Source organism: Staurois parvus, unplaced genomic scaffold (genome assembly GCF_062004578.1).
Source record: "Staurois parvus isolate SC_StPar_1 unplaced genomic scaffold, SC_StPar_1.0 ptg001171l, whole genome shotgun sequence".
Classification (NCBI taxonomy): domain Eukaryota; kingdom Metazoa; phylum Chordata; class Amphibia; order Anura; family Ranidae; genus Staurois; species Staurois parvus.
In genome coordinates, this window is record NW_028318967.1 from 530,680 (window position 1) to 749,275 (window position 218,596).

A 218,596-nucleotide genomic window follows, 5' to 3' on the forward strand; every position below is an offset into this window, starting at 1 on the left:
ATCATTAGTGTCAGTGGGAGGAATAGTGTCCCATCATTGGTGTCATTGGGAAAAATAGTACTCCATCATTGGTGTCAGTGGGAGGAATAGTGGCCCATCATTGGTATCAGTGGGAGGAATAGTGCCCCATCATTGGTATCAGTGGCAGGAATTGCGCCCCATCATTGGTGTCAGTGGGAGGAAAGCGCCCCATCATTGGTATCAGTGGGGAGAATAGTGTCCCATCGTTGGTGTCAGTGGGAGGAATAGTGCCCCATCGTTGGTGTCAGTGGGAGGAATAGTGCCCCATCATTGGTGTCACTGGGAGGAATAGTGCCCCATCGTTGGTGTCAGTGGAAGGAATAGTGCCCCATAGTTGGTGTCAGTGGGAGGAATAGTGCCCCATCATTGGTGTCAGTGGGAGGAATAGTGCCCCATCATTGGTGTCAGTGGGAGGAATAGTGCCCCATCATTGGTATCAGTGGGGAGAATAGTGCCCCATCATTGGTATCAGTGGGGAGGAGGAATAGTGCCCCATCATTGGTATCAGCGGGAGGAATAGTGCCCAATCATTGGTATCAGTGGGGGGAGGAATAGTGCCCCATCATTGGTATCAGTGGGGAGAACAGTGCCTCATCGTTGGTGTCAGTGGGAAGGAGGAACAGTGCCTCATCGTTGGTGTCAGTGGGGGAGGAACAGTGCCTCATCGTTGGTGTCAGTGGGGGAGGAACAGTGCCTCATCGTTGGTGTCAGTGTGGAGGAGGAATAGTGCCTCATCGTTAGTGTCAGTGGGGGAGAGGAGCGGCTGCTCCTTCTTCCAGTGTGGCCCCTCGATTTTCGCAGGGCCACTCGGCTCCGCCTCCTTGCCGGTGATTGGTCGCTTGTGTGCCTTTCCAGTGCTGGCGCCCAATCACCGGTGAGGAGGCGGAGCCGAGCGGCCGCATGACCATTGAGCGGCCGAACTGAAAGAAGGAGCAGCCGCGCTTCCTGGACCGGATCGTCGTGGGACCGGAGCCAGGTAAGGTACAGCAGCCCCTCTGCCCACCCCTGTACTTAGTGTCCGTTGGAGGAGGAGGGGGGGCGGCGCCGCGCTGCCCCTCGAAAAAGTGCCGCCCTGACACCGGCTCGCACCGGCGTATAAGACGACCCCCGACTTTTCAGAAGATTTTCAGGGGTTGAAAAGTCGTCTTATACGCCGGAAAATACGGTAGTTTTCAATGAACTACCACACTGCTGTGAAGCATCGTGATAGTTCATTGAAGCTTCCTGTCAGAATATCTGCTTGACCGTACATTCCGTACAGCAAGCAGATATACTGACAGATTTACAGGAGACCTGCATGGCATCCCTGATCTGATTGCTGGTGCATTTATTATTTTTGTCCAAGGTGAACTTCACTTCAAATAAACATCTGATGACCCGTCTGCGTTACGGGAGAATAGGCCAGATGTATATGCGCGGACTGTGCTCCGTATCTGTATATGACCTGATATGCCTTTCTAACTTCAATAAATACTTTTTTGGAAAATAAAAAAAAAAAAGGTGAACTTATCCTTTAAGGCTGCAAAAATGTAAAATAAATGATAGCTTGCAAAAGAGAATATAGTAAACACCCTAAAATTCCAATATATTGTATTAATTGTAAAAAGGTCATGTATGAGCATGTAGGCTCGTTACAAGATCACTTAGAGTTGGTGACTGGGGACAAAGAGCAGGCAAATGTACTAAATGCCTTCTTCAATTCTGTCCATACAAAAGAAAATGGGGGCGCTCAAGGGCATAATGGGGATAGTATGAACATAGCCCCAAAAGAAGACTGCAGACATACTACAAGAGATGATCAGAGACTGCAGACATATCACAGGAGATGGTCAGAGAATGCGGACATACTACAAGAGATGGTCAGAGACTGTGGACCTACTACAGGAAATGATCAGAAACTGCAGACATACTACAAGAGATGATCAGAGTCTACAGACATACTACAGGAGATGGTCAGAGATTGCAGATCTACTACAGGAGATGATCAGAGACTGCAGTTCTACTACAGGAGATGATCAGAGACTGCAGCTCTACTACAGGAGATGATCAGAGACTGCAGACCTACTACAGGATATGATCAGAGACTGCAAACCTGGTCAGAAACTACAGACATACTACAGGAGATGGTCAGAGATTGCAGACATAGTACAGGAGATGGTCAGAGACTGCAGACATACTACAAGAGATGGTCATAGACTACAGATATACTACAGGAGATGGTCAGAGATTGCAGACATAGTACAGGAGATGGTCAGAGACTGCAGAAATACTACAAGAGATGGTCAGAGACTGCAGACATATTACAGGAGATGATCAAAGTTTGCAGACATATTACAGAAGATGGTCAGAGACTGTGGACTTGGTGCAGGAGATGGTCAGAGACTGCAGAAATACTACAAGAGATGGTCAGAGACTGCAGACATATTACAGGAGATGGTCAGAGACTGCAGACCTATTACAGGAGATGGTCAGAGATTGCAGACCTAATACAGGAGATGATCAAAGATTGCAGACATATTACAACAGATGGTCAGAGACTGCGGACATAGTACAGGAGATGGTCAGAGACTGCAGACAGACTACATAAGATGGTCAGAGACTACAGAAAAACTACAAGAGATGGTCAGAGACTGCAGAAATACCACAGGAGATGGTCAGAGACTGCAGACATATTACAGGAGATGATCAAAGTTTGCAGACATATTACAGAAGATGGTCAGAGACTGAAGATATAGGAGATGGTCAGAGACTGCAGACCTAATACAGGAGATGGTAAGAGACTGTGGACATAGTACAGGAGATGAGCAGAGACTGCAGACATAGTACAGGGGATGGTCAGAGATCGCAGACATACCACAGGAGATAGTCAGAGACTTCAGGCATATTAAAGCAGATTGTCAGAGACTACATGCTTATTACAGATGATAAGAGACCGCAGACCTAGTACAAGAGATGGTCAGAGACTAAAGACATATTACAGTAGATGGCAGGGACTGTTGACATTCTACAGGAGATGCTCAAAGACTGTGGATATGATACAGGAGATGGTCAGAGACTGCGGACATAGTACAGGAGATGGTCAAAGACTGCAGACACACTACAAGAGATGGTCAGAGACTGCAGAAATACCACAGGAAATGGTCAGAGACTTCAGTCATTTTACAGCAGATTTTCAGACTCCAGAAATATTACAGTAGATGGTCAAAGACTGAAGATATATTTTAGGAGATGGTCAGAGACTGCAGACCTAATACAGGAGATGATCAGAGATATTCTGCAATGGCACTCCCAGTAACACCCAGAATAGTACAGTGTTACTATTGTAACATGGAACTACTCTGATGAAAGTTTTTGTTTGAAATAATAAAAAATAATGTAAAAAAACCTAAATAAACTAAAATATTGAGAAAAAATAGTTTTTTTAAAAAACTATAACGACTTGCAAACCACTCATCCACAATGTGCGGCAACCGGTGTCTCTAGTCTAAAGTAAGTAAAAGCACTACATTTTACATACATATATTAGATTAGCACATTTATCCTTTTGATCGCCCCTATTAACCCTTTAATCACCCCGTCACACAGCTAGTGCCAGTAGTGCAGTGTATAACTGCCACTAGTGACATCAGATAACTTCAGGGTCAGTTAGTGCCCCTCCCAGCATGCAAACTATCGCACTAACACTATAGGTCTCTGATCACCCCCATTACTAGTATACTAGTGCCTCCTTGGTATAGTGTCCCCAAAAACGTGTTAGCAGGATCAGCCCTGTTTGTTGCCAGCACTAGCGTTTAGCCCCTCTACTGTTTTTCACAGATTTGTATCGATTGTGGGCCAAAGCAATTTATATGCACAACAATACATCGCTGCCCACCCAAATTCAGCTCTTGTCTGACAATTCACATGGAAACCTATCATGGTTTCCGAATTTGAAACATTTTTGGGCCTAGCCCTCAACATGGGTATTACAAAAAAAGAATGAATTGCGGTCATTTTGGTCCACAGACCCAAGTCATCATATGCCCAACAAGGACCAGCAATGTACTTGTGTGTCGCTTACCTTTTAGTGGTTATAACAGCTGCAGGCATCATCCTGGTATCATTTTTTTCAGCTGGCAGTTGGCATGTATGTAAAAGCAATCCTTGTGGCTAATTAACTGCTAGATCGCTTTTGTAAGCAGCGGGAAAGGACATTCCCCCCTGCCCCCCAGCCGCCTTCCACAGCTTTCTCTGGCTCTCCTGTCTCTCCGGGGAATCTGAGAATGCAACTGGAAAACCTGAGAATGCTGACCATAGAGCTGATCAAAGACCGGAATGGCTCCAAGCATCTCTATGGTCTAAGAAACTGGAAGCATTTCATAACTTCAGTTTCGCCTGATGTAAACAATGCCATTTAAAAATTGGGAAAGTATCTGATCACACAGATGTTGGTGTAATCAGATGCTTTAAGGGCAGAAGAGAAAGCTAGAGTCTAATAGACTTCAGATTTCTTAGGAAAGAATACCTATCACTGCCTATTGCTATCCCAGGGGATATCTACATTCCCTGTGATAACAATAAAAATGATTAAAAAAAACAGTGTAAACAAAAAAGCCAAATAAATGATTTAAAAAAATCACTGCTAAAGGGGCATGGTGAGTATTTTTTGCAGATCTCATTTGTTACCACAAGTTTTTGGAAAATGAAAAACTGAAGAAAGAAAACGAAAATGTACTTTCTCTTTTCCTTTTATTTATTTTTCAAAACCCTGTGCCAAAATGACATCTGCAAAATACTCTCCTGGCATTTTAGGGTCTCCAAAACTGATAGGTAGTAAGAAAGTGACCAAGAGATATGCCGTTTGAAAGCCTGAAGGTGGTCACTGGATTTTGGGGGCCTGTATGTAGCTAGGCTGCCAAAAATATTCACACATTCCCATGGCATATGTGAGCAATATATCATGTAAATTACAACATTGTGTAGAAAAAAGAATTGTCTTTTTCAAAAGTTTGTGGCAATTAAATCTTCCATGGACTCAGCATACCTCTCAGGAAATTCCTTGGGTTTTCTACTTTCCAAAAAGGGGTCATATGGGGTTTTTTTGCACTGCCCTGGCATTTTAGCACCTCAAGAAATGTGATAGGTAGTCAGAAAGTAAAAGCTGCATAAGGCTCCATGCACTCTAGTGGTTTTTTAAGCTCAAAAAATGCTAAACAAAGCTGGCTAAAAACGCAGGTAATACCGTTTTTTTAATAGCGTTTAGGAGCGTTACCATTTTTACAGTACATGTAGACAAAAAAAAAAAAAAGCTAGAAAAAAGCTGTTAGTAGCGTTTTGTGAGTGTTTGGAAGCGTTAGTTTTTTTTCTGCTGGGAAAACGCTCCAAAAACTCTACAAAAACATTTTTTTTTCTGCTCCTAGAAGCTGAAACTCCAAAAAATGCTAATATCCCAAAGTAGTGTGCATGGACACATAGGATAACACTAGTTTCTAGGAGCAGAAAAAAAATGTTTCTAGGAGCTAGTGTGCAAGGAGCCTAAATGTCAATATATAATCCATAGTTTGTAGATGCTATAACTTTCACACAAACCAATTAATATACACGTATTAGTATTTGTTTCTACCAAAGACATGTAGCAGAATACATTTTGGCCTAAATTTATGGCTAAATTTGAGTTTACTGGATATTTGCTATAACGGAAAGTTGAAAACTTTTTTTTTTTCAAAATGTGCGGTCTTTTTTCGTTTATATTACAAAAAAATAACTCATTGGTGATAAACTACCACCAAAAGAAAGCTTTACTTGTGTGAAAAAAAGGACATAAATTTTGTTTGGGTACAGCATGTCATGACCATGCAATTACCAGTTGAAATAGTGAAGTGCCGAATAGCAAAAAATGGCCTGGTCAGGAAGGGGAAAAGTGGTGTAGTATCACTGGACTTGCGCAAGGACAATGTGGTGCCTATTTGTTTTTTTTTCAAAAGAGCTCAAAGTTTATGTCAAGTACCTAAAGACCAATTAATTTAACCTCTACAGTTGAGAAGATACTTGGGGGTTTGATAAAAGGCCACATAAAAGAGTTTTTGCTAGAAAACAATATTTTAAACAATCAACAGCATGGATTCACAAAACACTGAAGTTGTCAAACAAATGTTCTCTTGGAAACCTAAACAAAAGAGTGGCTGTGGATATAGTGTGCATACAGCTAATGGGTACATTAAAAGAATATGGAAACCCAACATTTCATATTCCTGATATGTGCCTGTTGCATCATGGACTTGTATGAAAAAGTATCCTGTTCTCCTTGTGATGCTTCCTTTGTGTGAAATCCCTGGTGTTTCGGCGAACCCTCTGCTCTGAACCCGGAAAATGGCCATCAATGTACAGCTGTGCTGAAAAATTTGCACACCCTGGCAAAATTCATGACATTTTGGCGTTGATATTGAAAATATGACGGATCATGCCAAAAACTGCCTTGTATTTAAGGCATAGTGATCATATGAAGCCATTTATCATCAAATAGTTGTTTGGCTCCTTTTTAAATCATATTGATAACAGAAATCACCCAAATGGCCACGATCAAAAGTTTACATACCCTGGAATGTTTGGCCACACAAGCTGACACATGCAGGCTAAAATGGAGATTAAAAGTTAATTTCCCAAATCTGTGGCTTTTTACACTGCAATTAGTGTCAGTGTATAAATAGTCAGTGAGTTTGTTAGCTCTTACATGGATGCACTGGACAGGCTAGATACTGAGTAATGGGGGAGCAAAAAAGAACTGTCAAAAGACCTGTGTAACAAGGTAATGGAACTTTATAAAGATGGAAAAGGATATAAGAATATTTCCAAAGCGTTGAATATGCCAATCAGTACTGTTCAACCACTTATTAAGAAGTGGAAAGCTAGGTGAAACCAATCCAAGATTTAAACCAACATCCAGGCACTACTTACTTGGTAACAGAGATGTGTAGTAGCAATTAAATAAATCAATGGCCACTCAACCACGCTGCTCAAATAAAACCACCAGGAGTTGTGGAGAAATCATAGAAAAACACACAAACAGGAGTGCTGTTGGTAAATGGCCACAAGATGGTGCTAAATCAACTGGTATATATGTTGTATAGTCTCATAAGAGGCCTGTATCTAAGTAATCAGTTGTTGGGCTGAACATTTTCTTGCAATTGATTACTTGGATACAGGAATCTTGTTTTGAGACTACAAAAAATATAAACAAGTTAATTTACTACAGCTCAATAACTATGCTTTAGCATCGTCTTGTGGCCACTTACCAACAGCGTTTTTGTTTGTGTGTTTTTCTAAGACCAACAAAAATTTCAGCCACAACTGCCAGAACAATTGTTTGGGATACAAAGAAAAACCCACAGGTAACCTCAGGAGAAATACAGGCCGCTCTGAAAAGTAACAGTGTGGTTGTTTCAAGGAGCACAACACAACGATACTTGAGCAAAAAATAGCTGCATGGTCGAGTTGCCACAAAAAAACCCAGTGAGGCATGTTGTCAGGTATATTGGGTTATGTTTACCAAAGAAATAAAGCAGTATAAAGTTTGGCCATAAACTTATTTGCAAAGTTTTATAACAGAAACTAACAAAAATTTGTCTTTTTCAAAATTGTTGGTCTTTTTTCATTTATTTAGCCAAAAATACCCCCCTCCCACCCAGGGGTTTAAATACCACCAAAAAAGCTATATGTGTCTCAAAAAATGATAAAAATTGTATTTGGGTACAGTGTTGCATGACTGAGTAACTTCAAAAGTGTGATAGTGCTGAAAATGTAAAAATGGTGCTGGCGGGAAGGGGGTGAAAGCGTCCAGGATTGAGGTGGTCATAATCCAGCATCTAATCTGTCTCTGTTAGTCTGTCTTTGTTGTGTCATCAATGAGGGCAATAGCCTATGAATGCACAATTAACTCATGCAGTACAGGCAAAGCCCCATTGCATGGGAAAACTTTTTTCTCTTATGTTCATTGACGGACACAGCTGCTTCTTCCTTATCCATGACCAAACAGGGTTTTATAGCCTAACCTACATGAGTAGGACACTAGGCAGTAAAAAAACTCGGCACCTCCCATGGGCAGTCCTCTCTGGGCATAAAACCCCCTCTCTGGTATAGGCCTCCAGTCATTTCTGCCTAGTGTTTTGAGAGTATGAACGTGTCTTTTTTTGCTGGGACTTGTGGTCCCATGGCTTTTTTCTCTTTTCCTGGAATTTTTCTTTTTCCTGTAGAGATCTCCTATCAACAGTCAGGCTGGGTGACGGGCTGGATAATCTAGATCAAGTGGTCACTCCAGTCTGACCAGCACACAGACCGCTAGCTCTACACTCAGCTGTGACTATGCCCCATCCTGGACCGGGGACACCAGCGAGTTAAATGTCTCGTGGGGACACATATGACTGGGTGCCTATAGTCTGGCAGCCTCCCACTTTGGTGGAGCGAAGGATCTGTCATGGGAGCCTTACCCGCATGCTCCAGTGGATCGGTAAACTGGTGCCCCCCTCATTCCCTGGATGCTGTGTGGGTGCTGGTGCTCCCTGGGGTAGTTGGTTCTCCTACCGCCCTACAGGCCTAGGCTTATAGTACCTTAACCCCTTCCCCACTCCCGCTGCTGACTGTGCTAAAATGTGGGGTTTCCCTGAGGCCACAGTGCCCCATGTATAGCTGGGTAGTCTCTGTGACGATTGCGGCGTCAGACCCCAGCCCTTCTCACCAAACTCGTGACTGAAGGACTAGCCAATCTAAAACTGTGCTGTCACGTGCGTAACAATGCCACGCCTAGCTGCACCCTGCACACAGATTTTCCAGCTAATGGATCACAACCTGTGTATGTGCAGCCTGAGAGCGATTGTTACTGGGTCAGGTTAATTACGCAATTAACCCTTCACACTACCACCACCTCCTTTTTGTACAGAAAAAGAGCAAACTCGGCAATATCAGCAATACACTATGATGTTTGCATAAGCGTCGGTATACCACTGTCACCGCAGGCAGAGATATACCGAAGTTTAAAACACACACACAGTAGCGCTCTTCAGAGGCAGGGGTTCTTAGTTTGCATTAAATAGCTTTAGAAACAGTTCAACACTTTCAGAAAGTAAGATTTATTACTAAAAGGTCAAAAGGATGCAATAAAAATATTTACAGAAAAAGATGTAGCCCATATATATATATATATATATATATATATATATATATATATAAATATACAGAGGGCATTAGCACAGAAAAGAGATAACAGTAAGAAGTTTAAAGGGATAAAGTACTTGCCATCAGCCTTGGTTTAAGCAGATCAGGTTTCAGGGCCAAAAGGATGCCTTATCTCCCAAAGTTAGTTCCGTTGTTAAAAGGGAGAATCTTCAACTTTTTTCAACTCAGCTTAGCTTTTTCTAGGAACTCAGCAGGGTGTCTCCTTAAAGCAGAGAATCAATCGGCTCATTTGGGGAGGGGTGTTGGGGCGGAGACCCAAGCTAGAACCAAAAACCCTCCCAGTTGATGTCATGGTTCATAACTTATTCTTGGTGCATATAACATTCTATCCACGAGTAGATTAATATGCAGAATCTTCTTCTGAATGTCTACATATAAAATATGACATACCTGTTGTGACGGGTAAGGAGATATTATTCTCTGCTTTCCTGTATATGTCAGATAGGGGGTGTAATATATCAGACAACTTGTGTTAAAGTGACCGTTTTGAATATCTGCCTGGTTTTTAGGTAAGTCTCTCATATTCCAAGATATGTAATCATAGGGGAAAGTGGGTCTTGAATGTGATGTCTGCTTTATGGCTTATCTGGAATGTCTTTGAACTCAGTGAAGGACTTGGTTTATGGCTTTACGATATCTTTCGAAGCAAGAGTCTCGCAGACATATGGGCACCAGGTAATTGGGGTTTATAGCCATGACGCCTTCCCAATGAGTTTGCTGCCTGTGATCTCTGTCATCATCCAGACCACATGTCACTCAACAGAGAGGGAGGGGGGGATATCGGAGGAATCTGATTCGGGAGATAGAGATACAAGATGGAGGGGTTTGGAGCAAAATGCATGACCGCGTCCATCTCTGTGTGCACGATTGCTACAGTCCCTCCTTTGTTTCCGGGCTGGCAGGTTGTCCCTTGGTTTTGGCAATGACAGGTCGGCAGTGCCCTGCCCAGCTCTGGACTGCAGCCACCTACAATCTTAATGCCATGTGCCCCCCGGGATACAGTGGTGGGCCTGAGGTGATGGGGACATGTTATGCAGCATCGAGTCTGTGGTCCTGAAATGTAATTTATTGGCCCACATGCGCCTGCTGGGGGGGGGGTATAATTCCCCACCCCTTGCCCAGCCTGGGTGATGAAATTAGCTCCCCCTCTCGGGTGTATGTCCCAGGCTTCCAGAGCGGCCCACCACTTTTGATGCCTAGCTGGGCAGGATCACCGCCCACCATTTTAACTGTGGGCATCAGCCCCCATTTCTAGGTCATTTCCATCTGTGCTTTATTTTGCAGGCGGATGTGTGGTCAGTTTTCGCCGTTTAGTGGGTGGAGGCGGGGTCCCGTTGAGTGGCCTCCATTTTTACTGTGGGCAGATTCCCTCCCCTCCTATATCTCTGCAGGGCAGAGAAGCTGTGGTCATTGAGGCGGTCCCATTGCCTGTGCCCCTCCATGCTCTGGGTGGTTCTGCAGCCTAGCGGCCTCATGTACACCCCCGTGTTCATTCCTGACAGGGGCAAGGATCTGCCTCATTTGTCCTGTGAGTGGACCTGCATTGATGATCCAGGGGCACATCTTGTGCAGATCCTGGTGCAAATTTTGGGCTCCTAGTACTCGGGTACCGACCTATTGGTTTTCGTGTGCAGCTTGATTTGCACAGCACTCTGTAGGTCTATTTGTGGGCCCTTGGACTCCCAAGGGGAGACTCTCTCTGCCACTATCCTCCAGCAGCAGTGGACACTGGTAGCCTACTCACATGGGGTGGTTCTAGATGGCTTGTGGATGGTAGTCCTATGTGGGGCAGCGGCAGCAGTTGCTGACCCCTTTAGTACCCTGCATGCTTGCTAGGTTCTCTGCGAGAACCAGATTGTCCATTGGAGGCCCTTCTACTGATGTGGACCGGTTTCCTGAGTAGTGTCTTTCATCCCCAAGTTGGAAACAAAAACTATGCTACTGGTGAGGGTCCTTCACTTTGATTAAGCTGCAAGGTCCCATGTGAAACTTTCTTTAAGGGGTATCTCTTACCCTCTTTTTTGATGTGTACTGGTGAGGGTCCCTCCCCTTCTCCCCTGGGATTCTGTGGACAGTACAGCAAATTGGTCGCTCACTACGACTGCGACTCAAGTTACCCCTGGACCGAGTTTCTCAAAAGTGTTCTGAGTGGCCCACTAACTTCTGACTGGACCGGGGGCCCCTGGTGTATGTTGAACTGTTGAACCTGTTGACCCAAGGCCCACTGTCTGTATGGGACACACCTTTGGAAACAGTCCTGTGTCTGTCCACTCTTTCCCTTTCCCCCTTTCCATTGCCTGGAAATCTGGCAGGTCCTGGAGCATCTCCCTGTCTGGATGCCTATGCCTTTGGTGCTGACACTGTTGAATACCTTGCGGGTGCCATGAATGGTCCACCCAATAGCCTGGAAGGGAGCAGATTTTACCCCCGTGGCTCCTGGGCAAAGGGATCCAAACCCTTCTAGGAATGAATCTGTCCAATGGAAAGGAATGGGCCTGGGAACCAGCACAGACTATCCCCTACCCTATAAATGGGTGGGGGCAAACCTTCATGCAAAGGAGGACTTATTTAAAGGCTTAGAGGATTTCAGGGGCCTGTGACGCTTGGCGCCTCCTGCTACCGAATTTAATTTTTTTCTACAGAACGATTCTTTCCCTCCAATCTGCAGTTCCAGTTGATCCGTCTGCTAGCCCTGTATGGGACTGTGCAGGATCTGCCCCTTTGGTTATCCAAGGGGCAGAGTTGAAGCTGTTCAGGGGATTTTATTTGAATCTCTTAACAGTTCCCCAGATAGTCAGGGATTCATCCGATCCTGGATCTGAATGCCTTTGTGTGGCTCACATTCAAAATGGAATACATTCGCTCGATGGTGGCCTCCATTCTCCAGGGAAACTTTCTGATGCCATCAAGGACGCTTTCTTGTGCATTTCCATCTATGAAGGACACCAGTGCTTCCTACACTTTCCGATTGGGGATGCACATTACCAATTTGTAGCACTGCCCTTCGGTCTGGCCTCCGCTCCCCGGGTGTTTGCCATGGTCTTAGCTCCGGTCCTGCCCTGGCTGAGACATTGAGGGATTGCTGTGATCGGCTATCTGGACATCTTGCTCCGGTGCGCGATACCAGCTCATCCCTGGATGGTGTGGAGATTCAATATTTTCTAATCAGATCAGAATTTACTGTAAAGTATAGCTGGTTGTTGAGCAGCTGCCACATCCTTAACAACCATGACTTTCAGTAAGATTCCCCGCTAACACAGTACTGTACATACATACATAGCAGAAAGAAATTAAACTTAGGTTGATTTACTAAAACTGGAGAGTGCAAAATCAGGTGCAGCTCTGCATGGTAACCAATCAGCATTTAACTTCAGCTTGTTCAGTTAAGCTTTGACAGAACAAACTGGAAGCTGATTGGTTTCTATGCAGAGCTGCAACAGATTTTGAACTCTCCAGTTTTAGTAAATAAACCCCTTAGTGCTTTGGAGAGAGTCAAGTAAACGCTATAGAAATACTGTATGTGCTTTGTTCAGATTTCCTGCCTGAGGTTTACAACCACTTTAAACCTGAAATGTAGGTATAGATATTTTTGCATAATAATATTGGTCCAGCTTGGAGAAATGTATCAGCAAGGTTGCTATTCAGAGAACACATTACATCTTCTCAATGACTGCAAAATGTTCTCTGATTGGATGAAGTGAGGAGTTGGGCTGGTGATGTCACAATCTTCATCTCATTTAGTTAGAGAATGCTTTGCATTCATTGAGAATCCACCCATACCAAGCAAGCAACCTCCTGTGTTCAGTAAGTAGCAGGGTAGGCATTTGCAAGGGGACCCAAAAGCTAGAGGAGATCACTGTATAGCAATGCATTGGCAGGATTGAATACAATAACAAATTGAAGCCAAACTCCTGTTAATACTTTATAATCAGTTACAGCAAACAGTTTTGTTCAGGGCTTTTTTTCAGCGAGAATGCAGGGGAAAGCAGTTCCAGCACCTCCAGCCCAGAATGTAATGGCAAGGGGTGCTGTAACATCTATTGTTGCTGACTGCTGGGGGATCTATTGTCACTGAAGGGAATCTATGTGGTGGTTTATTGTTGCTGGAGAGGTTTATTGTTGCTGGTGGGAGATCTATTATTAATGGGGATCAATTGCTGTAAGGGATATACTGCTGAGGGAAGGGTCTATTGTCTATTGTTGCTGGCTGCTGGAGAGTCTATTGATACTGGCGGTTGGAAGATCTGCTGTAGCTGCTGGGGTCTGTTGTTGCTGGGGTGGTATTTGGCTCTGGGAGTCCATTGTTTCTTGTTATCATTAACACAGTCCATACAATTTATTCAGCACCACAAAATGATACTTCTCTCTGAAAGGAGCAGTACTGGGAGGTGAGTAGGGGGGCGGAGGCATAAAATGACTCAGAATGGGGGGGGGGGGGGTTCTTGCACCTATTGTTTGAGAGAAAAAGCCCTGGTTTTGTTCCTTTTGCAACAAAGGTTTTACATGAATATATAAAAGCTGATCATTTTAATCACTCCTGTCAGTGATAAATGGATGGTCTCATCCATGTTAACTGATACATTCTGCTGGAGAACCTGAACTTCTGAAAAACAGCAGAGTTGGTGGCTGAATCACTAGATGAAAATAGAAGAAAGAAAGCCTAAAAAGGAAACTTTGCAGCCATCACGTCTAAGAATTGGTAAGCTGCAATAAATGTTTGTTTTTGGGTTTATGCCTAAAATAATCATCAGCCATAAATTTTAGATATTTGTTTTAGATCTTCAAGTTCCACTTGATAATATTGGAGCCAAACTATCATGCCACTATATCCAAAGCCTTTGATATTGTGGAATGGGCAGTACTAGAGACAGAAATATTAGCTGGAACAAGATTCTGTTTGACAACTGTACTGCAGGTATCAGGGCTAGTGAAGAGATGGCAGCAGAATTTCACCTGTTCAGAGTGATGAGGCTGGATTCTTTTCTCTCCTTTTTGTTTGCACTTATTTTAGATACAGAGTGGCGCATTAAAGGATACAGTTGTGACCAAAATTATTCAACCCCCACTGAAATTGAGTGTTTTGGCCAGTTTGACATTGCTTTTGATCATTCAGTCATCTTGCTTACATTTACATTAAAGAGGCACTTGTAGGTCAGACAAATATAACATAACAGTTATAATGAAATAACCACAAATGTCTTTTCTGTGCTCACAGCATTATCAGTTTTATTCAACCCCCAAGTGACATTCAATCTTAGTACTTAGTACAGCATCCTTTTACAGTTATAACAGCTTTTAAACGTGAAGCATAGCTTGACACAAGTGTCTTGCAGCGATCTACGGGTATCTTCGCCCATTCTTCATGGGCAAAGGCCTCCAGTTCAGTCACATTCTTAGGCTTGCGCACTGCAACTGCTTTCTTTAAGTCCCACCAGAGGTTCTCAATCGGATTTAAGTCTGGTGACTGCGATGGCCACTCCAAAATGTTCCAGCCTTTCCTCTGCAACCATGCTCTAGTGGACTTGGAGGTATGCTTGGGATCATTGTCCTGTTGAAAGGTCCAACGTCTCCCAAGCCTCAGGTGTGTGACGGACTGCATCACGTTTCCATCCAATATCTCCTGGTACTGAAGAGAATTCATGGTACCTTGCACACGCTGAAGCTTCCCTGTACCTGCAGAAGCAAAACAGCCCCAAAGCATGATTGACCCTCCACCATGCTTCACAGTAGGCAAGGTGTTCTTTTCATCATAGGCCTTGTTCTTCCTCCTCCAAACATAGCGTTGATCCATGGGCCCAAACAGTTCTAATTTTGTTTCATCAGTCCACAGAACACTATCCCACAACTTTTGTGGTTTGTCCACATGGCTTTTGGCATACTGCAGTCGACTCTTCTTATTCTTTGGAGACAGCAAGGGGGTACGCCTGGGAGTTCTGGCACGGAGGCCTTCATTACGCAGTGTGCGTCTTATTGTCTGGGCTGAAACTTCTGTACCCACATCTGACAAATCTTTTCTCAGTTCCTCAGCAGTCACACGGGGACTTCTCTCCACTCTACGCTTCAGGTAGCGCACAGCAGTCGAAGTCAGCATCTTCTTTCTGCCACGACCAGGTAGCGTTTCAACAGTGCCCTTTGCCTTGAATTTGCGAATGATGCTTCCTAAGGTGTCTCTTGGTATGTTTAACATCTTTGCAATCTTCTTATAGCCATTGCCCTTCCTGTGAAGAGAAATCACCTCTTCTCTTGTCTTCCTGGACCATTCTCTTGCCTTCACCATGTTTGTAACCACACCAGTAAATGTCTAGAAGGAGCTGAGTATCACAGTCATTTTAAAGCTGCCTAATTGGTGCTTATTATGCTTGATTGCTGCTCGGTGACATCCACAGGTGTTTTCAATACCTGATGGAAAGCACCTGTATGAACCTCTGTTCTTCAGAGTGGTAGTCTTTAAGGGGTTGAATAATTGTGGCAATGAAGAAACCACATAAGAACCATTTACTACTGTATTACATAAACAATTGATGTCATTTTAGTTGCATTTGGGTAGTTACAACGTCCTTGTAGGATTTGATTCTGAATACAATTCCAAATGGACACTATAGTCCCTAAACCCCTTTACAGCATTGGGGGTTGAATAATTTTGGTCACAACTGTAAGTTCACCTTTCATAACATGTTACATGTTACATCCACATTCAGGGTGTAACCTGTAGCATGCTACAAATGGATCAGCCCCCTGCACCCCCCCCCCGATCCCTGTTGGCTGTCACAATTTTAAAAAAAATATTCTGTGAATGAGAACACTACAAGTTCTGACAGCCTTTGCGCCTGTTGGCTTGTAGTTCTCAATGAAATATCGTGGCGCTGTGGAGCTCCATGGTAGTTCATTAAGTCTTCCTGTCAGTAAAGTATCTGCCTGCCCGTATGAGGCGTACAGGCACACAGATACAGTGACAGGTCAGGGGGACACCTGCATGGCACCAGCGATCTGCTGATCACTGGTGCACTGCTTTAGAGGCTCCAGAAACAAAAAATAATAAATGCACATTTTTTTAACTTGCAAAAAAATGTGCATTTATTATTTTTTGTTAAAAGATGAACGTATCCTTTAAATTATCCAACAAATATTGCTCAATATGCTGTAGGAGCTAGAGTTGGAGGTGTTTTAAAAATTCCTACCTCTGCGTGCAAAATACGCTAAGTATGAAACATACTTACTTTTTTTTCCCAATATCTACTACTTACAGATCACACTAATGAACATTGCACTTTAGGTATACTAATTTTAGCAGGGGTTTAGTAGCACCTAAAATTATTTCAAGTATTCTTCCAGTGTGGAAAGGTTGAGAAAGTCTATTCTAAGCATTATACTGTACATGTTACCAAAAAGACGGTTGAACCTGTCTGATGTCACTAGATGTCACTCTTTACCTGGACATAAGTTGGTTATCTTTTATATACATAGAGCAAGAAAGGTCCTAAAGCAGAACTATAGGCCAAACTTTGTTTTTTATTTTTAATAGAAGAAGGGAGGGTTATAACCCGCCAGATTGTTTTGATATCTGTGTCCCATTGGGGAGATTTCCCTTCACTTCCTGTGCCATAGACAAAACAGGAAGTGAGAGAGAATCCCTTGGGGACCCCCAGGTCACCAAAAGTAGTGTCTCCATTGGAAGATTCCCCCTCTATTAAATTTCTGGGGACAACCCAAAATTTGTGATTTTCTTTTCATTTCACTTTCCATGATAATGATAAACAGGACAAACAGAGAGGATGAGTCTCCCTAACTGGGACAAAGACAGCAAAACAACACCTAACAGGTGTTCCGATCAATCTCCACTCTGTCCAAAAGTAGAAAAAAAGGTTTGCCTGTAGTTATGCTTTAAACAGTTGGGACTTTTAAAGTAACTTTATATCTATTGTAAATTTGCTTTAAATAAAAATGTTACTGAGCAGTTAAAATTCAATGCATATGAGGTGGTCTCAAAAAGCTTCAAGACTAGTTTTCTAACATCGCACAAGGCTGCATGCACAGTCACAGGGAGCACCGACCTTCATAAATCAGTGTGCGAAAAGACATCGTCCTGTGCACATCAGGAGCCGTGCAACTGGTGCTGGATCTTTATGTTCGGGAAGAGGGCATTTTCAAGGGTTGAGGTTGTTGAGGGTCTTCCTGATCTTGTTGTCTTCTAGAGATGTTCTTGCACTCCTGAAGCACACTTGCCACTCAAAACACCTCAAATGACTCATTGCTGCGTCACCATAAACTTGCCAAAACATGTTAAACGTCTCTGTGGCAGATTTGTCTAGTTTCACACAGAATTTTACATTTGCTCTTTGTTCTAACTTGTTGTCCTTGGATGAAATAGCCATCACATTAGACTTGGTAATGCACATGGTCAGAACAGAACCAGTTGCACAGCTCTTCATGTATAGTTGAAATAAATATAGTTATTTAAATTGTGAAAGCAGGGCAATTTCCTGTTAGCTACTGTCTCTAAAGATAAAAGAGTAAATTCTGGGGGACCCTGCAGCTTTAACAAAGAGGAGGGGAAGAGCAACTGCAGAGGAATAGGAACTCAATCAAAGCAGGAGGAGAGGGGAGGGACAGGGAGGAGATCAGGTTCTCACACACTGACTATGGAAGTGACAAGAAGAGAGGGAGGGGGAGAGATGCTAAGGAGAGCGCAGAATGACAAAGGCATGTAAACTGACCACACTATCGTACATCAGCAGCCATGGTAAATGTGGTCAGTGTAAAAGGGAACACACTAACAGGATTCTACAACATAGAAAGGGACAATCGGCATGGTAAAAGAACTGTGCTATATCTCATGCCTTATAAGGACAACAGCATTTTTTTTTTATTTAGGGTTACAATCACTTTAAGTGATGAACCTCTTCTCACTACTGACAGAAACTTAACTTCTTCCTGTGGAGATTGTCTCTCCCTTTTACGATGATTGTGTCAAGTTTCCTGGCTGCACAATAGCCACTGCGGTTCCTACTGCAGCTTCCAGATCAGTTGGCTCCCTGGCTGACCTTTGGGGAATTGAAGAAGTGGGATGGTCCGTAATGTTGGTGAGGGCACTGGACCCTGCTTGGTGGCTCACCCTAGCACATAGTGTATTGTCAAAGCATGCATTCCAAAGAAGAAAAAGTGATCAGAAACTGCATTCATATATCTTTAAAACAAAAACAATTAATGCATACAGTTGTGTTCAAAATAATAGCAGTCAGACATCACTAACCTGATCAATTCCTGTTTTTGGTAGGAATGATATTTCTACATGGCAAATAATTTACTAGCAGGTGTAGTAGAGTAATAGAAATCCAACAGACCCAACAGTCATGACATGCATGCTGCTGATTCTGTGTAATTGAATCACTAATTGAAAGGGGCATGTTCAAAGTAATAGCAGTGTGGAGTTCTATTAGTGAGGCCATTCATTCTTTGAAAAACAGGTGGCAATTATTGCCCTTATTTAAGGAACGAAGGCAGCAAATGTTGTACATGCTGGTTACAGTGCATTTCTCTCTGAAATTCTGAGGAAAATGGGTTGTTCCAGACATTGTTCAGAAGAACAGCGTACCTTGATTAAAAAGTTGATTGGAGAGGGGAAAACATATAAAGAAGTGCAGAAAATGATAGGCTGCTCAGCTAAAATGATCGCAAATGCTTTAAAATGGCAACCAAAACCTGAAAGACGTGGAAGAAAGCGAAAAACTACCATTCGAATGGATAGAATAGCCGAAATTGCAAGGACTCAGCCAACAATCAGCTCCAGGAAGATCAAAGAAGGTCTAAAGTTACCTGTGAGTACTGTTACAATTAGAAGACGCCTATGTGAAGCCAAGCTATTTGCAAGAAGCCCCCGCAAAGTCCCACTGTTGAAAAAAAGACGTGCTGAAGAGGTTACAATTTGCCAAAGAGCACATTGACTGGCCTAAAGAGAAATGGCGCAACATTTTGTGGACTGATGAAAGTAAGATTGTTCTTTTTGGGTCTAGTGGCCAGAGACAGTTTGTCAGACGACCCCCAAACACTGAATTCAAGCCACAGTACACTGTGAAGACAGTGAAGCATGGTTACGCAAGCATCATGATATGGGGATGTTTCTCATACTACGGTGTTGGGCCTATTTATTGCATACCAGGGATCATGGATCAGTTTGAATACATCAGAATACTTGAAGAGGTCATGCTGCCTTATGCTGAAGAGATGGGTGTTCCGACAAGACAACAACCCCAAACACACCAGTAAACGTGCAACATCTTGGTTTCAGACCAACAAGATTGACGTTATGGAGTGGCCAGCCCAATCCCCGGATCTTAATCTAATAGAAAACTTGTGGGGTGACATCAACAATGCAGTTTCTGAGGCAAAACCAAGAAATAGAGAACTGTGGAATGTAGTCCAATCATCCTGGGCTGGAATACCTGTTCACAGGTGCCAGAAGTTGGTTGACTCCATGCAACACAGATGTACAGCAGTTCTCAGAAACAGTGCTTATACAACTAAATATTAATTACCGTATTTTTCACCGTATAAGACGCACCTGACCATAAGACGCACCTAGGTTTTAGAGGCAGAAAACAGGAAAAAAAAATTCTGAACTAATGGACTGCAGACACAGTACAGGAGATGACCAGAGACTGCGGACAGCACAGGGATGACCAGAGACTGCGGACAGCACAGGGATGACCAGAGACTGCGGACAGCACAGGGATGACCAGAGACTGCGGACAGCACAGGGATGACCAGAGACTGCGGACAGCACAGGAGATGACCAGAGACTGCGGACAGCACAGGGATGACCAGAGACTGCGGACAGCACAGGGATGACCAGAGACTGCGGACAGCACAGGGATGACCAGAGACTGCGGACAGTACAGATGACTGCTGACCTTTGGGGAAGTGGGGAGCGGGTACCTGAATTTGACAGGTACCCGCTCTTACTTCCGCAGAGTTTTTGTTTGATCTTACCTGTTCCTCGATCCAGCCGTGGGCTGTCTTCCCGGCTTATGTAATGGCGCTCGGCATGACAGCCGGGTGCCCAGTGCGCATGAGCGAGAAGCACTTGCGCTTTGTGATTGGTCCGGCGGCTTCTGGGATCTGTTATGTGTCCCAGGTACCGCCTTACCATTCACAAAGCGCACCGCTTCTCGCGCATGCGCACTGGGCACCCGGCTGTCATGCCCAGTGCCCACACTACAGAAGCCGGGAAGACAGCACGCTGCTGGATAGAGGAACAGGTAAGGTCCCGCTGCAGAGCTGAGTGTCCGGCCCGGTATTCTGACACGGCCGCGGTGGAAATACCGGACCGGCTGCTCCATATTCGCCTTATAAGACGCACTGACATTTCCCCCCCAGTTTTGGGGAAGAAAAAGTGCGTCTTATACGGCGAAAAATACGGTAAGTGATTCAAAGGAAAGCAAAATCTTCAAACATTTTTCAGTTTATATAGTGAATGTTTGAGTTTGTAAAAAAGAATACAAACACTGCTATTTTTTTGAATAGTCTAATATTCACTTTTCTGCAATTTTTTAGAGGAACAACACAAATTTGATATATTTTTCTTCATGTTTTGATTTGGAATAGAATATGTAATGTTCCCAATGCATTTGTGTGTATGGAATAAAAGCTATTAGAAGGATTTTGAGCTTTATTCACTTTTTTCAACACACTGCTATTATTTTGAACACAACTGTATATTGTATGTTAACTGGAGATCAAAAAATTATATAAATAATACACCCAATAAAGTGAAAAAGTGCTGAATGCTGAAATAAATAATGATTACTAATTAAAGTTCATAAAACAATCCAAAAAGTGCTACGTGCAATATTAAATAATTATTAAATAAATAAAGTTCATAAAGTAATCCAAAGATCCTATTAAAAGAGGAACCATAGGGATAAGCAATCCCAAAAAATCCCTGCTGGTTAACTGTGTTAGCAATCTAAAATGTGCAAAATCTTCCGTGCAATCCATCACCACAATGCAGTCACCAGAAGCCAAAGTAGTCAAACACTGCAGCCAAAACTGGACATTCCCTGGTGCCTCCTTCACCATAAGTCAGATTGCTGGCCAAAAAATGATGCCCTGCTGGGGAAATAAGCATACTAGTTTAGGCGTTGCCTAGTCTGTGCAGAAATTGTGTTACCTTCCCATCATGTGAAACTATATGAAACAACAATTCAAGTTCAATGCATTACTCATAAATACTACATATGAATATTAAAAATAATCAATGTTAAAAGTTTTTTAAAATCAGTTCATATGCTTGTGCTTCTTCAATCACACTGTGACAAACACCCATGTTTAATCAAGTGCTTTGTGCTTGTCCTTTGATCAAGGTGCAGATTTCGTGTGTGCCCCCCTACAGTGCTCCCCCTCACTCACCAGAAGATGTAGATACTTAAACTGAAATAATAATTATATGCACTACGTCACAATCCAGATCAGCCTGGAGCTTGTAGTCCTCCTGGACAATTATGTTCAATTTCCCTCACCAATATATCATGCCACTGATAGTTTATCTCATGATGCATGCAGGCAAGAGATAGCAAAAAAGATGCATATAGTGTAATTCCATTTATTAAAAATTTCTTTAAAACAAACCACATACACTCACATTTGCATATGATATACAAACAAAAATACTGGACCGGAAGTGAACCATCCATGTGTCTCACGAGCCGGAAATTACGTCACCGCAGCTGTCACTGACACGTGTCGCCCCTCCAGGGTGCTCTCAAAGGACACCGTTGACTTTAACTCCTGTTTTATGGAGTATTTACTGAGCATTTTTGCTTTATGAAAATAATAGTGAAGTAACATTTTCAGGATTGCATGCGGTATTTGGGAAATCACCTAAATACCACATGTGATCTGCTTTGTGAATGGAGCAAATGTCAAACAATCCTACAGCCAGGAGCAGTGCATGTTTCTTGATGAAAAGAGGGTTTTTATTGCTAATTGTACCTAGTAATGCCACATTGTGAAAGTAGAGGCACATTTTGAAGATATTTCAGTAGAGATGAATATTGCATGTTGTCTGCAATATGATGCTTGGCAAAATCACATCAGTGTCATCACAACCAGAGAGACATAAACTGAAATTGTAACCTTGTTCTACTGTATTAAGTAGTCAATATATAAATATATATAGTATTTAGTATTACACTGCTCAAAATTTGAAGGAACACTTTTTAATCAGGGTATAGCATGAAATCAAACTCCTGGGATATTGATCAGGTCAGTTAAGCAGCAGAGGGGGTTGTTGATCAGTTTCAGCTGCGTTGGTGTTAATGAAATTAACAACAGGTGCACTAGATGGGCAACAATGAGATGACCCCCAAAACAGGAATGGTTTTACGGGTGGAGGGCAATGACATTTTTTTCCCTACTCATCTTTTCTGATTGTTTTTCCCTAGTGTCACTACTGGTAGCATAAGGCGATACCTGGACCCTACGGAGGTTGCACAGGCAGTCCAGCTCCTACAGGATGGTACATCTATACGTGCCTTTGCCAGAGAGCTTGGAGGAGATTCCAGGAGACAGACAGTTACTCTAGGAGAGCTGGACTGGGCCGTAGAAGGTCCTTCACCCATCAGCAGGACTGGTATATGCTCCTTTGTGCAAGGTGGAACAGGATGAGCACTGCCAGAGCCCTACAAAATGACCTCCAGCCTGCCACTGGTGTGAATGTCTCAATCAGAAACAGACTTCATGAAGGTAGCCCGAGGGCCCAGCGTCCTCTGGAAGGCCCTGTGCTCACTGCCCAGCACCATAGAGCTCGATTGGCATTTGCCATTGAACACCAGAATTGGCAGGTCCGCCACTGGCACCTTGTGCTTTTCACAGATGAGAGCAAGTTCACCCTGAGCATATGTGACAGATGTGAAAGGGTCTGGAGAAGCTGTGGAGAACATTATGCTGTCTAACATCGTTCAGCATAACCATTTTGGTGGTGGGTCAATGACGGTCTGGGGTGGCATATCCATGGAGGGACGCACAGACCTCTACAAGCTAGACAATGGCACCCTGACTGCCATTAGGTATCAGAATAAAATCCTTGGACCCATTGTCAGACCCTACACTGGTGCAGTGGGTCCTGGGTTCCTCTTGGTGCAGAACAATGCCCAGGCTCATGTGGTGAGAGTATGCAAGCAGTTCCTGGAGGATGAAGGAATTGATACCTTTGAATGGCCCCCATGCTAAATCCAATAGGAAACCTCTGGGGTATCATGGTTTGGTCCATCCAACGCTGCCAGGTTGCCCCTCAGACTGTCCAGGAGCTCAATGATGCCCAGGTCCAGATCTGGGAGGAAATACCCCAGGACACCATCTGTCGTCTCATTAGGAGCATTCCCCAACATTGTCAGGCATACATACAAGCATGTGGGGGCCATACAAACTACTGAGTACCATTTTGAGTCGCTGCAGTGAAATTTCAGCAAAATGGACTAGCCTGCTGCATCATTTTTTCACTTTGATTTTCAGGGTGTCTTTGAATTTAGTCCTCTGTAGGTTGATGATTTTCATTTTCATCAAACAATGGGGCATCCTTTTGTTCCTAACACATTACCCAGTCCATATCAGTATAGATATTCAGCATGATATTTTTCCCCATTGAGATCTGATGTGTTATCAAAGTGTTCCTTTGAGCAGTTTTTTTGTGCAGTGTATATAGTATTTGTATTTACTACATATCAGTCACAGTTTAGGAAATTAGTGTACAACTGTTGATTCTTAAACTTGGTTGGTTGGTTATTAAAATACAGTAGTTCCTCTTTTTATATATGGCTGTTGGAGCAGCATAGGCATACGTTTCAGTTAGATTTGTGTTCCTGTTTAAGGGCCCAGAAACACACCCTAAAAGATTTGAAAATTATATATACCCTGCTGTGCCATATATCTACACTGCATGAGAAGGACAACAACACCCTTTTTTTTTTTTTTTTGTTCAAACAATTTTATTAACAATAAAGCAGAGTGGAACAAACAAGGAGACATTGTTAAAGTACAATGGACATGGAAGTGGCAATAGGATATATATAAAAAAAAAAAAATGAATGAGATTTACAATACAAATGTCTATATGCTACTAGCATAAACAGGTAGATAAAGGTTGACAATAACAGACAATATTGTTCCAGCCAATCAAGGTAATGTCTCCCGAGTGCATTAAAGAAATAGGGGGAAATTTGAAGGGGGGGTCAAACCGGGGTGGAAGGGGGGAGAGGGAAAGTGGAACAACAACCATGACTCCATGAACGTTCAACAAGTTTACAACCGCCCTTGCGTGCTACGTACAAAGGGCTATTGAGTATATCCAAAGCGCATAGTATACAAATCAGGGGAGAAGGAGTGATTCGTCAAAGTTAGGGGGGAGGAAGCGCTCTACCCAGGGGCTCCATATGCGCAAGAATTTAGGAATCGTGTCAAGAATTGTGGCTTCCACCTTTGCATGTATCATGTCTTGTGTTATTCTAGTTTTGACGGCCGCGATACTCAGGGTGGGGGATTTCCAGGATTTTGCTATAACCTGCTTAGCCGCCGTTGTAACTTGCATGATGAGCCTAAATTGCGAATTGGAGATGCCAGGGGGGCATTGATTAAGTAGGGCTATTGATGGGTCGGGTTGTAAGGTGGTAGTGCTAAGTGTAGATATCATGGTGAAGATTTCACCCCAAAAGGTTCAGGCTATTGGACAGTCCCACCACATATGGTAATGCGTTCCTGGGTGCGTACAGCCTCTAAAACAGTTGGGTGAGTAATTAGGGGTAAATTTTGCTATTCTCGCCGGGACTAAGTACCATCGGGGTAAGACTTTATAATTCGTTTCCAATGCTACAATGTTCTGTGAGGATGATTTTGTGTTGGCCCAAATGCGGTCCCATTCAGACGGGTCAAATATCTTTCCCATATCCGCTTCCCACTTGTGGGTATACAAAGGGGGGGGCGTGGTAATCGAAGTAGTGAAGAGTGAATATAAGCAGGAGATAAGCCCACGTCTATGAGGGTCTTTGTAGCATGCTCGTTCAAAGAAAGACATGGTGTCTGGCCGATTGGTTATTGTGGTATAGGGAGCGTAAAAGTGTTGTAGCTGCAAGTATCGGAATATCTCGGAGGCTGGGAGGCTATGCGTTTCCCGCAGCGAGGCAAAGGATTTAAACTTATTCCTCTGTAGGAAATGATGTGTACGGAGTAAATTTGCAGAGGACCAGGCTTTAAATAAAAGGGGTGTCTGCCAAGCTGGGGGGAAAGCTGGGTTTCGCAGGAACGAGAGCATAGGATTAGGTGGTGATTGGAGAAGATAACGGGTTTTCAGTTTGTCCCATTAGGATAGAAAGTGAGAAGTGATGGGGTTGGTTATAGAGCGGCGGTCCATCGGCCTCAACCAGAGTAAGTTTGCGGTAGATAAGGGGTCACATTCTATCGATTCAAGCGCAACCCATTGAGGGATTTCAGAAGTTGCATGGTATTTAGGCAACTGGGCTAAATGCGCTGCCTGATAATATTTGCTAATATCGGGTAGGCCCAGACCTTCACTGAGCTTAGGGCGATAGAGGGTGGAGCGAGGTATACGAGGACGAGTATTGCCCCATATATAGGAAAAGATGTGACGCTGCAGTGTGCGGAGGTAATGAGGAGGTACTGGGACAGGGAGGACTCTAAACAGATATAGAATTTTTGTGAGGATTGACATCTTGATAACTGCTATTCTGCCGAGCCATGCGAGGGGAAGGGAAGACCATTTGGTCAGAAGGGTTGAGAGGTGGTTAAGCATCGGAAGATAGTTAGCTGCGTAAAGGTCTGATAATCTAGGAGTCAGTTTGATACCCAGGAAAGGGATATGACGCTGTGACCATGGGAATGGTAAAATCTGCTGCAAGTGCGACAACTCTAAAGGGGAGAGAGAAATGTTGAGTACTGTCGATTTATTAGGGTTTACTATTAGGCCCGAAAGCGCGCCAAATGTCTCAAGGAGCCGAAGTAAGGAAGGGGAGGAAGTTAATGGGGATGTAAGAAAGAGCAAGACGTCATCTGCAAAGAGACATAATTTATGATGCGTGCCCCCTATTTCGAGTCCCTTAACATTCGGGTTAGCTCTGATTAAGAGGGCCAGGGGCTCTATAGCCAGGGCAAAGAGCAGGGGGGACATAGGACAACCCTGTCTCGTGCCTCTGGAAATCGGGAACTGAGCTGATCTGTGCCCCAGATACCTGATTCTGGCCGAAAGTTCTCGATACAGCGAAAAGATCCAGGTTAAGAAGTGTGGGCCAAAACCCCAACGATGCAAAATGTAGTTGAGGTATGGCCATGAGACTGTATCAAATGCTTTCCGAATGTCTAGGGAGAGGAAACAGGTAGGGATATTACGAGACCTGGCTAAGTTTGCTAGAAGAGATGCACGCCTGATGTTATCTCCTGCTTGTCTAGTTGGGATAAAGCCCACTTGGTCGTTATGAATTAGAGAGCCAATACACAAGTTAAGACGCGAAGATAGGATTTTTGCTAACAATTTGATGTCAATATTAAGAAGAGATATTGGCCTGTAATTGGACCACTGCGTGTCATCAGAGTTCGGCTTTGGGATCATTGAAATGTTCGCTTGCACTGTTTCGTGGTTAAAGGTGTGGCCAGATAGTAAATCGTTAAAAGCATTAGTAAGGATGGGAGTGAGGAGGTGAGCAAATTTCCTATAATAAGTGGCTGAGAAGCCATCCGGTCCTGGGCGTTTCCGTAATTTTAGATTTTTAATAGCGTCTAAGGTTTCAGTAGGGGAAATAGGTCGCTCAAGTGCCGCTAACTGGCACTCTGAGAGTTTCGGGAAGGAAATGGAAGTTAGAAGGGTGTCAGCTTGTGCGGAGTCAAAAGGTGTGGAAGAAGAGTAAAGCTGTGACAAATGTTTATGGAAAGTCTGTAGAATGTGTTCTGGGTTACTAGTGAGGTTGCCAGAGGAGGAGCGAATCCGGATAGGTTTAGTGAGCTGGTCGAGCCTACGAAGTGAGAGGGCCAGGAGTGTATTGGGTTTATTTGCCCTAGTATAATATTTATGTCTAGATCTAGAGAGTTCCGCTTGATCTGTGAGAAAAAGATCTAGAGCCAATCTAGATCGCTCCAAGGCTTCACGATTGGCGGGCGTAGCAGCCGCCTGAAAAGTTTGATGGGAACGATTGTAGGTTTGCTCCAGTAAGAGACGTTGTTGCCTTTTAGTTTTATTTAAAAAGGATGCTTTGCTAATGCAGAACCCTCTCAATACCGGTTTATGCGCTTCCCATAACAGGAGAGGGGATATATCAGGAGACTGGTTAAGAGTGAAATAGTCTTTTAGGGCTGCTTCAATTTCTAAACAGTGAGCTGGGTTTGCAAGCAGGTTATCATTAATGATCCAAGAGGATTCGGTGGGAGATGGGGCTAACGAGGCCATAGCCGTGAATACGGCGCAATGGTCAGTCCAAGGGATTGGAATTATTTCAGAGGCCAGAAGCCGAGGGGAAGAGGCGATAGTAATGAAAATATGGTCTATCCTGGAGAATGACTGGTGAGGATGAGAATAAAAGGTGTATTGGCGTTTAGTCGGGTTGAGTTCCCGCCATGTGTCTATCAAAGAATAACGATGTAGTATAGCTTGGAAGGTCTGTTTAGAGGCAGGGATGGGGGATGGTTGAGGAGATTTGTCAAGAAAGGGATATATTACACTGTTAAGAGTCTCCGCTAACAATTAGAGTTCCGCGCTTATGGTGATCTATAACCGAGAGTAAGTGGGAGAGGAATGGTAAGGGGTCTTGGTTTGGGGCGTAATATGCTACAATGGTAACATCTATGTCCAGGAGTTGCCCTACTAATAGGAGGTAACGACCCTCCGGGTCTTTGATTTCGGTGAAAGGTGTTGTGCGGTGGAAGGCTATCAGTACCCCCCCTGCGCTTGGTGGTGGCAGAAGCTGTATAGACCTGAGTATATCGAGGACCAAAAAACTTAGGAGTGGAGTTGGGAGTGAAATGCATTTCCTGTAGACAGACCACGTGAGCTTTAAGTGTAGCAAAGGTTCGGAAAGCCTTATTCCGTTTCTGTGGAATATTGAGACCCTGTACATTCAGGGTGAGGATATTTAACAAGCCCATGGATAAAGTGCAAAGCGGTTTGTATAGCGTGGCTATATAGGTGGGTTCCCTAAGGACACCCTGAATCAGGGTTGGCCAGGGAACAACAATAGCCCAAGTGTTATTAAATAACCAATAACACAGGGGCTAGGGTGGAGTGTGCAGGTACGCGGACCGTGAGGGTGACAGCAGCGTATTTAATAAATGGTGGCTAGGTCCCGGTAGAAAAAAGGCTGGTGCATAAAAAGAACATTCGGGAAAATCAGGGATCCTAGACTCAGGCGGCACTAGTAGTGCTAGTTGGACAACGTCGGTGTAAGGGTGTGGTATCTCATGCCGCCAGAACCCAGGATCCCAAATATAAACTACAGTGGAGCTCAAGAGGGGGGGTGTAGAACAATCCCCAGATATTGGGGCAACCAAAATTTAACAGGTAGAGGAAGAGTGGATAACTACGGTGGTAACCGCCATGGTGATAACCAAACGAGTACACCTTACGATGTATGTGGCGAAAAAAGGAAAAATAAAAATAAACATGGAATATTGTTCAGTCCATGGTATCTTGCGAAGGTAGGCCCGTAGACGAAAAACGTCCCCGCTTGTGGAAATTGAGTTGACCTTCAGCTGCACGTGTGGGGAGGGACTTCCGCGGCGAGCAAGATGTGGACCTCCGCTTGGCGCTTTCTTAAGGCGTCGCTGGGGAATGTAGTTGCAGGATCTGTAGGTGTCTAAAAGGTCCTCTGGGGTCTTGCAGGTGTAATCTCGGGACTGGTATCGGAATCGCACTGCGAAGGGGAAGCTCCACCTATATTGTATAGCGTGGTGTTGGAGTACTTGTAGGTGGGGTTTCATTGCCCTGCGCTTGGAGATGGTTGCGGGGCATAGATCTTGGAACAATTGGTAGGTATGACCTTGGAACTGTAGAGATTCTGCGTTACGGGCAGCCTGCAGGAGTTGCTCCCTGGTACGGAAAAAGTGGAGCTTGGCTATAATATCGCGTGGTGGACCATCCGCGCGTCGTGGTGCTAACGCCCTGTGAACTCTATCCAATTCTAATCTGTCGATTGGGATAGCTGGAGCAAGCTCTTGGAACAGAGCTGTTATCGTTGATTAGACATCAACAATCGTTTCCGGAAGGCCACGGATACGCAGGTTTGAGCGCCGTGCTCGGTTTTCAAAGTCCTCCAGTCGTGTTAATAGTGTTGCGTTTTCGGCACGCAGAAGATCAAGGTCATCCGTAAGCGTCTGAAGCGAAGCATCAAGACCATCTACCCTCTGTTCTAGGTCCGCAGTGCGCTGTCCTAGCTCACAAATTTCCCTAGAAAGTGTGGCAGTGATGCGGTCCGAGGTTTGCTTCAAAGCTTTGTGTAGCATTTTTTCAAATCGTGATAAAAGGTCAGTGGGTGTAAGGTCAGACGTCAGGGCTTGTGCAGGGACATCTGTCTCATTGTCGGACTCACCCTCAGACGTGCAGGGATGGCTGGGCTGCGGATCCTGCACGGCTGCATATGCCCCTGCTGCTTTCTTGCTTCGACGTGTTGGAGCGGCGGCCATCTTTGTGGAGACCTTTGCCAAGGCCTCTTTAATAGTTTTGGTCGATGGGGGGACCTGATGTCGGGGTGCTCCTTTGACCATTTTGCCGTTTGCTAAGGGGGGGGCTGTTATACTGTGCTCTCTCTTTCTTCACCGCAACCGCGGTATGCTGTGTGCAGCGGTGGGTGGGCCAATGGACGGCTCACAGTGGGGACCCAGTCCCCTGTCGGATTTCTCCGACCTGTTGCTGAGGATCCGCCTCAGACCCGGGCGGATCAGACCCTGGGGTGGTTGCCATGGGGATCGGATCCCCCTTGAGTGAATTGCGGGCCGGGACCCGCTGCTGTAAGGTGCCGTCACCCGACGGGGAGACGGAGCCTCATGGGGACATGTCCGTCCCGCCGGCCGCGCATGCGCACTTCGGACAACAACACTTTTAAAGGCCTGCAATTTTTAATGATCTCTGCCTCTGTGTTACATCCTGTACATACTGTATATTATAAACCTCAAATTATATGTACCATATAATGTAGTGTGTCCCTGTGTCTCTTCACTTTGGAGATATCACTGCTGTCATGGCTGCAGAGGTTTCATTGAAACAGACACTCCCCCTTGTTGGCAGTTTGTCATAATCATAAGCATCCGAAAGTTGTCAAAACTACAATATGCTGTTTGGGGCTCATCAAACAGAACAAGAGTCACAAGCCCAGCCAACTGCTACTTTGGGTAGGTGGATCTCCTATCAAGATTTGTGGTCCATTATTGCCAGTTAACATGCATGTTACTGCAATGCACCTTACTAACGTTAGCTCATTGTGGTGCCATTTATTTTCAATGGCACCCCAAAGCATCTAAACCCCATGTGTTGCAGAACACCACAATGAATGTGCTGTGCTGTGTTGTAGACAATAGTGCATGTCATTTGAATGGTCTATCCTAAATCACCTGCAGCTAATTGGAGTTAGCAGGCCCTTTTTTCGTAGACATTGGTGGCAGCATCGGAAATGGCAACGACCGATTTTTCGTTTATCGGCTGACAATTCGGCCGATAAATGGCCCGTCTATGGCCTGCATTAGGCTGGATTCACACCTGTGCTTGATACATCAATTAAAATCAATGCAAACACATATCAATACATTGTGACTCTACAAAATTTCTCTCGTTTTCTGTCTCAATGCACGTACATTATATTATGTAAGGTCAGACAAGTCAAGTAGCCAATTTGTATGGTGTAGTTTAGATTTTTCTGTTTCAGTTGTTTTTATTTTAATTTTCTTTCCAGGTGAAAAAAAAAACAAAGGAAAAACAAAAGATTACAACTGAGTAAATATGTAGACAGTATTGCTCACACAGTGTTAATTGCATACATATAAACCATAAAGTCATGGTTGGGCCACTTATGAAGCCCATTCTGATCCCGGAGAGGAACATAGTACATAGGAAATAAATGTGTCAATGAACATGAGTCCAAGGTCATAATAACAAACAGTCCATACCCTGTATGTGAAGTGAAAAAATGCTGCACTACATGAAACAGTGGTACAAACCATTATATAACCAAAAAAAAACAAAGTGAAGAAATAAATATATATTAGAAGAAAAAATAGTAGAAAAAAAATGACTATATATATATATATATATATACATATATGAAAAACAAAAAACACACAAAAAATAAAAAATAAAGAATATTTTAAGTGTGAATCAAATTAAAAGTACTTCAAAAAATCAAGATCAATCAATAGTGTTCATTCAGTGACCCCTCCTTTGGATAACGAAAAATATGTGCATCTGTCATCAATTCCCGAGAAAAGATATCCTCCACCATATATCTGCACACCTCACATTATACAATGTTACGGTCTAACTGCACTTTTGGTCCCATATGGACTCAGAAGATCAGCTTGCTGAATGAAGACTCCAAAGTAAGCTCCCTCCTGATAAGCATCTTTGTATCAGCCGTATTCCTCATTAAAAAGAACTCGACATAGTGCTTTATCTTTTTAAACTTTTATTCATCAATTAAAACATATGAAATACACTCACGTTCCGCAGGTGTATTTTGCACCAGGTATGATGAAGATCCAGTGATGTACTGATTAAACACAAGATGGCAGTATCATCTCAGCAGCAGAGTCCTGTAGGAGCTCAAAACAGACACCATCCGTAATGTAATGCAAGGCAAAGCACGGGCCCACTTAATGAATGCTATTGCCTGCTGTAATATCGTTTCAAGAGCCGTTTGTAGAGTACTACAAGCCGCTATCCCGCACACTCCTTCCCGATGCGTTTCGTCACTAGTCACGTGACTTTATCAAGGGGATACAATTGGATCGTCCGACAATCAATCAATTTATATAGTAAACCGGTGCCATTTTGTTGTGGACCAGCCTGGCACATGGTGGAAAAGCCGATCGGCGCCATTTTAATGAAGACCAAACAAGGAAAAAAAGAACAAATGCCGTTCATTAATAAATAACATGGGATCTGTATTACATGAGCTGTGGAGATGTCACCCATTCACCATCCTCAGCCATCAGTTTCACACATCACTAGTGATTACTTTTAGCTGTTTATGATAGAGTCCTGTGTGAGCTCTCCCTGATTTATTTGATGGTTTCCTTTTATGTTGCCTTTGCAGGATTTAGGCTGGTCAGGCTGGCAGCTTCATAGACTTATTAACCATTTACTGCCCTCCTAACTCTGCTAGAGCAATGGACTGTTCATAAGATAGAAATTGGAACTGATGCAGCTTTCTGTAATATTGTTTTATTTTGTAAGGCTCTGTTCACATATAGAGCAATGACCGGCATTTCCCCACACTGGGAGAACACTAATCACCACTAGGACACACTTATAGCATGCTTACAGTCTCTGACCTTCTCTTGTATTATTTCTGCGATCTCCGACCATCTCCTGTATCATGTCTGCAGTCTCTAAACATCTCCTGTATCATGTCTGCAGTCTCTGACCATCTCCTGTAGTATGTCTGCAGTCTCTGTCCATCTCCTGTAGTAGGTCTGTAGTCTCCGATTGTCTCCTGTAGCAGGTCTGCAGTCTCTAACTATCTCATGTCTGCAGTTTCTGACCATCTACTGTAGTATGTGTTTAGTCTCTGACCGTCTCCTGTAGTAGGTCTGCAAAAAGATGCTGAGCGGTTGCAACACGGCATGCACCCCCTCTACCCCAGACGTTTCGAATCGGATTCCCTTACACAGCCATGATCTTCATGGTGTGTAGTTAGCTGCTATGTTGCAGTTCTGACCTGTGAAATTCCCAGGTCGGGATGGTAGTGCAGCTGCAGTAGCCAGCTATACACCCTGCAGAATGTAACTGTGTAAGGGAATACAATTTCAGCTATATGCTGTGGGGGGAGGAGGAGCTCTGCTGCCTGTACCCAGGCACTTCCCTGTCAGCAGTGACTTCTGTCTTTGGCTCTCATGACCCCTGTACACTGCCCCAGTGACCCCTATACACTCTTCGGCTAACCTCCTATCCTTTGCCATTTTTACTGCACGCCCATATCAGACTGGCTAGATCCAGCCCTATTGTAAGACAAGAGTTGTGGATAACTAGCTAACATTATACCACCAGATTAAGCAGAATAGTTCTACAGGGGTTCTCATATGCAGACCTCCACTATAATGTATTATGGATACAGAGCTGTTTGTGTATTTTGCTTTTTTAATTACATGGGCATTGTTATTTGTCCTATAGATTTAAGAACAACTTTTCTTTGTTGGTTCCAGAACAGTAACGATTTTCTTTGAGTCTTCAGACTGAAAGGTTTATGAACCCCTAGAAATGATATATACAGTTGCAAGAAAAAGTATGTGAACCCCTTGGGATTACATGGAGTTTTGCATGAATTGGGCATAAAATGTGCTCTGAACGTCATCAAAGTCACAACAATAGAAGAACACAGTCTGCTGAACATAATACTACACAAACATTAGATATTGCCATGGTTTAATTGTACATAACATGTAAACATTCACAGTGCAGGGAGGACAAAGTATGTGAACCTTTGGACTTAATAACTGGTTGACCCTCCTTGGCAGCAATAACCTCAACCAAACGTCTCCTGTAGTTGCAGATCAGACCTGCACAACAATCTGGAGTAATTTTGGACCACTCCTCTTCACAAAACTGTTTCAGTGTAGCAATATTCTTGGGATGTCTGGTGTGAATCGCTCTCTTAAGGTCATGCCACAGCATTTCAATCGGGTTGAGGTCAGGACTCTGACTGGGCCACTCCAGAAGGTGTATTCTGTGCTGTTGCAGCCATTGTTTTGTTGAATTACTTGTATGCTTTGGGTCATTGTCCTGTTGCATCACCCATCCTCTGTGGATCTTCAGTTGGCGGACAGATGGTCGTACGTTTTCCTGCAAAATGTCTTGATAAACTCTGGAATTCATTTTCCCATCAATGACAACAATCCGTCCAGGCCCTGAGGCAGCAAAGCAGCCCCAAACCATGATGCTCCCTCCGCCATGTTTTACAGTGGGGATGAGGTTTTGATGTTGGTGTGCTGTGCCTTTTTTTCTCCACACATAGTGTTGTGTGTTCTTCCCAAACAACTCAATCTTGGTTTCATCTGTCCACAGTATATTTTGCCAGTAGTGCTGTGGAACATCCAGGTGCTCTTTTGCAAACTTCAAACGTGCTGCAATATTCTTTTTTGGACAGCAATGGCTTCCTCTGTGGTGTCCTCCCATGTACTCCATTCCTGTTTAATGTTTTCCTTATTGTAGATGTGTCAACAAAAATGTTAGCATGTGCCAGAGATTTCTGTAGGTCTTTAGCTGACACTCTGGGATTCTTCTTTACCTTATGCAGCATTCTGCGCTGTGCTCTTGCAGTCATTTTTACAGGACGACCACGCCTAGGGAGAGTAGCAACAGTGCTAAACTTTCTCCATTTGTAGACAGTCTGTCTTACCGTGGACACATGAACATCAAGGCTTTTGGAGATACTTTTGTAACCCTTTCCAGCTTCATGCAAATCAACAATTCTTGATCGTAGGTCTTCTGAGAGCTCTTTTCTGCGAGACATGGTTCACATCAGACAGTGCTTCTGGAAACCAGTAAACCCAAAACAGGTGTGTGTTTTTTAAGGGCAGGACAGCTGTCAGCAACACATCCAATATCATCACACTGATTGGAGTCAAGGTTGGCTCACTCCTGGCTCCAATTAGCTCTGGGAGAAGTCATTAAGCTAGGGCCTCACATACTTTTTCCTCCCTGCACTGTGAATGTTTACATGTTATGTGCAATTAAACCATGGCAACATCTAAAGTTTGTGTAGTATTATGTTCAGCAGACTGTGTTCTTCTATTGTTGTGACTTAGATGACGTTCAGAGCACATTTTATGCCCAATTCATGCAAAACTCCACATAATCCCAATGGGTTCACATACTTTTTCTTGCAACTTTATACTTGTGAGCTACTATGGCAAATGGTGACTGTGATAATCAATTAATTAAATAAATAAATAAATACATATGTGGTTCACTGGCACTCACACCAACTCATTAAATAGTGTTTTGTGACTCAAAATAATTAAAACCATAGTGCCGCGCTTACATATATAACTAAATATCAAAAACCTTATATACCTTGTGATGCGATTTCCAAATTAGTGAATAATATATATATCAGAAGATACACTGGGCGGGGCCTGAACATGGCGGCAGGGGAGAGCTCAATGTAGGAGCTCATGGACGGAACTCCACTGTCTGACCTCCCCAAGCCTCCAAGCCTAGCCCCTGAGACATGTTAGAGCCCAGCGGTCTGGGACTTACCCGGACTGGTGGCTGCCGGTGGAGGAGAGTTTGACGCGGGCGAGGGGAGAGAGAGGAGCGGCTGGAGACTGGCAGAGAGAGAGTCCCTGGACGCTGGGAGACGAAGGGGGCCGGTGCGATCACGTGACCGGCCGCAAAGCATCACTGGGAGATCGGGAAGCCGGCTGGCCGGCGTTTTGCAGTGAGAGAGCAACGCCGACCTGTTTGCCGGTGGCCGACACATTCTCCCCCTATCCCCCTAGTACCCCTTGAGCCTAAAATAAATTGCAAGGAGAACTGCTGAGACCTGGACAAGCAGTCTGAAGAGACCCTGGGGAGTTCCCCCCCATGAATGGACCCTCAGAGGAACTGAGCGAGAAGGCACTCACTGGAAGAGGACATAGGAGGAGGGTGAGTGATTATGAATGAACTGTGACTGGCTTTTGAGGAACTATTGTGCTGACCTCCAAGAAACAGAGTGTAAGTGAAAGGGGGGACCCCTGGAGAATGTTCAAAAGGTGGAAGAGGCTCCCAGAGAGAAGAAGAGAGGCTTAAGGGGAAGGAGGGGGAGAGGAGGGAAGGAAGAAGAGGAAAAAAAAAGGAGAAAAAGGAAAACCAGCAGGGAGACAGGGCAGAAACTTGAAAGTTTAAAGAACTATTTCCCCTCCCCACCCACGAATTTATAAAAGGACTATAAGAAGGATAAGTGCCATAGAGAAAAATGAAAAATAAAAACGTAAAAGGAAGCGGGCTTAAAGGGTCCCAGACTGGTACAATTAAAAAATATACATCCCAAGGAAGCGTAACCCCAGAAAGACCCCAGAGCAGGACTGAAAGAGGAGAAGTAGATCTTAGTATGGAAAGAAGTCCTAGAGTATCATTAGGCCTTGATACTAGTAATCAGCAAATACCAGGCAATATAGAGATGGAAAAAGATCTACAAATACCTAATAAAAAAGAAATGGCAGAAATGTTTAAAGAACTGGAGAAAACAATAAAACAAGAAATGGTAAATATTCGCAGTGATCTGGGACACCTGTTGGAGAGAGTTGAGGAAACGGAGGAAAAAGTTAAAGCTCAGACCCAGGCTATATCTGAACTTGAAAAAAAACTAACTAATATAGGGAAAGCCCAAGAAAAACTGCTATATAAGGTTGAGATACAAGAAAATAAAGACAGGAAGAGGAACATCTTGATACGTGGGGTCCCAGAAAACTCAAAGGGAGAAAATCTGCAAGCGGTGGTTTGTAAAATATTTAATACTATAACAGACAGCTCTGAAATGGAAGGGTCTAAAATAGAAGGAACCTTTAGAAAAGGAAAATCTCTGAGAAACCTGGGGGAAGAAAGGCCGAGAGATATAATAGCTAAATTCTATGAACTTCGGGATAAAGAAAAAATCTTGAAGAAGTCCAAGGGAAAATCAGTAATTAAGTATGAAGGAGGAGATATACAGATATATGCGGATCTGGCTCCAGAGACTTTGTGGAGAAGGAGAATTTTGAGACCCCTATTGGAAAGGTTGAAAGAACAAAATGTGCAATATAGATGGGGGACTCCCGAATGCCTAATAGGATGGAAAAATGGGACTACAGCATACCTCAGGTTCCCAGAAGATTTGAAAAATTTCTGTGACAGTTTAAAAATCCAAAGAATGGAAATTTCTGGCTGGGAAGAAGAACAATGGGAAAATAGAATGAAGAGAAAAGAGGACTGGCAATGTGTGGGGGGGAGGAGATGGAGGGGAGGGGAGAGGGGGAGAGGGATAGAGGAAGAGAAATAGGTCTCCTTTGTCTTTTTCTATCCCCAACCTATCGCCCTCGTTTTTCTTTTCTGTGCCTATGATAAATCTGGGAGGGGCTTGGGGGATAATGGGGAGGTTAGACAAGGGGAAAGTCATCCATGGACGGAGTCTTAGCCCAAGGATCAAATCAAAAGTGGACTTTATAATCCATAAATGATTTGTAGGCAAATTTTAGGCCTAAAAAGAGGGGGGAGGGAGGGGGGTGGGTTGGGAGAATAGGAGGGAGGGAGGAGGGGATGGGAGTTGGGTGGGAGGGAGGGAGGGGAGGGGGGAGGGAGGGAGGGGACGAGAGTTGGGCAGGAGGGTGGGAGGGGAGGAGATATTGGGTTAATACTCTGCAGGACAGAAGGGATAAAGAGGAAGAGGCAATCCGGAAGAGAGATGGAGTTAATTGGGAATGATGGAAGAAATACAGTTTATAACCTATAATGTGAATGGGTTGAGCTGTCCAGGGAAGAGATTTAGGTTGTTTAATGAGTTACATCATAGGGCTACGTCAGTGGTATTTTTACAGGAGACGCATTTTGAGATAGAGGTAAACGTGAAATTGAAATCCAAACACTATCCAACATGGTATTATGCAGATTCTCCAATTAAAAGAGCAAAAGGGGTTGCAATAGGTTTTGCAAAGAATATGAGATTTGAGCTGGAGGATAGAAGAACCGACCCTGAGGGGAGGTTTTTATTCTTAAAAGGTAGACTCCAGGGTATTGAGTGTACTTTAGCCAATATATACTGCCCTAATAAAAACCCGGAGATGTATATGAAGGGTCTGCTGAAAAAATTAATGGAATTTAAAACAGGGCGCCTGATAGTAGCTGGAGACCTAAATTTCTGTATGGACCCACAAAAGGATAATACCTCTTCTGTGCAAATAGAGGGGAGTAGGTCTCTGAGAGCTCTGAAAAAAGTGATGCATGAATATCAACTAGTGGACACTTGGAGAATAAAGCATATGAAAGACAGAGACTATACCTTCTTCTCTAATGCACATGAGATATACTCGAGATTAGATTACATCTTAATAGACCATAAACTTATAGATCATCTGGTTAAAATTGACATAGAGACAAGGACGTTCTCGGACCATGCCCCGGTTGTAATGAAAATGGGATGGGGAAGAAGGTGGACGGGAGGATTAGGGTGGAGGTTAAATGAGGGTCTTCTTCTGGATGAGGATGTAGTTCAGAAAATCGAGAAAGAGATTAAGATATACTTTAAGGAGAACGAAACAGAGGAAGTATCGATAGCTACAGTCTGGGAAAGCCATAAGGTATTCATAAGAGGAATCTTGATTGCGGCAGGAGCAAGGAAGAAAAAGGAAAGAAGAGAGAGGGTTAGTGGGCTCTTAAAAGAAATATTGGACTTGGAGCAGATCCATAAGAAGAAAATAACAAAAGATACGAGACAGAGGTTATCGGATAAAAAAGATGAGCTAGAGAGGTTGATGGAAGAGGAGAAGAGAAGAGTATACAACAGGGTTTTGAACGAAAGATATAGATGGGGAGACAGACCAGGAAGATATTTAATGAGAGCTTTGAATAAAAAGAAAAATAGGAACTATATAGAAAAGATATAAAAAGTTCAAAGGGGGAGTTGGTCCACTCAAATAAAGAGATTATTAAAGAGTTTACGGAGTATTACAAAAAGTTATATAATATTAGCCCCCAAGGCCCCCTAAAAGAAGCCCAAGAGGGAATTAATGAAAAAAAGATGACATACTTAAAAAATGCGGGATTACCAAAACTAAGTGAAGCAAAGTTGAACTCCCTAGATGCAGAAATCTCCCAGGAAGAAATTAAAATAGCATTAAGAAGCACAGGGGGGGGGGGGAAAAGCCCAGGCCCGGATGGATATACAGTTAAATACTATAAGAAATTTAGTGAAGTACTGCTACCCAAGTTGGAGAAATATATGAATGCTTTGGGAGGTGGGATGGAAGTGAGGAGAGAATCTCTACAGGCCCATGTAGTACTTATTCACAAAGAGGGAAAAGATCCATCTCAGTGCTCCAGCTATAGACCTATCTCATTATTGAACGTAGACACTAAACTGTATGCAAAGGTGTTAGCAAACAGGTTGAGGGATCTGATGCCTGAATGGATCCATGAAGACCAGGTGGGCTTCGTACAGGGGAGAGAAGGTAGAGATAACGGCTTGAGAACCCTGATGCTTATTCAGAAAAGTAGAAAAGGGAAAGCCCCGGTGGTGCTCTTGTCAATTGATGCAGAAAAGGCATTTGATAGAGTGGACTGGGGCTTTATGATGGACAACTTAAAAGTGCTGGGGATAGGTGATAGAATGCGAGAGTGGATAAGTAAATTATATAGGGAGCCAACTGCAATTATCACGGTAAATGGGGAGAGATCAGAACCCATCGGAATGTCTAATGGTACAAGACAAGGCTGCCCACTGTCCCCTCTGCTATATGTATTGTCACTCGAACCTCTGTTGTCAATAATAAGAAATAGTGGATCGGTAAAGGGAATTCAGATAGAATCCATAGAACATAAAGTAGCGGCCTTTGCGGACGACTTATTGTTCTATGTGGGGAATCCCCGAATAACTCTCCCAAATATAATGAAGATTCTGAAGGAGTATGGTGAACTATCAAATTTAAAAATTAATCCAACGAAAACAGAGATCCTGAATATTAATATACCAAAGAATGAAAAAGAAAAACTACAAAAAGAATTCCCCTTTATATGGAGAGAAAAAGAGATAAAATACCTAGGAATAAAACTCACGGCCTCATCTAAGCATTTGTATAGATTAAACTATATCTCTTTGATAAATGAGATCAGGGAAGATTTAAAAAGACTAGAAGGAGGAAATCCATCCTGGATAGGACGTATAAACCTAGTCAAAATGGTAATTATGCCTAAAATACTGTATAGATTTCAAATGGTACCAATTAAAATTCCAGAAGCCTTCTTTAAGATAATGAAAAAAATGTTAACAAGATATATTTGGAAGAATAAAAAACCTAGAATAGCATATGAAACATTGAGTAGGACTAAAGAGAAGGGGGGATTGGGCCTACCAGATGTCAAGAGATACTATAAAGCAGTGGTTTTAGCAAGAATATATGACTGGACATTTAACTATAAGGGGAAAAGTTGGATAACAATTGAAAATGATCTTAGTGGCAATAGATTGAGTCAGATGATATGGGTTCCACCACAGTTTAGGGGAATTAAAGAAAGCACAAGTATTTACACTTTAAATGTCTTTAGGGTATTGGACAATTTACACAAAAACATGAAATGGGAATTTAATTCTATATTAATGCCTCTCACAAATACTGAGTACTTTCCCCCGGGAAAGAATGAGATATCAGGGAGATGGTTTAGAAAGGAGGATACCCAATTGAGAGATGTTTTGGTGGAGGGAGAATTGAGATCACTTAAAGAGTTAATAGAGAAGAAGGGAGATATTTTTATTAGAATAGATGAGTGGAAATATCATCAATTGAAATGTTTTATTGGAAATCTACCGAAACCCCTGAGAATAAAACAGGAGTGGAACGTTTGAAAGGTTGTTAGAGACGCGAGGGGATGGGAAGCACGGTATCTCAAAGGTGTATAGAATACTCACAGAATTAGACACAAACACAAAGTTAATTTTTATGACAAAATGGGAAAGGGATATGGGAGTTGGGTTTGATGAAGATAGACAGAGAAAGATGTTTAGATTGATACACGGTAATGTTAGTATGAGAGAGGTTGAGGTTAATTATAAGTGTGTGGCACGATGGCACATTACACCGAGTGTAGAGCACAAGATGAATGGGGAAAACTCAAATATGTGTTGGAGAGGATGTGGAGAGACAGGCACGGTGTTTCACATATGGTGGGAATGTCCGAAAATCCAGGCTTTTTGGAAGATAATAGTTAAATTAATTGAAGAAATAACTGAAATTGACATAGGCTTAGACCCAACGACGTGTCTCCTACACAATGTGGAGACATCTGTAAATAAATATAAAGATTCAGGTATTTGGTACTTCTTGAATGCGGCGAAAGGGTTGATACCCAAGTTCTGGCGGAAGACTGAGGTACCGAGGGAGGTAGACTGGATTGATAGAGTAAATCAGATAGGTAGAATGGAGAGATCATACCATATGCAAGAAGATAGGATGGGAGTTTATTCCAGGAGATGGGAAAAGTGGGAAAGAGCAGGATTGAAAGAGAAATATAGGAAGATATGAACTAGGATGTTAGTGGAAAAAAAAAAAAAATTAATAAGCCTCAAGAGATTAGAAAGGGTTAGAGTCTGCAGAGGGGGAGGAGGGGTGGGAGGGGGGGGGGGTAGTGGGACGGGATGGAAAAGAGTTTTTAGTAAGGGAAAGGTAGAAATGTAATATAATTGTCTACTTGTATGAGATTTTTTTCCCTTTTGGGGTTTTTGTATTAATACGAAAAATTTAATAAATATTTAAATTTAAAAAAAAATATATATATATATCAGAAGTATTATATATTACCATATATTACACCCTATGTTAATCAAATAAATACTGTGCTGATTATCCCCTGTGAGATAAAATAAACATCAGTGAACCAAAGTCAATATATAAATAAATGAATGAAGATAAAGTCCTCTTCCAATTCAATTCCAAAAAGAAATTCCAATCCAAAATCTAAGTGCAGTGTAATCTTATTATGCTCTCACCTTATGTTTTGCCTAAGAATATAGGCAAAACTCACTTTTTGTCCTCATAGGACTGATGAAACCATACTCCTCCTGTGTAAAAATCCTCCAAATGTAGTATGGATAGTTGTAGTAAGATATTATTCCACCTGGGGTCTCTCCAATCAATTGGTCTTCTGTGTAAAGGAATGGACGGATGAATGGATATTTCCCTTTTTCCACTCCAGGGGTCTCCTCCCTTCCTTAGTAACCTCTCTCCAATGTGTCACAGATGGGTATCATAAGAGAAAAACAGAAACCATGGTGCCTTATCCTTTTAAAATTGGTAATTTATTACTGATCAATACACCACTCACATTTGTGCAATTTGCATTGAGCTAAAAAAGTGAGAGCATAGCCTGCTGGTCTGCTATACTCGCCGTACTTGTCCGAGACAACGTTGTGACGTCAGAGCTCCTCCCCTACGCGTTGCATCACCGGGCCACGTGACTTCATCAGGGGTATATGATTGTATCATAGTCCATTTTCTCTATCTGTTTGAATCATGGTACACTCCATACTTCATATATATTTGAATTAAGTTGCTTTTATTCACATCTTTTATTGATTTTCACCATTTATTTTAAGTATATCATAATATACACAGCGTTACACCACTTTCCTTATCAGCTTGACCAGCTATGTTACTCTCCCTCTTACCTCTCTAGGGGGCACACTACTGCATTCAGGTTGGGAGTAAGAGGAAGGAGTAGTCCACCATCTTCCAGGTAAGGGAAAGCTAAGGGCTCCCTTAGAGAGGTGGATTGGGTCCTGAATGAGGCCTCATTCACACCATGGTGCAAAGACACCAGTTTTTCTGCAAAGGCGCAAAGAAAACAACTGTTCTTTATGTGCCCTGTTTACACCACAACACTGGTATCACGTGCAGATGTTATTTTGGAGCAGGAGTCTGCAACCTGTCTAAAAGTCACTCAATCGTGCATGAAAACTAATGTGAACTCTTGTCTTTGCAAGTGAAATATGCAAGTTTTTTCGATCAGTTTTTCTGCATATATGGTTTGAACAAGGCCTTGTTGGATGACATCTTCTCCCCTTGCCCACAGACATCACTTCCAGCCACTTCACTCCCTCACCACCCACAATGACAGAAATCCCTCTTTAACTCCTCTACTGACCTCACCCATACCTTCTCTGCCTCGCCTGATAGATATTCGCCCCCATCCCCTCATTCACCACTAAAATCCTTTTCAAGACACCACAGCTCTTACCATCTTTCCCTCTGGCAGACTTCCTCGCAAGTCTCACCTCATAATGCCTCTCTAACTGCTTATTGGACTGCCATCTGGACAAGTCAGAGGCCCTCTGTATATATGGTGCCCTCTATATTTGATAAGTTGCCCACTACTGGCCTAAACCTAAGCAAGAACTAATACAACGTATATTACATGCATTGGACTGTTTTGATACATCTTTTTTATGTATGTAGTGTTTTTCCAGCTTTTCTTTACTGTGCGGAAGGATTATTCATGTAAAGTCTGGAGTTCTCCATTAACACCTTGGGATCAGTGTTTACAAGTTTCCCGTTACCACTGATCCCAAGTGTTATGTTGTTGTTTTTGCTTATGTTTGATTTTCTTTAGCCCCTGGACTACAGCTTTCTTATATATGTCTACCTAAAAAAAATTGCCATTAGTCTGACTTTAACTGAACACTTTCTAAGTTAAAACTAAACTTAGATAAAAAAATTTGCCTGCAATCACATCACTTGTATTGAAGGATGTTGCATGTCACGCAGGCTGCTGCTTCATGTAAAACTCCTCTCTGCAAAGTGCCCAGTCTTCTGTCGTGCCACAACTCCTTAAACAGCTTGGTCCCCATTGACACACCTGGTTGTAGACTGTAGGCAGCTCACACCTGCAAACTTAAGCTTTAGTTTGCTACCACTCTATAATAGTGTACAGAAATAGGCCACAAACAATCGATGATAGATTAAGTAAGTATATAGTAGCAAAGTAGAATAAACACCATAAACATTCTGTACCAATATACAGGTTTATGAATACATTAGATTAACCGATGGGAAAATTAGCTTCACCTACAGGTATTGACCTACACCGCAATATAGCTAATCCCTATTAGACTAGAATTCATGACATGAAAAATAGCATCAACTGTGGAAGCAAGAATGGCACAAAGAAAAACCTTGCTGTAACTCTTGGCAATAGCTATTTAGAAAATGTGAACCTTTGTGTCTGGACAAATGGTACCTCTGGAGATGACTACAAGTACCTGGTACCTAATAATATTAGTCATTTTCATTGGGGCCCTTCTATAAGGTGGTGCATGTTGTCAAGAGCCATGAACCAGGCGGAAACAGAGCATGCAGTTAAAAATCACACCTTTAATGAAATAGCAAATGTAACAGATCAGGAATGCAGTCAAAACACAAGCCAGGCTTTGGATGCCAGAGCAGGTTATCAGACGAGAGAAAGTCAGAAAACCAGAAGTCAATGTAGTCAGGAGCCAAAAATGAGGAACAGGAATCAGAAGAGAAGTCAACAAGACCAAGTTGTACACAGGAACACAGTCAGGAACACACTGGAGACCATAGACCATGCAAGGGCAAGGAGGTAATGAGCTAAGCTGCTAAAATAGTAGAAAGGGTTGGCTGTAGGCTGGACTAATGAGTCAGGTAAAGGTATCCAGGTAAGTCACTGTGGAGACAATGAGTGGCTCAATGAGTGGCTGGTAATTAGCCAACAGCTGAGCAGCTTCTGAGCACTGAAAGAAAAGAGCTGCTCATTAAGTAGCAGGAGCCCAGCTCTGACAGCTGTCTCTTTAAGGCTGCATACAAAGAAAAGCTGTTAAATAAGAATCAGTCTCTATTGCATTAACTGTGAGCAGTAAGGGTTTAAGCTCTGTAGCTCTGCTCACCACTCCTGGCATGTAACAAGTCTGATCCCTTATGCTTGGAGGTCCGTTGTCCCAGAAGGCTCAGTTCTCATGGTCAAGGTCTCACAATCAGGTCCTGGTCTCCACAACCTCTTTCCCATAAGAGGCATAGCAGCAGGTCCGCACAGTCTTGTTTCCCTGCACTGTCTGCCCTGTCCTCTGGGAAACGTTCTGGTCTCTCCTCTTATTTGCAAGGAACACTGTGTGTTGTAGTTCTGCAGCTATTCACTTGCTTATACTGTGCCTCTTTAAGGACTGCACATCATATGATACTTAGTGGCCGTGTTTCATCCATATCCTTACAGACTCTTCACTGCTGCTACAAGGAGGGAGGGGAGGAGAAGCAGGAACAAGTGGGGAATTTTTATAGAGCCCCTCCACTCACAGCCAACAGAAAAGTGAAAGCAGAGAGACACATGTAGCTGGCAGCACACCCAGCTAGACACACTGGCAGAGGAGGGGAACGGGCACATACACAGCCCACTGAACCAGTAGCTGGCGGAGCACCTGTCTATACTATCACAAAAAAAAGAAATAACTATCTATCTATCTATCTATCTATCTATCTATCTATCTATCATGTTAGGGGTTTTGTAGCTCAGTGGTAGTGCCAAGAAAGTGGGCTTCACTGACCACTTTTATTTACAAGAAAGTAAAGTTTATACAGGTATGTCTTCCCACGCATGGGGGTTCTCACCATCAATACAAACAAAACACAACATTAAGACTCCTGGCTCTCTCTTGCAGCTTTACTGCTTTGATTAGTACCTCTTGGTCCTCCTGACCTTAGTACCTTTTTGGTCCCGCAGACCATCAAACGTGTCCCAGTGTTCATGCACAGATGCTGCACCACAGCTCTGTGTCTTCCTTGCAGCTCCCTAGCTGCTCTGTCCCTCATAGACTGTCTGGCTCAGGCCTTGGTCTGTCCCAACCTGGACAGTCTGGTGCATAGCAGCACCTCTAGCAGCTCCCTTCACACACTAACCCCCTCGGGAGGGTGGGGTTTTGAGCTCCAACACCCCAGTCACATCAATGCACATTTTAAAATCGTGCGATTTACAGTGAAGTCACACGATTTCAAAGTCGGGTGACTTGCCAATTTGAGGTGCGATTGGTAAGACATCTGACACAGATGTCTATGCAAATCGCACAAAAAGTAGTGCATGCACTACTTTAGAAATCGGTGCGGCTTCAACCAATTTGGAACTGCACCAATATGACCGCTCTAATAGCAAACAATAGAGTGCAACTTGGCATATGATTTGCAAATCGCATGCCAAGTCGCAGCTGATGTGACCAGGGTGGTACTCTGGCTCTCCTATGAAGCCAGCACACCTCTGTGCCATTAGTGTTCTTGCTTCTTACAAAAGCTGTCATAAACCACTTGCCCTCCAGAGGATTTACCCCCCCTTCCTGACCAGGCCATATTTTGCGATACCGCGCTGCGTTACTTTAACTGACAATTGCACGTTCATGCAACACTGCACCCAAATTAAATTTATGTCCTTTTTTTCCCCACAAATGGAGATTTCTTTCAGTGGCATTTGATTGCCTCTGCGTTTTGTTTTGTTTTTCGCTATAAGAAAAAAGGCCAACAATTTTGAGAAAAAAAATATTTTTGACTTTGTTATTAAACATGTCCAGAAAAAAAATATAAAAAAAAAAAAATTTCATCATAAATATAGGCCAAAATGTATTCTGCTACAGGTCTTTGCTAAAAAAAAAAATCCCAATACATGTAAATTAATTGGTTTATGTGAAAGTTAGTGTCTACAAATGGCAGTATATATACTGGAATTTTTGTCTATTATACTAGTAATGGCGGCGATCAACGACTTATAGCGGGGCTGCGGTGGGCATTCTGACACTGGGGGGGGGAACTGACTTGGTGTCACTGAGATCCCCAGTGATACCAATAGTGATCAGTGCTAATAAAAAGCACTGACACTGGGCAGGAAGGGGTTAACATCTGGGGTGATCAAAGGGTTAACTGTGTGCTGTTTTACTGTGTGCTTTACTGTCTAAGCACATTGCTTTGTATTTCTCAGCTCCTGCACACTGCTTTGTATTGCTCTGCATAGCAGACAGGGAAGAGATCTGTATTGTTTACATACAGACCCTCCCCTGTCAGTGATACTCAGAGATCGCCGGGTGCTGGCGAGGAATCACCGGCTGGGACCCGATGACCAACAGCTGAGGCCGCCAATGGCCCCCTACCCAGAAATACTACGAATGCTACGTATATATACACATGTGATTTTGTGCTGCCCCGCAGCGGTATTTCTGCTATAGGGTGGCGGGCAAGCAGTTAAACAGTGGCATAGGGTGTCCCTGTCACTATATGTTCAGTATATACAAATGTTTTTCCTTGCATTCCTGTTTTAAACTGAGTAGGTTACTTCACAAGGTAAGGTTTCACATATATTTTAAGTTCCCATTCACACTGGGGCGTTTTTCAGCTACTCATTCTTTCCAATTTTCCCTGTGCATATTTGTACACTCAGTTACCCTACGCTTTATGCTCCAAGCTCAAAAAAGTTCATGAGGTTTTGTTTTTTTTAGCCAATCCAGGCCTTTTTGCCCCCATAGACTGCAATGAGTGCGACTGTAAACATGGGACACTTGTGTTTGCGCACATTGTGCACATTTGTGCACCTGACAAACTTCTGTCCTCCTCTAGCACTGTTCTTCTATTACCTAGCTTAGCAAACAAATTCCTACACAAAGCTTGTAAAACACCTCAAAAATGCTTTACAATCACTAGCAGTTAATTCTGTCCCGGTGTGAATGCAATATATCCTGTAAATTTGGTAGTCTAGTAATATACTGTATATACAGTACAGTGTAAAAGTCTTAGGCAGGTGTGAATAAAAATGCAATACATTAGGAATGCTTTCAGAAATAGAAGTGTTAATAGTTTATTTTTTTCAGTTAACAAATGGAAAGTAAATGAACAGAAGAGAAATCCAAATCAAATCAATATTTGGTGTGAAAACCCTTTGCCTTCAAAACATCAATTCTTCTAGGTACACTTGCACACGGTTTGTAAAGGAACTCGGCAGGTAGGTTGTTCCAAACATCTTGGAGAACTAACCTCAAATCCTTCTGCCTCCTCATGTAATCCCAGACAGACTTGACGATGTTGAGATCAGGGCTCCGTGTGGATCAAACCATCACTTCCAGGACTCCTTGTTCTTCCGAATGCCAAAGATAGTTCTGAATGACATTGGCTGTATGTTTGGGGTCATTGTCCTGCTGCAGAAAAGAACTGGGGCCAATAACTCTCCTTTCTGATGGTATGGCATGATGGGTAAGTATCTGCTTATATTTCTGATCATTGAGGACACCATTGATCCTGACCAAATCTTCACCTCTATTTGTAGAAATGCAACCCCAAACTTGCAAGGAACCTCCACTATGTTTCATTGTTGCCAGCAGACACTCATTGTACTGCTCTCCAGCTTCTTAGCCCTTCAACAACCAAACTGCCTCCTATTACAGCCAAATATTTCAAATTTTAACTAATCAGTTTGGAGCACCTGCTGCCATTTCACCTGCACCCTCTTTCCTGTATTTTTGTGCATAGTTGATTTGCTTAGCCTTGTTTCCATGGCGAAGGTAGGGCTTTTGGGCCACAATTCTTCCATGAAGACCACTTCTGTGGTAGTTTATTGATTCTTTCTGTCAATAAGTATCTGCTTGCCCTTATGAGGTACAATGATGATGCTGATTTGAAGCCAAAAGGTAGTCACAGCAAATATTGATTTAACTTAGAAAATTTAAATACATGTGTTTTTGAAAGCATTCTTACTTTACAGCATGTCACCTCCATGGCCACCTGTGTATAAATTCAAGTACCTAGGCATGCAGACTGCTTCTACAAACATTTGTGACAGAATGGGGTGCTCTCAGGAGCTCAGTGAATTCAAGCGTGGTACCGTGATAGGTTGCCACCTGTGCAATAAGTCCATCCATTAAATTTCCTTGCTACTAAAGATTCCACAGTCAACTGCTGGCGGTACTATACCAAAGTGGAAGCAACTGGGAACAACAGCAACTCAGCCATGAAGTGGTAGGCCTCGTAAAATGACAGAGCGGGGTCAGCACATGCTGAAGCGCACAGTGTGCAGAAGTCGCTAACAGCGTGCAGAGTCAATAGCTAATGCTCCAAACTTCGTGTGGCTTTCAGACTAGCACAACAGTGCGTAGAGAACTTCAAGGAATGGGTTTCCATGGCCGAGCAGCTACATCCAAGCCTTACATCACCAAGTGCAGTGCAAAGCGTCGGATGCAGGGGTGTAAAATTACGCCACCACTGGACTCTAGAGAAGTGGAGATGTGTTCTCTGGAGTGACGAATCACACTTCTCTGGCAATCCCATGGACATGTCTGGGTTTGGCGGTTGCCAGGAGAACAATACTTGCCTAACTGCATTGTGCCAAGTGTAAAGTTTGGTGGAGGGGGATTATGGTGTGGGGTTGTTTCAGGGGCTGGGCTTGGCCTCTTAATTCCAGTGAAGGGAACTTTTAAGGCTTCAGCATACCAAGGCATTTTGGACAATTTCATGCTCCCAACTTTGGGGATGGACTCTTCCTGCTCCAACATGACTGCACATCAGTGCACAAAGCAAGGTCCATAAAGACATGCATGAACGAGTTTGGAGTGGAGGAACTTGACTGGCCTGCACAGAGTCCTGATCTCAACCTAATAGAACATCTTTGGGATGAATTAGAACGGAGACTGCAAGCCAGGCTGACATCAGTGCCTGATCTCACAAATGTGCTTCTGGAAGAATGGTCAAACATTCCCATAGACACACTCCTAAACCTTGTGCACAGCCTTCAGGGAAGAGTTAAAGTTGTTATAGCTGAAAAGGGTGGGCCAACTCAATATTGAACCCTACGGACTAAGACTGGGATGCCATTAAAGTTCAGGTGCGTGTAAAGGCAGGCGTCCCAATACTTTTGGCAATATAGTGTATATATTGTTATTCTGATTTTTTTTTTTTTTTTGGAAAATTCATTCTCTGAAAAGAAATAGTAAATATTACATGAAGAACATTTTATTTTTATTCCTTGCTGAATAAATAAACAAACGCCTATGTATGAAAATGAATAGTCACCTAAAGTTAATGTGTGACATAATTTAATGCAGTGAAATAATTTCATCCACAGGAATGTGTGCACTGCATTGTTCCTGTGACAGTTGCTTAAGCAGCATTGCACTTTGAAGAGAAAACAGAGAAGTGATCATTTTAGACAGTGCAAGAAGGAAGTGCTCAGTAGGAGTGTCACAAGGAGGGATTAGATCTACAATCAGTTGAACTGTGACTAGCAAACCCGGTCATCAAAATATTCTTTGGTCACTTGAAATTCCTTTGTGTATGGTGTTTAGCCTGTCCAGGCATAGGTGGTTCTGGACTGCTCTGGTCTGCTCAGGATGGCTCCCTGGCAGAGAACGTGCACAGAGCGGTATGGAGTAGGTAAGTTTGTTCTGGCTTTCTAAAAACTTCATGTCTTTTCTCAGCAATGCTCTTAACAGGAAGGATGTAGCAGGTACATAAAGATGATGATAGAAGTAATGGCAACTCTGTTACTAATGTTACCACATTAAATGCAAGTATGCATGTTGTTTTGTGTGCACATTAACTGTTAATAATTATCCAGATAACTCACAGCAATTCTCTTTACCGATATTCACAATAATTATATTTAAACATTTTTTCAAAAATGAAACATTGAAAGAGAGCTGACATAGAAAGGGAGGGAAAAATAGCTTTCATTTGTAAAAGCAAAATGAGGATGTGTGTAAGATAGTAGTTGCTTCTTCTTTTTTATTATATGTTTGTCCTTTTAATTCTGCAAACCTAGGTAAGTTAAGAAAACTACAGGATTCAAGTGCTGTCACACCGCTGATATTTTAACATCCGAGTATCAATAATAATCATGTTTATTGAACAGTATTCAGTTTATGTGCAAGTATGCTTTTAAATGTATTTATCTTCTTGTGACTGATTTATCATAGATATGGTAAAAAATAAGTCAAGATGCTGAGCACTGCCCTATCACTGATCACCAGGTTCTATTATTTATTGGCTAATGTTTGACAGAATAAGGCTTCATCTAAATCTGAAATCTTTCTGTTCTCAAAATGCTGGGCCACAGGAATAAGTATGAATTTTACCGTACTATATTAATAAACATGAGATCAGGGACGGACTGACCATTTGGAAACTCGGGCACTGCCCGAGGGCCCGGGGTCAGTAGGGGGCCCCATGAGATGCCCCTGGTACCTTTTTCATAGGCTTTTTTGAGTTTGAGCAAGGACACAGGGGCCCCATGATCCCCTATTGCCCGGGGGCCCCATGAGTTGTCAGTCCGCCCCTGCATGAGATCTACTGTCCTCCTTGAACTGATTCAGTGGGGCTAATTTACTAAAGCAAATGAACAAGCTCAGAGACACATCCTTATGGTTCACTTCCATTGTAGCTCCTCATGCATGCACAGATATACTGTACATAATCCCTGCCGTGCAACATTTTTCAATGCATATGATAATGTCCACTGTGGTTCCTCTCATTGACTCCTACACCACCACAGGACATAAAAGTCACCAAAGTGAGCAGCGTGGGAGTAAGTATATGACATACCCATATGCAGTGGATGGGGGTAAGCCACCCATATGCAGTGGATGGGGGTAAGCCACACCGCAGCATTTTCGTACACAGGCTGCAAGAAAGAAAGTATATAGCTTCTTCTTTTACAGACTGCCTAATGTTTAGTTTGGTCAGTATAGTGACAGGATCATGTTAATGACAAATGCCATGTGTAGATGATGTGATTCTATTCCTATATGGTATGCTGATCTAAAACATGCTAAAAGCAGTTAAATAAACCCAAAAACAGAGAAAAACCCATTATTTGTTTAATTACAATGTGGAGTCACTGGCAACGCTGGTGTGTTTTCTGATCCTGGAGAGTACATTCTATAGCAAACACTCTTGTTAGTAAATTTAGCCTATATACTATTTGTAACCTGAGCAGATGTGTCATGAACCTAACTGTGGAGCCCAAGATTACAAGGGAGCCTCTTCCACAATTTCTGTCCAAGCACCCCTGTTAGCAAAGGCAGGAACTGCTAGGGCAGTGGAAGGGTGCAAGTTCCAGGAAGCTGGAGTGAGCTTGGAAGTGCAGGGATCCACCAAGTGCAAATATGGAGTCAGGTCACATGCTGGGTGGCAGCAGCAGTCAGGCAGGTACAGGATCACAATTAGTTACATATGAGGGACAGGCAAGGGTCGGCAACATGCTGGCAGCAAGGTACAAAGTCAGGAGCCAAAGTTCTGATCAAAAGGCCAGGGTTGATAACACAGATGAGCAGCAGGCAGAACAGGCAAGGGAAATCCAATGAGAAGCATCAGATATAGCTGATTCAGTAGCAAGATCAGCAGGTTTTCAGGAATACAGGGCATAGGGATCAGAGCTGAAGACATTTCATAAATAATGCTGAGTAGACCGGGTACCTTGATTCATTCTCATCCTTGCACGTCCTGTTAAACTGCTATGCTTGTGAGTATGTGCATGTCCCTGCACATGAGCATGAAAATGAGCACGGCTAGCACAAGGTTTCTGACTACATTGTGAAGAGCAATACTGTGCAATTTCCTTTTTCATGCAGTTATGATGCACTGACATACATGCATATTGTAGTAAACCAGTCCCAGTGAGTCTGTTATTAAATTGTCTGCTCAAAGGAACAGAAATTACAATCCACTGACTGTACTGTGGAATAACAAACATTGAATTACACTAGAAGAAAGATGAACATTTCACTATTCAACACTGCAGAGCTTTATAGCATTTAAAAAGTTGTTAAGGACTTCAGATGGGCAACATCTGAAGTCCTTAACAAGTCCAACTTAACAAGGGCAACAAACCCTAAAGAAATGTGATCTAGATGCCCTATTGGACCTAATGGGATTACATGTGTCATTTTCCAATGAGTGCAAGATGAGAACTCATTGGTGCATTGGCTAAGGACAACAGCTCCATATTTCTTCAACTTGCCTTACTCCACTTTTCTTACTTCAGCCTTGTGTAGTGTGTGCTCAGTCAGTTTGAATATTAAATATAGCTTAAGTTCCGTTAGCAGATGATATCATCATCATGGTTATCATAGACTGATAGGAACAGCGGTTAAACAGTTTTTCTTTTTTTTCTAGGTAGAGGTTATGATGAACAGTGCTATTCTGCTACTTTTATAATAAAATACCTAATAAACTGAAAGTTCATGAACATTGTTCTTTTGTCACTGTATGAGCAAGTATGTACCTACCTATCTATGACACCTGCAATGGGTGTTCATACCTCCCAACTTTAGAATTTGAGAATGAAGAACACTCCAGGGAGTTAGTAACCATGTAACACGCCACAGCCAAAAGTGGGTATGGCCAAACTGTTAACATTGGGAGGGGCTTAAGAGGTATGGCTTCCTTATACCTATAAAAAAGCGAAAATCCCCACTCCCTCCTCTCCAAAACCAAAAGCCAGCACTAATCTGCATGCTCACCCCTCCCAGAACAAATATTGGCTTCCTCCAGCACAAATCTTTCCCCCAAATCCCCATTATCAGCACAAACATTTTCCTCCTTCTCCAGCACAAATCCTTCTCTACTACTCTTAAACCCTCCCTCCCAGCACAACCTTCCCCTTCTTCCCCATCCCAGCATAAATTCCCATCCCTCTCAATACCCCTTCTCAACATAAATCTTCTTTCTTTCCCAGCACAAATAATTTTACCTTTCTCAAATCCTTCTCCCCAGCACAAATCCTCCTTTCCCCCAATCTCCCTCCCAGACTAAATCCTCTTCCTTCTCAATCACCCTCTCCTAGCACAAATTCTTTTCAATCCTGCGATCCTCTCTCCCAGCATAACCCCCATTCCAGTATTAATCCCCTCCCAATTCCCCTCTGCAAATCCCCCATCAAAAATCCTCCTTCCACCCAATGCCCCCAGCACCACATATTCACCCCAAACTCCTCCTCCAAGCAAAAATATTCCCCCCTTATAAACACAAATCTTCCCCTAATCTCCCATCTAGCACAAATCCTTAACCTCGCATCATAAATCCTTTCCCTACTTTTAGCACAAATCCCCCCAATCCATCCTCCCAGCACAAATTTTCTTTCACTCCTCAAATCCCACCTTCCAACACAACCATTCATCCCATCACAAACCCTTATCCTCCCCCTTCAAATCCCTTCTAGTACAATTCCTCCTATTACCCAATCTCCCATCCCAGAACAAATGCTCGCAAATCTTTCCTCCCAGCACAAATCCTCTTCCACCCCAAATCCCGCATCCTGGCACAAATCCCCCCACTGTTCTCTCCAGTGCAAATCCACCTTCTATTCAATTACACTTCCGAGCACAACTCCTCCCATATTCCCCCTCCCAGCACAAATCCTCTGCCCACATCTAGTGCAAATCCTCTCCCCCAAATCCCCCCTCCGAGCACAACCCCCCACGACCCTGGAACAATTCCTCCCCCAAACCTTCTTCAGTACAAGCCCTCTTCTACTGCCCAAATCTCCCCTCCCAGCACAACCCTCCCCATCCTGGCACAAATCCTCCCTTCCCCCAATTCACTCCAGCACAAATCCTCTCCCCATTTCTAGAACAAATCATCCCACCCAAATCCCCTCTCAGAGCACAAACTCACCCCTCGGCTCAGTCTGTATTACCGCTGATGGGTAGAGAGAAGCATTTATGACAAAAGAGATCTCTGTGGTCTCTTGTGTCCTAAAACCCTGCCTTTCAGTGTTTTTTTTAATGTTTAATTCCAACTTAAAAAAGTATATGTAAAGGTAGAGCTCCTTTTTGGTGAAAAAGTTAAAGTGATAATAGACCTTTACATAATCCCACTGAAGTGCCTAGCCTCAGGTGATATACAGTGATGAAGCAAATCCTCCTACATAAGCTTTACCTATTTATCTGTAGCTATCTTCGCCAAAGTCATCCAAAGTACACAGATTAAAGTGTATTTCTCAGCCCAAAGGAGGCAGTGGGTAGAAAATTAACACACACAGTACAGATCTGAGTGTAATCTGAGACCTGAGTATAAGGAATGGGCACACCCTCCTCTACATAATCTCATAGAAACACATGCACAACTGAGGCTGGTGATCATCTGTTGTGTACTGGAGGGGTTGGGACATCTCCCAGGATTGCCTTGTGTCAGGGAAAACTGTCAGAAGAGACTCTTGCAGATAACAGAGGGAGGGGAGATGAGACAGGATAAACATTAAATGCTTTAGATTAAAGGCAATTACACACTATAAAAGGATTTGCTTTGTACATTTTTCATTATAGAGGTTTACAACCATTTTAGGGTACATAATGAAATTAGAACTGCAATCTAAATCATCTTAAAAAGGAACATTGGGAATACCTTTTTTTAGGTATATTTTGGTGGTCACATTACTGAAATCCAGGTCCTCAATTTAGCAGTGATTGGGATATTTGGCAGTACTTAAAGCAAAACTCATGCTGCTTCAATGCTCTGCTATTGGATGACAGTGAGGCAGGAGCAGTCAATCCTTGAGAAAGAACCTCCCGCAGTCTGTGGTCTGTTATTCATACACAAAGAAGGCAGACTGGCAGACTCAACAAGTATTTTACACTTTTAGTAAATTTGTAAGTTATTTTTGCACATTAGTCAGATTTAAAGACCACATTGCTAAAATGATTACAGTGGGGATCAAAAGTTTGGGCACCCCAGCTAAAAATTTGTATTAATGTGCATAAAGAAGCCAAGGAAAGATGGAAAAATCTCCAAAAGGCATCAAATTACAGATTAGACATTCTTATAATATGTCAACAAAAGTTAGATTTTATTTCCATCATTTACACTTTCAAAATAACAGAAAACAAAAAAATGGCGTCTGCAAAAGTTTGGGCACCCTGCAGAGTTAATATCTTGTACTGCCCCCTTTGGCAAGTATCACAGCTTGTAAACGCTTTTTGTAGCCAGCCAAGAGTCTTTCAATTCTTGTTTGAGGTATCTTTGCCCATTCTTCCTTACAAAAGTCTTCCAGTTCTTTGAGATTTCTGGGCTGTCTGTCACGCACTGCTCTTTTAAGGTCTATCCATAGATTTTCAATTATGTTGAGGTCAGGAGATTGTGAAGGCCATGGCAAAACATTCAGTTTACGCTTCTTGATGTAATCCCCCATGGATTTCGAGGTGAGTTTAGGATCATTATCCATTTGTAGAAGCCATCCTCTCTTTAACTTCAGCTTTTTCACAGATGGCATCAAGTTACCATCCAAAATTTGCTGAAATTTTATTGAATCCATTTTTCCTTCTACTCGTGAGATGTTCCCTGTGCCACTGGCTGCAACACAACCCCAAAGCATGATTGATCCAACCCCATGCTTAACAGTTTGACAGAGGTTCTTTTCATTAAATTCTGTGCCCCTTCTTCTCCAAACGTACCTTTGCTCATTCCGGCCAAAAGTTCAATTTTAACCTCATCGGTCCACAGAACTTGTTTCCAAAATGCATCAGGCTTGTCTATATGTTCATTTGCAAAGTTCAAACGATGATTTTTGTGGTGAGGACGTAGAAGAGGTTTTCTTCTGATGACTCTTCCATGAAGACCATATTTGTACAAGTATCTCTTTATAGTGGAATAGTGTACCACAACTCCAGTGTCTGCCAGATCTTTCTGGAGGGATCGCGCAGTCAAACTTGGGTTTTGAATTGTTTTTCTCACAATCCTGCGAGCTGTTCTGTCTGATATTTTTCTTGGTCTTCCAGATCTTGCTTTAACTTCCACTGTTCCTGATGACTGCCGTTTCTTAATTACATTCCGAACAGAGGATATTGACATCTGAAAACGCTTTGCTATCTTCTTATAGCCTTCTCCAGCTTTGTGAGCGTCAACTATTTTCAGTTTCAGTTTTCTAGACAACTGCTTAGAAGAACCCATGGTGCTGATTGTTGGGGCAAGGTCAGATGAGTCTGGGCATTTAAAACCTTTGGGATTGACATCACCTGGTCTTCCCAGATGATGATTGAGAACAATCCATGACACTGGCACGTCTCAGGTTGGCAAAGGAGGCAGTGCATGCTATAATTTCTGCAGGGTGCCCAAACTTTTGCAGACGCCATTTTTTTGTTTTCTGTTATTTTGAAAGTGTAAATGATGGAAATAAAATCTAACTTTTGTTGACATATTATAAGAATGTCTAATCTGTAATTTGATGCCTTTTGGAGATTTTTCCATCTTTCTTTGGCTTCTTTATGCACATTAATACAAATTTTTAGCTGGGGTGCCCAAACTTTCGATCCCCACTGTATATATGTTAACATGTACTGTACAATTATTTTAGAATAATTGCATATTTGTTGTTTCTTCTTTTTAATTTTTTGTTACTGATAGTTTAGTTAGGGTTACCTTCTTACACAGAGATCTATACAGTGGTGTTGCTATTGGGGTGCAGGTGGTGTGGCCCACACCCAGGTGACACCCACCAGAGGGATGATGGTGTGAATGTGTCTGACCAAACAATCAGAAACAGACTTCATGAGGGAGGCCTGAGGGCCTGACATCCTCTAGTGGGCCTTGTGGTGCTCACTGCCTGGCACCATAGGGCTCGATTGGCATTTGCCATTGAACACCAGAAATGGCAGGTTCACCACTGGTGCCCTGTGATTTTCACAGATGAGAGCAAGTTCACCCTAAGCACATGTGACAGACATGAAAGTCTGGAGAAGCCGTGGAGAATGTTTTGCTGCCTGTAACATCATTCAGCATGACCGTTTTGGTGGTGGGTCAGTGATGGTCTGGTCAGGCATATCCTTGGAGGGACGCACAGACCTGACTGCCATTAGGTATTGGGATGAAATCGTTGGACCCATTGTCAGACTCTACACTGTTGCAGTGGGTCTTGGGTTCCTCCTGGTGCATGACAATGCCTGGCCTCATGTGGCGAGAGTATGCAGGCAGTTCCTGGAGGATGAAGGAATTGATACCATTGAATTGCCCCCAAGCTCGCCTGACCTAAATTCAATAGAACACCTCTGGGATATCATGTTTCGGTCCATCCGATGCTGCCAGGTTGCACCTCAGACTGTCCAGGAGCTCAGTGATGCCATTTGTCCAGATCTGGGAGGAAATACCCCAGGACACCATCCGTCATCTCATTAGAAGCATGCCCCGACATTGTCAGGCATGCATATAAGCACGTGGGGGCCATACAAACTACCATTTTGAGTTGCTGCAATGAAATTTCAGCAAAATGGACTAGCCTGCTACATCATTTTTTCCCTTTGATTTTCGGGCTGTCTTTGAATTCAGTCCTCTGTAGCTTGATAATCTTCATTTCCATCGCACGATGGGACATCCTTACATTCCTAACACATTACCCAGTCCATATCAGTATAGATATCCAGCATGACGTTTTTCCCCATTGAGATCTGATGTGTTTTCAAAGTGTTCCTTTAATTTTTTTGAGCAGTGTAGATACCCAACATGTCAAGCCAAATAATTGTGTGCTCCTAAATATTGACAACTAACTTTGGTACCCTATATGTTCTATAGGTGATGTTTTAAAAGCCCCTACAGGTCATTACTTTAGTGTTAATATTAGCCCTAGAATTATTGTTTTCACTCCAGCATGCACAGCGATATGTAACATGTGTCATGAATAGGCAGCTGGGATATATGCTTCCTTTGGTAAGCTGTCTTTCAGGCACAGATACCAAATCCAGTGATATTCACTGGATCTTCCACAATAGCGTTGGCTTGCTGTTGTGCAGCGTTTGCTTGCTGCTGTGCAGTATTAGATATATCGCATTGCATTCTTTGCCCATTTATTTTGCCCATTTGTTTTGTACAGACACAAATCGCACCATAAAATATTGGTTTCAGGTATCTGGGGCATTTTCAGGAGTATGAGTACTTGTGAAAATACTCGGTATCGCATCGGTATTGGTGAATTCCTAATATATATACATATTACATATTGCCAAAAGTATTGGGACGCCTGCCTTAACACGCACATAAACTTTAATGGCATCCCAGTCTTAGTCCGTAGGGTTCAATATTGAGTTGGCCCACCCTTTGCAACTAGAACAGCTTCAACTCTTCTGGGAAGGCTGTCCACAAGGTTTAGGAGTGTGTATGGCAATGTTTGACCATTTTTCCATAAATGCATTTGTGAGGTCAAGCACTGATGTCGAAGAAGAAGGTCTGGCTCGCAGTCTCTGCTCTAATTCATCCCAAAGGTGTTCTATCGGGTTGAGGTCAGGACCCTGTGCAGGCCAGTCAAGTTCCTCCACCCTAAACTCTCTCATCCATGTCTTTATGGACCTTGCTTTGCGCACTGGTGTGCAGCCATGCCCAAGCTGTTCCCACAAAGTCGGGAGCATGAAATTGGCCAAAATGTCTTGGTATGCTGACACTTTTAGAGGTCTATTCATTGGAACTAAGAGGCCAAGCCCAACTCCTGAAAAACAACCCCACACCATAATCCCCCTCCACCAAACTTTACCCTTGGCACATTGCAGTCAGGCAAGTACCATTCTCCTGGCAACCGTCAAACCCAGACACATCCATCGGATTGCCAGACAGAGAAGCGTGATTTGTCGCTCCAGAGAACACATCTCTACTGTTCTAGAGTCCAGTGGCAGTGTGCTTTACACCACTACATCGAACGCTTGGCATTGCACTTGGTGATGTAAGACTTGGATGCAGCTGCTCGGCCATGGAAACCCATTCCATGAAGCTCTATGCACTGTTGTGCTAAGCTGAAGGCCACACGAAGTTTGGAGGTCTTTAGCTGTTGATTCTGCAGACAGTTGGCGATTTCTGTTCACTGTGCCCTTTAACATGCACCAACCTCACTCTGTCATTTTATGTGACCTACCACTTGGTGGCTGAGTTGCTGTTGTTCCCAGTTGCTTCCACTTTGTTATAAGACCACTAACCATTGACCGTGGAATATTTAGCAGCAAGGAAATTTCACGGATGGACTTATTGCACAGGTGGCAACCTATCACGGTACCACGCTTGAATTCACTGAGCTCCAGAGAGTGATCCATTCTTTCACAAATGTTTGTAGAAGCAGTCTGCATGCCTAGGTGCTTGATTTTATACACCTGTTGTCATGGAGGTGATTGGAACACCTGAATCCATTGATTTGGAGGGGTGTCCCAATACTTTTGGCATTATAGTGTATATGTATGTATATACATATAAAAAAACAGGGCATGTCAGGTTCAGAAGGCTATACCACCTGCCTCTATGCCCTGTAGAGGTAAATGGTTCCAGGTCGCAACTGTGTCCAATGGAGTCCCTCTTCAAATAGATGAGTGTTAGTTGGTATATCCCATCCTGATTACCTGCTAACTCTGGCCAGGTCACTGCTGACAATGCAATCCATCACAGATCACAAGTCAGCAGCTAGACCCCTGTAACAAAGAGGAAGGGGGGTGGATAATGACACTAGCATGATATCTGGAGCTGACTGTATGTACAGTGGGAACTTTACTATTTGGCATTAAGAAAAGTATAGATTTTACAGCCCAGCAGAGCATGGATCCAGGTATACAAGGCATACACCTGAGCAGAGGTAACATATGTTTACTAACCAGAAATTGCAAAAATCCCTAAACCTGGAGTTGCTCTTTAAAGTTAGCTAGCTACAAACCAGTGAAACAAAGTTAATATTATATTTGGCAGCAGTTAAATCATACTTCCCTTTTTTGATCACATGATTTTATTTTGTATAACTGACTCACTGAACATGTAACAAAACCGTCTTTCTTTTCGGACATGGACTAAAGGCTATCTATACTGTCCTTTTTAATAGTATTAAGATTAACCATGTAAGAAAATAACCCCGTAAGCATTTCTATGTAGCTATTTTTATATTTGTGTATATGCAAATAATAGCCTTTTTTATATATGCACAGTATATACATAAATATTTAACTTCATTTTGATAACGATATTACATTCTATTATGTAGTGTAATGTAATATCTGCTTTTTCATAAATTAGTCTATGTTTTAAGAATGTAAAATTCATTTTTTTTTAAAATTAAATATGTTTCCTAAAATGAACCTTTGAATTGCTCATGCAGGGTAAAACAGCATGTTAATTTTATTTCCCTCATCCCAGCAGCAAATACTTACCATTCTATTGCTCCAACACTACTTCATTCAGTCTCCGGGAGCTAGTAACAAACAGCAATGTGTATGGTAAAGTCAAATTTCAATTTGTAGGCAACACAAAACCGAATCTCCCCTTCCATCAAATGACAACCCTGGACCAATTACCAAGCACCAGCACTGCCACGTTGGGTCAGTCACATGCTCCCCAGTACCCAGACGTAACCTCTATTTCTATTATTCTCGGCAGCTGAACGGAGTGATAGGAAAGAGAAGGTAAGGTGAGGATGTGCTGCTGATGAATCAGGCTTTGAAGGATATTTAAACTCAAAAACAAAATGTTATGTATTGGGGCTTAGCAATTTTTTTATGTTGTGGCTGCATTTGTTTTCTCTTTAAAGGCTATGTATGTTTTCTGCAACTATGAAAAAAAATGTAGATCTTGCCAGAATTCCAGTGTACTTGTAACGTCCTACAGGTCCTGCACAATGAACTGATATATCAGTATCGGCAGATTTCACAGCTACAGTACTTTCTATAAACTACAAAAAAGACCTTTCTATGCAATGGGATTGAAAGATGGAGAAGAGGTTGTAGTACAAATCAGGAAATCAGCCTAGTAACAACCATGGCCCCCTTTAAATATATATATATAGTGACGTGAGTGAATATAGTTACTCTAGGACAGGTTATTTGCTATAACAAATGAACATAAAGTACTGTATATTGCATTGTGCAATGCATTGCATTTTTCTTTATGGGCTTTGATACACTTTAATGCATACCTGTTGTTTTGTCTGCGTGGATAAAGCAGTTTTATTTAAAAGTGGTTGTAGAGCTTAGAGTTTTTTTTTTTTTATTAAAATAACAGTGCTGATTGGCCCTGTGCTGATCACACACACCCTCCCAAAAATAACCTCTCTAGCCATACACATTAAACTGAGCATATGCAAAGTGACTCCTAGAGCTCTGTACTATGAGGAGATGTATTGGGGACAGTAGAAGAAGGGGAGGATCAAAGAAGACAGTTTCAAATGGCCTTTTTATACAATGCGAGGGATTACCCTTTAGGTTCCACAGTGAGTATAACAAGCATGCGTTACTGTATATACAGACTGATTTTACTTTTGTAGGTTTAGTAACACTTTAAGTGTTTAGAGAGGGGGTGGGAGAGATAGTTATTGCAGTATTTTGTACCTTAAAGCATAGATTGCATGAAGGTAAAGAACACCCAGACTTTAGAACCACTTTGGGTTATAATTTAAATCACAGTAGCTTTGGTTTCTGAAGAACTATCTGCGTTTGGATCGCTCTTCAAAGAGCGTTTGACAGGTGGTGAGGAGGTGTTGTATCGTCTCCTCACCGCCTGCTTTAGCCCCTTGATCCCCACACTAGCATGCCACAACCACATGCATTGCACTCAGTTGCGGGGCACTTGCATAGTGGCTCCATTCAAATGATGCAATAGGGGGTATAATCCCTGTTGCAGCCATGAAGCGAAGCATCGCAATCGCAACATGTGTACACCTCTAACCGCTGCCTTTCCAGCAAAAGAGCGTAGCAGGCTCAATCCCCCCTCCCCCCAACTGCTACTGTAAATGAGCCCTTAGGCTTTGGACATGCTTAAAACTAAGAATAGGATATATCGTCTGAGGCAGTACAAATACAAGCATTTTTTGATATTTGCTAGTCTAAGGAGGAGTTCAGGTGTGTTTGGATAGGAGTCTGAATCTGTCTGAGCTATCCTTCCTGGAAGCTGTGAAAGCCGCTAGTCAGTCATATGCGGCGGAGGCATTTTCTGCATCACAGCTTCACATATGCAAGGGGCATGTATATATGCTGTTGCAGGGTGGGGCATGCCTCCAACACTTATAATTGGCTGTCGGCTTTGACACCTTAAATGTGGGATAGCTCAAGTGGGTTCAGTCGTGTTCAGATGTGTTCAAGCCCACCTAAGCTCATCAATAGTAAAGAGCATCAGCTCCAGTAAGCAAGGATTTTTTCCTTTTAGCCTTTAAAGCACCCTTAACGTTTATGTCAAGTCAACACTTCTTTTTTAGTTTTGGATAGAGTGGGGAAGGATTAGGGATTCTACAAAAATATATTTTTGGCTTGACATACACTTTAAGATCTGTATTCAAAACGTTTGTACTAGAGTTTATAGCGTCTTTAAATCCCTTTTTTTTAGTTTTGGATAGAGTGAGTAAGCATTCAATCCTCTTTCTGCCTGTTACTTAAATCCATGGTTCCATTAGATAGATTTAACTTTACTTGCTGCCCTGCATACAACGATTTCCAAGACAGAAATTCAAGGAAATTTTGCAATGGCAACACAAACAGAAATAGGGAAGTAGCTAAAAGATAGAAATTCTCTCAGCTTTTTGTTTCTGTCTGTGATACTGTTGCAGATTTCCACAACTTCCTTTCTGGTAAAACTTTCTAATTAGGCCCTGGATAGTGGTAAAAACCAGACAGAGGTTTTAATCCTTTATTCTATCCAAGTCCCAAGTATAAAAAAATAATTGTTTTTATTTAGATACATTTTGAAATGGAGTCAAGTCAACTTTAAAATATTATTTTTTTTATCCCATCGCACAGGATACCATGAAAATAGCAACTTAAAAAAAATAACACTTGGTGTTTTTTAAAATTTTTAAATTTGGATCATGCATCTATACTTTTGCATTTTTCCCATATCGTGTAAAGCCCTCCCCCCAAAAAAAACCCTGAAAGAGCAACAAAATACACCAACAAAAAATAAAGAAAAATAAAAATTGCATTTTATGTATTTGTTTAATTTATTATTTATGTAAGGCTAAAATACAGACGCAGTCATATGTATAGAATTTCACCATATTACAGACACATAACACACACACATAACAGTTGCAAGTTTTTTACAATCTGTAAATTAACAACCATCAGAGAATTGGAGTCCAGTAGAACTATGGCTTATGAAAACGTTGTCCCTGCTTTCTCATAGACAGCTTGACGTCCTCCATATTTATCATGTCATTTACTGTTCTGACCCACTGAATTATCATGGTTATTAGATTAGATTCTTACCCACATTTAAAAGGTGCGTTACCAGAGAGTGGAGGTATTTTCATTTCAGAAGGGAACAGAGATGCTAGAGACATGCAGCCAGCCTGGTTGACCGAACAGGATAATTCCATAGTTTCCTGGGTCAGTCCACAGACCTTCAACCAAAAAAAGGCAAATCCCAAGACAAGACCAAAATATTTGGAACAAAATATGCATTTTATTTTTTACTTTTTCGGTTATTTTTATTTGATCACATAATGAAGTTCATGATCACTAATCGTGAGCATTCGCCCTTGGTTTATCAACAAAGCCATTGATGATCATCATGTCCTTCCTTGACCTGTAATCATGAATGGCTTATGTTGATAAACAAAAGCCACTTGATTTTGGTTGCATTTATATGATAGACACATACAGTAGAATAACACCTGGAATTGTTAGTCTATAGTCTTTAACACCTTCCCACCAGACCTATAGCAGATTGATGGCCGGGCGGGACACTCCTCATTGTGACTGGGCGTCATATGACTTCCTGTCAAAACGAGCAGGTCACGCGGCCACAGGGCCATGCAGCGGCGCGATCTGTCAGTGGCTGTGTCCATGGGACACAGCCAATGACATATCACTACACCGGCCCATTGCCAGTGTCATGTGACCGCTGTGACCAATCACAGTAGATCACATGTCACTTGTATACAATGGATGGCTTCCTGTCATGCCATCCATTGTATACAGTTATGTTGTTAGATGTGACTGGTCAAGGAAGTTACATGATACAGACAGGGCCAATCACAGCCCATCTGTATCATGTGATCAGCTTTGCCCAATCACAGTTAATCATAACAAAAGACTGAATGAATCAGTTTCATTCAGTAACAATGATTGCAAATATCAATGAAATACATTGGTATTAGCAATCATAATGGTATTAGCAATCAAAAAACAAATCCTGATCACTTGCCCAGAGTAGTTCAATGCTGCTATGGTAACATTTATGTAAGGAAGAGTTAAGCGAGCGCTACAAAAACAAAGCTGCTGGGACACCAAAAAGCAACCACAAACCTCATAAGAATAAATATAGATAAAAATAGGTGCAGCACTGATAACAAAAACATATAAAAGGTGCTTGATGCAAAACTAGAAATTGATAACTCAATCAAAAACATATAAATAATGTAAAGTGCCAAAAGTGCAAATGATACATCAAATTAGTGGCATAGGTGCTAACCATAAACTCTGTATAAGATACAATAAATATAAAGTGCAATATATATATAAAACCACATCAAGGTGGTTATGGTGATAGATTAGTGAAGGTCCAATAAATGAACATGGGGATCATGGAAGATCTCAGCAAAGGTGTTCCAATCTCTTAATCCAGGGTAATAAATGGTGTGACTGGTAATAAGTGAATTGCGCACTCACCAGATGCGCGATATAATCATGCATTTGAGATTACAACTGTCTTATCGGGTCAGCCAGATCATCCACTCAAGTGTAAGGCCAGGTTCCTGTTCCCTTCAGGGTCCTCCGATTGGTATCACTGCATCAGGTCTCCTCTAAGATAGGCTCTGTGAATGGTGAGACTCACAAAGAGCCCAAGAAAGGATGCCACATAGTGTCATACTGCATTTATCAAAGGATTTTATTTCCAAATCAGGGTGCACAGACAGAAAACAAACAGACTGACCATGTGTATCCAAGATGGCCGCCAGCAGCAGCGTGACGTCAAGACGCTGTAGCTCCTCCCTGACACGTTTCGTTTCGGGGTAAGCATACAGTGCCAGACGTCCAAATGATTCTATTTATGGCAAAAAATGTCGCGTGCGCATATCGCGCCCGCCATTTTGCCGGCTGCCCGACGTATGCGCAGTGCGCCAGCACAATTTTGCCATGGACCAAAAAGTTAATAACACGTCCATTGGGAATGCGCGCACATTGCAGCGTCATTTTATTGGCGGTATTAAACCGCAGCAAGTCACCTAGTTTACCAGGATAGAAAATAGTACTGGGAAATATGCTCTTTTACCAGGAAAAAGGAAAAAAGGAATAAATATCTTATATTTACCATATATAACTATGGTAACATTGTATTGCTTTGGTCACAGTGTGCTGAAAATAAAATAGTAAAAAAAAAGAAAAATGTAATAAAAAATAAAAAAAAATAGGAGAAACATTTGAAAAAAATACAAATTCAATTATTTTTATTATTTTCACCAAATAAATGTAGCAGAATACATTTTGACCTAAATGTATGAAGAAATGTTATTTATTCGCTAAATTGTATAACAGAAACGAAGAAAAGTGCGGGTTTTTTTTTTCAAACGTTTCAGGTGTTTTTTTGTTTTATTTAGCAAAAAATAAAAAGTTATGGTGATTAAATACCACCAAAAGAAAACTCTATTTGTGTGAAAAAAATTATAAAAATGTCATATACAGTAGTATAGTGTTGCATGACCACGCAATTTTCATTCAAAGTGCAACAACACTGAAAGCTGAAAATTGGCCTGGTAAAAGTGCCCGGTATTGAAGTGGTTAAGGCTCTGTGATTAATTTCTCTCCCATACACCAATGGTTTTGTTTATAAAGCAGTGAATATGAATATAACAAAACATTCATTGGTGGTGACTCAATTACTGTCATTTAAAATGCATGTACAGAACCTGGGAGATTCACCTGCAGTGCATGTTTTCTGATTGCCAAATGTACTGCTTTATTAATACTGTATGTCCACAAGTGTGTTCTAATGTACTTAGCACTGATTCTAGTTCTGTTATGTAAAACAGTAGGTATACTCACAGCACCATTCCCATTCCCTTCAGCCCACTCCTCTTCCCATCTCTATATATTAAAATTCTTTTTTTTCCTTAGTTTCCAATTAGGTCAGCATTGTCTAAATATTTTCTCATACCAAAAGAGCTTCATTAAAATATCAAAATGTATGTAAATTTACAAAAATGTTAGTGGACAGAGCAATTAGGAAAATAGTATATAAGTAGAAGGGCAAGATCATAGACCCAAGCAGGGGTCATAAGCATAACAGTAACATTTAGTTTATATGACTATGGTCCATAACAGGATGATGGTATCGCAGGTATGTCCATGAAACCTGAAACCTGTAATGTGCAACTCTCTAATAATCATGCAAACTGGTTCTGAAAAAACGTCCTTCAAGCTCACTGTGCAAAAAAGGGTTGCACGGGAAACATGTTGACAAATTTAAAAATCAGGCCAGAGGGCACCTACCAGTGGAAAGCGCTAACAAAACAATGAGAAACGATAACCAAAATGTGAATGGATCAAGGAGATGTCCTCTGTAGAACCAGGAGAAAGGAGATCAAGACATAGTAGTGTGTGTGTGTGTGTGTGTGTGTGTGGGGGGGGGGGGTAGGGAATTTTCGCAATGGGGGAGCTTCAGGCATGGTCTTAGGCATAGGAGTAGACAATGGAAGTGTCATTCAAAGATGGGCCAGTTATGTGGTAAATCGAAAGACCAGCTGGTAGTCAAGCCAGGGTTGCCATGTCAATAGAAACTTGTAGTGTTTGTCCTCCAATACCACCATTAGCATCTTGTTAATAAAGATACCCTGAATTCTAGATTTGACTTCTTCAAAATGGGGAGCCGGGGATTTCCATGCACAATGCTCATGCAATGGTCTGTTTCGTTGCCATTAAAAAGAATTCACTCAGCACCCTAGATCTTCACGAGACATCCTTTAGCGGTCTATGGAGAAGAGCTTTGCCCGGGTTCTTCCACAGATTAACTTGTGTGACAGACTGGATCAGGTTGTACACCCTTATCCACAAACATAGGGCCATAGGGCTAGACCACCAAATATGGAACATCATTCCTTCAGTCCTACATCCCAAAAGCAAAAAGGATTATAACCTGGTACTACATACTTTGCAATACTTGCCGGTGTAAAATACCAGTGGTTAAGAACTTTGCACAAGTTCTCCAATGCTTGTGTCATGTACCTAGTAGGAAAATTAATTGATGAGGTTAGCCTCTCTTTTATCTCAAGCCCAGGCCCCACTGAAGGTAGAACAGATGATGCCAAGGGAGAGGAAGAAAACTAGTGCTGGCAGATGTTGATAGCAGAACTTGCTGCTGGAGGTGCAGGCATGAGAAGTCAAGCAGGACATCAGCTCAGAAGTGGATGTGATGCATGCTGGACCAGCCAAGGTTAAAGGGACACTCCACGTACACTGCAGGTTCTGAAAAGCATGGCTTGTCGAAGTTCTCAGCAGGCTTTAGGCAGGAACACACTGTGATGACTGGAGCGGTTATGAAGAACAGCCGAAGCAGACACTCAGAACTTGTATGAAGCCAAGTCAGAAGCAGGAGCAGGAACACCCTGCGATGACTGAAGCAGTTATGAAGTACAGCCGAAGCAGACACTCAGAACAAACAGAATCCAGGATCAAGTCAGTAACAAGCCGGTTCATCAACGGAAATCATATACAGAATATACTCAGGACAAAGTCTGGACTATCAGGGAGCAAGAGCTCCCTTTAAATAGCCTATCTGGTGCCACAAACTGTAGGCGCGCACCAGCATGTGGGCACAGGTGTGCGCATCTTATTTCTATTAGTGAAGCGCCTATGCACATTTCTATTAGCGATATCTATGCACCAGTCGCCTTATAGGAATTCCTTACATTGCCCCCTCTTTAAGGGCAGCCTCCGGATGACCACCAGAGCTTTCTTTTCAGGATGAAGCCAGAAGTAAACCTGTACCAGCCATGAAGCATGAACATTTGAGGCTGGTTCACATTAATTTTCCTCTGGGCCATAGCCCTTCCACTTGATAAGGAACTGGGTTTAACTTCTCTCAACTCTACAGTCCAGTATGACTTCAACTTCGTATCCTCATTGCCCTTAATGAGCAGCGGAACGAGGGTCTCTGGACCTTGATCCAGAATGGATCTAGAACAGCTGGCTTTAATAAAGACACATGGAATACTGGGGGAATTTTCAGGTTTCTTGGCACAATTAATGCAAATGCTACAGAGTTGATCTTTTTCTTGATCTCAAAGGGGCCCAGGGATCTCGGGCCAAGCTTTTTCGAGGGGCAGCTTAATTTCAGGTTAGTTGTAGATAACCAAACCTTGTCTCCCGGTTTCAAGTCTAAATTTCCTCTTTTCCTTTTAGCAAAGAATTACTACTTGCCTGATTCTTCATGATAGTATCCTTCAAGAGCTGATTGTTAATACTGAGAAAGCTCAATCTGTCTTGCACAGCTGGTACAAAAGATTCCAAAGGGACCTCATGTAAAAAAGGAAGGATGGTACCTATAATTAGAAAGGAGATTGTTTTGTGGCAGAGTGGGTGGAATTATTGTATGAAAACTCTGCTAATGGAAAGAGAGGTACCCAATTGTCCTGTGAACAAGAAAAACATCGCAAATACTGCTCAAGGGTTGGGTTTGTTTTGTCCTCTCTCTGTCCGTCCATTAGTCTGTGGGTGAGAGGCAGTAGATAAACAAAGTTTAATATTTAAGGCTTCACATAAAGCTCTCTTGAAAACCTGGAGGTAAATTGTACTCCTCAATCGGAAACAAAATTGTCAGGCACACTATGTAATCGTACAATTTTCTTAATGAAAGACAAGGCAGTGTCAGAAGCAAAGCTGGTCCCCTTCAAGGGTATAAAATGTGCCATTTTAGACAGGTGATCTACCACCACAAAAATTGTAGTGAACACCTTCTGATGGAGAGAGTTCAGCAATAAAATCCATATACTGTATATCATACTCCATGGTTTTTCAGGTACCTGGAAAGGGCTCCAACAGACCCCTTGGCATTATTAGTTTTATTCCGAAGACACGCTGAGAAAGATTTGACATATTCCTTGCAATCCTGAATCAAATTTGGCCACCAAAAGGAACGGGCAATCAGATATGAAGGTTTGTAAACTCCAAAGTGGCCAGTCAAAGGGTGATCATGGCACATCTTAACCTCTTCTCATCTGCCCATTCTAAATAGAAGGCGGACGGGAAGCAGTGCTGATGCAGGCTGATGTTCCTTAACGTCAGCCCACATCAATGGCTTGTGCGCGGCTCACAGACTGCGAACCCTGGAGCCTGGTGATCGCTGTGTTGCCCGGACACAGCAGATCATATTAATGTAGTAACATAGTCACATGGTAAACAATGAAACTGAAAGTAAATATCAGTGGGAGAGCAGAGAAGCGATCCTGCAGTGTGTGAGTGTACAGTAGCCTGTCAGGCTGCTTGTACATTCACACACTACAGTGCAAGCCACCCCAGTGCCCCGATTTAGTGCCCCTGTGTCTTTGATCACTGCCCCACAATGACCATAGTAAATAATGCAGCCAGCCACTGTCACGTGTCCCAATGCACACAAAACAACCCCATACACCATGCCAATGTCCTGATCACTGCCATACCAGTGTCCTGATCACTGCCGTACCCCAAACCAACACCCTGACCACTGCCATATGCCATACCAGCACTCTGATCACCTCCATACACCATACCAGCACCCTGATCACTGCCATTCCCCATACCAGCATCCTGATCATCGCCATACCCTATACCAGCATCATGATCACCCCATATGCCATACCAGCGTCCTGATCACCGCCATAGCCTATACCAGTGTCATGATCACTGCCATACCAGCATCCTGATCACCACCATGCACCATACCAGCACCCAGATCACCCCCACACCCCATATCAGAGTTCTGATCACAGCCATACCCCACATCAGCATTTCAATCACCGCTATACCCTATACCAGCATCCTGATCACCGCCATACCCTATACCAGCATCCTGATCACCGCCATACCCAATACCAACATCCTGATCACCCCCCTACCCCATAAAAGTGTCCTGGCTATTGCCATACCAGCGTCCTGATCACCACCATACCTCATGCTAATGTCCTGATCATCACCATACCCCATACTAGCGTCCTGATCACTGCCATATGCCATACCAGTGTCCAGCATTTTAGGATCTCAACTGATCAATTTTCAAATATATATCCCATAGTTCGTTGACTCTATAGATTTCACACAGACTAAATAATATAAACTGTTTTGGGTTATTTTTACCCCAATATCATGAAACAAGCGTGAGAGCGCGTCTGGTTTACAGTTCTGTGACCCTGGACGATATGTTATATGAAACACAAAGTGGCAGAAGAGTGCCCACCTTGCCTGTGGAGGTCTCAGTTTTTTAGCAGTCCTTAAGTATTCTAGATTCTTGTGATCAGTGAAAATGAGAATAGGGTACAAAGCCCCTTACAACAGACAGTGCCATTCTTCAAGAGCTGACTTGATAGCCAATAGTTCATGATACCCCACATCATAGTTCCTTTCAGGGGGTCTCAATTTCCGAGAGAACAAAGCAACAGGATGGATCAAAGATCTGGGTCCCTGGCGTTGAGACCATATAGTACATAAGCCATAGTAGTGTCCTCTACGGGCCTTCATATCACCCCTCCACACAGTAGTGTCCTCTGCCCCCCCCCTTGTCCCCTATAGCAGTGACCTCTGGCCCCCTTCTCCCCCCCAGCAATGTCCTCTGCCCCCCTTTCCCCCATAGCAGTAACCTCTGGCCCCCTTATCCCCCCCAGCAATGTCCTCTGTCCCCCTTTCACCCATAGCAGTGACCTCTGGCCCCCTTCTCCCCCCCAGCAATGTCCTCTGCCCCCCTTTCCCCCATAGCAGTGACCTCTGGCCCCCTCCCCCCAGCAATGTCTTCTGCCCCCTTTCCCCCATAGCAGTGACATCTGGCCCCCTTACCCCCCCAGCAATGTCCTCTTCCCCCCTTTCCCCCATAGCAGTGACCTCTAGCCCCCCCTTCCCCCCACCAGCAGTGTCCTCTCCCCCCCTTCCCTTCCATGGACAGGTATTTTAAAAATCTGACCTCCTAGCAAGTGGCTGGGGTTTGTGATTTTTCTGCCCCCACCCTGGTGCCCTAAGGCAGCTGCATAAGCAGCCTTATGCGGGTGCTCAGCATACGGCTGCTTAGGGAGCCGCTTTAGGGCACCAGGGGGCAGAAAAATCCCAGACCCCAGCTACTTGCTGGGAGTTCAGATTTTTAAAATACCTGCCTTCTGTTGATCACCTTTATTGTCCTCCTGGAGCAGCTGAAATCTAGCATCTCCTCCTCGCCCTTGCACCAGCGTACAGCTGCTGCAGGAGGAAAATCCAGGGGATCGGTTCTAGTAAACGCCTCCTCTGTTGCCCCTCCTGTCCTTGTTCCTCTTTTTTTCTGCTGCCTGGCCCTTCCCCAAAGTGCTCCCCTTTCAACAGGGCTCCTAAAGAAATTGTGAAAAATATTAAAAATAAAAAATGTAAAAACAAAACTACTGACATCATCCACTGCCCTACTGACACTAACCTCTGCCCTACTTACACCATCCACTGCTCTACCGACTGACTCCAACCTCTGCCCTGACTGACACCATCCACTGCCTTACTGACTGACACTGACCATTTTTAAGGTGAGCTAAGTTTGTATTTTTACAGTGACATTTGTTTTATAGTTTTCTACATTTTCCTTGCTATTTAGTTAGGCCTTGCTAGTTAATTTTTTTTAAATGGCACTGAACCCTGGTGATCTCTTTCATGTTGTTCAGGTAGATCTCCACCTCACAAAGGTTGCCTACCCCTGATCTAGTTCAACCAATAACAAAAAAAAACCACACAAAAATAGAAAACCACAATATACACTATCCTATACCCACAGTTAATTCAGTGAAAGGCAAAAAAAACCCAATGATGCTTGATCCAATTCACTCTAGTGAGGGAGAAAAAATTACTTCTTGATCCCCCATGATACAATTGGATATTCCCTGAATCAGCTATTACCTCTAAATATTAGTATCCAGTTATATTTTGTGCATGTAGGAATGCATCCAGCTCTTTTTAAAACAATCTACAGAGCTGGTCAGAACCAGTTCTTGAGGGAGTCTATTCCATATTTTCACAGCTCTTAAAGGGGAACTTAACTCTCTCTATCAACATTGATTAGTTTTGATCCTTATGCTGCTAGCATTAGTAAATAAATAGGAAGGTTTATTATATTTACTTGTTTTACGCTTTTTTTTTACATTTTTTCAGGTTACTTCCTGCTTTCCATGCCTAGACAAATTATGTCATACATCCCAGGAGTCTTTGGGAGGGGAGGAGGGGGTTTTCTCAGCTAAGCACACCATCCTGCCTGCATGCCTGACAGATGGATTCCAAGAAGTAAATGCTACATGAATCATCTGCCCATATTCAAGATGGCCACAGCCATAAATGCTAGGGGGTGTTTTTCAAAGTGATTTTTCAATAAAATAAAGCATGGAGGCATGGATGGATGGGTGAGTTTGCTTTGATTATGAAAAATGAATAAATAGTGTTTCTAGTTTGTGGTTCTCAGATACAGTGTAGTTCTGCTTTAACTGTGAAAAAGCCTTTCCATATGTTAAGGTTAACCACTTGCCGCCCTGCCACTGTACATATACGGCGGCAGGGCGGCACGTTTTTAAAACGTGTGTTCTGTAAACAAATAGGGGGCGCGTGTGAGGCACGCCGCCGCCCTATCTGTCCCGCGGATCACCGCCGCAGATGTCAGTCGCCGGGTCACAGCCGCTCCTTAGCGGCTATGTCCCGGCGATCGGCGGCAAACAGTGACAGAGAGCACAGCTGCAGTAGCTGTGCTGTCTGTCACTTCTCTGTCAGCTCGAGGATGAGCTGATCGAGAAAGAACAGTTTCTCTTTCTCGATCAGCCTTGTCCCGCCCAGTATACACCCCCGCCCCTTAGTAAAACACTCCCCTCACTCCTATAACCCTTCCCTGCAAAATAAAGTTAACTCCTTCCTCCCCATTGCCATTAGTACAGTGTCAGTGTTTTTTTTTTTTGCACTGATCACTGTATTAGTGTTTTTGGGGATGTCAGTGACCCCAAGTCAGTACCCCCCAATGTCAGAATGTCCGCCGCAGTCCCGCAGTCCCGCCATAAGTCGCTGGTCGCTGCCATAAGTCCCTGATTGCCGCCATAATTCGCTGATCGCCGCCATTATTAGTATAAAAAAAACCCTAAAAATCCCAGTATCTTTCCCGCCATTTGTAAACGCTATAACTTTCACGTAAACCAATTAATTTACACGTATCGGGTTTTTTTTTTTTAGCAAAGACGTGTCACAGAATGCATTTTGGCAGAAATTTATGACTAAATTTGATTTTTGCATTTTTTTTACTGGACATGTTTTATAGCAAATGTCCAAAATATTATTTTTTTTCCTCAAAATTGTCAGCCTTTTTTTTTATAGCGCAAAAAAATAAAAACCGCACAGGTGATCAAATACCACCGAAAGAAGCTCAATTTGTGGGGAAAAAAAGGATGTAAATTTCATTTATGTACCATATTGCATGACCGCGCAATTGTCCGTTAAACTAGCGCAGTGCTGTATAGTAGAAAAATGGCGTAAATTGCAGTATTTATACCATAGTTTGTAGACGCTATAACTTTCACACAAAGCAATCAATATACACTTATTGGGATTTTTTTTACCAAAAACATGTAGCAGAATACATTTTGGCCTAAATTTATAACCAACTTTGAGTTTACTATATATTTTTTATAGCTGAAAATAAAAAATATTGTTTTTCTTCAAAATTTTTGCCCTTTTTTTGTTTATAGCGTGAAAAATAAAAAGCGCACAGGTGATCAAATTACACCGAAAGAAAGCTCTATTTGTGTGAAAAAAAGGACGTAAATTTCGTTTGGGTGCAGCATTGCATGACTGCGCAATTATCAGTTGAATTAGTGCAGCGCCGAGTAGCAAAAAGAGGCCTGGTCATTAAGGGGGGTAAATCCTCTGGAGCTCAAGTGGTTAAATCTCTTTTCCTCCAGACGTAAAGAGTGCCACCTTGTCCTCTGTAATGATCGGAAATTGAATAACTCTACACAAAATTCACTATATGGACCACAAATGTATTTATACATACTGATCATGTCACCCCTTAATCCCGTTTTCTCAAAAGAGAATAAATTCAGTTCAGCTAATCTTTCCTCATAGCTGAACTCTTCCATGCCTTTTATCAGTTTGGTTGCCCTTCTCTGCACTCTTTCCAGTTGCTCGATATCATTTTTGTGAACTGGTGCCAAAAACCGAACTGCATATTCCAGATGAGGTTTTACTAATGATTTGCAAAGGGGCAAAATTATGTCTCTCACTCTGGAGTCTATACTTCTTGTAATATACAAAAGTATTTTCGTAGCTTTAGAAACTGCAGCTAGGCACTGCATACTATTATTAGGTCTATGATCTACAAGAAAACCCAGATCTCTCCACCATTGATTCCCCAGCTGTTCTCCTCCTAGTGTGTATGAAGCATGCATGTTTTTAGCCCTCAAGTGCATAACTTTACATTTATCAACAATAAAGTGGCAGTAAACTCCGCTTTTTATCTTGTACCTACAGGTAGGCCTATAATAAGGCATGCACTGTTTAGGAGATGTGTAGCAGTCAGTGACATTACAGGCACATGCGCACTGTGCTCTCAATGGACAGCATGCCGTCCATTGATAGAACTGTGCTGTGGCTGTGATTCTCACATGCATGTGTGGGAGAGACCTCATCGTGGCTCGGCCACCTTTGAATCCGATTTGCAAATTAGCTGCCCAATTAAATAGTGCATTGAGCTCAGCTTGCAAGTTGGAAACATTCTGAAAGGACGAAATTCTGCTGCTTGGTTTCATCATCAAGGACTGAAATGGTGCTTTTAATCCCAAACTCTATATCATTTATAAATATATTAAAAAGTAAAGGTCCCAACATTGAATCTTGGGGTACACCACTAATAACCTTAGACCATTCAGAGTATGAACCATTAACCACTACTCTCTGAATATGGTCTTTTGGCCAGTTTTCTATCTGTTTATAAACTGAATTTTCTAAGCCTGTAGACTTTAATATACACATTAGCCGTTTGTGGGGAACTGTGTCAAGTATACTTTGTCCACAGCCACTCCTTTGTCTAAGTTTTTGTTTACTTCCTCATAAAAAGAAATGAAATGTGTTTGACAGCTTCAGTCTGTCATGAATCCATGCTAACTATTTCTTAAAGGAGAAGTATGGTCATAGCTTTTTCAGCTATACTTCCCCTGTGGGTCACAGAAGTGCACTTAATTGTGACCCAGATTCAGCTGACAGTGGGCTAAAGTTCGCTGTCAGCTGACATCACAGAGCCAGTCCAGGCTCTGCTGGGGTGCCTGACAATACTGTCTGGATCTGTCCAGATACCTAGCCGACAGCTGGCTTAGCCTCTCTGCGGCATACTGAAAGCCTGAACCAGCTGTTCTCACCCCCTCAACAGTCTGGCACTTCAGTGACCACTGGAGGGACAGAGCACAGAGTGGTGACTGACAGTCACTGCTCTGTGCTCCAAGTGAACCTGAGAACTGAGCGGACTTAAGAGTGATCAGCAGTCTTTGATAACTCAGTGTAGAGCTGACAGGGGACATCATAGGTGAGGATGTAGGTTTGTTTGTTTTTTTCCCATTGTTCTCTTTTAAAATATTATTTTGTAGCACAAACTCTTCTATATGATATTTTGTTAAACTCTCAGTTATCTTCCTGACTGTAAAAGTTACACTAACATATTAGGTTAATTTAATAAATACCTTCTTCAGCTCCTTGTTTGTAATGGAGAATGGGGAGGCTCACGCCCTTAATGGGGATAGTAGTGACATAGCCCCAAATGATCTGCTATGGCTTGAAATTGACATGGTCCAGAAACAGACAAAATAAAGATGAATAAAATAGTGGGATCAGATGGCTTACACCCAAAAGTCCTCAAAGAGCTGAGCTCTGTTATATCTAAGCCATTGTTTCGAATTTTTAAAGACTCTTTAATGGCTTGCATGGTGCCACTGGATTGGCGCAAAGCCAATCTGGTGCATATATTTAAAAAGGGATCAAAGTCTTTACCAAGTAACTACAGACCTGTTAGTTTAACTTCTATAGTCAGGAAAACACTTGGAAGTTTAATAAAAGACCATATAGAAAATTTTTTGTCAGAAAATAATATTTTAAGCAATCGTCAGCATGAATTAATGAAAAACAGAAGTTATTAAGCAAGTCCGATTTCTTTTTATGAGGAGGAAAGCAAAAACTTAGACAAAGGTGTGGCTGTGGGCGTAGATTTTTGACTGGCTAATCTGTAAATGAAAGTCTATAGGCTTAGAAAATTCAGTTAGAAAATTGATCCTCTAAAGGAAGCACTTGTGGATGCAATGCGTAAGAGGCGGAACTTCGCTGATGTTATCAGCCTACTCTCACCTTCTGGCTGATGATCTCTGAAAATACCGGAACTCTCCAATGGACAATCTTTGCAGATACTGGCACCTTCCTGGCTGGTGATCTCTGCTAATGGGGACAGTTGGCTCTATAACATTGAGTGGATGAGCATTTCATTTAAGCTGAATGGGTGGTTGCTTTTAACCTTGAAAAAGCTGTTTATGATTCATCCTAAAAAAGGAAGTCCCTTTTAATCCCTTATGATAGCGGTCCTTTATGTTGCCTACATATCGATATGGAGGATTTTCACTTCTGCTTCTCTTTTAGGAACTATGAGATCTCCTGTAATGTAAGAGGTCTTAATTGAAGGTGAACTTTTGGGCTGGAATGCGGTGGAGAAAGAAGCAATCAGTTCTTGGGCTTCACCGCACATTTATTGTTTGAAGAGTGTCACGTTATTTTATATTGACATGTTTGGACTGTGGAACTGCACTTTATGCTTTTTGCTTATTATTTATTTATTTTCACATGTTTTCTGCATGATAATTAATTTCAGTCTGTTTTAGGACTATATTTGAATTTAATAATTTGAATATTGAGGTTAAGAATATTTATGTTTGAACTTTCAGGTAATATTTGTTTTTTCCATGAACAGCATTTTCTGAGTAGCATAGTTGGGTTGGCACTACACTTTTTCAATTGTCAATTTGTTTCATAGGAGTGTGAATAATTATTTTAGTGTTGGCAAGTTATAGTTTTTTCTTTTCTGTTTATTTTCAGCACTGGTTGCACGGACAGTTTTTTGCACTTGAGTACATACAGTAGTTGTCCAATTAAATAGTGCACTGAGGTTGGCTTGTAAATTGGAGATATCCTGAAAGGATTTTATTCCACCACATAGCTTGGTGTTATCTGTAAACACTGATATGGTACTTTTAATCCAAATCTTAATATAATTTATAAGTATATTAAAAAGTAAGGGTCTGTTCTGTATCATTAATACTGAAAATTTTATAGATAGGCAACTCCTATCCTCATATTGATTAGTGGTTCCATATGAATAATAACTACTGCAGTAGGGAACAGAAACAAAAAGAGATCACTGTTCTCTTTATTCGGCATGTTTGAAGTTTATTATACACATGATTACGTAGGTAGCATATTAATATTACAATTGTACTTTTATGTTAACAAGGGCATTACATAGGCAGGCTATTTTCTAATCAAAAATTGAAGGAATGCAAACATAATAAAAACATTATTAGTGCTGTGTGCACAAGGAGTGTACAATACATAAGAAAAGCATATAAACTATATAGAACTAACAAATTTCCTTTACAGGGTCCCAACACTGAACCTTGAGGTACATCACTAATACCTTAGATCATTCAAAGAATGAATCATTAATCACTACTCTCTGAATAAAAAAGACTCTCAGTCATTTAACCAGTTTTCTAACAATTTACAAACTGATTTTTTTTAAGCCTGTAGACTTTAACTTAGACTATTTAGTCTGTGTGAAAGTTATAGTCTACAAAATTTGTATAAATACTGTATATATTTATGGACTGTGATGTTTTACTTGCTTATCACAGTTGTTGAAGCTCTAACATACCAGGACATTATAAACATCCCCAAAATGACCCCTTTTTGAAAATTAGATACCCCAAGTTATTTAGTAAGTGGCATGGCCATTATTTCAAAATTATAATTCTATTTTTTGCCACAATGTTTTTGAAAGTTAAGAATGTAAATTAAATTTCATTGTCGTTTTAACAAGATATTTTTCACACACAGCATGGCTTAGAATTACTTAGAATCACACCCCAAAACACATTATTCTACTCCTTCTTAGTATTAGGGTGCCCCATGTGTAAAACTTTTTTTGCAGCCTAGCCACATACAATCACTGGCCACTTTATTAGGTACACCTTGCTAGTTCCGGGCTGGACCCTTTTGCCCTCACAACTTCCTTAATTCTTCATGGTATAGATTCAACAAGGTTGATTCCAGGTTGAAACATTCCTCAGAGATTTTTGTCCATATTGACATGAGTTACTGTTGACTTTCTATCATCTCAACCAATTTGCCCATTTACCTCTGACATCAACAAGGAATTTTCGGCCACACAACTGCTGCTCACTGGATATTTTCTCTTTTTGGACCACTCTCTGTAAACCCTAAAGATGGTTGTGCATGAACATCCTAGTAGATCAGCACTTTTTTTAAATACTCAGACCAGCCTGTCTGGCACCAACAACCATGCCACATTCAAAGTCACTTAATTCCCCTTTCTTCCTCCTTCTGATGCTCGGTTTGAACTTCAGCAAGTCGTCTTCACCGCGTCTTCTTACCTAAATGCTTTGAGTTGCTGCCATGTGATTGGCTGATTAGCAATTTGTGTAACCAAGCAATTGAACAGGCATACCTAATAAAGTGGCTGGTGAGTGTATATGTTCTTAGTCTCAGGTGACAAGGTTAGAGCATATTCCTTGTCTGTGTAAATGTTATGCACACACATGGTCTAAGCAGTTTTTCCATCTAGTACAACTGCCTGTATAACCAATACCAGTGAAATCCATTACCAGTGCCTGTACATCCAATACTAGTGCCAGCACAGTCATCATCAATGTCAGCACAGCCAGTACCAGTGCCATCCAGTACCACTGTCAGCATAGTCAGTACCAGTGTCACCTGTTACCAGTACTTGTACAACCAGTACCAGTAACATCCAGTACCATTACCTGAACATCCAATACCAGTACCATCCAGTACCAGTGAAAGAAAAGCCAGTATCAGTACCATTCAGTATCAGCACTGCCAGTACCAGTACCATCCAGTACAAGTGCCAACACAGTCAGTATCAGTGCCATCCAGTGCCACTACAGCCAGCACTAGTGCCATCCAGTACTAGTGCCAGCCCAGCCAGTACTGTTGACTAAAATAAAAAAAATACTATGATGAGAAATTACATAAGTTACAATAGTGGCAACATCAATAAGTACATGAAATCAAAAGAGGTGTGGGTAGTCCCTTAATAAATAGTTCAATGCTACTACTACAACCTATGCATACACATGAAGAAAAACACACCATAGGAACAACTTATAGTATAGTATTAAAAACAAGAATAAAAATGTATTAAAAGTAAAAATGCACTCACAAGGAGGCTGGGAACATATTAGGTGGTGATGAAACATGTGCACAGTTGTTCCCTTGTCGAGGCAGATATTGCTGACAATCTCTTGATAGCTGTTCTCTCACCATGGCCAGGGGAACTAGATGTAAAAAGTCCAGTATTGCCACAGCCATGGTGGGAACCAAATGGGATAAACCACAAACCAGTCAATTTGCTACTCTGTCATCTAGAACTCCCTCCTCTCAATGTCACTCCTTGCACATGCGCAGGAATGCATTGTGAGGCGACGCTCCTAGTACTCTTGGTACTAGATAGCAATGGTACTGGCTCTACTGGCACTGGAACTGGCTGGAAGTAGTACTGGATGGCATTGATTCTGGCTGGGACTGGTACTGGATGGCACTGGTTCTGGCTGGCACTGGTACTTGTGCTGGCTGTGATCAGGAGTGAATCTCTTCATTTTTCTCTCTCAACCAATTTCTTTGTGAGAGAAAAGGAAGACACAGCTACTAATTGCAGCAATTGTTTACAATGGTCATTGAGATCACATCACTCTAATTGGCTGTCTACCTTTTTGTGATCTGCACTGTCCATTAGAAAGTGCAGTCACAGTAAGCTGCTCTACAGTGCCCTTTGTCCTCTTATATAGAGTGGGCAGATGGAGCGTGGTTAAAGTAAATGCCATACCTGTAGGCCAATTGCCCCCCATGAAGCCTGGCTGAAAAATATTTCCATGGTTAGCATGCTCCTGTCCCACCTTGTTTCTAGGATGTGCCAGCTATTGAGTGCTTGTCCCCAGAATCACAGGGCTGACTACTCTCCCTCTGGCATTCACAAGCTTTCACAGTGAAGGGCAACCAAGTGAATAGTTGGTAATAGCAAAAAAATCCATCTTCTAAATAAAGGTGAATTTGGATTGTGTACTATTGGCAACTACTCCAGTGCTTCACAACTACAACTAAAGCTTCTGAACCTTTGCCTGAATTTCTAATTGTATGAGTAAATAATAAGTCTGCCTAGTCAATCAGCTTTCATTTTTGGTAATGTAAGTATTACATCATCAAAGTCCTGATGATAATGTTATACAACAATAATATAGGAACAAAGAATAAAAGAACTGACTGTATTGTATGCGCCATAAGATACAGTTGTTCTTTGCCTGCATCCACATTGGTGCTGTTTAATTTTTCAACTGCTTGTAACTTGTGACAAGATTTTCCCTTCTTCAGCTGTTTGAACAACCTGCTCCTATTTGAGCTGAGAAAAAGGTTGATCTGCGGTCGGAAGTGTTGTTACTAATGTGTCTGAGGTCACTGGGTGGAAACTAGCTGTAACTGTATATGCTACCAGCTCTCTTATAAACCACTTCCTGTAAGATTTTTGAAGATTTATTTACATATTAACTTTGTATTAACTTTCTTATAGTCCTCATGCACACTGGACGTTGTTACAGCTGCTGTTTTTGGCTTGTGGCGTTTTTTTCAGCCAGTAAACTCCCCAGCATGTTATCCTATGTGTTCATGCACACATAGACTTTAATCAGCGTTTTTTGGCAGGAGCGTTTTATAGCTGTAAAAATGCTCTAACACTGATAAAAGCTGAAAAACACAAATAAAAGTTGAAAAACGCTGATAAAAGCTGAAAGGTGGCTAAAAAAATGCGGCTATCCAGCGTTTATGAGCACTTTTGAGCCTGAAGATTTTGTGGGAGTATAACTTTGCTAAAAAACGCAAAAGATGAAAAACACTAAGTCCTCGTGCACACTTGATGTTTTTACAGCTGCTGTTTTTGGCTTTTGACATTTTTTTCTACAGCCAGTAAACCCCCCCAGCATGTTATCCTATGTGTCCGTGCACATAGACTGTAATCAATGTTTTTTGGCTGGGACATTTTTTGGCTGGAAAAAAACCCTAGGACTAGTGGGTTTGTAGAGGATTTTCTTAGCTGTAAAAATGCTCTAACGCTGAAAAATGCATCAAAACGTGATAAAATGCTGGTGTTTTTGGTATTTTTTTTCTACTGAAAAAAACCTGCTAAAAATGCAAACGTGGAAAAATGCCACTAATCGCAGAAAAACACAGTTTTTTTAACATGACTCTACACAGCTAATGTTACAAGCGTTATAAAAATGTCCAGTGTGCATGAGGGCTAAAAAAACCCTGAAAAAAGCTAATGCAAAAATGCTAAAAAATGTGAAAAACTTATATTTTTATTGTAGCACGTCCAGTGTGCATGAATGCCTTTCAGATTTTTGTTGCAAGACTAGATTTCAATAAATTGCCATGTGCTAGTTAAAGTGATAATAAAACTCACACTGTTTAACCCCTTCACGCCGACGTAACGCAAATATTTGGCCTCACAGAACTGTGCTTTTTTTCTGTGGGGGCCGCATATTTGCGTTCCTGTCTTTGTACTGGGAGCGTCCCAGCACAAAGACCGGGGTGTCACTGAGAACCTCGGGTCCCATTCTAACAACCGGGACCCAGGACTACCGATTCCGGGTCATATGATCGCGGTGATAGCCTCTGATTGGCTATCACAGTGATCAGTCACTGTACAGCCCGCCCCCTTGTTTTTTCTTCTCTATGAATGGAGGAGAGAGATATATTGTAAATAAAAAAATATTACAAAATAAAAGAAAAAATAAAGAAAATATACCTAGATCAAGGTTTGATCTAGTTCAGTGCCAGGGTTAGTGTTTGGGTCAAGGTCAGGGTCAAACGTCAGGGTCAAAGGTCAGGATTTTTGTTTTAAATTGGTATCAGTGTCAGTTTCTATCAGTGTCAGTGTGTTTTAGGTAAACAACAAAAAAAACAAAATGCGCGCTATTGTTTCTGGGCTGTAGAAACGACAAATAACATTCACATATATGGTATCACTGGGTTCGTCAACAGCTGGAAAAATGATTTTGGGTTGTAGGTTATGGTAGTAACAAGAAACACACAGCTAAATTTAAAAAAATTATTCACTATTTTGGGCCAATTTTCCTTTGATAATAAAAAAAAAATCAAGAGATATCAATGACCATTTACCACTAAATGAAAGCCCGATTTGTCCTGAGAAAAACAAGGTATAATCCATTTGGATGTACAAAGTAGTTTTGATGATATGTACGGTTTTACTAACACACGTCAAAGTTGCAAGATTGTGCTTAGGCATTAAGATTTGTTTTACCCTTAGACGTGAAGGGGTTAATGTACATTATCCCTTCTATATCTGTATGTGAAAGTGGATGATGACACAGTAATTATTTTAATAAATGAAAACCCATCTAAGTCCCTTTTTCCTAATCGATATACAGCTGTCACATGACCCAGCTCTTTCTCAGCTTGTCTGCAGGACAACATAAGCAGGAGGAGCCTCTAGTCCTCTGCTGCTGGTCACATGATCAAAATAAAAAAAACAGCCTTTGAAATACAGAATAAAAGTAAATAATTAATAGCAAGAAACTGTTTTCAATTGTCATACAAATATCTTAGATTGTAAGCTCGAAGGATTTTGGCCCTCCTAACCCTCTTGTATTGAACTGTATTGTTGCTGTATAGTCTCCCGTTATATTGTAAAGCGCTGAGCAAACTGTTGGCGCTATATAAATCCTGTATAATAGTAATATAATAATAATATATATTTGAAATCATATCGTTATTATTTTTTGGCAATAACATGGTGTAGGTGGATTTCTGCCAGTCACAGGCTATGTTACACCTCTGCAGCCTGAGTCTAGAATAACAGGGAGGTGAAGCCCTGTTAATTGTAGCACTTTAGGCAGGCCATTTAATTCATTGGCACACTGAAATGCTGTACTTTAAAGTTTTAACTTAATGGCTTTTTTTCTCCTTTTAAAATGTTTGCTTTTAATTTTACCCTCAGCTATATGTAATTTTACAAGCCATGGATCGCCACAGCTTTCCCTTCAAATTGGAGATGTGGTTCACATTCTGGAGTCTTGCGAAGGTAAGGGTCACATATGACTACCACAATACAATGCCATGTCTGGTGATGAAGCAGGGGAAGGGGGTTAGCTATGCAGTATATACTGCATAAAAAGATTGGAGTAATCACTGGAGCATTGTCAAACTATGTCGTATGATGCACAGCACAGTGTAGAGTAGAGATATGTGTGTGGTAACTAGTGAATTTACAGCACAACGTGCAGAGAAGATAAGTGCATATTGCATACACTTCAGAGTTACGTGGTGTGTACTAATCAATGTACAGCACAGTGTGCAGAGATGGGAAGGCTGCAGGATAAAATACATAGTGTACAGAGCAGAATAATGAATACAGGACACACAGCACAGTGTTCAGACGTGTTTGTAAGAGGAAGTGAAAGAGAATTACCAGATCAGAACTGCCCTGCAATCAGAGTCTCTGAAAGATGCTGCAGGCTTCTGTATGTCCATCTAGGATACTCTGCATCTTATTTATTATTGGACTTTAAATGAAATAAAATCGTGTTATGGTCTTTGCTGTCCAGATTTTCCTTGTACCTGTGTCATACATGAAGCAACCCTGCCCTGTGCAATTGTTTCTCAATCCAAATTAAGTGTGTGCTGTGCTTAGGCTGTAACCAACCTGAGCAGGTATTTACCTCTGCATTCTGTAGGTTTTAACTAAGCCTGGTGGGTTAATTGCTTCAGCCTGTAGCTGAAAAGAGTTTCCAATAATCAGTGTGGGAACGATTAACCACTAGATTATGAGTAATTATCTGACTCAGCCAACCCCTGATGGTGTTGTTAAAGCGGAGTTCTGCACCCCCCCAAAAAAAAAAAAAAAATTTAAGTCAGCAGCTGCTGACTTTAAATATTAGGTCACTTACCTGTCCAGGGATCCAGAGGTGTCCTCATCCCAAGCCAATTCTTCAGTCGAATGATGGGTGCTGGCACTGCCATCTTGACTAAGGGAAACCAGCAGTTTCCTACTGTGCATGAGTGAAGTGTGCTGCACTTTGTGAATGAACCATAGTCCTCTGGGACCTGTGAGGTGTCCCAGAGGGCTGCGAGGGGCCAACGTTTGGCTTAGTTCACTGCGGTGAATTGAGCTGGAAATGGGAGTGGATACCTGTCAAAAACAGGTACCCGCTCCCCCCCCCCCAAAAAAAAGTGCCAAATGTGGCAGAGGAGGGTGGGAGGAGGCAGATAAGCAGAGCTTCCACTTTTGGGTGGACCTCCGCTTTAAGTGGTATGATCTGAGGAGATGAAAAATGTTTAGGAGCACTTTTCCAGAACTCTTTCTCCCCTGGCACTTTTCCCTAGGAAGAGACTTGTGTAAAGAATTTTTGTCAGGGCCATGAGCTATGTGGTGAGGGCTCTGGATACCAAGCATGATTGAAAGAAGCTGGGCTGAATAAAAATACTGTTGCCTGAAGGGGGTCACAGAGGAGCTGGGTAGATGCTTCTGTCTGCACCTTGGAAGAGGGATCTTTTCCAGGGGGCTCAGATATTTTTGTCTGCTTACTGAAGTCAGATTCAGGAGCAAAGAAACACTGTGACTATTCTCAAAGGGACACAGATTTATTTGGCTATGGTCCCTCTCAGAAGACTGCTGATTCAGGGATTGGAGTCTGATTATTGTCAGATGTTTGTTGGGGAGCAATCGAGATACAGGGCAGGTAACCATGAAAAGATGGGAGAACCTAATTATTTCCAATGGCTCTAAGGGGAGCCATCTCTATATACATATTAGTAGCTATTAGCTAAAGTATTGAACACTGTATTAATTAATGTCCTGAGTATATTCTATGTAGGCTGAAAGTATTACATTAGATATCTTGTTAGTTAGAAAGCTGGCAGACTTTGTGCATGTTTCTGTAAGCCCAGTGAGAGAAGACTTTATATTATTTTGCTGTTGAATAACATTGCTTCATGCACATTGGTGCATTTGCCCATTGTAGCATAAAGACACTGCATATTTGGTGCCTGGTGCCTGGGATGTCCTAGAGCTGCAAACAACCATCCATAGACATGAATGCATACAGATGTAATGCACCGAATGCAACTAATGTTTCTTCAGTGCATTACGTCTGTATGTTAGCGCTACTTTACGCAAATAGCAGCACATAGTTGCATACAGGTGTTTTCACCCATTCGTGTCTGTGGGCAGGTATACACAGCTCCAGCTCATTTCCAGTACCAGAAATTCACAGTATCATTATGCTGCATGAGAAAATGTGCCTGTAGCCTAAAAGTTGGAAAGAAAAGCCTTAAACTGATATTTCTGTGTGGAGTACCACCAATGTTCTGGTCAAGAGTCTGTTAAAATGTGTGTTTGGACATAATTAGAGATGAGCGAAGTATTAAAAAATTCGATTCGGCTGATTCGGCGAATTCGCGGAATAAATTCGATTCGAGTCGAATATATTCGCTGCGAATTTAACTTATAAAAAGGGTGTTTCTAGGCTTCAGAGAGCCTTTATATTAGTGCTGAACACTGTACCTTTAATTTAAATGCCCTTGGAGTCTGCAGGGGAAGAGAAATAATACTGTCAGTCAGTATGACATGCAGATGAGTGCCGTCGATCTTAGAATCACCGCACACTTCACTCATTTGGGCAGTCACGGGGCCAAAACCAGAGTGTGGAGCCACAGTGTGGCGGTGGAGGCAGCAGCAATGGGAGGCCATACAGCACCCTATGACAAAATGGAACCCACCAGCAGTGTGAGGAGACCTGAAAGTGGCACATGGCAGAGTGTGCCGATGGAGACAGCAGCAATGGGAGGCCGTACAGGGACCCATGAGACACTCTGGACCTGGCAGCAGCATGAGGAGGCGGTACGGGGGCCCATGGCAGATTACGGGCCTGGCAGCAGCAATGGGAGGCCCGTAATCTGCCAGCACCCTATGACAAAATGGAACCCACCAGCAGTGTGAGGAGACCTGAAAGTGGCACATGGCAGAGTGTGGCGATGGAGACAGCAGCAATGGGAGGCCGTACAGGGACCCATGAGACACTCTGGACCTGGCAGCAGCATGAGGAGGCGGTACGGGGGCCCATGGCAGATTACGGGCCTGGCAGCAGCATGAGGAGTCGGTACGGGGGCCCATGGCAGATTACGGGCCTGGCAGCAGCAATGGGAGGCCCGTAATCTGCCAGCACCCTATGACAAAATGGAACCCACCAGCAGTGTGAGGAGACCTGAAAGTGGCACATGGCACAGTGTGGCGATGGAGACAGCAGCAATGGGAGGCCGTACAGGGACCCATGAAAGATTACGGGCCTGGCAGCAGCATGAGGAGGTGGTACAGGGGCCCATGGCAGATTACAGGCCTGGCAGCAGCAATGGGAGGCCCGTAATCTGCCAGCACCCTATGACAAAATGGAACCCACCAGCAGTGTGAGGAGACCTGAAAGTGGCACATGGCACAGTGTTGCGATGGAGACAGCAGCAATGGGAGGCCGTACAGGGACCCATGAGACACTCTGGACCTGGCAGCAGCATGAGGAGTCGGTACGGGGGCCCATGGCAGATTACGGGCCTGGCAGCAGCAATGGGAGGCCCGTAATCTGCCAGCACCCTATGACAAAATGGAACCCACCAGCAGTGTGAGGAGACCTGAAAGTGGCACATGGCACAGTGTGACGATGGAGACAGCAGCAATGGGAGGCCGTACAGGGACCCATGAGACACTCTGGACCTGGCAGCAGCATGAGGAGGCGGTACGGGGGCCCATGGCAGATTACGGGCCTGGCAGCAGCAATGGGAGGCCCGTAATCTGCCAGCACCCTATGACAAAATGGAACCCACCAGCAGTCTGAGGAGACCTGAAAGTGGCACATGGCAGAGTGTGGCGATGGAGACAGCAGCAATGGGAGGCCGTACAGGGACCCATGACACACTCTGGACCTGGCAGCAGCATGAGGAGGCGGTACGGGGGCCCATGGCAGATTACGGGCCTGGCAGCAGCAATGGGAGGCCCGTAATCTGCCAGCACCCTATGACAAAATGGAACCCACCAGCAGTGTGAGGAGACCTGAAAGTGGCACATGGCAGAGTGTGGCGATGGAGACAGCAGCAATGGGAGGCCGTACAGGGACCCATGAGACACTCTGGACCTGGCAGCAGCATGAGGAGGCGGTACAGGGGCCCATGGCAGATTACGGGCCTGGCAGCAGCAATGGGAGGCCCGTAATCTGCCAGCACCCTATGACAAAATGGAACCCACCAGCAGTGTGAGGAGACCTGAAAGTGGCACATGGCAGAGTGTGGCGATGGAGACAGCAGCAATGGGAGGCCGTACAGGGACCCATGACAGATTACGGGCCTGGCAGCAGCATGAGGAGGCGGTACAGGGGCCCATGACAGATTACGGGCCTGGCAGCAGCAATGGGAAGCCCGTAATCTGCCAGCACCCTATGACAAAATGGAACCCACCAGCAGTGTAAGGAGACCTGAAAGTGGCACATGGCAGAGTGTGGCGATGGAGACAGCAGCAATGGGAGGCCGTACAGGGACCCATGACACACTCTGGACCTGGCAGCAGCATGAGGAGGCGGTACGGGGGCCCATGGCAGATTACGGGCCTGGCAGCAGCAATGGGAGGCCCGTAATCTGCCAGCACCCTATGACAAAATGGAACCCACCAGCAGTGTGAGGAGACCTGAAAGTGGCACATGGCAGAGTGTGGCGATGGAGACAGCAGCAATGGGAGGCCGTACAGGGACCCATGACACACTCTGGACCTGGCAGCAGCATGAGGAGGCGGTACAGGGGCCCATGGCAGATTACGGGCCTGGCAGCAGCAATGGGAGGCCCGTAATCTGCCAGCACCCTATGACAAAATGGAACCCACCAGCAGTGTGAGGAGACCTGAAAGTGGCACATGGCAGAGTGTGGCAATGGAGACAGCAGCAATGGGAGGCCGTACAGGGACCCATGACAGATTACGGGCCTGGCAGCAGCATGAGGAGGCGGTACAGGGGCCCATGACAGATTACGGGCCTGGCAGCAGCAATGGGAGGCCCGTAATCTGCCAGCACCCTATGACAAAATGGAACCCACCAGCAGTGTGAGGAGACCTGAAAGTGGCACATGGCAGAGTGTGGCGATGGAGACAGCAGCAATGGGAGGCCGTACAGGGACCCATGAGACACTCTGGACCTGGCAGCAGCATGAGGAGGCGGTACGGGGGCCCATGGCAGATTACGGGCCTGGCAGCAGCAATGGGAGGCCCGTAATCTGCTAGCACCCTATGACAAAATGGAACCCACCAGCAGTGTGAGGAAACCTGAAAGTGGCACATGGCAGAGTGTGGCGATGGAGACATGGGCCCCCTGGCCACGCTTGACTTTCTGGCCACATAGTCGACATACGGCTACGTTTACTTCCTCGGGCGGCTTGACGAAAAATTGCCACACCGCCGAGTAGGAAACTTTGCCCCCGCTACTCCTCACTGGCTGACTGCTACTTCCTCCGTGCACACCGGCACCACTACTGGCCGTGGTGGTAGGCTGCAGTGGAGCTGGTGCTCTACTCTGTGGCCGTTTGCCTCCACTGACACTGCTGCGACCCTGCTGCCTCCTGGGCAACCCACCGACTGTTTTGCTCGCTGCCAAGCTGGCACCCTCTTCTCCTGATGATGCGGAAGCAATAGCCTGATGACGACGAGGCTGCCAAGTGCGATCAGCCTCATCATCATCAGTTAGGGTCTCCGCCTCACTACTAGCCCCCTCGGCTGCGTGTGGGTCAGGAGACAGACCTGTCTCTAGACCGGCTACCGAGCCACTCTCCTCGCCAGTACTTCTTCGCCTGGCTGCTGAAGAGGCGGATGTCTCCCCCCGTTCCTGACCGCCCTCTGTTAGCTCTTCCTCACTGTACAGTGGGGCTGAGCCCACAGCATGCGATACTTCGCTTGGTGAGGGAACACCAAAGGACAGGGGCAGGTAGAGGACACGTGATTTCAGTGGGCTTGCTCCCGGGCCATGCCAACTAACGGTTGTGTCTGACGTACCCACCGACCGTTGGCTGTAGGTGTCAGAGGTGACCTGGGAAGAGGAAGACGACCGAGCCAACCAATCGATGACGGCAGGGTTGTCGGTGGAGACACGACCGCTGGATGACACCGGGAGCACTGGCCTCTGGCTGCAACTAGTGCTGCCTCGACCCCTTCCTCTGCTGCCACGTTTGCTTGCTCCTGAAACATTGCCTCCTCTGCCACTCCTCTGCGTGTTGTCTGACATACTCTTTAATTCAACGATTCTGTGTCCCTGAGTAACGATTCTGTGTCCCTGAGTAACAATTCTGTGTCTGTCCCTGAGTAACAATTCTGTGTCCCTCAGTAACAATTCTGTGTCCCTCAGTTACAATTCTGTGTCTGTCCCTGAGTAACAATTCTGTGTCCCTGAGTAACAATTCTGTGTCCCTGAGTAACAGTTCTGTGTCCCTGAGTAACAATTCTGTGTCCCTGAGTAACAGTTCTGTGTCCCTGAGTAACAATTCTGTGTCCCTGAGTAACAATTCTGTGTCCCTGAGTAACAATTCTGTGTCCCTCAGTAACAATTCTGTGTCCCTCAGTAACAATTCTGTGTCTGTCCCTGAGTAACAATTCTGTGTCCCTCAGTAACAATTCTGTGTCCCTCAGTAACAATTCTGTGTCTGTCCCTGAGTAACAATTCTGTGTCCCTCAGTAACAATTCTGTGTCCCTCAGTAACGATTCTGTGTCTGTCCCTGAGTAATAATTCTGTGTCCCTGAGTAACAGTTCTGTGTCCCTGAGTAACAATTCTGTGTCCCTGAGTAACAGTTCTGTGTCCCTGAGTAACAATTCTGTGTCCCTGAGTAACAATTCTGTGTCCCTCAGTAACAATTCTGTGTCCCTCAGTAACAATTCTGTGTCTGTCCCTGAGTAACAATTCTGTGTCCCTCAGTAACAATTCTGTGTCCCTCAGTAACAATTCTGTGACCCTTCAGTAACAATTCTGTGTCTGTCCCTGAGTAACAATTCTGTGTCCCTCAGTAACAATTCTGTGTCCCTCAGTAACAATTCTGTGTCTGTCTCTGAGTAACAATTCTGTGTCCCTGAGTAACAGTTCTGTGTCCCTGAGTAACAATTCTGTGACCCTGAGTAACAATTCTGTGTCCCTGAGTAACAGTTCTGTGTCCCTGAGTAACAATTCTGTGTCCCTGAGTAACAATTCTGTGTCCCTCAGTAACAATTCTGGGTCCCTCAGTAACAATTCTGTGTCCCTCAGTAACAATTCTGTGTCTGTCCCTGAGTAACAATTCTGTGTCCCTGAGTAACAGTTCTGTGTCCCTGAGTAACAATTCTGTGTCCCTGAGTAACAGTTCTGTGTCCCTGAGTAACAATTCTGTGTCCCTCAGTAACAATTCTGTGTCCCTCAGTAACAATTCTGTGTCTGTCCCTGAGTAACAATTCGGTGTCCCTCAGTAACAATTCTGTGTCCCTCAGTAACAATTCTGTGTCCCTCAGTAACAATTCTGTGTCTGTCCCTGAGTAACAATTCTGTGTCCCTCAGTAACAATTCTGTGTCCCTCAGTAACAATTCTGTGTCTGTCCCTGAGTAACAATTCTGTGTCCCTGAGTAACAGTTCTGTGTCCCTGAGTAACATTTCTGTGTCCCTGAGTAACAGTTCTGTGTCCCTGAGTAACAATTCTGTGTCCCTCAGTAACAATTCTGTGTCCCTCAGTAACAATTCTGTGTCCCTCAGTAACAATTCTGTGTCTGTCCCTGAGTAACAATTCTGTGTCCCTGAGTAACAGTTCTGTGTCCCTGAGTAACAATTCTGTGTCCCTGAGTAACAGTTCTGTGTCCCTGAGTAACAATTCTGTGTCCCTCAGTAACAATTCTGTGTCCCTGAGTAACAATTCTGTGTCCCTGAGTAACAATTCTGTGTCCCTCAGTAACAATTCTGTGTCCCTCAGTAACAATTCTGTGTCTGTCCCTGAGTAACAATTCTGTGTCCCTGAGTAACAGTTCTGTGTCCCTGAGTAACATTTCTGTGTCCCTGAGTAACAGTTCTGTGTCCCTGAGTAACAATTCTGTGTCCCTGAGTAACAATTCTGTGTCCCTCAGTAACAATTCTGTGTCCCTCAGTAACAATTCTGTGTCTGTCCCAGAGTAACAATTCTGTGTCCCTCAGTAACAATTCTGTGTCCCTCAGTAACAATTCTGTGTCCCTCAGTAACAATTCTGTGTCTGTCCCTGAGTAACAATTCTGTGTCCCTGAGTAACAGTTCTGTGTCCCTGAGTAACAATTCTGTGTCCCTGAGTAACAGTTCTGTGTCCCTGAGTAACAATTCTGTGTCCCTGAGTAACAATTCTGTGTCCCTCAGTAACAATTCTGTGTCCCTCAGTAACAATTCTGTGTCTGTCCCTGAGTAACAATTCTGTGTCCCTCAGTAACAATTCTGTGTCCCTGAGTAACAATTCTGTGTCCCTGAGTAACAATTCTGTGTCCCTGAGTAACAATTCTGTGTCCCTCAGTAACAATTCTGTGTCCCTCAGTAACAATTCTGTGTCCCTCAGTAACAATTCTGTGTCCCTCAGTAACAATTCTGTGTCTGTCCCTGAGTAACAATTCTGTGTCCCTGAGTAACAGTTCTGTGTCCCTGAGTAACAATTCTGTGTCCCTGAGTAACAATTCTGTGTCCCTAAGTAACGATTCTGTGGCCCTAAAGTCTCTTTGGCCCTAACTCTGTCCCTAATACAGAGAGGTCTGTTTCTGTTGAATGACCGGAGGCTAATGGAGAATTCTAAGATGGCCGCAATTTGAAGCTCGACCATTACACAGTGCTGGCTGGCTGGCTGCTGATTGGCTAATGCGATCACATGTCATGAATGAATGCATTATGGGTCAGCGCGCCTTGTCTGCGCGCCTTCCCAGAGATCCCCGCTCCGTCGCCACACATGTCGCCGCCATTTTTGGAAAATTTCGATTCGCGCATCCGAAGTCTGCTAATTTTCGGATCGAATTTTTCCTAATCTTCGAAACGAATTCCACTTCGCCAAGTTCGATTCGCTCATCTCTAGACATAATGTAGTATATGAAAATGTTATAGAGGACCAGCAGAGCATGTCTGGCTTCAATGTACAGTAATTTGACATCTATTGTGAATAACATGAAATTTAACAGATATTTTAATAGCGTGTGCTAATTAATTTATCATTTTAGAATGGTACAAAGGATATCTGGTAAAACAGAGAACACAGGAGGTAAGTTTCAATTGCTTCTACTGTACATTTCAAATAAGCATCAAACATAATTACAAGAGTTTAATTTCAGGTATCTATGGTTTTGATGTTAAAGTTGATCCAATAAATCCTTGGGGCTGCTAATATAATAAGATATATGACTCTTGCTGGCTGTTTGGGAGTATACCTTTGGCTGTGACAAGTACATTTCTGAAGCCATCCATGTAAGTTGCTTTCCTATCCTGGGGAGTACCAAGACCCATAGGGAGAGCAAATCTGAATGTTACAACACAGGAACTGACTGCACGGGAAAGTTGATTGATGCATAAAGGTTTTGAACTCTGGATTGCAGTATTATGTGCAAGGTCGGAATTTGGCCAGCTCAGCAGACACTGGACACATTTTTATCCATCTATAGTCCTACTGCTCCAGTTAAGTCGATCTTATAATTGACTTCGCTCAAACCGACTTGTTAGAAAAATTTCCTTTGGTCAGTGCTACAGCCAATTAGCTGCAGCTCTGATCAGTGTATTCTGACAGCAGAGGAGTCCCTGCTGTCAGAATATAGTAACATAGCAGGGAAGATTCCTCTATCAATCTCTCTTGTGTGTATAGGGGAATCCATTCAGTTTTTTTTACTAGCAGCCTTCTGGCGGATCAAAAAAAACTGATCCATGTATGGCCAACCTTGAAGTATAGAAGAAAGAGGCTCAGCATCACAGGCAACCACCATGTGTATGAGGACTAGCCAGAAATCTTGTTTCTCTGATTACAGTTTTCTTTCTATAAGGTTACAATCACAATATAATTTGTGAAATTATGGAAAGTGGCATTACCTTTGACTACTGAAGCATTCACCATTCACATTTAAACTTTTTCTGATGTCCAGCTTGTATGCGTCATGTTCCCAATAAAATGAGAAAGCTCTGATTTTTAAAAACTTCTGTTGTACATTAATGGATATTTTTTTTTAATTATTTTATCTTTTATTTAATATTTTCCCAATACAAGAAGTAGATCTAAAATGCATGAGAGTAAAAAATAGAAACTTCTCCAAAACATACAATTCATTTAAATCAACTTTTCTCTCACTCCACCCACCCTCCTTCCCTCACCCTTTCCCATTACCCCAATCCATATCCGAGTTCCTAGCATCTATCCTTTCTCATGATTTTCTATCTATGTCTGTATCCCTTCCATCCTATCTCCTTCTTTCTATTGGGTACTCCATTAGAGCTCCTTCTTATGCTTTTCCCTCTATATTCTAACCAGTTCCGAATGTCTTTTAGATGTTTTAAAAATTAACCAGCTACTCCACGTTTTCCTAAACTTTTCTATTCTATCCTCTTCAGTATGACACAACTCCTCCATCCTGTAGATATTGTACACTCTATTAACCCAATCATTTAATCTTGGTGGATCTGGGGCCAGCCAACATTTGAGGATCAAGCCCTTAGCCGCGCTGATTGAATTATATAGTATTTTGTTCTTTTGCAATTTTACTGAAGCTTCAAATTTATAAAATAAACATACCCACGGTTCTCTCTGTACAATAATCCCACATATTTATTGGATGTATTGCAATATTCCCTTCCAGTAATCTTGTATTTTCAGACAATCCCACCATATGTGAACCATTGTGCCCTTTTCCCCACATCCTCTCCAACATAAAGGTGAAACATCTACTTGTTGTTTATGTGCCTTACTCTGTGTGAAATACCATCTAGCCAAACATTTATAATTCATTTAAACTGTGCTCATATTTGTCACCTTGTGTTAATTTGAATACTTTATTCTTTTGCTGATCGTTCAGTTTTGTTCCAAGCTCCTGTTCCCATTTTTCCAAGAACTGGGGCAAGTTGGGGCTCTCCATATCCATGAGAATCTTATAGCTCTTAGAGGTACCCTTCTTTGGAACCAAAGTTACATTCAGCAATTTTTCAAATGGATACTGATCCTCCAGCCTCCTCAATGGTTGTGGGAGCATTGAGACAAAATTACCTAATTGGTCATACCACCATTTGTCTAATGTGTAAAATAATTTTTTTCCCTTTAATTCTAAAAACGTGTGAAATTTCCCCTTATTCAATATATCCTTCAAGAGTGCATTCTTATCTTTAATCCATTTCCCTGAAATATTATCATTCCCTGAGGAGAAATATTCTGTCCCTGCCAAGGGAATCATGACTGAGTTATATTCCCAACCCTTTTGTTTGTACATCCTATCCCAAACACTTAAAACCTTCTTTGTCAGTGAACTAATATTCACATCTAATGTACGAAAATTTATGTGGTACCCAAACCATCTTCCCTAACTGTGCCTTGCTCAAAGTCCCTTCTCCAACCTAACCTTTCTCATGTGAGTTAAATATCCAATTTATTATTCGTGACAATATCACCACTTGCTAGTATTTCTTAACGCTAGGCAAACCCAAATCCCAACTCCCCTTATCCCTACACAATACCTAATACTTAATTCTTGTTTGCTCAGATAAACTTAAGTATCATCTTCTTTATTATCCTGATATAAGATCCCGGAAGGTGAATTGAGAGCATATGAAACTTAAATAGGATTTTTGGTACTATCACCATCTTTACCAGATTTATACAGCCTATCCAAGAAGCTCCGCCTTTTGACAATTTTCCTAGCTCATCTTTTATTTCATTTAGTAATGGAATGTAATTTGCCTGGTACAGGGTTTTTATTGAAGGAGTTAGCGTTATCCCCAGATGGCTTTTTCCTTTTCTCTCCAAGTAAAGGGAAAGTTTTTTTGTAGACTCAATTTCTCGGCCTTTGGTATATTGATGTTTAAGATCTCTGACTTTGTGGGGTTTATCTTCAAATTTGATAACTCACCGTACTGTTTTAAAAGTCTCATTAAAATAGGCAACATTATTCTAGGATTTACAGCATAGAACATGTCATCTGCATTTGCTGCCACCTTATGTTCCACTTCCCCTATCTTTATTCCTAAAATGTCTACACACTTTCTTACCCTCGCCAGGACTGGCTCCAGGGATAAAACAAACAATAAAGGGGAGAGTGGACATCCTTGTCTAGTTCCATTAAATATTTTAAAAAACTGAGAGAGGGATCCGTTAACCTTATCCGCTGCTGACTGAGCACTATAAAGCCCTTTTATCCACCTTAACATTTTAGGCCCTATTCCTAAGACCTCCAATGTATCAATCATAAAGCCCCAATCAACCCTGTTAAAAGCCTTTTCAGCATCAATTGACAGGAATGGTGTCAGCAGTTTCTCTCTTTTTACCCTTTGTAGGAGGAGCAATGATCTCAAGCCATTGTCCCTCCTTTCTCTTTTGGGAATGAATCCTACCTGATCCAAGTGTATCCACTCTGGCATCAACTCCTTCAATCAAGTTGCCAATACCTTGGCATACATTTTGGTGTCTATGCTTAGTAAAGATATAGGCCTGTAACTGGCACACTGTGTGCTATCTTTCCCTTCTGTAAGTATTATCGTTATATGAGCCTGCAATGACTCCTCTCTCATTTCCAGCCCCTCCCCTATTGCATTCATATAACCACAAATTTTAGGGACTAAAAGATCTCTACATTTTCAATAATAGCCCACTGTCTGGACCAGGACTCTTTCCTATAGCCAAATTTTTTAAGGCCAATGTAATTTCGCCTGGGGTAATAGGACTTTCTAGGACCTCTAATTTTTCTTCAGCTAGACTTGGCAACTCCACTTCATTTAAATATTTCTGCCTAATTTTCTTCTTTTCCTCCTCCATTTCCTTTTGGTCTCTAGGGCTCACATCGTACAGCCGGCTATAATATTTTTGGAACCTATTTACAATATCAGTGGTGGCGTACACCATTTCTCCTTTATCGTCTCTAATTTTTTCTATAAAGTTTTGGGATTTCATTTCCTTTAACTCCCTGATCGAGTATTTTCCAGGTCTATTCCCCCACTGATATCTTTCTTTTGAGACACTGCTGAATATCCTTCTCATCTCCTGTTCCATAAGATCTTTTAATTCTTCTCTTTTAATGTTTATCTTCTGATCCATGTCTGTACCTGTCTTCTTTTTTATGTAACTGTTCTAACTTATGGAGCTCTTCTATCACCATCTTTATTTTTTTCCCTCTTTTTTTCTGCTCCCATCGAAATCAGTATTCCTTTAATATATGCTTTATGTGCCTCCCAGACTGTAGCCACAGACACCTCCTCATTCTCATTGAGCTAAAAAAATTGCTCAATTTTCTGCCTCAGCCTTTTTTCTAATTCAGGGTCCTGTATAAGCGTCTGCTTTTGTCTCCACATAGTTATCCTATCCTTATCCCCTCCTACCCTTTGTCTCATTGTGACAGGAGCATGATCAGAAATAGACATAACCTCTATGTTGGCGCTAACCAACGACTCCAATTGTCTATGTTCGATCAATGTATAATCCAGTCTTGAATACGATCCATGTACTGGAGAGAAGAAGAATCTCTTTCTCTTGGGTGTTTAACTCTCCAAGCATCGGACAATTGGCATTGATGTAATAATCTCTTCAATAATTTAGATTTTCTTCCCCCCTCTCTCCTTGTACAGGATGACGCATCCATCTGGGGATCCATGCACAGGTTTAAATCTCCAGCCATTACCAGACTGCCCTTTTTAAATTCGGAAAGTTTTTTCAACACTCCCTCCAAGAATGTTACTGGGTTCTTATTCGGGCAATAGATATTTACTAGTGTAAATTCAAATCCTTCTAATTTTCCTCTCAAAAATCAAAATCAGCCCTCTGGGTCCTCCATTCTTCCCTCCGGGATAAAGCTCACATTTTTTGACAATCCAATCACTACCCCTTTAGCCCTTTTATCTGGAGAGTTTGTGTAGTACCATGTTACGTAGTGCTTCAAGTATAACTTCACATTTGTATCATTGACTATATGTATCTCTTGAAGAAACACTATATCTATGGAATGTTGGTACATTTCCCTAAGTATCTTATGTCTTTTTGTAGGGGAGTTTAACCCTCATAAACTTAATGACACTCATTTCAACTATTGTTTCCTTGTCCTACCAGAGTTCCCATCACAAAAATGCAGATATAGACATTTTAAGATATGAACTTTCTCCCTTCTCCCCTTCCAACAATTCCCCATTATCTTCCCGCCTCCCCTCTGTTTACCCACCCCCCCACTTCCCCCCTTCCCACCCCCCCTCTTCTCCCCTTCCCACCCCCCCTTCTCCCATCCCTCCTCTTCTCCCATCCCTAAACCCAACCCGGCCTACATATTGCCCTGGAATCTGTCGTGGCAAATTCCCACTAGCGATTCCTAATTTGGCGTGAAACTCAAAACATGCACGCCGACCCCAATCCTTGACTCGTGTCATCACTCACGTTGGGGTTGACAGCATGCTTGGCCTCCAGCGCAGCCGTCAGATCCACATTCTCATTGCCCCTCCGTCCCTCCCACCCGTTTACTCAACCGGGAAAGAAGTAACGGGGGGCAAGAGAGCCATGCCATGGCCGGGGAGAGCCAGGGAGAGAGCAGAGAAAGAGAGAGTGAAAAAAAAACCCTCTCCCTTCAGACCCCACACCCCCCTACCTCTTCTTCCTAGACACCTGCTGCCACATTCCTGCTCTCCGCTCTCTCTAGGCCCCTCTGACCATCCATCCTTCAAGATCCATTTTCTGTAAGTCTAATTTCTCGCAAAAGTCATTAAATTCTTCTGGGAACCTCAGCCTTGCCGATTTTACATCTTTCCATCTGATTAAACATGTTGGAAAGCCCCAACTATATCAAACTTTTTTCTCCCTCACATGGTCCAGCAATGGTTTCAAAGATCTTCTTCTAGTCAGTGTTTCTGGGGTAATGTCTGCAAAAATATGCAAGTGTGTTTCCTCATATTTTATTTCAGTAGAGTCATGTAACCCTTTCCATATTCTTTCTCTATCTCCAAAGTGATGGAATTGAAATATCACATCTCTGGGGCTTTCCACCTGTACTCCTTTTGGCCGTCTAATCCTATGTACTCTCTTAATTTTCAATTTTTCTGTCACTGATCTACCAATGATTGGATTACACACTCTCTTTATTTTCTCCTGTAGGTCCTCTTCCTGTCCCACTTCTTCTGGTAAACCCCTAATCCTTAAATTATTTCTTCTATTGCGATTCTCCTGGTCTTCTGCCATAGATGAATGCTTTCTCTGTTCTCTACACATCATCTCCACCTGCGTTTCTAATTTGTTAATTAATTGTGTGTATCCCACCATTCTCCCCTCTACTTCTTCATTTCGGGTTGATATCTGACCCAGGTCATTGCATAATGTCCCGATCTCCTTTTTCATGGACATCTCTAGTTTCGCAAACATTTCCGCCATTTTGATTTTTATAAGTGGTTGTAACATGGATTGTTGCTGTTCCATATTCCCTTGTTCTATTACACTTTCCTAGTTTGCATATTCTTTAATCTGGTTCTCTTCCAGTGTCCTGAGTGAAAGTCTGGATAGGTCTCCCTCAAATTTCTTAAGTCCTTCATGCTGTTTTCCCCAGGCTTGGGTTTCAGGGCTTTTCTTTTGTGGGGGCATGTATTTTCTTATTGTGCTTGTGTTTGCGTTTGGCGTTTTCTTAAAATTAGATTTCCTCTGTTCCAAAAAAATACTGACCCCAAGATATCCCTCTTTTTTCTTCCGCTAGAGACCAAAATGCCCCTTATCTTGTTTATATATAGAAGTAGACCCACCGACTCCCAAGACCCCCTAGGACCCTCCAGTAGTGTTCTTCTCTTTCCACAAAATAGTCCCAACAGACAGTTTTTACTGCAAATGTAATACTTCTTTTAAATATTTTATCTCTACCTGCGGCAACTCACCATCACTTTTTGTGCCGCAGGTATGCTACTACTCCAACCCTTATCGCGCCTTTCTTTTGGTCTGACCTTCCAGCCCGTGTTCCTGGAGTAGAATGTATGCTATGGAGGGTCCAGGGGCAGACTGACAACTCATGGGGCCCCTGGGCAGTAAGAGATAATGGGGCCCCCTGTGCCTCCACCTACACTCAAGCCACACCCACACAACACCCTACCTACATATTACAGCTCATCTGCATAGAAGGGGCATTTAAATATTTACTGCAGCAAATACTGCATGAATGTTCCCGGTTTCTTTCCTTAGAAGCCACTGGGCACGTCAAGGTTTAAAGATGGCTGCCATGTGGGGGAAGTGAAAGAGAGAGGGGAGTGAGAGGGTGAAAAAGAGGAGTATGAGAGAGAGAGAGAGGAGGAGAGAGAGAGCGGAAGGGATGGAAGAGAGAAGGAGGAAGAGGTGGAGTGAGAGAGAGAGAGGAAGGTATGAGAGAGGAGGGGTGTGTTTTAAATTGCTCTAAAAAATTGGGCGTGGCTTAAAAGGGGTGTGGTTAAATAGTGCCTGAGATGACTTATATAGTGCAGGATGAGGTAATGTTAAATAGGGAATGTACAGTGTGGAGTGTATGACAGTGAGTAGTATGTACAGGGAGAGGAGTGCGGAGTGTATGGCGGTGAGTATGATGTGTAAGATGGTGCAATTTTATGATTATATTTACAAATGTTTTATTATTTTTATTATTTTTATCATTTTTTTTCAAAATGCTTTTGGGTGGCCAGTGGATGGTGCCAGTAGAGCAATGGTGAGGGTGTCAGAATTTTTAAATTTTTATTATCTAATTTCTAAATTATTTTTTACAATATATGTATTATTTTTTTTCACAATGATTTTGTGGGGGCATTGAACAGTGTCAGTAGGGAGTGAACAGGGAGCACTAGTATATGTTGGGCTGTCATTATGAATGAAGGGAGGGGATGGAGGAAGGAAGGGATGGAAGAAAAGGGAGGGAGGGAATGTATGGAGTAAGGAAGGAATGAAGGAAAGAAAGAAAATGGATGTAGAAAGGAGTGACGGAAAAGGAAGGAAGGGGAGGGAGGGAGGAAAGAAGGAAAGAAAATGGATAGAGGAAGGAATGAAGGAAAAGGAGGGAAGGGAGGAAGTTAGGAAGGAAGGAAGGGAGGTAATGGATGGAGGAAGAAAGGGGAGGGAAGGAAGGAAGGGGAGGAAAAAAGGAAGGAAGGAAGGAAGGGGAGGGGAGAAAAGAAGGAAGGAAGAAAAGGCATTGAATAGATGGAGGTAGGAAGAAAGGGGAGGGAAGGAAGGAAGGAAGGAAGGAAGGAAGGAAGGGAGGAAGGAAGGAAGGAGGGAAGGAAGGAAGGAAAAAGGAGGGAGGGAATGAATGGAGGAAGGAAGGAAGGGGAGGGAAGGAAGAAGGGGTGGGAGGAAAGAATGAAGGGAGGGGATAAGGTAAGGAATAAAAAGGAGGGAGGGAATGGATGGAGGAAGGAAGGAATGAAGGAAGGAAAGAAAATGGATGGGTGAAGTAATGAAGGTAAAGGAGGGGAGGGAAGGAAGGAAGGAAGGAAGGAAGGAAGAAAGGAAGGAAGGAAGGAAGGAAGAAAAGGGAGGGAATAGATGGAGGGAGGAAAGAAAGAAGGAAGGGTAAGGAGGGAGAGAGGAAGGAAGGAAGCAAGAAAAGGGAGGGAATAGAAGAAGGGAGGAAGGAAAGAAGGAATGGTAGGGAGGGAGAGAGGAAGAAAGGGGAGGGAAAGAGAGAGGAAGGAAAGGGAGGGAAAGAGAGAGAAAGGAAGGGGAGGGAAGGAAGGAAGGAAGGAAGGAAGGAAAGGAGGGGAGGGAGGAAAGGATGAAGGGAGCGGATGGCGGAAGGAAGAAAAGGGAGGGAGGGAGGAAATGGAGGAAGGAATGAAGGAAGGCGAGGGAAGGAAGGAAGGAAGGAAGGAGGAAAACGGAATGGATAGAGAAAGGAAGGAAGGGAAGAGAAGGAATGGGAAGGAAAGAAGGGAGGGAGGGTAGGATAACAGGAGGGGATGGAAGAAGGAAGAAAAGGGAGGGAATGGATGGAGGAAGGAATGAAGGAAAGGGAGGGAAGGGAGAAGGGGAGGGAGGAAGGAAATGAAAGGAGGGAAGGGAGGAAGGAAGGAAATGAAAGGAGGGGAGGGAGGAAAGAATGAAGAGAGGGGATGGAGGAAGGAAGGAAGGAATACATTAAGGGAGGGAGGAAGGGAGAAAGGAAGGAAGGATTGAAGGAAGGGGAGGGAGGGGGGGAAGGAAGGAATTATTGAAGGATGAGTAGGGAGGGAATGAAATAATTAAGGGGCGGGATGGAGGAAGGAATGACGGTAAGGAAGAAAAGGGAGGGAGGGAATGGAGGAAGGAAGGAAGGAAGGAAGGAATGGGAAGGAAGGAGGGGAGGGAAGAAGGAAGGAAGAAAAAGGAGGGAGGAAATGGATGAAGGAAGGAAGGAAAGAAGGGGAACTAAGGCAGGAAAGAAGGGGAAGGAAGGAAGGAAAGAAGGGGAGGGAAGGAGAGCGAAAGGAAGGAAGGGAGAGAGGGGGGGAAGGAGAGAGGGAGAAAAAGAGAGGGGGAGAGAGGGAGGGGGAGAGAGAGGGAGAGAGGGAGGGAGAGAGGGGTAGAGAGGGAGATAGAGGGGGAGAGAGGGAGGGAGAGAGGGAGAGAGAGGGAGGGGTAGAGAGGGGTAGAGAGAGGGAGGGATAGAGAGAGGGAGAGGGGGAGAGAGAGGGAGAGGAGAGAGAGGGAGAGGGGGGGAGGGGGGAGAGAGGAGAGAGAGAGAGAGATGGACCTGGCACATTTAGATGCATCACAGAGCTGCCAGCTGATCTGAACAGGGGAGGCAGAGCAGATCCTCTCTCCTCTGCTCTGCTGTGGAGGATGGGGGGAGGGGCAAGACACTGTCAGAGAAGATGAGGCATCAGAGACCTGCGAGGGGGGGTCTGAGGAGCACGAGGGGGGCCCAGGAGGGAAATCCGATGCACAGTCAGGGATGATCGGTGCAGGGGAGGGACAGTGACAGCACTGATCTCCCTGCATGGATCTCAAAGAGGCAGCTGGAAGCCTCTCCGTCCCATGGCTTTCAGCTGTTTCCTTGAAATCCATGCAGGGAGAAAGGTGTTGTCACTGTCCCTCCCCTGCACCAATCACCTCCGACTTTCCCCGATTGGTCAGTCTGCCCCTGGGAGGGTCCTCATCGATCAGGGGTCCTGGGGTATCTCTGAATGCCAGAAGTGACCTAGGGGTCTCCCTTTATGTACTGCTGCCTCCTTCTCCTCGGTCTCCTTCAGCTCCCAGCATCCGGAGCATCAGCCACCACCACACAGGCAGTCTCACGGACACTCGTGGAGTCCTTCCATTGCTCGGAGGTTGCCGCCTCCAATCTCCGCTCAGCTACACACGGCTTCCAGCTCCCCGCCGGCCATGTGCCGGCTCCACAGCTCGCGGGTGGAGAACCGGAACGCACCACCCAAGACCCTCCGCTGTTACCAGCCGCCAAGGGGGAACGGAGTCACCAAATGAATCAGTACAGAGATTGCAAACACAGGCAGCATGGGCTGGGCCCACGTAGGCTCTAAGGCTTATCCATCGTGGAGCTCATGACGGGCGTTCGGAGGTTCTGCACTATGCTGCCTCACATGCTCTGGCCCCTTCCCCCTATTAATGGATATCGTAAGTGCACACAGGTGCATTTAATTTCCCTTGACACTTTAGTAAACCAGGCACCGAGTGTTAACCATTCAATTTGCTCCTTCAAGTAGCAAATGTACAAATTATGGAGCTTCATAACATAAAAAAATAGATAAAGTCACAAAATAGCACTTTTCTAAGGGGTTTTGGAAACCTACTCTGGTAACCAATAGTAGACTTGCAAGGCATAATTAACTGAAAAAAACTGCCAGTAATGTAACAATGCACATCAATCTAAAGTTTTACAGATACTGTATGCTTTTTCTTATAGCTTAGGTTTAGTCAAAAATGTTTAAAAAATTAGTACAAGGGACATTACTTACAATTACCCTAGGCTCACACCGCGGATTGCAGTGTGTTTCCTGGTTTGCAGAAATGCACTACAGTCCATTTAACATGATTTCCTATGGATCTGGTTCACATCTCTGTTTTTTGAGTGCAGATTTTTAAAAGGCTCAAAGACTTTTTTTTCCTGTAGCAGATTGCATTTTGTGTGTAATAGACTTCAATGGAACTGCACCAAAAACGCTTGCTTTTTTTTATGCATGTTGCATTTTGTGTTTTGTGCTTTGTGTGACTTTAAACTGGTTGTTAAGGAGCAGGCAGCCATTGGCATCCTTAATGACCAGTAAACAATATGGTCATGAATCATCAGCTGTCAGCGGGTTTGCTGGCGGACAGCTAAATGTAAACAAAATGGTTGCCAGCAATTAAAAGTTCAGGAACAAATCTGCGTGGGGTCCCCCCCCCAATCCATACCATCTGATACTGTATGGACTTTGATGGAAACCCTACACCAAAATGAAAAAATAATTGAGGTGGGGTTCCCCCAAAATCCACACCAGACCCTTATCCGAGCATGCAGCTAGCCCAGCAGGCCAGGAAAGGGAGGGGGATGAGCAAGCCCCCCCCAGAACCATACAAGGCCACATACCTTCAACTTTGGGCTCCCCAAAAGCACCTTGTCCCCATGTTTATGTGGGCAAAAGCCTCTTCCCCACAACCCTGGGCTGTGGTTGTGGGCATCAGAGGGGGGTGACTTATCAGAATCTGGAAGCCCCCTTTAACAAGATCCCGCTCCCCCATGTGAATGAGTAGAGATACATAGTACCACTACTCACTCACCAAAAAAGTGTAAAAAGTGAATAAAAACACAACAGTTTTTGACAAGTCCTTTATTAAAAAACTGAAAATGTCCCCCCAAAGTAGATCCAATGTCAATCATGATGAACGCCAGCCACCAACCCAAAAAACAAAACAAAACAAAACTAAGAGCTCCACACCCAATGCTGGCTCCTGCCATCTAAATAAACTAAGGGGCATGGCCACCTGATGATGTTACCAATTGACCCTGTCCCCTTGTGACACCATCGACCGGGGCATTTTTTACACTTCTTTGTTAAATGAGTAATGTGCCCCTACTCATTCACATGGGGGAAGGGTGGGGTCTGGGGACATTGTTAAAGAGGGCTTCCAGATTCTGTTAAGTCACCCACACGCAGACCCCCACAACCGCCGCCCAGGGTTGTGGGGAAGAGGTCCTTGTCCTCACAAACATGGGGACAAGGTGCTTTGGGGGGGAGCCCCCCCTGCCCCAAAGCATTCCCATGTTCAGGGCATGTGACCTTATGGTTCAGGAGGGGGGCACTCACTCATACACTCCCCCCCTTTCCTGGCCTGCCAGACTGCATGCTCGGATAAGGGTCTGGTATGGAGACAAAGAAAGATTTTCAGTTTTGTAAATATCCCACTTATTTTACTTAATACTTTTTCACGGCTTGCCTCAACATAAACAGATCCACAACCCTAACAGTATTTGAACAGATCTGAGATTGTGTAAAATACTTGTATATCCTTCTATCTGCTAATTTCCTTTGGAAATCAAATGTTCCATACTGGATCTGGTTTCTATAGGTAGTGGAGATCAAATAGTCAGTATTCACCCTTTCTTGTGTTCCTTTGTTATTTATATTTTAACCACAATGGTATGTCTTTAAAGGTGAACTCCAGGATTAGCAAATATTGCCTACAATACAGCACAAAAGGCATGCATATTCATACTTTTATCTTCCAGTGCTTTGTTTATTTCTTCTAGATCTGTTCAGTAACCCAGCATAAACCTTTGCCGCTGTGCAGGAGCTTTCTGTAATTAAGACCAGTCATTGCTGCTTTCTCTCTCCTGTGTGGAAACTGGTCTTGCCTCCGCTGCTCCTGTAGTTTTCTACAGACAGTCTTTAGTGGGTGGGTCTGCTTGGCCCTCCCACAGCTCTGCTTTCTGCACAGGCTATGTAAAGAACATAATATAACTACTATTTTAACAAGGTAATAATTAAGTTTATAAAGGCATTTGGGACACAGAAATTAGATTTATGTCCTTTGTGGATATTGAGAAACATATTTAAAGAAACTTTTTCAGAGTTCAGCTTTCAAGTGGAACTACAACCAAAGCCTCTTTTAAAGTTTTTATAAGAGCGAGGAAGGGTTGAAACTCAACTGTGAAATTTGTCATTCTAATGGTACCGAATGTTAAGAAATCTGTAATTATGTTTCTTATGATTGAATCACCATTGTTAACTGTTTCAACATTGCCTTGCAACAACTATTCCACTGGTGAGAGAAATGCCATTATTTGCTTTAGCTATAGTTTTCAGTGACTACATTAATGTAATGTTTTTTAATATATTTCTTACAACATAATGCCCCAGAAAATAAGTGTATCATTTTTTAATTTTTTCTACAGGGAATATTCCCTAAATCGTTTATCCACATTAAGGATGTTACAATTCAGAAGAAAAGGTAACATTGTAATTTGAATTTTATTAAATTTATGTCCTAAGAAGATTCATTCTTAAAGTTGAAGCTTTGACACGAATGGTAGAAATTACATTAGGATGTAGTTAAACAGTAAAAGAGCTACTTTTTTAAAAATTGTGTTTTTATCGATGTTTTAGCAATAAGACAAAACATAAGTAAGAAGTAGTCCATACAACAAAGTTCTACAACCCAAATAAAATGAAGAGATATCCCACAGCAGTTGGGTGCTAGATGAGCAGTCGCAAGCTGCAAACATAGTGTTGGAAAAAGCGATCCACAACTCCTTACTTGCGCTTAATGATCTTCAGGTTTAATAATTCTCCATAAAAGACACAATTACATGCAGCAGATGTTAACACGTTCAGCTTTGTTGGCCTTGTTCACAACCATGTGAACAAGGCTGACAAGGCTGAAATGTGTCAACTTCTGTCTCATGTAATTATGTCTCTTATGGAGAATTAATAAACCTTGAAGATGTTTTGGAGCAAGTAAGGCGTTGTGGGCCACTTTTCTCAACAAGAAGTGGATAGTACAGATATACAATGAAAACATGGCAATCAATGGAACTTGAATCTTTTTCTTTTGCTACCTAGTGCCATGGCAGAGATCCTTTTCTGCAGGCTACAGACAGGACCACTTTCTTTGCAGCGGGTGGACACACCTCCTATGACTTAGACCTATAGCTATACTTCTTGGCAGAGGAGTTGGTTTGGAGTATGTAACAAGATCACAACATACAGAGTAGGGTGGCCAGGAGCGTATAATACAGAATGTTATAGATATTTAAATATGTAGATTTTTTTTACACATTGCATATAGCTGGAGGTGATGGTGGGAAATATATATGTTCTCTATAGTAGGTAAATTATTGATAATATAAAGGCCATACATCAATACTAAAACTACAGCACTAATACTATACATCTCAGCCAGTATGGCCTCAGCTTACATACAATGTACAATGTAATTGTACTAACAGCAAACAGTACAACAATAAAGATCAACTTAATGTGTTGGGTAACAGAATCAGTATGATAGCTGGGTTAGCTGCCAAATTTTCACAAATTACAGCTGGGACCAGTCTGGAAAAACACAGAGAGAAGGGAAAGGTTTCTAAAGAGGGAGGATTTCAGGTGGGTTATGCTGCATTTCTAAACAGTTGTACAGTTTGTCACAAAGCAGCAGTCAAGGTTAAGGTCCTTTAGCAGCCAAGGTGAAGCTGTCGATGCCCCCACCTCCCAGCTCTGCTTCTCGTCCTCCTTTATCCCCTACCATTGTGAGAATGTATAAAATACATAATCTTTTTCAAATTTTAGAGAACTGCTGCAAAACTATTTAAATAAATTCTGAATTGTTACAGTGTTTAAACTACTCTGCCACAAACCAATAAGTAGTCAAGCTTGACGTGCAACATTTCAAAGGGGATGCTCAGGCAGCTTTGCAAATCCCTAATTTTAATACTTCTAACAATATCAGAGTTTATAATAGACTGGTTGTTTCAAACTGAAGTACATTTGTTTATTAAATACGGCACTAGTTTAAAAGACATTGTACATTTTGAAATGTTTTCATTGTTTTAACCACTTCAGCTCCAGAAGGTTTTACTCCCTTCATGACCAGGCCATTTTTTGCTATTTAGCACTTAGCTAATTTAACTGGTGATTGTGCAGTCATGCAATGTTGTACCCAAGCGAAATGTATATAATTTATTTCACACAAATAGAGCTTTCTTTTGGTGTTATTTGAGTCTCTCTGGGTTTTTATTTTCTCTGCTATAAAACATATCCAATTATAAAAAATCTAATTTTTTCATAAATTTAGGACAAAATGTATTCTGCTACATGTCTTTGGTAAAAAATGTGATCAGTGATAATACCATACACTGTCACTGTACTAATGACACTGGCTGGGAAGGGGTTAACATCTCAGAGTAATCAAGGGGTTAGGTGTGTGCCTAACAAGTGTTAATGTGTGTATTATGTGTTGGTTTTTAGGAAGAATCTCTTTGTTCCTTCTCCCTTTGCAGGGAGTCAGGCTTGACATGCATCATTTCAAAAGGGATGTTAAGGCAGCTTTGCAAATCCCTAATTTTAATACTTCTAACATTTTGCTTTTCAGGGAGAAGAAACAAAGAGATTGTTCACTCTGTTTATTGTCAACACAGGACTCTGGGCTGTGACTGGAAACAGCCAATCAGCAGGCCCCAGCCATGAATCATTGGCTGGGACCTGCTGACAAAATCCCACTGTGTCTGATCACAGCGGGAGTTGCTGGGAAAGGGGGGCACGTGCCCTGTACCCAGACAAGATCAGCAAGTACAAGTACAACCCTGTGCCTGTATGGGCCACCCGTCCGCAATACATTGTGGGTGGGTGGTCCTTAAATGGTTAACTAGGTGTTAATGATGTTGTAATTTTCCCTGTGTTGTTTGATTTTCTTACCTTGTAGTGCTGTGGTTGCAGCTTGTAGTGTCATGGCCGATGAATTCCCCTATGTCCTTGTATTTATTAACCTAGCTTGTCCCTAGGTCACAGGCAACTTCTTGTTCTGATTCACATAATATCCAGTGCATACCTTGACATTTCCTCTGTGTTGCATCAGAAATGTAGGCGTTCTAATGTAAGAAAAAAAACCCATCTTCCAGCTGCATTATGAGCTGTCTGCTTGTCTATTAGTGCACATCCGAGTAGGTTCAATGCATGGATCAGGATGTAGACAGACTGCTTTCTGATCCATGCATTGGACCTGCTCAGATATACACCTTGCACTGCACATGGAGATCAATGTAGTTCCATGCAGCCAGTCACTTGTCATTGATTTCATCAAGCTGCTTGCACGCCCTTGCAAAGAATGTATCCTGTGCAGCTGAAAATGACCCTTCTCATGGGCAAATGGATTGGAAATGCCTGTGCAAATGGGTCTTACCCACACTTTCATTCTAGGTGACATTTGTGATCAGGACAATAAGAGTAAATTCCTCGGATACTGATAGCAACGCAAACCTGACAGAAGTTCTAATCCCTCACCATATAATCCAAAGTTGGGAAGGAGTGGTAAAAAGAGGAGAAGTGGCAGAAAGGCCAGGGAGAAGAATACCAGCAAGTGAACAAGAAAATGAGGAGGACCAGGGTTGGGGGTAAAGGGGAAAAATGAAGGGACTGGTTGTTTCCCCTCAGTGGCTTGGGTCAAAAACAGAGATGCACTACATTTAGTTAAGGCTAGAGGAATTCAGGGATGGGAGGACATAGGATAGCCAGGTCTTCCAGATTCCAGAAAACGTAGGCTAGGAGACCTGAAGAAAACTGAATAGCTTATTGTTGATAAGCATCACATTCTTGCACTCCTTCACTGCCTGCAGATTGACCCCAAGATTTTCCCACACTTGGACTATGGTTTGTTTAGCTGCTAAGAAAAGATAGGTGGCCGTATTCTGCAGGAGGGTATGAGCTCAGGAGTGGTGTGATGTGGACAGATTTTCTGTATGCATTTTACATACTTCCACTTAGATTGTAAGCTCCAAGGAGCAGGGCCCTCCTAACCCTCTTGTATTGAACTGTATTGTCTCCAGGGGCAGACTGACCATTTGGAAACTCAGGCACTGCCCGAGGGCCCGGGGTCAGTAGGGAGCCCCATGAGATGCCCCTGGTACCTTTTTCATAGGCTTTTTTGATATTGAGCAAGGACACAGTGGCCCCATGAGTTGTCAGTCTGCCCCTGATTGTCTCCTTTTATTTTGTAAAGCACTGAGCAAACTGTTGGCGCTATATAAATCCTGTATAATAATAATAAAAAATTAAATGCTATGAAAATAAACATATATGAACATAATTAAAAAGTGATCTTTTGCACTTCTATGTTCTCTGACAGTTATAAGTTTGAATTGCTTTGCATCTGCAGCATATGGGAAAAATCATTCTTTCTGTTTGTCTTTTTAGAAATACAGAACACATAGTGCCAGCTGAAATTCCATTGGTACGAGAAGTTACAGCTACCCTACGTGAATGGTGCAACATTTGGAAACAGTTGTATACAGTAAGAAATGTTATGTATTTATTTACTGTAGAATACTGATCACAGATAAATATGTCCAAGCCTTTTTTTTTTTCTATTAAACGTGAAGGGGTGAAATAGAAAGATTTCTGCATGTTTAAAAGTAATGTTCTTTTTGTTTAAATATGGGTTACAGAAATACAGTATATTCACTGAAAGCTTCAAAAAAGCACATCACCTGAATTAATTTGCAATTAATAGTTCCCACATTCACCCTCTGCTATATATTATAAATTCAGCATTGGCTAGTGGTGACAGCAGTATATAAAGATGTTTATGTCATGTGCAGGCCTTTGTACTTATTGTAGACCATTAATATGACCGGTCATATGAAAGTAATTAGTATTTTTCTAAATAGTGTTAATCTCCAGAAAGTGTTTTCTTTCCTGCATCAAAAACAGTAGTTATGGGAGATTACTCTTCATACATATCAGTCTTTTTTGCTTTTTTTTTTTATCTAAGCACTTATTTAATTTTAACTCTACTGTTAAAAATATTAAAATGTACCTGTCTTTTCTTATATGAAGGTCTTAACACTCTTGTGTAGGTATCTTCAGGTTAAATGTTACATTAAAGACTTTGGAGGCAAGCATTGCATTATATTTACTGTAGATCACATATCACTTCATCACGTGCTGCAACCTATACCATGTAAAGTCCCGATTCTTTGTTATTACAGTACATACTGTCCTGATTTAACTCCTCACAGATATAATAAGTTAGACATTTATTCCTCATTTTTGGTGACATTCTCATTAGCCCTTGTTAGTGCATGAAGAGTACCATGGCTTGTACATCATGCAATGTAAACAATTACTTTTTAAAGATGGTAATGCTGTACGTTATATTATTTCGGTGGAAGTATTCTAGGTTCCTTTTGGGAAAACATGTTACAACATTACTAGATTATAGCAAGGTATAACTTAGACAATACTGTGTTCCTGAAGCTCTTTTTGGTCAATTAAACATGTCCTTCAGTTAATGCATACCTTTCTTTCAGCTGAAGTGCAATAGTATACTTTTGATCTTTCAAGAGTACGCCAAGTTAGTTTTGCCTGTTGTTGGTGCTAGTGCACCATGCTATGCATCATAGGTTCCTGTGAGCAAAGGAACATTTTGCATATGTATACATAAGTCTAAATGGTTTACTAATACAAAACATTAAAGGCATAGTTCACCTTTACCAAAAACTGCCTTTGCAGGGAAGGGGTGCTTGTAGATAAAAACAAACTGTGCAGCTTTGACTAAAGTTGAGTAATGCCCTTGCTATAGGATGTCACTAAGAGACTCCTAGATCTTACCGTTCACCTCCACATCACAGGAGTGAGCTGCTTCTTTGATTCAAACCCCTTCACATGCACTTTCTCTTCCCTGATGCAGTAGCTCTGAGCACAGCATTTGAAAGCTTGCTCCTGTGCTGCCCCTCGTTTTCCTGGTCACTGAGGCTGCATGCTTGGATAAGAGTCTGGTTTAAATTTTATGTGGAACAGCTGGACAAACTGACAGAACCTCACATGCAGCTATAGGTCAACCTAAATTTAGGTTCACATCCAATAAAAAAAAATCAGCAAAAAATCTTAATAACGTTAATAAACACTAGAATTCACCAAGGGCTAATAAGGGAAGAAAATGTTATTTTTAAAAAACTATTTTCTTGTTATTTACATACAAAAGTAACCAATGAATGAATGAAATACAGCATAATAGTAGCTTTTATTCATAAATGAATGCCAGGTAGGACCTGAGCTGTCAAACTAATATCTCAGTCCTGCAGATTACACTGGAAAAATGCAGCTCTCCCTGTGCAATCATCAGGTGTCCATGGCAGCTGGACATTATGCTCAGTATTCATATGATTGTTCCATGTTGTTGCTTTGTAGCAGTTTCCACCTTCTTTGGCCTTTTTAGCCCTATTAAGATTAACTTCACCTTTATACAAAAAATAATAAATACACTTTTTTTGCAGGTAAAATAAATATACATTTATTATTTTTTGTTGCAGGAGCTGGTAAACCATTCTACCAGCACTCAGCAGATCGCTGGTGCCATGCAGGTCTCCTGCAGATCTTTCTGCTTGCCCATATGGGAAGTTGGGATTTGTAGTTTCTCATTCACAGAACACTGTGAATGAGTGATGCGGCCGGGCAGGAGGAGTCTACCACGGCCACGGTTTTTCAAAATTTGACAGCTAGAGAGGGGGGATCAGATCCCACGCTAGCTGTCAAAGCTGAGGAACAGGGGTAGCGAGCCCAGTCTGATCATAACATGGGTGCAACATGTAACATGTTATGAAAGGTGAAATTATTGTTTAACTGCCTTTTTAACTAGCTGCCATTAAATCATCTACATTTGGATTTTTATACTTTTTATTTGATGGCTTCAATAAGACAATCTTTTCATTAATCTGCTTTACATCTCTTTTGTATGCATTAATTTTTGTTTCCTCTTTGATTGTGTTCCTTGATTGAAACTTTCGACTCTTTTGAAACACGTGTCCACCTTTTCTTTTAGGCTATCAATACCCTCTCTGCACATTGTCAGAAGGAGTACAGAGATGCAGTTGAGGCATGCCTTGGTTGTAACTGTTTTGGGAAAGTTAAATCTATGGGTTTAGTTCTGCTTCAACATGAGTGCAAAAAAGTGAAAGGGCTAAGCCAAGTAATAATGTATCAGTAAAAATGCATTACAGATACAAAATCTGTGATGCCAGAATACTGTGTTGCTGACTCTGTCCGTAACGGAATTGTAGTATTGTTCAATAACAACACTTACAGCTTTTAGGCATCTCTTAAGCATGTAATTGAAAGGATCGTTATTTTCCCATGTTGCCCTTGAAATTGCATAAAAAGGATGCATCTCTCCCCTATGTATTGTGTGCTTTAATTTGTGTTTTCATTGGTATGCGTTCCCCATGGCAGTGCCCAGCTACTCATGCCCTTTGTTAAACAATCGTTGGCCAATTAGCCTTGAACATGTCCAGAACTCATTTTCAAGTTTTGCTCAGTTATAGACTTCAATGGGGGTCTGGATTTAAGCTTGCAATGTTCTTACTTTATGGTGGGTGCATGCATTCTTGTAACTGCTGAAGATCATTTCTCAAGGCAGGCTGACAATGATGGGCCATGCCTGAGTAATGTGCAACAGCCGCTAATAGTTGGGAGAGTGGGGTGGCAAGGTAGGAGAACAGTAGGGAGGCAGGGACAGGTTATCCCATAACAAAAAGTGCCTGAACCAGGACCCTTATGATATGATCAGCAGATATTACTCTATATTAATGAAAGCTGCAGATGATCAAATATTGAAGAATACTATTGAAAGTACTTTAACATATTAAAGCTTATATAAAAGTTTAGTGATTTTACATGAGATGGTTAGTTTGAAGGTTAAGCTAAGATTAAACGTAGTGGTTGTAGGTCAACATTTTCAACTTCTTTTTTAGCAGCTTTTAGTTTCTCCTACAATCACAATCACGGATGAAGGCGTAGATTTGCTAAAGACTCCCTTATCAGTGGTCATGATATGTGAGAAATTATATTTATTTCATTTACTGACAGCCATTTCAGGGTAACAAAAACACACTGGAGAAGCTGTCATAGCTCCACCCAGCTGCACCTCGCTAACAGCCTGCATACCTCATTTGCTTCTACTTCAGATACATGCTTTCTCCGAACACCCCACCAACTCCACATCCTACCACTCACAGACAATCATTGGCTTTCCTTCCTGCACAGTCGCATACTGAATGCTACCTAAAGCCTAGGCCAGGGCCTACTACTATGATAACAGTCAGGGAACCGCTGATCTAGGTCATTAAGCTAGCTGTCAGTTAGAAAATGTTAGGAGAAAGGTAGGCAGACTTACTATAGAAGTTGAGAATGTTTTCACAATAAATTGTGTAAATATTTAACTTATAATATTAAACTATAATATTAAATATTAAATGTCAGTTATCCAATCATGTGCAGAGGAAATAAGTAAAAGGGGATTTGCTTTTAACATCTTTGGATGATTGAAGTGATTCTTTACACATTTTATAGAGCAAGTATTCTCAATTCCTAGAGTAAATTAGCTGCAATGTTTTTAAGGTATATACAGTTGCAAGAAAAAGTATGTGAACCCCTTGGGATTACGTGGAGTTTTGCATGAATTGGGCATAAAATGTGCTCTGAACATCATCTAAGTCACAACAATAGAAGAACACAGTCTGCTGAACATAATATTACACAAACATTAGATGTTGAGATGGTTTAATTGCACATAACATGTAAACATTCACAGTGCAGGGAGGAAAAAGTATGTGAGGCCCTAGCTTAATGACTTCTCCCAGAGCTAATTGGAGTCAGGAGTGAGCCAACCTTGACTCCAATCAGTGTGATGATATTGGATGTGTTGCTGGCAGCTGTCCTGCCCTTAAAAAATACACACCTGTTTTGGGTTTACTGGTTTCAAGAAGCACTGTCTGATGTGAACCATGCCTCGCAGAAAAGAGCTCTCAGAAGACATACGGTCAAGAATTGTTGACTTGCATGAAGCTGGAAAGGGTTACAAAAGTATCTCCAAAAGCCTTGATGTTCATGTGTCCACGGTAAGACAGACTGTCTACAAATGGAGAAAGTTTAGCACTGTTGCTACTAACCCTAGGCGTGGTCGTCCTGTAAAAATGACTGCAAGAGCACAGCGCAGAATGCTGCATGAGGTAAAGAAGAATCCCAGAGTGTCAGCTAAAGACCTACAGAAATCTCTGGCACATGCTAACATTTTTGTTGACACATCTACAATAAGGAAAACATTAAACAAGAATGGAGTACATGGGAGCACACCACGGAGGAAGCCATTGCTGTCCAAAAAGAATATTGCAGCACGTTTGAAGTTTGCAAAAGAGCACCTGAATGTTCCACAGCACTACTGGCAAAATATACTGTGGACAGATGAAACCAAGATTGAGTTGTTTGGGAAGAACACACAACACTATGTGTGGAGAAAAAAAGGCACAGCACACCAACATCAAAACCTCATCCCCACTGTAAAACATGGCGGAGGGAGCATCATGGTTTGGGGCTGCTTTGCTGCCTCAGGGCCTGGACGGATTGTTGTCATTGATGGGAAAATGTATTCCAGAGTTTATCAAGACATTTTGCAGGAAAACGTACGACCATCTGTCCGCCAACTGAAGCTCCGCAGAGGATGGGTGATGCAACAGGACAATGGCCCAAAGCATACAAGTAATTCAACAAAACAATGGGTGCAACAGCACAGAATACGCCTTCTGGAGTGGCCCAGCAGAATATTGCTACACTGAAACAGTTTTTTGAAGAGGAGTGGTCCAAAATTACTCCAGATCATTGTGCAGGTCTGATCTGCAACTACAGGAAACGTTTGGTTGAGGTTATTGCTGCCAAAGGAGGGTCAACCAGTTATTAAGTCCAAAGGTTCACATACTTTTTCCTCCCTGCACTGTGAATATTTGCATGTTATGTGCAACATCTAATGTTTGTGTAGTATTATGTTCAGCAGACTGTGTTCTTCTATTGCTGTGACTTAGATGACGTTCAGAGCACATTTTATGCCCAATTCATGCAAAACTCCACATAATCCCAAGGGGTTCACATACTTTTTCTTGCAACTGTAGTAGCATTGTCTTGCATCTGTAGGAAGTTTTCATTTTCTTTGAGAGTTTTGATTTATTTTTGGAGTCATTCCTTTTATGAAAAAAAAAAACTGAATCTGATTTCAGGTTTCAAATCTACCTAACACATGAGAATAGGAATTTTGTAACATCTCACACACAGGCCAAATAGAATAAAAGGCTTGTTTGCTCTCTCAAGTTACTGTTTGTGGGGAGGACAGAGTGAACATTTAAGCCTTAAGTTGAGTAAGTAACTACAGTATATATAGTCAATATATGTTTTGATAATATATCCTATTACACTTGAGGACAGGGAAATCCCTCCAAGTCTGATGCAGAGGTATATCAGCACACAATAAACATGATAGTACTCCTCTAGTCAGTATATATCTGCTGTCATCTGCAGGTTTCATTGTGTATATGACAAATAGTACATGAATTGAAGACTTTAGGAACATTTACTGTCTTCTTAGAAAATCTCTTAAAAAGATAAAGCAAGCATTTACTGTATAGTTGTTCTTTAACTGCGTATCTTCAGATGAAGACCTTCTATGACATAATAAACTCTCATTCGCTTTTACTATTTCCATCGGCTGCTAGTACAATATTAAATTTAAATACTGAGTAAAATGAACACCAGCCACTCAATACCAACTTACTATACCCTAAGTTGGGATATGGCTCGGCAAATATTATTATGCTGTATAATTATCATAAGCTTGTTGATTTAAATGAGTTGTGTTTTCACAGGCTAGCAAAAAGGAAAAGTTCCAGCAGGTGCAGTCAATGATGTGTGATTTGATGGAATGGCGTTCACAGCTTCTCTCTGGTACCTTGCCTAAAGATGAACTGAAAGAGCTAAAACAAAAAGTGACTTCAAAAATTGACTATGGCAACAAGTATGTTGTTTGCAATATTTCCAATACTGCCTTAACACTAAAGCATTTACAGTATCAATTTTGTTAAAGAAATAAGGAAGATGATAAGATCATTTAATAATACACTCACCGGCCTCTTTATTAGGTACACCTGTTCAATTGCTTGCTAACACAAATTGCTAATCAGCCAATCACATGGCAGCAACTCAATGCATTTAGGCATCTAGATGTAGTGAAGATGACTTTCTGAAATTGAAACCGAGCATCAGAATGGGGAAGGAAGGGGATTTAAGTGACTTTGAATGTGGCATAGTTGTTGCCAGACGGGCTGGTCTGAGTATTTCAAAAACTGCTCTACTGGGATTTTTACACACAACCATTTCTATGGTTTACAGAGAATGGTTCGAAAAAGAGAAAATATCCAGTGAGCAGCAGTTGTGCCAAATGCCTTGTTGATGTCAAAGGTCAGAGGAGAATGGGCAGACTGGTTTGAGATGATATAAAGGCAACAGTAACTTAGATAAGAACTTGTTACAACCAAGGTAAGCAGAATACCATCTCTGAATGCACAACATGTCAAACCTTGAAGCAGATGGGCTACAGCAGCAGAAGACCACACCGGGTGCCAATCCTGTCAACTAAGAACAGGATACGGAGGCTACAATTCGCACAGGCTCACCAAAATTGGACAACAGAAGATTGGAGAAATGTTGCCTGGTCAATTAGTCTCTATTTCAGTTGCAACATTAAGATGATATGGTCAGAATTTGGAGTAAACAACATGAAAGCATGTATCTATCCTGCCTTGCATCAACGGTTCAGGCTGGTGGTGGTGGTGTAATGGTGTGGGGGATATTTTCTTGGCACACGTTGGGCCCCTTAGTACCAACTGAGCAATGTCTAAATGCCATGGCCTACCTGAGTATTGTTGCTGAGCATGTCCATTCCTTTATGACTACAGTGTACCCATCTTCTGATGGCTGCTTCCAGTAGGATAATGCTCCATGTCACAAAAGTTCAAATCAACTCAAACTGGTTTCTTGAACATGACAATGAGTTCACTGTACTCCAATGGCCTCCACAGTCACCGGATCTAAATTCAATAGAGCACCTTTGGGATGTGGTGGAATTCGCATCATGGATGTGCAGCCAACAAATCTGCAGCAACTGCGTGATGTCATCATGTCAACATGGACCAAAATCTCTGAGAAATGTTTCCAACACCTTGTTGAGTCTATGCCACAATGAATTAAAGCAGTTCTGAAAGCAAATGGGGGTCCAACCCAGAACTAACAAGGTGTATCTAATAAAGTGGTAAGTGAGTGTATGTGTATATATCCTAGAAAATTTGTGTTTACTGTAATTATTGAGAAATACTAGTACAGTACCAGTTTTAAGGTTGTGTTTCAATACTGCATTAGTTACAGTATGTTATGAAGAACATAGGTTAAATTGATGTCAATTCTTTGAGGGCCATAATAATAGATGCTATAGTGCCAATAAACTGTGACATGTATCTGTCCAGCATCATGGTTAACACACACAGTATCTGCTACCTACTTTATGTGACTTGTGACATCATTAATAAGCATCAGACAGATGTTGCATCCACCTACGTGAGTATCATTTTTTTACTGAAACTCATACTTCTCTTTTAAATCTCTATGAGCAACCAGTCTTGTGCATTAATTATTATAAGCAAAATGCAAAATAAATGTTGGGCTATGTCATAAAAGTGAACCGTGCTTTTAAATTGTCACCACTCTAGTAAACCCAATATCAGGTTAGAACAGTTTGTATAACCCAGTAAGTAACAACACCATTTCAATAGTGCAATAAATATAACCTCAAGAAATACACAAACAGTGAATTCCACCACTACTACTGACCTAAATCAAAAAGTCCAAAACAGGAAAGACTGTTGAATTCAGGAGAGTTCCAACACCACTCCACAGATGCAAACTGTGTTTTCTCTACTCGTGATGAGTAACAATGCCTTCACTGAATTTCACCACCACCACATACAGCCTCTTACCAATTGAGGATGCCCTAAGTCAGGGGTGGGCAACTGTGGCCCTCCAGCTGTTGGTGAACTACAAGTCCCATCATGTCTCTGCTTTTGGGAGTCATGCTTGTAACTGTCAGTTTTGCAATGCCTCATGGGACTTGTAGTTCTACAACAGCTGGAGGGCCACAGTTGCCCACCCCTGCCCTATGTTATTGGTGGTCTAGAACAACATGTTCCATAACTTCCTGTCCTGTCAGACAGAAAGGGGAAATCTCTCCAATAGGGACAAAGATGGAAATAAGAACCTGACAGAAGCTATAGCCTTTCAGTGCTTTCATAAACTTGAACTGAACACTGGTGTTTGGTGAGCCCAAAATGTGTTTATATGGGTCTCTGTGATTTAGGTGTAGCATCCTCCTAGTTAGAGTAGGTTACTAGTCAAATTTAGTACTGTACCAAATTTAGTTAGTCACTGTAATCAGTGGAGCAAGTCTTGATTAATTTGGGCTGCGCATGGTTTCACAGGATGCTGCTCTGCTACTTCTTCCTGTCTTCTAGAAATTTCTAGAACATAGTGGGATGGAGGGTAGAGGCTGCAGCCTGAATATTTATGAGACTTCAACCAATCCCTGGGGAAGTGTGCCCAGAAGGTTGGGAAGAGTCCACATGTAGTCTGAAGCCTGTGCAGCAGGAACAACTTCAGTATGTGGGTGTGGGGCAGTTTTCCTAGGTCCAGCCTGCTAGATTGGAACACTGTTGAGGGGCATTGCCCCCCTGGGCAGTAGCTGTGAAAGGAAACCATCCTGAAGATACCGAGTTCACGGCTAGGCTTAGCTAGGAGCCTCTTTACAAAGCCATCCAAAAATTCAGAAGGTCAGCAGAGAGCTCACGAGGTAGAGCCTGGAGGAAGCTATGGGAGAAAGCCCAAGTTGTCCAAAGGTGGTGTGAGTATAAAACCCCAGTACTGCAAGGGTGACAGTGGGGTACTTGAGACTATGAGTGAAGTACAGGTCACATGCAGCTGGAGATTCTATTAGACTTTGCTGGGAGAATACAACCAGAAGTTGTGTAATACAGCCAGTCAATTGTGGAATACAACCAGGAGTTGTACAAGTGCAGCCAAAGTGCAAGGATTTCAAGAGTTGTGCAGAAGAGTCAGAAATCTAGCAGTACTCAAGTTGTTTACGTTTTATCTCATGCTCCCTATCCCCATCCAAGTTTCATCATTCTTCAATAAAAACACAAAATGAAAGCCTTAGATTGATTCTTGAGGAAGAATGCCAAATATGCTGTGTGCCTGGCTGTGTATGCTGTGAGTGGGGGAGAAAGTCCCAAATTATCAGTGGCTCCTGCGGAGGTAGTGCTACATAGGAAGTCACACTGTGCCTGCATGTCCAACCATCCCCTTTTTTGGTCATGTTTTTGCTTTTTCTTACCATCATAAATACCAACCTATTGTGTGTTGTTTGATCTACAGTGTTTGTTTGTTACTCACATACATTAAACCTACAGAATTCTTGAACTTGATCTGATTGTCCGAGATGAAGATGGAAATATTCTGGATCCAGATAAAACAAGTGTGATCAGCTTGTTTGATGCCCACAAAGCAGCTACAGAGAAAATAACAGAACGCATAAAAGAAGAAATGGTAACTAAGCACATTATTCTTTTTCTTAATCATACATTAAGGGACACAGGATGAAGTATTTAGACACATTCATTTATGCAGTTGGCTTCAGGAGATTGGCAACCAAAGCAGAACAGGACAACCCAGTTCAACCCCTCTGACTCCCAGCATGCCTCTAGTGCCTTTCTAGAGTCTTAAGAGAATGGACCTCTCCTCTGTACTTGACAGAAGCAAACATTTTCTCACTTTTAATCAAGACTTTCTTCTGGTAAATTTGTCGGTAGGTTCCTTGCCCTTCTAAGCTGTTTTCTAACTTGTGTATGGATGGTTATTTGGAAATCCCCACCATCCCCCTGGTCCAGGGTAGCACTGCCACATAAGGTCAGGATACTGCATTTCTTCTCTGGTTCCAGACTAGGTCACCTGACACGTGTTCTGTAGTGAGTATGCTCTTCACTGCCAGGAAGACAGCGGTTTCCCCTGACCACCACCACTCCCAACCCAATCAGGTTTACATCTTGTACCTGTATTCAGAACCCTGTCCACCAGCACATATAGAAGGTGCTATGAGTTGCACTCGTCAAGCTGCTTGCAGCCTGTGTAATGACCCACCTTACCACCTCCACCCAGATGTCAGATGTACTTTATTTTGTTTTTCCATATCCTTTTTGTGAACTGAGTCCCAAAACTAAACTGCCTATTCCAGATGCAGTCTTACAGATTATTTGTAGGGGGGCAAAATGATGTCTCTATCTGGAGTCTATACCTCTTTTAATACAAAAATGTGTTTACTAGCTTTAGAAGCTGCAGCTTGGCATTGCATGCTAACATTAAGTCTATAATCTACCAGAACACCCAAGTCCTTCTCCACCATTGACTCCTCCAGTTTTTTTCCTCCTAGATTGTATGATGCATGCATGATTTTATCCCCCAAATGCCTATTATTCCTCCTCTTTTCTATATGATGTTATTTAAAGCCTATTATTCGATCCATGATAGACACATATAGTTACATACAGTAGTGACATAGTTAGTCTGGCTGAAAAAAGACAAAAGTCCATCCAGTTCAACCATAGAAAAAAAAAGAAGTTATAATCCTATACCCACAGTTGATTCAGAGGAAGGCAAAAAAAAAAAACAGCAAAGCACGATCCAATTTGCTCCTGCTGGGAAAAAAATTCCTTCTTGATCCCCGAAAGGCAATCGGATATTCCCTGGATCAACTTAACCTATAAATGTTAGTATCCAGTTATATTCTGTGTATCTAAGAAAGAATCCAGGCCTTTTTTGAAGCAATCCACTGAGCTGGCCAGAACTAACTTTTGAGGGAGTCTATTCCACATTTTCACAGCTCTCACTGTGAAGAAACCTTTCCCTGTTTTGAGATTAAATCTCTTTTCCTCCAGACGTAAAGAGTGCCCACTTGTCCTCTGTGATGACCTCAGGGTGAATAGCTCTACACCGAGTTCACTTTATGAACCACTGATGTATTTATACATGTTGATCATATCCCCCCTTAATCTCCTCTTCTCAAGAGAGAATAAATTCAGTTCCTCTAATCTTTCCTCATAGCTGAACTTCTCCATGCCTCGTATCAGTTTAGTTGCCCGTCTCTGTACTTTCTCCAGTACACCAATGTTCTTTTTGTGAATTGGTGCCCAATACTGAACTGCATATTCCAGATGAGGTCTTACTAATGATTTGTACACGAGTAATGTGATATCTCTCTGGAGTCTATACATCTTTTAATACAAGAGAGGATTTTGCGCGATTTAGAAACCACAGCTTGGCATTGCATGCCATTATTAAGCTTGTGATCTACCAGAACTCACAGATCCTTCTCCATCATTGATTCCCCCAGTTGTACTCCCCCTAGTATGTATGATGCATGCTTATTCTTAGTCCCAGAACATGTACCAGAACATACATCTCCTAGAATGTGATGTGTGCTTGTTTTTGATAAACTTTACATTTATAAACACTGAATCTTATTTGCGAAATCAAACTATGTATTAAGGTTTGCTTGTAAGTAGGAGATATCCTGCAAGAATATTCTTCCACTACATAGCTTGGTGTCAGCTGCAAACACTGAAATGCTACTTTTATCCCAAACTCTATATCATTTATAATTATGTTAAAAAATAAGGGTTCCAACATTGAACCTTGGGGTGCACCACTAATTACCTTAGACCATTCAGGGTATGAATCAATAATCTCTGAATACGATCTTTCATCCAGTTTTCTATTCATTTACAAACTGAATCTTCTAAGCTTGTAGAATTTTCCAAGCCATTTGTGGGGATCTGTGTCAAATGCTTTTGCAAAAAACAAGTGTACTATATCCACAGCCACCCCTTAGTTTTTGCTTACTTCTCCTTTCTCCTTATAAAAAGAAATAACATTTCTTTGACAGCTTCAGTCTTTTGTGAATCCATGCTGTTTATTGCTTAAAATATTTTAAGTACAGTATTGCATGACTGCGCAATTTTCATTCAAAGTGTGACAGCGCTGTAAGCTGAAAATTGACCTGGGCAGGAAGGTGGTGAAAGTGCCCTGTATTGAAGTGGTTAAAATAATTATTTTCTAGCAAAAATGTTTCTATGTGGTCTTTTATTAAACCCTCAAATATCTTACTGACTATCTAAACTGAAATCTAACTGACCTGTAGTTAATAAAGACTTTCATCCCTTTTTAAATATAGGCACAAAATTGGTCTTGCAACAAGCCAGTGGTAACACAATGGCTTTGAAATAACAGATCTTAACATGTGTGTGTTAGCCATCTGGTCCAGGTGCTTTGAAGAAGCCTTTCTGTATGTGGAGCTAAAATCTCTTTTCATATAGATCAAGGGTGTCCAAACTTTGGGGTTGATTTACTATAACTGGAGAGTGCAAAATTTGGTGCAGCCTTGCATAGAAACCAATCAGCTTCCATTTTTTTTGTCAAAGCTTAATTGACCAAGCTGAAGTTGGAAGCTGATTGGCTACTATGCGCAGCTGCACGAGATTTTGCACGCTGCAATTTTAGTAAATCAACCCCTTTGTAAACAAAAAGCCAGATAACTGTCATTCAGACTTGGGGGCTGGACTGTGGCCAGTAAGAGTAGAAAATGTACCAGTAGCAGTGGCAGTAGACAATGTATCAGACATGGTGGTCAGTAGAAGGAGGATTAGTGCCACAACATTGGTATTAGTTGGAGGATTAGTGCCCCATGGTTGTCAGTGAAAGAAATGGTACCACATTGTTGCTGTCACTGGAAGGGATAGTGCCTCATATCAGTGGGAGCAACAGAGCCTTGTATCAGTGGAAGGAACAGTGCCTCAAGAGCCAGATAAAGGCAAGCAAAGGACCGCAGTTTGGAGACCACTGATGTACTGTAGACATACGTTCTGGTCAGCTCAGTAGATTGTTTTCAAAAAGAGCTGGATACATTCCTAAATGCACAAAATATAACTGGATAGAAACATTTAAAGGTAATAACACCAGAGATTGTTGATCTAGAGAATATCCTATTGTCTTCTGGGGGATCAAGGAGGAATGTATTGCCCCCGCTAGAGCAAATTGGACCATGCTTCATAGTGTTTCTTTTGCCTTTCTATGTATCAACTGTAGTATAGGATTTATAATAAATACTAGTGAGCTCTAAAGAGCCAATAACAATCAGCTAGAACAAAGAATGAACACCTTCATCCACAAATTGTAAACATATAAAAGTGCAGCGCTAAATAATCAAATAAAATAAAATATGTAATAGAATAATCATACAAAATTGAGTGCTCATAACTATTGTGACATCTATGTATAAAAAGTCCCCAAGTGAAACGTCCTGAATGAAGAGTTTATGCTGCCTGGAGGAATTTCTTTGCTCTATATCTTATTTTATTTCTGGTGAGTGTATAGTGGTCAAGGATTGTCACGGATGTTTTTTTCATCTTCATGGATGGCAGATTTATTTTGATTACTGGTCATCACACTGCATCACTAAAGAATTTTTTGTGTTGTCCCACTCAGGACATTTCACTTGGGACTTTTTATACATAGATGTCACAATAGTTAAGAGCACTCAATTTGTTATGATTATTGTATGACATATTTTATTTTAATTGATTATTTAGCGCTGCACTTTTATATGTTTGTAGTATAGGATTGTGCTTATGGAGGGTTTCTATTTATTTCTTTTTTCTATTGGTTGAACCAGATGGGCATTTTTTTTAATAATCTGACTATGTAACTATGTAACATAACTCAAAGCAAGAAGCTCAGTCCTTTTTTTACTGAATATTTACACATTTCCATTATGCAGCATCGGGTTCAACAAGTTAAAATTGAGGTAACAGTTACAACAGTCTTCTGTGGCATGATACAAGTTTTTTGTTCCAATGATCAAAGGTGCAACAGTGAACAAGTCCAATTCCAGGGGAAAGGCTTTCCAGGGAAAGCCGACAAGGGAAAAGCCAAATGACATGTTCCACAGTCCTACTACTCCTTAATACAGCTTGTTCTACACTCCAACCACACTCAACTAAGGTTCACCCACTACTTATATGGGCGGTCCTGTCAGAAAGAGCAGAGTTGAGGCTTTGTTCACATTGCAAAATTGCATGCATAATTACCCATTATAAATGTTACATTTATTGATATTCATTATATATTTATTTTCCTTTTCAGTTCAAAGATCAAAGTGACTATAGTATGCATAGCCGTATATCGTCTGCACCCACGTATGGTCTCTATGTTTTTGTACGAAACTTTGTCTGCAGAATTGGTGAAGATGCTGAACTTTTTATGTCACTGTACGATCCTCAGAAGCAAACAATTATAAGGTAGGAAATATAGATAACAGTGGAGTACAGAGAAGACATCCAGGGTCTAATAAACCCCAGATGTCTAATATAGAGTCCATCACATATTGTGATACCCTATGTGATAGCAATAAATGTTATGTAAAATAAATAAATAAATAAATAAAATGTTTTATGTGTTTAAAGTGACACTTAAAAAAAAATTACAAAAAGTAAAAAAAAATGAGTGCTCCCCCATCCTTAAAAAAAGCATGCATTAGTACCTTAGTACGAAAATGGCAATTGCCCTACACATGTTACATATCACTGTGCACGCTGGAATGAGGGCAATAATTTTAGCACCAGAGCTCCTGCATAACTCTGATCTGGTCTTTTAAAGCGTTTCCTATGAAAAAATATAGGATATTGAAGTTTTTCTGCAGTTTCATGGGCACACACAATTTTAAGGTTTGACATGTTAGGTATCTATTTATTCGGTGCAACCTCATCATCTTTTATGCTTTACTTAAACATTGGGTAATAAATATCATTTATGTGCCCAAAAATTACCTTTAGTGTATCTTTCACCAAAATGTTGCATTTAGTAAACAGTTGTGCTAACATTGTGTAACATAAAAAACTGGTGCTATCAAAATTTTATTGTCTAGGGCAGGGGTAGGCAACCTGCGGCTCTCCAGCTGTTCCAGGACTACAAGTTCCATCATGCCTCTGCAAGTCATAGCTGTAACTGATAATGTTGCAATGTCTCATGAAATGTAGTTCCACAACAGCTAGAGAGCCACAGGTTGCCTACCTCTGGTCTTGGGTGTCTGCTTTCAAGAAAATATATAATGTTTGGGGAGTTTTAAGTAATCTTCAGGCCTAAAATAATTTTTAAACATGTAAACAAAAAATTTACAAAATTTAAAAAATGGCTGTCTTCCATTCCCTAACGCTGCACCCTGCCTCCTACCGGGCACAGCGTGGAGATTTTAGTTTGGGGACAACTCTTCCACTACAACAACTGCTAGTTATTTGTGCCAAAACAAGCCACAGAAAGCCATCCCCCATTCCCATGAAGCCTTGCCTCTCTCCCTCAAAGTCAAACCTGTTTCGAGACACAGCACATCAATGGCATACACAGGGAATTTGTTTGGAGCAAACTGCTGTAGTTGTGTGTTTCACATAACATATAAGGGTCTGTGTATAAAAAGTTTGCTGAATAAATCCGAAAAAACATCCACACAACTCCAAGAAAACTTGCCATACTGCGTGTAATATAATGATCTTCTATGATCGTATGTGTCATCTAGTAATAAGTACTAAGTACCTCAGTAGCATACAGGGGAGACATCCAGGGTCTAATAAACCCCCGGATGTCTAATATAGAGGGCCTGTCACCTATATGCTATCACATATTGTGGTCCCCTATGTGGTAGCAATAAAAAAAGAAATATGGCCACTAGATGGCACATATGATCATAGGAGATAATAGTATTGCACAGAATACAGCAAACTTCAGTGAAGCTGTGTGGATGATTGCCTCTCAGGGGATCAGGAAGGAATTTTTTCCCCTGCAGGAGCAAATTGGTTGTTTTTTTGCCTTCCTCTTGATCAACTGTGGGTATAGGATTATAACTGTTTTTTTTTTAATGGTTGAACTGTATGGACTTTTGTCTTTTTTTCAGCCAGACTAACTATGTAACATTTGTTAGGAAACCTTTTATAATAAGGCCTCATAGTGTTTGAGGAGTCTTTACAACATTATTTAGACCACATATTCAGGTGAACAACTCTCAGTTCTTTTCCAGAAAGAGGCCTTATTGAAAGACTAGATCTAGGGTATACAAAAAACTGATATCGGGTATCAAACAACACAAGTACATATTTTGACCCACGTAGATGCATAGAGATACTGACTTTCACAAAACCCTTAGACAGTCTCTTACCTAAGCACACTCTCACCCAGATAGGCTTTCCCCAGATAGACTCTCAGACCATCTACACCTTTTTCCTAAAAACTATCACATTAGAGATGTTCTGAAAACAGCTGTCTAAATAGTATTCTTTTAAAATATGAGCGCAAGCTATTTTATAGCCATTTGATATAATAAAGGATACTAAGGATCTTTACTGGAGTCCCGACCTGTGCTAGCAATAATTATTAATGAAGTGGCTTGCTGATCATCGGTGTTCCCTGATGAATGGAACTGGGTGAGGTGATTGAGCGCAGCTTTTTTTCATTGCATGACTATTGGACATAGTGGTGGAGACTTGCTAGTTTGATTTATAAGTGTTACAAAAAGAAATAGGAGAAGCAAATCAAGCAAAAGAGTAATATCAACAAAGTCCATACATTTTCAGACTCACAAGCTTACCACCTACATTAAATTCACCATTATGTAGAAGCTTGTTTTGGCAGTATTCCTTAGCTTTCACACGATTACAACATGTATTTTTTCTTTCCTTGCCAAAAGGTTCAGTACAGTCAAGTTTAAAAACATACCGTAGTTCAGTTTCTTTTAAGGGTTATGCCTAATACATTGTTTCTACTGACACAGGTTTTGCAGTAACAGTTGACCCAATTAAACATTTCCACCCCACTAGGAACTTCAAGTGCCTTTAAATTCAGCCTAAAAACAATAACACTAGTGTTGGTCAAAGTGGTAGCTACTTCACTTTGTATATTTTTACCTACAGGTAAGCTTATAATAAATCTTACCTGTAGGTAAAATGAATATCTCCTAAACATTCACCTTTTAGGGGATATTTTATGGAGCAGCAGCCGGTAACAATACAGGCGCATGCACTCTCAAGGAACATGCCATTCCTTCAGAGCTGTGTGCCGTGTTCAAAACTCCTGCACGCATGCGTGGGAGTGACGCCATCGGTGGCTCGGCCATTCAAACAGCTGCAGCTGGAAGATCAGGTGAAGATGGAAGCCTCCCGCAGCAGTGACAGCATGCCACTGGAGGCCTATTGCCTGCTGTTCTGATTGAGTGGCTTTTATCCAACAGAGTAGTTAAACAGAAGTCAATCAGTAGATCAACTTGTGTTCAACAGCAGTGGCCACATGTAAATCAGAATTCAGGAGGTCAATGAACTGAATTTCAATCCATGTATGGCCAGCTTTACTCCCTCCTGAGTCAAGCTCCTTCTTTTTGTGTATAGGAAGCTGTTCTCAGCCACAATGAGAGTGCCTTGTCATTTGATGGATAAAGGACTCTGAAAAAAGCTGACCAAGTTTAGATCTCTGGGTATTAGAGGCTGTGGGTGTCATGTTGTTTGCTTTTCCATTGATGTTCCAGAGAGAAGTTTCTTAAAAGATTTGTGCTACAAGTACAGTTACCCATGACTGAAAATATTATATAATATCAAAAATATTCCAAGTCAAAAGAAAAAATGCAAATCCTCAGGCTCATAAATTGAACATGGCCAACCTGCCATACTGTTTTTGTTCATTATCTATTTACCCAGGAACTGCATATTGATCATATTATATTATGATTTTAACAGTGAGAATTATTTGGTCAGATGGGGAAGTAAAGGTTTTCCAAAAGAAATAGACATGCTGAACAATCTGAAAGTAGTTTTTACGGTAAGTTTTCAATAAATTTAAGAGAAGCAAAAATGAGAAGCAATTCTATCAATGATTCATTCTTTATTATTCTTTTAATGGTGACTGTTGTATAAGGAGAAAACACACACACAATAAAACACACAATAAAGTTGGTTGAGAATCAGATTTAATCTTAAACTGTTGTTAGAGCAGTAAAGATGTGAACTCCATTCCACAGTTAGTGGTATTCACGGAGAGTGTAGATAAATTAGAAGAAATATCAGATGTGTTTCTCAGAGATCACAATATACAGGGATATAGAAATTTGTAGCAACAAACACACACTCGTTGAACTATATGGCCTGTATCTTTATTCAACCTTGCCAGGTACGCCATTATGTTTTTGATTCCGTCCTTTTCCTGAAGCAAAAATAAACTTAGGGGTTAGCACTTCTGCCTTGCAGCACTAGGATCCCCAGTTTGAATCCCGGGCCAGGACACTATCTGAATGAAGTTTGCATGTTCCTCCCTGTGCTTGTGTGCGGTCCTACGGGTCCTCCAGTTTTCTTCCACACTGCAAAGACAGGCTGGTAGGACAATTGGTTCCTATCTTAAGTAGCCTTAGTTTGTGTATGTATGCACATCAATATGAGAACTGATGTACATGGAGAGAACCCATGAAGAATAACAGATGAAGATGGGATAGAAGAAAAATGAGTATCAACATATAGATGATGGAACGATAAAAAACTAAATCTAATAATTAATTGATAAAAAAAGAGGGAAAATCGTGAGTTAAAGAGTGGTGGATACATAATGAGGTGAATGAAGAAAGTTTATAGGCAGAATTATAAGGAATGCGTTGGCTATTTTAGGACCAACTTATTAACAATTAAAAATATCTCATACTCTTTCATTCTTTTTCATCTGGCACTTAATGGGCAGTTGTTTTTTTTTACATCCTATTAAATGATATACATTTTTATAATACTGATCAAAGATTCTAGTTCCAAAGGTTTAAGTGTACATTTTTCACTTATAACTCTCATACATTGCATTACACAGTAATAATAATAAATGCAAAAGATTTGTGAGAGGTTAAATAAAGATTGTAAATATATCCTGAAAGCTTTTGGAATCATAGATAAATGAGTGCCAGGATCATTAAGAATAAATAAATATTGGTTTCATTACACTAGGCTAAAAACCCTTTCAATTTGATTTGAGAAAGGTGAGACAAGCCCCTTACTTTGATGTTAAACAGTATAGCCCTTAAATTTAAAACAATTCCACACTTTTGGGGTTCGTGATTGAGGCTATGCTCCACATTTTACTCTTCTAGCCCCTTTAAGCAGAGAAGTACTTAAAATGTTACTAAACCCACAACAGTAAAATCAGTGTCAGGGCTCCGGGGTGTGACCAGAGGTATGTGACTGACGCAGGGAAACGCAGATTTCAGATATGTTATAAACAATATAATTTATTAACACTAACATACAAACATAAATGCAGTGCAATACTAAAACATAACACAGTGCAAACCAACCAAACCAACCACCCACAGATAACAGTACATACAATGCAAGCGTCGTCAGGCAGGCCGGGTCAATAACAATCGGGCAGGTAGGTACAGGGGGAGCAAGCGGAGAATGGTCGGGGTCACAAGCCAGGTTCAGCAGGTAGCGGGCAGCGTGGTACAGAGGGTCAGGCAGAGGGATGGTCAGGAACGAGCCGGGGTCAGAGCAGGAGAGGGTCAGCGTAATCAGAACAGGCAGAGTTTGGCAACAAGGAAACGTACTAGCAGGAACACAGGAACAGGAACAAGAATGCAGGATTACAAGATACAGGGCCCAGGAAAAACACACACACCAAGGCAAAGACTGCAGGTCTGGCCATCACTTAAATACACCTGCATAAGCAGTTTCAGGTGTTTGGCTGACTGCAGGGTTGAGTCTCTGATTGCTGGGAGCACCCGCTGGCCAGCCCTGGTACTGCAGCCCACAAGGCAGGTGAGTCCCACCACTACTGGCAAGTCCATTCCTAACAGTACCCCCCCTCAAGGAGCGGCCTCAGGACGCTCCAAACAGTCCTAGCTGGGCAAAATGTTCCACCGCCCGGGTCTGGTAACTGGCGGGATATCAAAGACTGGCACATCGGGCAGGACTCCGGGCAGCGGCACACCGGGCAGGACTCCGGGCAACGGCACACCGGGCAGCGGCACATCGGGCAGGACTCCGGGCAGCGGCACATCGGGCAGGACTCCGGGCAGCGGCACATCGGGCAGGACTCCGGGCAGCGGCACATCGGGCAGGACTCCGGGCAGCGGCACATCGGGCAGGACTCCGGGCAGCGGCACTTCGGGCAGGACTCCGGGCAGCGGCACATCGGGCAGGACTCCGGGCAGCGGCACATCGGGCAGGACTCCGGGCAGCGGCACATCGGGCTGGACTCCGGGCAGCGGCACATCGGGCTGGACTCCGGGCAGCGGCACATCGGGCTGGACTCCGGGCAGAGGCACATCGGATCACCAGGTGAAGCAGCAGGCACCGGGCCACCATGCGGAGCAGCAGGCACCGGGCCACCAGGCGGCGCAGCAGGCACCGGGCCACCAGGCGGAGCAGCAGGCACGGGACACCAGGCAGAGCAGCAGGCACCGGGCCCCCAGACGGGGCGACAGGCACCGGGCCCCCAGGCGGGGCGACAGGCATCGGGCCCCCAGGCGGGGCGACAGGCATCGGGCCCCCAGGCGGAGCGGCGGGTGCTGGACCCCCAGGCGGAGCGACAGGTCTCGGGCCCCCAGGCGAAGCGGCAGGTCTCGGGCCCCCAGGCGGAGCGGCGGGCGCCGGACCCCCAGGCGGAGCAGCAGGCACCGGGCCCCCAGGTGGGGCAACAGGCACCGGGCCCCCAGGTGGGGCGACAGGCATCGGGCCCCCAGGTGGGGCGACAGGCATCGGGCCCCCAGGCGGAGCAGCGGGCGCCGGACCCCCAGGCGGAGCGACAGGTCTCGGGCCCCCAGGCGGAGCGGCAGGCGCCGGACCCCCAGGCGGAGCGACAGGTCTCGGGCCCCCAGGCGGAGCGGCGGGCGCCGGACCCCCAGGCGGAGTGATGGGCGCCGGACCCCCAGGCAGAGCGACAGGTCTCGGGCCCCCAGGCGGAGCGGCGGGCGCCGGACCCCCAGGCGGAGCGACAGGCACCGAGTCACCAGGCACGACAGTGGGCTCCGAGTCAACTGGCATGACCACGGACACTGGGTCAGACATTGGATCGTCTGGCTGGACAGCGGGCATCGGGTCACCAGGCATCAGGTCATTTGGCTCGACAGCGGGCACCGCGTCATCTGGCAAGGCAGTGGGCACTAAGTCACCAGGCACGACAGTGGGCTCTGAGTCGATTGGCACGACAGCGGGCACCGGGTCATCAGGTACCGGATCGTCTGGCTCGACAGCAGGCACCGGGTCATCTGGCGCTGGATCGTCTGGCTCGACAGCGGGCATCGGATCACCAGGCATGACCGCGGGCCCTGGGTCATCAGGCATTGGATTGTCTGGCTCGACAGCGGGCATGGGGTCACCAGGTATGACAGCAGGCACTGGGTCATCAGGCATCAGGTCATTTGGCTCGCCAGCGGGCACCGCGTCACCTGGCAAGGCAGTGGGCACCGAGTCACCAGGCACGACAGCGGGCTCTGAGTCAATTGGCACGACAACGGGCACCGGGTCATCAGGTACCGGATCGTCTGGCTCGACAGCAGGCACCGGGTCATCTGGCGCTGGATCGTCTGGCTCGACAGCGGGCATCGGGTCACCAGGCATGACAGCGGGCACTGGGTCATCAGGCATTGGATCGTCTGGCTCGACAGCGGGCATCGGGTCACCAGGTATGACAGCGGGCACCGGGTCATCAAGTACCGGATCATCTGGATCAACAGTGGGCATCGAGTCAACTGGCCTAATAGGATCATCAGGCTGGATCAGTTCATCAGGCTGGGTAGAAACATCATGCTGGGTAGAGGCAGCAGGCTGAATGGAGGCAGCAGGCTGAATAGAGGCAGCAGGCTGAATAGAGGCAGCAGGCTGAATAGAGGCATCAGGCCGGGTAGAGGCATCCGGCTGGGTACAGACATCAGGCTGGGTACAGACATCAGGCTGGGTACAGACATCAGGTTGAAGTGCGGGTGCCGAGGCACCAGGCTGAACCACGGAAGTCCGGTTCTCAGACGGCAGGCTGACCGGTTTGGATACTGGCAGGATGGTACTGGTTGGAAAGAATTTTCGCTTTTTTCTGGTTTTAACTACTGGAGCACTGCAAGTAAATGCAGGTCTGCAAACGAATGGAGCCGCTGGAGACAGAGAAGAGCTGGAGACAGAAAAGAGCTGGAGGATGGAACAGGGGAGGGAACAGTTGCTACAGAGGACTTCTTTACAGGGTTAAAGGCAGGATAGGTGCAGCGAGTGGGAACAGGGTACTGACATGCGGTAGATAGCAGGGCAGGAGGAGCTGTTGGGAATGCAGGAATAGAGCTTTGAGGAAATAGATTAGAAGCAGGACTGGGTTTTTGCAAGCTGACTGAGTCTGGGTGCAACAAATCTGTCCATGTCTGCAGTATGGGTTGAACAAAGCTGAGCTTACACAAAGCCTGTCTGACCAAAGACTGCACTGCGTTTATACAATCTCTTAGTATCTGTGGTGAACATGCAGAATAACGCTCCAGAAAGTAATCCACATCATCCTCTAATAACCATACCAGGGACTCTACCTGGTCGGCACTAAATGGTGGCAAAAATTCATCCCTGCATTCGGGGGTACCAGATGAAACCAACTCCGCACAAACCTGAATCAATGGCTGCACTTCAGAGAATTCTGTGCCCTGATCTACTAGAACATGAGCGAGCCGTATACATTCTAGCAGTTCATCCCTGGGATACTCCTTCAGAGTCTGATAAGCATACTCTCTGTCATCAAACACTAGCAGATATAAATACACAACCTCATCCAGATCCATCCTTCCCATCAACAAACCAAGATGGCTTCCCTGTGCAGCCACTTCTGGTCAGGATTGGCCTTGGTGTAATGTCAGGGCTCCGGGGTGTGACCAGAGGTATGTGACTGACGCAGGGAAACGCAGGCTTCAGATTTGTTATAAACAATATAATTTATTAACACTAACATACAAACATAAACGCAGTGCAATACTAAAACATAACACAGTGCAAACCAACCAAACCAACCACCCACAGATAACAGTACATACAATGCAAGCGTCGTCAGGCAGGCCGGGTCAATAACAATCGGGCAGGTAGGTACAGGGGGAGCAAGCGGAGAATGGTCGGGGTCACAAGCCAGGTTCAGCAGGTAGCGGGCAGCGTGGTACAGAGGGTCAGGCAGAGGGATGGTCAGGAACGAGCCGGGGTCAGAGCAGGAGAGGGTCAGCGTAATCAGAACAGGCAGAGTTTGGCAACAAGGAAACGTACTAGCAGGAACACAGGAACAGGAACAGGAACAAGAATGCAGGATTACAAGATACAGGGCCCAGGAAAAACACACACACCAAGGCAAAGACTGCAGGTCTGGCCATCACTTAAATACACCTGCATAAGCAGTTTCAGGTGTTTGGCTGACTGCAGGGTTGAGTCTCTGATTGCTGGGAGCACCCGCTGGCCAGCCCTGGTACTGCAGCCCACAAGGCAGGTGAGTCCCACCACTACTGGCAAGTCCATTCCTAACAATCAGTCTGCATATGCAGTAAAGCATTCTTGTTGTACTCACTGTGGAACCTAAGGGTTCCTCCGCATTGTGTTAAAACGCTATTTCATCCCATCTTCTCTCATCCAATCCATCTGCTGATAGTACAGAGCCCTTAGAGTTACTCTGCAAATGGTCAGTTTTGTGTATTGATAGAGATTTGTTCTTGTGGGGGGGGGTGCATGTGATCAGCACTGTGTCAATCAGCACTGTCCAGACAGAGGGCCAGGGGTCATGCAGCCTCATCGGATAGTCAGAGGAAAATGAAAGCTCCTCCTACAAGCTTGAACCAGTGGTTGGCCGGACACTTATAGAAGTCACAAGACTACTATATACTGCTGATGAGAAAATGTATTTAGCAATTTATATTTACTAAAATAATTGAATTTCCATGTTCTGTGTACTGTGGAGGACCAGATATAGTGAATGCAGGGTAACACTTTAAGAAATCTTTCTCTGGATAAGGTATCTGCTACAACTTCTGTTAGGCAGACTGGCTGTGGATGACTTTCTCGTTGTCATTCCTGTCCCTGTAAGGGACAACCTTCTCATTACACTATTTTAGCTACATTTGGAAGCTCATCATTTTGGCTTATGGAATTAATGACAAGGTCCCACCTTTCCCTGTGAAAGTACACTCCACTAGATCGGTTAGAGCTTCCTGGTTTTTCAGCATAGCAATTTGCTTCTTTGGTTGTAAGGTTCTTCAAGCAGCTGTGTGAGCTCTTTCTAGCCCCTTCTATTAACCACTTGAGCTGTGGAAGGTTTTACTCCTTTCATGACTAGGCCATTTGTTTGCTATATAGCACTGCACTACTTTAACTGGTAATTGCGCAGTCATGAAAACCTGTACCCAAATGAAATTTATATAATTTTTTTCCACACAAATAGAGATATCTTTTGGTGGTATTTGATCACCACTGGATTTTTATTTAATTTATTATTAAAAATATATAAAAAAAATACTATACACTGTCACTGTACTAATGACTCTGGCTGGGAAGGGGTTAACATCTATGGGTAATCAAAAGGTTAACTGTGTGGCTAACAATGTGTAATGTGTGCTGTTTTTATACTAAATATCTCTTTGTTCCTTCTCTCAAGGAAAATAAGCAAACTAATTTTGTTTTTTGTTTGCCAACACAGGGCTCAAGGCTATGATTGGACACAGCCAATCAGCAGGTCGCAGCCATGAATCATTGGCTGGACCTGCTGACAAAATCCCGCTGTGTCCAATCACAGAGGGAGTTGGTTGGGAGGGATGGGTTGGTGGGGGGCACGAACACACTGAACCCGGAAGACACTGCTGATGTACAGGTACATGGCAGTAAACTGTGGGTAGGAGTCAAGTGATAATCTGTTTTTCACATGTACCTGTTAGTGGTTTTTTTTTTGCTGTGTTAACCACCGCTCAGTTCAGTTGGACTGCTATGGATGCTCCTTCATTGTATGATTAAGAAAACAGGATTTTTGTCTTTCTTGTAAAATCCTTCTCTTGGAGTACATTAAGGGACATGGTTTCTTCCCTTCTTTTCTTATAATCCACTCCTACTATTGCTTGTTACAAAACTGAGACATGCTGTAAGCGGTAGGGGGCTTTCTTACAGCTCTGTTTGCCAGTGTCCAATCTGATGAAGGCAGTTGTATGTACCCAAATACTCCTGTGTACCTTAATGTACTACAAGAACAATATTTTACAGGTAAGACAAAATCCTAATATTTGTGGCTATAACAAGATTATAAAGCTATACTCAAAACTAATTTACCAAGTTTTCTAAAATTTTATGTGGTGGTACTGATGTTCATGTATCTTATTCATAATGGTTATGATACCAAAATTTAATGGTCTCGCATTTAAACAACTATGTAGCATATATGTATGTATTTATTTTTAATTTTATGTAGGATCTTGGAAACAGGGATCTTAACAGAGATCGAATTTACTTAGTATGCCAGATAGTAAGAATTGGACGAATGGAACTTAAAGAAACTAACATAAAAAAGTGCACACAAGGATTAAGGCGTCCCTTTGGTGTAGCAGGTACAGTATCAGAACTTGCTTAATATATACTGTTTAATTATGTTAATAAAATACTTCACACTACAACTTTTGAAGACCTAAAGAAAGCTGCACATACACGGTTAGATTTTCATTTGAACAATAGTGGAAGAAAAGTTTGTCAGAACATTCTTTCTATCAATCGAGTCAGCTAATTTGATTCAAAAGACATTAAAGATTTTGTCCAGACCTGCTATTGGATTGAAATACCAGATCTATTAAACAGGATTCATTACAATTCATTACAACATGTGCAATTTTTCCCAAACAAAAACCACATTCACAGTAAACATTTTAAGGATTTGAAGAAAAATTTCCATCCTGCTCCTTGAAATTTTCTGATCATTATGATCAAGCTGGTGCATAGCCAATCTCAGACTTGCCCAAGCTGCACCATCTGTCATTCTGCCTCTCTTATGCTTTATACACATGTATGTCTGTAATATTATGTTTTCATGGTCTGTAACCAATTGTGCTTTGAGGGTGAGCCCTGAAAATGTATATTATTATGGTATCCCCACACTTGGATGGTTGTCTACTGCCTAAAGAAACTGCATACCTGGCATCTTCAGCTTTGCATGGTTGTAGAAAAGTTCAACCACATGACATGAGCATTGTGATAGCAATACAAAAAACAGATATTTTGACAATATAATGTTAGCTTTCTTGAAACATTTCTTTTCATGTTGTGAGCTCTGCCTATCTGCAGGCCAACTCCTTCAACAATGTCTTGGATTCCCTGCATGCTTTGCACCTTCTACTCTTCTGTTTACCTTCTAAGGACTACATATCCCATGGTGCTTTGCTGCCTGCAAGCACTGATTCCTCTACTGGCTCCATCTCTTGAGACTCCTCCTCTTAGCACCTCTGTAGGAGGTAGACTCTGTGAAATGTGTGACATAGCAGTGCATATAAACATAGCACAGTGAATACATGTCACAGAATTCAAGGAAGTAAAGTTTTAGGGGCTCTTCACAAAGTAAGTTTACAAACTTAAAGATCATTCATGCTAATAGCAGTAGGCTTGAAAGAAATAAAATACAACGTGGAAAATGAATATATGGTTTTACATTTTGACCATAGATATGCTTTAAACATTTAAATTCCCAATCTTCTAGTGCTGGTACAACACCTTGCAGCTTGCAGGAAGTAGGAAGTAAATGGAAGTTGTTTCAGTTGCAAAGCAAACAGCAGCAGGTTGGAATGCATAAAATAGGTTTACTAAAATGCAATAACCAGGTTGAATTAAGGTGGTTGGAATATGAGCTAATAATCCACTTTAGTGTTTAGTCTGGTTTCAAGTGTATCTATACCCCAAACTTTTTTAACTAATTGGATAGAATGGGGCAAAATGGAGATAAAACCCTTTTAGGTTTATCTGTTAGCTTGGGAAATTTTTTCTCACTTTCTGTTCTGCGGAGAACCTTTTATCAGATACAAAGTGAGGAAAAATCAGAAGACAGCAATAAAAAGCTGATAAAGGTTATAGCCTTCCTCAACTTAACCACTTGCCTATTGGGCACTTTTACCCCCTTCGTGCCCAGGTCAATTTTCAGCTTTCATTGCTCTCACACTTTAAATGACAATTGTGTGGTCATGCAACATTGTACCCATATGCAATTTTTATACTTTTTTTCACAAAAATAGAGCTTTCTTTTGGTGGTATTTAATCAGCACTGGGTGTTTTAGTTTTTGCACTATAAATAAAAAAAGAACAAAACAAAAAAGCTTTTCTTTGTTATAACATTTTGCAAATGCAGTACTGATGGGCACTGATAGGCAGCACTGATGGGCACTGATGAGGTGGCATGGATAGGCAGCACTGATGGGCACTGATAGGCTGCACTGATGAGGCGGCACTGGTGGGCATTGATGAGGAGGCACTGGTGATGCTGCACTAATATGCAGCAATGATGGGCACTGACAGGCAGCACTGATGGGCGGTGCTGACTGGTAGCATTGATTGACAGCACTGACTGGCAGGACTGACTGATGGCACTGATTGGCAGCACTGATGGGCACTGACGGGTGGCACTGATGGTCACTGATGGGTGGCACTGCTGGGCAGCACTGATGGGTGGCACCGCTGGGCACTGGTGGGAGGCACTGCTGGACACTGGTGGGTGGCACTGCTGGGCACTGATCATCAGGGCACTGATCATCAGTGCCCTGATGATCAGTGCCGATCTGCTCTGTGGCAGTTGTCAGTTATTGGCAGTACTTTCCTCATGCTGTGACAGCGTGAGGAAAGTGCAGCTGACCAGTAACTGTATTTACTTGGTGATCTGCTGTGTGATTGGACACAGCTGATCACGTGGTAAAAGGCCACTGTTAGTGGCCTTTTACCTCATCACGTGATCCGCCGTAGGCCACTGGGGGCTCGTGGGAAGGCGCGTTCTGGGAGGACGTCATATGATGCCCTCCCTGAACTGGATAACTGCGCTGTACCCGCAATTCAGATATAGCGCAGATGGCAAGAGGTTAAACACATTTAATTCTGTCTGCGTAGCTGGTAGGGAAAGTTCTCCTCACTTTATTTCTCCTGGGGACATGGTATTTACATGTCAGGAACACAGGAACAGAGCCTCAGGCGACATTAAAACCTGGCAAGAGTTCTAATCCTTCCTCACTCTATCTATTAAAATAAATGTTTTGGCTATAGATACATTTTAAATCTAAGACCTACCTAAAAGTTAACAGTTTCATAGGTAGGCTGAGGACCAGAAACTTTGTAAATATGAGTAGATCTGTGTGATCTAGGCAAAAGATGGAATTACTGAGATTTAGTAATTGTAGTCTGTATAGAAACTGGAAATTGGAAATAGAAATTGGAAATTGCTGAAATTTTAAGATTTTTCATAAGGCCTTTTGAAGTTCACACTTAATATTTGCAAACACTATGCAGACAATGATCAAACAGTTATACAATAACTGTTTGATCATGACAGAAGATTGACATTAATTTTTCATTTTAGTATTACAAAATTGTTCTGCTTTTTATGATTTTGCATAATAGAAAATTATTTTTTAAACCATTTTCTTTCACATGGCTGGATTCTTCAGCCTTTTGAACAATATGACTGTGCTTAACAATTTATTTTACATCTCAGTAATGGACATCACTGATATGATCAAAGGTAAAGCAGAAAGCGATGAAGAAAAGCAACATTTTATACCGTTCCATCCGTAAGTATTAAAATGGACCTTTTTACACATACCAAACTAAATTAATTTAGGAATTTGGTATTTGTTGATAAAACCTTGCCCACATTTTTTTATAATGTGGCCTTATGCTACTAACTGTATGAAATAATATTTCACACCAGGAGCTGCATCTAAGAGTACTTGCTTTTTTGTGCAGTCCTATGTTCCTTTTAGGGCAGCCCATTAATTTCATTGGACTGCCCTGTGCATGTGAAACGCTAAAAAAAAAAAGGTGCCACTACAATTTTCAAAATTGTGCCACACCAAAGTGCATGATACTGCGAGAAGAATTAATGGTATCTGCGTGCATCTGCATAAGGCAGTGTGGGAAAATGTGTGATTTTGCATGCATTCCCACACCTGGTGTAAACAAGCCCTTAAGTAATATTTTTTTTCTCTGTAATTGTTGAACTTTCATACATAGACAGCACATGCTTCTAAATACTAACTTATTTATAAAATGCTCATAAGAAATTTCACAAAAGCTTGTCTAAATAACATTAATTGCAATATGATATGATATTAAGTTTAGCAATAAACAATCAAAATTGCAAAATTATGGGCATGGCTGGTAAACTGGTCAAATAGTTTTGTGGTAAATTATCATGATTTTATTTCAGTCCTTTTGATATAATCAGTGCTGGAATTAATGTTCCTTCAGGTATACAACCACATCAAAATCCTAAAAACAGAATGGTGCCCCATTTATGACCTCTTTTTCTTCTGTTCTTTTTCACATCGTTGTATTTGTAAAAGCATTGTTACCTGTCTCTAGACTGGGTAAATGAAAACCTGCATATACACAAGAAGCACATATGGAGTCTTCTCGTGTACATTCTGTTAAAGTCCAGGTGTGTCAGATGCCTGCGTCTCACTGTTATGGTACCTTCTTCCCTTGCTGCTATTGTTTTTGATATTGGTGTGTCTCATCAGAACTGCAAAGGACACATTAGTGAAATAGCAGATGGACAGAGAACCACAACAAGGAGGTGCAATAAACTAACACACCTGGAAGTGATAGATGTGGGAGACTCCAGTAGAGGCTCTGCAAGACAGCAATGGTCAGTTATAAGGGAGTATTATACTTGTTAAAAGGGTGCCTTTATTTCCATTTTTTTTAGCAACAGTAAGTACGCTTATTTAGGATATGGTAAAAAAGAGCTAAAGGAGTCAAAAAGCCCTCCAACCAAATCAGTACATAACACAGTAAATTCATCTTAGAACAAAAGGTATTCATACGTCTTATTCCGTCACAAATACCAGGCATGTTCCTCATTTTATGGCAGAGATATGGAAACCATTTCTTTACTTCTTTATAGCCCAATAACCAGTTTGCATCCAGAACCACCACAATATGGTGAAAAAATAGCCTAATATTATACAGCTATTTATTCTAATTGCATACTATTCTAGGCTGTTGGCCAAATCCACCACAGCCTGAAAAGGCAGCAGTGTCCTCAATGTCCCTGCAGCTTTGAACCTCACACTTGTGGGTTGCAAGGAAGTAGTGGTGTTGCTATGGCTACTCAAAAATAATTAAGTTTGTATTTTATATTTTATTTTAATCTGGCAGGTCATTTATATTGCTGTTTACTTTCCACACACTATGTTCTATATTTCCAGTATGTGGTTTTACTATTTTATACAATATGCTTACTAATCTTTTGAAATTTGTGGCTTCTAGCCATTTTACTTACCTTTTTTTACATATTTAATATATTTTGTATGTTCTTGTTTTTATTGACTCGTATACATTTAGTACTGCCATTCCCCTAGTCCTTCTTTCCCAGTTATGACAATGTGGGACTGTCCACTCACATTACAGTCGTTAAAAAAACAGATCTACAGTGTAACCAAGACTCTTCGACTTGCAAAAGGCAGAGGAGTCCTCAAAATACATAGTCATAGAAACACCACTGCCCCAGAAGTGTGATCCGGCTCCAAACTGCAGGGATGCCGAGAATGCTTCTACCTCACCCTTGGCAGGTTTAATGCCTTGTTGCCTTGTGAAAAGACAGGGCAGGCTTCAATTCCCACATTGCCTCTCTGCTGGCCATGGTGAGCTGTCAGATCTGCACAGTATTTTGAAAACTTGCTACACTCCGTAACTTGTGAGTGCATTTTTATATTGGTTGTAACATTTCTTTATGCTTTTAATACAGGTATTTTGCACTCTTTCTTTGCTCTTATACATTATATTCTGCATCACAGTAGAGTCTGCTTTTATTATTATTATTATTATTATTAAAATTATTATTATTATTTTAGGGTTGTTGCTGAGAATGATTTTCTGCACAATCTTCTAAGCAAGGTCACAGCTCTAAAAGGAGATAGTGGGGGTCAAGGTAAATGAATGTCCTGTTATTGTGGAATGCAATTGTAAATATGTTTTAGCAGCTAAAGCATAGTTTCACTGAAGTAATTTATTTTAATGGCTGAAAATCATTTTGCAGTGCCAGCTTTTGGAGCACCGAGGCCTTTTTTCATGCATATTTCTAAATGAAGCTTTTTGCCTTGGGACAGGTTTCCATTATTCTGTTATCTATTGGTATATTACCACTGTGTTGATATGAATAAACTAAATACTTTAGTTATACGTTTTGTAAATTGACAACAAAAGTACTGATTGATATGGGAGGGTGGATATGACATCATGTCAAAAACAAACAACATTTCCCAGCTCACTTACCAGCTAGCCTGCAACAAAACTGATTTTACCCTATCTAACAGTTCATGTTAAAAAAACGAGGGGTTTAGTTTTCATACATTTGCAAATATATGTGTAAACTGCAGTGGCCACATCAAGGCACCCACTGTACTACAGTCCTAACTTTATAATTTTGAGTCTTGCAAGTTGGAGCAGTGGATAGATTAAGAGCAGGTTAGCCTGAAGGGAGCCCTCCTTAAAAGTACAGGAATGGACGGAACACCCAGCAAGGGCACAATGGCAGCTGAAGGTATCCAGTGTGTCCCCACACCAATTCATCAACTATACAAAAAAATAGCAACCACCTCACCCTATAACTAGCCTTTGCGAGAGCACAAGGAAGGGCAAGGCTTGCAAAAAAAAAACCAAAATTATCCAGTTCACTTACCAGCTAGCTTGCAACATATGACATGAGATATGACATCATACCTGATACAGCTTATGTACACCGATAACAGCCCATTGTCAATTTATAAGCTTAAAGTGGAGTTCCACTCACAATATAAAAAATAAAAGTCATCAGCTACAAAAACTGTAGCTGCTGACTTAAAAAACAGCCACTCACCTGTCCCACGATCCCGCAGTGTCCTCCCCGCAGCCCGTTTCACCAGCCGTCTGATGTTCCCGGCGCTGGCATCTTTAGTGTTGGCACCAAGCTGTGACAGCTTGTGGCTTCACAGCCGGGTGCCCACTGCGTATGCGCAAGTAGTGCTGCACTTCCTGAATGGCCTCGTAGTCTTTTGGGACCTGTCACGTGTCCCAGAAGACTACAGGGAGGGAGGGAAGGAGGACAACCTCCGCTTCTGATCTCCTAGGTGATCGCAGCGGAAGTGGGAGTGGGTACCTATCAATTTTGAGTACCCGCTACCCCCCCACTCCCCAAAGATGCCAATCCTTAATGGGGAGCAGGGGACCAGTCCTTAAAGCGGAACTTCCCCTAATTTATCACCAAGAGTTTAGTTTATCACCATCATTTACAGGGAGTTTAAGCATGCTACTTGTATTTATATTTGAGCATGTCTACTGCTATGGTATTATGTACTGTTGCTGTCTCTAATATCCCCTGTTCATCTTTCAGCATATTGTTTTGTTGTTTTCTTCTCTAACCTTCCTTTAGATTTTTAGAGAAAATGTTTAGGGAAGAGTTGTTGATGAATACATACCTTTAAAGCATATGTAAACCATTTGTGTGTGTATATATATATATATATATATATATATATATACCTTTTTGAATATGTAAACTCAACATTTCATATGTAAACCCAACATTTCAGATTCTTGATATGTACTTGCTGTTCCATGTACCTGCATAACAAAGTATCCAGTACTCTTTGCATTGCTTCCTTTGTGTAAAATCCCTGGTGTTCCTACCAGTCCCTTTGCTTTTCTATTAAAAAATGACCCCACTAGGCATGAGAGCAAAGCATGGTTTGAGGAACTGGGAAGAAGGATTGGGAGAAAATAGAAGCCTCTGAAGAGGGTAAACTCTGGTCTGTTTGGAAGGAATTTTGCTTGGTCTGCATTGCAAGAGGGTAATAGTTTTTATTCTCACAAGAGAGATGACACTATATATTTTCTTAGAGGGTAATGGTATTAGCCCATTTGGATGGTAACACTAGTGTGGAGTGCTGCACTTTATCACCTTTTGGAGTGTTGTTCACCACGGGTGATAGCCCTGGAGGAATCACTTTTAGTCTTCACGAGTGTTTTTCTTTATTGTAATGATAATACACTATATTGAGTTTTATTTTTTTGAGGTATTCTGAATTTGAGGTCCTGGATTGGAATTCGGCAAAGGGGACTGTTTCCTAAAACGTCTGAAAAGCACTAATTATTGGAAAGCATTGTTATTATTTTTTTTGGACATTTATTTTATTTTATTTTATTTTATTTTGACTCTATACATTTTGGACTTATATGTGGACATTTTTTCTTGATTTGGGTGTTTAATTTTTACTAGTGGGTGTGAGGGAGCATTGAAAAGATACTATTTATAAAGCATGGTTAGTTCTGTAGCTGTGCTGGGAGCTAATCCAATGATCAAGCTGGTGCTGGCATGCCCCCCACCACCTGCACAGCCATTCACTGGGAAGCACATGGAACAGCAGGCACATATCAGGAATATGAAATGTTGGGTTTCAATATTCTTGAAATGTGAAATAACTGAATAGTGAGAGGCAGACTGATACATGATATGAGGCAGAGCCGACCTCTTCAGCTAGCATGTCCATTCCATTACCTACTTTGCCAGAAATAACTACCCTATAACCCTTCCTCTTTATCCACCTCAAACTCCTAAAACACCCTTTAAACTACCTCTTTTCACAGATAAGTGATCTAACCACTATTTGATAAAGCTGAGGGTATTTTGATATGGCTATCCCTGTTCCTATGCCACTAGAGCTAGGAGCTCAGATAGTAACACCTCCTACTACATATAACTGACCATCAGCCACCCAGAAGAGTACTAAAAGAGTACAGAGGAGTACTAAAAGTTAAATTGTCCTTTAATTATGTACCTTTGTTGACTTTCCTGATTGATCCTTATACCCTCATACCCTGAAAATGGAATCCAAACTTGGAACAAGTTTTTTTGGGATAGTCACAATGATAAGCTCTCATGCCCTTCAACTGCAGTACTGATATTCCATAATTGCAGTGCCATGTATATACTGTATGTAATGGTATGATGGCCAATAAGCTGATCCATGATGTATGCACATTTTTTACTTGATGAAGGGATTACCACTTCTAATATCCATTACACACTGGTCTAGCACCAACTTGGCAGCCTCAAGTAAAGACACTGAAAGACTTGTTAACTAGATCTGTAAGCAGATAATGCCTTCTACTGCCACATTATTATTATTATACAGTACCACATAATTAAAAATGATGATGATTTATATTTTGCAGGACTGTGGGTAACTGTAAAAATGCTGGTTGGTGATTCTGTACAAATTCGCAAAGATTACCCTCATCTTGTAGACAGAGCTACAGTGGTAGCAAGAAAGCTGGGATTTCCTGAGATAATTATGCCAGGTATGTTGATAAGGCTATCATATAACACAACACCTTTGTGTTTAATACAATGACAACACGGTTAAAGCAAACTATGTCTACAATAAAAATTGTCAGTTATAACTGAATATTAACAATGGCCATGCTTCTTATGACCCAGAGTTTTAAAGTTTTTGCTACAGTTGCTGAAATAAGTGGAAGTTCTAGTATGTCCTATGCTCATGCAACTGAATACAATAAGTTGAATAACATGTATAAGTGCACAGAATGTGTAACTAAACAAAAAAAAAGGACATATATGCTTCAAGTTTCAATTCTCAATTGTTTCATCTTGTTTCTTTAAAATGCTGTGTACATTTATTCCCCATAATTATCTTAGAAGCTTTCCAGAAATTTCCATCTGCATTTGTTTCCTTCAAGCGCATGTTTACAATGAATTTTGCTCTCTCAATATGTCCCTTTGTAGCCACCCTTTCAGATGCACTGAGAGCAAAGACCACAAGTGTAAGTGATGTTGAGTAATGAGTCAAAGTGGCAGAACACATCCTGACATCCCTTTTTATGAGCATGTTCCTCACTGCTGGATGCTGAAATGGTGCAGAGTGGGCTGTGTTGATCAGTTGCTTGATTACTGTTCCAGAAGCAGGTATGATAGAATTTAATCAAGCAACAGATGGGCAGTCTACACAATCCATTGGCCCGTGCCCACCCTGGAGCATACACAATTAAAGGGTGCCAGGGCATGTGTTTTTCCACCCTGGCTCAAACAGAATAGCAGTACAGTGACTGGAGGAAGGAACAATGGAATATATTGTTTTGCAATCAGCAAAAGAGCCAGAAGTACTGAAAAAAAAGCAAAAAAAGAACCAGCAGCTGCAGCTATAAGGATAACCTGAGGATATTCACATATTTTCAGGCTATGATTTTTTCCTTAACAATTGTAATAAAGCATCTTAAATCAGTGATAAATGCTCTTTAATAATGCTCAATGTAATGAATGTTACTTTAGTACTCCTATAAATAATGGAATATTGGTGGAGGCATTTTAAAGAAAACAGCAGGTCCTTGTTTTAGTTAATTTTCATATTTTTGACAGGATGCACTCCTATGCACTTGCACTGCAGTTCATTTTTGATTTGCATTTCTGACATGCTTCCTGAATATAATGCACACTATATAGGGCTTTGCATAGGGTTGGCAAAGTCAATGCAACAGCCTCTAATTCACATTGATGGATTAAAGACATGCTTGTTAACACATTGTATATGAGCTAGCAACATTAAAAACAAATTGAAAAACACACAGGTGTGAATCATGCCTATCTCTCTCCAGATAATACATTTAATGTATATTTTATAGAATTCCTTTTTAGGTACTCTTAATGCAAACAGTCTTGACACAGTCACATTAATCTGTGAACGGTTAACACAATGCACATGCATTCCACGATGTATTAGTTTAAAATGTAATTTAAAGCAGACAGCTAAATCTACAGATGAAATACAAATAAATACATGCCAAAGGCATTCTATCTCTGTCCATCCAGTTCTGAGGTTTTCTGTACACAGCTCCATCACACACAGCATTACACCATTTTTCCGATTATAGACTTTAGAAGAAATACAGATGTGTCCTCTCTCTTCATCCCAGTCTGCTGACTGGAAAGTAAAGGCGCAACAGCAGACTAATTGGTCATGTATTTGTTCTCTCTATGGTATCTCCTTTCAATGTGATTCTTGTCAGTATATATATTGTGATTGCTGCTGAATATTTTATGTCTGCTGGGATTTTGACTATACATCATAAATCAGAAAAATGTGCAAAATTTTGCTTTAAAAGCCAAAAGCCATTTTTGTGCATACAGCTTTTATTAAGCTTTCAGATGAGCTCATTCTTTAACCACATGCCGCCCAGACACTGTATAAATACGGTGGCAGGGCGGCACGGCTGGGCAAAAGCACGTTTTAAAACGTGCGTTTTGTAAACAGGCCACCGCCCTACCTGTCCCGCCGATAACAGCCGCGGATGTCAGTCGCAGGGGCACAGCCGGTCGTTCCTGGCCATGTCCCGGCGATCGGCGGCAATCGCTGACAGAGAGCACAGCTGCAGTAGCTGTGCTTTCTGTCAGTTCCCTGACAGCTCCAGGACATGGTGATAGGGACAGAAGAGTTTCTCTCTCCCGATCAGAGGTGTTCCCTGCAGTACACACCCCCGCCCCCTAGTAAAACACTCCCCTCACACAGTTAACCCTTTCCCTGAATAATAAACTTAACCCCTTCCTCCCCAGTGCCATTAGTACAGTGTCAGTGTTTTTTTTTTTGCACTGATCACTGTATTGATGTCACTGGGGATGTCAGTGACCCCAAGTCAGTACCCCCCAATGTCAGAATGTCCGCCGCAGTCCCGCCATAAGTCGCTGATCGCCGCCATAAGTCACTGGTCGCCGCCATAAGTCGCTGGTCGCCATTATTAGTATAAAAAAAACCTAAAAATCCCAGTATCTTTCCCGCCAGAAATTTATGACTAAATTTGATTTTTAATTTTTTTTTTACTGGACATGTTTTATAGCAAGTCCAAAATATTGTTTTTTTCCTCAAAATTGTCAGCCTTTTTTTTTATAGCGCAAAAAATAAAAACTGCACAGGCGATCAAATACCACCGAAAGAAAGCTCAATTTGTGGGAAAAAAATGGATGTAAATTTCATTTCATTTATGTACCGTATTGCATGACCACACAATTGTCTGTTAAACTAGTGCAGCGCTGTATAGCAAAAAAATGGCGTAAATTGCAGTATCTATACCATAGTTTGTAGACGCTATAACTGTCACACAAAGCAATCAATATACACTTATTGGGATTTTTTTTACCAAAAACATGTAGCAGAATACATTTTGGCCTAAATTTATAACCAACTTTGAGTTTACTATATATTTTTTATAGCTGAAAGTAAAAAATATTGTTTTTCTTCAAAATTTTTGGCCTTTTTTTGTTTATAGCGTGAAAAATAAAAAGCGAACAGGTGATCAAATACCACCGAAAGAAAGCTCTATTTGTGTGAAAAAAGGGACGTAAATTTTGTTTGGGTGCAGCATTGCATGACCGCGCAATTATCAGTTGAATTAGTGCAGCGCCGAGTAGCAAAAAGAGGCCTGGTCATTAAGGGGGGTAAATCCTCTGGAGGTCAAGTGGTTAATCAGCATAATAGACAAATGAAATACATTCAAAAGAAGTATTTTTTTCTTTCAAAGGATTTGCAATTCTTTTTAGCCTATTTTGTGATCCAGGTACCCCTGCCGGACAGCTCACTCAGGTCAAGTAGACCCATACAGACTATAGTATAATAAACAATACGTTCTATGATTCGACTTTGTCAGCACAACTATGAGGCCAATTAAAGAACAACAGTGCAAGCTACCATTACATATTAGTCATACTATACCTGCAGATTTATGGAACTTTATCTTAGTGAAAAGGCGATTAGCTAAGGTGAATTTTTTTATCTTGCAGAGTATTTTTGTCATTTTTAGTAGAGAGATTAACACTGGTGCTGATGGATGGGATGGGTGCTGATATATGCTAAAGCCAGCATGTAAATGACATTTTGAACTCAGATGGTTTGCTCGTGTCTGCCTATGGTGGATTTTAACCTTTTCTCGCTCTGATTTTCACATATGGGGTCAAATCACTTGTACTGTTATAGGTTTCTGACTGATATATACGGTCACTAAATGTATTATACAGTATTGGTAATGATCAGTTAAGTAAGTAGCAATGCCACTGTTATAATTTTTTTTACTTTGCTTGCTAGTACATGATGCTTTGAAAAATTGGTGAAGAAATAATTGCTAGTAATAATGTGGAATCATTCTGTGTAGTTTAGCTACATCTACGCTTATCATTTATTTTAGGCAAGAACTAGGCTTAAAATTTATGATAAACAATAATAATACATTGGTTTAAAGTGACGGTCCAAAGTGAACCACAAACCTAGAAGCACTGAAAAGTATAACACTGTTTTCTTGGAACAAAAAGTATTATAATGCCAGTTAAACTCCAATCAAAATATACTTATTCTTCATTTTAAGATAATATGTGGAAGCTTGCCTGCCATTTCTTGCTTCAGAGGCCAACTCTACATACAGAATTGATGGTGTATAGTACGCATGCATTTTATTCTTGAGTGTCTGAGTGTATTAGTGCTTATCAGTGCAAGATATAGAAACCTTGCCATTGTTCAGTTTACTGTGGGCATAGGCCAAATTGCATTTAATAAGGGTTAGGTGATCTTGGTAGTGGTGGTGGTGGTGGGGAAGTAGTAAAGTACATGAGGGAATAATGTAGGCTACCATTGCTGATCTTTCCTTTTAACAATTTCTGCTAACAAAAATGCTGATGATTTGAATCAGTTCTTTGTGAGTCCCAAAATCTTTTAGAATTCAGTTGTACCATTTGCCTACTTTTAAAATAGTTTTTAGGGTTTTTTTTACCATTACACAGCCTCCCTAGAAGGCAGGTTAGAATGACACACAAAGACAATGGTTTAGTAAATATGAAAAAAAGGGGTTCACTTGTTGGCAGGAAAAAGTAAATATAAACTCAGCTATAGTTCATATTTACTTGACTTACAAAATAAAACCATTTAGAAACTAATTTTATCTATGCCCAAATGTTTATTTATTTATTTTTTAGTTGTGGATAGAGTGGGGATGGATTAGAACTCCTGCTGGTTTTTTTACTCCATGGGACTGCGTTAGAGATATTTTCCTTCACTTCCTGTTCTGGGGATAATCTTTCACAAGACAGGAAGTGAGGAAAAATCTGTAACAGCGAAACAGACAATAATAAAACAGTGATGGTGATTCTAGTATTCCCCTTCCTAAATCAGTATTATACCCAAAAACAAAAAACTATTATATTGCAGCTTACCATTTCTTGAATGGTAGCTTTATTTGTTTTTTGGCTTTTTTAATTTCACCTGGTAATCCTGCCAGTAAGTCTGTTATTTTTCAACAAACCAAACTATTTAGCAAAAGTTTCAGTTATATTGTTGAGACAAACCATTTAATTAAATCCTTTATCCCAAAAGTTTAAAAAAAACTGTAACTTTTTTAAAAGTGCTAGCTAGAGTTCTGTTAAGTTGTTACTCAAGTCTATATTTACTAGCACATCTAACACTATCCTCTCCGCAGATTGACAATGAAGGTGTCTTTATTACTCCTCCATCCTGAGTGGAGACACCCTAAGACAGGAAAGTGTGTTAGTGGATAGATCACCAGGTAAAAATAAAGGAAAAAAGGCATTACGAAAAAAAAGAAAGCAGCCACCACATTTAAGGATTCGTAAGCTACTCTATATGAAAGATTTGGATATGGATATATGGCTTGGCTCAGAACAAACCAATAAACCCAACAGAAGTTCTAGCCAAAACTAAAAAAATTAAGAAAAATGCATCAAAAAAATTATATGTAATTACATATATATTCATTTTAAAAGGTATTGCTTATATCTTTGGCAAACAAAACTAATTGTGTTTTTTTTATTATAACCTATTAAATTTATATTTTGCATACAGGTGACGTAAGAAATGATATTTACATTACTTTGCTGAGTGGAGATTTTGACAGAGCCACTCAGAGGAATGTGGAGGTGATCATGTGTGTCTGTGATGAAGATGGGAAAGTAATACCTGTAAGTATTATTTTTTTAAATTATTACGTTTTCAACTAATTTAAGATTATAACTGGTTTAAAAAAATTAATGCACAACAACATAATACAGGCAATTATATGTGAGGTGCAGTATCAGAAACCCTATTTTATTTTAAGTTGCTGCTTTGAGTATAACTTTTCTCTCTTGTAAACACTGTAGATTGCAGTTATTAGGTAGGAAGCATAGCTGGGAAAAACATTAGTGATATTGCATGTGATTAAGGCATACTTTATATGGGATATTGTGAATTATTAATATTATTATTATACAGTATTTATAAAGCGCTAATAGTTCGCTCAGCGCTGTACATTACAAAGGGGGACAGAACATGTGAGAGAACAATAACAATACAGTGCAAAACATGAGGGGATCAAGGGCCCTGCTCTTTCGAGTTTACAATCTAGGAGTTAAGAATTAAGAATTAGTTCATGCAGAGATAATTGACTACTCTGTTTTAGTGAAAACTCATTGAATATTGTGCAACACCTTTACTGAAACTAAATGTAAAATACAAACACTCTGTGAGATAATATCCCAGGTGGAGATTAACCCATGCTTTACTTTGGGGATGGGTCAATCTTCCTGGGTCTGATTCACCCAGGGTTTGGCAATTTATTAAAAAAAGTTCTCTGAACCCAAACTTATAGGACAAAGCAATTGAAGTCTTTGGGGGTGACTCTTATTGTTTAATTCTGGTCAAGTCTACTGTCAAAAAGGCATGGTAAGCTGGGCATTTCCATGAGGGACATGTACCAATGCTAACAACAATAAAAGAGAAAAAAAAATACTTTACAACGGACAGAGGGTCTTTTCATTCACTTCGAGGAAACATTGAAAATACACAAATCCTTTAAGTGTTTGGAGGAGGCCTTAAAGCTGTACATGGTGTTGCAAAACAGCAAATAGAAATTGGCCAGTAGTTTGCTGTGGCTGTCCCTGTTCTCACTGATGCAAAACTGTGCTGCCTCTAGCCAATTTCTATCAAGTTTTCATTATGAGTTAAGCTGACAAAACAGTCAAATTGGCCAGTAGATGGATCATTTTAAAATGGACGTCTAGGCCTAGATTTACTAGAGACAGACAACATAGGTTGGAGCCTTACAGCTTTACAATTTTAAATGCTGATTGAAGGTACAGCAGTATCAAATTAGCAGTAACAGACTGTTTTAATTGTGCACCCACAAAAGAAAGTGCAGGGACAGCTGGGAGGAATGCGGCCACACAGAGGAGCATGGTGCTCATGGAGCCATGATGGCCTGCAAAACCTTTTAATGGTTAATTACCAGTTGTCATTGCCATTACCATTAATGCAGAACATGCAAAAACAAGATATGGCCTTTTCACGTGTTAAAAACATTCCAGCTTTTGGTGTTTATGATACTGTCCAGGCCTAAGTGAATACATCCATTCCTCTGACATCTCCCAAGCCAAAAGTCCATTGGCCAAGCTTTATGACATGTTGTAAATGTTTTAGCAAGTAGTAGAAAGCAGGCCACGTTACTGACTGAGCTTTTATCTTTCACTGCAGATCCAAAATGATTCTTGCTCTTTGAAGAATGTTACAATGTTTATAAACTCTGTTTCATCCCTGTCTAGAAAGGCAATGGGCATCACAGACCTGTCTCAAAGGTCAGAATGGTTACAGTAGATACTGAAAGTGGTTCTTGTGTCTGTGAAAATATGTGGTGGCAGCCATTATTGTGTGTGTAGAGGATTAGCTACAATGTTTAAGAATAAGTTCACCTTTTAACAAAAAAATAATAAATGCACATTTTTTGCATGTATTATTTTTATTTCTGGAGCCTCTACAGCATTGCACCAGTGATCAGCAAATCGCTGATGCCATGCAGGGTTCCTGCAGACCTGTCAGTGTATCTGTATGCCCGTACATCATATTGGCAAGCAGATACACTCACTCTGACAGGAAGACTCAATGGACTACCACAGTATTCCGCAGCACCATGGTAGTTCATTGAGAACTACAAGCTGACAGCCGCAAACACTGTCAGAACTTGTAGTTTTCTCATTTACAGAATACTGTAAATGAATGACGTGGCCAGGGTGCGGAGCCCCGCATGGCCACATTTTAATAAAAGTGTGACAGCTTGTAGGAGGAGAATATCCCCTGCTAGCTATAACAAAGGGGAATAAGGGGGGTTTGGGGGCTGGTCCATTCGTAACATGTTACTTGTTACACCCTGAATATTGGTGTAACTTGTTAAAAAGTGAACTTATCCTTTAACCAACCACAGTGCTGACTGCTTTCAGTCTGCTGGCACTAATATTTTTGTCCTGTGAGCTAGAAAATCTCAGTGCAGGACAAGGCTATGAGTGCCATTGTCACATAGGGCACTTTGGCTTTGTCGAGGATATGCAAAAGAACATCTGATTCTCTTGCTTTTTAAGGGAAAGTATCTGTTTGAACCTGCCCTTGACAATGCCCAGCGCTCAACTTTAAGAGAGCTAATTTTCCAAGGCTGAGAGCTGCTTTCCAAGACTTAGACTGGGAGGGAATATTGGCATCAATGAACACAACACAGAAATGGGAGTTCTTCAAAAAGACTGTATGTGAACACGCTGCAAAATAAATTCCCATGGGCAACAAGTTTAAAAGGCTAAAAATCAAACCTATGTGGCTTATGGCCAAAGTTAAAAAGGCTATAAATAACAAGAAAAGAGTTTTTATTAAATATAAAAATGAAGGAATGCTATTATCATTTAAACATTACAAAGAATATAACAGAATATGCAAAAAGGAAATAAAGCCCACAAAAATTGAAAACAAACGACAGATTGCAAAACATGGCAGGAAAAACCCCCAAAAATTCTTCAAATATATTAATAGTAAAAAGGTCAGGTCTGAGCATGTAGGCCTTTTACAAAATAATCTAGAGTGGGTGACTGGGGACAAAGAGAAGGCAAATTTATTAAACACCTTCTTCAGCTTTGTGTATATAAGGGAGCATGGGGGAGCTCTTGTCCATAATGGGCATGGTATTGACACAGCTCCAGATGATCCACATTGGCTCACAACTGATATGATCCAGAAATATTTAGACAGAAAAAAGGTGAATAAAACACCTGGACCAGGTGGCATATACCCACAGGTCCTTAAAGAATTGAGCTCTGTCATTTCAAAGTCATTGTTTCTAATTTTTTGGGACTCTTTAATGACTGGCATAGTACCACTGGATTGGCGTAAGGCCAATATGGTGCCTATGTTTAAAAAGGGGTCAAAATCTTTACCAAGTAATTATAGACCTGATAGTTTAGCTTATATACTGTAGTTGGAAAGATACTGGAGAGTTTAATAAAAAACCACATAGATGAGTTCTTGCTGGGAAAAAATATTTTAAGCAACAGACAGCATGGATTCATGAAAGCCAGAAGTTGTCAAACAAATCTGATTTCTTTTCATGAGGAGGTGAGCAAAACCTTGGACAGAGGGGTGGCAGTGGACGTGGTATACTTGGATTTTGCAAAAGCATTTGACACAGTTCCCCACACATAGCTAATGTGTAAGGTAAAGTCTACAGGCTTGGAAAAATCCATATGTAAATGGTTAGAAAACTGGCTAAAAGATAGTATTCAGAGAGTAGTGGTAAATGATTCATACTCTGAATGGTCTAGGGTTGTCAGTGGTGTACCCCAAGGTTCAGTGTTGGGACCCTTACTTTTTAATATATTTATGAACGATATAGGTTCTGGGATAAAAATACTATTTCAGTCTTTGCAGATGACACCAAGCTGTGCAGTGGAATAACGTCCTTACAGGATGTCTCCAATTTACAAGCTGACCTGAATGCACTTTTTAATTGGGAAACTATGTGGCAAATGAGGTTTAATGTTGACAAATGTAAGGTTATGCACTTGGGGGCTAAGAATATGCATGCATCATACATACTAGGGGGAGTACAACTGGGGGAATCAATGCTGGAGAACGATCTGGGAGTTCTGGTAGATCATAAGCTTAATAATGGCGTGCAATGCCATGCTGCAGTTTCTAAAGCGAGCAAAATCCTTTCTTGTATTAAAAGAGGTATAGACTCCAGAGAGAGAGAGAGATATCATTTTACCCCTGTACAAATCCTTAGTAAGAAATCATCTGGAATATGCAGTTCAATTTTAGGCACCAATTCACAAAAAGAACATTAGGGAGCTGGAGACAGTACAGAGGAGGACAACCAAACTGATAAAAGGCATGGAGGAGATCAGTTATGAGAAAAGATTAGAGGAATTTAATTTATTCTCTCATGAGAAGAGGACATTAAGGGGGGATATGATCAACATGACCTCCTGCTCTCTAGCTCCCTCGTCTCCTCCTCCCATGCTCGTCTCCAGGACTTCTCCAGAGCTTCCCCCATCCTCTGGAACTCTCTACCAAAATTTATCAGACTATCGCCTACTCTGCCCACTTTTAGGCGATCTCTGAAACCGATCTCTTCAGGGAAGCCTATCCTGCCCTCAGCTAATAATGGAATCTTCTACTCCTCCTACCAGTCCATCCCCTGCAGTTACTACCTTTTGTACCACTAGCCCCTCCCTCTTAGATTGTAAGCTCCAAGGAGCAGGGCCCTCCTAACCCTCTTGTATTGAACTGTAGTGTTGCTGTATTGTCTCCCGTTATATTGTAAATCGTTGGGCTAATAATAATAAATACATCAGTGGTTCATATAGTGAATGCGGTGTAGAGTTATTCACCTTGAGGTCATCACCGAGGAGAAGGGGGGCACTTTTTACATCTGGAGGAAAATAAATGTAATCTCCATACATGGAAAGGTTTCTTCACATTAAGAGCTGTGAAAATGTGGAATAGACTCCCTCAAGAATTAGTTCTGGCCTGCTCAGTGGATTGCTTTAAAAAAGGCCTGGGTTCTTTCTTGGATACACAGAATATAACTGGTTACTAAAATTTATAGGTAAAGTTGATCCAGGGAATATCCGATTGCCTCTCTGGGATCAGGAAGGAATTGTTTATCCCTGCAGGAGCAAATTGGATTATGGATTGGGTTTTTTGCCTTCCTTTGGATCAATGGTGTAGGATTATAACTTTTTTTTTTATTTGGTTGTACTGGATGGACTTTTGTCTTTTTTTCAGCCAGACCAACTATGTAACTATGTAATTTAATTTCCAGTGCTATTGATGTTTGGAATTTGTGCCTGACTCAGTGCAGGAGATCTGTGAATTGGATGGAAAAAACTCAACATTGATCTATTGCTGCTGTAGCACTAATAGGCATTCAGAGTCTATGTCTCACTCAAGTCACGGATCAGATCTCAAAGCCAGAAGCTCTCTATCTCACCTTTTTATCCTTGTGCATGAAGGTGCACCCCTACTTTGGCAGTTTTGAGCCTGTTTGTGCATCCTACTGGACACACTGATACTTTAGATCCATGCAATTTGGATGCTCTGGCTTCCCTTATAGCTTCCTCTTTAATCCAAACATCTTCAGCTTTTACTCCTCAATCTTTGGGTATTTATACACCACAATGTGCTTGTTTCCAGGTTTGTTTGAGTTCCCCACACCCTAGGATCACTGATTCTTACTTTGATAGGAGCTTATTATTAGGAATAGTATCCCACTCACTCTGCTTTCCACGGAGGAGTCCTTTTCTATCACGCATGAACACACCACTTGCAGTGTTCGATTCTCTTAAGCCCCATCCCACTCCTAAGAAACCTCTTGATCTGCAAGGTTGAGAAGAAATTCCAACTGCTCCCCTCCATGGTGAGGACCTGACTTTTCATTGTCCCCCAGCATTTTTTGGCCCTGCTCACAGTACTAATACTTACGTCCACCCTGGTGCCTCGTTCTGGCATCCCCATTGTGGAACACTCAGGAGACCTTTCTTAATGAGAGTCAGTTTTCTAGATTTTTGTTATGCATGCAAGCCAAAGGTCCTATTGTCTGTAGTTTTTCTCTAGATATGAATTAATACCCTTTTGGGGTTTGGGGAATTACTTTGGGGAATTATTTGACTACTCTTTGAGTCAAATTCTACAGAACAGTTCTCAGTTCATTGGGAAATCTCCCTGTTGGCCTGTCTATTGATCTGACCTTCACTGTACTTCATCTGGAGGCTAAAAAGTCTTTACCTCCGAAAAGATTTCTGATGTTCTCCTGTGACAAATTGGGTGACCTACTCCTTTTATTGGATAGTGTTAATTATGTAATTTGTGATGACACCTTCTTCTTTTCAAACTTCTCTTCTGATGATTCGCACTTTGCACAATGATGGTTCTGCTGGTGAGTGCCCCTCCTTTAGTTCTTTCAAGGAAGTATACATCACTGGAAGGTCCTGTACGCCCCTGGAGGGTACACAAGCAGGACACACTGCTACCCTGCTACTGATTTCCCATAAGGTCTAAGTGGGTAAGTTCTGGAGTCTTCCTAGGACCTTATTATTAGAAGATGAATCTGCTTCTGTGACTGAGCTGCGGTTTTCTAAGGAAGTTTCCTTAAATTCCTTCTCCCTTCCAGTTCAGGTATATATTCCTAATGCTAGAATTAAGTTTCTTATCCCACGTTCTTCAGTGGACATTTCTGCTTTTTGCAGGTATAGGTTGGATGATTCTCACCCTTCTGGTCTTGATTTTCTTTTATGACACTTTGCATTACTATTATTCTCATACCTGCCTACCCTTATACAGGTGTTGTTGATCACTCCTCCCTCTCAGTAATAAGTATTCAAGGTTAATACCTTGATTTTTTTGCAGCTTAAGGGTTTACTTTCTCTTCTCTCCGTTTGAATTTAGGTGATGAGTGCTCTCACATACATGAATATCTCTCTTAAAGAGGAACTTCACCCCTGTCATAAAAATTACAACAAAGACAGCTATACAAATGCTTAGTAATAGCCACCTACAACAGTAGATAAAGATAATTGTAGACTTTTTCTTTTCATCCTCCTTCCCACAGTGGCCGTTTTCATTAAGGGAAAATGAACCCCTTACTTCTTGGAGCTCTGCTTAGAACTCTAGGTCTGCCTCCTGGAACATGTGACAGAAACTTCTCAGGATGCATCTGTCATCAGTGCCTCACATAACCAGAAGCAGAAAAACAGTAGTTGTAAGTAAAAGCAAAAATTTTTAAAAAAATGAATGTAATATGATTTCACAGCAGCATGCAGAGCAGCATGCTGATGTGATTTTTTAGTGAAAGGGGGAAGGTCCCCTTTAAGAGATTAGTTATCCATCAGATAAACATTTTCTCTCTCTGAAGTCAAGGGTCAGGAGTGTTCAACTTAAGCCTTCAGCTGTTGTCTGACTTGTTCTTTCTCTGGACAGTTTCTGTCTGTCCAAGCTTAATTTCCCTGAAGTAAAGGGTTAGGTATGCTAGGTTTAAGCCTTTCCTACAGTTGTCCAAACAGTTTTTTTCACTAAGGGACTTTTACATGTTCCCTTAAAGATCTGTTTTATGTTTGCTAATTGAGGCCCATGGTTCATTCACATAACAGTTTCTTTTGATCCTTGGTTCTCTTGCATTGGGCATGGCAATTTCCATATTGGTTGGCCCTTCTTCATCTAGCCTTCATCCAAGCACTGATTCCTTCAGATACTCTTGTAGTATGATTTACACATCTGTTGTATCTTATTGTGGCAATTACCAACCCATTAGTTAGACTGTTTCAGATGTCCCCTCATTTAGGCATTTTTTTCCTGTGTCCCTTAATGGATGACAAAAAAAACAAGATTTAGTACTTACCAAATAATCTCTTTCTTGAAGTCCATTGAGTGGCACAGGTCTTGCTTCCTCTGTTATTGGTTGTTTATAAAAACTGAAGCATGGCAGTTGGAGGCCAGGCTATATGGAGGCTAGTTTTTGTTTGCCAATGTCCCAACCTTCTGTAGGCTGCAGTATGACCCTGACTGTTTAAGAATTTCTACAGTTACTGTGTCTCTTATAAGGGTTGAACAACAGCATTTTCCAGTAAGTACAAAAATCTTATTTTAGTTCATCCAAAATTGGCGGAATTTCATGATCATCATGTAATGTGTGCTGGCCATATGCGGCTTGAATTTCAGTTGATTCCTGTTGAATTTGCTGAAATTCGCATCATTAGTGGCACTGTCAGCAACATCCAGCTTGTCAAACTTTGATCCTAAAATTGAAGTATTTTTGGCTGAACAATGACTGCAGCCAACTGGATGTATTCACTGTTTGAGTTGTCTGAGAGCTGCAGGAAAGGTGGCTGTCAGAATACACTAGCTGGCAGGGGAGATTCCTCCATTCATGATGTTTGGCAAGGATGGAACAATCCTTTGATTTGTCTTGTTCAGGCTGCAGGGCAAATCAAGGGAAATTTTAATGTATAGAGCTAGCCTTAGGTTTTCTATAGACAAGCACAAAGAGCTAAAGTTGATGAAAGTTATACCATTGTACATACTGTAGTTGTACATGGGTGTTTAGAAAGCCTATAATTTATTTATTGGTTACATATTTAATAAGGCAACAATTAACTGTTACTATTTTTATTCCAAAGTAAAAAAAAATGTGTTTACTTCTCTTTTCATCAGAATGCAATCTGCATGGGAGCAGGTGACAAGCCAGTCAGTGAATATAGATCTGTGCTCTATTATCAGATCAAACAGCCACGCTGGATGGAAACCATAAAGGTATGGGGGGGGGGGGTTGGGGAAGAGAACACAAAAATACTTACTAAAAATATTCCCATCCATCTCAGTAAACCAAGAATACAGAACAGCTATGTGATGGTTGCACAGCAATTCTGTTCTTGTGCCTCAGTGCATGTTTCAGAAATATTATGAAAAATGCTCAAATTTCAAATCAATGTGCCAGCTATGTGTAAGAAAGTGAACGTGAAACACGTGCATGCACGCCTGCAAAACTTTCTTACCTGTGACAGTATCAAAACTGCACCACCTTGCAGAACTCTCCTCTGTCAATTCCGCTGTGAGCTGATGAATGTCAAACATGTTTTGGTTCACAGGAGGATTTGCAAACATAGCCTGCAATATGGAAATGCCACAAAATAGTGTCTGAACCTCATTGAAGTCTATAGGAACTGCATCTTGTAATTTTCATAGCCTTTTTGAAGGACATTTTTCAAGCTTTCATAAAAAGGGCATGGGTATCTGGACACTGTCATGGGGAACATGTACCAGAGCATAAAAAAAGTTTTAAACAATACTCCAGAAAGAGTGACATTTAAAAAAACCCTGTTGCAGCTAAACAACAGTTTCTTCCTGCTGGCTTCTGTTTGTAAACAAAGTGGAGCACCAATGACGTCCACTAACCACTTGTCCTCCTGAGGATCTACCCCCTTTCCTTACCAGGCCATTTTTTGCGTTAAATTTATGTCTTTTTTCCCACAAATTGAGCTTTCTTTTGGTGGTATTTGATCACCTATGTGTTTTTTATTTTTTGCGCTATAAAAAAAAAAAAAGTCTGACAATTTTGAGAAAAAAATAATATTGTTTACTTTTTGCTATTAAACATGTCCAGAAAAAAATTTAAAAAATCAAATTTCATCAGAAATTTACACCAAAATGTATTCCTCTACATGTCTTTGCTAAATAAAAATCCCAGTATGTGTAAATTAATTGGTTTACGTGAAAATTATAGCGTTTGCAAATGGCGGTATAGATACTGGATTTTTTTTTCTTTACTAGTAATGGTGGCGATCAGTGACTTAAGGCGGGACTGCAGGAATGCAGGACTGCAGTGGGCATTCTGACACTGGGGGGAACTGGCGTGGTGTTACTGACATCCCCAGTGACACCAATATAGTGATCAGTGCTAAAAAAAAAAGCACTGACACTAATGGCACTGGGCAGGAAGGGGTTAATATCAGGGGCAATCAAAGGGTTAATTGTGTACAGGAAGTGTTTTACATAGGGGGCTGTGTGTGGGCTTTACTGTAAACAAAAGCAGTCCTCCTTCGGAGATGCTTGGTAATCACCAGTCGCCGCCAGGTAATCACTGGCCTGGACCCGGTGATTGACAGCCATGGCCGCGAATAGCGGCACGTGTAGGACGCGCACGCGCCCCCTACCCGGAAACACAAAATTACGTATGTACTGTATACGTGATTTTGAGCACCCCTGCCACCTTGTAGCAGTATATCGGCTATAGGGCGGTTGGGAAGTGGTTAATGCTCACTGCCTTTCCCTTTGCTGTATGCTTGGATAAGGGTCTGGATGTATTTGGGGGCAACCCCCATGTAATTTTTTAGTTTTTTGGATGGGGTTCCCCCTAAAAATCCATATCAGACCCCTGTCTTGGATAAGTAATTGCTTTGGATTTGGGGAGGTGGGCCATTTTTTTTCTTTGTTTTTTTTATGTCAGGTCCATATAAAAAGCTGTCATTAATTGGAATATTAATAACAACACTGCCACGAAATACTGTAAGTTACGTCTGGCTTCAGGTTTAGCAGGTGGACAAACTAGCTAAACATGGCTGTTTAGATTGACTATTCTGCAAACTGTGCACACTTTGGGTTTGGTTCAACTCATTATAGACCCAAACCCAAGGCTTATCCCTAGTGTTTACATCAGAGGGAGGTAATTTCTATATTGCCGTACAGGATGTAGTATCCAGCAACTGATTTGTTTTCCCGACAGCTTGGCGTGAATTACAATGTAACATCATACTAGTCCTCCTCCTTTGTATGCAGCATTATTAAAAACCTGTGGACAGCTGTCAAGTCAGTGCTTAGGTATTTAGTTAGTGTGTTTTCTTTGCACTGCCACATAACAGAGATGTTGTTATAGGTGGCAGTTTGTGAGACTGACCGATTGAACAGAGGAGATATGTGGCAAGAAAGTACCAACAGGTACAGAGAAAGCTGTCAAAAAACGCAGAGGCAGACAGGGATCAAAGAAACGTTTGAGATAAAGATATACCGTATGTTCTCTTTCTCTAGAGAGAGAGAGAGAGAGAGGTTATCGAGTCCTTAATGCAACATGTGCAAAGCATATTCTGAACTGTTGAAAATAGCAATGGAGAGGTGTATTTGTATGTTTCCATGCAGGGACATTTTTTCCAAAGCAAAGATTGTAATAAAAAGGAAAGTTCTGCTTTAAATATAGTGCAAGGGAAAATGTATATTTTGGGAAGTATTTACCAGTGTCATATTTACTTTAAGGTCTCATGCATACAGGACATTTTCTTAACTCTCCTAGAAGCCTTTTTCTCCTGGCAGCAGAGTTTTGTAAAAATAATGATGCTTGCAAACGTGTGTAACGAGTTTAGGCTTGTTTAGCCACGTCAAGCATTTGGGCATTAATTAATTTCATTGGGCAGAATATATCATTTATTCTGGACATTGAAATAACTCTCAGGTGCTGAATGTGCCTAGAGTTAATGGGCATTTAAATGTGTTTAGAAGCATCATGCGTTTTTTTTATGCCAAAACTCTGCTGCTCCTGGATGCACTGGCAGTGTTTTTTATTTCCTGCCTCTAAACTCTCCTGCCACTAAACATCTCTAAAAATTTATGTATGCATGGATGCTTAGGTTAACATGCAGGAGAGTTTAGAGGCAGGAAAAAATATGCCAGATGCCCCTAAGAGCAGTTTTAAAAAGTCCAGTGTGCATGAGGCCTTAAAGAGACACTATAATGGCATTTCTGTAAGCTTTGATTATAGAAGTACACTAACAAATTATGCATTGCAGTAAACAATTTGTAGAAAATTCTGCTCTTTTAAGAACATTTTCTCACGCTAATAAAATTTGTTGCTGGTAATAATGTCTTAATTTATTTCTAAATTAAGACATAATTACCATATACAGTATTTGCAGTTTATATGCTTAAAGTAGCATACATTACATAAACCCCTTATAATCAATTAGTTATGTCTTTGTTGAAAATACTTAAGACCTGCAAAGAAAGACATATGTTGCACTCTTATATATAAGAGCATTTTGGTAGAAACATAATGATTAACAGGACTGTTTGCTTCTAGCAAGTTCTTCTTGGCAGTAGTGAGATTGGTTGACTATTTTGCCTTCACTACTGGCAAGCTTAAACTGCACCCATGTTCTGACTTCAAATATTAAAGTATTTACATATCCTTAAAATATATCCTTAAAATGTGCTCTACATCAAACTATCACTGACCTCAGTAGCTGCATGTGCTGTGAACAAAATGCATCCTTAGACATCACAAGAGAGACTCTGAAGTCAGAATTCAATCAGTTTCTTTTAGCTTACAGTGGCTTGTTACAACACTTTGCAGTGCTTGATTATTTTTTCTTTTTTTTTACCTTTAAATTTACATTTATAGATTCCATATGAGTAGCTTATTATTGTGATGCAGTGCTAGGTGTTGTAATGTTCTTTGTTGCAAAATATGTATGCCTGGATCATTTTATCACAGTGCACATTAAAAAAGCACACAGATGGCACTGCAGATCGGGCATTACCAAAAGGTATAGGTGTGAAGCCAGCCTCCAGATTTTTTGTGTAAGTTGCTGATTTACAAGTTTCCATACTTTCGATTTCCACAATTTTGGCAAAATGTAATATATATATATATATATATATATATATATATATATATATATATATATTTTTTTTTTTTATTAACCCAGTACAACTGTACCTTTTACATTCAGTAAGAAATGTGTAAGTTATAGTGTGTGCATTATTAATAAATAATTTTAGCGTAACTTTATATAAAATATTGTTTCAATAAGCATTTACACATTTTCTGTGCTTTCAGAAATATATGGTTTGGGGATATTTTAAAAACTGTCAACGTTGTAAGTAAAAATTAGTCAAACATGATAAAAAAAAAAGTAAAAAATAGCAAAAATAGTCTGACCACATGAGGTTAAAAAAGCAGGCCTGGCAGTGAAAGAATAAAATGATAAATGTATTCCCCATCCCTCAGCATGATATGATCATATAACTTTTTTATTAACAAGGTACTTAGTTTTATATTTTTATTTATATGGAATATTTATATTCCATTATTAAACATTTATTTTATATAAATGTTTTTATGTTTTACATGTATATGTATATCTTAAAACTAATCTCATCCCCAAGGTTGCAGTCCCAATTGAAGAAATGCAACGAATACACCTCCGCTTTATGTTAAGACACCGATCATCTCAAGAATGTGAGTAACAATTTATTGTTTACTAACATCACACTAAATGAATTGTTAACCTCTATATTTATTATTCTGTTTCATTGAAGCGAAAGACAAAGGAGAAAGAAACTTTGCCATGGCATATGTAAAGCTTATGAAAGATGATGGTACTACTCTTCATGATGGAATCCATGATTTAGTAGTCATAAAGGTACAGTATTGACAACAATATGTGCATAATATTGTCAGGAGGACAGTGAGATTTATACACTTACATTTCCTGTTTAAATTTTGCTTGCTTTACTATAAAATTATTAATCAGAGCTCCTTTCACATTTTGTCCTTTACTTTGTGATTCCAAATATCTGCAAAATGACTGCCAATTTACTTGCTAGATTTCAGTTGTGCAGTGCTTCTTCTGTATCTTGCTTCTATTTCATATTTAGCCTCCATCTTTCTTAGGTTCTCTCATGAGAAGTTGCACTCTAAGAATTTTGAATTCTCAATATCTCTGTATAAATATAACCTGACAATTGATCTGTTTTTCAAGTCCTAATGCTACATAATGAAAACCCAATTAAACAAATGAGTCAAAAACATTATACTTTTTCATTTATTTATTTTCTGAGGAAAATTATCAAAAGTTTCATAATTTATGTGGGTCTTCACTATGTGACTATGACAAAAGAAGGTTTGTGGAAGTGTGTTATGGCTGGAACAAAGGAGATTTCTGAGAACCTCCAAAAACAGGCATTGATACTCTGCAAGCTGGAGTAAGTTACAAAAAGTAGTTTGGATGCTACCCGTCCACTGTCATGCAGATTGTGTAGAAATGTAGGCAGTTTAACATTATTGTTACTTTGCCCAGGAGTTGTTGACCAACAAAGATCACATCAAGAGCAAACCTTACTCCAAGAGATGTGAAAGAACCCCAGGCTAAAGTCTAAGGCAGGGGTGCTCAACCTTTTGAAGAGCAAGGGCCACTCTTGAAATGAAAGTGATTTGATAACCAATTGCAGGCCACAATGAAATGAAATGGTTCAGAATTTTGAATTTTTTATTTTGAATAGCATAATGAAGATTTTAACTACAATCTAAATCATCATTTTCCATGGGGTCTATCCCCAATGGATGTTTACTCACTGTTTAATCACAATCACAAAAGGAAATAGTGGATGACAGTAGTGTGAACTCTATGTCTATTTCATCGATTGTGTAATGATAATAGGAAAAGCGCCAGCAAATTATATTATTAATCAAGAAATAAAGCTGCAAATCTAACCAAAAAAGGTATACAATATAAATAAATAATAAATGCAAAATAATGTGCACAGTTCTTATGTAAGTCCAACCACCATAAAAAGTGATAATCAATTCTGAAATCTTGGAGCTAAATGTATGACAGACGTCTAATTTTACAATATATCCCTCACTCAATATGCATTGCAGACTAGCTGCAACCAATCAAAAAACGGCATTCTGATGACACAATACGGCTCGATCTCTGCAGATTCACAAAGTACTAATTGCAACTAAACATATATACTGCATTTCATATACAATACAATATAAAAAGTACAGGTAAGCAATCAATTTAAAAAAACATGGGAGATTTTTGTAACTATTAAGTGCCTATTGACCTCACTTTGTATATACTATAAAAACACAAGAAATCAAATCATATAAATAATAAAACCATAGATGGTATCTAAAAATATATAATAACAAAACCAAATCAAAAAATTAAAATTTTAAAAATAAAAAATCATAAATCTGAATTATATTTTCATTTAAAGGAGCACATTATCCCCGCCAAAAAACATGTCATGTATGTCTACTTGAAAATATTCTGAAGAAAAACATTTCAATATTAGATTAATCTGTTTTGATCACTACACATATCAATATTAAATCAATCTATTTTGATCACTGCACATAAATAATATTATATTATAATATTTAAAGGGCCAGTAGCCTGTTGTAATATTTGATTATTATAATAAAAGGCCCATGACCTGTAACACATCCCAATATTCCATATATATCTTACCAAACCATTAATGGGAATAAATCACTAATCCTAAAGAGATAGTCTTTCAACAGTTCAGATCAATATATAAAGATTTTTTAAAATGTAATGAACAGATATTAATGTCCATTTAGTACAAAAAGACAAAACAACTCAATGTCTGTAACTAAAGACATATCCTCATAACTACATCCCAGGAAAAAAATCTAAAAATTGGTCAAAAAGCAGTTTAAATCAATGTCAATATTCAAACCGTTCGGTTTTAAAGAATTTAATTTGTATATCCAAAATGATTCCCTTCTGGAGGTCTCATTAATCATGTCAGTACCCCTCCAATGTCTTTTCACCCTATCTATTCCATAAAAAGTCAGCAAGCTAGGGTCACTATTATGTTTAAGTTTGAAATGTCTTGAAACACTATGTTTATCATAGCCCTTTTTAATATTATTTAAATGTTCTCCTATTCTCGTTTTCAATAACCTCCCTGTCCGTCCCACATACTGAAAGTGGCATGGACATATTAATACCTTAGCGCTTTATCTAAAGGAGAAAATTACACCTAGAAGGCTGAGGTGGGATATACCGGCCAATGATGGGTTGGAAGACAGGGATCTCATGGATGATTGGTTCGTGTTTTTTAATCATTGTGAGAGCAAACTGCTGGAGTTAATCATCAAGAGGAGACAAGTGAAATTAAACAAATTAGAATCCAAGATTAATGATTTAAAAGAGATTATGTTGCCATTTGGTGATACCAATGACTGTAAAGAGAGATCTAAATTGATACAAGAGTACATCACAAAAATTGATGAGGACACGAAAAATAAAAAAGTTAAAAAATATAAAAGAGATTTGGATGATTATAAAAGCAACAAAGTATACAAATGGCAGGATAATTTGAATATTGGAGATTGTGACTCCAAACAGTCAACGCCTGAAAAGGATCAGCATGGTGGTTCTAAATCTCCAGTTAAATCTAAAGTTGTTGATCCATCTCCTCCTAAACAAAGGGTACAGTTTCATAATCATAAGACTGACCAATTTAACACTCCAGATAGAATATATCCCACACAAGGGTCATACTATGAAGGACGTGGGAGGTCTAGCAGAGGTCCTTTTGGGTATAGAAGACCTGGAGGATATAGAGGTAATTGGTTTAGGAGAGGGGGTTTTCAGGACAATTTCCCTGGCAGAGGGGGTTTTCAAGATTACAACAGAGGATAGAATTCGGCTTCAAGGAATTACAGACCCCCGGAGAGGGGATGGAAGGATAAGGAGATGTATGGGGCAGGAAGAGATTTGGGAGATATAGAGGGAAGAGACGGGGTACTCGAAAAGAAAAGGAAAAGAGAACCATGGCGATGGTATCTTTAATTTAAGTAACATTTTTTTGACAGAAAGAGAATTAAAAGTTTTAGATTTAGTGTTGAAATATGTACCTAGGACGAACTTAAAAAAGTTTGATGTTTTTATCGATATTCAAAAATTCTTGAGAAAATTGAATATTAAAAAGTTTTTTGAAATAAATAATGATAAAAATGGTAGCACCAAAAAAACGCCAAGTATTTATGAACATAGTTTGTCAAAAACAATTCTTCGACCTTCAATCCTAACAATGTAGGAAATTAATTTTTGGAAGTCTTTAAAAGAATGGTGGAAGCTGATATTAAAAATATAGTTAAAAAGAAGGACTATATCCCAATAGATATTATACAAGGGATCAAAGATTTAGAAAATATCATTATTAGAAGTGCTGACAAAGGAGGTAGTATTGTTATTTTGAACAAAACTGATTAGGAAACAGAAATGGAGAGACTTTTGAATATTAAAGACACGTATAAAAATATTGGCATCTAATCCAACAAGAAAATTGAAATGTCATTTAAAAAATTTGATTAAGAAAGGGAAGGATTTAGGTGTTTTAAATGAAAAAGAGGCTAGATATTTATATGTTAAAAATCCCAGAATTCCGACCATTTATTATCTACCAAAGTTACATAAAGACAAACTAAATCCCCCTGGGAGGCCTATTGTCAGCGGGATCAACTCTATCTTTACCCGTATTGGGAAATATGTAGATTCCTATTTACAGACTATAGTGAGAACCAATCGACCGTTCCTAAGAGATAGTGGTGAACTTATTAACATTCTAAAATCAGTAGGAGACATCAATGATTGTATCCTAGTCACCATCGATGTAGAATCCTTATACACCAGTATTGATCAGAAGGATGGAATTAAAGCGGTAAAGTGGGCCTTAAAACATAAATCCAAACTCAGAAAGATGCAAAGATATTTTATTATGGAGATGTTGGAATTTGCTATGTCGAAAAATTTCTTTTGGTACAAGAACACTTTCTTTCAACAGAGGTGTCGCAATGGGAGCAAAGTATGCTCCCAATATGGAGAACTTGGTTTTAGATAAATGGGAGGAGGAATGTATCTTCGACAAATGGCCAGAAATGGTAATGTATAGGTGGTATATTGATGATATTGTGATGATTTGGAGAGGCTCAGAAAAAGATCTTGACAGATTTACGGAATTTATTATTGGTAATGCTTATGCATTGAGGTTTACAGTTACTAGTGATCCTGAAAGAGTTAATTTTTTTAGATCTGATATTATATAAGTATAAGGGACATATCTTAACTAAGACTTTTTTCAAAGATATAGATAAAAATATCTATATCCTGAGGTCAAGTGGACATTACCCTAAATGGCTGTTTTCGACTCCAAGATGTCAGTTTATTAGGATCAAAAGAAATTGTATTACAGAGCGATTTTGTGGACCAGACTGATTTGTTGATTAACAGATTTGTAGAAAAGGATTATGATAGGTCTTTTTTGGAATTAGAAAGGGAGTTCATAAACAAAAAAGACAGAGATTCTCTCTTACTAAATAGAAAAGAAAAGAAGAATTTGGATAATATGGCTTTCATTACAGATTATAACACGCAATACAAGAGTATTGAAGGTATTTTCAAAAAATATTGGCCCATTTTGCTGAAAGATGAGACTCTTAAAAAAATCATCCCCTCTAGACGAAGATTTATCTACAGGAAGAATAGATCGTTGAGGATGAAACTAGCTCATAATGTTATAGATCCACCAAAAGAAATAAACCTTTTCCCCAATCTACAAGGTTTTTTCTATTGTAATAAGTGTAAGGCGTGTAAAACAGTAAAAAAAGACTCGAGAAAAAAGACTTTCATTCCACATTAACTAATAAGGAATATAAGATTGATTCATTAATTTCCTGTAATTCGCCATATGTGGTATACGTGCTAGAATATCCGTGGGACGGACAGGGAGGTTATTGAAAACGAGAATTGGAGAACATTTAAATAATATTAAAAAGGGCTATGATAAACATAGTGTTTCAAGACATTTTAAACTTAAACATAATAGTGATCCTAGCTTGCTGACTTTTTATGGAATAGATAGGGTGAAAAAACATTGGAGGGGTACTGACATGATTAATGAGACCTCCAGAAGGGAATCATTTTGGATATACGAATTAAATTCTTTAAAACCGAACGGTTTGAATATTGATATTGATTTAAACTGCTTTTTGACCATTTTTTGATTTTTTTCCTGGGATGTAGTTATGAGGATATGTCTTTAGTTACATACATTGAGTTGTTTTGTCTTTTTGTATTAAATGGATATTAATATCTGTTCATTACATTTTAAAAAATCTTTATGTATTGATCTGAACTGTTGAAAGACTATCTCTTTAGGATTAGTGATTTATTCCTATTAATGGTTTGGTAAGATATATATGGAATATTGGGATGTGTTACAGGTCATGGGCCTTTTATAATAAAAATAATCAAATATTACAACAGGCTACTGGCCCTTTAAATATTATAATATAATATTATTTATGTGTAGTGATCAAAATAGATTGATTTAATATTGATATGTGTAGTGATCAAAACAGATTAATCTAATATTGATATGTTTTTCTTCGGAATATCTTCAAGTAGACATACATGACATGTTTTTTGGCGGGGGTAATGTGCTCCTTTAAATGAAAATATAATTGGATATAATTGAGAGATATGATTTTTTATTTTTAATATTTTAATTTTTTGATTTGGTTTTGTTATTATATATTTTTAGATACCATCTATGGTTTTATTATTTATGTGATTTGATTTCTTGTGTTTTTATAGTATATACAAAGTGAGGTCAATAGGCACTTAATAGTTACAAAAATCTCCCATGTTTTTTTAAATTGATTGCTTACCTGTATTTTTTATATTGTATTGTATATGAAATGCAGTATATATGTTTAGTTGCAATTAGTACTTTGTGAATCTGCAGAGATCGAGCGGTATTGTGTCATCAGAATGCCGTTTATTGATTGGTTGCAGCTAGTCTGCAATGCAGACTGAGTGAGGGATATATTGTGAGATTAGACGTCTGTCATCCATTTCGCTCCGTGAGGACGTAGAATGACGAAACGCGTAGGACTTGGCTTAATGGATGTGACGTCAGGATGCTCCTCGAGACTGTCGGCTGAGGCTCGTCCCTGCTGTTTCAGAGGCTGTCATTGCTGGTGTCAGCTCAGACACCTTCCTTGTGAGTGTATATCTGACGTTTAATAAAGTATATGGTTTTAAAAATGTACTGCACCATTATATCTTTTCTTGATTCCCCGGGCATTGCCAATATTCATGAAGAGATGATGACCACTTGCTATTAAGGTTTTTCCATCTGTGCTGATTGGCTGATTGCAGTGTATTGCTCCCATACTTTGGATACCTCTACAGATCATCGCTCCCACAGCAATAGCTATTATGCTGATTTATAATTTGATCAGCATATAGCTCTGGTGAGTTTATTTATTTTATTCGGTAGTGGATTTTCTCACGGTGTTATTTGCTTTATGCAAGATTTCAGAATTGATTATCACTTTTTATGGTGGTTGGACTTACATAAGAACTGTGCACATTATTTTGCATTTATTATTTATATATTCTTTGTGGGTATTTATTATTTAGCGCATTCCTTTATTTATATTTCATCAATTGCAGAAGGAAAATGAAAAGGATCAGTTCCTGTATATGCCACCTCTACCAACCCTCCTGTCCAAGTGTAAAACAGAATGTGACAGGGAGGCCACACGGGCCCCCTGGAGCATGGGGCAGGGTCACCATTGAGACCCCTGATGCTACACGAGTGGTTGGGGGACTGTGGTAAAAACATTTCTCAACTATGTATTTTTATTGCCCTGCAAACTGCAGATGTAAATGAGCCCTTACTGTCTAAAGACCCTTATAAGACTGCTTTCACACTGATGCTCTGTGGTTTACCCTGCACTGCGGGTGCAGTGCAATGCACTTGCAGCTTTCCTGCAGGTTAGATGCGCTTATCCATAAACTTCTATTATATTTTGAGGATAATCACAATAAACCCACAGGTTATAATATGGTTCAGGTCAGCTAACCCGCAAGAAAGCTGCAGGTGCACTGCGCAGCACCCACAGATCAGTGTGAAATCAGCCTAATAGTTGTTACCATTTATAGGTGCAAATATGCCCATTGCAAAGGGCAGTGCATGTTGTTTAATACACTGACCTTCTTTTCCCTCTTCCAGCTTCTGCTGGCATCACTCTCCAGGGTGCTAGAAAGGTCCCAGGTGACGTGCATTTGCTATCACTTCACCTGGGACAGGAGCCAGTACTACAGAGGAAGCATCAGCTTATGCAGCTCCTGCTCCCTCTGCAGCTGCCTCCTTCCTTTGCTGCTGACATGGGCTTGATGCACTCCCCAACATGGGCATGCACTTCCCTGCCACAGCAGAGGGCTCCGTGGGCCACAGGTTGAGTACCCCTGATCTAAGGAACTAAAGGCTTCTGTTGCATGCAAATGTCATTTTTTTTATTATTCTACCAACATTGGTGTGCATGGCATGGTTGCAAGGAAAAAGCCACCACTGTTGAAAAAGTATACTGCTGTCTGTGTACAATTTTATAAAGAAAACATGGATTAGTCAGAAAACTACTGAAAAAAACTTGGCTTGAATTAAAAATAATATGTGTTATGTTTAAAGTCAAACAGCACATTCCATCATAGAATCTTGTCCTATATGTGAAACATGGTGGTGGCAGTAATGTAGTTTAGGCCTGCTTTGCTGACTCCAAGCTATCTTGCTTTTATTGATGGAATTATTAATTCTGAATGGTACCAGCAAATTCTGAGAGCAAATATCACGGTATTCATCCATGCCAAACTGAAAATTAAGAGAAAGCTGATCATTCAGAAAGATCCATACATAAGTTGACCTACTAAAGAATGGTTAAAATAGGAGTTATTGTTTTGGAATGGTTAAATCAAAGTACTGACCATAATCATATAGAAATATTGTTGAAAGCCGTGAAGTGCTCAGTTCATGTGAGAAAGCTCATCAACATACTGTATTTGAGTTGAAGCTGTTCTGTAAGAAGGAATGGGCTAAAATTTCCCCAAGCCAAGCCATTTCCCCAAGCCATTATGAAAGCCGGATCAAGAGTTACCAGAAACTTTAAGTTGCAATTATTACTAACCAAGGAGGACATACCATTTACTGAAAGTGGTAGTAAACTCTTATGGTGATTAGGCTGTAGCAGTAGAGAGATTCATGCAGTAGTGAGCTAGATGAATACACAAGCAGATCCCCCTAGCAGATGATGTGGGTTTCGCTGTGTGATAATGCCAGGCCGCCATTCTCTGGATTGCCCCAACAGGAAGAACACAAGTGGAGATCAGGTAGAGAATGAAGAGGATAAGGAACAAGTAGAAACATAGTCGATGAACAAGCCAAAAGGTCAGTAATGAGTAGTAGCTAGATGGGATTAGGCATACGTGTAGTTGATAACCAAAACAAAAGGTCAGTAACGAGTAGTAGCTGGATGGGATCAGTCGGATGCATATTAGCTCATTGGGCACAATTCACTAAGCGGTATCTTACCACATCCGAGTATGCGGTAAGATACCCCATAACATTTTTTTAAAAGAAACATTTGAATTCACTAAAAAATGCCACTAAAATACCGCATTAGTTATTTTTCCAAGTCATGCAGTATTTTAGTATTGAAAACCATGTATTAATGTTGCAGCTGTCAGCTGGGTTCCCCACTGACAGCTGAATGTAAAAGAAAGAATTGCCGGAAATTAAAAAAATAATTTAAAAAACAGTGTGGGGTCCCCCCTCCAAATATTCCAAGCTCTTCAGGTCTGGTATGGATTTTGAGGGAAACCCCCAAGCCAAAATTTTAAACAAAATCCATACCAGACCCCTGTCCAAGCATGCAGCCCAGCAGGTAAGGAAAGTGGGGTGGGGGACAAGTGAGCGCCCCCCTCCTGAACCATACCAGTCCACATACCGTCAACATGGGGGGGTGCTTTGGGGTGGGGGCTCCCCCCCAAATCACTTTGTCCCCATGTTGATGGGGACAAGGGCCTCTTCCCCTCAACCCTGGCCTGTAGTTGTGGGAGTCTGCAGGCAAGGGCTTATCAAAATCTGGAAGCCCCCTTTAGCAAGGGGACCCCTAGATCCAGCCCCCCCCATGTGAATGGGTACCGCTACCCATTCATGAAAAAAAGAACTGTAGTGTGAAAAAAGACAGGAGACAGCCTTTGACAAGTCTTTTTCTAAAAGAAGGAAAATAAAAGAATGTCTCCAAAGTAGATCCAATGTCAATCATGATGGCAGCCGCTACCAAAAAACTTTTAAAAAAAGGCTCTACTCTCGACGTGGGCTCCCACCAGCTGACTGCTCCACTGGTTTGACAGTTCATATGTAAGAAGCGGGGCCACCTGGTTACATGACGTGTGTGACCCCACCCCTTGTGACATCATCAACCGGGGCATGCTGGGTCAATGATGTCACTCTTTTTTTTACATTTTGGCATGGGGGCTCTCCTAAAAACCCAGACCAGACCCGAAGGGCTTGGTATGGATGGAGAGGGGGACCCCACGCCATTTTTTAGTTATTTTTTAATTGCCTGCAATTTTTTTTTACACTCAGCTGTCAGTGGGGAACCCTGCTGACAGCTGATGACTCATAGGTTGTTAAGGACTTCCGCGGCCTCCCATTCCTAAACAACCTATGACAGTACTGACAGATACCAGTACATACTACATGCCTGGACCACTGCATAATTGCAGTGTGCATTTAATTATTTATTTCCTTTTGTGAATTGACTTTGAGGTCTTTTTATGTAGTATTTACTGAGTGTTTGTGCTATTTTCTGTAAATACCGCATACTAGCAATAGTGAATTGACATTTTCAGTATCGCATGCGATATGTGGTCATGTGACTGACTTAACTCCTGTGATAAGCTTTAGTGAATTGTGCCCATTATGGCATAACACTGCAGGTTACTGTTTAAAAAAATAAAGTGATATACTTTACTACAACTTGAAAGAAAGTGTTGAATACTTTTGCCACATACAAATATTTACAATAGCTTTGGATAATTTCCTTCAGTATATACAACAAATTAACTAGCATTCTATGTTTGAGTCCTTTGTTATATTGGGATCTCATTCTGTAGTTTTAGTAGTTGCATGTAAAACAGATCCTGCTTTAGGTCATATTTATGTGCAAATATTTAATATATAAAGGGTTCTTTAAAGCACCACTATGTATTGCCACCCAAGGTAGTCTGCACAGTTTGTTTTCACTCATCCTATGTCATGGCTATTCTATATCTACTTGTATATATAGGTAACATTGGTTACCTATATATACAAGGATCTGTATAATGGTGTGGTTTCTGATTTTGTCTTATGAAGTCTTTTGCTCCATCCTCCTGATTTAATCCCCTAGAAGTGTTTGGAATGAACTGATGGACTAGCTAGAGGACTATTGGAATCTGCAATATTGTCATTTATCCTTCTTTCAGGGTTTTAGTAGTGCAGTCAACATACTGGACTTGGCAATAAAACATGTACAGTTACTCAGTAAATCACATATTATGTATCACACAAAAAACCCTTCACAGTAAGACATTGAGTATGATGATCTATTGTGTCTGATTCAAATAAACTCAGAGACAACATGGTTTTCTACTATCCATTGGCAGCCTTCTGATACTTAATCCACCAGGTGGTATGCACAGTTTTTTTGCAGTTTTTCTTACATGTGTTACATAGCCATCTCTTAGAACATTGGTGTGAGAACACCAACTAATTAACAAATACTTGCATACATCTTATAATTTATACATATGGGGTACCATTTCTAGGGTGACAGCAAGAAGATGGAAGATGCCAGCACGTATTTATCCCTTCCTTCCACTCGCCATCAAATGGACACTAAGAGCTCAACATTCAGCAGAAGCAACAGCAGCTCTGGAGGGTTGTCTGTTAGCTCACGTGATGCTTTTTCAATCTCAACTCTTGTATGTTCTACCAAACTGACACAGAATGGTAAGTCCATTACAATGCTGCTTAGGCTTTTTTTCATTTAAATGGTGCATCCTCTGCCAAATATCAGCTTCAATTTTTCATTAATTGGGTAATCCCTGCTAGTTTTTCAGTTGTTAGGGGAACAGACTCAATTGGCATTGGCAGCAGTAAACCATATATGACACAGGGATACCCAGGAACACTCCAAACAGGTTTGCCCTGCCCTTTATTCATAAAGGTAGCAAACATAGTTTCAATTTAGGAAGGCTTTGTACAGCAAGTCCATATAAAAAAAAAACAAACAAAACATCTACTTGTCTGAGCAGATCACTGCCTGTCCTGATTAACAGGGTGCCCCAAATGGGTTCCTCTAAACTGTGGTCTCCAAACTGTAGCCCTTTGCTTTCTTTTATCAGGTCCTTGGAGCACTATTACTGTCCACTGCCACCAACATGGGGGAATAATTCCTCCCACTGACCCCAAATAAGGGGCACAATTATTCCCAAGGAAACCAACATGGGGGCGCAACTCCTCCCAGTGACACCAATACACCAAGGATGGGACACAATTCCTCCCAATGACACAAACAATGGGGCACTATTCCTCCCACTGGCAATGATGTGGCAGTGTTTCCTCCCATTTACACCAGGCCATTCTCTACTACCACTGACCACAGTCCGACCCCCTAAAAAGTCTGAAGGACACTAAACTGGTCTTTTGTTTAGAAAGTTTGGAGACCCCTGCTATAAACCAAACAGGCAGCACTTGTACCTTTTTAATGTTGTGCCAGCAGTCAGTCTTTTGACATAGCAGCAGGCTCCTACAGCAGAGACAGTGAGAGAATGAGCCCTGAGCATCAGTCAACTTTCGCATATAAAGGCCTGTGGAAAGTTGAAACTAATAATTAGATTTGGCTATCAGGTAAGATGTGGACCTAGGAAAGGGGCTTTTTGATCTTAGACCCCTACAAAGCCCCTGGGCTCCAGGACCCAGGCAAAACTTATTAAGATTCTAAGAAAACATTTGTTTTCTCCATATTAGTCATAAACCCGGATCCCCTCACCAATTTATGCCTCTAAATTTCTTTAAAAAGAAAAATCCTTCGGCCGCCGAAGTAGGGCGTATGCTTTTTTTCACTTACCCCTAAGGTAAAGAGCATTTCTTATATAATTGGTCTGTGGGAAAAAGCAGAGAGACAGTTAGAAAATGTAATTGATAGTGGGAACAAAGTCATATGGTTGGTGAGAATAATAATCATTAAATTGGTTGTCAGTGGGAGTAATGTGTTTTACATTGCTGCTCAATGGCAATAATGAGCCTTACGTTGGCGATCTTTGAAAGGAAGAAAACCTCTTACAACTCTGGCCAATAGGAAGAATGGTGCATCCTTACTACTGACGACCAGTGTAAGGAGCATTCTGCCTCCCTCAGACCCCCTATGTAAAAAGTCTTTTTTTTTTTTTTCATTAGTGGTTAGTGGGAAAATGCAGAGAGCCACCTTTGGTGTCCATAACACTACTGTTCTGGACATTAATACTGAAAATTATATTGATAGGCAACTCCTATCATATTGATTAGTGGTTCTAAATTAATAATAACTTCTGTAGTAGGAAACAGACACAAAAAGATACACACAGCATCTTTCCAAATAACTGTTCTAATTATTTGGGGCATTTAAAATTTTTTTATATACATGATTACATAGATATCACATTATAATTACAGTTATACTTTTATGGTAACAAGGAGGTTACATAGGCAGGCTAATTTCTAATCAGGACTTGAAAGAATGCAAACATGTAATGAAATCATTGTTAGTGCTGTGTGCACCATTAATGCAGTGTACAATACCTACTGTAGGCAAAGCACACAAAATAGACTGAGAGCTACCAAAATGTACTCCATCTGCTGCACCAGCACCTCTGTCTCTGCCAGAGGTGATGGAGCTATTCTAGGAAGGTATCAGTTTGCTTCACATGTACCTGATCTCCTATAGCACCCTGCTGCTAGCTGTACCTGAGACTGAGTGCAGGAAGATTAAAAAAATTAGTGAATGACACAATGAAAAATTAATAACAAAATGTCACCACTTTTCAATCTTCTTCAGGTTACCACAAACACATTAGATACTTTATATGATATCTGTGCTTCTTACATTATTGAACATCTGTGTAGGCTAGAACGCACTAAGTCATTTGGAAGTTCAGGAATCACAAGCCTGTGACAATTTTGCTCTCATGCTAACTTTTGAGTGCAAAATCTTGACTTGATCTCATCTAAATGTTATGCTAACAACTTTCAACAGAGTATCTTTCTTTGGCACATTGTGCTTGAACATCAAAATGGAAAAAAATATCTCCTAACTAGAAAAGTGATCTTTGACTTTGAATTATACTTTTCCCTTTTTGTTAAATTTAAAATGCACTTATGTGATATTTAGTCATAACGTACCAAAGCCCTGCAAATTATGCAAAAGTTGTGAAAAATTACACAAAAGTACTTTTTCTCTAATTTGTACCAAGCAAATCATATATATATATATATATTTATATATATATATACACATATACTATATTGCCAAAAGTATTGGGAAGCCTGCCAATTACACGCATGTGAACTTTAATAGTGTCCCAGTCTTAGTCCGTAGGGTTCAATATGGAGTTGGCCCACCCTTTGAAGCTATAACAGCTTCTACTCTTCTGGGAAGGCTGTTCACAAGGTTTAGGAGTGTGTCTGTGGGAATGTTTGACCATTCTTCAAGAAGCGCATTTGTGAGGTCAGGCACTGATGTCGGACGAAAAGGCCTGGCTTGCAGTCCAACTCTAATTTATCCCAAAGGTGCTCTATCAGGTTGAGGTCAGGACTTTGTACAGGCCAGTCAAGTTACTCCACCCCTAACTTGAGAGTCCTGTGGCTGCATGCTTTACACCACTGCATCTGATGCTTTGCACTGCACTTGGTGATGTAAGGTTTGGATGCAGCTGCTCGGCCATGGAAAACCATTGCATGAAGCTCTCTAAGCAATGTTGTTGTGATAATCTGGCCACACGAAGTTTGGAGGTCTTTAGCTATTGACTCTGCAGACAGTTGGTGACTTCTGCATGCACTAACCCCGCTCTCTCATTTTACGTGGCTTACCACTTCGTGGCTGAATTGCTGTTGTTCCCAGTTGCTTCCACTTTGTTATAATACCACTAACAGTTGACTGTGGAATATTTAGTAGCAAGGAAATTTCACGGATAAACAGGTGGCAACCTATCTCGGTACTTCGCTTGAATTCACTGAGCTTCTGAGAGTGACGCAGTCTTTGATAAATGTTTGTAGAAGCAGTCTGCATGCTGACCTGAATCCAATGATTTGGAGGGGTGTCTCAATACTTTTGGCAATATAGAGTATATATGTATACTATATATATTAACTAAGAAACATTACCTTATGATAAATAAGAGAATAGAACATATCCTGAGCAACTTCATGGAAATGTTTTCACGAAACACCTAGTAAAATGTAATAATTCTGTGCTACTTTTTTTTTTTTTTTTTTTAATCTTTATTTTCACAAAAGTCAGTACAAAAAAGAGACAATATATACATTCCCAAGGAGAAGACCATAACAGCCTCTGAAGAAATACCACAAAAATATAACATGCTGCAGAGGTCGACCAACTAGTAACAAACCTCGTTGGATGATCCTGTTAAGGCTGTACAGAAACCAAGGGGAAATGTAGGGAGGAAGGAGAGGGAAAAGAGGGGGAAGGGGGGAAAAGGTAGTGAACCAAGAAGGGGGTAAACAGAAGAAAAGCTTACCATAGAAAACAGAGAGTATACATAACCTGTCCTGGCCAGAAAGTCCCTGAAAGTGACTGATAACAGAAACATGACATTCAGAATGAAATACTACAATTACAACATTAGTTGTCTAAATGTCAGAGGTCAGAAAATCAAGCCACATTGCCCAACACCCATAGAACTTGTCATAAGTGTGTGCACATTGATGTCTCCACTCCTCAGCCTCCATAATATCATGTACCTTCTGCAGCCACTCTTTGACTGTGGGTACTACAGGAGATTTCTAGTGAATTGGGATAAGACATTTACAAGCATTGAGGAGATGGGGCATCAAGGAGCATTTATATGACCCAACCAATCGCTTTGTGTCATGAAATAGTATAGGTAAAGGATTGTCTGCCAATTGGGACTGTGTAACCTCATGAATAATATTCCTAATGGCAAACCAAAAAGGGCGGGTAGCTGGGCAGTCCAACCACAAGTGTAGGAACGTTTATACTGTGCTACTTTTGAACTCTGGCATATTACAACATTTTATGGACATTAGAACTGTACTTTTTATGTGCTTTAAAGATGTATGCCCATATTTGTATTGTAGAACTGCACATTGAAGAAATATATAAATGTGTTTTTTTCTCTTATTATTAAAAAACTCTTATTTTAGTTGGCCTTCTTGGACTTCTAAAATGGCGCATGAAGCCAGAACTATTGCAGGAAAACTTGGAAAAACTGAAAATTGTGGATGGAGAAGAAGTTGTCAAAGTATGTAATCATAAAATCTGGGGATGTGAGCGTGGGGGGGGGGGGATAAAATTGGATGAATCCATGATGAAGGAACTGGGCTTTCCTATATACCATAGACCATTTAACATTCAGTGTAAATCAGCTAAATACATTCCAGCTGTGTCAACTAAGTCTTACATTTTGTTTTCTATAGGAAGCAGCCATAACCTGCGTAGAAAACCCCATGCCTTGCCAGCATGGTTTACAGGAGGACCTTGGCACAAAAGTCTGACAGGTCCCATGCCAAGTCAGACCTACAGTATAGTTCTGTAATTTGCAGAACTCATACTGGTGATTCAAAAGCTCCAGTTCATTTGGGCTTTAAAGAATGCGTAAAGCAAAACCTTTCTGTCTCAATGATGATGGTGTTTTAGACAGAAAGAGAGGAAGATACTCCAGTGACACAGACAATTAACTTTGCGCAACATAAGCATTGCAACATTTTTTTATACTGGCCCTCTGCTTTCAGACACTATTTATTGTTTATGTGTGTGAAAAATAAAAAAATAAGCTTTTTCAGAAAAGAGGTTAGATGGCTAGAAGAGGCTTCTGGGGCCAATACAGTGTTTTTATCTTTTTTTTGGGGGGAGGGGGGGCTTTGTATGTCAATCAAATGTGTGTATGCAAATATATTAACTCCCAATTATGGGCTTATCCCAGTTTTCCTAACTGTTAATATTTTCCCATATTGTGTAGTTGAATGTAATTTTATATGAGGTGATTTACAGTATGTGTTAGATATTTTGTGTTTTTAATGACATCTCACAAAATTAAACTATTGTATAAAACGATAGAACAAATCATTGTTTTGTTTTTTGCCTTTTTTCTAAGAATTAAAAATTCTGACAGTAAATATGGATGTGGTTGACATGTATTGGCACTATTTCTATAAAATATGTCTGTGCATTTAGTTGGCATCAATAATTTGAATGTTTCATCTGTAGTTTCTTCAGGACACCCTTGATGCTCTTTTTAATATCATGATGGAGCATTCTCATTCAAGCAAGTATGATATCCTTGTCTTTGATGCTCTGGTAAGACATCAAATTTATCATTACTAAGTGATAAAACCTATAGAGATTTTGATTAAATAAAATGGGGTAAAACTGGAGAGTACAAAGTTTGGTGAAGCTTTACATGGCAGCCAATCAGCTTCTAACGTTAGCTTGTTCAATTACTGTAAGCTTTGACAAAAAAAAACATGGAAGCTGATTGGCTTCTATGCAGAACTGCACCAGATTTTGCACTCTCCAGTTTTAGTATTATTATTATTATTATTCAGTATTTATAAAGCGCCAATAGTTCGCTCAGCACTGTACATTACAATGGGGGACAGAACAATAGTAATACAATACAATGAAAAACATGAGGGGATTGAGGGCCCTGCTCTTTCGAGCTTACAATCTAGGAGGGAGGGGATGGTGGCACAGGAGGAGATAGCTGTGGGGGATGGAGTGGTAGGAAGAGTGGAGGAGGTCAGCAAGTTAGCAGGGGGTGGGGTAGGCTTCCCTGAAGAAGTGGGTTTTCAGGGTGCACCTAAGGGAGAGGAGAGTAGGTGATAATCTGATGGGTTGGGGCAGGGAGTTCCAGAGGATGGGTGACACCCTGCAGAAGTCCTGGTGGCGGGCATGGGAGGAGGAGACCAGGGAACTAGAGAGAAGGAGGTCTTGTGAGGAGCGGAGTGTGCGTGCTAAGCGGTACTTGGATATTAGGTCAGTGATGTAGTTCGGGGCAGTATGGTGGACAGCTTTGTACGTCAGCGTTAGGATTTTGAATTTGATCCGTTGCGCAATCGGAAGCCAGTGGAGGGATTGGCAGAGGGGGGTGGCGTAAACGGAGCGGTTGGAAAGGTGAATGAGTCTGGCAGCCGTATTCAGGATCGACTGAGGCGGGGATAGCCAGCGGTGAGGCAGGCCAGTAAGGAGTAAGCCGCTCCCATCATTCCTTCAGTCTATGGTTTGCACTGATCCTTGTATGACATCCATTCATGGATACATCCTTATGGTGATTCTTGCTTTCATTGTTCCATTAAACTGTTTTATATTGTCTGCTGGTTATGATCATTACTGGTTTTTATTCTGGACATTCGCCACGAGCGCTCTGATCTTTTATGCTTTTCTTTTGACTACATACTCCCTATGGTCATTGGAGCAGCTGTGGGATCAACATAGGTTGATAGTAAATCAACCTATGTGTTATTCCATTGAATAAATGAATGAAATAGTCACATGATTTTCTAAATCTAAATTAAGTGAGAGGTTATTACAAATAGAAAGTTTTTTTTCACAATGGGACTAAACACTCTAGGTAATTCCACAGGAATATTTGGTGAACAATAGTTGTTCATAATACCTAGCAAGCAAAGTGTACCTAAACCCAAGAGCAAAAAATAGAATATATAGCAGTCTACCAGCCCCTGAATGTGGTATCTATATTAGTTTTCGATTTTCTGATTTTTCCCCTTTTTTTTTCTATCTGGTGATCCTACTAGTAACGCACTTCCTGTCATACTGTATCTATTGAGAAACAGTTTTTTCACCATAGAATAGGAAATGTTTTAGGACTATAGAATACATCCTCACTCCTGATCATTATAACATAAGGGTTAGGTGTACTGTAGTCCACAAAGAACTGGATAGGGCTGACAATACTGCTTGGGATTTCAGTGTAGCATAGGTAGAATGTACAGGTAGTTACAAGCTGCCTGCATTTCTGGCAGGATCAATTGGTATTTTGTATGCACCTGTTGAGCTGATGTAACAAAACACCTTCAGTGGTATATTTTTCATTATATAGATATTGTAATCTAAAAGCTCAGGAAATTAAAGGGATTGCTAGCACCACTTTCCCTTGTGAGCTGATCTTTTTACTCTTGGCAATTCTGTTGTATTGCAATGGTGGCAGACAGCACTATCAACAGTGCATGTCTTATCAGACAGTTTGCAGCAGAGTGATCTGTCTGTATGGTTCTGACATTTAGGGGTAGATTTACGAAAACTGGTGCACTCAGAATCTGGTGGTTCCTTTTACATCTTCTCTCTAAACCCTTCTGGTTCATGATGTTTTGTAAGGTCAAAAGACCTAATTCATAGAAGGCATGTTTTCCATACACTGTACTCATGTTGGCCCAAAAACCTGAAGCAACTGTATTTAGTTTAGAATAAATGGCTCTTTACTTTTATGCTACTGTATATCTGTACTATATACAAGCAATATTGAATGCATAGGTAATTGATAAGGAAAAAAAATATTTTTGTGGTTCTGAAATCAGGATTAATTTTATTTTCAGGATATGTGGTGAAATGAGACATGAAAATACCTTCTGTTAGAAAAAGCTTTACGATGTTACAATACAGAGACACCAGTAAAATCCTTACAAAAGCCCAAAAACCATCCTCACTCTACTAATAGGGCGTTTTAATGGTGTCTGTATTTAAATTGTGGGATTCTATAAGTTGGCTGGAAATTGTGAATATCAAAAATTCATGTGCAATATTTCTTATTTACTTGGCTAAATATTAAAAATATACTTAACAATTTTATTTTATAACCCTGAATATAGATAACATATACAAAAATCACTATTCTTTCAAAAACATTTATGTCTGGTTTTAAACACCAATTTAATATAGTTTGATTGTATATTACAGTATATCAAGTAAATATTTCTGAATTTTCCTTCATTCTTCTTTCAGATTTACATCATAGGACTCATTGCAGATCGCAAATTTCAACATTTTAACACTGTTTTGGAAGCATACATAAAACAGCATTTTAGTGCGACCTTGGCCTACAAGTGAGTTTAATCTTTTCTATAGATAATTTCAAGGCTAAAGATTCCTAATAATGCAGATTTGATTAACCATTTTATATATTTGACATTTCTGAATTTATTATAAATAAATTTTTTATACTGGCAACCTTTCAGATTTATAAATAAAAACAACACTTTAATTTTTCATTATCTTTGACTATGTACTATGATCATTTAAACTGTATATCACACATACTCTAAAGCAGGGGTCTTAAATTTAAATTTACGGAGGTCCAGTCAGCAAAACTTCCTTCCAGCAGAGGTCCGAATCTCGTTAGCGATATAACAAATCACAGCCCCCCGGTACATTATCATCTTTATCGTACCTTTCACACTGTAGTCCCCTCTACATCACAGTACCCTGTTTAAAGAAGTCTCACAGTGTTCTCAGTTCCCCTTCACATCACTGGCCTCCTTTACATCGCAGTGCCCCTTAACACAACATAGCACCCCTTAACAAAACACAGCACCTCCTAACACAACACAGCACCCCTTAACAAAACACAGCACCTCCTAACACAAAACAGCACTCCTAATACAACACAGCACCCCTTAACACAACACAGCACCCCTAACACAATACAGCCCTCCCTAACAGAACGCAGAGCCCCTTTTACTGCAAGCCTCCCCCTGCACAGTCCTATGGTACCTTAGGCAGGACAGCAGCATTAATCCTTCTGGGGTGTCCTCTCCTGGACCTCCAGCCTGCCACCAATGTCATCCTGACAGCGGGCAGGGGTGGGAAGAACTGCAGATCGAGACTGAGGGGAGGGAGCTGCCTAAGCTATTACATTAACAAATGGGCAATTGCCTGGCTTGCCAATATGAAAAGACTCATGATTTCTGTCTCAGGCTGCAGAGAGCAGAAGTCTTTACATATTAACAAACTGGGTAAATACCAGCTCCTGGTCCTTAGTCCCGATCTGCAGCTCCTCACACCCTGCCCACTGTGAGGATGACATTGGTGGCTGGGTGAGAGGCCTGGAAGAGGACATCCAGCTGTCATGGCTGCGGTCAAGACAGAACTGTCCCTTGGTCCGGTTCCGGACTGTGGTCTGCCATTTAGTGACCACTGCTCTATAGGCTCATTTCTATGTGTGTTTAAGGGGAGAAGAGGGGAATTGCCACTGGAACAGACAGAACCTGGAACAGCTGTGCATAGTAACCAATTCGTTTCTGTGTTCAGTTTGTTCAGCTAGGCTTTGAAAATGAAAGCTAGAAGCTAATTGGTTGTGATGGAGAGCTGTTTGAGTCTTAGTAATCCCCTTCTTTGTGTATTACGGTAGATCAGTGGGGCCAAGGAATGCAAATTGTGTTCTCAATGATTTTACCATGCAATAAGCCCTACATTCTGGGAGAAACTGGTGGAGAATACCACTGTCATGCTGCTTTTAACACAGATAAGAGTAGTGTGGCCCTCTACTGTTTCAATGTGAAAGGTTGTCCGCTATGGTTTGAGTGCTTCATTGCTCATAAAAATGCCAGCTAAGCCCTTGCATGTGATTGGGTTTCACTTTATTTAATAACATTTACTTTGCAAAGTGAAAATACACTTTCCAAAGCAGACATTTATCCATTGTCTCAGAAATCTGAGCTATTATCTTACCAATATCCTGTGGCTGATTTACTAAAGGAGTGAAGATTCACTTCAGTTATCCAGTCATGTGAAAAGCATATTTATTATTTTGTATGTACATGATTCAGAGTGAACACAGCTACAATTTGTTGAGTGAAGATGCAGAACTTCTTTAGTAAATCAGCCTCAAAATCTCAAAACTATCATAACTATTTCTTCTTTTTACAAATTACAAGTATTTTGCTAATTATTCACCTTAATATCATAAATCTATATTTTAACACTAAAAAGAATGTGAACTTAAAGTGTTTGTCAAGCCAAGATCTGCTTTTTATTGTTGCATTTTACAGCTATCCAAAGCTCTATTAGAGAGATTTTTTTTGTGCCTTAATTAACATACGTGATCATTTATCTTTTTGTATTGATTACAAATGTTAGCTATATGTTTTTTTCATATAGAACAATGTAGTTTGGGTGATTAGTGGTTGGTTATGTAGTCAATTAATAATGGAACATCACTGAAGGTTCTGCAAAATTTGTTTTTAGTAGTTCAAAACTATTTATTTAATTCACCACTGTAACAGTAAACTGTATGCAAATATTTTATGACAGGAAACTAATGAATGTTTTGAAGAAATATCTAGATATTTCCAGCAGAGGAGAGCAGTGTGAGCCAATATTAAGGACTTTAAAAGCGTTGGAATATGTGTTCAAGTTCATTGTGCGGTCAAGGACTTTATTTTCACAGTAAGCATTTCTTGTTGAAGTACTTTGTAATTGATAAGTACTGCTATTCAGATGAAATGTAGTATTGTTGCTACAAAGAATTATAACTTAAAACACAGATTCTACTCTTAAATGCTATTAGAAAACTTTTGAGGGATTTAGAAAAATTTATTTTGGGTTTAATTTCTGTTCATAGCTTAAGCATATAAGCAAAACTGTCTTATTTGTTGAATTACACTAGTTCTTATACTGACATTTTAACTATGTGTTTCTAAATATTATGGACCTGCTTCACACAAAATTTACAAAACAATATACAGTACTTTGTAATTCATTTGTATTGCTTTTTTTCAGTATGAGGTTTCAGTATGCGATTGAGCACTTTTTCACGTTTAATGTGTATATCAATTAAAAACCCTAAATTTTGGACTGAGTAGGAGAGGGTTAGGATCCCTGGTAAATTTTTCATGGAGTAGTGAAGGTTTAAGACCCAATATGCGTTTTTTTCCTTTGTTCTCTGTCTAGGAGATTTTTCCATCACTTTCTGTTTCAGAGACCCAGCAGAAATTAAGAGGAAAACTCTTCACAGCAAGGGGATATCATCTTTTAGACAGTTGTCGCTAGAACAGGTTTCCCCATTGAAAGGATTCCACTTACCTGCTTTTCGTATAAAAATTTTAATTTCTCAATGAATATCTCATCACTTTCTGTACTAGGGATAATATTCCCCAAGACCAATAATGTGAAGAGTGAAGGTTTATCAACTACTTATAAGCCTGTATAAGCCTGTAAAGCCCCTTTATTACCAGGCCATTTTTTATTTTCAGTGCTGTGATAGTTTTACTGACAATTATTCATACAAGACTATACCCAAATTAATTGTATGTAGATTTTTAAAACAGAGCTTTATTTTTGGTGGTATTTAATTATCAGTGTTTTATTTTTTTTTTTCTGTATAAATAAAAAAAAAAGAAAACAATTTTTGAAACAAATACAATTCTCTGTTCTAAAACATAACAGTAAAATTGACAGGACAGTACAAACATGCTCCAAAAAAACATTTTTGAAAGTAGACACCCCAAAATAATCTAATTCTTTCCAACAATATTTTGTAAAAACAAATTGGTGTTGAGATGATTAAAACATGGAGCATAGGGATTCCCATCCCTAATGCTACCAGAGTTACTGTGGGGTGACGCTTGTCCTTGGGACTTCACTGTGAAGGATGCTGTCTGAGGATAGTCACAGGTAGCTGGGTTTTGTATTGTTTACTAAAGTAGTGACTCTTTGTTGTTTTAAAGCCTTATAGAGACTTTGCTATGCAGCCACATGTTGCCCTGATTGGTTCACAGAGACATTGCTTTGAATAGTCTGTGTTTGTGCAGCTTTCATTATTTTGCTATTTATACATGTTTTTTTAACTTGTTTTGCTTTATAACCAGCATTGCATCTCACTCAGTAGACCTGTGGGTGGTGGGAGAGCCGTCTAGATATGGAGAGTTCAGCTGTGCTGCTGGTATTGCAAAGTTCTGACTACAAAAAGTGCCCTTTACTGTGGTATGAAAGGAAAAACCTGAAATGAGAGAGATACAGGAGTTGCCATCACTGCCCACAGAAAGCTCCTGCTGGGCCTGGGTCCCACTGCTGACCCAGTGAGGCCCAGAATGGGAATACTGGCTGCACCCTCCTATTAGCAACCCTTCCGCCCAGTTAGCAGCATAGACATATATAACATTGGAGGCATGCTTTATCTCCATAAACAATGGTAATACCTACAATACAGGTCTTTCTCTTGGCTTATACCTAAAAATTACAGTACAAGCCCCATTTACTAAACTGGATAATATTTTTATATTGTGGCCTGATGTTAAATTGCAAGCAAGAATACAATTAGGTGAATATTTATCAGGCAACTGCAGTAATACAAACCTGACCATTACCGCAAGTGTGTGCTGCAGCAACTGCTTCTGTATGGCATATAATGGTTACATGTAATGCAAATATGCAAGGTTCTGAGAAGATGATGGACAGCAAACAATGTCAGTATTGCTGTAGTCTTTGGTCAAAGCTTCATTAATAGGCTGATTATCGAGAATCACTGCATTCGGCTTTTTTCTCCCATTTCTCTGAGGATTACAGTGATCTACCAACCTCCTGGACCGGTGTCCCGCTTTCTTGATGACTTCTCTGCCTGGCTACCCTACTTTCTCTCCTCTGAAATACCCACTATCATTCTTGGAGATTTTAACTTCCCCATTAACAACCCGGCTACATCCCAACTCTTCAATCTAACCTCATCTTTTGTCTTAGCAAAATGGACACAGTCCTCCACTCACTCTGATGGAAATACATTAGACCTTATTTTCTCCCATCTTTGCACTCCCTACAACCTCACAAACACCCCCCTTCTTCTCTCTGATCAAAATCTCATCACCTTCACAGTCTCCTCATCTTCAAACACTTATCCCTCCAAGCAGCAAACAATTACCCTCAGAAACCTTCACAACTTTAACCTTTCTCTTTTCTACTCTGCAACTGACCACCTCTATGACAGCATCTCTCCCCTGTCCTGCCCTGACCTAGCCATTGCTGTCTACAACAGTTCACTTTCATCCAGATTAGACACGCTTGCTCCTCTAACCACATGAAGCATCAGACTCCAACTATTACAACCTTGGCAAACTGACGACACCAGAAATTTTAAGTGACAAAGTCATGCGCTGGAGCGAATGTGGCGTAAAACCAAATCACACCAAGCTTTCACCTTATATAAATCTGCTTTCTTAACATATTATTTCTCCCTCCATGCTGCCAAACCAGCCTACTTTGTCACTCTCATCAACAGCTTGTCATCCAGTCCTCGTCATTTCTTCTCTACTTTTAACTCTCTACTTTCTCCACCTCTATCCAGCACCTCACTCACTGCTTACGAGACTGCAAATCATTTCAAAAACAAGATTGATGCAATTCGTAGGGGCATCTCTACTGCACAGACATCCATCCCACTTAGTATACCTTATACTAAACCTCCCTCAACACTTTCCTCTTTTGACCTTGCTACTACTGAAGAGGTCACTAAGGTTTTCTCAGAAGCCCATCTCACTACCTGCCCCCTGGATCCTGTCCCCTCACAACTACTGTGGTCACCCTCTTCTCACATCTTCAATCTCTCCCTCTCTAACGGTGCCTTCCCCACCCCTCTAAAGCATGCACACATCAATCCCATACTTAAAAATCCCTCCCTGGACCCCACCAACCTGAAAAACTACCTACCTCACTGACAACAACCTTCTTGACCCTTTACAGTCTGGCTTTTGCTCACTACACTCCACTGAAACTGCCCTACTAAAACTCACTAATGATCTACTAACTGCTAAAACCAATGGCCACTACTCTGTACTCTTACTACTTAACCTCTCTGTGGCTTTTTATACTGTTGACCATCCCCTCCTCCTCACAAAACTCCACTCTCTGGGCCTCCGAGACTCTGCTCTCTCCTGATTCTCCTCCTACCTATCAGAGCGCTCCTTCAGCGTTACCTATAACTCTGGCTCCTCTCCACTCCCTCTTTCTCTTTCTGTAGGGGTCCCTCAAGGTTCTGTCCTTGGACCCCTTCTCTTCTCCAGCTACACCTCCTCCCTTGGTCACTTGATAAACTTCCATGGCTTTAAGTACCATCTCTATGCTGATGACACACACATCTATCTTTCTACTCCTCAGCTCACCCCTTCAGTCTCCTCTCGCATTACTAACCTACTAAGTGACATATCGGCATGGATGTCACTCCACTTCCTCAAACTAAATCTTTTCAAAACTGAGCTCTTAGTATTCCCTCCAGCCCATGCCCCCTCCCCCGACTTCTCCATCAAGACCAATAATACAGCCATCAGTCCCTACCCTCATGCCAGGGTACTAGGTTTAATCCTAGACTCCCATCTGTCCTTTCAGCCCCAAATCCAATCGCTGTCCAAATCATGTAGACTTCACCTCCACAACATCTCCAAGATATGCCTGTTTTTAACCTCGGAAACTACTAAGCAACTTATTCACTCCTTTGTTATCTCTGGCCTTCTCTATTGTAACTCCCTCCTCATTGGCCTACCTCATCACCGACTATCCCCTCTCCAGTCTATTATGAATGCTGCTGCCAGACTCATCCACCTTACTAACTGTTCTGTATCTGCCACCCCTCTCTGCCAATCCTTCCACTGGCTTCCCATTGTCCTACGGATAAAATTCAAAACATTAACAATAATATATAAAGCCAGTTATAACTCTGCCCCAAATTACATCACCAATCTTGTTTCCAAATATCACCCAAACTGTACTCTCCACTCCTCGAACGACCTCCTGCTTTCTAGCTCCCTTGTCTCCTCCTCCCATGCTCTTCTCCAGGACTTCTCCAGAGCTTCCCCCATCCTCTGGAACTCTCTACCCCAATTTATCAGACTATCGCCTACTCTGCTCACTTTTTGGTGATCTCTGTAAACCTATCTCTTCAGGGAAGCCTATCTTGCTGTCGGCTAATAATGGAATCTTCTACTCCTCCTACCAGTCCATCCCCCACAGTTACTACCTTTTGTACCACTAGCCCCTCCCTCTTTGATTGTAAACTCCAAGGAGCAGGGCCCTCCTAACCCTCTTGTATTAAACTGTATTGTTGCTGTATTGTCTCCCAATATATTGTAAAGTGCTGAGCAAACTGTTGGCGCTATATAAATCCTCTATAATAATAATAATAACAATAGAGGAGGAAGAATATGTTAAACAATCACGGGAAGTCTTTTTGCAGCAGGAGTTATTCTGTGGGCTTTAAAGATGTCCATGACAAGCAATAGGTCAATTAAACAATATTGTATACAACTTACACTATATTACGAAATGTATTGGGACACCTGCCTTTACACATACATGAAATTTAATGGCATCCCAGTCTTAGTCCATAGGGTTCAATATTGAGTCGACCCACCCTTTGCAGCTATAACAGCTTCAGCTCTTCTGGGAAGGCTGACCACAAAGTTTATGAGTGAGTCTATGGGAATGTTTGACCATTCTTCCAGAAGATCATTTGTGAGGTTAGGTTCTCTATAAGGTTGAGGTCAGGACTCCATGTCTTTATGGACCTTGCCTTGTGCACTAGTAAACAGTCATACTGGAACAGGAAGGGGCCATCCCCAACCTGTTCCCACAAAGTTGGGAGCATGAAATGTCTTGGTATGCTGACTCCTTAAGAGTTCCCTTCACTGGAACTAAGGGACCAAGCCCAACCCCTGAAAAACAACCCCACACTATAATCCTCCTCTACTAAACTTTACACTTGGCACAATACAGTCAGGCAAGTACCGTTCTCCTGGCAACCATCAAACCCAGACATGTCCATCAGATTTCCAAACAGAGAAGCGTGATTCATCACTCCAGAGAACATGCCTCCACTGCTCTAGAGTCCAATGGTGGCGTGCATTACACCACTGCATCTGATGCTTTGCATTGCACTTTGTGATGTAAGACTTGAATGCAGCTGCTTGGCCATGGAAACCCATTCCATAAAGCTCTCAATGCACTGTTGTTGTGCTAATCTGAAGGCCACACAAAGTTTGGAGGTCTTTAGCTATTGACTCTTCAGACAGTTGGTGACTTCTACACACTGTGCCCTTCAGCATGCACTGACCTCACTCTGTCATTTTACGTGGCCTACCACTTTGTGGCTGAGTTGCTGTTGTTCCCAGTTGCTTCCAATTTGTTATAATACCACTAACAGTTTACTGTGGAATATTTAGTAGCAAGGAAATTTCACAGATGGACTTGATGCGCAGGTAACAACCTATCACAGTACCCCAATTCACTGAGATCCTGAGAGTGACCCATTTTTCACAAATGTTTGTAGAAGCAGTCTGCATGCCTAGGTGCTTGATTTTATAAACCTGTGGCCAAGAAGGTGATTGGAACACCTGAATCCAATGATTTGGAGGGGTGTCCCAATACTTTTAGCAATATAGTGTATATGCACATTTGCTTATATGCACAAAGATGGTCATGTGATGATGCAAGGCGAGTCTGCCAGGCATCACACCAGCAACAAAATTGAATGGATATTTTGATGCCAAAAGGTCAAACATACCACTAAATGTTTCCAAATGCTTGCCTGAAGGGCAGTTCACTCCCCAGTAGTGTATGGAGTATCTGTCATTTAGACCTGTGGTTTTCAGAGAACCAATACCCTTAGTATTAAAAACTTTGACATAGAATAAATGGTATGTTGTACAGCTAAGTATATTTTTAACGTTATAATTTAATTATAATAAATATAATTTATTAATTTTATACAGAATCTCTCATAGTTATCGGCAAATTTGTGGCTCCATTCTGCTATATTTACACTACTGATTATTGTGACCTACACTGACATTACTAATAAGATACATTACTGCCTCAAGTGATGTATATTTTATTTTTCACCAGACTGTATGAAGGCAAGGAGCAGACTGAATTTGAGGAGTCCATGAGAAAGCTTTTTGAATCCATTAATAGCCTGATGAAGAGTGAGCACAAAACTACAATCCTTTTGCAGGTAAAGTTTGTTTTTGGCTCATCTTAATTCTGTAGAACAGCAATAGGATAAGAATACATTTTATACAGTAAAAAAAAGTTCAGCTTCTCTTGTCTAGGTGTCAGTGATGAACTTTGAGTGTATGTTCCATTGTCTTAATGTTCACTGTGGTATTTAAAAGGCATGTTATGCACACATAGAAAGCAGATTACATGTGTTGAAATACCTTGCTATTTTCTCAAGCTGAGAGAGAAGCCGCTGTTAGTGTTTAACCTCCTTAGCGGTCTGATTATGCCCATATTTCTGTGCTCAAAGCGGTACATTTTTTTGCATTGAAATTTGTCATTTTTTTTATTGTAGGCCTGTAATTTTTAGGAATAACTCACTGAAATCTGTCCGAACAAGAGGCTAGTAAACATCCCGGGTATGATAAAATTTGAAACACGAAATCATAAATTATAATTTAATAAATAATCATAAAAAATAATAATATAATAATAATATATTTAATTCAATAATATAATCAAACCAAAAACACTGAAATTTGAAATATATCGCCACATTCGCACATCACTGAGCAAAGTCGCAAAATCGTTTTCAGTGTCTGATGACGAATTTCCCCACAAATCATTATCACTCAATTCTGCAAGTATTTCTAATTTACTATCGCTGTTCTCTAGCTGGTCTAAAACCACTTTTGACCTAAAGGGACGCTTTTTGGATGCCATGGACGTTTCTCAGTTTTCAGGCAGAAAGAACAGTAAAAATGCAGGCAGGGCACAGGACAAAGCACTAGAGACAAGGGGACGGAACCCAGATGACAGATGCCGGCATCCACCGGAGGACATTACAGGGGACACTGCAGGAGAGACATCGCAGGAGTGAAGGACAAGGTAAGTGATCGAGGGATCCCAGAGCAGCGCCGCATGGTAAGCCCAAGTGTAGCTCAGGGTTACTGCTTGTGGTACTGAAACTTTACCCCGAGCTACACTCGGGAATACCGCCACAGAGTTTAAGGCTTTCATGATATGACATGTATGATAAATGTGTATGTAGAGTCAAAATCTGAGTATAGCCAATTTAGCACTGTTCATGATCGCCACAATTTTATGACTCTTCACTTTTGCAATTTAAGTGCTAGCTGTATTCTGTTTCACTGGTTTTCTTTGTTGGAAATAATATTTTTGTTAGGATTCCTTACTTTAGCAATGTGAAATCCATACACATAGATTATAATTGGAATAGGAATATTTTTACCATACCATTAGTAAAAATAAGGAAAAAAACTATATTGGGACGGCATTGTCTATTATTTGTTTAAAGTAATATTTTGAGAGGGAGGGGTTGAAATCGTAATTATTTGAACAGAATTAACTGAGTTTTAGTACTGAAACCATGACTTTATGTGCCCAGAGAAAATAAAAATCAGAAAACACCAGCATCCAACAAGTGGCAAATTGTTAAAACCATACTATCCAAAGAGCTAATAATACATGCCATTCAAATTGCACCAAAATTTACAATGAGCTAAAGGAAACATAGGGACTGTCATACATTTTGTTTTGGATAGAGTCGGGGAGGGTTTAAACGACTGTTCTTGTTTTTTCCATCTTTATTTCATTAGGGAGATTTCCTCTTAGACAGTCGTCACCTTGGGAAGATTTCCTTTCTAATCCTGGTCTGGGGGCAACTCAAAATTTTGCATTTACCCTCACTTTTATTCCTGGTGATATTGGTGATCAGGGGAATTGGATGGAGTAACAAGCTTTGTAACTCCTCATCGCTCTACAAAAATCTAAAAAAGTGGAATATACTGTATGTATTATGCTTAACACATTTATTCAACAAAAAGAAAAAACAATATGCACAAATGTAAATGCTTTCTGTTTTCTTGTTATAATTTAAATACATTTTCAGGCTATGGAAGCTTCCTATATGCATTTTACATTTACTGACACAAAGCTTGATTCACTAATCTAAAATGATCAGTACTAAACATAGCCAATATTTTAAGGAATGAGGAAGGCTAATGATCTTTATGTCAAGTAACACATGTTCAAGACCTTGAGTGTATAATGTGGGAAATCACTAAATATTCATCAACTTGTTTTATAGAACAACCAAACCCTTATTTAAAGAAAATCTATAATGACTTTTGTAATTTTTTTGATGGCTTACAAGAACTTTTTAAAATATTTTTATTGCATTTATAAAATGTTTAATTTACAAAAAAATTTACTCAAGTGCTTCTGTGTTACTGTTTGCAGAGCCATGACAACCTGTTTTTTGACTATAATTCATAGCAGCAATATGAGCTACACACAGGGAGGCTGTTTTTCCCTCCTGGTTATGATGTGTGGGGTAAGAGGAGGTTTACGTTGTGCCCAGAGATAGACTTTAGCAAACAGAACAATTCAATCCTTTTTGCTCACAGTAGTTTACAACAAAATATTCTAGTAATGCTAATAACTTTGTAAAAGTAGATTGATTATGCATTTCGCCCTGTTTGGGGACTTCACCTTACATAATGTCTGCAGCTTCAACCTACAGCAGATTGGTATACAGAAAAAATTTACTTTTAGGGTACTGAACACAAAGCAATACTAATGTTATTGTTAAAACCAATTAAAGTTTATTACAAAAGCATAGTTAAAATAATAAAATTTTAAAATATTTTAGAACCCGAGGACTCTCGAATGTAAGCCATCTGGTCCTGGTGATTTATTTGCGTCAAGCTTTTCAAGTCTTTTTCGGACAGTGGTTTCTGTAAGCCACTAGAGTAAATTCTGTGATGTATTACTAATGATATACTGAAAACTGAGGAGAAGAATGCAATTAGTACAGTTGTCTTCTCCTTATCATTTGTTGCCTTCATCATTCTTTATGGGTCCAATGTGTTCTGACTTTGCTTTTTTACTATTAATATACAGAATTTAAAGAATTTTTGGGGATTTTTTTTTTAACTCTTCTCCACTATGTGTCTCTCATGGTCTATCTTAGCCACCTTGATTGTGTTCTTACATTTCTTATTGCATTCTTATTGCATTCCTTGTAGTGTTGAATTGACAACAATGACCACTCTGTTTTATATTTTTTTAAAGGCTTTTTTTGTCTCTTTAACATGTATTTTCACATCAAAGTTTACCCACCCAGGTTTAATCTTAGCTCTTTTATATTTATTGCCTTTTAAAATGCACTAATACTATATATTATGTTCCTAAAGTACTCCCATTTTTCCTCAGTGTTTCTAGGATTTGATCCCATTTAATATCTTGTATAGAGCACAGTTTAGAAATGTTGTCTCTCTTGAAATTCAGCGTTCTTGCACTACCCATTTGCCTCCTTTCCCCTAATTTATGTTAAATGTAATTATCCTAAGTTCCTAGTTGTCCCTTGTATCCACATCCATGATCAGATCAAGAATTGCCTTGCCTCAATGCAATTTCTGCCTATGAAAGGAGGTCAGACTTCTCCACATCCTTAGGTTAGGGGGCTTGTACCACCCATAGGGACTCCACCTCCTCCCTTGACCCATTTGCAATGTTGTCCCTCACGTTCACCAGTAAATCATTCTTAATTTATAATAATATTAATATAAATATATATAATTCCTAATATCTTAATATAATATATCGGCTTTTGCATTGGTAGTGGATGCAAGAACTGACGTTAAATCTGATGAAAAACGGATGTAAATATCATCTGTTTTTTCTTTGAAAAAACATGACTAAACTGATGAAATGAATGGTCTGCATGTGTGAAAGAGGCCTTAGGGTCATAATTTCTGTTACTTGTGTAACTATGCTGTTGCCATAATGCTTACATTTAGTTTTGTTACATTGGAAGTCCAAGAAACAATGATGCAGGAAACTTTATAAAGTTGTTGCCATAATTGCACAAGTGGGAAGGGACTCTGCTTTATTACAGTTGTTGGCAGAATGCACTTTAATTACTCATCTCTTTCCAGCTACCCTACGGCCATAATATTCTTACCTATCTAACTACGTTTTCCATTGTGCTAACATTGAGTTTGGCTACTATTGCAACATTGAGTAAGATTGAAGAAACATTGATGCAGGCAACTTGATCTAGAATATTGTCTATTTTAAAGTATTCTTTTGGTAAACTAATTGTGAAAATAGTAAATATCTCAGTGTCCGATCAAATGAAAAGTCCTCAATCAGTACCCCCACGTGACTTCTTAATTCTCCAAAACTTGTATATTCTCAATTGATAAATCTTGAAAACGGTGACCTCCTCTTCCTCTTTAAACCTCAAGGAAATATATAAACCGCATATAGTGCATTATCTTTGCCACACAGTAAAAATAAACTACAAACCACTCCTTTGACAAAGTCATAATGATGAAACGCATCAGAAAGTGACGTCAGACACAAAGCTGGAAGTTGTGCGGTGGCCATTTTGGAAGAGGTCCAGTCCTTTGAATTTGTACCATTGCTGATGTACATACTACAATTGTAATAAATTCCTAATACTTTGATAGTTTACACGATGGCTACCTGTTCTCTTTGATTTATATATTTTGATGAGAGAGATCAGTGTGACATTGGTTGAAGAGGACCCCAATTATTTACAACCTGTTCCCCTTGCAGTTGGGTAAGGTGCATGGACTGTATGATGGTAGAGTATCTATGATTCACGAGATTGGTGGTCAGTAGTCTGGTAACAAGGGTGCACTGTGTGGCAATTTTTGAAGTTATGTATAACTTCACACAATATGTAATTCAATCTCTTGGAGAAAATGGTTGCCCATGAGGAAGAATTTTGGAGGAATCATAAATGTCTTGGGAATTTATGTTTGAACGAGCAATCTACATTTAGAGGGTAAGAGTAGGAATCACAGACACAAGATGTACATTGACACTTGGTGGAGTTTTTGTTGGTTATGAGCACTTTAATGTGAGTGGTTTGTAGTTTATTTTTACTGTGTGGCAAAGATAATGCACTATGTGCAGTTTATATATTTTCCCTGAGGATTAAAGAGGAAGAGGAGGTCACTGTTTTCAAGATTTATCAATTGAGAATATACAAGTTTTGGAGAATTAAGAAGTCACGTGGGAGTACTGATCGAAAACTTTTCAGACTCTGAGATATTAACTATTTATTGCTCTTCCTGGGGGAAGAAGGAACTTCTTGGCGATCAGGGATTATACACATTATTGTATAAGGTGGAATTGCATAATTTGGGGTTTAGTTGGTTCATTTTGCATAATTGTGAAAATAAACAACTATTTATTTTAGGAACTAATCAATATAATATGATTAAACATCTTTGATGTATGAGTAACCTCTTGAATCTTACATATATAGATTCATACACATTTAATAGCACACTAGAGTTTTCCTGGAAAGATCATAATACTTTTATGTTATGTCAGAAATAGAATATAATATTTTTAATATTTTTGTACTGTTTTGTTGTATTTTCAGGTTGCTGCTCTGAAATATCTACCAGCAGTTCTTCAAGATGTGGAGACAGTGTTTGATGCCAGAATGCTTAGGTAAATGTAAAATAAACCTTTAACTGTTAAAGTCTAACTCCAGGATTTTTTTTTCTTTAACCACTTCAATACCAGGCACTTTTACCCCCTTCCTGCCCAGGCCAATTCAGCTTTCAGTGCTGTCTCATTTTGAATGACTATTGTGCACTCATGCAATGCTGTACACAAACTAAGTTTTTATCATTTTTTTCACAGAAATAGTTTTCTTTTGGTGGTATTTAATCATCACTGTTTTTTTTTATGTTTGGCAAAATAAACTAAAAATTACAGAAAATTTAGAAAAATAAACTCTGCATTTTTCATTGCTTATGTTATAAAATTTTGCAAATAAATAATTTTCTCTTTAAACATTTAGGCCCACATGTATTCTACTACATTTCTTTGATGAAAATAACCCAAATCAGTGTTTCTTATTTAGTCTGTAGAAAAGGTATAGAGTCCACAAACTATGTTATATATAGTATATCTGAAAATCAATCAGTCCTGATGTACTGATGGCCTCATTTCTTGAGTCCCAAAAATGTCAGGACAGTACAAATATCCCCAAATTACCCCTTTTTGGAAAGTAGACTGTCCAAAGTATTTTGTATGAGGTAAGGCAAGTTTTTTAAAGTTGTATTTTTTTGTCATAATTTTTTTGAAAATAAGAAAATTAAAAAAAAAAAAATCACTTTTTTTTACATACTGTCACCAGTGCAGTACAGCATCATCATGGCTGTGATCAGGGATACTGACTGGTGACAGTATGAAAAAAAAATAATTAAAAAACATTTTTTAGGATGTTTTTATTTTAACTCACTGTGACCAAAGCAATATAATGTTACTATAGTAACATTGTACTACTTTGAGGAAGTGATCAGGATTTTTTTACACATTATTATTGCTTATAGCTTTGAATTTTGCTGCTATAAGCAAGCATTTTACTGAATGTAATCGATCCATTACGTTTGTTTTGCTGTAATTGGCTGTGATTGACCCTGGCTGTACCATGTGACCATTGTGACCAATCATAGCTAACAACACAATTGTAACAATGAATGGCATGAATCAGAGCCATTCATTGTTTACAATTGTCATGCGATCTGCTATGATTGGTCACAGCAGGTCACATGGTACTGGCAGCGGGCTAGTTGACTGTGTACAGTGGACACAGCTGGTGTCATAGGACTTTTGGTTATGTGATTTTAGTAAGTATGGATTTAGAAATCAGTTAAAATTCTTGATATACACAGTAGAAAGTCTTGGGTTTCTATAATATGTGTACAATATTTTTTGTTAGATTCCTTGCTCATTATATCTGCTCTGCGTTCTACCCTGCACGACATTGTTTCCCCTGTAGATCCCTAGGATATGCTTCCCAATAGTCCATCTTGGCACAATCTGTGATGATGTGAGTCATGGATTGCACTTGCATGGGTTGGATAAACAGAGGGTGGGGCTGTCCTTGTCTGAGGTTGCACATGTTATATTTACATCTTTTGCGTTTTTTTGTCATATATTTTATATAAATTTTTTTGTATTTCTGCTGGTATCCTTCTTGTGTGAAGGCTCCCTGAAGAAGCTAGGATAGTGAAACATGTTGAGAATCACATATAGAGGATATCTTCAACAGTACCTTTGGAAAATGCTTTGTTTGAGAACTGTTTATGTACATTTCTCTCTTTTATTTGGTTTAACTTTTATGTAATAAAAATTATACTTTTTAACTGGTTATTTTGTGTTTGATATATCTAATGCACCTTTTAAGTCCCATTCCTTCATTTTTAACCCTATTCCATATATGAAAATAGAATATATAATTCTGTTATAGCGGTTTTCTTAGACATTTGTTGAAGACTATCAAAAGGAAAAAGTAGAGGTTCTAGTCATTCATCACATTCTTAATCGAAAACCATATATTCCATTTTGTGTGCAAAATGTGCATAGATTTAAAGCTCATATGAAATTTTTATTTCTGTTAGGATAATGGCTTCAATTATATTCATAATTTGTGAAGGATTTTTCCAATTGAATGCAATGGCCCATTGTGTTGCCGAACAGAAAGTATATAGTTATATTGAAGAGGAAGACATTGCCAGAATTTGGGCGAATAGTAAGCATGTTGACGGAGAGAGAGTAATAGAAATGGATGCAATTTGTGAGGCCATTGAAGATATTTTCTGACAAATAGGTTGTATTTCCTCACAACTCCAAAAAATATGAAAGTAGGAGCCTTTAGTTGCACAACCCCTGAATCAACTTTCTGAAGAGTCAGCAAACATATTATGAATCCTGTGGGCAATATAACACCATTTAGTGAACACTTTTATGGCTGTTTCTCTGATGGAAAGAGAACTAATGCATTTGTAGAGATTTACTATCATAGTAGACCAATCTTTCAGAGAGTGTTGTACTCTGTACTTCTTGTTCCCATTACAACGTGTATGGCATTTTTTCAGGATTAGGTGTAGTTTGAATTAAATTGTAAATAGATTAAATAAGTCTATTACCTCTTGGAGTAGATTTACAGATTTTTTTCAAGAATAGTGAAATCCTTTGATAGAGATAAGGAGTAATGTGAAGCAAAACATTATCTAAATTGATAATATCTGTAATTCACTATAGGAAGTATTTATTAGGAGATTGAACATTAGAAAATGAATTAAAACGAGTTTTCCTGCAGCGAAAACAGTATACTCAGTTGCTTTTTTACCACCAATTGAAACTACTGGGTGAAGAAAATGCAGCAGCTTATTTAAGATCACCTAAAAAGTAGGTCAGTGGAGAAACATATGAGACCAGATGATGTTTATGTTTGTATAAATTCCACAACTGTAGGGATTGGGCAACCAAAGAATTAAATGGGGTTATCATTGAATGAGAAATATTAGAGGACCAAAGTATACCTGGAAGGTAGTATGGATATATTGAGCCCATAAATAAATAAAAAATTTAGTAATCCATAGCAACCAAACGTTTTAAATTATACAAGGTCAGAAAAACTATGATTTTAAATTGTGCTTTAGTGGTAATAACACTGGAAAGCTGGAAAATGTCCTGCATGTTATTGATGTGTTCTGTCTTTAAAGAACTTTAACTGTCTTGCTAATTTCCTTTAATATCAGTTTGAATAAAAGTAGTCCGAAATTACAGAAACATGACAGATAACTCAAGTTATATTTAAAATATGTTACTTAATATTTTGACATTATTTATTTAGCAAGAGAACTTTAATAGCGGCAACAAAAGAGCTGTGGTTAGTTCTCATAGGTTTTTGGAACAACCTAACTACCTACTGAGGGGTTAAGACATAAACGCTGAGGACTGGTCACTGAGATTAATACATACACTAGGGACTTATACTGAGGGGTTGACACACAGACAATGTTGACTAGTTATGAGGGGTATATATATGCTGGGGCCTGGTCACTGGGGGGGATAATATATATTGGAGATTGGCAACTACACACATAACACACATAAACTGGAAACTAATCACTGATGGGCTAAAACTCATATGCTGGACAATGGCCACCAAGCGGGTTAATACACATATTCTGAGAGCTGATCACTGACATGTGTTATTACATACACTCTGAAGAATTAAATGCAAATACACTGCTCATATGAAAACCGATTAGTAAGTTTTGTTTCCTGGATGAACCATCTCATTACTGGTATGAAACTGTGAATTCAGATGTATGTTCTTAGGTTAGGATACAAGAAAAAGGTCAACATTTGTTCTGGAGGCGGAATCCCACTAGCAGGGCATGCTCTACTTACTAAATCAAGTTGTAAAGACAAACTTCAAGTGGGAAAGCAATAGTCCTTCCCTATTCTAAGGAGCATGGGGCATTTACTGAAGGCCTGGCAATAGCACAGTTTCTTACAAGAGTAAAAAAATGACAAATTGTTTTTAACGCAATATAAGAACAGGATATAGCAACATAGAGAGGAACAGAAAAAGTGATTCAGCACACTACAATATATTTAAAACAAAAAACATGATTCTACAATCCTTCAATCATTTTATTTTTATTATTATAGCCAGCTGTTGTACGATTTTTACTCCTGTATCCCCCCTGATAAGTTACAACAACAGAAAGTGCAGTCAATGAATGAGATTGTTCGTAGTAATATGTTTAAAAAGCAAGGTAAGACTACATTCCATAGTTGCAATGTAATATATGTCAATGTTTTTACCACGTAATGGGATAACTCTTTTCATATCTACACGAGTGACAGCATGTGACAAATGTGTATGACTCCCTGTACGATATATATATATATATATATATATATATATATACACAGTGCATATAAAAAATCTACACACCCCTGTAAACCAGTTCGAGTCTGGACACTTTTACCCCCTTCCAGTCCAGACCACTTTTCAGCTTTCAGTACTATCACATTTGAGTGACAATTACTTAGTCATGCAACACTGTACCCATATGAAATGTTTATCCTTTTTTTGAGACAGATAGAGCTTTCTTTTGGTGGTATTTCACCACTGTTTTTTTTTAATTTTTGCTATATAAATAAAAAAATACCAAAAATTTGGAAAACAAAAATGTTTTGCTTAGTTTTTGTTATAAAATTTTGCATATAGTTAATTTATCTTCATACATTTAGGCCAAAATGTATTCTTACATTTCTGGGGTAAAAATAACCCAAACAGTTTATATTATTTAGTCTTTGTGAAAGCTATAGAGTCTACGAACTATGGGATATATATTTGAAAATTGATCAGTTGAGATCCTAAAATACCGGACATTGGTATGGCATATGGCAGTGATCAGGATGCTGATATGGGTTATGACGGTGATCAGGACATTAGTATGAGTATGGCGGTGATTGGGACGCTGGTATGGCAGTAGCCAGGATGCTGTTATACCCCATATGGGGTAATGGGGATGGTAGTATGGAGCATGGCGGTGATCAGGATGCTGGTATGGGGCATGGCGGTGATCAGGATGCTGATATGGGGTATGGAGGGGATCAGGATGCTGATGTGGGGTATGTTAGTGATCAGGATGCTGGTATGGGGTGTGGCGGTGATCAGAACCCTGGTATGGGGTATGGTGGTGATCAGGGTGATGGTATGGGGTATGGTAGTGATCAGGATGCTGGTATGGGGTATGGCAGTGATCAGGACGTTGGTATGGCAAATGGAGTGATCAGGATGCTGGTATGGGGCATGGCAGTGATCAGGATGCTGGTATGGTGTATGACGGTGATCAGGATGCTGGTATGGTGTATGGCAGTGATCAGGGCACTGGTATGAGCTATAGCAGTGATCAGGGTGCTGGTATGGTGTATGGTGGTGATCAAGGTGCTGGTATGGTGTATGGAGGTGATCAGGGTGCTGGTATGGCATATGGCAGTGATCAGGGCATTGGTTTGGTGTGTGGGGGTGTTTTGTGCAAACTGGGACAGATGACAGGGCCTGCCTGTATTATTTAGTATTGTTATTGTGCGGCAGTGATCAGGGGCACTAGGACAATAAACTGGGGCACTGGGGTGGCTGGAACTGCAGTGTGTGAGTGTGTAAGCAGCCTGACAGGCTGTCTGTCTAAATGCAAAAGGACACAAAGCTTAGACAGCCTTGAATGCTGAAGCATAAGGGAGGCACTTTGCCTTGATTATCTTTAACCATGAATATAAAAAAAAAGTTATAGGTCATTTGTAGTTTTCTGACCAGTGCAAAAGAATGCATATTTTTTACTGGTATTAATTCACATTGCTCCGATGCAGTTTCCCCGCAGTGCGAGTGCAGCGCAGTGTACACAAGGTTTTCATGAGGGTTACCCTTGCTTTACCATAGACTTTCATTAGAACAGTTGGTTTTGGTGTGCTTGTAAATTGCACTGGAGCAATGCGAAAAGGGTCATACAGTATTATAACATTATGTAAAAAAGATGATATGAGATGTCTGTATTTTATTAAAAGAAAAAGCTGCCTCTTAGTTTCTGCCCCCTTTAGACAAAAGTCTACTGCACATAATGGTAAATCCAACCCTGGTGTTTTTAATGTATATTATCAATCACTCACTCATAGTGTTCATAAATATTTCCAGAATGTCGTGATATTTTACTGCCAATGATCACCAAAGAGCTGAGAGCATGGTTAAATAATGGGAGGCAAGAACTACCCCAGATAAAAGAAAAGAAATTATGTGTTGAATTACTTAGTAGCATTTTAGAAGTTTTGAGCTCTCAGGAAAAGGTAAGCTGATCAACCCTTTAACCAATATTTATGTATACTTGTGTAAAGTTCACATACATTGACCAAATGTATGATTTGCTTTTATTTGTTTATGTAGAATTGATGTATACCGCAGCACTTTACAGAATACAGAGAACCATTAACCTTGATTCCTTCCCCAGAGAAGCTTACACTGTAATACACCTCTATAACTAGGTTACAAAGAGATAAAATGGGTTATTTTTTTTTAAAGAAGACTTTATGGAATTGTTACCTGATCCAGCCAGATATCTAAAGTCAGAACCAGAGGTGGTAAAATTGCAAGTAGCTGCTATGGAACTTAGGAGAAGGGAGAGGCAGGTCACTTACATGACTGAAAAGTAATTTTAAATTGCATTATGCTTATTATATTTACCAGTTTCCCTCCTCAGTGAAAGGTTGCAGTTATTGCTGCCTTAAGGTCAAGAAACATGGATCTAGAGGGGATAATTTACTGAAGGCGTACATTGTTCACTTAAAGTGCAAATTCACTTTGCTAAGTGAAAGTTCCTTTAGTAAATAAGGTGAGGCTGTGTTTACCTTGAATACGCAATCTATTGAAAGAAGCTTTCACTTTGCAAATCAATCATGTGCAAGCAAACTCTTTTTTCTTCTCTTTATAATTCATTTGGGTATTATTTCACTTAACTTAACCTTATTCACTGAGCTAAGTGACAATTCATGCTTGAATCCTTTTTTAAAGCAATCCTAATGTGTGCTTGATAGAGGTGTCCCTCTGTTCAAATTGTGGAATACATCAGTTACCATTGTTACAGTCTTAAAGGCACATAGGCACACTAAGGCCAATTTCTATGAAAGCAATCTACTAGTATATTTGGATTTTGGACAGCATGGTGACTGAGGATTGGCATGCTTGTTTTACAATGCTGGGGCAGTTGGTTTGACTCCCTGTGCTTTTATGTACCATATGAATTATTCTGTGCACTCGAGAGCAGAGGCAGGAATTAAAGTGAGAGGGAATCTAGGAAGCACATCTATATAAACTCTATTCATGGATTTACCTTAACCCAGATCCTCAACTCTACAAGGTGTGCTAATGTAGCCTGTTACTCTAAATAAGCAGCTGTTTAAGGCTATGCATTTATGGAATAGATGCTGCCTAAAGTGTCCTTCAAAAAAATAAATATTAGGGCTGTCATTTCTGATCTCCTTGAAATACTACTCCTGATCTGTATTTTTTCCAAATGCAGAGGACCAGCAGGACAGCTAGGCAACTAACATTTACAGAATGAGATCAGCCCCCATATTTCTTAATGCATTATGAATGCATTTGTTCACCCCTAGTCCCTTATTATTACATACACATTTACTTACTAGGAGGCTACATTTGAATAAAACAAGTAATCAGATAATAGGAAAAAAGGTAAAGATGTGTAATATTTGTGTTTGATAATAAAATGTTTTTTTTCCCTGGAAATACACTGTTCTTGCAATACACAGCAATATAATTAGAAATCAACATAAGCAATAGGGAATAAAGCTGTTACTTTGAGAGAGACATAAAGGGAAGATGTTTTCATGTCTCCCGGTTTACACTCATTCTCACCCCACTATAGCTAAAAGGAAATTTTCAAAGGCATAAAATATTGAACAAACTGTCATAAACAGCTAAACATAAAACACATAAAATTTGGACATTGCGCTTTTATTTATAGAACCTATTCTAATATAGAAAGAGTTTGGCAGGTTGAATGCAAATGTGTCCCCGATATATATACCGTATGTATAAAAACATCTACTAATTGATTACAAAAAACAAAGCTTATTACCAAGGATTAACAGAGCAGATCGTGTTATTATCACAGAATAAGCCCTAAGGCAGAACTAAAGAAACACATTTTTTTGTTTTTGACACCATGGGTAAAGGTTAGAACCTCTGTCAGAATTTTACTGCTGCTTCTGTGCAGGAGCAGACAAAACACAGCACAGCATATAAAACTAATAACAAAACACCTTCACAATTGACAGAATATCACTGTGGACAAATAGCAAAAAGTGGTCATTGATACAAATTGGCATGCATTCTAAAATATCAAACTTATAAATCACTCAAAAAGAAAATTTGTTTTTTTTTAAAAACTCATCAAAAGAGCACAACCTTCTTCTAATGAACGTGCAGTATGTATGTATGACTTTTTAAAAACAAAATATGGTAATTTATGAATTATATTATACTAACTATTATATAATGAGCATATGTATATACAAAATTAAACAAATATAAAATGGTGTATAAATGTTAAAAAAGGACAAACATACATAATATTAATTAGAAGTGATATAAGATCATAAGTGAGTTATAGCAAATGAAACCTCCTATTTGAAACTAAAATAGCCAGAAAAAACTGAATCTCATATTGGATAGTTACATAGTTAGTCAGGTTGAAAAAAGACACAAGTTCATGTAGTTCAACCAGTAAAAATAAATAAATACAAAGAGTAAATAAATAGAAAACCACCATATACAGAACCCTATACCCGCAGTTGATCCAGAGGAAGGAAAAAAAATTGTACAAAAGTATATTTCTTCCTGATCCCCCGAAGGCAATATGATATTCCCTGGATCAACAAATCTACCGAGCTAGCCAGAACCAATTCTTCTTATTACCCATCTAAGAAAGAATCCTGTTTAAAAAAAAAAAAACAACCTACTGAGCTGTTCATAACTAGTTCTTGAGGGAGTCTAGTCCACATTTTTACTGTAAAGAAGTTTTTCTGTGTGTGGACGATAAATACCAGTTGTGGAGGTATGCCAGTCTTATACAAAAGTCACCTGTGAGGCCAAAGCTGTATCTTCCATCTGATATCCGAGGACCTTGACATTCCCCATAAAGAGCTGGTGTTCATGACCAGGGAAAGGGTTTGGACTCATTTGCTCAGCTTGGTTACCCTGGGTTTCTTACAACATGGAAATGACAGTGACATCTAGTAAAATGTGAGTGTTTGTGCAGGGGAGGACTGACAACTCATGGGGCCCCTGGGCAATAGGGGATCATGGGGCCCCTGTGTCCTTGCCCAAACTCAAAAAAGCCTATGAAAAAGGTACCAGGGGCATCTCATGGGGCCCCTACTGACCCCGGGGCCCTCGGGCAGTGCCCAAGTTTCCAAATGGTCAGTCCGCTCCTGTGTTTGTGATATCTTGACACCTATGCAACAATAATGTACTGCAAGATATTCAAATATTTATCTTTAACAGAAAACAACTTACCATCATATCCAAGAAATAACTGAGCAACTCCTGCGAACAGTAAACAGGACAGTCATAATGATGGAAAGAGATCAGGAATTAACTGTAAGTAGATCAATCTCATACATATTATTATATCTTAAAGTAGAGTTCCAGCCATTTTTGTTTTTATTAAAAGTCAGCAGCTACAAAAACTGTAGCTGCTGACTTTTTATAAACACACACTTACCTGTCCCAGGGTCCAGCGATGTACTCACCCGTGCCGTCCATTCTCTCCCTCTTCTCTCCAACCATCTCAATTGTGGGCAACAGGCCATGGGCCGTGGCGAAGTGGGCCGGAAGTGGGAGCGGGTACCTGTCACAACCAAGCGGAGCTTCTACTTTTGGGTGGAACTCCGCTTTAATGTTCTTGGGCCACTTTTATTTTTGTGTTTTTACATTTTATACAGATTTTAGTAGTTGTTTAACAGCAGTTTTTTTCTATCTATGTTCATTCTTTAACAAATATTTTATACAAAATATTAGTTAATCTGACTCAAATGTCCAGCTGCTTGTGTATGTAACTTTCATCTTGAGCTATCAAATCATGTAGGCTTTACAACAATGTGAGAGCCTAGAGAAAGTTCAGCTGTCCTGTCTAAAATAAATAAAGAAATTGTAATCCACTATATACAATAAGTCACTATATATTATCTATAAAAGGTATTTTTCAGTAGATATGAAGGACCTGAATATTAGGCAGGCAGTTTCTACACACCACAGGGCTTCCATGATAAGTGTGGCAGGGATAAGTAATTAGGAACTGAAGAGCCAAATTCAATGATAACATTTTTGCAATGCCAACACATTTCAGGGACTGTACCTCAGCCCCCTTCATCAGGGCTTGAACAAAGTTAAAAAGTGAAACAGTGGACTTAAAATCAATTGCAGTTGGATATTGTTAAATGGTGTGAATAAAACAGAATTTGCACAGCAAAGCAACTGCTGCTGATCTGCTTTGCAAACTGTGTTTCATTTTTTCAAGCCCCAATGGAGGCAGAGGACTAGCCAGAAAAATGTTGGCTTGCAAACATTCCATCACCGGAATAAATTTGTGTTTGAACCTTAATAGTGTAATGTGGCACTTTAATTCCTAACTACCTATCTCCTGGCAGATGTATGACATTCCTCAGGGCACATCAGCTCATCCACACTCTTGGGGTCTGTAAGCCTAATGAGCTGCTGGATCTTACAAGCAAGTTTCTGATGTAACAGCTGCAGGCCATTTGCTCCACAGTCTGAGCAGGCTTGAGCACCTCTGGTTGCAACCAGTTGTTTGTAAATTGGAATAAATTATATATCTGGGACTTCTCAGGATTCCCAGGGTGAACACACACTGTGCTTGGTTGGCCATGGTAACTGCAACGTAGGCTAGGATTTCTCCTTTGAATTTAGGGTACTCCTTGGCATCCAGAGGTTGTATGTCAAAGTAGGCTTTTTGGAGCCCCACTGTTAATAAAAGGTTTTAGCACATTTACCCACTGATCCCCAAGTATTTTCTCACATTCAGCAACTCTCTCAAACATGTCTCTATCTACAGGCTCTCTTATTACATTTTGAGTGAAACAACTCTTCTGCACCTTTTTCTCCCAAAGATGCCAAGGTAGGCTTCAACATCATCTTCCAGGGATATCTTCCTTAAAGCTCTTTGCGCCAGCTGTGGAGCTGTATAAGTCAGCCCCTTCACTACCATCTGCATCTCTAACAGGGCCAATTTCTGCTGCTGTAGAGACAGGTTCACTTTCTACTGGGACAGTAGGACTTTAAGGAAGCCTGGAGACTACAGTCAGCTGCTAGGCAGCTAAGCAATTCACCTCTTGCTGGTTAGCATTTGCCAGTATGAGCTGTTTTACAGGCTTTTCCATTTTGCTCAACAATGTGTCTGTTCAAGAAGCTGCCTACATCTGACCACCAGGTTGAAGGGGGTAGAGGGCATACCTCAACTGGCATTGGCATTGGTAAATCATGCATGAGATCTTGGACACCCAGGAACATAACAAGAAGAATTAGTCTGCACTTTTATTTTGTAAGTAAGCAAACAGTTTTTAATGTGGGATGGTTTCCTACAGCAAGTCCAAAAATAAACAAAAGATCTGCTCGTTCAAGCCACTAATGAAACACTGGTTTGTTCCTACCAGAATGCCCCCTAATGTGTTATCCAAAACAAAAGGTAGTGCTTTCACCACTAAAATTTATATTTTATTTGTACAAATCTAACACAATTTAGGTGTGTGCAATATGTGTGGTTAAAATTTTATATGAAAAAACATTTGAAATGAATTAATAAAATATGTTTTTTAGTGTTTTAAGTGGGTTAGATACATTAAATAGTAAAGTGCATACTTTTTGCAACAGTGTTCTATTAAATGTGCCACAGAAAGATGTATGTAGCTTAAGCTGTTAGGCCCAGCCTTTACACAGCTGTAAGAGCAAGCGGAAGACCCTTGCTGATTATCAGTCAGCTCACAGATGTAAAGGCATGTGGACAGCTTAAACTAATAATGAGGTTTGGGTAGCAGCAAAGCTTTATTGAAGCTTTATCCCACTGAAAGCTCTACAATTCGTGTACAAATAATCATGGTTTCTAGACCCAGAATAGAACCTTTTAGTATTCTGAGAAAACAAAAATTTTGTCCCTCACCTTGTGTATGCGAGAAGCCTAAATCCTCAAAATTAATTTGTGCTAACCTACAATTTTTAAACATATTACTATTTAATTTACAATATAAAATATTAGGGATCTAAAAGTATTTAATAATTATATTAGCTGTTAATTGTCCAGCCAGTCAACTTGTTCCTCTTTCACACCTGTTCGCACCTCCTATAAACCAGATCAATTTTACATTTCTGCTATTGGCCAGTTTATTCAGCAATAACTTTGTTATTACCTAAGATAACAAAGTAACACATATATAGCTTTTTGTTAGGACAAGCAATGCTTTCTTTTATGCAATCCATAAACAAAAATGTAAAAATGTAAAAAAAAATGAAACAAACTATGGTTCTGATTTTTTTAATGAGACACTAATATATTAACATATAAAATGTATTAAAATAAATAATGTTTAGAAAAATAATAGTCAAGGGGAGAAGGGGGAAGAAGGAGTTAGTTGGGGATGATTAGGGTAAACTAAGAGCTTAAAAGGAGTTAAATAAGAACAAATTTTATTTAAAAAAAAATACCCTTTTAAGGTTGTCAGGTTGCTTCTATTGACATCATATGCAGATGAAAGCTAATCCCTTTTATTTTCAGATAAATGATACAGAGTATATACAAAATGTCTAGTGTCCAATGATAAAAAAGTAACAATGTCCTGTCTAAATACTGTTTACAGACACTGTGTCAGGTGGTCCATTATTTGGAGAACAGCAGCTTCCATAGCTGTTGTATTAACACAGCAACCCCCAGCTGTCATTTTGAAAGTCAGGAATTGCTGGCAAATGTGAGGGGAAAGTGACAGTGAGGCAGAAGCACAGGATAAACTACACATACCCTGTGATGAAACACTTCAGGGGACAATGGCAGAGTAGGAGTTTATTTTTCCTTTTTATTAACCCTTTGGTGCCACCTATTTACATATATGTGGCCTCAAGGAAGTGGATCTTTATCTGTGAGACCACATAACTATGTGTCTGTTTTTTTACTCCCAGCACAGAGACCAGGAGCTCCGTGTCTTGTACTAATGGTTGGGAACAGGGAACCTCAGTTCCTGGTCACCTGATCGCTATGATAGCTTCTGATTGGCTATCACACTGATCAGTTACGATGCAGCTTGCCCATATGTTTTGTAGATTCATTGTATCTTTGTCTCTTTGCAAAGGGGGGAAAATGTTCTCCTCCTATCTATCGCAGCGCTCTTTCAGTGTTACCTATAACACTGCCACCTCCTCCTCACTCCCTCTCTCTGTAGGGGTCCCTCAAGGTTCTGTCCTTGGACCCCTCCTCTTCTCCATCTACACCTCCTCCCTTGGTCACTTGATAAACTCCCACGACTTCAATTACCATCTCTATGCTGATGACACGCAAATCTACCTGTCTACCCCTCACCTCACCCCTTCAGTTTCCACCCGCATCGCTAGCCTACTAAGCGACATATCGGCTTGGATGTCACTCCACTTCCTCAAACTCAACCTTTCCAAAATTGAGCTCCTGGTATATCCCCCCTGCCCGCGCCACCCCCACTGACTTCACCATAAATATCGCTAACACCATCCTCAGTCCATCCCCTCATGCCAGGGTACTAGGTGTAATCCTAGACTCCCATCTGTCCTTCCAGCCCCAGATCCAATCGCTGACAAAATCATGTAGACTTCACCTCCACAAGATCTCCAAGATACGACCGTTCCTAACCCCGGAAACCACTAAGCAACTTATCCACTCCCTAGTCATATCACGCCTCAGCTACTGTAACTCACTCCTCATTGGCCAACCTCATTGCAGGCTATCCCCCCTCCAGTCTATCATGAACGCTGCCGCCAGACTCATCCACCTTACTAACCGTTCTGTATACGCCATCCCTCTCTGCCAATCCCTCCACTGGCTCCCAGTTGCCCAACGGATAAAATTCAAAACACTAACAATGACATATAAAGCCATCCACAACACTACCCCAATTTACTTAACCGATCTTATCTCTAAATATCACCCAAACTGTACACTCCGTTCCTCGCAAGACCTCTTACTCTCTAGCTTCCTTATCTCCTCCTCCCATGCTTGTCTCCAACACTTCTCCAGGGCGTCACCCATCCTCTGGAACTCCCTACCCCAATCTATCAGACTTTCACCTACTCTATTTGCCTTTAGGCAATCAATGAAAACCTATCTCTTCAGGGAAGCCTATCCTGCCCTCTGCTAATTCTGGAATCCTCTACTCTTCCAACCACTCCATCCCCCACAGTTACTACCTACTGTACCATTCACCCCTCCCTTCTAGATGGTAAGCTCCAAGGAGCAGGGCCCTCAAATCCCTCTTGTATTGAACTGTATTGTTACTGTATTGTCTCCCACTATAATGTAAAGCGCTGAGCAAACCGTTGGCGCTATATAAATCCTGTATAATAATTATAATAATGTCAACAAACAAGTGTAAAATATATGATAAAAAATAAAGAAAGAAATAGCGAGATCAAGATTTAGTCTAGGTCAGTGCCAAGGTTAATGTTAGGGTCAAAGGTCAGGGTAAGTATATTTTTAAAAATTCATATCAAGGTCAGTTACTGGCAGTATGACTGGGTTTTAGATAAAAAAAACAAAATGTGCACCATTGTTTCTGGGCCCTACTATGAGTACAAACAACAAATAACATACACATATGTGGTATTGCTGCAATAGTCAGGAGCAAGAGAATTTATTTTGGGATGTTTATTGGTGGTAAGTTATGATAATAGCAAGAACTATTCAGCTACATTTAAAAAAAATGGTTATTTTAACTGTTTTAGGCCAGTTTTCTATTACCATTTACCTCCAAAAGTAAGCCCACTTTGTCCTGAAATAAAACAAGGTATAATCTACCTGGATGTACAAAGTAGTTACGATGATATGTACAGTTTTACTAACACATGCCAAAGTTGCAAGGCTTTAATATTTGTTTTACCATCAGTCATAAAAAGATTAAATAAGGCTGTATTTATTGAAGTGCTAGTTAGTTAGATAATGTGGCCTCTGGTTAGCCTGGAAAAAGGAGAATAAGATTATGTTGCATTCAAAATTATTGCACACATTGCAAAATTATGCTTACAGAAAGCACATGGGTTTCTATGTTTTGAAATGCTTTAAATATTCAAAAGTTGAAAAGTTTTCTATCAACCTAGTATATGGCAAATATACAAATGTTCAGAAATAGCAAACTGTGTGTGGTTGACAGAAAGAATTGAATGACCATAATGGTAATTTAAAGTGAATCTTTCTCTGCGTTTTAAAAAATCAGCATGTAGTTGGAATTACAGTTATACAAAACAATGAGTTCCAAATGCTGCCTAAAATATTTGTCTCTACCATACTGAATGGTGGCTGGTATGTAAAAGTAGGTATGGGTCCATGTCATCATTCTTATTTTATTTCTCTTTATACTTATGATGTGTCTGCTAAATGTTATATTGTATTATACAGCCAGAAAAAAATCCCCTTTAATAATCATTTATCTAATGTGAAGTTGTTTATTTTTGTACATTTTTAGGGTCATTTTGTGGCATGCATGACTGCAATACTGGACCAGATGGATGACCAGCATTATACTCACTACATTGAAATATTTCAGTCAAGCTCAGACTTACTTGTAAGTCCTGCATTAATCAATTGTGGATAATGAGTATGCTATAATATTGTAATTAATAAAAGATGGCGTATCCAGTACACTTTACAATACCACCACCCCAATATGCATGTGCTTTGTTCATTACCTTGAATGTTTCCTTCAGAATTCACTGTCCAATTGAGAGAGAGGTTCTTAATCTATGCAAACATAGATAATGCTTTTTTCTTTCCCAGAATACCTCCCTGTTTTTTTGTGGGGGGGGGGGGGTGGCAGTGTTTGGGTCGCTGGAGGGAGCTGAGCTGTCAGTGAATATTGCTTTAAGCCAGCCATAGATGGTTCAAAGCTCTGCCGGTTCAGTAGGGACCAGATGAGATTTGAGTCATCTATGGGCAGGCTGATTGTGCCCAATTCGATTATTGTACAACTTGGGTACAACCATCATGTCAGATTTTATATGTGATTATTGTCAGCGGCTATAACTAGAGATGAGCGAATCGAACTTGGCGAAGTGGAATTCGTTTCGAATATTAGGAAAAATTTGATTCGCGCCGAATCCGAAAATTAGCAAACTTCGGATGCACGAATCGAATTTTCCCCGATCGGCCGATTTTCATCCCTTCTACAGCCGGCAAAAAGTGTCCCTGCAGAGAGCTCCGCTATTTCTGACAGTTCTCTGACAGTTCCTTCACATTTACAGCGGTTGAAACATTGTATCTATTTGTTTCCATTTAGGATACAGATGTTTTTATTCGGAAACAAATAGATACAATGTTTCAACCGCTGTAAATGTGAAGAAACTGTCAGAGAACTGTCAGAAATAGCGGAGCTCTCTGCAGATACACTTTTTGCTGTACTGGAATTCTTCTTCATCCTCATCCTCTTCTTCTTCTTGTTGTTCTTCTTCTTCTTCTTCATCCTCATCCTCTTCTTCTTCTTCTTCATCCTCATCCTCTTCTTCTTCTTCTTCTTCATCCTCATCCTCTTCCTCTTCTTCTTCTTCTTCTTCATCCTCATCCTCTTCTTCATCCTCATCCTCTTCTTCTTCATCCTCATCCTCTTCTTCTTCATCCTCATCCTCTACTTCTTCTTCATCCTCATCCTCTTCTTCTTCTTCTTCTTCATCCTCATCCTCCTCTTCTTCTTCTTCATCATCCTCATCCTCTTCTTCTTCTTCTTCTTCATCCTCATCCTCATCCTCTTCTTCTTCCTCATCCTCTTCTTCTTCTTCTTCTTCTTCTTCCTCATCCTCTTCTTCTTCTTCATCCTCATCTTCTTCTACTTCTTCTTCTTCATCATCATCCTCATCCTCTTCTTCTTCTTCTTCATCATCCTCATCCTCATCCTCTTCTTCTTCTTCTTCTTCTTCTTCTTCTTCATCCTCATCTTCTTCTTCTTCTTCTTCATCCTCATCCTCTTCTTCTTCTTCTTCTTCTTCTTCATCCTCATCCTCTTCTTCTTCTTCTTCTTCCTCATCCTCATCCTCTTCTTCTTCTTCTTCTTCTTCATCCTCATCTTCTTCTTCTTCTTCATCCTCATCCTCTTCTTCTTCTTCTTCTTCTTCTTCATCCTCATCCTCTTCTTCTTCTTCTTCTTCTTCCTCATCCTCTTCCTCTTCTTCTTCTTCTTCTTCTTCTTCATCCTCATCCTCATCCTCTTCTTCTTCTTCTTCTTCATCCTCATCCTCTTCTTCTTCTTCCTCATCCTCATCCTCTTCTTCTTCTTCTTCTTCTTCTTCTTCATCCTCATCTTCTTCTTCTTCATCATCCTCATCCTCTTCTTCTTCTTCATCCTCATCCTCTTCTTCTTCTTTCTCATCCTCATCCTCTTCTTCTTCTTCTTCATCCTCATCCTCATCCTCTTCTTCTTCTTCTTCTTCATCCTCATCCTCTTCTTCTTTATCCTCATCCTCTTCTTCTTCCTCATCCTCTTCTTCTTCATCATCCTCATCCTCTTCTTCTTCTTCTTCTTCTTCTTCTTCATCCTCATCTTCTTCTTCATCCTCATCCTCTTCTTCTCTTCTTCTTTCTTCTTCTTCTTCTTCCTCATCCTCTTCTTCTTCTTCTTCTTCTTCTTCCTCATCCTCAACCTCTTCTTCTTCTTCTTCTTCTTCTTCATCCTCTTCTTCTTCTTCTTCTTCATCCTCATCCTCTTCTTCTTCTTCTTCTTCTTCTTCTTCTTCCTCATCCTCATCCTCTTCTTCTTCTTCTTCTTCTTCATCCTCATCTTCTTCTTCTTCTTCATCCTCATCCTCTTCTTCTTCTTCTTCTTCTTATTCCTCATCCTCTTCCTCTTCTTCTTCTTCTTCTTCTTCTTCATCCTCATCCTCATCCTCTTCTTCTTCTTCTTCTTCATCCTCATCCTCTTCTTCTTCTTCCTCATCCTCATCCTCTTCTTCTTCTTCATCCTCATCTTCTTCTTCTTCATCATCCTCATCCTCTTCTTCTTCTTCTTCTTCATCCTCATCCTCTTCTTCTTCTTTCTCATCCTCATCCTTTTCTTCTTCTTCTTCATCCTCATCCTCATCCTCTTCTTCTTCTTCTTCATCCTCATCCTCTTCTTCTTCATCCTCATCCTCTTCTTCTTCCTCATCCTCTTCTTCTTCATCATCCTCATCCTCTTCTTCTTCTTCTTCTTCTTCTCATCTTCTTCTTCATCCTCATCCTCTTCTTCTTCTTCTTCTTCTTCTTCTTCCTCATCCTCTCTCTTCTTCTTCTTCTTCCTCATCCTCAACCTCTTCTTCTTCTTCTTCTTCTTCTTCATCCTCATCTTCTTCTTCTTCTTCATCCTCATCCTCTTCTTCTTCTTCTTCTTCTTCATCATCCTCATCCTCTTCTTCTTCTTCTTCTTCTTCTTCTTCTTCCTCATCCTCTTCTTCTTCATCCTCATCCTCTTCTTCTTCATCATCCTCATCTTATTCTTCTTCTTCATACTTATCCTCTTCTTCTTCATCCTCATCCTCTTCTTCTTCTTCTTCATCCTCTTCTTCTTCATCCTCATCCTCTTCTTCACCCTCATTCCTCTTCTTCTTCATCCTCATCCTCTTCTTCTCATCTCATCCTCTTCTTCTTCTTCTTCTTCATCCTCATCCTCCTCTTCTTCTTCTTCTTCATCCTCATCCTTCTTCTTCTTCTTCCTCACCATCATCCCCTTCTTCTTCTTCATCATCCTCATCTCTTCTTCATCCTCATCCTCTTCTTCTTCTTCTTCTTCATCCTCATCCTCTTCTTCTTCTTCTTCCTCATCCTCATCTTCTTCTTCTTCTTCATCCTCATCCTCATCCTCTTCTTCTTCTTCATCCTCATCTTCTTCTTCTTCTTCATCCTCATCCTCTTCTTCTTCTTCTTCTTCTTCTTCTTCACCCTCATCCTCATCCTCTTCTTCTTCTTCATCATCCTCATCTTCTTCTTCTTCATCATCCTCATCCTCTTC

General features: G+C 40.9%; 1 protein-coding gene across 1 annotated transcript; it reads left to right on the forward strand.

Annotated features, from left to right (window-relative positions):
• Positions 1-50,408: 50,408 nt before the first annotated feature.
• DOCK2 (dedicator of cytokinesis 2) lies at positions 50,409-205,648 on the forward strand (the record flags this gene model as incomplete). The annotated part of the gene is made up of 26 exons (XM_089659610.1): positions 50,409-50,553; positions 84,574-84,657; positions 93,833-93,873; positions 107,141-107,196; positions 111,150-111,246; positions 117,641-117,789; positions 121,289-121,424; positions 126,072-126,226; positions 129,701-129,782; positions 137,391-137,526; positions 140,655-140,730; positions 143,017-143,093; positions 146,375-146,500; positions 152,053-152,168; positions 160,708-160,806; positions 165,208-165,280; positions 165,361-165,464; positions 176,523-176,706; positions 181,138-181,235; positions 182,201-182,290; positions 184,952-185,052; positions 187,259-187,393; positions 193,832-193,940; positions 199,371-199,441; positions 203,468-203,574; positions 205,500-205,648. Coding segments are annotated over exons 1-26 (2,694 nt in total), but the record flags the coding sequence as incomplete, so codon positions are not given.
• Positions 205,649-218,596: the final 12,948 nt, after the last annotated feature.